General features: G+C 39.4%; 1 protein-coding gene and 1 long non-coding RNA gene across 2 annotated transcripts; both read right to left on the bottom strand.

Moving 5' to 3' along the window:
- Positions 1-34,225: 34,225 nt before the first annotated feature.
- On the bottom strand, positions 34,226-207,211 carry KCNIP1 (potassium voltage-gated channel interacting protein 1). The gene is made up of 8 exons (XM_063292439.1): positions 206,717-207,211; positions 55,796-55,920; positions 50,591-50,660; positions 50,084-50,154; positions 48,993-49,100; positions 43,575-43,679; positions 43,310-43,372; positions 34,226-35,163 (listed from the first exon to the last, which is right to left on the bottom strand). Exons 1-8 carry the CDS (start codon positions 206,814-206,816, stop codon positions 35,116-35,118), a joined length of 690 nt encoding a protein of 229 aa, XP_063148509.1. The 5' UTR covers positions 206,817-207,211; the 3' UTR covers positions 34,226-35,115.
- Positions 58,743-125,323, bottom strand: LOC134489642 (uncharacterized). Its single transcript, XR_010067162.1, has 2 exons — positions 125,033-125,323; positions 58,743-59,095 (listed from the first exon to the last, which is right to left on the bottom strand). It is a non-coding gene; the product is annotated as an uncharacterized LOC134489642 (long non-coding RNA).
- Positions 207,212-288,358: the final 81,147 nt, after the last annotated feature.

Here is a 288,358-nt window from a genome sequence, read left to right on the forward strand (position 1 = left end):
GAAGGATTTTTGCCTGGATACACAGATAACCAGCAAACTACCTCTGGGACTTTTTTTTGAATGGATTAAAGAGTAATTTTAAAAATTCAGGGAAGGTTTATAAGATTGGCTTGTTTGACCAGGGCTAAAAGAGGAAAATAATTATATCTGGTTGCCCTTACTGGATTTTGCTGACAAAGAATGATTGACAAAGCATTTGGATTTTGTTTTTGTTTTTTTATCTAAGAATGAGTTATGGGGAGAAGAGAGATTATGTTTTATTTAGAGATGGTGATAAGCTGCTAAAATAGTTTTTACTTGCTGGGATGAAAGGGGAAGTTACTTCTTTTTTTCTTCTTCTTTTTTCTTTTTTCTTCCTCTTTTTCTTTTCTACACCCCCTCCCCTCCTTTTTTGTTGCTTGTAGTTTTTGTAGTTTATATTGACTTTTATTCTTTTCATTCATAATTCTTAATGAAATTATTTGAAAAAATATATATATACTGAACACCCATGACATTATCTTCTACAAAAAGGGAGAGAGAGAGCTATTGCCATTGTACAGCCAGGTTATTCCACAGTAGAAAGTCTAGGCTACATCTTTTGAGCTGGAATTATTTTATACTATTGCAATGTAAATGCAAATAAATAAATAACAGTAAGAATAGGCTTTGGACAGGTGCTGCATATATAACTCATTGGTCATACAGTATGTGAATATCTCAAAATAATTATATTTTGTGCAGTGATTACTGCCTCCAATGAATAGGACTTGTTTGTTTTTTGCTTTTATTAATTGGAAACAAAAAGAAAGAAAAAAGAAACAAAAAGAAAGTTATAAAGAAATAAAAAATAAAATAAATTGAACAAAAGCATACAGGAGGATGGATGGATGGATGGATGTATATATATTATATATATATATTCTACATAAACATTTCAAGGACCAGTAGTCATATATCATTATAATCATTGATAACTAATCGAAGTTGCTGATAATATCAATCCTGCAGACTATTGCATAGTTGGGACCATATAGTTATCTTCTCAATCCATTTTCTTTGCCCAGATATTAATTTCCTTGCAATAGTAATTTAGGTCAGAAGAATAAAAATATCTCAGAATATTAAATCTTGTCTCAAAATTGTGACAATACATGTGGTAACCTCCTCTTATACATTATGAAATAATATAGAATACTGTACAAACACGTTTAACCAAAGCATTAATTTCATTGCAGATCCAACAACATGACTATTACTCATGACAAGATCAATTGATAACTCCGGAGGATGTGGATAGGCTGCTTGGGTCAATGTTGTGAGGAAGCTGGCATTTACCACAAGTTCAACCTCCCTGTGTTATGAGAAATAATGGGATATCTTCCTTTCAATATCTTAAATTCCTTTTCATTCCAGGTCAGAGCTGAGTCCAAGCTGATTTGTAATAAACACAGTCAATTCACCTCTTGTTCTTCCTCCTAAATGAACATCTGGTTACAGCACAGAAGCTCAATTCCTGTGTCGCAATGATAGTGTACTAGAAATCCAGAGCTGGCCAAAAAAAAAAAAAGCCCACACACCCTCACAAGATGTTCTAGCTTGTTAAAACTAGCAAAAACAAATATTACTACCTTCTCAAACCACAGAGCCAGCATAAAGCTAAAAGGCTAGAATAGTGCCAGATTTACTGATAGCATCAAAATGAATAAACAAAACAAAATAAAAATAGATGTCTGAAGTCATCATCAGCATTAAAGCTTACTGGAAATGTGGAAGGCCAATGGGAACACTTCCAACAAAATATTTCTATTGCACTTGAGAGCAGTTGACTGTCATGAAGAAGAGGATAAACAGAAAACAATTGTGTTCTTAACAGTGATAACAGCAGATGCCCATGATGTTAATTATTTTTACATTCATGGATGAAGAAAGAAATCACTTTAAAGGCCTCTTTCAGAAATATGAGTTCCATTGTGTACCCTGAAAAACTGTAACATAGGAAAGATTGTCTCCTACAAAAGGAGACTGAGACAGTTGCAAGGATTGTAACAGATCTGAAACTAAAGAATCAGTCTTGTGTCTTTGCTATATTGACTGAATCTTTGACTGAAATGTGTTTGAGGCAGAAGAAACAAATGAGTGAAATGCAAAAATATTGACTTAGAAAGGTGGAGTAATTATTGATAATTACCTATTCTTATGTGGCAGGCAGCAGAAGTTATTCACTCAGAATTGAAAGTTATGGGACACAGCAGTGATGATATTCCATCAATCATGATAAAGGCTCATGGAAACAAATGAGACCAGCAGACTCTAGTGAGAAACATGACTTTGACCTTAACAAAGGGACCAGCCCAGCATGCAAAGAAGCTTGGAAGCAGAGCAAAAGATGTGGAAACAATACAGCCAATTTGGCATGAAGCATGCCTCTAAACTATGTCAATCATATGGGCAGTGGATCTGATTATTTTCCATCCTTAGTTTTGGATGGGGTTTCACTATCCCAGACAGAACTAGTGTGCAATTTGGGGGTACTCCTGGCTCATGGCTTCTTCTTGAGAAGTAGCTGGCAGCCGTGGAGAGGGGACTTCTGTATAACTTCATGTTGCGTGCCAGTTGCACCTTTCCTGGACCAGGAGGCACTGTGCATGATCACTCCTATTTTGCTCACTCCCTAAATGGACTGCTGCTGTACATGTGGCTGCCCTTGAAGAGCATCTGGAATCTGCAATTGGTCCAGAATGCAATGGTGCAGTCCATGATGGGAATTTTGTGAATCACCCATATTATACTTTTGCTACACTGGCTTCCAGGAGGCTTCCAGGTGCAATTCAAGGTCTGGTTATCATTGCTAAAGCCCTTTATGATATGGAGCCAGGATACCTGAGGAACCACCTCTCTCTCATTGTCTCTACTCACTCTACTAGATTTGGCAGGAGGGGGACGTTTCAGGATCCAATTGAAGAATCCCATCTTGCAGGGCCCAGGAAGGCTGCCTTTTTGGTCACAATGTCTGCCCTCTGGAACAGCTGACCATCTGAGATCAGATTGGCTTTGACCCTGCTGGCCTTCAAGAAAGTGCTAAAGGCTGCTTGCTGTTGTGATTACATTAGTTGGGTGGCTATGTAAATTTAATAAACAAACAAACACACAAATATACCAGTATAGAAATGAATATCATCTCCAGCTGGTTCTAAATCCTTCCAAAGAGTCTTTCCACTCTGGATCTAAATATTTATTTTCTCTTTGTTTGCCCATTTTAAAGTAGTGTTTACTTGTTTTACATGACCATGCTGCTGCCAAAATGCCATTGGAATAACAGTGCCAATCACATCAGTCCTTTAAATTTCTTTTTGATGTAAGTCAAAAAGAAAAAAAAAACATTTCTAATGAAAAATGCAAACTACTTAAGCATGGCACTAATCTTTTTAATTATCATCTAGTATATTTTTCTAGGAGGTTGCCCAAGTATTTAAAAGTGTCTCCATGCAAAGTAGCTGATGACATATACACTTTCAGTAATAGCCTAGTAACAGCTGTAGTTTCTGGCAGCAGTGATACATAAGGGCAGTTGTAATGACTTGTATCCCAATCAGTCCCAGAAAACAGTTCCTAAGAACTGATAAAAAATCAATGCAAATCTTACTACCTCTCTCTGTAAACATTCTCTTATATAAGGAACCTGGAGGGAGTAGCTTCCTTGAGATACAGAAGATTAGTATGGTCCCTGCATAAAGATGACATGTAAATTTTGTACTTTTTATACAGATACATGTAATATTGCCTCTGAATCTGAGCAGTGAATAAGATAAGGAAGTGTGATATCCTCTTGATTGTTTAATATATGTGAACAAATGTATAGGAATGTTTGTAAGTGTCATGCGCTGCCTCCCCCTGAATAACATTCAGACACTGGTTTGCGAATCAGGCTCTGGTTTATTGCAGGGCAGGTACAGCGTTGGTAGAAAAAAGCTGAGAGTGACAGGAGCGCGCCGGTGCGGGGTTTAAATACCCCGCGCCGGTCAGCGCCCCCTCGCTCACGGTCACGTCACCCCCCTTTTGTCCCATGCGTTGCCCTGCCGGTGGGTGAGGGTTTCCGGGATCGCCCATCATCAGGTTTCCATTCCTCTGCTGATTGCTTTTCAGCTGGGCGATCCCCGTTGTATTGCCGCTGATGGTTTGGGTGGCTCCGTGATTCATTTGGCTATTGTTTGTTGGCCGTTAGTCGTTGTAGGTTGATGGCTACTTAACTTGTACCCCTTCACCTATTTCCTTGTCATTGTCATGTGTGCCATTGCGCTGATGACTTTAGCTCAACGGCACTCATGACATACTGCCCCCTTTTCGAATAGTGTTCTCCCCCGGTTTTCTGGGTTTTCCCCGTGGAGCTGTCAAAACGGCACTTTTTTTTTTTTTTTTTTTTTTCAAAATTCCCGCCGGAGTAGTTGTCGCCCCTCCCTTTGCTCCTCCCTCTACCACGTGCCTTCCCAGGGTGTGTCCATGGTGCGCATGCTCGGGTTCTGACCTGGCGTGCGCATGCTCCAACCACACCCTGTTTGTTTGGCTCAGTTCGGCGAGGCGAGAGGCGTGGCTGGTCGGGTGCTTCTCAGCTCCAGGTAGGGCCCTTCTTTTCTTATTTAGAGTGCGTCGCCTTTGTTGTGTCTCCTGGGCGTTGCCCCCAGGTTGCCCTGTTGACTTGCTTGCCACTCCCCCGCGGCCGGGGGGCGGGGGGAGGGTGCTGGCGATCGTTTGTCACCACCCCGTGGGCCCGGGGCGGGGGGAGTGAGTCCCGGGGGGGGGAAGGTCCACCCAAGTCGCGGGCTTGGGGGGGGCCCTTTCCCTTGGGGCACGGGAGGCGGGGGGGGCCTGCGGGGGGGGGGTTTGGTTTTGCTGACCTTGGTTGCGGTTTGTCGGGGTATGCCCGGTGAAATGCTCTGGTCAGGTCAGGCGCGTTAACGTTGTGCGCCGCCACCCATTCCGGGTGGGGGAAGTGTTTCCACCTGACCAGATAGTGTAGAGTTCCTCGTTGCTTGCGGGAGTCGAGGATGTCCCTTATCTCGAAGTGGTGTTGCCCGTCGATCATTAGTGGTGCGGGCTGTGGCGTGCTTGGGTGCCATCGGGAGGTGGTTGCCGGTTTTAGGAGGCTGGTGTGGAACACCGGGTGGAGTCTCCGGAGGTTGTGTGGCAGGTCCAGGCGTATTGCTACCGGGTTCACTATTTGCGTGACTCGGAACGGCCCGATGTACTTAGGCCCCAGTTTTTTCGAGGGTTGGGTTGACTTTAGGAACTTGGTGGATAGATAGGCCATATCCCCCGCCTGGAACGTCGGTTGTTGGCGCCGGTGCTTGTCGGCCTGCTCTTTGTAAGCAGCCTGTGCCTCCTTCAGCGCCGCCGTGATTACTGGCCATGCTTCCGCGATCTTTCGTCCCCAGTCGCTGGCGTCCACCTGGGGTTCCGGGGGTTGAGGTAGCTCCGGTATGGGGACGAAGTCGCGCCCCGAGACTACTTCGAACGGAGTTTTCCCCGTGCTCGTGTGGACGGCGTTGTTGTATGCGACTTCGGCGAACGGGAGCAGTTCAGCCCAGTCGTCTTGGTGGTAGTTCGTATATGATCGTATAAATTGCTCTAAGGTGGCATTAAGAACCTCAGTGGCTCCGTCCGTCTGCGGATGCCAAGCCGTAGATAGGGCCTGTTGGGTCCCCGTCAGCTTCAGGAAGGCCCGCCAGAATTTGGAGGTGAACTGTGTGCCCCTGTCGGTCACCACACGTGCGGGACATCCGTGTAGCCTGTACACGTGGATGAGGAAGAGTTTGGCTAGCTGTTGTGAGGATGGGACCGACGTGCAGGGGATGAAGTGGGCCTGCTTTGAGAAGTAGTCCTTCACCACCCAAATGGCCGTTTTCTTCTGGCTGGGTGGGAGGTCCACTATAAAATCCATAGAGATTTCCTCCCATGGGCGGGAGGGTTCTGCCACCCGTTGCAATAGCCCCGCGGGTTTGCCTGGTGCCCGTTTGGCCCTAGCGCACGTTGGGCAGGACGCCACGTAGGTTTTTACGTCTCGCCTGAGCGCGGGCCACCAGAATTGGCGCCGTGTTAGGTGTAGGGTCTTGAGGAACCCAAAGTGTCCCGCTTGCTTGGCGTCGTGTGACCTATGCAAGATCGCCTGGCGTTGCGAGTCTGGGACGTAGATTCTGCCTTCCCCCCATGCCAGGTCTTGCGCCATCGTTACCTTGTCGGGGTTCGCCAGGAACCAGGGGTCGGTTTTGAGGGCGGCGGCGAGGTCCGTGCGCATTCCCCCTGGTAGTTGCGGTTGGCTTCTTTCCGTCGCCGGTTGTCCCGCCGTCGGCTGCGCCGTAGCGTCGAGCTGCCTCCGTGCGCCGCTTCGGGTGGTCACGGCCATCCCCAGTTGCGAGGCAGATAGGACCGTCCCAATGGTGTCTGGGGCAGGCTCTTCGTCTTGGGGCAGTCGGGAGAGGGCGTCGGCCAGGAAGTTCTTCTTGCCCGGCATGAACTTCAGCTGGAAATCAAAGCGGCTGAAGAATTGGGCCCATCGGACCTGTTTTGGGCTAAGGCGTCTAGGCGTTCGTAGGGCCTCGAGGTTCCGGTGGTCCGTCCAGACCTCGAATGGTTGGGTGGCTCCCTCGAGTAGGTGTCGCCATGTCTCTAGTGCCGATTTCACCGCGAAGGCTTCTTTCTCCCAGACGTGCCATCGCCTCTCTGTCTCGGAGAACTTCCTTGACAGGTAGGCGCATGGTTTCAGGAGCCCCGTGGAGTCTTTCTGTAGCAGGATGGCTCCCAGGGAGAAGTCTGAGGCGTCGGCTTGGACCACGAACGGCCGTTCTGGGTCCGGGTGCGCGAGGATTGGCTCCGTAGTGAACAGCGCTTTCAGCTTGTCGAATGCGGTCTGGCACGCGGGAGTCCAATTCAGCACTGTGCCTGGGTTCTTGGCGCGTCGGGTGTCCCCCACCCCTTTGGTTTTGAGGAGGTCCGTTAAGGGGAGGGCTATCTCAGCGAACCCCCGGGCGAATGACCTGTAGAAATTCGCGAATCCCAGGAAGCTCTGTAGTTGCCGTCTGTTGCGGGGCCGCTCCCAGTTTAGCACCGCTTCGACTTTTGCGGGGTCCATTTCGATGCCGTCCCCGGAGATTCGATACCCCAAATAGTCTAGGCGCTCTTTGTGAAACTCGCACTTTGTAGGCTTCGCATAGAGCTGCGCCCTTCTGAGCTTGTCGAGGACTTGCCTGACTAAGGTTACGTGTTCCTCGTGTGTTTTTGTGTAAATAAGGACGTCGTCGATGTAGACCAGGACCCCTTTAAACAGATGTTCATGCAGTACCTCATTGATGAGCTGCATGAACACCCCAGGGGCCCCCGCGAGTCCGAAGGGCAGTACCTTGTACTGGAAAGCGCCTAGGGGGCAGTTAAACGCCGTCTTCCATTCGTCCCCCTCCCTGATTCGGATGCGATAGTACGCCTCGCGAAGGTCCAATTTGGAAAAGACTTTGCCCGTGGACAGGTGGGCGAGCATGTCCTTCACCAGGGGTAAGGGGTATTTGTTGGACAGGGAAGCCGCGTTTAGGCCCCGGTAGTCGGTGCAGAGCCGTAGGGTCCCGTCTTTCTTCTCCCGGAATAAGACGGGGGCTCCGACCGGTGAGCATGCTGGCTCTATGAATCCCCTGTCTAGGTTTTTATCGATGAACTCCCGGAGGGTTGCCATCTCCTTCGGGGTCATCGAATAGATCTTTGGTCTAGGTAAGGAGACGTCGGGCAGTAGGTCGATCCGGCAATCCGTCTTGCGGTGGGGGGGTAGTTGGTCCGCCTCTGCCTCTCCGAAGACCTCGGAGAAGTCGGCGTATTGTTCTGGTAGGTCTGCTGTGGTAGCGGCGTTGTCTTGTGTGGTCGCCTCCGCTCGTCCTACCGTGGGGTTGCTTTTGCCAGCTGGTACTGGTGCTCGATACTCGCCGTCGCCGAATGTGAAGGTGCGGGTCGCCCAGTTGATCCGCGGGTTGTTTTTCGCGAGCCATGGCATCCCCAGGACTGCAATGGGCCGTCCGATGTGCGTGACTACGAACGATGTGCGCTCGGTGTGAGTGCCCATTTGCAGGGTGACCGGCTCGGTTTGTAGCGTGGCTGGTTTTCCTCCCGCTGTAGAGCCGTCCAGCTGGTGGAATGCCAGCGGCGTGGGGAGGGGGAAGCAGCGGAGGTCGAGTTTGGCGACTAGGTCGGGGTGGATGAGGTTTTTTGAGCACCCCGAGTCCACTAGTGCCGCGGCCGTGGTGGCTCCGTTGCCGGTAGAGAGTTGAATTGCTGCCAATATTACGGAGCTTTTGTCGTTTCGTTGAGGTGGTCCGCGTTGCTGTCCCACCGCCTGCCTCGCCACGCGTCTCAGAGCAGGCGGGGAGCATTTCCCGCCGGCTGGTCGGGGTCAGTATTGTCCTCTTCCCCCCAGTAAGCGTCCCAGCCCTCTTTCGGTGTCGCTGTGGCCACGGTCATTCGGCGGTGAGGCGGCGGCCCCGGGTTGGGTGGTTTGGGGCTAATTTTCGGGGTGGGCTTGGGCGCGCTGGTCGGCGGTCGGTTGGCGAAGCAATCCGCCGTCTTGTGCCCTAATTTGCCACACCTCCCGCAGGGCTCCCGGTTGAACTTCTTTTTTGGGTATATGGGGCCGGCCATCCCCCCGTGTGGTGCGGGTACCTTTTTCCCGGCATCGTTTGTGTCTTCCGTGGTTGTCATGAGGAAGGTGCGGTGCGCGTGTTCGGCTTTCCCCGCGAGGTGGATCCACCCGTGTAACGTTTCTGGGTCGTCGCGGTAGAGGGCCCATTGGAGAACGTCGCGGTTGAGCCCCCTTTTGAAGATTTCCAGCAGGGTGGTCTCGGACCAGTCGCTGACCTTCCCCGCGAGGGCTTTGAACTCCAGGGCGTAGTCAGGGACCGTGCGGGTGCCCTGTTTAAGTCTTTGGAGTGCGCTTTTCGCCCGTACTTTGGCTAGGGGGTCTTCGAAGTAGTTTTTCATCTCTTTGATGAAAGCAGGGAAGGTGGCGAGGGCGGGGGAGCTGGACTCGTACAGTTGGACGTACCAGTCCGCCGCCCTGTCTTGGAGTTTGATCGCCACGGCGGTGATCTTGTCGGCCTCGGAGTCATAGGAGTGTCCGTGCCTCCCCATGAACTCCCTAGCGTTGGTTACAAAAAACGAGAGTTTTGTGGGGGTCCCATCGAAGAAGATGGGGAAGTCCTTTGGGGCCCGGGCGTTTTGTGCGGCCCCGCCTCTCGCTTCTCGGGGTGTGGTGTCGGCCGCCTGTGCCGTCTGCTGGCCCTCCGCTGGCCCGTGTGGGTTCGATGCTTCGCTCGGGGTGTGGGCTTGTGCGGGGACGTCGTTGGGTGGCGCGGGGGGCATAAGCGCCTGGAGCATGGTCCGGAGTTCCGTCAGCTGAGCCCGCATGGCCGCGGGTTCAGCTCGTGCCTCCTCGTCCACAGCCCGCGCCGCCGCTGGGGCCGGTTCCGTTGGCGCGTCCTCGGGGGTGGGTTGCCGGCGGGGTTCATCGTCCCTCTGCCGCGGGTCCGCTTCCTCCGCCGTCTGATGGGTGTCTCCGTCGTCCTCCTCCGTGTTGAGCGCCGTGGGGCTGTCGCTCCACGCCCGTTGCTGGGGTGCGATGTGGGGCGCGGGGTCCTCCGCTGGTTTCGGAAGTCGTGCTGCTCCCTCCCGTGGTCGGGTTGCCTCCGTCGCCATCTCCCCTTGGGGTTGGAGCTGAGGCTCGGGTCGGGTGGGGTGGGCGTCCATGGCTCCGGGAGTCCGCGGTGCCTCTGGCCTTGGTCGGTCCTCCTCTGTCTCTTGCCGCGCGGCTCGCCCTCCTTGCCCGCGCCGTTCCGGCCTCATCTTGCTGGTCTTCTCGCCGTCTACTCCTCCCGCGGCTCGTTGTCGTCCGGTGGGGCTCGGCGAGGCTGAGTTTATGACTCTCAGCTTTATGTCATGCGCTGCCTCCCCCTGAATAACATTCAGACACTGGTTTGCGAATCAGGCTCTGGTTTATTGCAGGGCAGGTATAGCGTTGGTAGAAAAAAGCTGAGAGTGACAGGAGCGCGCCGGTGCGGGGTTTAAATACCCCGCGCCGGTCAGCGCCCCCTCGCTCACGGTCACGTCACCCCCCTTTTGTCCCATGCGTTGCCCTGCCGGTGGGTGAGGGTTTCCGGGATCGCCCATCATCAGGTTTCCATTCCTCTGCTGATTGCTTTTCAGCTGGGCGATCCCCGTTGTATTGCCGCTGATGGTTTGGGTGGCTCCGTGATTCATTTGGCTATTGTTTGTTGGCCGTTAGTCGTTGTAGGTTGATGGCTACTTAACTTGTACCCCTTCACCTATTTCCTTGTCATTGTCATGTGTGCCATTGCGCTGATGACTTTAGCTCAACGGCACTCATGACAGTAAGTGACATTGGAGGTACCATGAATGTATGTAGACTTTTGTATGCGGATGCTGTGTCATTGTCTGAGAACCCAAATGGTTTGTAACAAATATTAGGTAGATTGTATAATGCAGTGAGGAATAAGGATATGAAAATTAACGTATCAAAGATTAAGATAGTTCTTTCTTGCAGGAAACGTAGAATGAACAATTGTAAGATGATACATAAATGATAAAAGAGTAGAGCAAGTAGATGAATTAATTTGCTTTTATGTTTTTTAGCAGTAGGAAAATGGAGAAGTTTTGGCTGTGTACATGCTGCTAGGAAGGTAGGTAGGGGATAGTTCAGTTGTGAGGAATGAATGTGTATATAAGTGTGCTTCTGTTCACTTTGCTATATGTCAGGTGAAACATCAAAGTAAGATGAATGCAGTGGGAATGGAGTACTTAATTAAGTTCTTAATGTGATATAAAATAAGAACAGAGAGGTTCAAGAATAAGTAGGTACAGAATAAGAGCCAGTTTGGTGTAGTGCTTAAGGCATCAGACTAGAAACCAGGAGACCATGCGTTCTAGTCCTGCCTTAGGCACAAAGCCTGCTGGGTAACCTTGGGCCATTCACTTTCTCTCAGCCCTAGGAAGGAGGCAATGGCAAACCACTTCTGAAAATGTTGCCAAGAAAACTGCAGGGCGTAGTCCAGGTGGTCACCAGGAGTCAAGACTGACTGGAAGGAAATCCCACTCCCAAAAAAGGATAAAAGTTAATTGAATACAAAAGTTGGTTCCCAGCACAGTAAAGTATGTTGAGGTGTTTTAGTCATGTAGAGAGAATGATTGAAGATTGAATCACAAAAATATGTGATGGAAGGATGAATGGGCTGAGGGGAAGATAAAGAACGAGAAAGTTGTGGTTGGATGGAGTTAATAAAATCCTAAAACTCAAGGAAGTGAAAAGGTTAAAAAAAAAAAGGCAATGTATGAAATGGTATATGGACCTGATGGAAACAAAGGCAATTTGTAAGGACAGAGGGGTTGTCATGAGTACTGATGGCGAGCAGGAGGGGGCCTCTCTCCAGGGTGGAAAACGCATGCGTAGTACTGAGGAATTAAGCAGCCGTTCAAAGAGACACAGATCAGACTCACCTTAACTTTGGGGGTTTATCTGTCTGGGTTTTCCCACGCTTCTTCAGTTTGTTAGGATTCTGTCTTATGTAGCAGTAATAAACACTAGAGACCTACTCCTCATCTCAGCGTGATTTCTGACTGTTAGGACAGGGGTATGGAGAAGTATATTGAATTGCATTGTTTTAAACTAATTTTGAGGTATGTTTCCTTTTCTTTTTCTTAATTAATGCCTTACATTTCTTTGGCTTAGTATTTCTTGCTAATTTTCTATGCTCTGCATAATATTGCTCATTATGAGGGGGAATAGTGTGCTTGGTTAAGTATGCAAATGGCAGAAATACAAGAGTCAATTTTTTGTTGATAATATTATGTTGGAAATTAAGACATTCTCTTATAATTCTTATGATCAGATACATTTTGGTCTTTGATATTTCAATAACCTTCAGATCTTGCTATCAGCCTTGTCCCACAGTTTTGATAGTAAGATGGCATTCCTATGTCAGGGAGGCTCAAGAAAAATAAGAAAATAAGGATGATGTAACACCATCTTATACTTTTTTCTTTTCCTTTTTTAAACTCAGAAGTCTCCTGTATTACAGTATTGGAAAGGACCTACTCCTGGATGAATATGCCCAGGACTGCAGCCTTAAGGTTTTTTTCCAAATTCATTTAATAGTGCTAAAGTGCAACAGTGAAAAGGACAAATGCTGTGCTTAAGTAGGCATACTTTTTGAACTGCTATAGCATTGGTATGTTTAATCTCTTACCTCCCTCTGGTGACTTGTGTAATGCATTTATGTATGTTTCATACATTTTTATTTATAACCTTTTAAGTAGCCCCTAAACATTTATGGTTTTCCTCTCAAGCACATAAAGTGGGGGTCCTCTGGGCTGCTTTTTCACAATATTCATAATGTTTATGACACTTCTAAAGACCAAAACTTCTTGTCTAGCAGGAACATGAACATTTCCCCCCCATATGTGTAATGTAGGGTCCCTTTAACAGGGTTTAGTATGTAATGAGTCAGTAGATTTCATCTCTTTCTATTCTACTCTACTCTACTCTATTATCTGCTTATCTTTCTTCTTTACTCTCTAATAAATATTATCCATTATTGCTGCTGATAGATATGACAGCATGAAAAGCACTCACCTTTTAATAATTTCTAACAAGTACTAAGGTGATGATACAGCAACAGCTCATGCATGGAGCTCTGTATTTTGTTGTTTATTCGTTTAGTCGCTTCCGACTCTTCATGACTTCAAGGACCAGCCCACGCCAGAGCTTCCTGTCGGTCGTCAACACCCCCAGCTCCACCAGGGACGAGTCCGTCACCTCTAGAATATCATCCATCCACCTTGCCCTTGGTTGGCCCCTCTTCCTTTTGCCCTCCACTCTCCCTAGCATCAGCATCTTCTCCAGGGTGTCCTGTCTTCTCATGATGTGGCCAAAGTATTTCAGTTTTGCTTTTAATATCATTCCCTCAAGTGAGCAGTCTGGCTTTATTTCCTGCAGGATGGACTGGTTGGATCTTCTTGCAGTCCAAGGCACTCTCAGAATTTTCCTCCAACACCACAGTTCAAAAGCATCGATCTTCCTTCTCTCAGCCTTCCTTATGGTCCAGCTCTCGCAGCCATATGTTACTATGGGGAACACCATTGCTTTAACTATGCGGACCTTTGTTGTCAGTGTGATGTCTCTGCTCTTAACTATTTTATCGAGATTTGTCATTGCTCTTCTCCCAAGGATTAAGCGTCTTCTGATTTCCTGAATGCAGTCAGCATCTGCAGTAATCTTTGCACCTAGGAATATAAAGTCTTTCACTGCTTCTACATTTTCTCCCTCTATTTGCCAGTTATCAATCAAGCTGGTTGCCATAATCTTGGTTTTTTTGAGGTTTAGCTGCAAACCAGCTTTTGCACTTTCTTCTTTCACCTTCATCATAAGGCTCCTCAGTTCCTCTTCTTTCAGCCATCAAAGTGGTATCATCTGCATATCTGAGATTGTTAATGTTTCTTCCAGAGATTTTAATTCCAGCCTTGGATTCCTCAAGTCCACCTTGTCGCATGATGTGTTCTGCATACAAGTTGAATAGGTAGGGTGAGAGTATACAGCCCTGCCGTACTCCTTTCCCAATCTTCAACCAGTCTGTTGTTCCGTGGTCTGTTCTTACTGTTGCTACTTGGTTGTTATACAGATTCTTCAGGAGGCATACAAGATGACTTGGTATCCCCATACCACTAAGAACTTGCCACAATTTGTTATGGTCCACACAGTCAAAGGCTTTAGAATAGTCAATAAAACAGAAATAGATGTTTTTCTGAAACTCCCTGGCTTTTTCCATTATCCAGCGGATATTGGCAATTTGGTCTCTAGTTCCTCTGCCTTTTCTAAACCCAGCTTGTACATCTGGCAATTCTTGCTCCATGACTGCTGAAGTCTACCTTGCAGGATCTTCAGCATTACCTTACTGGCATGTGAAATGAGTGCCACTGTTCGATAGTTTGAACATTCTTTAGTGTTTCCCTTTTTTGGTATGGGGATATAAGTTGATTTTTTCCAATCTGATGGCCATTCTTGTGTTTTCCAAATTTGCTGGCATATAGCATGCATTACCTTGACAGCATCATCTTGCAAGATTTTGAACAGTTCAGCTGGGATGCCGTCGTCTCCTGCTGCCTTGTTATTAGCAATGCTTCTTAAGGCCCACTCAACCTCACTCTTCAGGATGTCTGGCTCTAACTCACTGACCACACCGTCAAAGCTATCCCCGATATTGTTATCCTTCCTATACAGGTCTTCTGTATATTCTTGCCACCTTTTCTTGATCTCCTCTTCTTCTGTTAGGTCCTTGCCATCTTTGTTTTTGATCATACCCATTTTGGCCTGGAATTTACCTCCAATGTTTCTAATTTTCTGGAAGAGGTCTCTTGTCCTTCCTATTCTATTGTCTTCTTCCACTTCCACACATTGCTTGTTTAAAAATAATTCCTTATCTCTTCTGGCTAACCTCTGAAATTCTGCATTTAATTGGGCATATCTCCCCCTATCACTGTTGCCTTTTGCTTTCCTTCTTTCTTGGGCTACTTCTAGTGTCTCAGCAGACAGCCATTTTGCCTTCTTGGTTTTCTCTTTCTTTGGGATGTATTTTGTTGCCGCCTCCTGAACAATGCTGCCAACTTCTGTCCAGAGTTCTTCTGGGACCCTATCTACTAAATCCAGTCCCTTAAATCGATTCTTCACCTCCACTGCATATTCCTTAGGAATATTAGTGAGCTGATATCTAGCTGATCTGTGGGTCTTCCCTAATCTCTTTAGTCTGATCCTAAATTGTGCAAGAAGAAGTTCGTGATCTGAACTACAGTCAGCTCCAGGCCTTGTTTTTACCGACTGTACAGATGTCCACCACCTTTGGCTGCAAAGGATGTAATCAATCTGATTTCGGTGTTGTCCATCTGGTGAAGTCCATGTATAAAGCCCTCTCTTAGGTTGTTGGAAGAGAGTGTTTGTTATGCAGAGTGAGTTGTCTTGGCAAAATTCTATCAGCCTATGTCCTGCTTCATTTTGTTCTCCCAGGCCATACTTACCTGTAATTCGGGGTGTCATTTGACTGCCCACCTTAGCATTCCAGTCTCCTGTGATGAAAATAACATCTCTTTTAGGCGTGTTGTCCAGTAGGTGTTGCAGATCCTCATAGAACTGCTCTACTTCAGCTTCTTCAGCATTTGTGGTTGGGGCGTATATTTGGATCACTGTGATGTTAGATGGCTTGCCCTGAATTCAAATTGAGATCATTCTGTCATTTTTTGGGTTGTATCCAAGCACTGCTTTAGCCACTTTACTATTAATTATGAAGGCTACTCCATTTCTTCTGTGGTCCTCTTGTCCACAGTAGTAGATCTGGTGGTCATTTGATGTGAAGTGGCCCATTCCAGTCCATTTCAGTTCACTGACGCCCAGAATGTCTATCTTTAATCTTGACATCTCACCAATAACCACATCCAATTTGCCCTGGCTCATAGATCTTACATTCCAGGTTCCAATGGTGTGTTGATCCTTAGAACATCGGATTCGCCGTTCACCACCAGCACCGTCGGCCGCTAGCCGTCCTTTCGGCTTTGAGCTAGCTGCGTCATCACGTCTGGGGCTAGTTGAGCTCATCCTCTGTTCCTCCCCAGTAGCATTTTGACCATCTTCCGACCTGGGGGTCTCATCTTCCGATGGTATACCGACATATCTCTGGTTGTACTGATCCATTTAGTTTTCACGGCAAGAATACTGGGGTGGGTTGCCATTACCTTCCCCAGGGATCGCATGTAGTCTGACCTCTCTGTCATGACCTTCCCGTCTTGGGTGGCCCTTCACGGTTTAGCTCATGGCATCATTGAGGTGCTCAAGCTCCAGCACCACGACAAGGTAACAATCCTTTGCTGAAGGCTCTGTATTTAGGTGGGTTTTTTTTCTCTTTCCTGTTAAACTGCAAACTCATTTCTCCACTTTGAACATTGGTGAACTGTTTTTTATTTGCCAAGAGCTGTTCATGTTTTAAAATTTTACTGACTAACTATTATGTGGAATAAAGAAAAGTAACCAAGGACAAGCCCAGAGTATCCCAAACCATCTTTAAAGGGCTCTAAACAATGGAAAATTTTACATCATATTAATTTGTAAGTTCACTGCACTCCTTTGAAGCCTCAACGGTGTATGCTTTCTTCAGTGAGGCATTGCCTACGAAGAATATGGTGGAATTTGTATCTGATGTTGACTATCATGAAGCAGGAGATGTATCACAGCTACATTTTACTCAGCACAATCTATTTGAAACCGCCTTGGAGGGTGGTGGAGGGTGGTAGAATTTATACTAATCACCTAGAGACTTGTAATAATATTTGTCTTCTTCCATTGTCTCTCCCAACAGAACTTGTTGCCAAGAAATGCCTTTTGATCTCAGAGACTGTATCTTCATTAGTCACTAAAATTATCAGCATGCAGGAAACAGTGGAAAGGCTGAAGAATAGAAGCTTATTACTGTATCAGAATAGAGGAAGTGCTGCAGCTGATCCTGCTGCTACTCTTCCAATCTTTTCTGAAAAGTGTTTTAACACACTTAGCATGTTCTGATTTATTTCAGCAATAACAACTGCAGTCAGACAACTCTTCTTGCCCTCATTCTGACATTTTATAGTTAAGGGGAAAAAAATAGCTAGTAAGAAGAATAACCCTGGTGACTGAGTGGTATGATGCATATAGATCAGGCAGTTTGGAAGATCCCCCAGTGGTTCCAAGCAGTTTTCCAGAAAGCCCAGAGATAGAAGAGAAATGAATAATCAGCAAAAAACAAAACAAAATGAAAAACAACTGGCCTCCTCTCCTCCTTTCCATCATACACAGGCATCCACATGCATGCCTGAAGATGCAATGATTCCATAGGAATCAGTGGAAGAGGAGGACAAGAAGAGACAGGTGAATTTGAGTGGATGTGGGCTGCTAAAGCAGTTCCATCTTGAATTTCAAGTGCCCTTACCAACACAGCCAGTGAGTCATCTAATGTACCCTCCTGTCAGGATATTCCATCACACCTACACAGATTAGGATAATGAGATTGGGCCTGTCCATAGCTGGCAATCTCAACAGAAAAGAGATGATTCATTTTGCACCAGTCAGGTTAACCTGTAGCCATTTTCAGCACCAGCAATCACCCTAGACAGCAGATATTGAGACAGTGATGGCAGCCTTCCACCTATTTCTCCCTAATTCCTTATTTGTCCTGTTTTCCACCCTCCAAATGGTAGAGGTAGAGAACAATTAGTGTGCATAGTATTTGGTATTTGAAAACTCAAGCTGCAGTGGTAATCAGCCATGCTGAGAACGGAATGTGCTGATCTAGCTGTAAACAACAATTACTTTGGCCTTCTCAGCCTGATACTTAGATAAGATACTTATCTAAGATACTTACATCCCGTTCCATCCTTAATACCACTGATAACCACTGGAGCTTAAGCTTTCAAATGTCTTGTGAAGTGACTTTTCCCTCTACTGAATATTGTGTACCCTAAGTGCTGATAACCAGCAGTAAAGGCAGCTATCATCTATATTTTCCTGCACCATTTCAAAAGCAGTGGCTTTCCACTTTAGCCAGCATAAGTCATCATACTGTATGCTGAGTGGTCAGTCTACAGAGAATCATTCCAAGTCAGTGGGGTAGAGGGGACAACCATGCTTCTATTGACCCCATAGTAAGATTATCATTCTAGCACCCAATCAGATTAGGTGCATCCTATTTATTTCAATTTAACATGCAGCTATAGCAGTGAAAACAGGTAAAGGGGAATGATTTTGAATTGAAAGGAAATTGGCTTTGAACTGGACCAATTTGGGTTTGATATTAATTGAAAGACAATTTAATCAAAGAAAAACTCAGTAGGGGTATTTTGAGAAATCCATTTGCCCTATCAACTTTTACTGAAATTTGAAACAAGAAGAACAAGTGAAAGAATGTAAGTGGGCTAAAACTTCTGGTTACAATATACAGATGGAACAATGGGAAAATATGAGGTTGAAAGGACTGAAATTTACACTATGCTATAATCTTAAAGAGAGCTTTTATAAAATGATGTACCGTTGGTATATGACAACAGAAAAGTTATCTAGACTGTGTAAAGGTACTTCAAATCTATGTTGGAAATGTGAACAAGAAGGGTCATTTTATCATGCTTGGTGGACATGCAAAAAAGCTAGAATAGTTTGGGTTCAAATGCATACTTTTTTTCCAACTGTTTATCCATCAGTCTCAAGAGGCAAAGTTCTGGTTTCAGTTGTTTCACAGAGGATTTTAAAGATTAATATACAACTGAAACCAGAACTTTGCCTCTTGAGACTGATGGATAAACAGTTGGAAAAAAAGTCATGGAACTTTGTTTTTATTTATGGCAACTGCAGCGAGATTATTGTATGCACAAACATGGAAAGATTTGGTAATACCTACAACAGAGGAATGGTTGGTGAAGATGATGGAACTTGCTGAGATGCCCAAACTAAACTGTTTGATTAGAGAAAAGACAATACTGTATCTACATTTATTGCTGACTGGAAATTTGTTATAGACTTTTTGTGTAAAACAGAAAAAAAATGAACTTATGATCTATGGTTTTGACAATAGATAGGATAGATTATAGAAAGAAAAGAGTCACGATGTAACTTTAGAGAAAGAGGTAAATCTACAATTTTACTTATAACTGCTGTAAAGAAGATTGGAAGCCACTTCTTTATATCTTTTTTCTTTCTTTTCTCTTTCTTCTACCTTTTTCCTTTTCTTTTTGCACTCTACTGTAGCTTTCTTTTTTATTTCCTTTTTCTTTTTTCCTTCTTACTATATTTTAGTTTGCATTAATTTTTACTCTTGTTCTTAAAACTTTCAATAAAATTATATTTAAAAAGAGAGAAATCTATTTGCCCATAGAATTTAAATTCTTCTATTTCTAAATGATTACTTATTAAAATTATAAAAATCATTATAGCAATAATTAATTATATATAAAAATAACATAAAATAAATTGGCAGATGCAAGTTTTATAGAAACTTATACAAAACGTACAGTATACTTTTGATGATGCAAATCCTTTTGGGTAGAGGGGACCACCCTTTTTTTTTTTTTGCATAGTGATTTGTATCAATGCAAGTATGCTTACATCTGGAGAAACTGCATTCAAAAATGTTTAGTTTTGATAATGTGGGCTTTTGCTCCCACCTCCCAGTTTTTAAATATTCCAAATATTTTGAACATTGTGGAAAGCAAATCATAAGATTTGTGCATCAGGAGTTCTGCATCATCTGTCACAGAATAACTTACTGATGTTTAGGCAGCTTTGATTTAATGGGCTCATTTTGGGCCATACAGGACAAACAGGAAACTATCTTGAAGCTAGCATACCCCATATCTTTGAGATGATTCCCTATGGACAAGCAGTGCTGAAATGAATAGAGAGTAATTTTAGGAGGTGTTGCATCCCAATACATTCTGTCATAACTAGAGAAACTGCATTACTAGAATATACAGTATCATTAAATTGAAAGTGCGGCATCTCTTCTGCAAGATAACATTGAAATAAGCCTCCATTTTAAATAAAAGCAATCAGTAACCACACCGTGGCACCAAAGGAAAGCAGATCCAGGGATTGTTCTAAAAATGTTCTCTCCAAAACTGAACTCATGAAATACTTGCTGCGTTATAGAGCAGAAACCTGGCCAGCATTAAGTTGCATTATTTTGTATTTTCACACATTTGTGTATTTTTCTTAAAAAAAAATCAAGACCAGCTCTAAAGCTGAGATGGCATATTCAGTCTGTCTGTCTGCTCTTTCTGTTCCAATAGGTAGGTGAGCTTTGAAGTACATTTCTGTGCATGTAGAATTCGTAAGAGGAGAGGCTTATGTCAGCCCCTGTAGAGTGGGACCCTGTATTGCAGGTCTGGGGAATTTTTTTCTCTCAAGATCTGCATCATTATGCTCTGAACTTGTCAAGATTCACATGACAACCATGTACCTGGCTGAGCAAGTGACATTACAAACCTAGACACTGACCCACTTGCTCCCCATAATCACATCCCTTTTCTTACACCATATGTGTGTCCCTCTTCTGGGGGGAGATGGGCGGTGGCAAAATTTGAAAAATAAATAAATAAATATGCACAGATCTATCAGTCTTTCTCTCCCTTTCCCTCTTCTATTCTCCCTGTGCCTGCTTGCTCACACTCAGATTGCTTTCTCTCTTTCCTTCTCTAGCATGCCTTAGGGACCACTTCCCTATCTGCCTTCTTTCCTATTTTCAACATTAAAACGTCAGCTTTGGTGATATACCCACTGCAGCATTTTCACAGAGGCTGGTGAGGAGACATCGGGGACATCCGAAGAAGGCTTCAAAAAAGTCAAGATGCCAATGACTGCATAACTGAAGCCTTGCCCCTTTTGTACATGTGTGTGACATCAACACATGTAAAAAGGGCAGGATTCATTCACACATTGACCATTTTTACCACCCGTTCACCCCCAATACGCTCCAGGGAGATATCCATAATTAGATTTCTACCTTCAGGATTGAACCAGCTATGAGCCATTAGAAGTACTGTATGTTCAGTCTCTGTTACTCCTGAATAGACACCAAAAAATCATTTGTTTGTTTGTTTGTTTGCTTGTTTGTTTATTTGTTTTAAAGATTTATATGGCAGCCCATCTTGTAGAACACAATTCTGGGCAGCTCCCAACAATAATAAAACCAAAAACAGTAAGAACAATAAAAACAGAAAAACCACGTAAACCAGGCCCCTAAACTATCATATCCAATGGGTCAATCTACATAATCCCTAGGCCCTAACCCTACCGTATCCTAGCACCTGAGGGAAAAGCCACCCCTTTACCACTTTCTGGAAGGCTAAAAGGGTGGGGGCTGGCCAGATCCTGGGGAGAAGAGTGTTCCACAGGGCAGGCATTGCTATGGAAAATGCATGTACCTAGGTCCCACTAGATGGCAACACTAAGGGATAGGACCTGGAGTGTGCCCACACTACTGTATCTAGCCTAGTGGAGTGGACAGATACCCTTAGGGGAGGCAGTCCCACAAATAACCTGGCCCCATACTATGAAGGGCTTTAAAAGTAATAGCCAGCACCTTGAATTGCACCCAGAAAGAAACTGGGAGCCAGTGCATAGTGGAAGTGCTATCATAAGTTTCTTGAATTAATGATCAAGAAAAAGCTGGAGGCCAATAGATGAGAAAATAAGAAATAAATGTATGTTTTAAATGTTCACTATGAATTTTACTATGAATCTTTTTAACTTCTAGTGGGGTACTCAGTGCATCTCATCTGTAGTAAAAGGCAAAAGATTTACATGATCTGAAGAGAGTTTTTGAAGTCCAGCATCAAGAACCTGCCTTTTACAGCTTTCAGGACAAACTACCAACCTGAAATACTATGCAATTAAAATACAAGTACAAAATTTAAGAAAAGACTTTGAGGTGGCAAGTACATTAGCAAGAAACAAGAAAGGTATATACTTTTCTGTATCTAACAATTTTGTCTTTCTCTCGGAGAAAAGAAATTTACAAGCTCATCTGCTGTTATGGAATTCTTACAAGCTCTGCATTATCTGATGCAGAGTAACAATCTTGTTTTCTTCCTCTTCCTCTTCTTTAACAGTTGCTGCTACTACTGTATATAAGTATAAAAGCTTACTTTTTTATATCTTTATTTTCAGAGTCGGGGGGCAGTAACCTACAAAACTGGAGGTTTAAAATGGAGGAATTTTCTTTATTCTTTTTTTGAAATGGTACAGTTATGGTAGATATTTTCTTCTTTATTACATTTTTTGTTTTATGTTTAATTTATTTCAGTTTAGAGCCATATTGGTTATTTAAATGCTTTCCATTTATGTACCTGCTACTAGAGTGCAAGAAGTTTGTAATATTGGGAAATTGACCTTGAGAACTATTTTGTCAACATGGGGGGCACAGCACAGTAATCAGCTGGATTTAAATCCAACCAAATGGATTAATTAAAAGGGATAAATTTATAATAACCTGGAAATGTTACAGCCAGATATTATGTTGCAAGAAACATACACTAAACAATTTTTCTTGAGGCCCAGGTGCTGGATTGGACAAATCTATATTAATGATTGCTCAAATAAAGCATGGAGGACAGCTAGTACATTTAATGGCAATTCTAAAATTGAAGTGGAATATAAACACTGTGACAGTGAAGCATACTCTCTCTTTTTTTTTTTTTAAAGTAAAGCTATCTAACATCACTTTTATGACTCCACCAAGAACAGACTTTTCCTGTCCTGTACTCTGCACACTATCGATAATATAATTTGTGCTGGTGATTTTAACTTAATTTAGGATTCTCAGCTAGATAGAAGTATTCAAAAAACATTTTAAAAAACCTGTTAACTGTTCTCAAAATTAGATAGTATTGCATGCACATATATTGGAATTGAAGGCAATAGATATTTGGTGTTTATAAATCCAAATGTATTAATTGCCATTTTAATTATTTTTATGCTTAATTTAAATTCGGTATCACCACCCTGTAGCTAGAGTTATTACAAATTGTTTTGTCTCTCATCATATCAAGTTATATCATGACATCTGACAAGGCTGCCCCTTGTCTCCCTTAATCTTCAATTTGGTTCTTGAACCATTGGTTTCTTTCATTAAGCAATTTCAAGATATTAAGCATGTGGTGGCACTTGATATTGAATATAAGTTGCTTCTATAAACCTATGATATGGCCATTCTGGAGAACTGTGCAGTGTCATTACCAGAATATGCTGAAGTTGTACAGCGATATGGTTTATGCTCTGGATACACTATCAGTTAGAAAAACTCTAATTTATTGCCTTTGGGATCTATAGATTCCGGAAGAAATACAATTTGCAATTTGTATAGACTCCATAAAATACTTGTGATTATACGTTTCTCAAAATATATCACAATATGCTTAATAAAATATGTCTAAATGTACAGTATAGGTGCAAGTTCATTAGATAAGTTGATGGCTAAAACTTCCATTAAATCTCTGGAGTAATATTAATGTAATTAAAAAGAATATTACGTCAGGATTAACATATACTTTAAGAGAGATTCTAATGTGAATTCAGATAGACAAACTAATGAGGAAAAATTTATGGCAGGTCAAAACTGCTTGAGTATCTTCGGCCAAACTGAGATTGCCTAATGATAAAGCAGCTTTAACCAGATTTTCAACTATGTCACTTGAATTTCATTTTAACAGCACTATTTTTCTGAAATGAGAACATTGTTGAGTATTGTTCTCTCTGAGCTTCCTCGGACAGTAAGTATGTAACCCCTTTCAAATCTTGGTAAGTTGTAGGATCCAAATATCCAAGGGAACTTCATTTCCAGCCTTGAAAGTTGCTAGACATACTTGGTCATTAATGGTAAGTGGTTAAGTTTTGATCCAGAATCACACAAGAAACTGATGTTGTAGCATAACCCAAAATGTTTAACTGGAATGCTTGGGCCAAACAAGGGACAAATATCTGAAATCAGTTGATTTATAATGGTGGATTTAAAGACTTTGAGAGACTGTGCTCTGAATATGATTTACCCATAATATCGGCTTGACAATAAATACAACTGAAGCATATACTGACCAAACAGTAAGTACCAGATGCTTTAGCAGCCTCAGAGGTACCTGAAATCCTAGGATCTTTAAGACATGGAGTGTTTGAAATAAAGTAAAAATTCAGTTTTACACTGAAGTAAAAAACAAAATGAAGGTTAACATTATATACAGTATATCAGAGCCCCCACTCTGCTGTTGTTTAGGAGAGCTGTGAAGACATGGCTCTTCACCCAGGCCTTTGGTGAGGGAGAGTGAGACCCTTACTTCATTGTGCTTGCCACCCAGAGCCATTGAGAGTTGAGCAGCATACAAGTTTATCATCATCATCATCATCATCTATACATTACTAAAACTCTCATGTCTGTTTGTCTGTTTGTAACCTTCAATTAGGCAAAATGGTGCATCATAGGGCAACAATTTTTGAATCAATATACCTCAAATGGGCTAATTTAAAGAATGCATCCAAAATCTGGGACCTGTTACTCCCATGGGATTGAAATTTGGCAGAGTTTTGGCTGCTTCAACACCACCACACTTTCCCTGAAACCTATGGCTCAAGGAAGCAATATATTTCCATATGGTCTGGATTTAATGATAAGCTTAAGGTTGAATCAATTCCATATTAATACTAAATAGATAGCATATGGATCATTTCCCCCCTTTAACTAGTTTTTCCCTTCTTTTTCTTATGTGTAGTTTATTTTAATTACCACCAATATATGTAGATTTGTCTTTCACTGTATAATCACTACCATACATTTTCTGTTAATTTTGTAGTTGTTTGTATTTCACTATTAAAAATTAAAAACTAATTTTAAAAATGCATCTCATCTGCAGTGAACAGGAATGCACAGTTACATACAAACATTAGTACCCTTTGTCAAATCCAACCCTATTATTCAGTGAATCCTTAAATTTAGGGGGAAAAAACCTTCCAACCTCTACATGGTACAAAGTTAAACACAACCTCTTTCTGCCAATGTGAATGAACATTTATTGATGTGCAGTCAGTGACAGATTCAGATTAAGAAGAGCATCAAAAATTTGGATACCCATTCAGTCAGTATCTTGTAACACACTGAATGTAGTAGCAGCTTCCAAAGAGAACACAAAGAAAGATAAAGGTTTTGAACTGTCCTTCATAGTCTCAGACTTCTGTGTTATTGAAAGTCTGCGGTAACATCTCAAATGTGCCATGCATTCAGGAAAACCTAAGAATATATCTGAGATAGAAAAGTTTGGCAGGAAGAATGGGGGGAAAATTCCAAAAGCAAGAATAGGAAGACCTTTAGGAAATGTTTAGAAGCTGTTATTTCTGCCAAAGGAAGTGTTTTAAAGTCCTGACAGAAAGGGTGTCCAATTTCTGTTTGATTGTACAGAAAATAACCTTTCTTTAGCTGTATTTTCATAAAGTTTTCCATCTGCACATGAAATGACCTTGAGAAATATCCAACTATAATTTTCACATCTTAATTTTACAACAGTAAAATTCATGGGATTCTTTTTTCCTGAAATGTTTTAATATTTATTCTCCCACTCTGTCTTTCTCTCTGTATTAGAATCTGAGATCCCAATTTTGGGCACAATGGAATCTTCTACATACAAGGTTTCTTGCAAGGTTCTTTTTTTCCCCCTCTTCCTGTGGACAGGAATACAGATTTTTGAAATCTAATCCAATCAAACAATAGACTAATTTGGAGAATGTTGTTCTAAATCATGAAGGAGATGGAAGTATATACTTAGTTGTTGTTGTTCTAAATCATGAAGGATATGGAAGTATATACTTACTAAGTATATACTTAGTTGCACCATGAGAATAATAACTTTCGTATGAAAGTGGCATTCTTAGAACACTTACCATGAAGTAGGTTCTCTGAATATAATGGGGATTGCTTATAAGTAAACATGCGCAGGATTATTCTGAAAGAGGAGCTTTATGCACTCTGAAAGAGAAGTGTCGTGTGGATTTAGGGGTGATACTTATTTACACAATGTGATCCATTTGAGGACGATAATTTCCATTATGGTGAAGGGAAAACACCAGGCTCTTTGTAAGCTACAGTAGCAAAGTTATGAGTGCCAGCAGACTCACTGCTTGCTGAGCCTAAAAGCTGCTCTGTTGAAGAAGTGGGTGGTAGGGGTTGGAGGAAAAGGTTGAGGGAGATGGCAGATGTTTGAAGAAAAGAAAGGGAAGCCTGCAGAGATTACTGGTGGATTACTCTTATCAGACCTGTATACTGTAAGTGAACTCACCCATTGTTCCATGCTGTCTGGCTTTCTTGCAACTCATTGTCCAGGCAGAGAAGAAAGCTGGTTCCTGAAGCTAGAAAGCTTTCCTCATAGGGAAGGAAGGGAGTAAGAGACTGTACAAGTAAGGAACTGCTTATATAGCCTCCACAGCTGAGGCTGGAAGGCTTATTGTGATGACTGGTGAGAATGTAGGACAGCAAACTGCTCCTCCAAAAGATTTGACCTCCTTGGTTAGGCATTATTTTGAATGTTATTTTGAGTTTGTAAAACCAAAAATCACTGTTGACGATAGCCAGCTGACAAATGTAAACAGCTTCAAATACTTGGAAACCATCATCTTGAGCAATGGGTTTTGGACAAAGAAACTGACTCCAGGATCAACAAGGCCAGCCAAGCACTGAAGCAGCTGTGTATTAGAGTGCTCAATCAACACAACATCCATATTTCCACAAAGCTGAAAGTCTACAGAACTGTGGTTATCCTTTCTGTCCTATATAGATGTGAGTCCTGGACTCTGTACTGAAGGCACATCAGACAACTGGAGAAATTTCACATGTCCGCTCTCCATTCCATCCTCGGCATTCTTTGGCAAGACTGTGTCCCCAACCTGGAGGTGTTGGATCATGCGGAGTCCACCAGTATTGGGTCCCTGATTATCAGAGCCCAGATGCAGTGGGTGGGACATGTCATCAGAATGGATGACCACCATATGCCTCACCAGTTGCTCTATAGTGTACTGGAGTCTGGGAAGAGACCTCAAGTTCGACCAAGCAAGCACTACAAAGACACTGTTTGAAAGAAAGAAACCCTATGCCACTGTAACATCCAGCCAAGGGAACTAGGAGCTGCAGCTGCTGACAGAACCTGCTGGCAAGCCCTGTGGTATGAAGGCTGCATTGGCTTTGAAGACAGGCACTGCCAAAAACTGATATAAAACCATGAAAAGCATCACAGAATGACAACCACAGTTACCACAAGGATGGACTTTCAGTGCCCCCATTGTGCTAGACTCTGTGCTTCCAGACTGGGACTGCAGAGCCACCTCCACATCCACAGATGAACTGCACAACAGCGTTGTTGTCTTCAAACCCGACCAACCAACCCCCATTTTGAGTTCTTAGTTTGGACTGGTGAAACTTCAAAGAGTCTACTCTTGTTTTCAGACCCTGTCTCTGAATGCTCAGAGAATAAATTTTCCCAGGTTCTTCACACCTTTGGAAAGTCCATTGATTGTTTTCAGTTACTCACTAGTCAGCTTCCCACCTCTCTGCCACATCCATATGAAAGTGGCAATCTTAAGACAATTACCATGAAGTAGGTCCTCTGAATATATTGCTTCTAAGTAGGATTGCTTCTAAGTAAGGACACACAGGCTTTCTCTGAAAGAGGGGCTTCATGTAGATTTATGGGTTAATAATATCTTATAAAGGCAGCTATGGGCAATGAAGGTTTCACTGTCCCATCTCCAGGACTATTCCTCACCAATCATTGACCAATGAATTCAGCAGTCATCTTACCTAGCCTTTGCAAATTTTCAGCTGCATTAAGTCATTAGACTTTACCAATGGTTCTTTTCTTTGTTGACCCTTTGTGTGTCTGTAAGGCCAAGCCTACTCAGGGAAGAGCTGACAGACTCCCAATTTCCTGGAATAATTTGCTATATTCTTGTTCCTCCGCCCCAAGCAAGGTTGAGCTTGAATGCTCATAAAGTAGACAGGCACATCGTCTTATGTACATATTATATTTTTATTATTAAAACCAAAATCTTTGAAAATGTTCAACAAAATCTTGTACAAATTGCCGTTTGATCATAATATTTGTGGAAGTGGAACTATGTGTTGCTGCTTCAGTAGAATGGCTTTACTTATTATGAATGTTAATTTTTTTGATGAGCTTAAAAGCAATGGTGGTATTTGCACGAGGAAGGGAAAAGCTGTAACACTACTGCACATTTCTAATGTCAACACACTGAGGAAGTTTTTCAGCAGTACGAAGAAAATTTCCAAGATGCCTTTAATCTGCCATTCCAACTGAACAATGCAATATCTTCTGTCGAACCATTACAATCAGCATAAGTCATGGTTACTCATGCGAATGAAATGAGTAACAGGAAAACTAACATCCACAGCAGCAATCACATTAATTTTTTGCATCACTATTCTTACCATTTCTATTTTTATCAATCTGTTGCCCTTTATGTATATAAACAACATCTGGAAAAATGATTTTCCTGACTTAAGTGTAATAACTCATGACTAATGATCTGACAAATATTTTAGACACTGTTGAAACAATTACAATTCTGAGCAGTTTTGTACAATGGAGAGCACTGATATTTTAAAACTTAAATCTCTAGTCCAAGGTTACCTTCTATATATTGCATGTAAAACTCAGGATGATGCAAAATTAGTTGATCATAGAATTTCAGTTATTGTCATCACTACTTTGTCATACATATTGCAATTAAGGAGAATGATCATGCTGCTGAACTCCAAAATGTTCATACTGGGTATGATTCAGACTAAGTTACATACTTTTATACAGATTGTAAACTGGATTCAACTACAGATTTAAGCCCATGCTTAGTTCTTTTCTACAGGTAGTTGATCTCATCAACTTTAGGGCAGCACATAACTTTGGCTAGAACATGCTTAATGGTATATGAGCTCATTTCTTAATACTAAATGGCACTATCATGAATGATGCATTTCTCTGTCTTTATTAGTTAGGCTACATGCTACAGTCATGGTTTTGTTCATGAATAAGAACTTCATTAACAATAAAGAAAAGAAACAAATGTATTAAGGACTCTGGCATCATCACAGAGTTTATAATTTACTATTGTAAGAAAGTGATAATGGCTTCAGTCTCCTTTTTATGACATGCATTAATAAAGACCCCCCAAAAGTAACATTAGTTATTTTTGGCTAGCAGCTGTTGTAAGCATCACTGCAGATAGGAGATAAGTTCCACAAGGGCTTGCTGGAGTCGCCAGTCTTGCCAATCATGTCAGTTGGGCTAGGAAAAGAGCCCTGCCATGCCATGATAACCTTTTCCCCTTGCAAGACCTTTTGATGTATAAAAGTGATACCTTCTTACAGCAGAAGATGTTAAACAACACTGAACAAAGGAACTTAGCTAGCAAAATTCTAGAGTGTGGAATTCCATTCCATTCCATTCCATTCCATTTTTTCTTTTTTCTTTTGTTAGCATAGTAGTAGTATCGGAAAAAACTCTAGAGCTTTCTGATGTGCAAGAGATGAGTAATAGGAAGACCTTGTCATTTTGGGAAAGAAAGAGGAAGTGTTTTACAGCCTGGCTCTTAATGTTTGCCCCATAGTTCAAATTTATCCTCATGTCTGCTGGTTCCAACATATTAGCTCAGCCCACATTAATGTGTACTTGTAACACAGCGGCAATCCATGGAAAATAAAGAGATGCAAAATATATGCACATATAGAAACTGTTGTACACAGAAAATTTAAGGAAATTATATCCTTGCTTTATGTCCCACTAAAAGAAATTTAAAAATCGATCAATATGTAGACATAACTTATTAGATTCATTAACAAGATTTCTATAGTACTTCTAACTAGGGGTTTCATCTAGAATTGGATCATATATTCCACCTCCCTGGAGCTCATCAGACTACTTATCTGTGCATTTGCTACTAAGCAGCATAACACACAATAAGTCTCAACCTTCTTACCAAATATATTAAGTTGATTGAAAAGTTGGCAGGCTCAAATAATGCAAAGGATTTATTACATTTATGGCTACTAGATTTGGAGGACTATTAGATAGCAACAAGGAGAATTTTTTCTGCTGCCATCTAGTGGCTTTCTGGACTTTTACAGGTCAGATCTGGTAGCCCTACTATATTGGTGGATGGGCTTTAGTTTTCAATTATTTTTTTTTAAATTCAAAATACTCCAACTTAATCTGTAAGGCAGCTCTTCCGAGGGTGAACAAGTCATCTGAATGTCAGCTGCTGATTTGACTTAGAGGCTTAGTAGCAAGCTTTCTACTGACCAGCCTATAAAAACCTTAGGATCAGTTCTAGGGTTTAGTTTTTGATGAAACTGGATATAGCATGGCAAGTGCATTAGACTTCTCAAAAGAACAAAACCTACTGATGTCAAGGAAATAGGTATGTGGTATGTGGTATAGAACTGCTTCATCTTTTACGAGTCACTTGTTGGGATGGGCGGCTTTAGAAATTAAATAAATATATATTTTAAATAATTTCATTTTATTGATTGATCCTTGATTTTGGCACTGTTAGATAATACTGGTAGGCACAGTTGCTGTCTCTACAGAAAGCAATTTAATACCAATTTAGTTTGGGTCATACTGAAGAGATCTTCATGGAGCTTCAGAACATGAAGACATTGGATCCAACTCAGAATTTAACTGAATCTGATACACATTCTTATTAAATATGCAGATTTATATAAATGTAAAGATTTAGAAAAAGTGGGACTGCAATAGGAGAAGTTTGAAATCTTTCTCTCCCCACTGACCCCAATTGGGTTCTCAAATACTTTTTCTGAACAATTCTTTGCATTGTGCCTCAGAACTTGTGAGAACTATGCTGTAATAAGAAGTTGTATGATCCTTTTTTCTCTTCTCTTGATTTTAGACAAAGAACTCTACTACAGGAATTCATATGAGTTATTTTCAAAAGATGAGTCCTGCAAGATATATATTTAATTTATTGCAGCAGCTAAATGTATCTAAAACTTGTGAGCTGCAGCTCTAATATATAAATTCCAGGTATTTGGCCACAAATCCTACTACCCTCAGCCCACATGTTGAAGAAAGGCTGATATACACTTTCAGTCAGAAAAAGTTATACTTGTTTAAATTTCATGGAAAAATTAAGTATTTACTTAACTCCTTCATACTGAAGCAATATTAACATGGCTATCATTTTAATGGTTTAACTCACCTTCAACAGTCCTTAAACTGTTAGAGCTGGGGAAACATTCTTAATTTCTTTACCTCTTGCTCCTATATCTTTAATTATGTGCTTGTCTACTCCATCTTTACAAAGATTCATAACCTTAATTTAATTCTCCTCCCCACAGCATATTCCCAATCTGCAGTCTCTTTCCTGCTATATAGCAGAACAGATGTGAACAGATGTAGAGAGTGGACCAAGCAGTCAGTGTCTCATATACTAAGCCATTAGAAAAAACAAAAGAAAATCCTGCCAGTTAATTGACAAAGAAGAGAAAGAGAGGTGCAGAGGGGGAATTCCTTGCTGGTGTTTCAGTTTGCAAAAAGGCCATGGTGGTTGAATTAGAGGGGGTACCACTTGAGTCCATCTGGGAAAGTTGCAGATCTTTATACCTATGGTACTTTGATGGTGACCACGCTTCCAGGGTTAGTCAGTAGATAATGGGAGGTATTGGGACTAAAAAGCAGCTGAGCCAGACACAGGAGGGATATTTAAGAACTGGAGAGTCACTGGGGACAGAACCTCCAAATATATTCTCCAAGGGTACCTAAAGGGCAGTATTTTCTGAGAACATGCCCATCACATTACAAATCCAGTTATACCAGTATCAGGTTTACAACTTTCCGTAGAAAGACTTTACAGTTAATGTGCTTTATAAAATATAGAACTATGAATGATATTTTTAAAATATATTTTTCTTGCCAATAATACATAATCTGTTGTAAAAAATATAGCTAAAACTTAATTGTAAACATGATGGTCACAAGATAGAGCAATATAAGGAAAGCTACTTGTTGCAGCCCTTAGTTATTTTTTTCCCCAGAGAAATCAAGGACTTGGCACTACTTTTCAAATAACTTCATTCTTGTTTATTTGAAAATGTATAATCTGAACTTCTTTTTCTTAAACCAGGAAATCAAATTTAGATTTAGTTCTTGTATAACTTTAAATATAAATGTTTGATATTTTCTTTTCTTTTATTTTGCATGAGTGACAATCCAGCTACAATCCCCCATCAGTTGGTTCCTAAGCTCAGCTAAACATTGCCATGTTCTAGAGCTGACTCTGTTTGCTTCAGGGAGCTAAATCTGGCCTGTGGACAGAGGTGCGGTGATAAACTTTTGTGGTGAGTGGGAAAATAGTGGTCAGGGTTTTTACTGGGGATGGCTAGCGTGAGATTTTGGTGCAGCATAGGAGGCAAATCCCATATTAGACAGTTTCCCAGTTGGTATATAACGTTCTTCCTGCCAAGTTGGCTTCAGAGTCTCTGGGGATGACAGGCTAAACACTAGTTGCACGTTTATCTGCCATGGTGGCTGCAGGGAAATCAGACATGAAGCACCAGGGCTGAACCAGGCTGGGAGATCTTCCCATCTCTTGACCTCTTGTTTCCTGCCTAGCTTGACCACAGACCAGTCCCATTGTTTCCCTGACCTAAAATCAAATGCTATCTTGCTAGAACAAAAGCTGCACTAACAAAATCTTAAGGAGATCGGGGGATGGAGAAGACCATCAGTAGAAGAAAGGTGTTTGGGTCACATAAGCATTCCCTCCCATTTTTCCAGGGGTGAATTCTTTCTGGGTTCCTTTCTCCATCACGTCTCACTGCAAGACTGTACTAGGCAAATAAGCAACCCCCAATAAGTCCAGTTAGGCGTTTCTGCTTATACTGGATGTAGTGGTGTGGAATGCTTCTGTAAGCTCAATCTTAACGAAGATTATTTGGAAGTAAACTCCACTAATACTGTCAATAGAACTTACTTCATAGCTACTTCATTAGGATTGTAACCTTACACAACATTCCATTTGCATTTCATGGGACTTCCACTTGAGAAAATTGGCATAGTAATGTGCAGCATATCATGGTTAGCTTGAGTTGACTGAAGCTGTCATAATATGAATGATATATACTACATACAATTTAAAATGCAATATTGGGCTTTGAAACCTCAAATTTCATTTTAAAACTATCAATCTATCTTTCATCATACCTTTCAGCATCAGCCAAGTTTTGTGGCTAACAAAACAGCTCAAAATAACAGGTTGAATTTTTATTTTGAAATATTTGCATCTGAAAAGGGCAAAAATAGGATGTGTGAAAGTTGTCATTTTTTTAGAAACAATGCAAACATTTTTTCCCCAAATCTCCAAGCAGCAGTTATTTATCCTGAGTCTTAATACCCTTGTATTACAAACTGGAACTCTCAGCTCCAGTGAAATCAAGGTGTGCTTAATGATGGCTTGGAATTCTAAGACTTCTATATCCTGGAATATATATTACATTTAAGTTGCCTTAACTATGAAGCTATGAACTATGTACTGACTTTGCCTTAGCACACAGAGACCATTATGACTGGTTTTGTGCTCGAAAACTGTAGGCACACAATATACAAAGAACTGCCTGCACATTTCAGCCTGAGCTTGAACGCAAGTCTTGATAGACTGAATGTTTTATGCTTAAACAAAACAATATCTTAAATGTTGTCCTGGGCAATAACTTAGAAATATTGAATGTTCCATCCTCCTGAAACATTTCAGAAGCCCAGAGCTTTGTTCGAAATCTTAGGCCAATGGAAACAACAAGGTAAACAACTTTGTCCTATTTAGCTAAATATTTTCCCGATTTTGATTGCAAAAAGTGTAGTCTGTTTTTATATGACTCTCAGTCTCATATGAATCTTCACCAGATGGCATCAGAGTAAAAACCTAAACTGGATGTTTTGAAAGCAAAAAAGGGAATGATTTAATAGGGCTGCCCACTCTTTGAAAAAGGTTTGAGGAAAGTATTTTGGAATTCCTGTGAGAGTATCGCTTCTCTGCTACATGTTAAAGCAGTGAATCTTTAATAAACCAATTTGTTAATTTGACTCTTAAGGCAGCTGCATCTTTTTTCAGGCTTATGCAGAAGCCTAAAAAAAGTGCTGCTCTAATGAGTACCAGAGAAGTTATATGCTCATGTGAACTCTAAAGCATTTTTCTCCAAACCATTTCCAAAGCATGCACAGGTTTAGTAAATAATGGGGCAGGTAGACAATTGGTTCCAAGCAAAGACTAGTCCTTTAAATATTCTTTCAAAGCACACCCTCTTCTTTTAATACTTTTTCAAGTCGAAAGCAATAGAACACTAGCCGTATCCATACAGGAGATCAGGGTGTTGACTGTCCTTCATTCTTTCCTCTTTCTATTGGATAGGATGTACTATATTTTACTCAGCCTGCAGACAAAACTCACACAACAGCTGGCACTTAGTAATCAAATAGCAAAGTGTGTCAAAACACACCTACACATACTTTTCAATTTCAGCCTTGGTATCTCTTCTTTTGCACAAGCTCAACACCAAGTTATTAATCGGACATCAAGGCAATGCTTGAACATTTGCTCTGGGTGGAAGGGAGAGGTGATAGTGGCGGTTTTGAAACTGACCAGAAGCGTATCAAATCTTTGCTCTGAAAAGTGAGTTTTAGCATGTGTGGAAATCCCCTTTGGCAGGCAGATTCCAGATTGCAATTATTTTGTTAGTGGTGACAAGAAATGTATGTTTCCAGTAACAGTCTTAATGCTAGGAAAATGCAGTCTTGCTGAATGGAAAGCTTTTCCTTGAGTAAAAATGCCTCGGTCTGGTGCAGTAAATGAGTCACTGCTCTACATGTATTGCACAATAAATATTTGTGCAATAAATATAAATAAATAGTTGTCCAGACAGGTTCTAAATGAATTAAATCCCCCATTTGCCATGTTACATGTGTGTCAGCTTGTAAAACCAGCACAAACATTTCTAGTACCATCAAAGGACAAATGCTATCACAATGCGGTGATACAAAAAAGAGGTTCTGCTCACGACAGATGATTAAAGAAGTTACTGATGCTGTGTTACCATATGCAATCCAGCTTGCTAGAGCCAAAGCAGCAGAATTTTAGTGATTGGCTAATAGAATGTTGAATATTGTTTTAATAATTTAAACTTCAATAGTTTATTAAACTTTAAGCAGCAGGTCTCTCTGGTCAGATTTTATTAGCATGCTTCCAAATGAAATAAATTCTAGTCAGTGTCTCTTGAGGGAGGCATGATTGAGTTTGTTGCATTCAGAGACACAGCTCAGTTTGTGGTAACATACAAAATCCTTATACACTGAGTCTGTCCAAGTAGTAAAAAGCTTTCATCAAAAAGGGTGGTGGGGAGAAAAATCTTGACTTGTTTTCTTCAGGATCTCAGTACATATAAAGTCTCAGATTTCTAGGCTGCTCTTCAGCTGCTGTTACATAACATTTTCAAAAAGCTGTAAGGATCTCATGATATTGTCATCCTGGAAACAACAAGAAAATACAGCATACATATTTATATTGCTGACACAGTTTTGTCCAATCTGCAATTCCAGTCTGAAGTGTGATCCTATGCGTATATCCTAATTGCTTCTTTGACTTGTTAATATTAAGCTTCTGGATGCATTTAAAATGTGAGAATTCTGTATTGCTTTGGCTGATTTCCTGAACTTTGGTATGTGTGTGCATGTGTGTGCACATGCATAGTCTATGCATGCTCTTGTGTTTTTTTGTTATAATGTCAATACAGCTGCAAAATATTAGCAGACTTTGTGGGTGAGAGCGTTGTTCCTTATGCATAACTGAAAACTCCAGCAAAAAGCAAAATTTTGTTCCTGGCCAATTAGTTGAAAAAACCAACCCATGAACCCAAGCAACCCTGTTGTCAAAAGTTGGGGATGTCAGTGCCTACAGAAAAATTGACATAAGAACAATTCTAATTTGATTTTAATTTTTAAACTCTAAGGATAGTTCTTGGTCTATTTCAGCAAGCTATTAAGGATTGATTATGGAATGTTATATAACCTACAACTCTCCTGGGGATTGTAGAAACAAATTGATATATATTGCCAACTTTGGTGGCCATGTCCAACCAGTTAGTGCTTTAGGAAATCAACCAATATTTTATAATAAATCATGAAGTTGATTTATTGTGTACATTTCCTAGTGCATATCAGTATGAGAAATTTCTTTATTACATTTATACCCAGCTGCAATCATACACAGACTCTTAATTAAATTAACTTAGTTGATTCAATTTTTACCAATAGCTGCTTGATTTGCTATTGCAAAACATTGGAAACCTGAAGTGCATCTCATATAAAGTATATGAGAGGTATTTCAAAGTGTGGGAAGTTGCCTTGGCTGAAAAATTAAGTATAAGAGCTTGGAAAAACTGCAATAAAGGAAAATTCAGTTACATTTGGTCACCATTTACTACTGATGTTAATAATATTTTCCTTAGTAAATTACCTTTACGTGTATACATGCTGTTTTGGAAAGAAAGATTGATTGTGGGTGTCAAGAAAATTGGATGTTGTATTTCTTTTAAAGATTCTCTTCCTCTCTCTCTTCTTTTATATGGGTTTGTTGTCAATTTTTATTGACAACAGTAACAATCTTGTTTCTGATACCTTTGTTGTTCTAATTTGATTTTTGATTTTGTTCTTATGAAATAAAAATATTTTTAAAATGATTCTACCATCTGCAGACACAGGTTTCTGGATTCCCAGGAAACTGAGCCCTGGTTTCTATAATGAAATGATGGTCTTCATCTGAATCAGAGAAGCAGTTGTTGCCAGGGGCCTGTGATAATCTGGGAAAAGGTTAGCATGAGAGATCAAACAATGCTGAGTGAAGATGGATGCCCAAGGAGGAGATTTTTGATGCAGCTGGTGTTTCTCTACCAGAATAGAAAGCCAGTGAAATTCGCCGAAACTAAGGTGGGCAAATGATTTAGGAAAACTACAGAATGTGCTAAGAGGATGTTTATTTTTTGCTTATCTCAAGGCCTGTTTCCTGGAGATAAGGAAATGTGATTGTAAATTTGAATGGTTATACAAGTTTGATCTGCTGATTCTATTCAACTACTTTGCTTTTGTTTGGGGGTTGGGCTTGAATCAAATAGACTCAGATTTGGATTTATGCTGGTAGGAGCTAATAGATTTACTATAAATGTTATATTTCTTTTTCTGACAAAATTGCTTCTCATACTGGGTATCACTGGTATTGCTTTGCTCAGATGATAATACAAGAAACCAGAAAGGGAAGGAAATAAAAAACTGCCCATGTCTGCTGGGTATTCTAATGGGACAAGGGTGGTTTAACTTACTTAAAGAACCAGTTGCAGAGACCGAAACCCTGCCTGAAAAAATAGGAAGCCTCTCACAGACAACCTCTAAGTAAAGGGAAATGGTGTCAGTCTTGAAGGAAAGCTGGTCATACTTTTTTTTTTTTTTAAAATTAACCATGTGTGCACATGCATGCATGCACACATAGCAACATGGGGTAACTATCCTGCTGTACTTTGGTGTTCAGAAAGGATAACTCTATCCTACATTGGACACATTATACAAAGACCCAGCTCCCTGGAGAAGGCTCCAATGCTGGGAAAGGTGGAAGGAAAGAGAAGAAGAGGACAACCAGCAGCAAGGTGGATGGACTCTGCTACAGTGGCAGTAAGTGCACCATTGGAAAACCTGAAGGACCAGGTTAGGGACAAATTGTCATGGAGAAAGCCTATCTGTGTGGTCTCTAGGAGTTGAAAATGACTTAATGGCACATAATCAATTAAGCTCAAAAAAACCAAGATTATGGCAACCAGCTTGACTGATAACTGGCAAATAGAGGGAGAAAATGTAGAAGCAGGGAAAGACTTTGTATTCCTAGGTGCGAAGATTACTGCAGATGCTGACTGCAGTCAGGAAATCAGAAGACGCTTAATCCTTGGGAGAAGAGCAATGACAAATCTCGATAAAATAGTTAAGAGCAGAGACATCACACTGACAACAAAGGTCCGCATAGTTAAAGCAATGGTGTTCCCCGTAGTAACATATGGCTGCGAGAGCTGGACCATAAGGAAGGCTGAGAGAAGGAAGATCGATGCTTTTGAACTGTGGTGTTGGAGGAAAATTCTGAGAGTGCCTTGGACTGCAAGAAGATCAAACCAGCCCATCCTCCAGGAAATAAAGACAGACTGCTCACTTGAGGGAATGATATTAAAGGCAAAACTGAAATACTTTGGCCACATAATGAGAAGACCAAGGGCAAGGTGGATGGATGATATTCTAGAGATGATGGACTCGTCCCTGGGAGAGCTGAGGATGGCAAACGACCAACAGGAAGCTCTGGCGTGGGCTGGTCCATGGAGTCACGAAGAGTCAGAAGTGACTGAATGAATAAACACAAACAATTTTGCTCCCAGCCTTTATGAACTCAGTGAATTAAAGGGGTGCTGATGTTTCTGAACAGTCTTGTATATTTTCCTTCCAACAGAAAGTGTATTTTCTCCCTCCTGAAGCATTTTCTGTAAATAATTTTGCTATTCTATTTTCTGTTACATTGTGCTAAATGGGGAAACTAAAATGATATTAATTTACTGCCATCTTAATTTTGAATATGGTGATCCTAATGCTCATATTCAGTAAAATAAGGAAATTAGATTTTACAAGCTAATTATAAGTACAGAAAATACTACTAACATCAGATTGAATTGTCCACTGGGAGCCTAACTGAGATGTACAAGCAAATGCTTCTAATAAAAATATGACAGTCTTCATCACAGGACTGCAGAGGAAGAGCTAAGCTTCTTTGCTCCACTCAAAAGAGTCCCCAGTTTGCTTTATATAAGCAAAGGTAGTTCTTTATGTTTTTATTACACATGTATTTTCATTATATTTATGGCATTTTTACATATTTTTGTATTCTACCTTATGAATACTAATTCATAAGGATGAAGAGTTATTTGAGAAACAATGTTTATATGCAATGTTTAATTAGATCTGCAAGGCCCAGCAAAGCAACTGATAATCAAGTATTATTCTGATCAACAATTATAGTAAGAAAATAAAATAAAATATATGCTATGTACTTTAATGATGTTTTACTCTGCTCTGATGAAGGAGAATGCAGACTGATCTCCTAAGGGAATATTAATAAAATGCAAGTTATTCTTAAAAGGACTATTATGTAGCCACTGGATGAATGAAGAAGTTGTTAGGAAGCAGATGGATTACAATTTTCAGTTTTTTGTTTTTTTTAATGAAGTACTAAATATACTTGCCTTCCTACACTATTGTTGCATTGATACCTCTTCCAGTTATAGTTTGGTCATATCTATGGTCTTTTTTCCATATAAAGGCAGAAAGGCAACAGCTTTCTGGAATATACAGTTAGTCCTCACTTACTGACTGCCTTGTTCAGTGACTGTTCGAAGTTACAACAGTGCTGAAAAAGTAGGTTTAAGACCGGTCCTCAAACCTGCGGCCATTGCAGCATCCCTGCAGTCCCATGATTGCGATTCGAGCACTTCACAACCGGCACACATTTACAATGGTTACAGCATCCTACAGTCACCTGATCACCACCTGTGACCTTCACAGCTGGCTTCCAACAAACAAAATCAGTGGGGAAGCTGGCAGGAAGTCACAAGTCACTGTCATGTTACATTGCACTTAACGACCCATAGTGATTCGCTCTGGTCCCAATTGCGGTTGGTAAGTGAGGACTACCTGTTCTAGAAGGGTCAAAATCAAGGAAGCAGAGCAGTATAAGCAATTTTTAGGGTAAATCCTTCCATGTTTAGTAAAAAATAAAAAGCTTGTAGAATAAAGGATTTTTTTAAGACTTGGATTAGAAGCAGAATGTTTATTTGAGCCCTCGCTCTTTTCTGTTCAGGATGTCAGTGTATGTATTTTGTTCACTGTGTGACAATGCTGACCCCTCCCCTCAATTAATAAAACAAACTGATTTCACTGGGATTAGAGTTGGGCAAGCAATAAATAGACCATCTGGCTCTTTTTCTTTTCTTTTTTGCCCGCCAATGTGTTTCATGCAGCAATTAATTATCTCTACTTGTTTCAGGTATCTCAATGCTTTTTTCCATGGCATACGGATTAGAGTTAGAGTTACGGTCATCAATTGATGGTTGACAGTTACCTTTGTGAATGTAGATACCCCACACCATAATCACCACAAGGATAATGCACCAATCAATTATGTATATGGTGGGTAAAAACTTTTGGACATGAGATTTTAACCCTAGTGGCAGGTAAAAAAGGAAGAGCTGACCATTCACTCTTAATAATTATATTTTCATCTATATATCACAGGGCTTCCTGCACTTTGCAATACCTCAGCTGCCCACAGCAGATTTGGGCAGGCGAAGCCCAGAAGGAATTTTGAAAATGCTCCTGCCTTGCCCACATGGGCCAAATATATCCTGTTTTGCCTGGCAAGCCCATACGATCTTTGCATGATTAAAGCTGGGAACACAGCCCAGACTGTGTTTAGAAAGTGTACCTGCTTTGCCTGCACAAGCTTGATAAGGATATAAAGAATTCCCTTCTCACCCCTATGGGTGGTATGTATCTTCCTCAACCTCAGGTCCTCTGCCAGAGGCCTGGGAGTTTGAGGGTTCCGCGCAGTATCTCACCTGTTCCTAGCACTGCACTCTTCTGCACAGAGAGCTCTGATGTTGCTCCTGGGATCTGTTGGAGCCACTCTCTCAGCTTAGGAGTCACAGCCCCGAGTGCTTCTACCACCACTGGGACCACTTTGGCCTTCACTTTCCACATCGTCTCTAATTCCTCTTTCAGGCCCTGGTACTTCTCCAGCTTCTCATATCCCTTCTTCCTGATGTCGCTGTCACTTGGCACTGCTACATTGATCACCACCATTGTCTTCTGGTCCTTGTCTACTAACATGATGTCTGGTTGATTTGCCAGTTCCTGCCTGTCCATCTGGAACTGGAAGTCCCACAGGATCTTAGCCCTGTTATTCTCTATGACCTTCTGTGGAATCTCCCATCTGGACTTGGGAGGGTCTCGCCCATATGCTGTGCAGATGTTCCTCTACACAATGTCGGCTACTTGGTTGTGTCATTTAGTATATGCTGTTCCTGCCTGCATCTTACACACTGCCACTATGTGTTGGACTGTCTCTGAGGCCTCTCTGCACAGTCTGCACCTCAGGTCTTCTCTAGTATGGTAGACTCCTGCTTCTATGGATCTGGTGCTTAGTCCCTGTTCTTGTGCTGCTATGATCAGTGCCTCAGTGCTGTCTTTTAGTCCATCCCTTTCCAGCCACTGGTAGGATTTCCCAAGGTCAGCTACCTCAACTATCTGTTGATGGTACATCCCATGCAGGGTCTTGTCTTGCCATGGCACTTGCTCTGTTTGATCTTCCTCCCATGTCTGCCACTGCCTCAGGCATTCTCTCAGCAGCTCACCTTTGGGTGCCCTCTTACTGATGTTTTCCTGGATACTCTGGGTTTCATCCAGGACAGTGGCTTTGATGCTCCCCAGACCCCGTCCATTCTCTTTCCATCTGGTGTACAGTCTCTGGGTGTTGGCCTTGGGGTAGAAATCTACGTACATTGTGAGGAGCTTCTGGGTCTTCCCATTTGCAGCATCCATGAGCTCCTTTGGCTAGCTCACTATACCAGCAGGGTATCTGATGACTGGCAGGCATACATGTTGATGGTGTGAACCTTGTTCTTCGCATTGAGCTGGCTCTTCAGAACCTGTCTTAAACTTTGGCAGTACTTGGATGTTGCTGTCTTGTAGCTGGTCTGTGTCTGCTATGTGGCCTGCTGGTAGTTCCACCTCATCAGTCTTAACTACCTTCCCTCTCTTTACTACCATCCGTCCATACCTCTCTAGTCTGAATGATATCCCAATATCCTCACTGTAGATTCATGTCAGGTGAATCAGTGAGTCAATGTCTCATTCACTCTTAGCATACAGCTTGATGTCATTCATGTAGAGTAGGTAGTTGATGGTAGTTCCACTTTTGAACTTATATCTATATCCAGTCCTTGTGATTATCTGGCTGAGGGAGTTCAAGCCTATGCAGAACAGCAGTGGGGACAATGCATCACCTTGGTATATGCCGCACTTGATGGCCACTAGTGTGAGCTGCCTTGAGTTGACTTCCAGTGTTGTCTTCAACAGTCCCACTGAGCTCTTGAGGAAGGTCCTGAATGACTTTGTATAGCACCAGGCATTCATAGGTCCATGTGTGTGGCACTGAGTCATAGGCTTTCCTGTAGTCAGTCCAGGCTGTACTCAGATTGGTCTGTCTAGATCTTGAGTCTTGGGCGATTGCTATATCTATGAATATCTATGAATAACTGGTGTTTTTCTCAATGCCCTTCTGAGCTGTGCTCATGTATTGGCACATATGATCATGTAGCTCAGTGACTATGATGCCTGATAGGACTTTCCATGTTGTGTGGTGACAGGTTATTGGCTGGTAGTTGGACGGTGGTGTTCCCTTGTTGTGGTCTTTCATGATCAGCCCTGTCCTTCCTTGTGTTAGCCAGTCTGGGTGGGAGCCTGCTGCTAGCAGCAGGTTCATCTGTGCTGCTAGGCATTCATGCACTGCTGTTAGTCTCGTATTTGGGCGGGAAAGATATTCTCTTGTTTATGAGTCAAGAGAATATAAATATATAAATATATGATTCCCCCTTCTCAAAGTTGCAAAGTTGCTCATGACCCTCGACAGGAAGCATGACCTGGCCTGCTCTTTGAGAATGAATACTTAACGGGAGTCTTTGGGAAAATCTAAAATACAGAAATAATTGGGGGGGGGGGTCTTTTTTAACAGATTTCTTTTACTCTTTTTGAATGAAATATTCATGCATTTGATCATTTCCATACTGAGCTCTACTTAGGATGGGACTCCTGAGATGAATTGGTTCTGCCTTCCAAAAGAAGCCTCTGCCTCAAATTTTCCATTTCCTCTTCTGTATTACTAAGCCCTACCATGCTCAGCACAGGTTGCTTTCTTATCATGGCCTTTAAGTTATAGTTTCAGAGAAGTTAGGCTCTTCCTCATTTTACTTTCAACATCCCAATTTATTGTGTTGCTTAGACTTCATCCTTTCCTCTGTGTACCATCTTCTCATCTGTGCAAATTTGTGCAAATTTCAACCCAGTGCAAATTTCAACTCTTTGTATATACTTTGACTTCCCTATGTTTTCCTGCAAGTGGTGGCATGTGGCTTTAAGCTCTCAGCAACTCCATTGGCCTTTTGGAAGGCCACAAAGACCTGCCAGTTTCTGCAGGCCCTGGGGCCAAGATGTTAGATGCAAAGGCTCTGGTGTGCGTTAGGGTTAAGGTATACATATACTATGTATGACCTAAGTTTTTCATGGGGAGCCTTGACTTCATTGGGGAGAGGTGATTAATTGGTTATGTTTTTATTCTGTTTGTCACCCAGAGTTTCACTAGATAGATGAGTGGCTATATAAATTTAATTAACAAAAATAAATAAATTTATTTTACTTTATTTATCAAATTTTGCCATCGCCCATCTCCCCCTGAAGGAGGGACTCTTGGAATGATGTGAAATAGTGGTGACAACATAAGATTATTTCTTGACTGGTTTTAGTGTGGAAGGATGCTTACCTCCTGACATGACTCAATAAACTCATCCAAAGTTACAATGCCATCTTTATTTTTATCCATTTTCTGTAAAGAAAGAAAAGAAAAAAGAAACATACAAACACTTTGACTTCATATTGGTTTTGAAGCATAGTACAGAAATACTGTGAATATTCAACTTGGAAGCTCTCAGTACAGTTCCACAGTTCTGCAGATGTCTATAGATTGTATTCTCCAAATATACAGTGATTGAAAATGTAAATGTTTTATATAAACACATGAAAATTACCTGGAAAAATACTTCTACGTGTTGCCTTGGAGCATCTTCCTTCAGCACTGGGTAAGTATACTTGCCCATCATGTCATAAATTGCCTTTACTATGTCCATCATTTCCTGAAATTGTGACAATTAAAACCAAGAGAGATCTCAAACAAGGTTACTTTTCCAATCCCACACAGCTGTGGCAATGACACCCTAGAGTTCTATTTTTTCCTTTGTTGATTTTCCACAACAAAGCAGCACTGGTATAGCAATTAAATTTGAATAATAAATAAATAAATAAATAAGTAAATAAGTAAGTAAGTAAATATTCCCTGTTCGAGTTTTCCAACAATAACAAACTGTTTGGCTGTGTTTTAAAGCCGCACATGCGCTGAAATCATAACATACAAGATTTGTTTCTAGTAGAAAGGTTTATTGAATTCATAGCTATTATACAGGCATTTTCAAATGAAGTGCTTACAACATAAATGCAGAGTAATACCTGTATATACTGTATGTCTTTATGTTTATGTATGTTTTGGTCCTTCCATTAGAAAATGTCTACTTAGTAACTGTGAATTCAATAGCCCTTTCTACCTGAAATAAAATTTGTTCTGCATGCCCAAAGCTGGTAATATGTTTGGCCTTGTCAGAGATCTGGTAAGGCACATGCTGAACCTTACTTGGCATTTGTAAGACCACAGCCTGGATTCCTGAAAACTAAGTTTACATATCAGTTCACTGAATACTTATATCTAAGTTAGATTCAGATATTGTTGTCACTAATGTACATATAATGACAGTTTTGAATTAGCAGCAAGCATTTCTCTTTATCCAAAATGGGTCATTCGGTTTTTGCAGTTCTCCTATTTCCTTTTGCTCCCTGTGCCGAATCCCTTACTGTTATGGAGCGTTACTTCAATCCTGAAGAGCAGGTTTTTAGTGGGCCCCAAAGGCTGTAGTTAACAATGACCAGTGGAAATTATCTATTCATGCAAAGTCATCACTGGATATAACCTCACTGGATAATTTTATCAATGCTTCCTGTATGATACAGTACAATCAATGATTATATGTGCATAAGAAAATGTCAGTTGTGCTGGGTGCAATCTTTTGTTCTTCTCACATACGTAAGCAATAAGATGGCCAAGTGCTGTTATTTCACCAAAAGCAAGAACCAAATCTTGCAGCACATTAAAAGCAAGCACATTTATTATGACATAAGCTTCAAGGACTTGGCATTCACTTTATCACATGCTTCATTTGATTCTAATCTATCAAATGTATGCCTTAATAAACTTGCTAATCCCAAAGATGCTGCTGCAAAAAACTAGCACAACTCTCTGGAAAATTTTCAGTAAATTATCTTTGTGCATTTTACTGTTGTTTTGTGCATTTTACTAACTGAACCAGTGAAATAATCGGTAATTGTGGAGTTCTTGGTGCTCTCTGAGCTTCCTTGTTTGCTTGGAGACATTTCATTACCCAATCAGGTAGCATCATCAGTGTGAGTGAGTGTGGGTTCACTGCCTGTTTATACATAGTAGCTTGTGCTGCCAGATTTGGTGGGGGTGTGGTTTGCTCCTTGGTTAGATTTGATTCGATTATTGTTTTTTATTAGATTATTGTTCTCTGTCTGATTGTTTGTCTGCTTATAGGTAATTGTTTACAGGATAATTATATCCCTGCTTATAGGTAATTGTTACTTTACATTCTTTAAAAAGTGCATCATAGTTAAAATATTTTAATTTCCCTGCAAAAATGAAAACAATATTATACCTATTACATGATCCATGCTAGTTTTTGAGTGAGAAGATCTGGTTTTCATTCATTTTCCTTTGGAAAACACAACATAGCCTTTAGATTGTCAATAGAGGTTTCTGAAATTTTAGTCTGCAATTCTATTCTAATTAAGTTGGGAATAAGCCTCACTTAGTTGGATGAGCACTGAAATAATATATACAGGGACTATGCTGTTGTTCACTGTCACAAAATTTAACCCAGTTATTGGATGACTCTGATGTTCGGCTGTTCCATTTCAAAGAACAGCATAGAAATTCCTTGCAAACATTTCCGGGCATGGTATGTGGCTCAAAAGAGATAATCAGCTCATGTAATTTATTGAACATATTGAGGGAAGTTGTTGCCATGTAGATTGGTAAAGGGCTAAAATGGCCAAGTTGGCATATGGTACTTTGCGCATTGCAAATTTTTCTGTGAGATTATTACTATGGCCATAAATGCACTGTGAGTTTCTCTCTTTGCATTCCTCTTTTTCCAAAGAAATGATTTTCTTAGATGCAAGTCAGGCATTTTGTTCTTCGAAAAAGCCTTGTCTGGGTCCAGACACCCATCAATCAGATTGCTTCCTGTTTTGCTGTGTTGTTGTGGTTTTTGCAATGGATGCTACTCAGTTCCACGTATTGTCTGATTGCTCTTAATTCTGTTAATATCTATAAAGATGTGTTTCCTTATGTAAGGTTTGATTTGGGCACAGTTAAAATGCCTCAGAGCCTCGTGTGGTGCAGAAAAAGAGAAAACCAAGAAGGCAAAATGGCTGTCTGCTGAGACACTAGAAATAGTCCAAGGAAGAAGGAAAGCAAAAGGCAACAGTGATAGGGGGAGATATGCCCAATTAAATGCAAAATTCCAGAGGTTAGCCAGAAGAGATAAGGAATTATTTTTAAACAAGCAATGCGCGGAAGTGGAAGAAGACAATAGAATAGGAAGGACAAGAGACCTCTTCCAGAAAATTAGAAACATCGGAGGTAAATTCCAGGCTAAAATGGGTATGATCAAAAACAAAGATGGCAAGGACCTAACAGAAGAAGAAGAGATCAAGAAAAGGTGGCAAGAATATACAGAAGACCTGTATAGGAAGGATAACAATATTGGGGATAGCTTTGATGGTGTGGTTAGTGAGCTAGAGCCAGACATTCTGAAAAGTGAGGTTGAATGGGCCTTAAGAAGCATTGCTAATAACAAGGCAGCAGGAGATGACGGCATCCCAGCTGAATTGTTCAAAATCTTGCAAGATGATGCTGTCAAGGTAATGCATGCTATATGCCAGCAAATTTGGAAAACACAAGAATGGCCATCAGACTGGAAAAATCAACTTATATCCCCATACCAAAAAAGGGGAACACTAAAGAATGTTCAAACTATCGAACAGTGGCATTCATTCCACATGCCAGTAAGGTAATGCTCAAGATCCTACAAGGTAGACTTCAGCAATTCATGGAGTGAGAATTGCCAGATGTACAAGCTGGGTTTAGAAAAGGCAGAGGAACTAGGGACCAAATTGCCAATATCCACTGGATAATGGAAAAAGCCAGGGAGTTTCAGAAAAACATCTATTTCTGTTTTATTGACTATTCTAAAGCCTTTGACTGTGTGGACCATAACAAATTGTGGCAAGTTCTTAGTGGTATGGGGATACCAAGTCACCTTGTCTGCCTCCTGAGGAATGTGTATAATGACCAAGTAGCAACAGTAAGAACAGACCACGGAACAACAGACTGGTTTAAGATTGGGAAAGGAGTATGGCAGGGCTGTATACTCTCACCCTACCTATTCAACTTGTATGCAGAACACATCATGCGACAAGCTGGACTTGAGGAATCCAAGGCTGGAGTTAAAATTGCTGGAAGAAACATTAACAATCTCAGATATGCAGATGATACCACTTGGATGGCTGAAAGTGAAGAGGAACTGAGGAGCCTTATGATGAAGGTGAAAGAAGAAAGTGCAAAAGCTGGTTTGCAGCTCAACCTCAAAAAAACCAAGATTATGGCAACCAGCTTGATTGATAACTGGCAAATGGAGAAAACGTAGAGGCAGTGAAAGACTTTGTATTTCTAGGTGTGAAGATTACTGCAGATGCTGACTGCAGTCAGGAAATCAGAAGACGCTTAATCCTTGGGAGAAGAGCAATGACAAATCTCGATAAAATAGTTAAGAGCAGAGACATCACACTGACAACAAAGGTCCGCATAGTAAAGCAATGGTGTTCCCCATAGTAACATATGGCTGTGAGAGGTGGACCATAAGGAAGGCTGAGAGAAGGAAGATTGATGCTTTGGAACTGTGGTGTTGGAGGAAAATTCTGAGAGTGCCTTGGACTGCAAGAAGATCAAACCAGTCCATCCTCCAGGAAATAAAGCCAGACTGCTCACTTGAGGGAATTATATTAAAGGCAAAACTGAAATACTTTGGCCACATAATGAGAAGACAGGACACCCTGGAGAAGATGCTGATGCCAGGGAGAGTGGAAGGCAAAAGGAAGAGGGGCCGACCAAGGGCAAGATGGATGGATGATATTCTAGAGGTGACGGACTCGTCCCTGGGGGAGCTGGGGGTGGTGACGACCAACAGGAAGCTCTGGCGTGGGCTGGTCCATGAAGTCACGAAGAGTCGGAAGCGACTGAATGAATAAACAACAAAAATGCCTCAGTTCAATAAATTACAGTTAAAGAGAATGAAGCAAGACTTACTGCTTATTTCCCATTCTGATGTTAAAGGAACATGAACCCCAGTAACAGAGATGAGGAGGCCTGCCCAGGGCCTGTCTCCACTATCTTCAGCACCCCCAGCTTCCATGTGTTGCATGGGAAGGTCAGTATTGATGACAACTTGAATGCAGATAGAAGAACTCAAAACATAATTGGAACTCTGGTAACTCAACTCAACTCAACTCAACTCAGCTCAACTCTTTCTGAATTGTATGGATGCAGGTATAAGCATCTTCAGACAACCTCTTCTCAACATGGGAAGACTGGTGATAATACAGACCCAGTTTGTATGTATGGCCTAAAAACCCTAAGTAAGGCTGTTATATCTGTGACTTGAGTAGCGCAGTGTGTTCTCTCTCCCTGATTCTCTCTCACTGTCTATCTTATATTGGCACTTTAAAATTGCCTTAATCCTTATATAAACAATAAAATGATTTCTTGTATGCTGAAAGCTATGGCACTTTTAAAAACTTTTTAAAAGAAACTAATTATTTTTTAATGAATTCCAGAAAAATTCATTGCTTGTTTGTAGTAGTCCCTTTCTTGGTTATTTTAAGCATTCCTTAACGGAGTGGTTTTCTCAGCTATCCGCAGCAACATGGGAAGCAAGACCAGTCTTGGGCAAAACAGCATTCCTCTTTGTAGCAAGATCGATTGTAGCTCCAACTGGGAATGAGGAAATAGCTTAATATAACCATCTTGTGGCTGTAACACTGATTCAGTCTACATTTGGTACAGCAGATATTTTGCAAGATGATTAGATTAGACTTATATATACCAAAGGCTAATTTATCATTAATGTTTTTATTTAGAAAGATTTAATCCAGGTCTAGTAATAGAAAACTTTTTGCTAGCTAGGTTGATGTTCTTTCAATCAGCCATGCCAAGCCTGAATTACATTTTGCAGGATTAATCAGCTTGCCAACCACCTTACCTCCTTGTTTATATAGCCATCTTTATTTATGTCATAGAGATTAAATGTCCATCGTAGCTTTTCGTGAACTGTTCCTCTCAAAAGAATGGAGAGTGCCATCACAAAATCCTGTGAATCCAGGAATACAAATACAAATCTGCTTTAACTGAATGAAAACGCTTCCTCTGAGCTTTTTGGTAGAGCAATGTTTGCAAATGATGCTTTATTAAAATCAAATTCTCATAAAAATGCTCAGTTGTTTTATTTATTTATTTATTTATCAATCAAATTTTATCACTGCCCATCTCCCCTGAAAAGGGGGACTCGGCGGTTTACAATAAAATTAACATTAAAACCATAAACATACAAAAATACAAATACAAATAGCCAATATACATAAAAGATAAAAATAAGTATAAAATCCAAGTTGTGATAAGATCTGATTCAGTGAGGGGGGCTCTAGGGCGCCAGCTGCCCCCAGGAAGAACTATTCCCCTTCCCATCCCAGGCGAGGCGGTAATTAGTAATGCGTTTGTTAATTCTAAGGTCAACTCAAGCTCTACCTATATGGCAACCTTTCCAAAGCAGCTGAAAAGGTGGGAAGTCAAATGATTACACTGCTAAACTCTAAAAAAAATGTAAGCTTTTTAGCCTGTTTGACCTTAGACAAGGTGGTAGAAAATTCGCCATACTTTAGGCAGCTCAAGAAGACTAGGCTGGCATTGAATCAGGTATGAGTTGATATTGAGATAGATATGAGCTATCCATTTTGGAATTCATAATTTTCTGGGATTTTGCTGATAAAACCAACTACCCCAAACATTTGCATTGTAAAATATTGATGCAAAAGGGTAAAAAGCACAAAAGCCCATTCTCATGCATCACATCCATTCCTTTTCATGTGACTTGTATAGGAAATAACTAAAGAGATCATAATGATCTAATGTATGTGTGTCTGTACATGCACATGGAGACCTGCACACATATACATCTACACCCAAACTAATGTTTGTTGCCCATACTAAGGACAAACAGCAGTTGTATCAGCAATTAAAAACATGATATTCAGTAAAATGGTGCAGAGATGATTAAACCACTTATGATTTCTTTACCTCAAACTTCACAGATCCATTCTGTGCTGTATCAAATGCATTAAAGAGATAATGGGCATACATACTAGCATCTGAAAAACACAAATGCAATGGAAGGTTATAATATTAAAATAATGGAAGTAAACATATGCAGAGCTGAACTAAATGTCCTCCGAGTCATTTTTGATCCTGAAAGCCATGATATGAAAGGGCATAGTTGACTCCACTTTATTGCCATTTGCCACTGTGCACAATGCAATGAACATGGATGTGAGTAAACTCCAGGAGACAGTGGAGGACAGGAAGGCCTGGCATGCCGTGGTCCATGGGGTCACAAAGGGTCGGGCACGACTTAACGACCGAACAACAACAACAACAGGTAACTTATTCCCACTTTCTTTCTCTCTCAGTTCCCATTCTTCTCTTTCAGTAAGTATACATTGGGAAAATGTATCTTCAGTTCTGTCTGACTCACGAGTTCCATATTTTAAACTAGCTATTCTCCATGAAAGAAATGTTGCCACTCACCTCCATGAGGGAAAAACTGTGCATAGATCTGTTTGAATGTTTCTTCATTAACAGCTCCACTAGGGCATTCCTGTTGGGAAACAAGGAGTAAAGCTGTTATTTTCATTTGCAATATCACCCACTCCCCAAAACACCCTTACTATCATATTTCTGACCACTGAGTGCTTAGAACCCAAGGAACTCTCTTACAGCAGTTTTAATCAATGCTTTCCCCTCTTTGCTCAATAAGCAATTTCTTTTGCCATTGCCATGCAGTGAAAATCAAGTTTAATTCATAGTCCTCATTCTGTTGGAGGTGGTGCAAAAATCCATTTTGCCACCTGGAACAAAGACTTCCAATGAGCATTCTGAGCTGTATCCCCTCAGGCAATTAATTCCATTTGATCCCCACAAAAAAGGAACTGCAGGAATCGAAGCTAATTAGAGAAAAATTGATTGTCTGAAGAGACACAGTTGTTTTGCAATTTACCTGTAGATAAAACTGTCTATAAATGTGCAGCATGACTCTGTTGACAAGATTCTGATCTCATCTACAGGAGGTGACTATTACTCGTATTAGCGCTGCCCATGGCTGTTGGAAACAAATGTGGATTTAGCGAGATACAGAAAAACACTCTCCCATGCTGTTAACCAGATTTAGGCTGTGGCTATGCTTCTGGTTCTAGGGCAACAGCAGTCACGTTAACCTACGTTACCTTGCTTGCTTACTGAGAGATTGAAGGGAATTGATCATTAAACAAGAATACTTTTAACACTCATTTCTCTTTGTTCCTGTTTGCGTTATCCTGGTTCCAGCACTACAACCCCAAGATAGATCGGCCGTTAAGGCAAGCACAAAAGCTTTCCACTTGTACTTAATGAGATATCTGGAAGTGCAAATTTCCCAGGAAAAGATGCATTTGCTTTTCAGATATTTAAATGTCTTTGGGGAAGAAGATGCTTCTCCAAAAGAGAACAAGTGAACGCATGAGAATTAAAGTAATTCCTCACTAGCAGGCATCACCTGCCGACAAACAACAATGGCAAAAATGGAAGTGCTGAGGAGTGAGAGGCTTTTGAAGGAGCAAACGAGTTCAATTTCACTGAGGTTAAGCAATATTAAGCCCTATTGATTTTATTGGAAAGCTTTAAAGTAACTTTCAGCAGAATAAATCAGCAAATGGTCTTCAGAAAAGAAAAAAGAAAAAAAAAAGTATTTTGCACTGAAAAGGTTTCCTAGCATCTTTGACTTTTCTCTGTCAAAAAGACCCAGCTGGCCACCACCTACAGAAAAGGAATTGGGACATCCAGAACCAAATTATAAAATGGACATTTACTTTTTAATTGTATTTATAGATCAGAAACCCATTATGAATTTGTTGTTATTAAAATACAGACATTTTTGGCACAAGAGTACATCTAGACCGATAGGTGTTTGTGATCTGTGCATGTGGAAAAGGGTGCATGATTGTAAGCCTGGAAGTCTTGCAAAATTCTATGCTTGAAGCAATGTGACTGAACCTACTAAATGTCACCTGGATGTGTTTGTTTTGGTTCCAAATCAGTCCTGGCGGTGAATGGAATGACAGATGTCATAGGCAGATCATCCTAGTTGGGTTACATTCTACTTTATACAGAACTATTCTTGGTTTGAAGGAGTGTCCTGTTCAAGTTTGATTTACAGGTAAAGAGCCATTGAACAAAGGAGACGAGGACAATGAAGCTGTCCATCAAGAGCCAGCATCCAAAAAACAGACTAAACAGACATATAGATCACCTGGTGTCACAGTGCCTGCAAAGATGTTTGGTCTTTCTATTTAAAATATAATAATCATCTCTAATTTTTTATTTGTGTGTATAAATGAGCAAATATACATTATGCAAAACGGAATATTCATTTTGGCAATGTGTAGTTTTTGTTCTTTAGGGAAAAGGAGCAAATAATTATGCAATTGCCAAATGATGCCCTCAAGCTGTGACTTTTCAGGGTGCTGCCATGCTCAGCCTGAAGTGTAACACGTTTCCTGCACAGCTAAAATTCTTGATGTTCTCCCTCCATTATTTTTTCATTTTTGGCACTTTTAAAATTTTTGGCAAGACTTGAACAAAACCTTCTGAATGTCATAAAGAGGCAATATGAACATGTACTTTTAATTTTCAGCAGTTGGACTGCTTTCAAATGCATCTAGTAGTTCCAATTCATTTGTATTAAATGGTTATAGTTTTGTTTCATAAGGTTCAAGAATGCTCTAGAGATCTCATTAGCACAGAGAGAATAACTTAAGACAGTGAAATCTTGAGTCTTATTCCTTGGGAAACCAAGCAGGTATACCACTTAATGTATTTTCTGTTGGAGCAGCATTGTTATTTATTCATTTAGTCGCTTCCGACTCTTCGTGACTTCATGGACCAGCCCATGCCAGAGCTTCCTGTCAGTCGTCAACACCCCCAGCTCCCCCAGGGATGAGTCCGTCACCTCTAGAATATCATCCACCCACCTTGCCCTTGGTCAGCCCCTCTTCCTTTTCCCCTCCACTCTCCCTAGCATCAGCACCTTCTCCAGGGTGTCCTGTCTTCTCATGATGTGGCCAAAGTATTTCAGTTTTGCCTTTAATATCATTCCCTCAAGTGAGCAGTCTGGCTTTATTTCCTGGAGGATGGACTGGTTTGATCTTCTTGCAGTCCAAGGCACTCTCAGAATTTTCCTCCAACACCACAGTTCAAAAGCATCGATCTTCCTTCGCTCAGCCTTCCTTATGGTCCAGCTCTTGCAGCCATATGTTACTACGGGGAACACCATTGCTTTAACTATGCGGACCTTTGTTGTCAGTGTGATGTCTCTGCTCTTAACTATTTTATCGAGATTTGTCATTGCTCTTCTCCCAAGGATTAAGCGTCTCCTGATTTCCTGACTGCAGTCAGCATCTGCAGTAATCTTTGCACCTAGAAATACCAAGTCTTTCACTGCTTCTACATTTTCTCCCTCTATTTGCCAGTTATCAATCAAGCGGGTTGCCATAATCTTGGTTTTTTTGAGGTTTAGCTGCAAGCCAGCTTTTGCACTTTCTTCTTTCACCTTCATCATAAGGCTCCTCAGTTCCTATTCACTTTCAGCCATCAAAGTGGTATCATCTGCATATCTGAGATTGTTAATGTTTCTTCCAGCAATTTTAACTCCAGCCTTGGATTCCTCAAGCCCAGCATGTCGTATGATGTGTTCTGCGTACATGTTGAATAGGTAGGGTGAGAGGATACAGCCCCGCCGTACTCCTTTCCCAATCTTAAACCAGTCCGTTGTTCCGTGGTCTGTTCTTACTGTTGCTACTTGGTCGTTATACAGATTCTTCAGGAGGCATACAAGATGACTTGGTATCCCCATACCACTAAGAGCTTGCCACAATTTGTTATCATCATGGAGAAAATCTATGTGGTCATTAGGAGTCAACAGTGACTTGGCATGAAATCATCATAGGGAGCCAAGGGCAAGGGGGCACCACAGAATTTTTTCCCCTAGCTATTATGCCCTTAACTCTTTCACTGCCACACTCAACTTTAGTTTTCAGCACTTAATGAATCTTAATGTCTTGTCATTTAAGCAATGGAAGGGCCGAGGGACACCATTGTTGGGCTGTCCTTAGGGTATCAGTTGGCCTTAATCCAGCCCTTGCCAAGGGCGCTCAGGTTTTTACATATTTTGTTACATGAACATTGCTGATTTCTTAAAGATAATAGGTCCAACAATAATGTATCTAATACATGCAGACTTTCATTCAAGTTGTCAAATTTTGCTCCAGCAATTTCCTAGCCAACTTGATTTACTATTTCTATTTGAACATGTTGAATTGTATAGGCATATAATTGGTTTGCCATATACCAAGATTTGGATCTATCCTGACACTGAAAAGCTTTAGCAAATTGATTGAGGTGAAGCATAGCAAAATACATCCACATAAAAAAAGATTAGAATCAGGATGAATAATGAAATAAAGACTTTACTACCACACAATCCATATCGTATCAACAAAAACTAATGTTAAGAAACATTTTGCTTTTTATGAAGTTAACTTATTTCAGTTAAAAATACTTATGGTTCAGTGCTCAAGTAGAAATTTGATCTGATAGCCATGTTTCTTTGCAAGCTCAACAGTCTTGCGCCCCTTGTATACATTTAGCTCCGCAAACTCTGAATTTTAAAGCAAGATACATTACAACATATATATGCATGTGTTCATACCTATCTATGGGTATTCTCACTGAACATAAAGGTCTTAAACTGTAACACTTTATATTGCAAATGGCAAAAAGTGGCAATTTTTCAGTCTTTCCAAATCTGGCTTTCTCCACCTGAATACACCACCATTTTATAATATACACATTCAAAACAATATAATTGTTCTTTCTGAATAAATTTTTTAAAAATTGTTGCACAATCAGATTATTAATTACTGTGATTCTGCTTGATATGCACTTTAAACAATGAGCTATCACTCTGGACAGCAGGTTTTGGCCCAAGTCGAAGGAAGGAAGGAAGGAAGGAAGGAAGGAAGGAAGGAAGGAAGGAAGGAAGTAAGTTAACATTTTATCTTTGAAGTCCCAGTAGTAGTCACATTACCCTAATCTTCTCCCTCCCCCACAAAAAAGCAGTTTCATAATACCAAGGAAGGAAAAAAGAACTTTCTTCAGTGAAAACAGAACCCTATATCTGTGTGAAAATAATTATTTTGGTAGACCATTGTGTTATTGTCCAACAATCTGTACAGATATGTACAGATCATATGTCTAGCTCCTCCGCAGTTAATTTTAAAAGCTGGGAACTTTTTAAAAAGACATGACCTGAATGTGAATTTCCTACTCCACAATTGGGAAATTCAAAATATTTCCAAGATATCCCAAACGCAAAAACTAACAATGGACTATCCCAAATCTAATTTGATAGAGTGAAGAAACAATAAACACCTTGGCTGAAATTGCCAAGTTACAATGCTATTGAGTCATCCATTTTGTACATGGGGAAATTACATTATAGTCTACATGTAACAGGTGAGTTGCATGTTTTCAGCCTGGAATCCTTTTCAACATATCCTTGTACCATTAAAAATAGGCATTTTGAAGATCAGCCTTATATCTCTCCTATCTCGGATCTAAAGAAGGACTTCAGAAAAACTCTCCCTCCTGCTCTGCTTTAGATACTGGTCAGTTCATGACAAGTATGTTTTACTGTCTTACATTTTTGAATCCTCTGTAAAGCACTTGCAGTTCCTTCTTTGTGAAATTGGTTTGTGCCTCAAGTTGTTCTAATCCTTCAGGTCGATGACATACTGTTGTCATTTCCAATTCATCTTCAATTTTATCTGAAACAAGGACACAGTTTGATTTGGAACACCATACCGTTTGAGAAGTAATGGAAGGAATTAAATGAAAACTGATTAACTTTGGACACAGTTACATATTAAACATAGCTGTATACCCATCCAATTTCATTTAACATAAAATCAAACCCAAGAAATAGAGGCATATCACACATTTCTTTTTAAGAGTTATTATTGCACAAGTTGTTGTTATTCTATTTATCATGGCACTCTCATTGTAATACTCTAAGATATTCCTGAATACATTAAGATTCTTCCAATTTAACCAGAAGATAAGAGTGCCCAAATTCATGCCCACTGACTTGAAAATCTTTTCCAACATGCAGCAATATTTTAGAACAATATAACAGACTGCAGGTAGAACAAGGACCCAACATGCTAAAACAGTAGACAAAAAGCTGTGATCCCAAGCACACTAATATGGCAATATGTATCACTAAACAGATATAAATTACTTCCACATAATATATTTAGGATCAGGATGAACAATGTCTACATTCAGCAGGCATGGAGATCTGTTTTTCTTTTGTTGTGCAACAAAAGAGTTGGAGAAGACATTATAGCCAATACAATGTTATCAAAGACCAATGCAGATTCCCTGGAGTTATTGCCCCAAATACATGCTTTTTTCTGCTAAGTGAAGAAATAGCAAAAAGGTAATAAGTTGCTGAAATGTATAGGTTCTCTACATTATAGAACAGCCTCCCCAAAAGAAGCTAGATTAGCTTTGACGCTATTATTCTTCTAGAAGAAGTTAAGCCGGTGCTCATCCTGAGGATTTTCTATATATGTTTATATTGATTTAAGTTAATTGTTTATTTTTTTGTATTTGTTGTATTATTATGGACATTTTATGATTATAGGTTGTTTCTTTTGTATACTGCCAAGGGTCACATAGTGGTTTAGAAACCTAAATAAATATTTCCCTAAAGTGAGAGGCAGGTGAAAGCAAGGAGAACATTCGTGTTCCCTAAAGTCTTGCTTTTCCCTGTAACAACTGAGCACTATTACTAATCACATATATTTTATCCCTAGATGGAACAGTAACTTCCTAAGATAATGAGCAGGAAGCAGTTTCAATGCAGTTAGGTGTTGCCCTACATTTCTGATTTTATGTATTTCTAATTATGATGATGAAGTTTGCATCAGCTTGGGGACTTGTAGCAAATGGCCTCCTAGCATTCTATGGCCATGTATAATCCATCACTTGGAAATCAGAAAGGATGAAAATGAAAGGAAAACATTTTAGTAGTAATGAAGTTGGCTTCATGATATGTATGCAGATCAGTATCAGTTTAATCTTTTAGATCTTTTTATACATGTAATTTTCAAAAATGGTGAAAAAGCTGTAGTCACTTTGGTTTACAACTTTCCTTAACATCCATAATTACTATAGGCAACTTACGTAGTTGTTAATATAAATTCCGTGAGTATTTTTTAATAAATTGCCCTAATAATGAACTTCGTTACATAAATTTCCCTAATGCATTCATCAGTGAGAACTATTACATTTTGAATCCAACTTTCAGAAAGAACAGTGAAGTCTTCTTCAAGTCAAAATCGTGTCTTGGTAACTCAACAGAATTCTCCATGTAATTTTCTTGGCAACAATATTGGAGTAATATGCCTTCTTCTGGGATGCTTCTTCAATTGCCCAGTCTTGTCCACTGCCCTGGGATTCCCTGAAGGTCTCTCTTCCAGGTAGTAACCAAGCCCTGCCCATGTGCTGTCTCCTGCTAAAACCAACATTCACCAATATACGTCATTTTCCAAACATCCCTCTCACTTTTTTTTTCAGTGTATTTTTGGCCCGAGAAAGATGTAGCAGATTCATGTATTGATTCCATTTCTTGGAGCATGTGTTGGTGGATTTCACAAATCCAATATCACTGAAATCCTTGGGAGATCTTTTTTTTAAATTCTCTATCCTACTTCTTCAAACTCCATTATTTGCAAGCCATGTGAAACCTCTTCCTTCCTAGGATTCATGTACATATGTTGAACTTGTACATCCCTGTCCTGTTTTGTTATCTCTGGAGATGATTTGTAGTGAAAAGGCAAATAGATGGGTGGGGTATTATTAGTAGATAGCTATTTATTTTCAGCTACCCAATATGCATTGCTCTCCCAATGTTTTCCACTTTAATGCGTTAATAGTGGAGCAGGTTTTGGTATAGTTTGAAATTAAAGGAAAACCTTGTTTTGGAGGTTTTGATAGATGGAGTTAAATGCAGGGAGCAACAATTAATCTCTTGTCCATGTTAATAAATTATGTCTCAGAAATAAGCATCATTCATACTAGAATGATACATAGAGACAGTGTCTGTGAACCTATTATACCTGGGCTTTGTCTCAAGTTCTTTGCCCAAATTTTCTTTCTCTCTCTGTATGTATGCATACATACACACACACCAAAATTGAAAATGAATTTCTGAAACCTGGATAGAAGCCTATTTCATGCTAAGCCAAGTCATTAATGCCATGAGCATGAAGTTCCAGCAGAACTAACCTTAGCTCAGTGGAGTTGCTTCATGTCTTCATATAGAAAGAAACATTGAGAAGCCTCTCCATGCATTCAGGTATCTATGGGCTAATTATCCCAGCACCCCTTCCCCAAGATTGCCTCCTCTGTCATGACAGTGAAGCCCGTCCTCTTTGTGCACCCTCATCTGCAGGCCAGGGACTATAATTGAGCAAACTGTCCTGCCTCACATCTCATTTGGGGCCAGCTTATTCCAGGCCCTGCTAGGATGTGTGGCAGTGATCCCTATCTACCTCACCCTAGCAACAAAAAACAACACATGTGGCAAAATCAGAGCTTTTATTGAACACAATGGAATGGAGAAACTGAAATGGATAGGCACATGTGCAAGGTTGCCAATTAGTCTCTCCAGCAGAACATCTGTGGCTTGACAAACAATAAGATAGCAGACACAGTGTTCCTAATGGTCCCAGTTCCTTGTTAGGAATACCTTCACGTGTTGCCTAACTATTTCTCATGGAGCCTGCGAAGGTACAGGAACCTGTCTAGAGCATAGCCCAATGGAGAAAACAGCAAGAAGAAATCCTGGACATTGTTGCTGGTTATGGGGTGGACTTTCATCCAGTTTTCATGAAAGGAGCTGCTGGATGGATCTCGTAGTTCTGGGACAGCAGCCTAGGAAGAGTAAGGGGTGAGGGAGAGAGGGAGAGAAAGGTGAGCAATCAGCAGCAGCTACCTGAAAAGCCCCCTTTTAGTTGGAGGCTATTAGCAATAAGTCCTTGCACTGCTGCATTCAGACTAGGCTTCTGCAAGGCAAAAGTGCACAGCAGAGTTTGGCCAGCAGTAGCAATAGTTGGCATGGTATGTATAAACTTTATCCAAGAAAGAACTTACCTGGAAGAGAGGATGAATGTCTCCCCTGTGCATGGGAGACACCACTCCTCACTGTGGGGAGTGCTGGAAAAATTGCTACAGTAATACCAATGAATATTAGTATACTAAGAAGATTGTATTCAGATATGGCAAAGGATGTCAGAGTCAAGAGAGATTAAATCTGGAGCTTCCCTGGCTTACCTGTGTGATGGCCTAGCACCTGGCATCCTCAGCTGTTGAAGTGAGTTAAGAGTTTGATGTAGGATGCTTGTGGTGTCCCAAGTTGAGATACCTGTCCGAGTCCTAGGCAGAGAAGTGTTAGCCACATGGGTAATTCCCAAATTTGTTATCAAGCTTGGCTGGTTTTTGTAAAGTGCTCTTTCTTCATAGTTTCCAGTCATTAAAGTTAGCTCTAAGTATGCACGACAATCTAGTGGCTGTGTGGTAGCACTTAGTAATTTATATGCTAATCATGATTTGGGGGTGGGATTAAGGAGTGAAGTGTATATACATTTGTATGTATTTACAGTATTTACAACCTGTCCTAATCCCCATAGATTAAAGCCAGAACCTTAAGGCAATTTTATCCTTACAACTCCAAACACCCAGAGCCCCCACCTGGTATTTTCCAAAGACAGGGTTCTGCTGAGCCAAACATTTTTCTTTTCATCCTGTCCTGCTGAAACGGTTATCTTTTAGCATGTTACATTATTCTTTGCAGTACCGAATGTGAACTGCTTCCTTCTTCAAGGGAGTGGGGAACAATAGGAATCAAGCAAGCAAATAACAAACAAGGTGTGACACTTTCCTCTTCCTTCTAAACTCAATAGCATTAGATTTTAGCTATAGTTCTGCTGCTGGGAACTAGCTCTCTTTCAGTCTGTTTTCCTAAGGAAAGATGGGAGGGTGGCTAAAATTTAATGAATGGCAGCAAGCTGTGATCAAGCATCCTGGGCTACATTCTCCACGCCCCCTCTTACAGAGATTTCCTCCAGAGTAAAATTATTATGACACTGAATCAAACTTAATGTCACTTCTTTAAAAAAATACTATTATTGTGTTAATTGATTTCACATTACTTTATTACAATGACATCCACAGAACGAGTCAGGATTGGATTTCACAAGGTGTGAAAGTATGAAAGGGCTTTTTGTCTCTGTTAACTTGCATAACAGCAAATATTTTTTGATTTTTTAAAGGATTTTTTAAGGATTGTCCTGTCAAGTATTTGTGAAATACTTGACAGCACAATAGGTTACTATAGCATTACTGACTTTGTTATGGCATGTAAAGGCCTATTTAAATATAGATCAACAACAGAGAGAAGGTTGATATCTTGACCTCTTAATGATCAGGAAGATGCCAAAATGTTCCCTAAACAACATCCCTCACATGCTAATCTCGAAGATATCTGCAAACATTTACTGCCTTTTTTGTTACCATCCAACTATTGGCTATTTTTTTTTAAATTATTTAGTCCTAAGGAGCAGCTATGGTACCATATGGTTATCGTAGAAAATGTTTTACCTAATCATCTTTCAACAATAAAGATCAATACCATTGACTAATTGATTTCTTTTAATACATGGCTGCCACTCCTATATTATCAGCTAAATCATCAAGGCTTTTGTCCTTTCCTAATTGTACTCACTTCAGCAAAGGATCGTTACCTTGTCGTGGTGCTGGAGCTTGAGCACCTCAATGATGCCATGAGCTAAACCGTGAAGGGCCACCCAAGACGGGAAGGTCATGACAGAGAGGTCAGACTAAATGCGAGCCCTGGGGAAGGTAATGGCAACCCACCCCAGTATTCTTGCCATGAAAACTAAATGGATCAGTACAACCAGAGATATGTCGGTATACCATCGGAAGATGAGACCCCCAGGTCGGAAGATGGTCAAAATGCTACTGGGGAGGAACAGAGGATGAGCTCAACTAGCCCCAGACGTGATGACGCAGCTAGCTCAAAGCCGAAAGGACGGCTAGCGGCCGACGGTGCTGGTGGTGAACGGCGAATCCGATGTTCTAAGGATCAACACACCATTGGAACCTGGAATGTAAGATCTATGAGCCAGGGCAAATTGGATGTGGTTATTGGTGAGATGTCAAGATTAAAGATAGACATTCTGGGCGTCAGTGAACTGAAATGGACTGGAATGGGCCACTTCACATCAAATGACCACCAGATCTACTACTGTGGACAAGAGGACCACAGAAGAAATGGAGTAGCCTTCATAATTAATAGTAAAGTGGCTAAAGCAGTGCTTGGATACAACCCAAAAAAATGACAGAATGATCTCAATTCGAATTCAGGGCAAGCCATCTAACATCACAGTGATCCAACCACAAATGCTGAAGAAGCTGAAGTAGAGCAGTTCTATGAGGATCTGCAGCACCTACTGGACAACACGCCTAAAAGAGATGTTATTTTCATCACAGGAGACTGGAATGCTAAGGTGGGCAGTCAAATGACACCTCAAATTACAGGTAAGCATGGTCTGGGAGAACAAAACGAAGCAGGACACAGGCTGATAGAATTTTGCCAAGACAACTCACTCTGCATAACAAACACTCTCTTCCAACAACCTAAGAGATGGCTTTATACATGGACTTCACCAGATGGACTCAGGTCTCATTTAATACTGAAGCAGCTTCTCTGCTGTGATTATTGTAAAAGCCTTTCTTGTTCCACTGAGTGGCTTTAATCTATACTACCACCGTGTGCTTTTCTTCCCTTTTATCCCTTTTTTTCCTGTCAGGCTTTAATTGATTCTATGTAACTTTTTTTTTTCTTTGAACTTTTCTAATTTGCAGTACAGCTTCATTTGTGGGTATCCAGTCCTCCTTTTGGCACCGCCATGGTCTGCAACTGATGAATGGCAATGTGGGAGTGAAGTTACTTGGCTATATATTCTATCTTCTTTATTCATTTCCATTTTTATTAAATTTACCTGCTATTAAGAATGGGTGGATCTTCCCATTCTGATTTTGCTCAGTTTTCCATTGTTCAATATTAAGTTTGGCTTGGCCAGTTTCTGCACCAGTTTCTGACTTTTTCAAAATAACTATCTAATTCAACATAAAAATCTGTATAATATATGTATTTAGGGGCACTCTTTGGAACACATTTTAAGTCTTACTTTTCTAGGCATCTTTTGAGTTTCAAACCTCAACCAAAATTCAAAAAATGAAGATTTTTGCCAGTTCTAGAGTTACCATGTGTGGGTAGCAAAAATCCAGATGGCCATTAAATGGCAGCAAGAGATACATAATATTCTAACTCTTTGCTGCCATCTAATGGATTATTCAGAGTTTGCAGCCCAGGTATGACTGCCTTAGTTAGAGCTGTGTTCTCACTTGCATAATGAATTGGAAAATGCAATTTGTTTGGTGTAGAGGTTAAGACACCAGGGTAGAAACTAGGTGACTGTGAGTTCTAGTCCTGCCTTAGGCATGGATCCAGCTGGATGACCTTGGGCCAGTAATTCTCTCTCAGCCCTAGGCTGAGAAGGCAAGGACAAACCACTTCCAAAATCTTGCCAAGAAAATGGCAAGGACTTGACCAGGACTCAGCACTGATTTGAAGCCCCCCACCACCACCAAAAGGAGATCCAAGCTGAACCTTTTTTATTTCCCATAATTATAAGTTGTTGCACTCTAGGCGTAGGAGTTTTTTTTATATTCTATCTTCTTTCCTTGTAGGCAAATTCCTGAACAAGTTACTGAATGTCTTTTATTTAATAGTATTTGAAGTGGTGTTTCAAAATCCAAACTGAGGCCATTATTCTTGGTAATGCTTAGAATTTCTTAACTGACCCAGCTCCCACAGCATAACTAAGCTGTTTTGGTCAAAGCATGGCAGGCTTGAAAAGAACTGAATCCTGGGGAGTTAAAGACAAAACACTGAAGTAAGGACTTAAAGACATACATTATAGAAAGAAATGGGAGCATTGCTGTAATAAGGATTATTAAAGTACACATTGAAAAATAAGAAAGAATATTGGCTCAACATTCATGATCTTTGTTATTTAAACATTAATGCTTAGAGTATGGGTAATTAAGAAGAAGGCACATATTACTTAATAAGTATAATTGAGACTTGGTGGGATAACTTCCATGATTAGAATACAGCAATTGAAGCATACAATTTATTCAGAATGAAATGGAGGAGAAGAGGTGTTACATTTTGCACTAAATTTCCACACTTGCTGGGAAATCTAAGTGAATGAACTTGTGGGTACCAAAAAATGCATCTGAGTTAAAAATGTGTTCTCCAATGAGAAACTAGGAGCTATATAAGAAAGTGTAAGGTATTCATGGCCACTTTTTATTTATTGTGGACGATGTCCAGGTTATGGTGTATGAGCCAATGAACACATACTGGCATTCCACTAATCATGCATCTTGCTTCTTCACTGCAGATCTGAAACCACACTTGGCAAAAGATGTCACGACAGCACCAGTGGTCAGAGCCCTTTTGCTCACACACCCCAAGATTATGGGGTAGATACCAGATGAGGCAGCCCCTCAAAATAAGTAGTGGCAGCTCAAACAATCAAGCTACTACCCAAAGCTATAAATGGAGCCAGGGTGTGAAGATGTCTGACACCTGCCATCTTCCATGCTACAGGCACAGCCAACAGCTACAGATTGTATATGATCTGTAGATATTTCCCGTGTGATAACTACAGCCTGTTGCTACCACTGTGGCTTGGATTCCTTTTGTTTATTGTAGCTTGATGAGTATAAGTAAGATTCCTATAATTGTCAGTATTTATTATCTATTTATTTAATAAATGTATATGGCCACCCATCTCATATACATGACTCTGGGAGGCTAACAATTAACAGAAAAACAGGATAAAACAAACACCATTTAAAAAACAATATCAATAACACAGAATAGCTGTGTCAGATTCCTCTGATCAAAAGGTTCACAGAACCCCTTATCGGAGCATCTTTCATCACTTCCTTATCAAGGGATCAGACTCTCTGTTGCCATATGGGAGGGTGTGTTGGGATGGAGTGTGAATTGCATTACTATGGCTAGAGGTTTATGTTGGTTCACATCAAGGCCAGCCAGTAGAGATACACCACCAACACCACCTGGATGGGAAGGGAGGTGACATACTTGCGTGGGAAAGGAAAGCAATTAAGGGAATGTAGTTTTAAATGTATGTTTTAGTGGGAATTCTCCATTCACAGCTTTACTTCTGTCCTGGTCATTTCACTTCATTAAACAGTTAAAGGATCCTGGTCTCCTGACTGTCATTGTGTGAATGCTTGAATGACCTAATGCTGACAAGCTGCCAAGAACATTCACAATGTCCCACATGCCATAAGATGGGTTCACCCATACTGCCAGGGCCCCAGGCTAGATGGCAAGGTTTTTAATACCTTGGGAAAGGCCTGAAGAGTCAGGGCGAGCCTCATCTCAGGGGGGATGATATTTCAGAGGGCAGGCGCCACAGTGCAAAAGGCTCTCTTCCTCGGTCCTGCCAGAGGGAAACCTCTAGCAGATCAGACCCAGAGCATGCCTCTCCAGTATTACTATCTCTATAAAGGATTCTTAAATTGCTGGTTTTAGCATACCAACAAAAACTGGTTAGATAAGACTTAACATGACTTAAAGAAGCCTACTTTGAAAAGAAACCTATTTGAAAGAAACATTCTTTAGATCTGTAAGAGCCAGGAAAATATAAACTAGTTTTATATGTTCTCAGCAAACAGATGGAGATGCTGGAAAAGGCTAGTGAAGAAACTGTAAACAGCACAGAAAAGTTTAATTCTAAAAGCTTAATATATTATATGATGTATCTTTCTCTCTCACTCTCTCTCTTCCCCACACTCCCTTTTGGACTGCACAATGAGATGGGAAAGTGGAGACAGTGCTTTATTGGATATATTTCCATCTAACTGATAAACATGAATGTGGTTCCAGATTAATCTGATTGCATCTTGTTCTATTGCATCTATATGAAATTACTGGGAAATATTCTATGAGAATTTGGCATTCACTATCATCATTTATGCATGATACCCAGTTATCTCTTTTCTTTTACTGGAATGTCAGTGATTCATGGATTCTCTGTGTCAGTAATAAAACTATACCCACATAAAAACTGAGCTCTCAATGACCAACAAGTGAATTGATCTAAGAACAGATAACAAACCTATTCTGGATGGAGACTTGCTCCCCTCATGAAGTGGACTTAAGTGTTTGGGAAGTTCTTGGACTCTTGGTAATAGTCAGATGCTGTGTCTTATGTTCTAGCCACAACCTCTCTTGGATAACTGATATCTGACTACAGTGAGCCAAGTATTTTAATGGGGCTGCCTATGAAGGGTATTGCTTGATTTATGTTTTTGTGTACAGTTTGAAGCAAGAGCCAGTGTAGTGTAGTGGTTAAGGTGTTGGGCTGGAGAGCTCCAAGTTCAAGTGTACACCCACCCATGAATAGTCTTAGGGCCAGTCTTTTGTTCTCAGCCCAACCTTTATCACCGAATTGTTATTATAAGGAAAAATTGAAGGAGGGGTGCTATGTACACCATCTTGAATTCCTGGAAGAAAAGTAGGATATAAACAGATACATCGGTTTATTTTCCTTTTCAATCTTTAAATGATCATGGACCAATTAACTTTGAAGTACTGAGACTGGCCATGCACACATCTATTCATATAGTTTTGGAGGGGAAAATGTACCCTATTAAAACCATGCAGATAAACTATCTGGTAAAGATATTAAGCATGACAAAATTTGTTTGTATTAAAACATCATAACTTTATTGAAATCATTGCATTAATATGAACAATATATCACAGTGTAAGTAAAGCTACACAAACATATCTCTCACTTTTAAATGCGAAATGAAGTATTATATTTCATTATAATAACAATGAATCATGAGCTGTGAATAATAACTTGTAACAAGAACAAATCTTAAAGACCATGGAACTGTCCAATTGTATAACTTCATAAGTGGGACTGAAATAATGATCACAGAGATCATATCATTTTCTCACAAAACCCAGACAGGACAGGTCTGGTCCTAAAGACAAGTACTAGGCTAATCACTGGTAGAGGTAACAAATAAGTAATGAATTTAAATTGCATTTGATAGTACCATTAATTGTTTTTAATTTATTGTGAAGTATTTTTAATTAATTGGCACCACTTTGGGATTGTTTTAGTAAAAAAGCAGGACAGAATTTTTGTAAATAATAACAACTACAACAGAAACAACAATGATTTTTTTAAAGACTAAATTAAGAAGCAGATTCCTGAAATACTGTATGGCAGTTGATCTCATGTAACTGAAGATTATCTGCAGAAGCACTTTGTAAAAGATTTAATTTTTAATGAATTGTTATTAGTTAGATGGCATTTGACCTCACTGTTGGCAGAAGTTAAAGAACTGTTACATTTGATTGGTATGCCACACTTACTGTTAAAATTTATTCTTATTAATATTCTGTCACTGAAAACAATGGTTGGTGCCCACACTGGCCATCTCTAAGTGATTTCAACTTAATGTACCCGGAATGATCTGAGGATCCATTAAGTGAAGTGTAAAGGTATGATGGCTACTGTGAAAAAGGCATGTATAACAGCAGTTTATCCTGCTGACATGCTTTTATGCCCAAGCTGTATGTCTCCACAGTAGCCAAAAAGCTTTTAGGAAATGGAGTGAAATTGCTGCTTAGGCGTGTGCTTGGTAACAACAGTCTGAATCTAGTATCCATTCACATTATGATGGGTTCTGCCAATATATATTAAAACATAATCTTACATTTCTTTTACTGTTATAGAATTTTATGTGTCATAGTTTAGCATGCCTTTTAGGGACCACTTTCTTCAAACCAGTTATGGATATCTCCTCTTTGGGTTTATTCACCCTGCCTGACTGTCCCATTACCAGAATGGGCAAACAACCATTTTTGGAGGTCAGGAATGGGTACCATTGCTCTGTATTCATTGTAAATGCAATCTCCAGTCATGCTTTTCTGCTGCAGTTTTAAATATTCTTTCCCTGTTATGTCACTTTGAATGCTCTCATCAGTTTTAGCTGGTGTGCTTTACTTTGTTACAAGCTAAACTCAGCAGTTAATTGGCTATTTTGCAGAGATAGGAATGCCCCTCCACTGAGCTAATAGTTACCATGATCCCAAATGTCTTCCAGCACTAGATTTACCAATAATGCTACAATAGCACCATAGCTGTAACACCTGCCTGGTAGGTAGAAAGTTGCTGATTCAAAACCTGGAAGACACCCCCACCCCCATGTGTTAGCTATGATGAGAATGGAAATGGTAGAAACTGAAATAGAGGGAACTAATGCTGGGTAAGCATCTGATAATGAGCCTGCATATGAGAATATGTGTATTTGTGCTGAAACCTGTATTCAATGTCCTTGTCAGAAGTGATATACTCAGTGACATGTTTTTGTAATTTTTGAAAACAGCTGTATGCTTTATGATTTCCTTGCTTGCTTTTGTAATCTCTGAACACAACTATATGTTTTGTGATTGATTTCTATGTATCCTTGAAGATAATTGTATGATTTGTGATTTCCTTGTATGAGTTTGACCTGGAGTAGGGATGCAGGAGACCAGCTGTGGTCAGCCTGATAAGGTGGGTCAGGGCTTGGGCAGCTGACAGGACATGCAAGATTGATAAGTTTATGATAAGTTTGTTTTTGATCTGTTCCCAAAATTGCTAAAATTGTAAGAAACCAGCTGTGAGCTGATTGTGTTTCTTTTGTTTCAAGACAGTATAAAAGCAGGGGTCTGTGGCTTGCTTGGGACTCTCCCCCTTAGCGGAGAGTCTCCACGTATCTCAGAGCTCTGAAATAAAGTGGATATAAAAAGTCTGATTTTCGTCTTGGTGTTTTGTTCGCTTCGCACCAAGTCCCGAACCTGGCGCCTTGGGCCTATTGGCTTGACCCAAATAGCTATTTTTCTTGGGCTTTTTAAAAATAAATCCAATTATGCGCCATTTAGCTTATATGTTATTTTGGGCTATTTGGGAGCTGAGGGTGAAACCCTTCTACTTCAAGTGACTGGAAAAATGATGAAATGGTACAGTGCAGGACTTGCGTTATACATGAAGACAGGAGGCCAGAGAAAAGTAACTAGCTCAGAGGAAGAAAAATAGTAATTAAATTATTCTGGGTTTCAAATCAGCAAATTTCTTCTTTCAAGAAAAGTGTTATAACCATTATGCTATTATAGGATTTTTGGTTTTAACAGGGTTTTTTCACTTAAATGCAGCCAAGGGAATCCATAGCAATTTTGCTAATGTACAGTGGAAGGGGCAACCCTCTTGATCAGGGGTTCTGATTTTTTTTTTAAATTAAGTAACAGGTTCTCTAGCTTGGGTAAGTTTGAAAACCCCTGCTTTAGAAAACATTAAAGGCCAACATGGCAGTAAGAGAGGAAATTTTATTTTAAAGCTGATTGTTGTGCCTGCATATATCTGATTTTGATACTTTCTATGTATAAGTTCAATTTAATAATTCAATTTACAAAATTAGAACAGAAGCAGTTTAAGGGTCCACTGTAGATGTGGCAGAAATAATTTTTATATCTGATAACAGCATTTAGATTTCCTGTCCAGAAGCTTTTCACATCAAATTCTCAGATGTTACAGGAAAGATAAATGATTTCTTAGCTTTTAAGGGGGTATATAAATGAATTTTACATTTACCCAAGGAAAAGAAACTGATTATATGCACAAAAAATGTACCTGAAATGTCCATCTTTACTTATAAAAGTACCATGAACTGTACAAATGGGACACATTTATCATTATAGGAGAAAGATTTGATATTATAGGTGAAATTTATTAAAAAGTATTTATTACTAGATACAAGTTAAGAATAAATCTTAGAATTATTTCCCACTTGCCAGTGACTTAAAATAACTGGTTTTAAAAATCTCTTGGTTTAAAGCCTTGTTCCAGTATATAGCTACTCAAGCCTGGTTTAATATTTTAATTGCAACTACCTTAAAAAGAAATGTTGCTTTTCATTTCTAAGCTATAGTTGGTCTTTTCAGCAGAATGACTAGCTACGGAAGAAAATTCAGTGAAACAACAGAGCATATTATTCCACATCATGCTGTATCATCCTTGGTCTTCTCAGACCTTTTTCACTTCTGGTTCATGGCCTACTACTAGTGTCATGGTTCCAGAGAAGTTTTTTTTTTTAATCATCTGCATTTACTTAAATGGTTCCTAGTTCACTGCTTAAATAACCTGATTCAAAGTAACCTTCTTATGGCTCTGAATACTTATGCATTCATAAGCACAGTGAACAGTCTACAACGCAGTAACTTCAACAGGATACATTAATTTGGATTGTAATAGCAAGCTGTACCACACGAAGACCTGATTGATCTACTGATTTTCAGAAATGCACCTTAAAGCCCAATTCAGGACACACACTTAGATCCACACCAGTGACCTTACCATCTATGGCTGCAATCCATGTTCCTCCATATTGAGAAGTCAAGCTGGGAGGCTAGGGACATGACAGGGAACAAGCGTCTTCAGCTGCAAAGCAAAGGCCTGGAGACACATGATTGCCAGGGGTTTTCTTCTCATACAGAGGCATGCAGGGGAAAAAGTCTTGCTTCTGTTGATTGCAGAACAGCCATAACTTTGGGCTGATTGCAACAAGCCACCACCAGATTGTAGGTAGTGGTGAGAAAGCACTGAGGGTGCCTCTTGGAGCAGTACAGGGTCTTCCCTGCATGTAGACACCCTTAGTGGAAGGCTTGCTTGCTCTAACCACACATAGTTTTACCTCACATACTTGCATGAATTATCATGTATGTCAACAACTGGTACACTTCATGACTTTCTATTTCAATAATCTGCTTTGCATGAGGAATTATAGCAGCTATTCCTCTGGACCATGCTCCATCCATACAGTCTTACTAGGAATCCATGAAACAAGACTGGGTCTTAATAACAGGGCTGAGAAAGATGGTGGAAGAGCTCAGTTGTTTCATGCTAAAGTGTTAGTTGGTTTTCTTTTTGAGATATTTTTGAAATAGCTCATCATTAGCTATTCTGTATGAACTAGCAGTTAGTGTATCTGCACATGCACTCTGTAGTAGATCCTGAGTGTGCTCTGTACTTGTAACTTCCAAGTCCTGGCCTATTTGTCCAGTTTAAACAGAACCTTGGAGGTAGGAAGCTGCAACAGCCATTTATATCATTGTTAGAATAATAATAAGGGGAAAACTTATTTTGAAAGTTAGTCAAATTGATTTAAATTTTACCTCTCTGAGACAGGTAATACCACCGGGCGAATTCTAGGAAAAAGTAAGAAAACAATTTAACAAAAAAGGGCCACAAACACTTTCACCCTTTTTTCCCCCCAAAATGTCAATGTAAAACTTGATGGGATCCTATTCTTACTATGAAAGGGGCCCTATCTTCTACATGGTATGTTCATTCTTTGTTCACTGGATGTGGACTTCTTCACTTGAATGGCCCTGCAGTCTTTCCCAGGTAGAGATACCAAATGTAAAGCCTCTCCCTTCTATGAAATCACACAGGACAATGAATGACAAGACAAAACAGGAAGGCAACAGGCCATCTGCTCATGCAACCATGCAATTGCAAGAAGAGGTTCAGGAGAAGAGGAGAGAGAGCAAAACAGTTGGAGAAGTAATGATTCCCGAAATCATAAGGATCTTTTAAATACATGAAAGGACGCCCTTTGTGCAGCTTCAAGAGCCTATTAAGGGAATTGGAAAGGATTAGGGTTCCCTTTTCCAACTGGGAAGAGTTGAATCTTCTGTTTCCTGGTCAGCAGCAGAAAGAAAGAATGACCCCTGCAAAGAAAGCCTACTTCAGGTCAATTCTGATTTTCTTAACCAAAGTTAACAAACGTTGTATCGATAACTGAAAACAATTAACCTTTTCCTAAGAAGAAACAAAGTGTTTAGCAATAAAGTAGAAAGAAAGAGACAAACCGCATCCATGGCCCACATGTCCGTTCAAAATCCTGTAAATTAGATAGTTGGTAAGCCATGGGAAGAAAAGTAGAACTAGTTAGGATTTCTCAGAGGACAGCCACACTTTTCCCAGTTTTGAATTCATAATATAGAAACCTGCTTCTGTGGAAATCCAGTTGTTCAGTACTGCTTTGTTGCCTTTTGCTCTGTGCTATGAATATGAAATTTTGCCCCCAATTGTTTTTCTCTCTCTTTAGACCATAACAACCAGCTTTTTCCAATTCTCTAAAAGCTATGATACAGATCTCCTGTGTCTTGTTTATTGGTCCCATTTATCCAAGTGCAGCCTGTGGTGTTGCATGAAAGTGTTGCAATTTACAGCCACTTTGGAATTGCACAAAAATTCTATTAACGCTCTCAGTAGGGGCATAAGCAATTTAATCAACCACAAAGAACAGATCCTGTCATTCCTATGAAGAAAGAAACACCAGGTATGCATAAAGGGTTAGCAACTGCATGAAGAAAGTTTGTATTGTTAACCGCTTGTCATGTGACTGATTTTCCTGTTATTCTTAAGGGCTTTAATTGGTCACTTTGCATCTGTATTACAAATTGCAACTTACTAAATTGCACATGTATCGTTAAAGTTAACATCACTCAGTCCATAGAGTGCTCTTGCCAGATATTTGCCTCACTGAGATATAGCCCTAAGCCATCTTTTAGGTTTGTTTTTGCTTACACTAGTATGTGAACTGATCCACTGTGCTTTATAAAGCATAGTTTCTTTCTTAGAAGGGGTTCTTACCTCCTGTTAAGACTAAAACAAATCCCATCATGAAGTAGCATTGTGTGTGAACCAGGCCACATGTGTTCCGTGGTTTTTGTTCAGAAAACTAACTAATTATATAAAATTAAATCATCTGCTCTTAATTTTGGCTTTTATACTGGATACACATTCTTCAGCTTGCTTCCATCAAGTGCTTGGACTGCCTTGCTCACACCATTTCTACATTACAGCCAGCTGTAGCATGATGGATCTGGTACAGTAGAACAGAACGTTTATCATAGCACACATGAGGAAATCTGTATTAAGATAGGGATTCAGTTTTTCTACTTCTGGGTAAAAAGGTCACCAGAAAAAAATCTCCTCCTTGGCTCCTTTCAATATGATTGAGAACTAGTTGTTGCACGCCAGTTACGCCCCTTCCTGGATCGGAAGGCCCTTCGAACAGTCACTCCTGTCCTGGTCATCTCCCATATAGACTACTGTAATGTGCTCTACATGGGGCTACGCCTTGAAGAGTATCTGGAAGCTACAGCTGGTCCATAATGCAGCCGCGCGGGTGATCTTAGGTGTTTCAGGATCAGCTCATATTACTCCCTTGCTCCGCAAGATGCACTGGGTGCCATTTTGCTTCCAGGTCCAATTCAAGGTGTTGGTTATCACCTTTAAAGCCCTACATGGATGGGTCCAAGATACCTGAGGGACTGCCTCTTCCCCACTTCATCAGCCCGTTCCCACCCAGTCATGCAGAGAGGACATGTTGTGGACCCCATCTGCAAGAGAATTCCTTCTGGCGGGGTCCAGGAGGCAGGCCTTCTCTTCAGCAGCTCCCACCCCTTGGAACATCCTTCCCCCGGAAGTGAGGTTAGCCCCCTCTCTTCTGTACTTCAGAAAACAGCTGAAAACCTGGTTTTGTCACCATGCTTGGAGTGGGGAGAGGAGGAGCTACTCTTGGGGCTGGTTGGTTCCCAAGGCCTGCTGGGGCCGGTCTCATCCCCTTTGGGTTGAATTAAATCTGCCATTACATGGATTTTATTATATTTTATATCTACATTTATTGATTATTGATATTATTTATGTTTTTATTGAATTTTAAATGTTTTATTGTGAACTGCCCAGGGTCCCCCATGTGGGGAAGATGGGCAGCGATAAAAATATGATAAATAAATAAATAAATAAATAAATAGTTTGCAGCAGTTTTCGGGGGGCAGGGGGAGGATGCTACTGCAGAAGCATTCCTATCCTGTGGTTGTTACTAGATTCCCAGTAGATTTCCAAGCCCAGTTCCAAATGCTGGTTAAATAAAGCCCTACATGGGGTGGCACTGAGATTTATGAGGGATCACCTTACTAAATATGATTCTGCCCATCCTGTCTGGTTCTCTACAAGGACCTGCTCAAGATGCTATGCTTTTCTGTGGTGGCCCCCATATTATGGAATATGCAACTCCCAGAGGTACACCTTCTCTTTTTGATATTTCAAAAGCATGGAAAACTATTATAGGCAACCATCTTCAGCACCTACAGCAGCCTCCAGCCACACTTGCACTGTACTGCAACAGCCACCTATGCATCCTCTCACATTCCACAGAAGCCACCCCCAGCCTGGCCATGCTTGCGGTGAGCCGCAGCAGCCACCTGCACACCCTCCCACACTCTGCAGAAATTACCCCCCACCCAGCCACACAGCAGCCACCCCCTCACCTGACCACACTCCATAGCACTCATTGCCCACTGACCTGCTTGCAAGCTGCCCGGGATGTGCAACTTCCTACTGGCTTCCCCATTGACTTTCCTTGTTGGAAGCTGGCAAGAAGTTGTGAGACAGTCCTCACTTAACACCCATGATCCTTGCTTAACAACAGCAACAGGGACTGCTGGGATTGCTCTGGCTAAGTTTCAGCCCTTCCAAGTAAATCAGAGAAGAAGCATGACTAGATGAACTAATTCTACTTTATTGTCAGGCTACATTAACAGAATCTTGCAAGTCTGAAAGTCCAAATCTCCTGCCCTCCTTATTTATCGTTTAAGTGGTCAGGACAGGTCTATCCTAAGTTTCTTCTTTAGACTGTTACCCTCTCATGGAATTCCTTTCCTTTTACCTGATCGTTCCCTAGGCAGCATCTCTTCCCTCTCTTCCCCAAGGTCACACTCACATTCTGTCACACTAAGTGACGCAGTCATGTGATTTTGCACTTTACAACTGCATCCCTTAGCAACTGAAATACTGGTCCCAATTACTGTTATTAAGTGAGGACTACCTATATTGAAGTAATGGGTGGTGGATAGCTTCTGCCTTTTAGTATCAAATATCAATAGTAAAGGAATCAGCAATCAGACTGGCACTTGGTAGGGTAGCAATGGACAAGATTCTCAGATGTAATGACATGTATATTCCTACAAAGATCAGAATCATGTAGGCAATGGTTTTTCCTGTGATACTCTATGGAAGTGACAGTTGAACTCAGAAGAACTTTGAAGAAAGAGTATTGACACTTTTGAACTTTGACATTGGGAAGACTCTTTGGAGTACCATGGTAGCCACAAAAATAAATAAATGGATCATCAAACAAATCAACCCAGAGCAAACTTGTGGCACACACGACCAAGGTCAAATTATCGTATTTTGGACACATTATGAGGAAACTCAGTTCTCCTGAGAAGTCTACAATGCTGGGGAAAGTGGAAGGAAAGAGAAGATGATGACTGGCAGCAAGGTAGATGTACTCTACAGTAGTAATGGCTGCACCACTGGCAAACCTAAAGGGCCAGACTGCGGACAGGTAATCTCAGGAAGGGTCTAGCTACACAGTCACTAAAAGCTAACATTAACTTTATGACACACAATCAATAAAACAAAATCAATACATAAAACAAACTATGGCCATTATAATTCAACTGTGCTTTAATCATTATATTTATATTGCAGCTTGTCCCTTGTATTATTCGAGAAATGGATAAATATTATTGCATGCCGTTGAAGTAATCTCCTCTATAAAGCAGAGGTTATTTCTGACCCTTGTGGATAATAGTCCCTATGACTGTCGTTCTACTTAATACAGATGTTTCTTAGGTTGCTGTGGGGCTACTGCTTTCCTCTGCTTTTCTGACTGGGTGATTTGAGATGCAGAGTAGATGGAAACAATTCTTTTTAAAAAAATATTTTTTATTATTAATTGTTCAAGATATAATTAAGGCAACAATTCCGGTGCTTGTCTGTCAACTTGCTTTGCTTTTAAAAAAAGAAAAAGCTAATTAGCTAAGACAGTGAATAAAAAAATGCAGCCAATGAAGGTTCCAAGGGGGAAATGCAGAAATCTTATTAATGCAGGTTTTACAAAGTAGCTTTTTGACTATTATAAATTCCTTAATAGATCTCTGCCTCCCTCATCTCATTTATGTACCAGTACCAATACCAAACAGAGATTTTTCTCTAGCTCCCTTTAGCCTGGAAACATTCAGAAGTTAGTTTGAAAAAAAAATCTCTATGAGATTGAAGAGGTTTGGGAATATATTTGTCATAATTGTCAGCTCCTTCTGAAATGATGCCTTGGCAAAAGTCTGCTAGTGTTGATTAAACATGGTGCCAAAGCAGTGGCACTGAGATCTGTCAAGGCAGGCACAAGCCCCTTTCAGCTGTAAGAGCCTGTGAAGCTCTCTGGAGCTGATCTGCCTCCTCTCCATTCTGTTCTCATTCCTTACGCTGAAGGATTCAGCAGAGATTCCTGCTGAAGAGAGGAAAGGCCATTGTGTCAAAAAGGATTGGAAACAATTATGACCAGCTTTCTTCAAAACTGGACTGTCAGAGGGTGTTGAAAGTGGGGTTTAGAGCAGAGAGTATCCCCTTCCCATAATCTCACTTCTTGACATTATCCAGTTTGTTGAACATGTGCAGGGAGGAAAACAATCTGTTCCATAGGCTCAATTCCATTAAAGATGCTGTGCTTGGCAGAAGATTGACTAGTATTTCTGTTGTAATGCCTTTTATCCTCAGCAAAGGATCGTTACCTTGTCGTGGTGCTGGAGCTTGAGCACCTCAATGATGCCATGAGCTAAACCGTGAAGGGCCACCCAAGACGGGAAGGTCATGACAGAGAGGTCAGACTAAATGCGATTCCTGGGGAAGGTAATGGCAACCCACCCCAGTATTCTTGCCGTGAAAACTAAATGGATCAGTACAACCAGAGATATGTCGGTATACCATCGGAAGATGAGACCCCCAGGTCGGAAGATGGTCAAAATGCTACTGGGGAGGAACAGAGGATGAGCTCAACTAGCCCCAGACGTGATGACGCAGCTAGCTCAAAGCCGAAAGGACGGCTAGCGGCCGACGGTGCTGGTGGTGAACGGCGAATCCGATGTTCTAAGGATCAACACACCATTGGAACCTGGAATGTAAGATCTATGAGCCAGGGCAAATTGGATGTGGTTATTGGTGAGATATCAAGATTAAAGATAGACATTCTGGGCGTCAGTGAACTGAAATGGACTGGAATGGGCCACTTCACATCAAATGACCACCAGATCTACTACTGTGGACAAGAGGACCACAGAAGAAATGGAGTAGCCTTCATAATTAATAGTAAAGTGGTGTCATGTTTCCCATTTCAATGTTCTGTTAACATTGTAACGTTTCACATGTCAAGTTCTTTCCCGTGTTCATTCGCTCGTTCAGGATTTTTCCATTCCTCCACCCTCCGTTGTTTTAGAGCTTTGGAATGTGTGTTTGGGTTTCCGATCCTGTTCAAGGTTACTTTCCCAGGCGTATGTAACGGTTCCTAGCACCTGGGAGGGGGTGCGCACTGACGGGTGATTGGGGCGGGACTAGCTCGCAGGCAAAGCTTTTAAGTTTGTATTTGGCGCGCTTTTGCTCATTCTCAGCTTTCTCTGTATTTGCATACTATTCCTTTAATAAATCAGTTATCTTTAAGCCCGAGTTTGTGAGACTGAGTATTTGGGATTAGACAACCATTACATAAAGCTGAGAATCATTTCAATCATCACCCGCTAGCCCCATCCAAATGTTGGATAAACGGGAGCGCTAGCGATGGCCGACCAACAGCTTCGCGTGAGTGAAGGGAGCGAGGAAGAGCAGGATGCGACAAGGATCCGACCCGCTCTAACTTCGAGAGCGCAAAGAGCAGCATGTCAGGAAATGCGGGAAGTTCAATTAGATGACTTACTGCAATCCATGCAGGAGAGCCTCAGGAGTGAACACCAATCCGTAGTGGAGAGGGCACCGGGAGGGGGGTCCCCACAACCATCGTGGGAGCCCGAAATCCCTTTATCACTGAGGGTGGTGGTGACCAACTGACCTGTGGGAGAGGCGGTCACTCCTGCTCGTATAAAAGCAATCGAGGACAAAATGGATCTGATAGTGACAATCCTAAAGGATCTCCCCAAGGGTCCAGGGCCAGCTCAGGAAGATTGGGAAGAAGATCAGTCACAGCTGGCTTACCCAAGACACAGCACCCTGCCACCCAGGGGAAGGAGCAGAACTCGAGCGTCCCGCCAGTGGGGGGGAAGAGAAGAAAGACTGCCCAGAGATCGGCCACCCCTGGGGGCTCGATGTACGTTGACGTTCACAGAGCCGCCACAGCCAGCCGAACCGGTAAGAAACTTCCCACCATTTGGGGTGAAGTTTGATGGGGACCCCACTACACTCTCTTTCTTTATTACTAATGCTAAGCATTATATGGAAGATTGGGGCCGAAGTTTTCGTTCAGAACATGGCAAAATCAATTTTATTGCCAACAAACTGAGAGGGAGGGCAGCTGATTGGTATGTGCAGCTGTGCCAAACCGAAGCAACAGAGTTAGAGTACTTCGATGACTTCCTGTGGTCACTTAAACAACACTTCGAAGACCCTTTAGCTCAAGAGACAGCAAAAAACGCCCTGAGAAAACTCTACCAAGGGTCCCTCTCCGTTGCCAACTACGCACTTGAATTTAAAGCCTTATCAGGGAAGGTGGAAGATTGGTCCGAGCCAACTCTAATCGAAATGTTCAAGCAAGGGCTAGAACCAGAAATCCTCCGTTGGGCGCTGGGAAGGGACGATCCGAAAACACTATACGGATGGATTCAGTTGGCGGGCAGTGCGGAAAACGCCCTGCAAACCTATGCCCATACTAAAGAACTGAGACAATCCCGAATCGCAAGAGGAGCGCGTACAACTGGGTTTTCGAGCCGCCCCAAACCAAAAACCTGGGAAGAGGAAAAGGAACAACGGTTTTCCAAAGGTCAATGCCTGAGATGCGGAAAAGAAGGGCATCGCGCCACTTCGTGCCCTAGACGCCGCCCAGAGGAACGGCAGGCAAAACCTTCAGCGAAATCGCCTGCCCTGCTGAGGAAAATGAAAGCAGCCATCGCTGAGCTAGACCCACTAGACCTACCATTTGGGGAAGAGGAAGAGGAATTACAATTCGACCAGCCGGCGGGAAACGCCTTCCACCTGTCCTGAAGGGCGCCCTGGGACAGGTGGAGGAAACCGGGTGCGACCACGATTCGGTGAGTGGGAACTTTCCTACCATGACTGTCAAAGTGAAATTGGGCTCTAGAACTAAGACTGTCGAAGTCTGGGCCATGCTGGACTCGGGTTGTTCTCGTTCGCTGATGCATCCTGACGTAGCTGCCCTAGAGCTGCCCACGTTCCCTCTGCCACAGCCCATGATCTTCACGCAATTGGATGGGACCATGGCAGGGGGGGAGGCAGTCACACACTCTACTGGACTGGTGGCTTTACAAATGGGCACCCATTGGGAAAAATTGCCATTTGTCGTAGCTCCAGTAGGGGGCCCTTTGGTGATTTTGGGAATGCCTTGGTTTGTGCAACAAAACCCTTTTATCAACTGGTTACATAGAACAGTCACGTTTGCTGATGGATTTTATAAAGCACCTGAAAAGGACTTGTTAGAGGACATGGAGGGAGGTCGGGTGGCTAGCACTACAGTACGAACTCTTTCACCACTAGAGGGCTTGCCCAGTCAATATCAGGATCTAGCTGATGTGTTTGGGGAAAAGGAAGCAGATCGCTTGCCACCTCACCGAAAAACAGACTGTGCCATTGAGTTCTTACCTAATGTAAAGTTACCTCACCCAAAAATCTACCCCATGTCTCCCAAAGAGCTGGCAATGCTAAGGGAGTTCATTGACAAAAACCTGGCTAGGGGTTTCATTGAGCCTGCTAACTCCCCGGTAGGGGCTCCTGTCCTCTTTAGACCAAAAAAGGATGGCTCATTGAGGCTTTGTACCGATTTTTGCCGGCTCAATGCGGTCTCAATATTAAATAAATATCCTTTGCCCCTGATCAAAGATATGTTATCACATCTGGCCAGAGGCAAAATCTTCTCAAAACTAGATTTGAGAGAAGCCTATTTTCGTATTCGCATAAGGGAAGGGGACGAGTGGAAAACGGCGTTTAACTGTCCTCTCGGGGCTTTTCAATACAAAGTCTTACCCTGAACCAGCTTTTGCTGTAGGAGATAAAGTCTATTTATCAACCAAATTTATCAAGTCACCACAACCTTCCAAGAAACTTGGCCCTAAGTTTGTGGGTCCTTTTCCTATTGTGGCACAAATTAACCCTGTTACTTTTAAACTCGATTTGCCCCACAACCTCAAACATTTACATCCTGTTTCCATTTTCCATTGCAGTTTGCTCAAGCCCTACCTGCCGTCGGACCGCTGGCATCCCCAACCAATTCCACCACCTCCTCTCATGATTGATAACCAGCAACACTTCGAGGTAGCAGAAGTCCTGGACTCTCGCCGCCAGCGTTCCACTTTGCAGTACTTCCTTCGTTGGAAACATTTCCCTCATCCTGAATGGGTGGCTGCCCCTGATGTTCGCTCGCCTCGTCTACTGGCACGCTTTCACTCTGCCTACCCTGACAAGCCCGCTCCATAGCATTGTTTTTTTGGGGGGGGCGATATGTCATGTTTCCCATTTCAATGTTCTGTTAACATTGTAACGTTTCACATGTCAAGTTCTTTCCTGTGTTCATTCGCTCGTTCAGGGTTTTTCCATTCCTCCGCCCTCCGTTGTTTTAGAGCTTTGGAATGTGTGTTTGGGTTTCCGATCCTGTTCAAGGTTACTTTCCCAGGCGTATGTAACGGTTCCTAGCACCTGGGAGGGTGTGCGCACTGACGGGTGATTGGGGCGGGACTAGCTTGCAGGCAAAGCTTTTAAGTTTGTATTTGGTGCGCTTTTGCTCATTCTCAGCTTTCTCTGTATTTGCATACTATTCCTTTAATAAATCAGTTATCTTTAAGCTTGTGAGACTGAGTATTTGGGATTAGACAACCATTACAAGTGGCTAAAGCAGTGCTCGGATACAATCCAAAAAATGATAGAATGATCTCAATTCAAATTCAGGGCAAGCCATCTAACATCACAGTGATCCAAATATACGCCCCAACCACAGATGCTGAAGAAGCTGAAGTAGAGCAGTTCTATGAGGATCTGCAGCACCTACTGGACAACATGCCTAAAAGAGACGTTATTTTCATCACAGGAGACTGGAATGCTAAGGTGGGCAGTCAAATGACACCTGGGATTACAGGTAAGCATGGCCTGGGAGAACAAAACGAAGCAGGACACAGGCTGATAGAATTTTGCCAAGACAACTCACTCTGCAAAACAAACACTCCCTTCCAACAACCTAAGAGACGGCTTTATACATGGACTTCACCAGATGGACAACACCGAAATCAGATTGACTACATCCTTTGCAGCCAAAGGTGGCGGACATCTGTACAGTCAGTAAAAACAAGACCTGGAGCTGACTGTAGTTCAGATCACGAACTTCTTCTTGCACAATTTAGGATCAGACTAAAGAGATTAGGGAAGACCCATGGATCAGCTAGATATGAGCTCACTAATATTCCTAAGGAATATGCAGTGGAGGTGAAGAATAGATTTAAGGGACTGGACTTAGTAGATAGGGTCCCGGAAGAACTATGAACAGAGGTTCGCAACACTGTTCAGGAGGCGGCAACAAAATACATCCCAAAGAAAGAGAAAACCAAGAAGGCAAAATGGCTGTCTGCTGAGACACTAGAAGTAGCCCAAGAAAGAAGGAAAGCAAAAGGCAACAGTGATAGGGGGAGATATGCCCAATTAAATGCAAAATTCCAGAGGTTAGCCAGAAGAGATAAGGAATTATTTTTAAACAAGCAATGCATGGAAGTGGAAGAAGACAATAGAATAGGAAGGACAAGAGACCTCTTCCAAAAAATTAGAAACATCAGAGGTAAATTCCAGGCAAAAATGGGTATGATCAAAAACAAAGATGGCAAGGACCTAACAGAAGAAGAAGAGGTCAAGAAAAGGTGGCAAGAATATACAGAAGACCTGTACAGGAAGGATAACAATATCGGGGATAGCTTTGACGGTGTGGTCAGTGAGCTAGAGCCAGACATCCTGAAGAGTGAGGTTGAATGGGCCTTAAGAAGCATTGCTAATAACAAGGCAGCAGGAGATGACGGCATCCCAGCTGAACTGTTCAAAATCTTGCAAGATGATGCTGTCAAGGTAATGCATGCTATATGCCAGCAAATTTGGAAAACACAGGAATGGCCATCAGACTGGAAAAAATCAACTTATATCCCCATACCAAAAAAGGGAAACACTAAAGAATGTTCAAACTATCAAACAGTGGCACTCATTTCACATGCCAGTAAGGTAATGCTCAAGATCCTGCAAGGTAGACTTCAGCAATTTATGGAGTGAGAATTGCCAGATGTACAAGCTGGGTTTAGAAAAGGCAGAGGAACTAGGGACCAAATTGCCAATATCCGCTGGATAATGGAAAAAGCCAGGGAGTTTCAGAAAAACATCTATTTCTGTTTTATTGACTATTCTAAAGCCTTTGACTGTGTGGACCATAACAAATTGTGTCAAGTTCTTAGTGGTATGGGGATACCAAGTCATCTTGTATGCCTCCTGAAGAATCTGTATAACGACCAAGTAGCAACAGTAAGAACAGACCACGGAACAACAGACTGGTTTAAGATTGGGAAAGGAGTATGGCAGGGCTGTATACTCTCACCCTACCTATTCAACGTCTACGCAGAACACATCATGCCACATGCTGGGCTTAAGGAATCCAAGGCTGGAGTTAAAATTGCTGGAAGAAACATTAACAATCTCAGATATGCAGATGATACCACTTTGATGGCTGAAAGCGAAGAGGAACTGAGGAGCCTTATGATGAAGGTGAAAGAAGGAAGTGCAAAAGCTGGCTTGCAGCTAAACCTCAAAAAAACCAAGATTATGGCAACCAGCTTGATTGATAACTGGCAAATAGAGGGAGAAAATATAGAAGCAGTGAAAGACTTTGTATTCCTAGGTGCAAAGATTACTGCAGATGCTGACTGCAGTCAGGAAATCAGAAGACACTTAATCCTTGGGAGAAGAGCAATGACAAATCTTGATAAATAGTTAAGAGCAGAGACATCACACTGACAACAAAGGTCCGCATAGTTAAAGCAATGGTGTTCCCCGTAGTAACATATGGCTGTGAGAGCTGGACCATAAGGAAGGCTGAGCGAAGGAAGATCAATGCTTTGGAACTGTGGTGTTGGAGGAAAATTCTGAGAGTGCCTTGGACTGCAAGAAGATCAAACCAGTCCATCCTCCAGGAAATAAAGACAGACTGCTCACTTGAGGGAATGATATTAAAGGCAAAACTGAAATACTTTGGCCACATAATGAGAAGACAGGACACCCTGGAGAAGGTGCTGATGCTAGGGAGAGTGGAAGGCAAAAGGAAGAGGGGCTGACCAAGGGCAAGATGGATGGATGATATTCTAGAGGTGACGGACTCGTCCCTGGGGGAGCTGGGGGTGTTGACGACCGACAGGAAGCTCTGGCGTGGGCTGGTCCATGAAGTCACGAAGAGTCGGAAGCGACTAAATGAATAAACAACAACAATGCCTTTTATATGGAGCTTCATTTTATATGTTAATGTTAATGTTAACCTAATACAATACCAGTGCTGCAAATATGTACACTGGCCCTAAGTGGATGGGGTCCCAGACAGTTCCAGAGATGGATTCTGCCTATATCACCTTCCCAGGATTTAAGATTAGCTCTGAAGGTCTTGCTCTGAATTTCAACTTGATTTCAGGAGCATTTGTGAGGTTTAGAAATTACAAATCAAAATATTCTCACGTATATAAAAGAAAAGAAAATATACAACGAATATAAATAAACAAATATAAACAGATATAAACAAATATGTATGTGAAGCCTACCATCTTAGTTCATTTGTTTGCTTATTCATTTATTAAGTTTATATGGCCGCCCATCTCCCCAAAATTGACTCTGGGTGGCGTACAACAATTAATAAAACAATAAACATATAAAAACAGTCATTATTAAAAAATGCAAAAAATCACAAGTCACAAGAGAGAATAGATGTTAACCACAGTAATGGGGCCACCTCAAGAACTCCCCGGTCCCCTGGGACCCCAGGCCTGATGACACAGCCGGATCTTGAGGGACTTCTGGAATCTTAACAGGGATGGAGCTAGTCTCACTTTGGGGAGGGGGGAGAATATCCCGTAAGGCGGGTGCCGCGGCAGAGTAGGCCTGCCTCCTGGGAACCGCCAAATATAGTCCCCTAAGAGAGGGGTCCTGCAGCATGTCTTCTCTGCCAGATCTGAGGGGATGGGCAGATATAATCAGGGAGAGGTGGTCCCTCATATAACCCAGCCCCATGCCATGAAGGGCTTTAAAGGTTAAAATCAGCACCCTGAATTGGACCCAGAAGAAAACTGGCAACCAATGCAGGTCGCAGAGCAGAGGTGTAACATGTGCTGTTCTAGAAACACACATAACTGGCTGTGCGACCGCATTCTGCACCAGCTGAAGCTTTCAAATACTCTTCAAGGGCAGCCCCATGTAGAGCACATTGCAGTAATACAATCAGGAGGTGACTAGGGCATGAGTGACTGTGAGTAAAGCCCCTTGATCTAAGAATGGGCGCAAGTGGTGCATAACATGAAGCTGCGCAAAGGCCCTCCTAGCCATGACTGCCACCTGCTCTTTGAGCAGGAATTGAGTCCAGGAGGACAGCCAGATTGTACACTGGATCTGGCTGGGGCAGCGCAACCCCATCCAGCACCAAAGATGGCATAGCCCTAGAACCGTTGTGCCCCAAAACCCAAAGCCGCTCAGGCTTGTCAGAGTTCAGCTGAAGCCTGTTGTTCCCCATCCAAACCCTCACAGCCACCAGGCACTTGGATAAGACATTCATGGTATAACTAATAGAGAACCAGACTGAGGAATGAAGTTAAAGAAGCCTTTAAGGAGGAATGTGAGAAGAAACTGACAAAGATGAAGATACTACTGTAGAAAGCAAACTGGATGTCAAAACAAATTGTGGAAATTGCCAAGAAGAGAAGAGAAGCCAAAGCCAAGGAAGACAAAAATCTCTGGAAGGAACTTACTCTCTGTGTAAGAGATTTTTCATAATAGCTTCATTTTCTTTGTCTGTATAATTCTGTTAGGTGGACAGAGCATAGTATGATTACATTTCTATACTCTGTTCTACAGAATTTCCCTATGGACAACCAGATTTTCAGTTTACATTCCAACTCCAGTGAACTCTTTGATGCCCTCATGGTGGCCTGATGAGGATATACAGTATTTATGAACTTCCAAAACGGGTGACATATTCAAGGAAATATATAAAGAGCCAATGCTAATTTTCTTTGGTGCTAAAGCAATAACAGAATAGTGAAATAATTACAGTGAGCAAGTAAAAGAGCCTCATATTCTCAGTTGTAGGAAGATGGGGGAATTGGATCTACTATTGGTCTCTCTGTGTCAGAAGTATTACTTTCACCGCAAAACCAAAATGAGTGTAGCTCCCAATACAAACAATGGAGAAAACTTCAGAAATATATCTCCTTTCCTAAGCAAAAAAAAAAAAAAAATGAATGTGTATGAATAATTGGATGAAGTTTCACATTAGTAAAGAGCTAAGTTAACACACAATGGGGAAGGAGGTGGAAGCCATGATTATGTTGTGGTTTCTACAGCGTTAGGTTTGCAGTGATTAGCAACATAAATAGTAATCCACAACTTCTTCTTTTTCATGGGATGGAAGAGTAGGCACAAGGTTGGCAAAAGCTGTAAGCACAGTTGAGCTAAATAGAAGATGAACCATATGAAATAAAAACTTTTTATTGGCGGTGGGGTACTTTTACAGTCTGTTTTCCCCTAAGCACAGGAGCAAGTTTACAAACAAACACAAACATTGTTTGTCAGCCATTTGTGAGGTGGCTTAGCTTTGCCTCAAAGAGGTCCTTCATGCCAAGCTGCAAAGCTAAGATAATTTTCCTTGTGAAGGCAAGGAGGTGACATAATTTCTCTGATCAACGTTTGATTTGTTTTCCTTTGGTTTATTTGTTGAGGTGATGCCAGTTTTCTAAATTCTCAGAGAATCTGTTCCTCAAGCATCCCTGACCATACCCTCTATTAGGGATCTGTCTAACTTCAAAGTTTTCAATTACATACAATGCAAATGCAATCTTCCCACCATATTAATTCTCCAGAGACCAACAGTACTAAAGTAGCTCAGCAATCTGTTGATTGTGATAAGAAATGGCAGATTCTCAGAGACCTACAGAAAAGGAAGAGGAATGACATGAAATTCATATTTTGTAGGGTAGAAGATTGCCCTTGGGTAGGAACTTTTCACACTCATTGTCTTAGGGTAGCTAGGCATCTCTGGTCTGCTAATATGTACAATGAAAAGATCCATATAATGGAATAGAACAGTCATGGTTTATAGGAGATTTATCAGTTGAAAGCCCCATCATATTCCCTGGTTCAAACAGTAGGAATTAATAGAAATGCAGTCCAATCCAATCCAATCCTTAACTTGTTAGAATGTTCTGTGCTGTGGAGTAGATTAACTCCAATACAACTATCCCCAATGAGCTGCCAGTGGCAATCCAATCTGGAGCAGGGACTGCTATTCTAAAGTTAGTTGTATGGTTACTTCTTTCTGTATCTTGCTGGCATCTTGGCTGCCACGGGACTTATGGCCATGGTGAAGATCCTATGTTTTTTGGGGCAGTGAAAAATTTACCCAAACACTAGAAATAGAATGACTATTCTTTGGACAGGATTATTTAAAACATTGCAAGTTGTCCAATGATGAAATACTGTATACAGTCAATTCCTTATTTTAATTTTCAAAAAAAGCTAAGTCATTGCTCTAAGCAGACAAAACATTGCCCAGAGCAATGAGCAGGTTTTCAAAGTGAACGGCAGGAGATACTTGGAATGGTGATTTGGCTTTTTTTTTTTTAAAGGAAGAAATAGAACAAGATACATGTTCAACGTTTGGCCACCTTGTTGAATTATAAATCATTTTTCTCTTAAAAGTCGTATCACATCCCCAATAATCCTGCCAGACCTACTTCAACCTTTGCAGACAATTACAAGACTAAGAAAAGCAGACGGAGGTGGTTCATGCATAATCTCGATTGACCTTTTAATGAAAGTGATGGAATGGATGTGGGATGCGGTCTATCTTTATCTGCATCAGCCCATATGCCTCATTGTTTTCAGGTTGTATAGTTGCTCTTTATAGCAATGCCTTTGCAACTGTACGTGGAACTTCCTTTAGAACAGGGCAAGCAATTTTGTTTGGCAGATTAGGGATGACGTGGGAGGTGGGTTGAAGATGCCATCAAGTCACCAGAAACAATCTTGAAGGGGACGCCTAGGGAATCACTTTGATATGGCTCTTAAGCCGATTTTCCATTAACTTTTCATTGAGGTCAGTAGGAAACAACTGCTTCGTTTTGGCATTTGACTGCCAGATTTCAGTAGTGCAATCTTCAAGATATTGAAGGCTGGATGCGGGGAGCCCACAGATCATGCATTTCCCACCATGCTTTAGAGGATTACCAGTTATTTAAAGCATGTGGATTATAACATTTTTCCTTGTCTTACCCATGATTTCCCCTTAAAAAAAAAAAAAAGATTCTCATTTTCATTCTGTTGACAACCCCCCCCCCTTGTTACATAAGTTCTTATATTTCATGCTGCACAATAAAACCACCACGGTATTTACTACAGGAAAGATGACTGTATGTAAAATAAAACTTCCATTTTCTTTCTCTCTCTCTATTTTGGATGAATGAAAAGAGCCACATTTCTTATTTAGATGTGGATGGATTTTCTTAGTGAAGTCACAACACTCTATAATTTGAAACACTAACCAGTTTTCAGAGCTTGTGTTGCCAGTGACAAAACAAACAATATGTTCATTTGGTTATGCCCATAGACCTCCAGTACAAACTTCTTATATTTTATGTAACGAAAGATGAAGAACTGTCAAGCTGGTAAGGCATTTGTTAGCCAACAGCAAAAATAAGATGGAAGAAGCATTTAGGTAGCCATACAGCCAAATATGTTTGTTTGCATGCACTTTGAATTAGCATCAGATATTTTATAATCTATGGATTAATGTTTGTTGCAGGTCAGCTAATTGCATTTCATTTCTCTTTCACACTTAATTTGTTATAATATTCTATCTGAATGGTGGTACTGAACACTGAATGGTAGCATTAATTCTCAATACAGGTAGTCCTTGCTTAATGACTGCCCTGTTTAGCAACCATTTAAAGTTACGATGGTGCTGAAAAAGTAACTTTACGACCAGTCCTCACACTTATGACCATCATATCATCCCCGTGGTCATGTGATTGAGATTCAGGCACTTTCCAACCAGCAGGGGTTATGACTGTCACAGCGTCCTGTGGTCATGTGATTGCCATTTGCATGTTTCACAGCCAGCTTCCAACATGCAGAGTCAATGGAGAAGCCAGCAGTAAAATCGCAAGTTGCAGTCACGGGATGTCTCACTTAACTACCGTGATGAAACTGAGGTCATAAGTTTGTTGTGGTCATGTGATGTCTCATTTAACGACCGTGTCGCTTAGCAACGTAGTTGCCAATCCCAATTGTGATCGTTAAGTGAGGACTACCTGTAGAGAAAAATAATTTTAGTTGATTTCAGACAACCAGTTATAAAAACTCAATATGAATACCTTTTGTACATACAGAAGGAAGCATACATTACGTTATTTAATAATCAAAGCTATTCTACACCCCGCTCTATAGTCTGCCAAGAAAACATTGCGAAAGCAGCATCCCTCCAAAGGGTCAGACATGACTTGGTGCTTGCACAGGGGACCTTTCACACCTTTCACATTCTACACCAGGGCTGTGAAGCATTTAAAAGGCAAAATGTACATGTGCTGGAGGCACCTTAAACCAAAAGCATCTTTTCCTGGGATTGCATAACAGCTGCACATGGGCCAAAGAAGAGGCATAGCTGCCTTAACATGTCTTTATCAGGTGCTATGTGCATGTCCATATCTACTCTGAATCACGTTTTGCCTTTCCAGTCCAGGTCTCTGCATCGCCCTCTTACTCTTAGGCAATGCAATACTAGGCCAAGTACAAGAAATACAAGAAGATTCTGGGTATTCCTTTCGATTTTCTTTTTAATCCCTTTCAACAGTAAAGCAGTAGTAATAAAGAATGTAAATAGCCTTAAACGATAAACAAATGTGCCTATCAATTCTCACCTCTCCAGTTAAAACTGAATTTCACTGATTAATTATGAACATTTAGCTGATTGACCTTCTAACTAAAGCTTATGGTTCTCTTGAGCATTTTGTACTTTAATGTAGAGTTTTACTGATATGTTGAAGTGGCTGTTTTTGAATTGCAATTAAACATTTAAAAGAGACAGCCTGAGTTTGCCCAACTTTCAGTCTGGAATTAACCCATTTTCTGGGTTCATGCAGTGCATTGACCATAAACTAACCAAACAGGCAGGTTTTATAGAACATGCTGGCAAACACATATGCACCAGAGTTAAAATTAACCTAGGGTCACTCACAATGGAAGTGCAGCTGCTTGGTAGAAAATCAGCTGGAGGTGGATTGATCTTGAGCAAAATGGAGAAAAACACCAGAAAGGGCTAAATATTTGTTACCCTTCTGATGTTATTTATATTCTAACATGCACATTACCACAGTTAACCAGTTCAGTTAAGGTGTGTTATGTGAACTCAGCCATCATGTAAAAATAAAGAAATATACAAAGAAAATAAAAATACAAAGAAGCTTTGATTTATCTATTCATTCAACAGTGGGGATCTTTTTACCTTTTCTTCCTTTGCCCAATCGTTCAAGACGGCTAACACTGCACCTTAAATAACTAGAGATTTTTATAATCTATCACAAATATTTATCTGCTGTTTTGAAACACTAAGTACCAGAGTTCTGTGCTCTGGGCAGAGTAGAGGTCTTTAGTCTCACCTTGGTATTTATAATCAAAATGGTCAAACAATATAATACCTTGGACGATGATGCTGTTTGTTCATTGAAAAGTATCACTGGCAGTAGAAGAGCAATAGGTAAAGAGGGCTTTTTTTTTCATTTCCAGTTTGCTCAAATTCAATCCAGGATGACCTGATTTTTTTTTAAAAGGGCCCCACTATCATCATCATCTGTTCAATTATGTCCGACTCTTGGAGACTGCCTAGAAAAGTCCCTGCAGTTTTCTTGGCAAGGTTTTTCAAAAGTGGTTTGCCACTGCCTCCTTCCTAGGGCTGAGGGAGAGTGACTGGCCCAAGGTCACCCAGCTGGCTCTGTGCCTCAGGCAGGACTAGAACTCACAGTCTCCCAGTTTCTAGCCTGATGCCTTAACCACTACACCAAACTGGCTCTTTTGTCACTATTATAACTCTTGCATATCCTTATTTATTGCATTTATCCCATTTTATCTGCAGGATCTGAACTGGCATACACAATGTTCTCTAATGTCATCTTCTTTTCTTTTTCCTTTCTTTTTTTAAAAACTACTTCATAGAAAATGTGTGGGCTAAGAGTAATTAACTCAAAGTCACCATGCAAGTTTCATGATTAAACAGAGATTTGAACTCGGGTCTCCTTCATCCTAGTCCAACACTCTATTTTCTATACTGCACTGAAAAGCAGCAGCGGCAAATCCTTTTCAAGGAGGAAAAAAAAAGCAATAGAAAAGAGTCAAACACTTTATACAATGTATGCAGCTCCTTTTTTATTACTGTTATTTATTAATTTATAACTCTGAGCAAATCTTAAAATAAAATATGAAAACTTCAAGAGATTTCTGTACAACATGTCATCTAATTTGGCCCACAGTTTGGAAAAATGAAAAGAAGACATTTGGAAAAACACCTTACCCTATTCTGTCTTGTTTTTAAATAGACATTACATCTGATAGATATAGGCTCTGTTTATACTGCAGTGAATAAGATCAGAATCAGACAGTGTGTAATGCTACACTGTCATTGACTCTTGAAAGAGAACAGATTGCAGTCTCAAGTGCTCAGCAAAGCTGTTTTATTGTCTCTTATTACTCAGGCAGCCAAACAAAAGACCCTATAAATCTAGTAATTCAGAAGCTATGCTAGCTAATATTTTCTTTTATGGCTCAGTTGGGTGATAAGATCTCTTTCAAGAGGCAGAAATATAACACTGCCTTCAGTGACAAAAGCAAAGACAGATGAGCAGGTATAAATTGTGCAAGGGGGGTTTGCTAATTTACTGAAAGGACTTTACTTTTTTTTTTTCATTTAATCTTAAAATTCAGAACAGGGGATTATTGCTTGCCTCTCTCACAATTTCCCTTTCTGCTACCTGTGGAAAATCCCCATTTCCTGTGACTAGTTTGATAATGCAGAATAGTTTCTTGTATAAATCCATCATTCAGTCCTGTGAGAATTAACAACCCAAAATACAAAATGCATTAGCATGCAGTTCCTTTCAATGCTGATCTGGACAATAGCTGCATAGTACAATTAAAATTAAAATATGCTCATCCTTCAAAAGTACCAATGAAAGTAAATATCAAAGGTGGCTGTCCAGAAAATAACATCCCGAAATTTGAAGTTAGCCATTACCTTTATTAGCCCACTCAAAATATCAGAAATAGTAAGAAAGCTTTGATTCTCCCTAATTTTCCACCAGCTTTGATATCCCAAAAGCCAGGAAGCTGAGTTTTCATTAGTAAAGGACACAGTACATTTGATCATTAAAATTTCTTCACAAGATGACAAAGAAATGAAGAATGCATTCAGATTTAACATCTTTGTGGCTCTTCCTTCTTCACTAGACAAAATTCTGTCACGGGAGAATTTCTCTTGCAACTTGGTATAGTTATTTACATATTGTCCAAAAAGGAACATATGTTTGAATAAAAACTATATATATTAACTGATATATAAAAAGGTGAAACTTAGAAATGAGTACTTAAACAGAAATAAAATACATTTTCTGATGGGGAAAACAACACTAGATAAACTGAGGCATAACGATAGGTTCTAAGAGTCTTCTCCACTTTATGGTTATTTTAAATAGAATTGTCAGAAATCCAAAAAAAAAAAAAGCAGTGCTGGATCAAGCTAATGGCTGATCTAGACCAGGATTTAATCCCCATGTTGGCTAACCAGATGCCAATATGAAAGCAACAATCAGGACACTGTTAAAATGACACAGTGCTACCACTTCTGGTATTCATCAATGGCTATCAAGAATCTCACTGTCTCCAATACTGGAAGACATTTATTCCCATTTCAGAGCTATCCAAATTGGTTGGTATTACCACATCTTGTGGAAGCCAAATTGTTCACTTAGTTTATAGCATTGTAACATACCATTGGAGTTAACCTACTGACATTTGTTTTATTATGGAATGGGAAACTGTGGTCCTCCAAATATTGCTGAATTAAAGCTCCCCATTGAATATCCTACTATTGGTCATATTGGCTGGGCTTGCTGGGGGTAGGTAAATAGTAACATCTGCAGGCCCACAAGTTCCATAACCTTGCTCTAAATGCCAAGAAATTGAGTTCCACTATGTTACAATGTCTTATGGAATGCTTTTTAAAAACTTCAAAGCACCTTCCATATATATCACCAATCACATTTGTAATAATTCTTCAGGGCTGCTCATTTTTATTAAGGCTATAGGTCCTTATAGCTATAGGTATAGGTTTATCTATAGGTCCTTTCAGCAGACTTATCTATAGGTCCTTACTTAAAGATATTCCTTAAAACACTTTCCCCCAAACTTCTGATCTCCTGATGTGCTGAGCTTCAAATCCCATGCTGGCTGGGAATTTTGGGAATTGAACATCTGGAAGGGACACCTTGGCTGCCTTAAGTAGTAATTTTATTACCAGTTTTTTTTTCAAGAAAAACTGATTTTCTTCCTATAATACCCAGTAAATATGTTTTTGTTTGAATTCCTTGTAATAAGAAATAATATCTCTGGAATATCTCTTCCTGTACACAGATACCTGAGACCTTGTTTACTGGCTGAATTGGCAAAAGAGAGTGGATGGTATTTGGATTTTGAATATAGCCTTCCCAGGAAATTGTGCTTGCTTTCTGTGTGTGATTCCAACATGCTTTAAATAAAATAGTGCCTATTGTGGAATACTTTAAACTACTGTTTTTAAAAGGTTTACTCTTGGTTTTATTTGCAAATTTTGTTGCTTTATTTTAAAATGGTGATTTGCTGAGTTTTTCCAAGTGATTGCAATAAATTAATTAAATAATTTGATAACGGAAGCTACCATTTTCTGGAATTACATTTGATGTGTAGCATATATGATCCTCACAGATCAGATCTGAGTTTTGCTTGCCCAGGCTTTGGGGATTGTGGAATAGAGGCTGAAGCTGGATGAAAATCAAGCTGTCACTGAACATCCCAGAGTTAATGCAACTCAGGAAACCAGGTGATACCCTTGCTACTGTGTGATACGAAGTTGTTGGATCTGCTGTTGTTGCTCGGACTTCACTATTGAGAAGTAGCAACCTCCTCCCAATATTTCTATCCAATTTGGCTCTGACTGACTGATACTAAAACCTTTATTTCCAGTTTTCGGAATATAAAGACTCCCTATTTCATTTCTTTTTTGCTTTCATTGGCCTGCACAGCTTGCATGAAAAGCAGTAGCGTGCGTCATGTCTTAGGATAGGAAGAGCGTGGACTTTGATGGCTGTAATTTTGCAATATTTGGTGATTTGAAAAAATCAGATGCTTGTATCTCTCCATCACAGCATTCCTAGAGAGAACTCCCACTGTCGCTCAACACCATTTCATACCAAGCTGTCACTCTTCTTGATGCATTCTTTTATGAGCAGCATTCTAGTAAGCTAAATTGCAGAGAAACTCTTTATTCACATTAAGAACACAAGAACTTGAAAACAGCCCTGATGGATAAGACTAACAGCTAACTAATCCAGTATTCCTCATGATTCAATGGCCAGATATATTCGGGAAGATCATAGACATGCACAAGAAGGTGATAACTCCCTTCAATTGTTTTTCTATAGCACCTGGTATTCCAGGCACATAATTCCATGATTTCAGAGAGAAATAGCTCCAAAGGGAAGGAAATATCAACAGTCCAATCATGCATGTTTTTATCCAGAAGTCTATTAAAACCAAGTAAATTGGGAGCCATCACATCAAGGGTAGGAATCCCACCATAACTATGTGCTGTAAAAACAAAATAATTCCTTTAATTAATTCTAATTCCCCCATTACTTGTTTGATTCTAATCCATTATAACCCTTCCTTTAATTGATTCTAATCCCTTCATTAATTTGAATGGGTGATCCCAAGTTCTAACACTGTAATCTATAATGACCTTGCCCATTCAATTTATATTTTTATATACCTATATCATGTCTTCCCATATCTACTTCCACCCCAAGATGAAAAGGGTCAGACAATCTAGGTTTTTGTTTTTGGTAGGATAGCTTATCTACCTCTTAATCATATTGTAGATCTTTTTCCTACAGTAGGTGGTAGATCTTAGCTCTGACAGAAATGGATGGTACAATGCTTTTTAAAGGCATAGAGTGCACTGTTTGGGACCTGCAATTATGAACTGGGAGCAATATACCTTGGAGGCTGTCCTCTAGCATCTAGAACTACAGCAGTAAAAGATGAAAATACCATCCCAAAAAGAATATTCTCCCCAAATTAGCCAACCACTAGTCAATCTATCAAACTTTGATCCCTTTTCAAAAGTAGATTTGAGAATCTTCATAATGTCCTTATTAAACAAAGACCTTGCCAAAGCACTCTGAATCATAAATGAACTTACTCAGTTTTAGTTGTTTTCTTTTCTTCCTTGCAAAGGTTACAGTGAACTACCTATGATGAGCTCAGATAATGCATTGCAAATGAACATTTTATTCCCCACAGAATTCTTGCAGTTAATAAGGATTTGGCCTCACTGAAAAGGGTAGAGTTTCTTGATTTATTAATGCCCTGGTTTTCTAAGTGTCAGCATGTTTTAAGCATTTGGATAGAAAAATGAATGAGGCATCCAGCTGATGACAAATCATAAATATAGCATGGACTGAACAGAGGCATCAGAAGTGATTGCACAATAGAAGGACAGGTGAGCTTTGTGATATTTGAGCTCTTAGGGATAAAACTATAGAGAGCTTTTCCCATTGGGTTTCAAAGATGTAGTCATTTTCTGACTTAGGATCTGATCATATATATTTTTTTTCTCACTGTGTGCCAGAACAAATATGAATGGGATTACAAATCCCTGTGAGAGATGAAGCACCCAATGAGGAATTTTCATTCAACATATGTGGATTAAGCACTAACTGCCAAATTGGTTTATTTTGTTTTGCGAGAATTCTGTAGTTTGTCTATGCTGTGATAATCAACAGCACAAAGTTGAGATGAAGTAGTTATAATATATTCAGAGAAAATATAAATTAGAATTCTGGAATTGCACAAACTAGTTTTTGTATCGGAGAAGGGCCCTTTACATACATGCAAAGCATACCCATAAATCCTTAAGGGAAGCAGTCTACCCACAACAGGCCTCCACCAGATGCTTTCACCTCATAGAGAGGCATGACTGTCTGACTCAGTTGGCCACTCCATTTCACTATCAGCAGCTAACAGTAGCTGCCCCCACTCAGTACTGTTATTTATTTATTTATTTATCAAATTTCTAACACCACCCATCTCCCCCCAAAAAGGGGGACTCTGGGTGGTTTACAATAAAATCCACAATTAAAACCATAAAAAATATAAATTACAATATAAACAGCCAATAAATAATAATAAATACAAAATCCAAGGAGCAAGGATCTCATTCATTGGGGAGGGAACTACAATACCAGTCACCCCCAGGAAGAACTATTGCTCCTCCCACCCAAGGCAAGGCGGCCTGGGGTGTGAGGAATATGGGTATTGCTGGGTTTGTGACTTTGTTTTGAAGGGGTACCTGAATCAAATCCTTGACGTATTGAAAGGAATCTTCAATGATCTCTGATAACAATAATTCAACCCACTGAAGTATGAGACCTACTATCCGATGATGTGCTCCTAGGGCATGTATCTTATTGTTATCTTTGCCACTTGCTTGGCAGATCATAACCCAAAAGCTTGAACTAGCTGCTAGGTAAAATTGAAAACCATCTTTGGAAAACAAGAATAAAAAAAAAAAATTGGTTACTACCTTCATGACAAAGCTGTATCTGAATAAGAGTTATATAAATCTATATAAAATATAGCTTTATTGAATTAGGGGTTAGGGTTCAGGTTAAAAATATTTGGTGTTTAAGAGCAGTGGAAAAATGCAAAAATAAATTGTATTGTAGAGAAACCTATTGAACTTGGGGAATAAGCTGGTCTTATCCTTCATTGTTACTAATATTATATTACAGTAACTTAAAGGGGAAATGCTGAACCTTGAAGTTTCTGGTTCAAAATTCGCCCTTCCATAATGGTCTTCTGCAAGTCTTCTTCAATGGCTATTAGCTTTGATGCCTCTGAAGGACATCTGCTGGAAGACTAGTGGGCCTCTGTGTGCAGTTGGCCAGCTACTGTAAGGACAGACTTCTGGACAAAATGGACCAGGGTTCTGATCCAGCAGGGCACTGCTTATCTTCTTAAGTCACTCTTCTTTCAGCTGAGGATTCTTTGTCCAATATGGAGTTGATAATACTACCGTGCTGTATAGCTCTGTTGTTAGGATTCAAAAGGAAATGGTTGGTTTTGCTGTCCAAGATTAAAGAACAGTAGTACTGGAAGCATTAAAAAAAACTATGTGAGAAAGCTACATGGAAGGAAAAGAAATATGTCCTGTCTAATAAAATTAAGAATGAATTAACAGAAGGAGTCAGGAATCAAAGCATGTGGGAGAAAGACTGGATGACAAAGGATGCATCTGTAGCCTAAAAACATGGGAAGGGATTCAACATTTCCATCCAGAACAGGAAGAACAGCAACTAGTTAGAAAGACTTTTCTTAGAGGCAGCAAGATCCAGTATGATTAAAGCTAATTTTATTTCTCTGCATCCATAAGTGATCATTTTAGAGACTTATTGGTTGTACTTAAAAGAATTTTGCTCAGCTCCTCATATTTCTACTGTTTAGGCAATGATAAATGATGAACATAATACCATAAGGGATCAGAGAGAACCCAGACAAAAGACAAAGTGGAAAGAGAAATGTTTAGCGGCTTCTCTGTCCCTGGATGCAGAATAAATGAACCATTAACAGCATGTGTTTAACTAAGCTGATGAAGAAAAATGATCCAAGAAAAAAGAGGAGGATTGAGCAAAATCTTTTAATAGCATAAGTCTTCATGAATTTACTTAGTAAAAAGTCTCACAGTGTTCACAGAGTAGAAAGTTCTTATCATAGTCCCCAAAAAGCATGATGGGAACTATATGGTCAAAATCTATTATATATTTCGAGGGCAGGAAAATACATATTTTGAAATGTTTCCAAATATTGGCATCAGTATGTGGTGGCATGTTGGGATCATAGCTGAGTTATATGAATTTGTTGCTAGACAATAACAACAACAACAACAACAATAATATGAAGATGGTGATGGTATGAGATGGGCAGGATTTGACTTGTTGAGGCACTGCATCCTGTGTAAAGGACATGGCTGTTCCTCACCTAGGCATGAAGCCAAGGGCAGTTCTTTATGGAATTGCTTTACACTGTTGCTTTTCTGTGCTTTAGGGAAGTTAGCAAGGTTTTAAGTCGTCTATTAGATGCTCTTGACCTGCGGCACCAGTTATGCCCCTTAGAGGAGCATAAAGAGGAGAAAAATCCACTCGGTGCTTGATAAGTTTGGAGGGTTTCCTTTGAAGGAGTGACAATATATATGCATCGAATATGTTGCCTAATCGGGCAATGAGCAAACAACCAAGCTCAGAGAGCACCAAGGACTCCACAGGGGTGACTATATGATTTACACTTCAACAAGGCTTTGGGCAAATATTTTGGCCCAGTCCCCTTGGGGGATACAGGGCTCTGAGGACCGCAAATAACTTGCTGAGGGCAAAGAGGCTCTGACTAATAATATTTAAGCATAATTTAGCTGAAGGTCAGCACTTTGGATCAATTTTGATATAGTTTTACTGAACCAGTAAAGATGCTAAGCTATTAAATGAGATAGATTATAGATATAGATATAGATATACAGTAGATATAGTCAGTCTGTCCGTTCTAAATTTTCCCAGCGAAAAGCTTTTAATTTAGGATGGATCGCTTTGTTTCAGGTACAATGGAAAAAGAAAGATTAGTCAAATTAAACAAAACATTAAGGTAATATGGACTCTTACTGTCTATTCAGAGTTCAAACTTCCAGTTTTAAAGGCCTTAAAAGATAATGATGTTTGAGGTGATCATGTTTGATTTACAGTAGATTGACCATATAATTGTTCTTTGCAACCCTAACCAAATTTCCTAAAAAACGAACAAACAAAAAACTGGATTTATCTTAGATTCTCATCTATCTCCTGCAGACAGAGGCATGATTCCTGATGCAATTAAAGCAATTAATGGCTGCATTTATTTGGCACTAAACATGGGAACAGAGCTAAATATAAAATAGAATTTCATTCATTCATTCGTCCATCCATCCATCCATCCATCCATCCATCCCTTTATCCATTTTTCTATGAACACAGAAGACAAACATAAGATTGCTCAATTGCCTTCTGTATGCAACAGAAACAGAAAATGGGTGATAGCTAGGTAAAGAAAGAAAAGGCATTTACAATATCTGACTTTATCTAATAAGAACTGAATCAGAACAATTGAATCAGAAGCAGGACTTAAGGTTAGAAGATCTATTTTATGGTTATAGCTCAAGAAAGGTAGAAGTTTGAAAACAAGGAGATGCTGAAAACACAACAGGAAATAATGCCAGTGAGGAAAAAAAGAATGAAAGACAAAGGTGAAGCCCAGATTATTGCATAAAACCCTTAGTGAAAATCTGAAAACCAGAGAGAGAGAGAGAGAGAGAGAGGTACATTGTCATGCGCTGCCTGCCTCTGAATAATACTCAGACACTGGTTCGTGGATCAGGCTCTGATTTATTCTCAGCGCAGTTACAGCGTTGGAAGAAAAAAGCTGAGAGTGACAGGAGCGCGCCGGTGCGGGGTTTAAATACCCCGCGCCGGTCAGCGCCCCTTCACTCGCGGTCACGTCACCCCCCATTGTCCAATACGTTGCCCTGCCGGTGGGTGAGGGGTTCCGGGATCGCCCATCATCAGGTTTTCTATTCCTCTGCTGATTGCTGTCAGCTGGGCGATCTCCGTTGTATTGGCGCTGATGGCTTGGGTGTGCTCCGTGATCCGTTTAGTTATTGTTTGTTGGCCGTTAGTCGTTGTGGGTTGATGGCTACTTATCTTGCCTCCTTCACCTATTTCCTTGCTATTGTCATGTGTGCCATTGCGCTGATGACTTCAGCTCAATGGCACTCATGACATACATGTTATCAAAAATAGATAAATAGATACAGGTAGCTTTCATGGTAGTGATGGCATTAGAAGTGCTAAAGCTCTGAATCAGCTGAGGCTGACAATAGGTAAAGGAAAAGGTTTCCCTTGACATTAAATCCCGTTGTGTCCGACTCTAGGGGGTGGTGCTCATCTCTGTTTCAAAGCCAAAGAGCTGGCGTTTGTCCATAGATACTTCTGTGGTCATGTGGCCGGCATGACTAAACAGACACTGTTACCTGCCCGCCGAAGCGGTACCTATTAATCTACTCACATTTGCGTGTTTTCTAACTGCTAGGTTGGCAGGAGCTGGGACTAGCAAAGGGAGCTCAGCCCATCACATGGATTCGAACCACCAACTTTCTGATCGGCAAGCTCAGCAGCTCAGCGGTTTAACCCGCAGCACCACCGTGTCCCATGAGGCTGACAATAGGACAACAGAAAAAGGCTTCTTTAGGTATATTCAAAATAAAAGGAAGAGAAAAGAACCAGTATTTATTTATTTATTTATTAGACTTATATGGCCACACATTTTATGAGCCATAACTCTGGGTGGCTCACAGCAACAATAACATTAAGAAAAACCCATAAAAACTAACATCCATGAAAAAACCAGCCCTAAACCAATATTTCTCAATACATAAGAAACCAAAACCACTAGGCTCCAGCTTCAACCTATCCCAATGCCCAGAGGAAAAGCCAGTTTTTAAAGGTCTTCCAGAAGGCTAGAAGGGTGGGGCCTATCAGATCTAATAGGGAAGGGTGTTCTGCTGGGTAGGGGCTGATACAAATCATTCAATAAATATGACAAAATGCTAATAAAGATAGAAATATTTAGTTCAGATTTTGGGTCAGTTTTCTCTAACAAAAGAAGTGTTCTATCACTTCCATAAAAAGCTACAGTAGATAAAATGGCAGAACTAAAGTCTGAGATTAACAGAAAGATGGTCAGGGATCACTTATTTAGTTTGAATTAATTTATATATCAAGGAGCAGGATAATTTATTTATTTATTTATTTATTTAAATTTTTATCCCACCTTTATTATTTTTATAAATAACTCAAGGTGGCGAACATACCTAATACTCCTTCCTCCTCCTCTTTTCTTCACAACAACCACCCTGTGAGGTGAGTTGGGCTGAGAGAGGGGGACTGGCCCAAGGTCACCCAGCTGGCTTTCATGCCTAAGGTGGGACTAGAACGCACAGACTCCCGGTTTCCAGCCCAGCACCGTAACCACTATGGTACTAAAAGAACTTGCTGTTTGTCTTGCTGAACCTTTATTTATTATCTTTAAGAAATACCGAAGAACCAATGAAATGCAAGATGATTGAAGAACGGCAAATGTCTATCTTTAAAAACAAGGGGAAAATATATTAGTACCTAGGAAGATTCTATAGTAAATGAAGTAAGCAATCTGTAATCACCTTGAAATAATGAGGTGATTTCTAGAAGAGAGCATGGATGTGTGAAAAACATGTTCAGTTAAGCTAACTTTACATCATTTTCTGATTGTGTAACTTCCTTAGTAGATTGTGAAAATACTGTGGATGTAACATATCTTGATTTCAACAAAATCTGTGCCAGATCATGACTGCTTGATCATGATGTTCTAATTAAGCAATCTAGACAAGTATGGCAATTAACTGGATGTCAATAATAATTAACTGGATACCCAGTTGATTGAAAAAGCTTATTCAAAGAATGCACTTCAGCAGTGTCTCATCAAACAGGAGTGAAGTGTCAAGTGGATAAAAGGGTCAGTCTTGGGTCCTTTATTTAGCCTTGAGATCTGTATTTGTTAACATTTATATAAATAAATAGAAAGAAGACCAAAGAAGAGTTATAAAATATACAGATTATAGAAAATTGGTGGGATGCTTAACATACTAAGAGACAGAAATTAATTTCAAAGTGAACTTGATAGGTGAAATAGATCAGAATAATATAATGAAATTCTATAATTTATAATGAGAAATGGGGAAATTGGTGTGGGAATACTTCTTATGAAAAAGATCTAGGAATAGTAATTAATTACAAACTAAATGTGAGTCACCTGTGTGCCATGGCAGCAAAACAGGAAATGCAATTTTAAGCTGCATTAATAAAAGTATAATTTCTTAATCATGGGCAACAGTAGCTCTGCCACATTACGCACTGGACAGACCTGCTTGAAATATTGTGTTCTGTTCTGGGCAGCATAGTTTGTCTGAATCCTTCTTAAATGGGAACAGATGCAGAGAAGGGCAAAGCAGGTGAATAGAAACTACGAAATTATTTGGCTTTGAGAACAAAACACTGAAGTGGGGGAACATAATAGCATTCTTAATACCTGAGCGGATGTCATACAGAAGATCAAGAATGCAAGGCATGCAATAATGTCTTTAAATTGCAGGATCCCAATTGAATGTTAGGAAAAACTTTCTCATATTTTGAAGAGCTCAACAGTGTAACCAATTACCCAGAGAGATGATGGGCTCCCCTTCATTGGATGTGCTCAAACTGAGGTTAGATAGCCAGCTGTCATAGATGCTTTAATTTGTACTCCTACAGTGAGCAGGGGTTGAAAGCAGTGCTTTGAATGACCTTTCCTAACTGTATAATTCTATGTTTCTGTGCAATTGTTTTATAGCACAACTGTTTTAGCATAATTTGGGGCCTATTTTAAGATGAATTTAGGCTGAAAAATAGTATTCAAGTATTATGAGAATTGTAAAGTCAGTACAGCTCAGAGATAAACAGCCCCTTGTCCTAGCCACTCACCCATTTGTGGCTAAATTATATTAAATATTTTCATCCAAAATGTTTAGAGCCCCATTTAATTGAGTCTCAAAAACCATTAATTTGTTACTAGCTAATAACATTAGGTCTTGGATCACTGTTCACCTGATCAAGTTTAACTTAGGAATCATCCACACAGAGAACGTGTGTAATACCAGGTACAAACACAGCAAGACAAAATTTCATCAAAATAATGAAATGAGAATCATGATGTCATGATACATTTTTCTCATTTCTGACTCCTTGCTGCCCCCTAGGTAGTCATTCCTTAAAAGGCTCTTAGTCTGACCATAAATAAGTAAATAAAATAGGGCTCAATTTTTCCATTATATTTTGAATTGTAAATTTATTTCCAAGCACTTTTCCCCTACTGGATGATAGACTGTAAGCACAAATAGATGCTGGACCAGGTCACTCTTGGTTTGTGTATGCATGTATCCCACACCTCCCATTATCTATCTATCTATCTATCTATCTATCTATCTATCTATCTATCTATCTATCTATCTTGATCCTTAACAGCAATATTTGGCCTGGGGAAATACATGTCCATTCTCATTCTCAATACTGCCCATTAACAGGCTGTTGGTTCTATGCAAACCATCTGATAGAGGCATATTCATGTTAAGGATATAAAATAAATAAATCCATTGATTTATTTTTTCTCAAAATGCTGGAGGACAGCAAAGAACTGTCTGCTGCTCCCCAACATTGTCAGCTAGACTATGTATACATAAAATCTGTATATATTTCAGAAAGTTAGATGAAAATTACTTTATATTTTTAAAAATTGAAACTGACCTATGTTTAAATGAAACACATATAAGGGAAGGTAGTTAGAAGAAAACATGTATTAGAGTTACAAAGGCATGTGTATTTTGTTGTTTATTCGTTTAGTCGCTTCTGACTCTTCGTGACTCCATGGATCAGCCCACGCCAGAACTTCCTGTCGGTCGACAACACCCCCAGCTCCACCAGGGACGAGTCCGTCACCTCTAGAATATCATCCATCCATCTTGCCCTTGGTCAGCCCCTCTTCCTTTTGCCTTCCACTCTCCCTAGCATCAGCACCTTCTCCAGGGTGTCCTGTCTTCTCATTATGTGGCCAAAGTATTTCAGATTTGCCTTTAATATCATTCCCTCAAGTGAGCAGTCTGGCTTTATTTCCTGCAGGATGGACTGGTTTGATCTTCTTGCAGTCCAAGGCACTCTCAGAATTTTCCTCCAACACCACAGTTCAAAAGCATCGATCTTCCTTCTCTCAGCCTTCCTTATGGTCCAGCTCTTGCAGCCATATGTTACTACGGGGAACACCATTGCTTTAACTATGCGGACCTTCGTTGTCAGTGTGATGTCTCTGCTCTTAACTATTTATCAAGATTTGTCATTGCTCTTCTCCCAAGGATTAAGCGTCTTCTGACTTCCTGACTGCAGTCAGCATCTGAAGTAATCTTCGCACCTAGAAATACAAAGTCTTTCACTGCTTCTACATTTTCTCCCTCTATTTGCCAGTTATCAATCAAGCGGGTTGCCATAATCTTGGTTTTTTTGAGGTTTAGCTGCAAGCCAGCTTTTGCACTTTCTTCTTTCACCTTCATCATAAGGCTCCTCAGTTCCTCTTCACTTTCAGCCATCAAAGTGGTATCATCTGCATATCTGAGATTGTTAATGTTTCTTCCAGCAATTTTAACTCCAGCCTTGGATTCCTCAAGCCCAGCATGTCGCATGATGTGTTCTGCGTACAAGTTGAATAGGTAGGGTGAGAGTATACAGCCCTGCCATACTCCTTTCCCAATCTTAAACCAGTCTGTTGTTCCGTGGTCTGTTTTTACTGTTGCTACTTGGTCGTTATACAGATTCTTCAGGAGGCATACAGGACGACTTGGTATCCCCATTCCACTAAGAACTTGCCAAAATTTGTTATGGTCCACACAGTCAAAGGCTGTGTATTTAGGAATACATAATTTGCTTAGAAAATATATTATGTGTAGAAAAATATGTACAGAATTCATATGACCATGATTGCAGATTTTTAGCTATTATGATTTTTGAATTAATTACTGAGGAATTAAACAAAAGAGGAGTAGTCCGTGAGCCCACGCATAGACTAAATTTTCACTGATCCACATATTCCAAATTCATATGCACAGTGGCTACTGCATACATGCAGAGCTGGATCAATATGTGTACAGCTGCATGTGCAAATATTACTGTCTGAGCTAATTATTTGTTGCACTGGAAAATAAAACCAGCATGTATAGATGTTTCCTTTTTACAACCACTTTTGAGAAAGCATCTTCATGCTATTTCCATTCAAATCAAGCCATTACTCTTTTTGTTTCTCTCCCAGTCCCCCACTTTGAACAACAGTCAAAAGTCATTTTTTGAAATGGTTTTCTTCACCATTATGTGTCCTAGAGGATCAATGTTCACTCTCTGGAGCGCTGCTATTTCAGAAGAGTGAACAGTGTCCATTCCCCCTCCCACTGCCCTCAGTTGGCTGAGCTAAGTGAAACAGACTTATAATGATCACATTACAGGAAGCAGAGCATATGGCAGGAGAAAATTCCTCTGCTGTACTTCTCAGCTAAACTTCCTAGCTCTCCTACATAGACAAGATGGATTTTCCATAAAGTGCTGAGGCAGTTCAGTGTCATCTCTCATGAGAGTTGCTGAATGCACTAGAGGATTGATCTGGGAAATCTGAGAAGCTGTTTGCTACTTAGGGGGCCATTTATTAAAACAATTAAACTTTACAACCAGAGACACAGTTGGGGAGATGGTTGTGTCATTCAATCACATTGTCATAGCTTGACCTAAAGAGTGGTTAGGCCCCACACCAATTTTCTTTTTCCATGGCCAAATCAAATGCCACTTTAGAGGGTCCATCAGTCCTCAGAAGTTTTCATTTCTGATTTTTACTGATTAAAAAGTACACTGCTTAAGTACACTGCTTAAGCCATTGCATTCTGGCTACTGTTTTTGCATATGACTGCCCCAGGGTAATTTTGGGCAATAATATTTTCATACAAATAAACCAAATAAGTGAAATAGCAGATGGCCATCAAGTCCACGAGAGCACTACCTGCTCAGAAATGAATACTCACGAACAGAGATGGAGACACATATGACGCCTGGGAAAAAAACCTCAGGAGAAGCAGTCTATTCAGGAGTTGGCTATTTCTTCAAAATAGGTTGTTGTTTTCAAGGCCAATAACCATAATTAACCTAAGCAGCACAATTTACTCCTGAACAATAGTTAGGCTAAAAGACTTTTCCTGAACTCATTCAAATGCATATGCAGCCATTAACACTGACTACCTATATCGCTCAATCCCTGTCATAACAGTTACAATGGCTTGCTATTGAGACCCTGGACTTGCTGCTGATACTAGACATTATGGCTCTGAACTCCTAAAAATTATTTGAAATTATGCTTTTGTTGAGTGATTCTACTCTCCTATGTTGATTTTGACCTTGATTTGTCCTGTGGTGTAAAACCTGGAACAAGAATTCCGAAGTTGACTAGCTTTCAGGTGTTTATCTCTGACATGCTACTTCTTTATATTTGTATTACATAAATGGTTTGCCATAGAAACTGATCCAGTTTAGTCAATGAGTGTGTATAGAGCCTACCTAATTAGTAAGGATGAAATGGCTAATAGGCTTGGATTCCCAAAGCAGACACATTTCTGTTCAAGTAAAGTAGAGTACTATCCCAAATGCATCTTTATCAGTCCTATCATTTGTGTATGCCATTTGTTTAACAAAAGGAAATGGCACATCCAGATTAATATCCTGTTGAAAGAAAAGGACATAAAACTTGGATACTCATCCAACTTATCAACACCATTTCTAAAACAACGACATACAAGATATTTCATCCTTATTGCACAGATATGAAAGAGCAAGAAAACCTTGCAGAAAAACAGGGACATTTTTTCACACAAATTTTAATTGTTAATAAGACATTGGTTCTGGAGAAGATGCTGATGCTAAGGAGAGTGGAGGACAAAAGGAAGAGGGGCCAACCAAGGGCAAGATGGATGGATGATATTTTAGAGGTGATGGACTCGTCCCTGGGGGAGCTGGGGGTGTTGACGACCGACAGGAAGCTTTGGCGTGGGCTGGTCCATGAAGTCACGAAGAGTCGGAAGCGACTAAACGAATAAACAACAACAAGACATTGGTTACACCCCTGCAGTAAATCTAAAATTCTGATGTGTCTGTGAGTGCAATATATATAATACACCATGTTCCAAAACACACACACACGTCTTAGGAAATATGGTTGAATTCTGGGAATTAAAAGAAAATATTTAGCCTAGCATTTCACAATTAACTTGTAACAGAAAGAATCATCAGACCAGAATTTAAGCTGTTCTGTCTCAACTATTTATACGCTGTATGCCTCACATAACTAAGCCGTCCTCTGTATCTGAGAAGAGCCTGTTAGTCTTGCTTGCATTTAGATTTTATTTTGTTCATGCTTCTCATTTTTATCTGTATAAATTTCGATTAAATGTATCAGTCAAGGGGAACTGCATAGAATATTTAATATCCCATGGGATAAAAAGGTAAAAGCTAGAGGGGAAAATGCAGCAATTTGCCTAATATAAATGCAGGGAAATAGCACAAATTACTATTTGAAGAATGCCTTGATTTATTTGAAGGCATTTATTTCTAATCATTCCAGGTCATGGGTGCATGAGCTTGAGTTTCTGCTTTTTTCGTATTTCCAATCCCTTCCCTAAGTTTTCTCATAAGATTTCTTATGCACATGTGGGATACAACTGATGCGATCAATAGTTCAAATGTCATGGTGTATGCACGGTCTTGTAACACATTTGCTCCAAGAAGACTGAATAAGTAATTTGACTGCAAAGAGGGCATGGTAGATACATTTAAGCAAAAAAATTACCTGTTTGGCAGTTGATATTTTTTCCCAGGCTTCGTTTTGCATTCTTCTTGTAATTTTCCCATGCCCAGCCACTTAGCTAACTTTTCCCAACTGCTCTTCTCGGGATCCATGACTAACATAACCACCATTTGGCTGGAAATTCTGATATCTGCAGTCCCAATATCTCCTGGAGATACTAGATCAGTGTTTCTCAACCTTGGGAAATTTAAGATGTATGGATTTCAGCTCCCAGAATTTTCCAGCTAGGTATGGGAGTTGAAGTCCACACATCTTAAAGTTTCCAAGGTTGAGAAACTGTACTAGATTCAGGAAGGTTACTCTAGTTCTATATACAGATTTTGATAGGTCCTCATGGAAGAATGAAGTTTTCTCAAAATCCCCCAGGCAATATGTTTCCTTTTAGATATAGATCATTCAGGTCACAATTGAAATGAATGTTGCAGAACCACGTAGACAAGTAAGTATTGCCCTGACTATAATGCCTCAATTTCCTAACAGTAACAATAATATTCAAAGCAATCTAAATGTATAATCTGTTTCAACAATTCTGCAAGGTAAGTCACTTAAATTGGTCTCATTTATGCAGAATGTAAGCCAGAATTCTTCAGAATTTTGTCTTAATAGCTTACTGTTGATTAAGGTACTTATGGAGGTGCTTTTTACTCTGTCACTGGGCACAGCTGATAAACCTGGATGATGGCTTAGCTGTTGTTTATTGCACTGTGTAAACTGGGAACAGAATACAGGGTATACTAAACTATGAGCAGAGCTGTCTGTTTTTTTTTTTTTTTTTTTATCTGCACTCATTAGTAGGAAGAGCTCCCAATTGTCAACAGTGACCAGCTCTTCAGAATTTTAAGTGAGACTTCTAGCCCCACCTGGAGATGCTGGGCCTTGAGCCTGTGACATTCTGAATACAAGAGCATGTTGTTTGTCTATGAGTTATAGATAAGAGACATGCACCAGCACATTGCTCATTCACTTGTAAGGCGTTTTGAGCACACGTAACCCATTCATCCATCCATCGGGTAGAGGCTAGAGTATTGGAGTAGGCCTGTATTTTTTCTCTTGGAGACTAGAATGGGTCTGAAGCTGAAGGAGGTTTGCCTATAGACTCAAATCAGTTTCCTACATCAACTTTTTATTTTTTTGGTGGTGGTGGTGATGGTAGTGAGTGACAGAATTCTGAAAGCAGAAGCATGTAAGCAAAGAGAAAAAGAAAAGGCAATAACAGCTGCAGCAGATAAAAAAAGTCTTTACTGCTTTTAAACAATATATTTGCTTTAACGCTGCTGCAAGGAGGGGGGCACAAAATGCTTGCTGACATAACTTTTGATGTTCCCAAAGGTCCTGCTTACTTGCAATTTTTGAGTGCACTGCTGTAACGTTCTCTCCAAATTCATGAGGCTTGAATATGCAATTCTAAGCACCATTCTGGCTCCCATTTATAGCATTTCTAAATTTGTAAAGCTCCTGAATTTTTAACATGGTAATCTAAGTCTGCGATTTTTGGCAAAATCAAGTGCATTGTAAAGTCTAGCACTGTGATTTATTCAATGAATTGTATCTATGTGATCTAAAACAGTTGTGCTTTGGGGCATTTTTCATCCTAGTTCATGGAATTCGAAATTTGTTCCTCATTCTGTTTACAAACCATACATTATAGGAACAACAACCACTGCTGCTTATTTTTGGCAGATCCTGGAAAGTTGAAGCCTTGAAGAGTCATTAAACCAGTTAGTAAAGCCTGCTGATGCTTCAAATGGAGTCTGTTCGTTTAAAAAAAGATAAAAGATGCTGTCAGCTGTATTGTTAGTTATCACACAATAAATGTCAATCTCTCTCATTATGGAATGATGTGGCAAACATTAATGGTTTTATAACGGTTAATTTCTAAGGGCCATATTATCACCTAGTTTTTCTCCATTTAAAAGGGAGTGGTGTAAATCTGTATACACACGCTATCGAAAGCCAGAATTGATGAGACACTGAGAAAATCCAAGATTGTATTTACACTATTATTTCAAATGGTAAATGCCGCTATTGGGCTGATGCTCCAGCTCCAGGGAAGGATTTCTTAATCCAATGATAATAGTAAGGTCTTGCATATAACCACAGGGAAAGTAGCGACTTCTAAAGGACAAATAATACCAGGAAAGAAAATACAGGCTAAGAAAATATTAAAACAAAGCACCTTTTTCAACAGTACTGCAGTTCAGATTTGAACTGAATGCTTTTCCCTTAAGAAAAATTAACAAACAAACAGGACAGTCAATTACAATACAGTAGTTTTACTGTAATCACAGAGCCAGGTTAACAAAAAGAAGACAATTTACCAAGATGGGGCATACAATCAAAAATCATTTTTTTCTATCAGTGAGTCCAAAGTACGTAAACTATTCCAAACACTCTTGCAACACACTCCTATAGAATCAGAGCCTAAGTCTGGGGTCCTAGTGCCAACGGAGCCCCTCTGGAATCTACTGCCCGCCATAAAGCAGAGGAACAGAGCTTTCTTAGCTCTTCCAATGAGGGCTGAATTTTCTTCTACTAGGGCAGTGTTTCTTAAAGTGTGGTCCTAGGATTCCGGGGAGTCTCCCAGAACCTTCTCAGGGGTCCACAAAATCAAAATTATTTGCCAGCCTATGTTGAAAAATAATACAATATTAAAATCCCCTCAAACAATTGTGAGAAGCAGTAGCAGCAGCAAATACATCAATTTTAATTTTTACTGCGGTGAATATTGGTAAACATAACTCATAGAAACAAAAGCTCTTTTGGGATCCTCTGTAATTTTGGAAAGTAGGAAAGGGTCCTGAGAGAAAAAAGTTTAAGAAACATTGTGCCCAGGGAATCTCAACTGCCATACTGAAAAACCACCCTTTTCCTGAAGCCTGTGAATACCCTATGTAGGTATAAGCTATTTCCATTCCAAGGAAGGATATGGAAAGGAGGATAATTTTTCTATTGCTGGAGGGAAAATGATGAAATGTTTGATTGACAGGACTTTTGGGTGAGTAGCCTATTCACAACAGTTGGTAAATAGGCCCAAATTCTTATAACTCCATCTAATGTGAACTGTACTTTCAAAAAGAGAAAACCCAAGAACACTGAATCATGAACAAAATTATAAACATTAATTGTAAGATATGAACATTACTTCCTTAGCTCCCACATAAAAATGAGCAAGCAAAACTCTCTGACAGAATAAACAAAAATCTAGCAAAAATCTTCAAATGCATCTGATTCCCAATCTCAAATACCAGGGATGGTCCTCTAAGCCCATACTGAGTTCAAAGTTCTGTAGCAATTAACCAGCAGCTTCATAGGCAAACAGTTGTTCATCATTGTCAGGCAATCCTGCAATCGTTGCACTACAGGACAAGAACTGCTGTGAATTTGCCAAGAAGCAATTCCTTCTAGAAACCTGGCAAGCTTTGCTAGAAGTATCTGTAGGCAGGAGAACCATCACAACCACCCAGTCAGGTCCCATTCTTTCCTTACAGATCTCCCAATGGCATGTATTCTCTGGGCCTTGGCTTCTAATCATTTAAATCAGTATTTTTCAAACGTGGTAATTTTAAGATGTGTGGACTTCAACTCCCAGAATTCCCCAGCCAGCTTTTCCTTTTTGAGCTGGGGAATTTTGAGTTATACAGTGATAATGAGGGCTCAAGGAAAGCCAAGGTAAATATTTGGATTTTGGGGAATGTGCCTCCATGATAAACTGTTCTATGTTAGTTTATATGTCTACATATAATAAAGCTAAATACAAACCTGCCTCCATAAATCCCTCTGCATTACTTGAATATTCATGCATTGACCACAAAGGGTTGTATGAACATAGGCTCCTTTGTGGATCTTTGTGCAGAAATGTGCAAACATGCCAATATATAGGATGTTGGGAAGTAGAGCTTATGTCTGTGCTCTCTTACCTCCAAATCACTGTATTCTTTCATAAGCAAATACTTACAAAGTACCAGTATTCAGGTTAATACAAAGGATTTAGGATATGACAATTCTGTCTGTGGAATTTCATCCACAAATGCAACTCACAGACTTCATGTTGAATTTGAGGAATGTGGATGTGTGAATCACTCTTTGGAGTGTATGCATATAAAATTACTATAATAGCTATCACCAATAGCAGCCTGCCTGCCTTTGAGTACAATTTCACAGAGTATATAGTTGAGCAGTAAAGCTGGCAGGATTTCCACTGGTTCCCCCTAAAGGAGGGATGTGGAGCTTGGTTTTTTTTTTAATGCAAATGGATGGATCTGAGTTTTGAGCAATATGATGCAGGACATACTCTAGAAAATAAGCAGACCCAGGACAAAGAACTAAGTAAGGCAAAAAGGAACTTTGATTTAATTTATGTTTAAATGTAATAAAAATAAATACAGTAAATAGGATTACTCCCTATTTAATAATTTCCCCTTAGCAGCATTAAAAATTGTAATTTGGTGGCCACATTTCAAGGACCCCATCTATTTTGCTGTTCTAGGGCATAGCCTGAATGATTTAGCTGCAGCAAAGCTGTCTAAAGTATGGAAGACAATTTTACAGCAATCAACTTAGACAGTTCTTATTCAAAGACCATGAGTGCAGCATCAGGGCTAGAGATTGCCAGAAGATATTATTATCAGCTGCATCAGGTTCAGGCAAAGTATGATCTGGGTATTGAAAGACTACACTCCACCCACAAGAATGGACCAAAGTCAGATGCTGTAAGGCAACATTTCCCTTTTGAAGAGCCAAGTGAGGTACTGTATGTCTAGAGAAATGAAAATACCTTTAGGTGGGAAACTAACTGATCTAGCCTCTTCTTCCATCCTCTCAACTCTATGCATTTTGTTCAGTTAATATGATCCTGCTGCACTTACAAAATACCAATGCATTCTTGATAGAAGACGTGGGACTCATTTCCCATTGTTCAAGAGGTCCTGAATATAGGAACATGCAGGGAGCTGTAATTGGCATGCTGTGGCCATAGATTTGTGAAATGTCTTTGCCTGTGGGTGGTCACACTAATTGTTCAAAGAAGAGGCCAGCTTTTAGGTTCTGCAAACTATAGTTCGATCTTAACTGAAGAATGTAAAATATACTTCCGTGTTCTCACATCATCCAGCAAGAGAGCAGGTCTTCAGCCTCATTTAATTTTTCATGCTCTCACTATATATGCATAAGATGGATAGAAAACCCCAATTAATATATTGACTGACAGCTGGTGATAAAATGGTTAGGCAGAGAAAACTGCTGATTCAGCACCTAGAGGCTGCAAGGTTGGTTCCTATGTGGATCTATGAGGACCTCTTACACTCAGGACTCTGTTGAAAACAAACCAACAAGTGGGAGGAACAAATGGCTGCAGACAGCATTACTGAGGATATCTTTGAAGATTAGCCATCTTAACTCTGATGAATTTTAAGCCTTTTTGTAAAGCCCAAATTCTGGATCCTTTCTTCCTTCTCCAGTTCCATATTCCTTTCCTCTCATTCCTTCCAGTTCTGCACCCCATTTCTCTTTCCTTCCTTCCCAGTCAAGCTATCTCTTCATTTATCCTCATGTCAATTGTATTCCCCCCCCCTGCTCTCTTTTAGTACTTTTGCCGCAAGGAGAGAGGGAATTGTGTGTCTGTGCATGTGTGTATGCTTCTGCAGTTCTATGTGTAAGAGCAAATGGCTGGAATAAGCAGATGGGAAATACATTTCTTTTATGAACAGGATATATTATTTTATAGACACCTCATTTTAATCCATGATTATTACTTAAATGAATATTCTTTTAAAAACTGGGTCCTGACCTTTTTTGGAGTGCAGCTTCTAGGAAGTAGATATGTATACTGACACACACATGCACAAACATGTTCACACTTAAACAAGTATGTCACATCCACAAATTAATTACATTGCATAGCTTTTGCACATCTATTCCTCCTTTTGGCAGCGTGGGGAGACCTTTTTAAAATCAGAGTCATTTTCCTTTTGGTTAACTAGAATTATTGTATTCAGGCATGTAATTTTCTTTCCTTACATGGAAACAGGATGGGTGACTAGGTTGTACTCTTACCCATCTCACATTTGCTTAATGTTTATACTCAGAAATCCATTTCTTTTGGTTTCTCATTAATCTGTGAATCTGCACATGTACATTCCAGTTAATTTTAGGTATTTTTCCTCTCAAAAGACTATGTCAGAACATCCAGAGAGTAATTAAAATTCAACCTGCATATCTGCCTGAAACGTGTGATCAGGTCAGCCCTTGTAGGAATTTTCAATGATCAGATTATTCAAGTATCCCTAACTGCATGCAGAATTGGTGTGCTGATTCATGTACTTTGAATGTAGATAACATACTTTTTATAAATAGTATTTTTTAGCAGAATGACAGGATATATTTTAGTCTTGTTAGATTTATATTCTGCCATTCACCTTGAATCACTGCCTCCTCCAATTTTTCCAATAGCATTAATCCTTCAGGGTAGGCTAGGGTGAAAGATAATAATTGGCCCAAAGTCCTTCTGTGTACTTTCACAGCTGAGGGTGAACTTTACTCTGAACCTCCCAGATCCAAGTCCAACATCTTGACCAGTATAGAAATTATAAATTCAATAGGATAACAACTCTACAAATTGTTTAGTTTGTGTTGGATGCGAAGAGAGTCCCTAGGGATTCTTGGAACTAATATGAAAGCATTCCTCAGCTAACTGCATGAAGCTGATCCCTTGTCCATGCTTAAGGTGAGTGTTCAAAATATTTTTGAACATTCATGTGCTTATCTATTCATGTGGTACCTAAGGTCATACAAACCTTTATTTTCTAAAAACAACAACAACCCAAAAGCAATTGATAAAATTAAGTATATTATCTATTTTCTAAATACCCAAAATGCTATCCAAATCACAGCTCAATATATGAACAATCTGCATTGAAAAGAATCAGAACAAACCTATATTAAGAGAAAAGCTGATGAGTAACATAAGCCTAAAGTACGTCAGGACTGAGTAGCCACAAGGAAGGAAAAACAAACTTTCTACAGAAAAGAAAGCTTTACTTGAAGACATTTGACATAACCCGTTTCTGTTTTTTGCTGCAGCTTCACCTCTGAGTCTTTCAGTTTCCTTGTACTCCGCTGTTCTGTACGAGTTGGGTAGCAGAGAAATTTGACAAATAAAAATAAAAAATAATTTAAAAAAAGGCTATAGAGCATTGCCTTTGTCTACAGAAGCTCTCTGCTCAATTCCTGTTACTCAGAAAGGCAAAAAACAGAAAGTCCTGAAGACCTGCTGAAATAGAACTTCAGACTCTGTTGATGTCCCTATCATCCAGAGTGTAACTTTCCAAGTACTATGATATACAAAATCCAGTAGCAGTGGACTGCAGAAATGGGAGACCACAGAAATAGGCAAACAGTGCTAGTAATTCTCTCAGCAATAAGATTGATGATCCTTTCAAAATGGGCTTGGAAGTTCTCTTTAGCCAGTGCCTCTGCATGTAAAGCCTTATTCCCCTGAGTTGTCCTCTTCTGCCTGTCTACATGCACATAACATTTGTCTAAATCATCCTTCCATTTGTGAAGTGAAAGGTGAAAGGTCCCCTGTGCAAGCACCGAGTCATGTCTGGTCCTTTGGAGGGACGCCGCTTTTGCGACATTTTCTTGGCAGACTATAGTAGGGTGGTTTGCCATTGCCTCCCCCAGTTGTCACCTTCCCCAGCAAGCTGGGTACTCATTTTACTGACCTCAGAAGGATAGAAGGCTGAGTCGACCTGAGCCGGCTACCCGAGAATCCAGCTTCCGTTGGGATCGAACTCGGGTCGCAGGGAGAGTTTCGGTTACAATACTGCTGCTTACCACTCTGCAAAGGAACCTAAAATCAGCCTTCATTTGCGGGGATTGTGAGTTGCTATATACAGGTAGTCCTTGAGTTATGACTGCAGTTGAGACTGGAATTGCCATCACTAAGTAATGCAGTCATAAAGTGCAATGTCACTGCATCACTTAGCGATGACAATCCAGTCCCAATTGTTGTTATAACCCCAGATGCGTGGGTCATTAATTGGGAATCCAGGAAGCGGAGACAGTCCCAAGTAAAGAGTGTGCGGGTGCCGCAGGGGGGTGGGGGAGGCCCTGGGAAGCCTAGCACAGGCTGCACAAAAGTTGGGAGACGGGTGTGCTGCAAGGAAGGCTGGGGAAACAGCATGCAGGGTGCATATATAATTTTAGAGTATAATACAGGCAGAAAGTTTTAATTGTTACACTGTGTAGCAATGCAGTAAGTAATTTAAACCACTAATACCTTGAGTGTAATGGTAAGAATGTACTAATCCCTTAGGGCTTAAGACATCAAGCATATAGCCTTTACATATGAGTGGAGGAAATCAATAGCCTATTTAAACTCATGGCTATTGAAATGTGAAATAAAGCCAACCTGAAAAGTTAAAACAGCATCAGGCATCAGCTTACCACCTCTATATGGTTAGTTTGTAGAGTTTGGAAACCTAATAGAGTAGAGTCACAGTTCTCCAGCCATTTATTCCTAGTCAAGTTAATGGGGGGGGGGTGTCTATGAAGTAAATGGTTTGAGGACTGTCACACCAGTGGGCAGGTCAGAATGCAGTGGAGGATATAAGAGAGAGAGAGAGAGAGGTCGTTTAGGATACTGTATCCCATTTTGTGAATCAAGAGGTTCTGTGTGTGACTTACAAAAGACTTTCTAATAAAACAAAATCACTCTGGTCTACAGCAGGAGCAGAAATTACATAGGGTTCACATTGAATCCAGATTATTTAGGAAGAATTTCTTGCGTTTGCCTTTGTTTTTCTCTGATATAATTTTGGGCAACAGCTCTCTCTCTTCCTGTGAGTTATGGAAGTGAAAGTGATGGAAGTAAATTTCTGTTGCTGGCAACTCAGTCTTATTGTGGGGATATAAGAAAGAGCATGAAAACAGTTTTGGAGTTACATGTTGGAATAAATCTGTACTCCTACTACCAAAAGCAGTTCTTTTTTATTGAATGTAAAACCAATTAACTTACACCAACTAATTGGCTTGCTAAAACTAAAGCACTAATGGAAATATAATGTATTGTGACACACTCTACATGGAGCTGCCCTTGAAGAATATCCAGAAGCTTCAACTGGTACAGAATGTAGCGGCACAGGAAGTTATGTGTGCCCCTAGAACAGCACGTATTACATCTCTGCTTTGCGAGCTGCATTGGTTGCCAGTTTACTTCTGGGTCCAATTCAGGTGCTGGTTTTGACTTTTAAAACCCTTCATGGCATGGGACTGGGATATCTGAGGACAGGGCCACAACTAGGGGGGGCAACCAAGGCATGTGCCCCGGGTGCCACACTGGTGGGGTGCCAAAATGAGTGCTGGGGGAGCACCAAAATGGGCGCGGTATCCATGTTTGCCCCAGGTGACACAGACCCTAGTTGCGGCCCTGTCTGAGGAGCTGCCTCTCCCTGATTACATCAGCCCATCCCATTAGATCAAGCAGGGAAGGCATGTTACGGGTTCCATCCACCAGGAACTTGCATTTAGCAGGTCCCAGGAGGCAGGTCTTCTCTGCTGTGGCTCTCTCCTTGTGGAACATTCTCCCCCCTGAAATTAGGCTTGCTCCTTCCCTGCTATTGTTCAGGAAGTCCCTCAAGACGTGGTTGTGTTGTCAAGCCTGGGGGTCTTTGGGAACAGGAGACATTCTTAGATGGCTCCACTGAGACTGACATTCTTGCTTTCTCTGTGGGGTTGGTATATTTTATAGTGATTTTATAATTTTGTGATAATATTTTTAATAATCATTTTATTTTTATAATGATTGTTCTTAGGTATTCATTGCTTTTATCTCATGGTTGTATGCTGCCAAGAATCGCCTTGTGTGAGTTGGGCAGACCATATAAATGTGAACAATAAATAAATAGGAAAGGAACATAAAAATGAAGAAGAATGACTCATTAAGGCAATGGACATTAGCACAAGGTGATACAATTTCTGTCAGCACAAGGACCGAATGATTTCTCAACAGACAGAGTCCAAATGATAAATGTCAGGTGGCAGGCAGGCAGAAAAGCAGGTGATTTATGAAACTCTTGGGGATCTGCCATACTGAAGCTATGGGTTACATTTGGATTAGGAAGGCTGCTTTCTCATGGTTTGTTCAAGTCCATGTGTAGATCTGGGGGAGATGGCTTCCAATTCTTTTTTTTTACGTGATGTCTAATTATGTGCTATAGTAGAACTTTTTGTAAAAAAGTTAGAAGTAGTGCTGAGCTTTAGGGCTCTACTCTGGAAGGGGTAACCTGGTGCCTATGAACACCTCCTTTGGTGCCCATCAGATTCCCTGCCTCATCCAACTTTTTGTGATTCTTTTCATTAGAAAAAGAAAACAGTGCAGCAAAATAAAGTTCCAGTCTTCAGAATTATCTTAACTCCAAAAATTCCTTTGAGCTTCACCCACTTCCCATAGGCTTTCTTAGAAAATGAAATTGTTGAATGGCTGTAAACCAGTGCTTTATTTGAAAATAAAGCTTGTTCCCTGGGATTATGGGCACTGAAATCCAACATATCTGGAAGACACCAGGTTGGGAAAGGCTGTTCATGGTGTGATTGCTGAATAGTCAAATGCAAAATTACATGCCCAGAATATAATAGCCATGCAACTATTATGTTACAGTAATACATTGATACAGCTAGTTAAATATGAGAATGGAAAAGGGTGCAAGATTGCCTGGGTTCATGAAGTAACTAGCATTAAGAATAGTAACAAAGCAGAAGATAAAGGATTGCAGGATTAAATCTCTTGCATTTTACCTGAAATACATCTTTTGTCTCAACAGGCAGTTGAACTGCAATATAGCTCTGAACCACATAAAAGCTACCACCTTTGATGTTTCATTTGTTTGCAAATAGGTGCTAATGCTCCAAAACCAGCAGCTAGACTTTCCATAACCTCATATAACAGCACAATATTTCAGATAGAAGCAAATTTTGTGATATATACTAAGATGTTTTATAAAGCCTGACCCAGTGAATACCAGAATGTGATTTTAAATTAGTTAAGAATATTTAAAAATATTAAGAACAATGGGTTTGCATCCGACAGACAGCTTGATATTCTGCAGTTAATTTGCAACAATATCCTCCATAGCTAATATAGGAAGGAAAGTCTGTACAGGCCATCAAAAAGACAGTAATTGAGTAGTGCATCAGGGAAAGAATATATGTTGCAGAAAATAAGAAGAGCAGTAAAATGTAAATATAAAGCTGATTGACAAGCAGTGAGTGCCCACGTGTGGGCAGAAACATATCCATTCTTCCCTGGAACCGACTGAACATTATTCACATTTTTCCTTATAAAAAGCTCAGAGCAGCTTTCCAGTCAACTGCCCATTGAGACAAATGACAAGGTGAAACCTGGTCCAGATTGCTCAAAAACATATCTTTCTGTCATGTGCCATTAGATTATTATTTTTCTGTTCATTTCAGGCATTATGCTGAGAAGGGTATGAAAATGCTAGCAGTTTCAGTAAATGTAATACTCTGTTTAACTGATAAAAGATTTCTGAAAATGAATATTTCTGGAAGGATTTTAAAATGGCAGTGGAATAAGATGGGGTTTTCTAATCAATACTGCTTCCATAAACAGTATTTTGTGGAAGAATTTTCTTCAAAGACTCAATAACCCACAATTTAAACTAAATCTACTTCTACATTATTCTTCAGGTTAGTTTTGCTCTACATTTTCACTGTTATTAATAAATATTTCTTTTAATGGACAGAAATCAAAATATTTCTACCTAATGCTATCATCCAATTCCTCATGATTCTAACCATCGCAAGATTGTCAGTATTCTAAATGTGATATTTGGTAACCAAAGCCTCTAATAAAAATGAAATCCTAAGCAATATACGAATCTGAATGTGAACTAAACTAAAGGTAAAGGTAAAGGTTTCCCTTGACATGAAGTCCAGTCGTGTCCAACTCTAGGGGGCGGTGCTCATCTCTGTCTCAAAGCCAAAGAGCCGCCGTTTGTCCGTAGACCCGTCCATGGTCATGCGGCTGGCATGACTAAACGGACGCCGTTACCTGCCCGCCGAAGCGGTACCTATTAATCTACTCACATTTGCATGTTTTCAAACTGCTAGGTTGGCAGGAGCTGGGACTAGCAATGGGAGCTCACCCCGTCACGTGGATTCGAATCGCCGACCTTCCGATCGGCAAGCTCAGCAGCTCAGCGGTTTAACCCACAGTGCCACCGTGTCCCTCAAACTAAACTAGAACACATAAAAAATAACTTTAACAAGCTTAAAGAATCTATTTAACATTCATTCATTCATTCATTCATGTTCATTCATGTTCATTCATATAATCACTCTGAATGAAGATCTAAAGAGGCTTACAGTTTTGTTCAGAGGGAACCCAGTTTTACTATACAGATGAGCTGAACATCTAGTCCAGCAGTCGACTGACCCTTGTACCCTCCAAGCAGGACAGCTGAGATTATATTAGAGGAAGGACTCCAAAAGGAAAGTACAGAAAAACCCTAAGAGGTTGGGGTAGGGATTCAGGAGGTGTTCAAAGATACTCTGTTGCTTCATTCCTATTTTTGTACATTTCAATACACAACAAATAGATATAGCTGCACTGAAGACCTTTTGATGAGTGCGACTTTTCTCTTTCCCTTCCCTCACAAAGGATGATTCCTCTTATAAAACTATACTAATCAAAAATGTCAGCCTCCTCAGCAAATGATTATAAGTGAGTCAACTCACACAAATTAATTTAGAACAAAGATTGCAAATCAATAATGGAGCCCATGCCTTCCATGCAGAAGGTCCCAGGTTCAGTTCCATCATCACCATGGAAACCGCTGCCATCTGGGTAGTCGGTACTGAGTTATATGGACTAATGGTCTGGCCTAAAATATAAAATATGTTCTGACCTAAATCCTAAAATAGTGAAGCTCTTTCCTCCTCCTAAGCTTCAGTCAATTGGTTGGAAACTTCATATCTTTACAAGCCACATGTATCATCTACAACACCTGACAAATCTCTTATGATCTCTTTATTATAATTACTTCTTCTGGAGAACGGACTTTTGATAGAAACAAGGCACTGTTATGGGAGATCTGAGGATTCGCCACATCAAAAGCTAACTCTCTGCAGCCTGTACTTTCTGGAAAAGTAAACAAAGATTCTCAGTGAAGACTCTATGTCTTACTGCATTGTTGAATCAATATTAACACCTCTCAAGAGTATATATAATATTTAAGAGAAATAAAAGATTACCCAGTTGATTGACAGTGGCTCTGGCAAGGGATTAGAATAAGAACCAAACTCATTAAACTGATCTAGCAGAGGTAAGTAAATGAAAAAGTTCTTGCTGCTTTGCCTGCTAAAATTCTCTCAATGTATTGGTGAATATTAGTTATGTCAAAAGGCCATAACAAAACCTTCCTTGCTCTTGCTAAAGACATTGTAGAAAGAGAACCATGTTAGTCTATGGTAGCCAAAAATCATAGGTAAGTCTGGTAGCACCTTTTCTAACAAATCGTATTAAAAGACAAGCTTTCATGAGCTATAGTTATGAAGTAAGCCATAGCTCACCAAAACTTATAGGTTTTAATGAAATGTGTTAGTCAGAAATGATGCTACCAGACTCCTCCTGATGTTTTGGGCTTACTAAGATTGTTTGCTCTCATGTTCAATGTCTTTATTTGTAAGTATATAAGAGAGTAATTATTTGCATGGAAGAGTTTTAAGACTCCAGTGACAGCCTTGGGAATCAAAACATGCAAAGTAATGCCACTCAAAAGGGTGGGTTCTGTTTTGAAGTTGGAATGCTCAAAATGGCCATTTTGAGGTATAACATTTTAGGATTGAAATGTTCCACATATCCCCAGTACATTTATTCAGGTATACTTACTAATGTATACTATTACGTAAATCTTAGGAAGTGTAGCTGGACAAAGTATCTTTGTTTAATCTGTCTAGAAACCTCATGCTTTTTAGAAACCTCAGGCAATGATCCATTAGATTAAAAATAAATATATCTGCATCTTTTCAGAAATAAGACTCATTAAATCCAGTGAAGCTTATTGCCAGATAAGTGCATTCAGGGTTGCAGCCTAGTCTATTATATTATCATGATCATCAAAACACGGATGATTCAGTTGATTTAACTGGAAATAATTTAAAACAACAAGGAGGAACCATCTTCAGTGCTCTTATTATTGATTTTTCTCTTTTTCTGTATTCACAATAAGGCATTTTAAAGGGCTTGGAACTTCATTTTAAACTGGTGATTTTTTTCCAGTTTGCAATTATCTAGTATGGAATGTAAATTTTCCTAGCTTGCAAATTTTGAATATCTCTCTCTGAATATATATCTATCATATTCCTGTGAGGTAATGAGAACAGCTACAATATCAAACAAGATTCCGTTGAGGTACAAAATAGCTTTTCAGGTTACATTATTAATTTATTTCAAGTATGTATATATTATATTTGTGTAAGAAAAAAATCAGGATTTGGAGCTAAATCTTTGATAAATTACAGCGAATCTTACAAGTCAGTTTAGAAGTTGCGTATCTCTGTGTGTGTTCATGCATGTTTTACCATTACATAAGGCGTTATTTTCCTGCTTTTTTCTTTTTTTAATTTCATTAAAATTTCTATGGGCTAACCTACTGGGTTTATATAACATGATCAATTAGGTTGGTTAAGAATCCAGTAAGTTCTGTGAACCTACTAATCTAGTCATATTGTGATGAAAGTTCAGTTTTGACCCAGAATTGCACTGGGTCATTTGTGAATCCAACTTGTATCCCCCAGTCAGCTCTGTTTTTTGAACCTTCCAACCCAACGAACTGTGGGGTGAAGGCTTGTCCAATCAGTCCTCCAAGGGAATAAGATGAGAAAGCACAGAATAAGATGGGGTCAATAAGATGAGGAAGCACAGAATATCTCCAAAGATGATTGGCTGCAATGCCCAACCACACTCACTGCTGCTTGGCTGGAAAAGGGTCACTGATATAATGAAGCTGTGCTAGTATTCTCCTAATGTAAGAGTTCAAGAGCTACCAGGCAGGACTAGATGAAATGAATAGAAATTCTCCCCCAAAATAGTGACTGTGACTCACTTAGCAGACTGTTAATATTTTGCATTTTATATATATGTTCTTTGCCTTTCAAAAAAGGTTTGCATGTTCTTTAATACAGGGTTCACATAGCTGAGTTCTTAAATAAGAAAACAAGTGAGGCCCACCTCAAAATAAATTAATAGTTCCTTCATCCTCAGGGCCTCCCCCACCATATATATCAACATATATATGATGCTTAAAGTGCATAACTTTGTGAGAAAGTAAAAATACATTTTTAGAAAACAAGTACTTGATAGAAACTAGTGAGTTTACAGTGTATGAATGAGAGTTCAGCTTACAGGAAAAGAACTGAGGAGAATACAACTAGAAGTTTGGCACAGGAGACTTCTTCAGGAACTTAGGAATTTATTCACCACAACCTGTGAATGAACTTGCTAGCTCCACCCTTCTGTGCCCTATTTTCACCCTCCAAATGTGCAATGTGAATCTCCATAGAGCCTCAATTGCTAATGGTGCATAGAAGAAAGTTCCTTTTTAGAACTTCAGCCTTGACTCAAGGAAGGTAATGAGAATGTGGTGAGGAAGAACTTGCATGCTCACTTTTGTCCTCCCTCCTGTCTGTTGTAGGAAGTCATAAAGGTCAGGTGACTCTGACAATCAAAGTTATGGCTGAAAACAATTGTTTAGAATATCAGTTGAAAAATTCACTTTCTTCAAACAAGTAAAGAAAATTACTTTCATGGATGAAAGTTATCTTAGTGGGGAAATCTATGGTTGGGGAAATAGATACCTTTCAGCCAAATGTCTGAAGAGCTCTACAAAGCTCTTGTTCTAGGGCACCTAGAATCCTAAACAGGGTAACTTATCTTAAGAGTGATGATAGCCTGCAATATTTTGTAACAAAACTTACATATTATGAATTATAGTCATTAATAGATCTATTAATTTCATTTAATCTTTTTTTCCCAAGTCTGCTCAGTCAACAATTTGCCATCTAGAGTCTTTCAGGATAAGGTCAGACTAGAAATGCCATAAATAATAATAAAAAACCATAGGGCATTGTAGAACATTAATGAAACAATGCCTTCCTTTGCATAAGCTATGCTTATTCTTCATTAAGTTTGTTCCAGTATAGATTTGCCTGCTGTAGTCTTACTAATATTTATGACCAGTTTAATTTCATCCAAACATTGGATTGGAAACAAACTGGTAATTACACCCATTGTTCCAACATTAACAAAACTTTCCATAAGCCTCTACCTTCAAAAGTATTTGAATTACAATTCTTGCATCCCAACACATTTGAAGGAAACCAAAAAGGGAAAAGCTGGTCTAGAATTTTCATCAGCTTATTTCTGTGACATCATTGCAAATACAATTTGTTTAGTCTAGGAGATTCTTTTCATGTAGGTGCTCTTTGGCATGACTCTGGGCTCCAGTTAGAAAGTTTAGAAGGCTGAAGAGAAAATAAACCCAGAACATTGAAGCTATTTAACAGCATGTTGCAAAACATACTGCCAAATCCTAGGAGGACACTTTTAACAACCTAAGAGGTAGCTGCAATTAACAACCAGAGCTGCAGAAGAGATGCAGTCTATTAGCACAGATGTTGGATTAGTGTACGCCGCTTACCGCAAAGATATAATACATACTACATTGCAGGATTTGAATGATGTTGAATGGCAGTACTCTAAAACAGATTAGCTAAAGCAAAGCTGAATAAAAGTTGTTTCAAATGTTTGTCTATTCCAGGATTTTATAATGGTAGCAATTCAAGTGGTTTTAAAATGCAATTATGTTCTTAGTATACTTTATAAAGACATGGCATTGCATTATGTTAGAGCTTCCTCTAGAAAGTTACTACAGTACTTTGATTTTTATAGGGACAGATTGTTGACAACTGATTTATCTTCCAGGTAACCATAGAAGTTCACAGATGAATTTACAGCAAAGAAGAGGGGGAAAAAAGTCTTGCGTTCATATGGATGGTACTCCAAACATAAACTGCTGCAGAATCCCACATAGCTTTGCTTTCCTTCAGAGTCCACCGATGTGAGTCCCTTTCTTGATAGCATCTACCTTTTTGGTTTATTAATAGCCTTTTCATTTTGTAGGTTTCTTGTTAGATTTAATTTCATATCAGGGTCAATTGATCTACATTCATGTTTACAGTGGTAATGCTCAAAGATTTGTGAACATAATACCTAGATAAAAGGAAAGAAAGATTATAGGATGGCATTGCTATTTCTCTGGTGTCCATGGCAATTTTTAAAAACTCTCTGTATAGACACAGTCATGGTTTCCATAAGGGAGAGGTGCTCTTTCACATGACAGATGACAGAACACATTTATCAGTAACTGAATCCCAAGAAACCGACTGGAGTAATCACCTAAGTCTCTCTGTTTCACATTTAATTCTTAACACCTTATAAATTCAGGAACAAAGGTTTACCTAGGTACATTTACTTTAATTTTAAGCAGTAACATGGCAACAGATATCTGGTTGGATATCTCATGGGAATGTGTTATAAAGGGAATATGGGACTTGGCTGCTAAATGTCATTTAAACAATAAATATCAGACAACAAACTAGCATCCAACATTTTCAACAAAAGGAGGGAAAGGTTATTTAACTGAAAAGTTTTTGTATTATTTCTGTCACTAACTTGTTAAAGTGTCCTTTGCACCAAATACAGAATCATCACCACCACCACCACCACCACCACCACCACCACCACCATCTTTTGTACCCTTTCCAGAAAGCACGTCCTCCAGAACTGAGACTTACTTGTGAAAAAAAAAAACATCTTGGGTCTAGGCAGTTAAGACATCATTAATGCTTCCCTCTGTCAAATACTGTACTCCTAAAATTAAGTGATGTACAGGTATCTCAAGGGAGACATATTCCACCAAACAAGAACTCAGGGGTAGTAAAGTAATATTTAGAGGAAGGAGGGTGACGCTTTTCTAATTAAAAAAAAAAAGAAAGTTAAAGCACTCCTCAGTGAGAATTCCAGCAGCCTGCAAAAAGCACAAAGCAAAATTCAGCATTGTAGAATTAATTGGGAAGGAGATATGAAAATAAAACTAGACAAAGATGATTTTTTCCTAAGACAGACAAATTCATGTCAGAATACTATGGATCTATACTCAGGATTTCGATGAATTTTACTCCCAAGTGAGTGGACATAAGGCTGCAGTCTCAGCATGTTATTACATTACATTACATGATATTAATTATATGCACATGCATACACAGACACAACTTCATGAAGTCTTGAGGAGCCAATAAAACTTGTAGAGACTCTTACCATCTGACAAGTCTATTAGTCCAAGATAGTGCAAAAGTTTCAGAGAGGAACAAATCACCACCACGATCCCTAAAGTCTGGAGCCCTTCCGACTCTCCTTTGCTCCACATCCTTTAAGGCAGCACACCGATCTGGTGTGCTAAGAATACGGCAGGCAAGAGTTGAAAGCAGGGGGGAAATCAGCTGTTTGATGCTTTTCTTCCTGCTGGTCTGTTAGTGCGAGGCTCATTTTCCTTCTTTCATCGCTCTGTCTCTCCCCGCGTGCGAGAGTGTGATTCTCACCCTTTCCCTGTTTCCCTCTTCCTTCGTTTCCCCCCTCCCCCAGTACCCACTCTTAAGGCTTATCATTTCTATACTTTAACTGATGGTTTATTCTCTTACTCTTTCTGCCTCTCCAGAGCAGTTTGTATCGCTCATTTAGAACAAAACGCCACATTGCTAGTCACACGGCAGTGTCTGTGGAGCTGTTATTTTCCACTAGGGATTATTTGTTTCACTGTGTTTTTCCTCTAGCTTTCACTGCTTTGTGTGATGGAAGATGTGGTGAGAGTTCTGGTACAAATTTTAAAAGAGCCCCTTCCCTCTTCGCTACTGTACTCTCCCTGATGCTCCAAGTAAGACGTCGGAGTCTCAAGACTTCCATTCAGAGATGTCCAGACTGTCCAACCGATAGATTCAAATATGCCCAGGGGCCACATGAAGAAGTGGCAAGGCCAGGCTAAGCACAACCTCTGCCACACTTGCTGCTGACACCACTACCGGCCATCCAGTTACTTGGTTCCACTATCTAGCAGATCATCAGTAAATGTAAAATCAGAGAGATGGTAACTTATTCTAACATGTCCCAAGTGGATCATAGTTAGAACAAGCATATGGACTTTGTCCTGGATTAATAACAAGGCCCTTATGCCAGGTCAAGCCTTATTAACAAGCTTTTTAGGACTACTGAAGGAACAAATTTTACATTTTAAAATGCTGAAATCCAAGGTTTCAGAGTTCTTGCCTTGAAGTCTCACAAGATTTCCAGCAAGCTCCCCAAAGTTTTGTCTCATTAAAATTATTTTTATTTTTATTAAAAGTGGGTATCCAACATCTGAAAAGGCTGCTGACTCCTGCCCTGTTGTGCTTGCTTTATCTTTCCTTTCAGATGTTTAAATCCAATCTTGAATCCAGCCTATGTTTTCAGATGTCAGAGACTTTAGCTTGGAGAAGTGGAAGCTGAATTGATATTGTCTTTGTTCATGTAAATTTATCTTCCATGTAAGCATGTCTTATTTAATTTTAAATATTAAGAAAATGGGACACAGGTATCTGATTCCAATTCCACACACACACACACACACACACACACACACATATATATATATATATATATATATATATATTCATTCTTTCATTCATTCATTCATTCATTCATTCTGTGCAGGGTTTTTTTTTACTATGTACACCTTTTTGCAAAGGTGCTTAGTAAAAGTTACTTTTGTGCTTACTTTCTACTACTATATGGCTTTTAGAGCATAAATTTGGGTTGCATACCATCTCACATAATTCTGTACACATACTAGAAATTCTGGGTTTTTTATATATATTCAACAGGTCTGGTGTTAGTATAAATGTATTTATTTCAAAGTTTTGTTGGTTTGAATTTCTCCTCCATTCCTTCTTTAAAAACCCCTAAAAATAGGTCCCTTGGATAACCCAGAAAGGACTATAAAGATCTTGGAGGGGAAAATGTGATTAACTACATAGGTCATACATCAGGGAGCCATGATAAACACACTCATGTATGCCCTTTTTTAAATCAAATTATATTTATTGAATCTTAGAAGAAACAACTTACAGCTTTGTTGCAGTTAAATTACATATGAACAGCAAGTGCCTTCAGAGTGCAAATGATTCTATTAAGGAATAATGATGAAAAGATTATCCGTGTTTACGCGTCTGTGTGTGCGTCTATGTGTATAAAATCTGTTTTACACAACAAACTTACCTTTTAAAGGACAATCTTGTCAATCCAACTTGAACATCCATGTGGATTTAAGCCCCCCAGTTATCTTAACTCCCAACATCTCCATCCAGCATAGGCACAAACAATATGAGATTTCTACTTGTGTTCCAGTGAATGCAATATGAATTTCCCATTCAGACATTGCTACTCAGTGCTGCAAAATCTAAAAATGAGAGGATGGGGTGTGTGTGTGTGTGGTGACATGGAAGGACCGGCATGCACAGTACCACGTCACTCAGCATGGCCAGCTATGCTTTTCAAAATCCACTCCATGATGCCAGAGATGTAATTCCTAGGCAGGTATAACTGGATAGTTTAAATTTATTTAAAATGTTTCTGAATCACTTGAAAAGTAAAATGTTTACCCAAGGGGAGTTTCAGACAAATGCTTAATAAAAGATTACACTTTTGCTTTTGAAAAAGTAAGTGCAAGAACATTGAAATATCCATCCAGAGGAGCAAAATTTGGAAACGTTATCTTAGAAGACAGAAGAAATATTGCAAGTGTATTCTGAAGTGCCATCTGACATAATAACACATCCAATTTCTTATTTGATTTATCAGATTGCCATCCCATTTTTCTCTTAGATCACATTCTTTAATCCCAAGAACCCAACTGTACTGCTCAATTGAGAGTCCTGAAGGAGATAGCTTGATTTAATAAGCTTCTCAAGGATGCTGCCTGTGGACCCCAGCTTTAGTTACTTAGGATCTTCATGCAAGAAATAAATAGACATTGCCATTTTAAGTGTATTGGCATATCAGTTCATCTGGCACTTGAGACCATGCAATTTTTCAAAAGCTTGGTTCCTTCCAGGCAGAGGAAGAGCACAAGAAATGAATCAGATTTGTCAGCTGTGTCATGGATTTTACATTCTGTTTCTACTCTTGATACTCCCACCCAGGAACTGTGTGCAATTGTGAAGCCAGATCCTTCCTATTTAAAGGCAGACATGGGAAACATTAAGGTGATATGATAGAGCCCCCATTCCTGTAGTGATGTCTATTCATTTTACTGCCCACTGTGGTCTCTGATTGAAAATATGTTCTTAATATTTCAAAACCTTCCCAACACCATTGCAAAACAACAGACCATATCTTCATCTCTATCTCTATCAAGCCACCTTCCTATTTCTTACAAAAGAATCAGTATCTGCCCCTGGGGGACCAAGTATTATTTCAGAAAAAGGAGTGACAACCCTGCTGAGTTTTAGAATTAGAATTATTATTATTTAAGTTTCCTCCAGTAGAAATAACTAGTGTAGTGTTACAGAAATTAATATTTCTTTCTGATATTTCATCATCAGTGATAAATCATCTTTCCTGCTGACACAATTCTCCAGGAACGGAAGGTGACGCTTGTGAACCTCCATCTAGTTATACAGCATTCTGATTTGATTGCTCTAAGGAGGAGTAATCAGTATGGGTGGAATTCCTGCAGTTATCCAGATTTTCATTTTAAACTACCATCAAAGATAAGGTGGTAAGTTGGTTATTACCATACATCCAAGCTTTCCTTTTCCTTAGAATTTATTTGGAGGCTGGGAATGGGGAAAGCCAATGCAAGTTGCCACTTAAACTTTTATTGCTTCCGCCCCCCTCCCCCTTCATATTGGAAACATGTGCCTACATACACATACACATACACATATACAATATCGTTGTTTGGATTTGGATAGGAAGAACATATCCAAATGTATTCCTTGTGAGCAGCATGGTTTTCATTTTGTTTGATATTTGATGTCTTTCCTCAGTTCTCTTCATCCTCCAAAAAGACAATTCATGCACAAGATTCAGGAAATGGAATAAAAATGGAAGAAAGCCTTGGAGAAAACCTGCCACAGTTTCCTTTGGAGAGAAGTATATGCTACTCATTCTGGGAATACAACAGAGATCAAAAGTACTGCATTGCTTAATACAAACAAGTAAAAATAAAATAATGTTTCCAGCTAGATGCTATATTGTCTTCCTTCGAACCTTTACTTTAGGATCTAGGTGTCCTCCTGGCTTTTATTCATGAGAGCCAAACCAAAAGGTACTTTTGTTAAATGGTCTGCCCTTGCATTCATGAAAGAAAGAAGTAGGATAGTGCACAGGTTTGCAGACTAGTTTGGCCCTGAGGTGCACTAAAATGTTAAGCATCCCCATATAACATGCCACGCCTGAAACTAGCCATAAGATATATGAAGCTTCACAAAATTCTTCTTTACTCAAAATGAATTATCCTGGGGCTATTCTCAGGGTCACAAAAATTCTTTAAAATGTTGGCATTAGTAATGGGCATTGGTGTTGCATTATCATCCATTTTGTATCATTCTTACTTACTCAGCTTTCCCATCCCACCAAATCATTTGAAGAAGCTCTCAAGAAAGCATAGATCAATAGTGCCCTTAAGTGCCTTACTATCTTCTGTAAAAGTTAAAGTTGTCAGCTGGTTCTATATAAGAACATAATAATAATAAAATGCTACATAAAATATAAAATTCTGAGTTTGGGTGACAGGTGATAGATTGTGTTACATCTCCCTGTGGATCTTTGGCAAGCTCTGATCTTCTTGATGTCCTTTGAACTCCTCTGCATTGCTTCTCCTCAATAGCATACAGGCAGGCTCTACCTTTTAGCACTAACTTATCTGGCTGAAACTGGAAGCTGTACATGAAAATAACTTTTGGACAGAAGAAAAATAAATAAATGAAAATCATCTGCCTGGGTGTCCCAGGTCCAAACATCAATGTCCTTTCTTTAAAAAAAAAAAGTCCTTTCCTATCTTCTAGGAAGCACCTCACCTAGCAATCTCTTCCTAACTAAGCAGCGTGAGACAGACAGGGGATCCCACAACCAGTTTCTTTTTCTGGCAAATCATAAGGAAAAAATGAAAACAAAATAAAATAATTTCTATAATGGCCCTGCAGCATTAAGGTGTATGGCTAGGGAAAAATCAGCCCTTTCCTTTCTTCCTTTTAGATGACAAACTTCATTGTTTAAAAAAAGGAGAAGACAGAATGCAAAACTCCCTTTTATCTTTAAGTAGGAACATGCAAAACCTTTCAGCGGTAAAGGAGATTAAAATATAGAACTGTTCAAATCACAGATAATGACTTAAAAGGATTCCCCATAAACAGATATAAAGAAAAATACAAGGCTCTGGGCAAACCACAAGATGATACTGATCGCTCCTAATTTAGAAGCAACTTTGTTATAAAGAAGCTTATATAAGCTGTTCAATCACTGGATTTCTATGGGGAAATAATTTATCAGAAAATGAGGATTAAAATGCTAACACAGTCTTCTGACTAGACTTGTTTTCCTATTCTTTAGGAACAAATGCATTCCTGAGGCAAAAGTCTTCTGCTTGCCTCCCTAGACTTTTCCAACTTCTTATAGAATTCAACCTTTAATCAAGGGCTGAAGAGGACAGTTCTTTCTTTTATCTAACTCTGGTTCTCTCCTTTATCTAACTCTGGTAACCATTTTCTGCCTTTGTTTTAAAAGTCTCTATCATAAAGTGAATTAGTTTGGATAACTTCCCTGTCTTTATGATTCCAAGCCATGCCTCAGTTGGCTTGAATGTGGATTGAAACTCAGACAGGCTGGCAGTCAGTGAATGTGGCATGGAGTCTTGTCTGCCCATTCACTACGATTACAATGAATGAAACCTGTGTGCTGGCACAGAACCATGCAGTCCTAACTAATGGAGGACTGAAACATCTATTCAGGGTCTTGGTAATATACAGATCTTCCATCCAATGTAACTTTGCCTGCTATTATGGATATCTCATAAATTTTCAATAGACTAGGTACAATCTCAAGCTTAGAATATTGTCTAACATAAGGACTTATAAGTTTTCTACTAATACTGCCTCTCTTTCTTCCTACTGATTTAAATTGCATCTTAATAGATAAACCTTATGTCCCAGAGAACAACATTCCTATTGAAGGTATGAAGTACATTCAGACTTTGCTTGGAAAGCTTCCCAGATACATATGAAAACCAAAAAATGACTAAGTTCTCTTTGGTGTCTTTTGAGCAGTAGCACAGTCATATATTTTCAATTCTATTCAACTGTTAAGTGTCCAGATTAATCCACAGAGTTTATGTACTTCCAGTAAAAAAAGTATAATACAAACTTAACCAGCTTCAAAATGACAATTCTGGATGACCATATAACCTGATGATAGCTTGCAATGGCTCCTAGGAACAATTTTTAAAAAGTGTAGGCTAGAGGACAAAATAGTATGACTTATTATAAAGCACATCCTACATTTCAATTCTTAGCCCAAATAAATTCTATAACTCTGACCTTATTTGTTTCATTTCCACACCAGAATATTCCTTGGAATGTCATTATGTTATTGCATTAGACTTCGTACGGCATGTTAGAGCAGTGGGGAATCACTGCACTTCACTTCTCCCCATCCCTGAAATCTCTCCTCCTATGGCAGCCAGCACATGAAGCTGTAAGAGACAATTATCTTCTTTTTTTTTTACATATTCCCATTTTCATCTTTGTGTTTTTGAACATTCAGAGTACTTTCCCTGAATAAGTTAACAGTATAAACATAGGAAGTGGCATTACATCACAATCATATTATATACTATGGCTATACAAGTCCTTGAAAGTGGGGCAGAGGGAGAGGTTTTGCACCTTTTCCCAGGGTCATTCAGAAACTGCTCCAAACTGTTTATACATGTGGGTGCTGGCACAGCCACTCCACTTGGCTGGCAAAGCACCCAGGAGAAGCTTCTACGACACAGATTTTTAACTCAGTGGCCCCTAACCTTTTGCGGGGCAGGGACTGGTTTCGTGGAAGACAATTTTTCCATGGACTGGGTGGATGGTTTTGGGATGATTCAAGCGTGCAGAGCTCAGGCAGTAATGCGAGCAATGGGGAGCGGCTGTAATCTACATGTAAATGAATATGTAAATGAAGCTTTGCTCGCTCGCCCACTGCTCACCTCCTGCTGTGTGGCCCAGTTCCTAAGAGGCCATGGACCGGTACCGGTCTGTGGCTGGGGTTGGGGACCCCTGTTTTAACTATTCCAAAAGTGGAGCCCCCAACATTCAGACAAGCCGGAATAGTTGCCAAGACACTTCGCCCACCACCGAAGAGGTGTCCCAGAGAAGGCCGTGATCCATTCATTCAATCCAGAATGCAGAATATTCTCGTGTTATTGGAAGCCAGATTTTGGCTGAATGATAAGAGTAACAGAAAGAGCAGTTCAACAGTAGAACCAAGAGAAATGATAACTTCCCTTTTCCTGCATCTGCTTAAGCAGAGCTACAAAACTATTTGTCAAGAATGCTTTAAAGTGGATCCCTGCACTGAGTGGGCAGTTGGAATCAATGGTCTGAATGGCCCTTCCAAACTCTGCAATTCTATGCTTCTGTAAAACTCTTTTGGATAGCATGATTGTTTTAGTACTATTGGGAACTACACTATAATGGAAAAATAGTATTCAAGTATTAAAAGCATTGTAAGGTTGGTACAACTCTGAAGTAAACAGATCTCTATTCTGGCCATCCATGCATTGTTAGATGTTAGCTTCCAAAATGTGTAGAGGCCCATTTCTTGAGCCTCCAGAACCATTAATTTGTTATTAGGCAATAAAATTAGAAAAAAAGTTTAATCATTTGCACAAAGAAAACATGTAATGCTAGCACCACCAATCCCTTATAAGGCTTTTAATTTGACCCTACCTTAGTATAAAATAAGGATACATTTCCCTAATATTATATAAAGGGTTGTAATCTTGCACTTTAACCCCTTTCAATTCAATAAGTCCTTGATTCTATGTTTGTGTTAACAGTTTGTGAAAAATATGTTGTACTTTTCTTTGCTGTTCTGCATTCCCTCACACTGAATACAAAGCATACTATCCTTGAAAAGAACAGCATTTCCAATTCTACCCTCTGTAGAATAATTTTGATTAATGGCATTCATATTCTTTCTATCAAGATTTCTAGGGGGAAACAGTGACCTAACTGCTATTTTTAGTTCTGTCAGGGTTTTTAATGCATTCCAACTGCCATCAAAACTCAACTTTAGTATCATTACTAGAATTATGTACATATACTGTATCTTTAAAGTATTGCAAAAGGGAATGAGTGTAATTCATAGTAGCAAGTATATCTGCAATGAGATGCAAGCAGTGCTATCCAAAATCATTTTTAATGCTGATCGCTCTAACAGGATTGCTGCTTAAGTAATTTGTACTTAAGTAAAGTAAAACTTTAGTAAAAGTAAAGCCTATTCCCTTTGAAGGCTCCTTATCCTCCTCATTCTACATAATCAAAGTCATTACTGTTTTTGGAATTGGATTGCCCTTTTGGAGATAAGGTGACCTTCCAATATGAAAATCAGGAGGAACATATCCATTTGTAAAATTATTTATTAGACTCCCTCTGGCCCCAGGGTAATTTAACAAATATACAGAACAATATAAAAATGAACGTACTAAACAGAGACAAAAGTAAGAAATAGCACTTCTAAAAACAGAGTCCAGAATCCTAAAACTAAAGAAAGAAAGGAATTCCATAACTGGCATGCAGCCATACACTGTAGAAGAAACTGTCCATATTTTTATCTGGCTTATACCAGTTGTATAAAAACTTATGCCTCTAGCTCTGTATCTTAAGCTGAATTAGTAATGGCTCTGCAATATTTCGTATGAGTCTTTTTCTGGCACCTTCTTGATGCTTATTGCATGCAAAGCATGTCTTTAGCTATAGTCCAGTTCTACTCCACCATTTGAACCAAAGATCTTCTGTGAATCTAAAAGTAATATGATAAAACAATAATATGTGATGGCAGCTATGCAAATTTGATAAATAAATAAATGTCAGAATAAATCCATATTAGATATTAGGTATTACAGCTATGCAACTCTTCAGATCAGAAGAGAAAAAAAGCTCCCTAGTGTGTGGGGGCATTCGCAAAAAGATGGTTGGCAACTCCCTCCAGCAGCTGAGTCTTTTAATGGGATTGTGCAGTTGCCTCCCCAGATGCAGCATGACCCTGAGAAAAGACATAGGGGCTTTAAGGAGCTGCCAACCAGTACCACCTGCCTGCTACAAAGCAGTGCATAGTGCTATAAATTATAAACTTTCCTTATAAAATTTACCTTGCAAGCATATTGTACAATGCACTACAACTGCAAATGCTTCATTTTGTACCAACCTACTCATGTCCCATAAAGTAGGGATAAGCACAGGATAGGCATACTGAAGTTGGCCCAAAAAATCTTCTTTTAGTCCTGGGTGGGGTAGCACTTCTGAATTTGGGACTGGTACACAGTCTGGGGGTTTTCTTGGACTTGCCGTTCCTGCTTAAAGAGCAGGTGGAAGTTATGACCAAGAAAATATTTGCACAGATTCATCTTATGTGCCAGTTGCATTTGTTGCTGAATCTGGAGGCCCTCCAGACAGTCACTCGTGCCCTAGTCACCTTATGAGTAGATCATTGCAATGTGATCTACATGAGTCTGTGCTTGAAGATCCCTCAGAAGCTAAAGCTAGTCCAGCATGCCTTGGTATGTTCTGGTGATACCACTGCTCTGCAAGATGCATTGGTTGCCAGCTGACTTCCGGGTACAGTTCAACTGCATAGGACCTGGTTATTTGAGGGACTGCCTATCTCTGATTGTACATACCTGTCCTGTCCCAGGCAGAGTGAGTGCACTCTGGATCTCTTTAATTAAATCATGCTATCTGTTGGGACCCAGGAAGTGTGGTTTTCTGTCATGGTGCCTACTCTCTAGAACAGTATTCCACCCAGCCCCTGGGATTCATATGGTTCCCACCTTGTTGATGTTCAAGAAGTCTCTGAAAACCTGGCTGTTACCCCAGGCCTTGGATTATGGTGGGTGTAGAGCCCCTATAAGATTTTATCTGTTTGAAGAATTGCCTTTTCAGGATGTACATGGTTTGTGTCTTTTACTGTTTTATTATGTTTTAGTGTTGTATGCCATCCAGAGTCTTATGGACAATAAATAAATAGGCTATTTTATGTGAAAGGCTGCCTTTTTGGTTTCTTGCCACAGAATGTTCATGGCTACAAATCTTGTAGCATCAGTATTTTGAATGTGCCCAAAAATAAATAAGGAAGCAAAGAAGATGGAAATGCATTAGAATTATATTGTCCCTCTGAAGCCCAATCATTAGCAATTGGATCGCTGCATTTTTAACCAATGGCACTCTCCAGATCAAAAGCAGTCCTATGCGAAATGCATCACAATGATGTAACTGGGATGTTACTAAGCATGCATGGTGATAGCTGTGTCTGTTTTCTTCAGGAAAGAAAATCAACTTTCCCAGATGAAGCTGATGAAAAGTGCTCCTGGCTACTGACACCATCTGGGCATCCAGGAGCAATGCCAAATCCTGGAGCTTAAACTGTGGATCTAATTCCTAAGGAAGAATGCAACCTTCATTTAAAACAGAGGTACATCTAAGAAACAAACCCCCAAGCAATGATAGTTCTGTGGTATCTAGCTTACCCTTCATTTGGTTCACCACATCCAGTCCATGCACTGTATATCTGCTCAGTTATCTTCCTTCTTTATATGTGCTCTTTTTTTTCTGAATATTCTATGATAATGCTAGTTTACATGCAAGATGCCAGTATGCAGGAATCATTTCAATTATTCCATCTCAAGTACTTCACCCTGTATTTGTTAGCACTTGAATTTCATTAGCTGCTAATTTATCAAGTGGTGTTAGCATCCTCATTTTCTCCCTGTAGCAGGGCCGCAACTAGGGTCTGTGTCGCCTGGGGCAAACATGGATTCCACATCCATTTTGGCAACCCCCAGCACTCATTTTGGTGCCCCCCAGGGCAGCACCTGGGGCACATGCCCCGCTTGCCCCCCCCTCCCGCCAGTTGTGGCCCTACCCTGTAGCCTTAACTATTCCAAATAAATTTGTGTCATGTCAAGAATTGGTTGATAAAATGTACCTCATAGACAGCCTTGGCTCACTGTAAATATATGGTGGAAATCGGCAAGCAGAAATAGAGTTCTGAGAACTTATTTTGCTAGCATGTTGATATAAATCAACAGTTGCAAAAATCCAAATATTTGTGCTAAAACCTCATTTCTGAAGACCACTGGAGATATTCATTACACTTACCAGCAGCTTTCCAACGTGTTACTGGGTGACCAGAGAGGGTGATGGACAAAATACATGTTCCACTATGATCACAGATTGTTACAAAGTACCACACGCATTAAATATGTAATAGACATTGAAAAATAAGATGGTGGACCTTTCACTGACACTCAACTGTCCATGCCTATCGATGCAGGAAGAAAGCCATTGTACATACGATTGCATGCACATTGGCTTCCATTCAAAGAAGGACCTAGTGGTTTCCATCTTACATACACTTACTATCATATAAATATTCACATACTGAGCACCCCCTTATTTTTGAAGGCTGGGATGGGACTTAGAGATCTAGCCAAATTAAAGTACTTTTTATACTAACATTATTTCAAAGCCCTTGGTGCTTTATATTATATTCTAATTGTTTTTAACCCAAGGCGTGGACTGAAGTGAGACAGAATTAATGGAGCCAATGAAAATAAATGTAGGTCTGACAGCTATTGTACAAATTTCAATAAGGCATGGAGGAGCACAAGCGCACAGGCAAATTTTTATTTGTTACCCTGCCTCTAACAGCTTGCAAATAAGATGCAACTATAACAAAGAAGATGCATTTTAGAATTGATTATTTAAATTGAAAACTTTTATCAACTTTAATTAGAATGTGTAACCTTATACATGAATCAGGGAGTGAGAAGATGATGAACAGATGGGTTTCATCTGGGACTCTATTTCCCTAGAACCATATTTCACAAGTTCTGATCATTTCAAGCCTCATGAATTTAATTATTGAGGCTATTTATGTGGTCACTTCTGTTTAAAAGAGACCACACAGTCAGTCCATACAACCATACAAACTGAGATTCATCTTCTGCCTAGTCAAATTAAGCCTTGCTTATGTTTGAAATTCAAGGATGTCTTAAGGGAACACACCCAACATTTGAACTCTCCCTATATACTTTTAGTGGTGCCCATTTGTACCAGTCAGAAAATCAGGTGGCACATATTCTCAATAATTTTCACAGGTGTTCAACAAATGGGGAGTTCTTTTCCAACTGAACTCAGCCTAGTTTCCCCCCCTAAACTCAGAAAACAGCAACATCTCCTCAACTCATTCTACTGTATTGTCCTACTCATACAGAGCACCAGAGGCACATCTTTGGGTAATATTGGATATCATGTTTTTCTGCTTTTGGAGCTCAAATGTGTATCAGCCATTCTAAAGAGTGCAATACCTTTTCTCAGAAACAAAAGTGTTTAGAAATGCAGGCAAACCATTATTAGTCTGGAACTCCTCCTTCTAGCTCACTTGCATCGTTCGGCAGACTAAGTTAAGGTCACCTTTTTCAGACTAGACCATTACAGTCAATTAGAACATATTGTGGTGTGATGCACTGTTAAATAGCTGGGAAATTTATTTTTGTGTTTGGTTCAAAGAACATGTGTGTCTGAAGTACAATGTGTGACTATCTAACATTTTGCATATGCCAAACACTTCAAACATACCACAATTTCTTATTTTTTTTTATTGTCAGTGACAAGATAAATTTCTTGTAACTTTAGATTATTCATGTGGTGACAAACTATATTTAAAGAAGTCAGAGAATGTGGGGAAATGTACTAGCAACAGCCAAATTACGAAATATTTTGTTTTCTTCTGATCTGATGAAATTAATTCGTTAATTTCATCATGAAATTCATTAATTCATGAAATTAAGTCATTAATTAAAATAGAAAGTTTATATTGAAAGTTTTTGACCTGTGCAACATAAAGCTAGTGCCCTAAGTGCTTTTCTCATTCCCACTTGTGAGGTAGACATAATAACTACATCATCAGCATACAATAATGCTGGAATTGCACGATCAGCCAAAATAGGTGGATGATGGGCTGGAACAGCAAGTGCTTGAATTATTGGATTTAGATACAAATTGAAAAGTAATGGAGCTAATATGCAGCCTGGTCTTACACCTCTATAAGCTGGGACAGCTTTAGATAAACGTCCCCAGGGGGTGCATCTAATTTTCAGGGAGGTATTTGAATAAAGTGACTGAATAAGAGCTAACAGCCTTTTATCAATCATGGAATGTCTCAGAATATCCCAGTAACTAAATATGGCTGTGCCCCCTGATTTAGTAGATACAAAATATTGAACAGATCTATAGAAAAAAATCTATAAATCTATATTTCAGGGATTTTCTTTATCCTTCGAGCATCTCACATTTTTACTACACTATCATTAGCCAACAATAAAGTATTTGCTCTGACAAATTTATCTTGTAGTCAAAGCTAGCATGCTATAGAGCTCATATGAATATTAATATCTCCAGAGAGGTAATCTGTCGCAGAACAGACTCCTTATAATTCACACCAAAGAGAATATTCCCTATTCCAAGTTATTCACCCCTATAGCTAATGGTTACTACATATATTTATTTCTTTGCAGATGTACAGTTTCCAAGAACTAAAATTATGGCACCAACTCTAGAGACTTCAGTTTGATTTTGATTCTTTTAAAATTGTCAGTACAGTCTGCTCTTCCTAAGCCTCTTTCAAAAGTTACTTAACTATATATATATATATATATACACACACACACACACATATTGTTTCCAATTAAAGACATGACTTTTCTTTTACTATATTAGAAATTGCTTGGATCAGGCTGTGCTCTTTTCATTCTTAATAAACTATTTGCCCCTTTCAGAATGGCATCAACATTACATAATTGCTATAATGATTTTAAGCAGCCAATTAGTATGTACATCTATTGTTGTTTGATTTATGCTGCCTGTAATCAGAGTTCTCTAGTGCTGTTCCTAAACATTATAAGAAGTATGAAAGAAAACAGATATTAAGAAAATTGCATTTGTTTCTTTAAATTCTACAGAATCCAGTGGAATCCAATAGCTTTCCCTTATTTAGGTGAGCATGGGTTTGTAGTTGTAATCTTACATTATGGTGTAAGAAATAGGGTTTTTTATCGCTTTATTATTTTTATAAATAACTCAAGGTGGGGAACATACCTCTTACTCCCTCCTCCTCCTATTTTCCCCACAACAACAACCCTGTGAGGTGAGTTGGGCTGAGAGAGAGGGACTGGCCCAAAGTGGGACTAGAACTAGCACTCCCAGCCGCCTGGATTCTAGCCTGGTGTCTGGACCAAACGGGCTCTTTTGTTTTGGGTGCAAAATAAGTGAACACACTCTAAAGATACCTGCCTTTCCTCTACTGCTCAGCCTTTTTGTGGCCTATCACCATTGAGCTTTGGGCCAGCAAATAGCTGAGCCAGTAGGAAGCAATGATTGAACAGGTGAGTTCAAATCTTCATGTCTCATCCATCTGCTGGTAGGTGAGAAGTGATGGAGGGAAGGAAATCATGGACATAACAGGAAGCACACTCTATCTTTTCCTTCCTTCGATGCAGTGCCACCTTCACTCTGGGCACAGCATGGGTATGTGCCTCCCCAGTGGAATGGAGAATTGAGTTGCTATGGTTGTAATTTGCCAGATGAGTAGATATCTCTCACAGGCTTGAAATCTTACAGTACCTCAAACTGGCCTGAGTGTACCATATGCATCTCAAAAGGTGCCCCCAAATTTAAAACTAATCCCCACCTTCAGAGCAAACATTAGACTGAAGAAACATGTATGCCTCCATTATCATAGTTTCTGTGAACCTAAGATGGCTCTTATATCTTAAAAGATGTTGGAAGAAAACCCTAAGCTTCTTTTGGGGTAAATGCATTATGTCTCTTCAGGGGTGCATTTGTGTGTTTTTAAGCTAAGAGCTCTGTCTTTTTACTTAAAAATAAAGGGTGCCAGCCTCAGGAGGCCCTCTGCTGTCTTGATCTGTAAGAAAGAGCAAAACAAGGGGGCTCTGTGATCCTGGCTTCAGTTAACATTAGCTACCTTCCCTCTCTGCTTCAGAAGCCAACAGAGCCTAATTGCCAGCACATTGGTGGAAATCCCCATTCTAAGTATAAGGCCTATTACAACAGATGCATGCCTCAATGAAAAGCGAAGAAAATTTACCTGCTTCATACAGCAACTCCCCTTTGTCTTGGAATGTAAATTAAGTTGGCAAAAAATGAATTAAAATTCTCATTACTTGACAAATATCTTTTTAACCCAATGGCAATTTCCACTGCATGGACAGAGTCTGTTTTCTTCATGTTTATGCAGAAGCCTATCACTTTCAGTTAACTGACACTTCCATATAAGTGTGTTTAGGGTCATAGTGGTATTGGAGTCAGAAGGCCTGTGCCATGAAAAAAGTTGTTCCATGATCTGCTAGAAAGTTGTCACCTGTTTGTTCTCCAGAGTTCTGGCAAAAATCATTTTTCTGATATAAGCATATTTTGAAACAAGCATGATCACCAATGCACTAAAAGGCAGAGGATATTTTGGGTCAAACTGATCACCCTGTCTCAATCTGATTTGAGAAATCTGTCTTCTTACTGGATATTTTCCTAGTTGCAACAATAGCCTTTAGATAAACATTTACATTCACTTAGTCACTCTGAAGCAAAAGTCCAGGTCTGAATTGATGCCCTACTAATGCCTATAAATCTTAACCATTCTTTCAATCAACGTCTGGAAAAAAGAGCATATATTATTAGGGCATGCAAGGCATTTATGAAGCGGGGCTGCAGTAATACTTCAAAGAGGAGTACTTCAGACAAATTGTCATGCTTTGCAATGCACTCCTTTCAACTGCTTTGCACATAGCCTATATCCTAGGAAGGGTGGATGACAGCCACACATGGCTGCCAATAGCTATTATGGATGAATGGAATTGTGGGGAAATTGAGTAACTAATCACAAAGCAAAGGGAAATGTTATTCCATAGCTCTTCTAAGAAAGCATAATCAACTTAAGAGTCACTACTTAAGAAGGGGTGATGGCCACTGCTAGCATTTTAAACAAAACCAAAATTCATGGAAATTTGCCCCCAAATAGTTAAGAGTTATGAAAACTTGGGGATTGTGTGCCTGATGATGAGAACAAAGAATGACAGAATATTACTTTTGTGCACAGTGTGTATGCTTTCGAGAGATCCTGAAAGCAGACTGTTGGGCACTTGGTATGGTACAATAGACTCTTAGGTACTGACATGTTCTAATAGACTGGAGTAGCTTTTGGAAGGACACCCCTCAGATCTGAAGTGGTGTATTTTTGAATGTATGAAAAACTCTCCCAATACTTTCCCATGAATAAAAGATAGGTGGTATTTCAAGAGATATGATATGATCAGATGTTTATCCAAGCACAGGCAAACTCTATTTAAGGCAGTTCAGTCTTGAGTCTAAACCCCTTGAAGGATTTTTACATAAATCCTATTATACACTATAACACTGCCTGGAATATTTTTAATGAATGAAATTCAATTGATTCAATATATCTTCCTGAAAATATACCCATCAAATTATTTCAAAAACTCAGAAAATTGAAGATCCTGCATATATGATATAATTCTTCTCTATATGCATGATATGTTTGATATAGTTCTTTCAAAATAGTTTTATCTGATGTAATAGAAGTTTGTATGCATAGGAATGGAATTAAGCCTGGTTTGTTCATTACATTTCACTATAACCTCGCTTGTTGGGTTTCTGTTAGCATGTATATGTGATTTTTAACTTGGCATAGACCCAGTCAAATTTGGTTCATTTAAGAAGCCATGTTTAAACAAACCATGGTTAAGTATGTTGTGTTATGTGAAATGTAATGTGGGAAGAGTCATAGCAATCCCATAATTAATATTCTCCTACATCCAGCTGCTTTTGAACATTGTACATTGCACATGAAAATGCCAATAAGTTTTTGCAGGTGCATTCCCCAGAGTGCATTTTAAAAATTCCTTTGATCAGGAGCTAAATAAGGCAGACATGCTGAATATGGGAATTCTGCCTGCATGAGTTTTTGTCTCCCTTCAAATTGCACATATAGCATCAGACATTAAATATCAGACATTTTCTTTCAGCAAGATGTGATAGAGTTGTCATTCTGAAGGTGTAAAAGAGTGTGATAGCAAAGACGAGCACTTTAAGAGAAAATGTAATAGCTATTAAAGTGAAGTTTGAGAGTTAAGTGAGGGTGGATTGGAAGAAGCAGGGGAGCTGGATGGAAAGCTATGGAGAGAAGTGAATATTTGGAAGAAAGATGGTCAGAAATACCTGGGAACTGAGAAATGTACCATCTGAGGAAGATACCAGGCTGGTGGGTGGAGTAGAAGGAATGGACTGCTAGGTGGAATCAATTCTGCACAGTCAAATCAGAGAAGACAGGTCCCTGACTGAGGATCGAGCAGCACTCAGAGTAAGAGCAACCATGGCATCAGAGGAGCAGAATGGAGTGGTGCCACCATTGCCTAGGAACCAGCAGCTGGGGGAAGACGTTAAGATCAGTGCTGGTGCCAGAATACAGACTGAGGTAGCACTCGTTGGAAGAACAGAGTGGTTGGGAGGACTGCTGTGCTTGAGAACAGGGGATTTGGTTTTGGTGGAGGACTGTTGTTTTATTTACAGACTTATTGCTCAGTTCATTGAGACTGTCCCTGAGCAGAAGAGGTCATGAGCAGCATCAGTGATGAAAACTGGGAACCTGATGGAAGAAGGGGAGATATAGAATGGTAGCTCCAGATTTCCCTTTCAGTTGGGTCAACCATAGGATATCCTGTGAAAAGGATTGCTAAACACTCACTGTAGTGTGGTGAGATGGGGTGGCAGGTGGGAGGCCCCTTGGGAGGCTTGACTGGCTGAGTCCTGGCAGTATATGAGGGACTCTGACTGCTGTAGATTCAACCAAGAGATTTCCAGTGACATTAGTGTCTCATTGAAAGAGTTGCACCACAGGAAGGTCTGAGTGGTGGGTGATGGTGGCTCCTTCAGGTTTACTTTGTGGTGCGGGTGGGTTCCTGGGTGGGAGGTGAGAAACCTGTGGAAGGGTCTGGGTAAGTGAGAGCTAAGGAGATGGGAGGAAACGTTCTCCTGAACCTGGTGAGAGCAGCTGCAAAATTCAGCGAAGTCTGAGAGGCTACTGGCTTCCCATCCTTAAGACAACAATAAATAATGTTCCTGATGTTGCTACTAGGACTAAATACCTTAACAGCAAGAGATGTTCCTGCCTTTCAACTTTGAGTTCACACAGCAGGCTTAGCTTGGTGATAGAATCAATCCATTCACAGAAATTTGCACAAAACACTAAGTTACCTCCCAAATTACTCAGATTAAAACTAATCAAGCTTAGCCCTTTCTGCAAATACATCTGCCAGGCTACAGCTGACCTGATCAAAGTGGTTAGGGAAGCCCAGCCTTTAAATGAAATTGGGCTCCATTCACCCCTTATTGAGACAGCTGCTGTTGTTTCTCCATGGACTGATTAAAAGAGAAACTTAGCTAATTCTATTGAGGGGCCTAATTACTGTGCAAGTGCTAATTCTTATTATAAAAACAACAACTAATCTGGGGGTCTGCTTTGTTTCCAGCATTATAAGATGCTGCTGAAATGTACTCAACTGAACTTGCATCCCAATTCCAGCAGCACAGCCAGAGATAGTTGGGTGACTACCACTGGTTTGCGCAGCAGAACAGCTTGGCTTTCCTTTTTCTTTTCTTTCACTCTCCTGCAAATCATTCTAATTGGGTAATTGCAGTAATGTGCTAAATATAAGCCATTATATTAGGATTTCCTTTGGCTGCTATTGGTTGGCTGGCTACAGAGGTCAGGGCTGAAAAAAAATGATGTTTAAGTTCTTTAAGTAAATAATAGTAGTAGCCCTCATGGAGACAGTTTTTTTTTTAATGCTGTCAAGTCAGTGTTGACTCCTGGTGACTGCCTGGACAAGTCCCTGCAGTTTTCTTGGCAAGATTTCAGGCGTGGTTTGCCACTGCCTCCTTCCTAGTGCTGAAAGAGAGTGACTGGACCAAGGTCTCCCAGCTGGCTTTGTGCCTCAGGCAGGACTAGAACTCACAGTCTCCCAGTTTCTAGCCTGGTGCCTTAACCACTACACCAAACTGGCAGTTACTGGGATCTAAACTACCACTGAGATGAGGTCAGGGATGGAAGGAAGTGTCAAACTCTGACTGAAGGTGAACAAACTGAACATTTTTGCACACTGCTCAGTCAACTGGCAAGTCATATTTCCTTCCCTCCCTCATCTCAGCTCAGTACCAAGTAATGGTTGGTGTGGATGAAAATGATATATTATTCCAGGTGTTGCTTTATGTTCTCATTGTAATATACAATACTGATTTTGTCTCTTTCGTCTTGCCTTTCTTTCACCAAGAACAGCATGACAGAAGGAGCATAATATGGCAAACTTCTTGTCAAGGAGTATCATATACAAAGTACTAGAGTAGTGCAATGCCTTGGATTCAATTCCAAAATGGCACTCCTGAGCATGTGGGGATGAAAATGTTGCACTTATAGAGGCATCTCTTTAATGCAGCTGTGTCTTCTTACCAGGATCTTGCAGAATTCCACTATGGAAAAATAGAACAAATAGAGCTGCTTTTAAGAGTTGCAGACCATGTACAGTATGTGCTCCTGCACACTGTGAGATACCTTTTATGAATCACAGTATTTTTGAAGTGCTGCAGAGTTCTGTCAGGTACCACAATGAAAAAGCCTTGTCAGCTCATCCCCATCAACAAAATCTCAGGCAAAGTGTCATGCAAAAGGGCACAACTATATTTCTACTGAAACATTCATGCTCTGTGGCCAAGGAAATTGAGGCATCTGAAGTAACCTGTATACAGATGATTATAAGAGCAAATTAATGTTGAAAATAAGCCAGTAAAACTCAGGCTACTGCAATATATCTTGAATTATACCATCATTGTATGTTTACACAGCAGAACCTCTTCCTCCCTGTAGCTTCTCAGCTGACACAGCAGAGCATAAGAATAATTAAAAAGAGTAAGGCCATGAGTGTGAACAGGAAGAGGAAGGAGTAGAGAAGAACAGGTTTACGTACTCCAAATACCTCTCCCTTTGTTGATAGCACAACCTTCTGCACGCATAATTGCTCTTCTTTCATGGTAAGCACTCTCTCTCTCACACACCCTCCTACTCTGGGCAAATCATAAGAGTACAGGATTTAAGGAACTCTGTAACTCAGAGTCAGTCACAATGCCTATCAACCTTAAATGGAGAGGCTAGAATTTAGATGATGGGATGTGTGGCATGGGAAGATTATCACTCCATCCTCCGGTCTGACACACTTTCAGCACACAAGCCTGGCATAGAGAAATTGGACATGTTACACTTAACATCCACCCTGCAAAAACACCTAGAGAAACTTGACGATGTTGCTAATCCATGAACTCTATGGATACTGTGCCTCAGAGCTTTGAGCCCTCTGTTACACCTGAGAAAAGTCCTTGCATAGGTCAGAAAAGCAAAGTGGTAGTAGAATACATGCTATAAATTATGACTGCTGCTTTCAGTTGTCTCTTTCCCTGTGTGTGTCACACACTATTTTAAATATGGAAACTGCACCTTGCCTAAATTTTATTGGTAAACAGTCTTTGCCCAATTTAGTTGGCAAAGCTGGTTCTTCCAAACCAAAGCCAAATATAATATATTTCCCCACAGGCAGATGTTTTGGAACAATGTAAAATGAAATCTATAAGTGACCGGCAGTTATTGTACACTGATAGAGATCTTGTTCCTTTCATAGACAGTCATTCTTCCCTCTAAGCTAGCCTCATCTAGGAAGCAAGTCTTTTCTACATACACCTTAAGGCTCATTCTCGATCTGAAATTCAGATGAGCCCAGTTTTTGTGCCTGCTGTCTGTAGACATTAGGAATAAATATTTAATTCCCTAGGTATTATCAGACCTAAGTTTGAGGATATGGTAAACAGTGAGTAAATTATTTGCAGTTGTTTTCTGTTCTTTCTGTGCATATTGGCAAACTAAACCTTTGCCCTGTAAATTGCTCAGTATGTGTGAAGTGTGTTAATTCAGGAAGTTTTCTTTCCTAATTTCTGTACTGACTAAGAAGCACACCCTTATAGACATCATATATTATGAAAATCAATCAATTACATCCAGGCAGAACTTTCTAAATTCGTAGGGTACAAAACTGGGAGGTTTACAAAATAGTGTGATGCCAATAATTGAAGCAATCAAGGGGAACCTTGGAAATCTATGGCCAGACTTCAAGGTTTATAGCAGGAAAGATCTCATCAGCAGCATTAGCCTCCTGACCAGAAAGCTTTATTATATCATTACTAGTTCATAAGGTTGACCACAGTGATCAAGAAAAACCCTGTCTGTGTCTTAAAAGGCAGTCTGAGGAGGGTTTTTTTTAAAGATAAATCTTAGCTCTATGAATAAATTTTAATATGCAGATTGGATGGCATCTGTTGTTACTATTTCTCAAACATCACGTTTGTTACAAGGTCAACTACACGTTAGGGTTCTGCAAATCCCTTGAAAGGGAGGCTTTTGGAACACAGAGAAATATGTGGGTTTTTATCCCAGTGAAGTAAAGTGATTGTGGATGGAAATGCATGTAAAATCCGCTGGGGGTGGCTTTCAAAACAATCTGGAAAAAGATGTGGTTGCTTTAACCATTTGAGAATAGTTTTTTTTGTATACTTCCCATGCATTCCAAAACATCCATTTCAAATGATTTACACAGCAGTATTATTCATCTACATGTTGTACAATTGTAATATCATAGTAATGAATGTGCCTGCATTTTTATCCCTTGTCTCCATGCATTTATACCAATGAATATGTTGGATGACCAAGACTATTAAATTTAGTAGATTCAGAAGCAGAGGCTGATAAAAACAGAAGTGGGGGCTGATAAAACCATCCTTTCATTATTCCTTTCAGAAAGCACAGACTGCCATACATAAAGAAGGCATGCTGAGTAGAGAATATGCATCGCACTGATTCAGGATCTTGAAATTAATAACTAGATCCTTTTGAAAACCCTAGATACTAGGTAAGAATGAGCTCCGCTGACCTGTTTATCCTCTTGATTTTCATATGCATATTTCTTTACTTTTGCAACAATGTATCAGCTTGTAAATCAATCACAGTGAGATCCAGATTTGGCTATACTTATTAAGCAAGGAAAACATTCAATAAAGGAATCAAAAGATCCTATAATTACAATCTTCTTCAAGTCAAAAGTTTATTTCTTAAGAAGAGAAGCTGACATAAAGCTCTGCATTTCTCAGTTTTACTGAACTGAAAAATAAATGTTTGCTTTTCTTTTGTTAAGTCAGGGGTAGACCTGTAATATAATGTGCTTTTAGCAAAATAGAAAATAACAGAAGGAAGGGCATTTCCCAAAGAGTGAAAAAACAGAAAAAATTGCCTTATATAGATAAATCACTGATATAGTGATAATATGTAAATATAGTTTAAGACAAGACTTGCAATTACTTTATTGAAGACAATATCTCAAAAATATACTATAAATCATGCATGTTGACTCTGGAAGCCTGGAAAAGACAGGGTTTCTGCATAAAACTGCATATCAGTCTGTATCAAATATTTTTATTTTTTTATTAGCCCCACAGTCATTATTATATTATTACGTAAATGTAACAGGGAAATCTTCAGCAAAGGATCGTTACCTTGTTGTGGTGCTGGAGCTTGAGCACCTCAATGATGCCATGAGCTAAACCGTGAAGGGACACCCAAGATGGGAAGGTCATGACAGAGAGGTCAGACTAAATGCGATCCCTGGGGAAGGTAATGGCAACCCACCCCAGTATTCTTGCCGTGAAAACTAAATGGATCCATCTATTTCTGTTTTATTGACTATTCTAAAGCCTTTGACTGTGTGGACCATAACAAATTGTGGCAAGCTCTTAGTGGTATGGGGATACCAAGTCATCTTGTCTTTCTCCTGAGGAATCTGTATAACGACCAAGTAGCAACAGTAAGAACAGACCACGGAACAACGGGCTGGTTTAAGATTGGGAAAGGAGTACAGCAGGGCTGTATACTCTCACCCTACCTATTCAACTTGTACGCAGAACACATCATGCGACATGCTGGGCTTGAGGAATCCAAGGCTGGAGTTAAAATCGCTGGAAGAAACATTAACAATCTCAGATATGCAGATGATACCACTTTGGTGGCTGAAAGCGAAGAGGAACTGAGGAGCCTTATGATGAAGGTGAAAGAAGAAAGTGCAAAAGCTGGCTTGCAGCTAAACCTCAAAAAAACCAAGATTATGGCAACCAGCTTGATTGATAACTGGCAAATAGAGGGAGAAAATGTAGAAGCAGTGAAAGACTTTGTATTTCTAGGTGCGAAGATTACTGCAGATGCTGACTGCAGTCAGGAAATCAGAAGACGCTTAATCCTTGGGAGAAGAGCAATGACAAATCTCAATAAAATAGTTAAGAGCAGAGACATCACACTGACAACAAAGGTCCGCATAGTTAAAGCAATGGTGTTCCCCGTAGTAACATATGGCTGTGAGAGCTGGACCATAAGGAAGGCTGAGCGAAGGAAGATCAATGCTTTTGAACTGTGGTGTTGGAGGAAAATTCTGAGAGTGCCTTGGACTGCAAGAAGATCAAACCAGTCCGTCCCCCAGGAAATAAAGCCAGACTGCTCACTTGAGGGAATGATATTAAAGGCCAAACTGAAGTACTTTGGCCACATAATGAGAAGACAGGATACCCTGGAGAAAATGCTGATGCTAGGGAGAGTGGAGGGCAAAAGGAAGAGGGGCCAACCCAGGGCAAGATGGATGGATGATATTCTAGAGGTGACAGACTTGTCCCTGGGGGAGCTGGGGGTGTTGACGACCAACAGGAAGCTCTGGCGTGGGCTGGTCCATGAAGTCATGAAGAGTCGGAAGCGACTAAACGAATAAACAACAACAGGGAAATGGAATATTATATATGTCACTTACATAATTTCAGGTAAATGAATACATGCTGTTTTATATAAATTTTCTTATATTTCTCTTTTCAGAAAAGAAAGTTTAACAGCCACTTTTGCAGTGGATTTTTTAAATTTGCTAATAACAAAAAGAACAGTATTCCACTTGGTTTGTCTTTGTGGAAAGTTTACCATAAATTTTGTACAATTTACAGATCAAGGATTAAAGTCTCCCACTTCTTATGAATTACAAATTTATAGCTGTTTTACAAACTTAATACTATTCATTCTGGAATAAATCAACATAATATCTAAGGGCTATAATTTAGAAGATAATAGTTTGTCTTATATCCCCTCTTAGTAAGCTTTGTGAATCATGGGCTGATTTTGAGTTCTTCTTTATATCCTCCTGTCATCAAATCACTAATGAGTTGTTCTTCAGTTTCAAGTCTACATTTTTGTAATGTTTATAATAAGCTGAAATCCCAAATTAAATAATAAAGTTTAAGAGGTTTGGCTATTTTGATTAAATTAAAAAAAGTTTGGGAATCTTTGAAATTGCCAGTCTTATGAGGCATTGCTTGGATCTTTGTTGGATAGTAACGATTTTTTTCCAATAATTATGTCATAAAGTTCACTGTTGGAAGTATTGGGAAACAGCATACTTAAGTACAACCTTTCCAGTCTGACTAGCATTGTTGGAGGCTTAGTCCATTGGGACTCCTTGTGACCTTAGTTATGTCATGAAGGAACCAGATAAAACTGCTGCTACCTGGTAGAAATCACCATTTAAGAATCATCCAGCTTCTTAAATGATTTTTAGAGAATCCATTCCCAAGTTAGACCATTTAATGTGGCTAGAGTCCTTGACTACTCATACTAGAACTGAATTGAAATGTATTGCACTTCAGTTCTGAAAATGATAATAAATATCTCATTAAAGGACTACATATTTTTAAATATTTGTTTTCAGTTCTGACATTTGTAAAACCACCACCATGCAATTCCAGGAAACTCTTGACATCTATTATAATTCAACTTCAAGCTTCAAGAAGGAAATGACATGCATTTGTATTTCTTCCCAGAATCCCAAAAGGACCAGTATCAAAATGTTACCACAGCTAGTTTCTTTAGCAAATACTAGCATAAATAACTATGATGCAATCCAATTGAGTTTATGGATATAGAAGGAATGACCTTTGGTATCTTCCAAAATATTTACAAATGCGCATGATTGAGTTGACGTTAGAGCTATAACTAGTGTTGTCTCTCTTTTTAGCTGCCTAGGTATTTCGGGCTGAGAAATTTTTGTTTTATTTCTGGTGGTTTTTTTAAGGTATGGGTATACATAGTGGCTCAGAGACCGTCAACTGTCTCTTAAGACTGCCGTTCCAGAATTACAGTAAAGATTTAGCTCCCAATCATATTTGTCCGAACCTTTGGTGGAGTTATAGCAGACAGCAGGGATTCATTGCCAGTCATGAAAAGTGACCACACAGTTTTTCACTGACCTATTCTTAAGGTGTCAAGTCTCTAGCCTCCAGACAGTTATCAGTATAATGTTTTATACATTTCTTGATTTATCAGTCTTGTTTGCCACCATATTTCACCAAGAAACTCAGTGGACTACCACACAGCAAATACAGTCAAACATCCCTGGGAATCCAATGAAGAATTAAATAATGAAGTCAATTTAAACTAGATTAAAACATCCACAGAAATAATACTCCATAAACAATGAAGACCACTCATAAAGAGCAGGAGCATTCTAACAGAACCAACAGGCAGCAGCATCTAAACCACCATCAAAAGTCCTCTGGAAGAGCTCTGTCCTCAACAAAAAGTGGTCAACAATGGGGCAAATTTCTGGGGAAAGGCAGTTCTGTAGAACCAGGGTCATAACAGAGAAACACTTAGTCTGTTGATAACTATAAACTTATGCTTCAATAAAGTGTATGTAAGTTCTTTGTCCCCCAATCAATTCCACCCCTAAACACATACCAGTCTTTGAAGAACCCCAAAACTATATTAGTGGTAATCTTGCCTTTTGAATAACCTTGCAAATCCTATTTTCACAATTAGATTGACAAATCTTTTGCCTGAGCCAGAAAAAAAGGATTTTTTTAAAAAAAATATTACTGCTGTTTTAGATAACTGTATTTAAATGTGACTGGAAATGGTTCAATATAATTTTAAATTGGCAGCTTCTCCTTTCTTCAGACAGCAACTCAGAGAGGACAGCATTATCTAAAGCAGTTTTAAAAAGCTCTTATCTACAGAGAACCAAATTCTGATCTTATTTATCCCAGTTTAAATCCAGAATAACAGTTTCAGCTGAAAGTGCTAATTCATCTGTGATAACAGACATTTATATTGACACTTAAATCCGGTTTTCACTCTAGTCAAGTCAATTAATGTTACCTGCATAAATCTTAATCCCATTTTTAATTCTGTAGAACAAACTTTCCTTCTTGGGTCTGGATTCTTCTTTGATCTAAAGCTAGGAACTAATTAAAGCTTACAGACTGGTTCAGACAAATGACCTTAATTTTCTGTCAATAAACTTCTGAAGTGTCTCAGTTCCTATGACAGCACAAATGAACAGTGGCATTGCATAAATGGAATCTCTGCTGTGCTGTCTGCTGTCCTCCCCTAGAAAAGTTCATTAAAAAGTGTAGATGTGAGCAAAGTGCAAAAGCAAACAAGAAGGCATAAACTTCCTTGTATTTTAATATCACATATGTAAGAGTTCTTTTTAAAAAGTGTTGGGAAAAGTGGCATAGGGAAAATATATATGGCAGTAATAATTGTGTAGAAAAATGCACATATTATGGTAGTCATATATCATTTAAACACATTAATTGCAGAAAAATATGCACAAAAATCTATAGAACAGCAAAATGAGCAGTCTTTTAAAAAATGTTTAAGGAATTTGACAACATTAAGGAGTCTGTCAATTATTAGGACACTACAAACTGTTTTTCCACTTCTCCACACCAAATAATGGTGATGCCAAAATACAAAAACCCTGAAAATGGGAATTATGGCTGCAGAAGGAAGAGGGTCCAAAAGTAAAATAATCAATATAAAACTTTGTTAAAAGAGAGTTGGTCTGTTGGGTTTTAAGACTACAAGTCATTTTGTTTAATCACGACCATAGTAAAAATAAGCTCTGAAAACAATACAAAGTAGCCGAATGATGTCGACAGTATGAGTAGCAAGAAATTCTCCTGAAAATTCTCCTGACATTTTTATAGTTACTTTTGCTTATATAGTGAGAAAAAACATGACTCCTGGATGAATATTCATATAGTTATGAAGACAATTTAGTGCCAGGTGAATCCTGAAAGGCTGGACCATCTGGTAAGTCACACCACTTTAGGATTCACATCTGTTTTCATTTCTCTCTACCAGATCCAGAAGGTATAGGTCAGCAGAGAACTCTCTAGAGAAGTACCATGTTACATGAATCAAATTTTATTGCATGACTGTACATTGGTTCAAGGAAAATGAGCTATTAATTCATGGTGAATTTATCCTACAGATCAGCCCTTGCTATCACTGATCACTTTTTCTTATTGTGCATTTGAAAAACTCCATTCACTTACATAACTATAAGACATATTCCATAGTGTAGTTAAACTACCAAAATGTGATTAAGTACACTCTTCGTAACAGGTGTGTAATGATGATATAATCTCTCCATAGGGGAGAACTAAGAGTTTGACATTGCACTGAACACCACCTGAAATACATAGACGTAAACCAGATACTTATTCTGACTTGTGGAGAAGGGTTTTGTTTTTGTTTTCTTTTTCTCTTTTTGCAAAAGAAAAAAAAGTGAACACTGAGAAACCTGCAAATAAAATAGAAATTACTGTCTCCTATTCACTCTATCTTGGCTTCATAGCAGCTACAGTACATACTGCTAGTGACTGAGAGGGGGAGGAGGGTAGAAACAATTAGCCACTGGGAATTGGGGAATGATTCAAGGGGAAATGAGATAATTCCTGAAAACAGTCCTTAATCTTTCAGTAACTGGTTCATCCTGGGATTTTACAATACCCTAAAAGAATGATTTGTCATGGCTTGCAAAGTTTTAATTTGAAAGTTATGTGAAAGAGTAATTTTTGGTTCATCCTGGATCTATTGTTTAAAATCTCTTAATCATTCTTGTTAGAACTTGGATCAGAAACATTAGCAGTTGCATCTCCCCAATGATTGTAAGAACTCTGTTTCTCTGGCACAAGTGAGAAGTCTGAAGTCTGCTCTGAGGAAGTATAATAAAAAGAAGAATTTGCTGGAAAATATCTGCAGAATAACACCCCATAGATTATAAAAACACACATGCGCTGATAGACACAGAAATAGCACCTGGAACTTCTAATCGGAAGCAATGAATAGGAATTTGAACAAGGCCCCAGCAAGTCAAGCAAATTAAGTATCTTGTGGGAAAATAGCCATTGTGGTGTTGGAAATCTTGATATGCATACTTCAGACTCTTTTGAAGGAGCCTGAGCTTTTTCAGCACCAGGAGCAAAAGCTGCTGCTGCCCATTTAAGAACTCCACTAATTTAAAGCAGCCCAACCACTTCTTTACATTTCTGCAGACACCTGGACAAGATGGGGCTTTCTTAATGTATGCTTTCTTAATGTATGGCAGAGAGGTGCTGTGTTCATACCAGTGGTAGGGTTACCAGATATCTGAACAGGTAAAGGAGGACATGGACAATTGGAAAGGAGAAAAAAATGCAGAAAGGAGGACACACTAACTATTCAAATTGATAAAAATTATGATGAAAAACTGAGAAAAAATGTACTCAGGCCTACATGTATATAAAATTATTTCTTCCAGCATCAGAAAGACTTGTTTTTCAATTTCAGGAATGTGTTAGAGCTGGTTAGGAGGCAAAAGCCTTTAAGGTGTAACTGATTAAGATCTTGTCAATTTCAGGCAGCAGCACAAGCCAGCCAGAGGGTACTAATCAACTAATTAAGGTCACAGAGTCCAGTTTATTAACTTGTGGTTAGCATATATTAAGGAGGTGCCACTGCAGAAAAGCTGCTGGGGAATTGATAAGCTTGTTAGGTACTCAAAAAGCCAAACAATGTTTGATTTTAAGCCTATGCCTGCCAGACAGAGGATATGAGAACAAAAATGAGGACATGTTCTCCTTTGGCTGGAGGTCTGGTAACCCTAACCAGGGCCAAAGAATTTCTTCCGCATCATTTTTGAAGCATGCCTAGGCCTGGTCCTTATTGTAGTTGGGGATGGCTTTCTCTTTTGTTGTTGCTTTCTCGATTTTCTTTCACTAGGATTAATGTTTTCCTCCTCCTGGGCTATTTCAGAGATACTGGACTGGTGCCTGGAGGGTGAGGAAGAAGTGGGACATTTATTTATGAAATTTAGCTGAGTGCTTGAAACCAGCCTGACTCTTAGGTGGCTTATAGAATTTGCATAATAAAGCAGAGTACAAAATCAGAATAAAATGAATTGAAATACAGTAGTATCTAGAAATAAAAGGCTAAAATTATACAATAATAGAAAATGGTGATACTGCATACAATTAATCCCCAAAGGACCCCTAGAAGACCCATGTTTTCATCTGCTTCTGGAAGGTCATGAGGATGGGGCCATCCATGCTTCAAAGGGCAAAAATTCCACAGTTACTACAGGTAACGTGGTCAGTTCTCACATTATACCTCTTAGTAGGTAGGGACCCTTAGCAGGCATTCCATGGTTGTCTGGATAGGACAGGCAGAAACTATTAGAGAAATATGGTCCCTAGGATACACAGGCCCCAAACCATATATAGGGCTTTATAGGTAGTGACCAGCTTTTGGAAACCACCTAGAATCTAGGGCAGTTCACATAGCAGAAGTATAATGTGGCAGTACTGGCCATTGAGCTTGTGTGCCATGCATTCTGGACCAGCTGAAGTTTCCAGGTAATCTTCAATTACAGAATTAGAATGAATCACAGTAATCTAATTGAGAGATGATATAAGGGCATGAATGACCATCTTGAGTGCATCCTGTTCCAGGTAGGGCTGCAATTGACACTCGAGCCAAAGCTGTGCGAAAGCCCTCTAAGCCATGATCTCTGCCTACTTTTGAACAGGAGCTGTGAGTTCAAGAGGACTCACAGATTATGAGTGTGGTCTTTCAAGGGAAGCATAAATCCACCAAGAGCCAGAGATGTCAGCCTCTGAATCACAGCTATTATTCTTGTTTGGGTTGAGTCTGATTTTCCCCATCCAAACCCTAATAGCTTCAAGACATTAGCTCATGACTTCCACCCGCATTGCCCAATGGGTCTGGGATAGATGTACTGTATATAACTGAGTATCATCTGGATATTGATCATACTTCATCCTGAACCAGCAGATAACCTCTCCTACCAGTTTCATATTGATGTTAAACAGGATAGAGGAAAGGGCTGGACCTTGAGGCATAATGGTTGTAGGGTCTGATCTCTCCCTCTATAACCATCCTCTAGACTTGCCCACTTAGGTAGGAGTGAAACCACCACTGTACCTCCAACTCCAACTTTCCCAGAGACATTGAGAGTTGGGTGGCATAAAAGTTTAAATCATCATCATCATCATCATCATCATCATCATCATCATCATCATCTAACCTCACAGGCAGTCCAGAAGGGTACGGTGGTTGACAGTATTGAAAGATACTGAAAGGTCTATGAGGATAAGGATGGTTGCACCACTTCCATCCAAACCCCACCATAGATCATCCATGAGAGTGACCAAGGCAGTGTCCCATTCCAAGGGCCGAACCAGGTTTGCCAAGGGTCCAGATAATCTGAATTCTTCAGAGCTCTCTACAACTGCAACCCCACCACTTTCCTAATGACCATCCTTCAAAGGGAAGTTATAGATAGGATGATAATTACAGTTTTGCTAGATCCAGGTGTAACCTCTTAAGAAAGACTAAACCAGTTTAAGGACCTCTGGCATGTCCCTTTCCCTCAAAGAGGCATTAACTGTAGCCCGAATCCAACTGCTAGTCCACAAGTGGCAGAGATAAGCTCAGAACAATTATCACTGCTCTGGGACCTTGTCTTCTGCCCTTTGTGATCCTACTGGAGGGACAGATGAGGGCAAGTGATATTATTGTTGGCTGGAGGGGTGTTGGGCGAATGATTGCTGAAAGGAAAGCAGCCAGAATAAGTCAGTATGGAGTATGGTAATTTCCTCCCCTCCCCCCTCCCCGTTTCCTCCCATGCCCATTGCTGTTTGTATAAGCAGTGGTGAAGAGTCTGGTGATGTCATGACACCTTGCTAGTCTTTTCCTGGTGCAAGGACTCATGGTATATCAAGTACTTTCTGGGAAACATGGCTGGGGATTCTATACTACCTTTTGGCCCAGTTACTGTGATTGTGTTGGAAGGAATACCATTAAGAAAATCTGACAGACCATCACTGACTGGAGCAAAGATAATACTAAAGTCCCTTTGGCCAATCCACAGTGGTGAATCTGAACAGAGGTTCTCCCTTCTTTCCAATTTTTGAAGTGGACTTTTTCTTCCACTCTTCCTTTAGTTTTTCCCTTAAGTAGCATAGGGAAGAGAAAGTTAACCCTAAGTTTTTGTATTGCATGCTATTAACAATGAATAAAGAGCACCTATCAATCTTTCCACTTAAATTGGGACCTCTTTGACTGGGGCATTATGAGAGATTAACAGGAATGTGTTTACACCTCTTATTTATTCCTATGGAAGAATATGGGCCCTATCCATTCCTGTCACCCACTGCCCAATAGAACCATATATCTGGCCTTTCCTCAAGTGGTATCACAACAAGAGCTCTTTTGACTTATAAAAGTCATCATAAAGGCATAATGTTTTCACCACTTGACTAAAAGTATTGCAAACTAACAAAGTAACAGATATGTTGGCTTGGTCTTTCACTGCAATGATTAGATAACTAATAGAATGAATAGGTGTCCAAGCTACCATGCTCAATGCATGAGAACCAGGATAGTTATGCTTCTAAAATAATGGTACTCTTGCCCTTTCCTCTCTGTTCAAAGGACAGGCAATTTAGTTCTTCATAGAATACTGCCAGAAAGAGGAATAATGGGACAAAAACATATGAAAGAAATGTGCAACTTTTCTCTTTTTTAATTAGGAAAAATAGACATATGACTAGTAATACTTGAGATTTCTGTTCTTTGAAAGGGCAATTTTCTAATCAACTATAATTATTGAGGAAAAGTGTTCTATCCATTAAGCATCTTCATTTTTTCCCTTCCCTCAAGTGCTAACCCAGAGGCAGTTTTTTAAAACACCCCCCCCAAAAGTTGGCAAAATGCTGAAGATAATCTCAATACAAAAAATCTAATTACTTTATAATATGCTTGAGTGGAAGTTATTAAATCTGCTATGTTGGTCATTCTAAAAGCAGATCCAGACTTACCTCTTAATTTGTCATCAGAATTGGGGGATGTCAGCCCCACTAGGTAAGCCAGACCAAGAAATCAACTTCACAGGAAAGCTAAAACTATTTTTATTGAGATTGGCTATAACAAGAGAATCTTGCAAGTCTGATTGTGTTGTACCTCCTCTTCCTTCTTATAGTTCAGTGAATTAGAGAGGTGTCTGTTTGAGACACTTCCAAATGTTATCTGGACATTCTGGGACTTAAAAAATGTTTTACCCTTGTCGCCTTGGCAATGGAGCTTGCCTATCTCCATCAAGGTCATCTTCCTTACTCACTATAGTACAGGGAAGAACAGACAATGTTGCCCTCACCCTGAGAGCAAACTCTGTGGACAGTTCCCCACTCCACTTCAAAAGTACACTTTTCCTTCCTGTGATCTCAAGCGCACCTATCCGCTTGAGTTAGAGCACTTTCATTTTGCTGCAGCTTAACCTCAAAAGTTCATTAGCTACTGGCACTTCAAATGAGCCTGTGCTTAATGTTATCTCTAGTAGCTCTAATGCTTCAACCTTGTAAATATACATTTAACTCTAATGTAATATATTACGATACACATATAAAAAGATGTATGTCCAGGAAGGAAAATGATTGGCCATTGCTTTCCTGATACAGAAAGACGCAGCAGCGGGGGAACTGTCTACAATCCAGATTGAATACCTTGCAAACTATTGCCAAAGTAGCTCAATACAGGCAGGATTTTCTTAAACCAGTTTAGGGTCAAGCTGGCGTGAACACAGGATACAAGCAGCTTAAATGGGAAATACAGATATACCCCATGTCACTCTTATTTATGTAAAAATAAAACAACATGTACACAAAACTGTAACTGGAAAATAATTGCTCTATAAATTGCATGGCCAGTTTACATTTATTTATTTATTTATTTATTTATTTATTTATTTATTTATTTATTTTTATCCTGCCTTTATTATTTTTATAAATAACTCAAGGCAGCGAACATACCTCATAGTCCTTCCTCCTCCTATTTCCCCCACAACAACAACCCTGTGAGGTGAGTTGGGCTGAGAGAGAGGGACTGACCCAAGGTCACCCAGCCGGCTTTCATGCCTAAGGCGGGACTAGAACTCTCATACTATGCCTGATTGGCTCTTGGGCTGAGAGAGAGGGACTGGCCCAAGGTCACCCAGCCGGCTTTCATGCCTAAGGCGGGACTAGAACTCTCATACCATGCCTGATTGGCTCTTGGGCTGAGAGAGAGGGACTGGCCCAAGGTCACCCAGCCGGCTTTCAGGCCTAAGGCGGGACTAGAACTTTAGACGCCTGGTTTCTAGCCCAGCACCTTAACCACTAGACCAAACTGGCAATTAATAATGGCAATTCTGATGCTTTCTATATAAACTGAAAATACCCAAACTGAGGGCAGATTAAAGAAAATGTGAAATATATCTTTACACTTAATGTGTATTCTCTTCAAAAAGCTAATTGCTGCTGCTGCTAAAAACATACTGGGATTTTATCCCCCTTTTTACTCTCAAATCCCTAATTTGATCATCTAAAATTCATTCATTATGTTATCTGTTAAGGGGTTTCCTTAATGCAAATGTCGCTTTTTTATTCTATGAACAAAATAATTTGTAATGAATAATGAAGCTGCTGAATTGTTTTGACAAAATAAATTCAAATGGATGCACAGAGAGCAAAGTTTCTCTCCTAGATCCTGTTGCTAACAGATCTTCCAGCAAATTATAAGTAATACACATCTGGAAAAACAATGGGTATTTATACGATACTGATTTTAAATTTATTCTACATTTGCCCTAAAGCATGCTTTTGCAGTGAAGGTGATGTTCATTTTTCTGTTCAATACCTGAGAGCTGAAAAAACGAAAATAACATTTGCTTCCTTTAACACTTCCTACTATCCGCTGCCTAAAATGTCTGCCCTGTTTGCTTGGTCTAATAAGACTAGCCCTCACAGCATCAGATGAAGACTTGATTATGTGATGACTAATTCTTTTCATGCAGCATGAATTCTACATACATTCTGGATCACAGTGTTGGCAGGTGATAGAATGGCGATTCATGGATTCTCGAGTAACAAATGCAAGTAGTTCTTCTCCAGCTCTATCCTACAAGCAGCTCTGTGATGGGTAGTGATACATAATGAGATTTATTTTGCATATCACAATTCGTAAGAGACCAACATTTTTTTTTACTATATACAGAAACAAAACAAAATAGTCTCTGGTCTAATATGGTCTTGCCCACATTGTCTGCATAGAGTTGTGCTATTTGTGCTATGAGCATATCTAGAATACTTATTATAGATATTATTCTTGAGGCCTTCTAAATTCTGAATGATTACATAGGAAATGCATGCTCAAAACAAATTATCTTTGTGTGCCTTAAACCCATGCTTGAAAAACTCAAAATGAATCCAAGAAATTTGGTTGCCTGAGATGACAAAAATCTCCTCTGATGGGAGGAGATGGGCAGTGACAAATCTGATAAATAAATAAATAAATAAATAAATAAAAATAAAAAGCCCCTGTCCATGCCACATATAAAAGCAAAGGCAATTTTCTTCAATCCTCTACAAAAAACTGAATTCTCCCTTAGAGGGATAAGATGATCTGAAAGGCATGCAACAATCCAATGTCTTGTTGCTTCCTTCTAGCATATGCCACCTGAGAAAAATTCCCCAAATGCTCAGCTTGAGGAATCCAAGGCTGGAGTTAAAATCGCTGGAAGAAACATTAACAATCTCAGATATGCAGATGATACCACTCGGATGGCTGAAAGCAAAGAGGAACTGAGGAGCCTTATGATGAAGGTGAAAGAAGGAACTGCAAAAGCTGGCCTGCAGCTAAACCTCAAAAAAACCAAGATTATGGCAACCAGCTTGATTGATAACTGGCAAATAGAGGGAGAAAATGTAGAAGCAGTGAAAGACTTTGTATTCCTAGGTGCAAAGATTACTGCAGATGCTGACTGCAGTCAGGAAATCAGAAGACGCTTAATCCTTGGGAGAAGAGCAATGACAAATCTCGATAAAATAGTTAAGAGCAGAGACATCACACTGACAACAAAGGTTAGTTAAAGCAATGGTGCTCCCCGTAGTAACATATGGCTGCGAGAGCTGGACCATAAGGAAGGCTGAGAGAAGGAAGATCGATGCTTTGGAACTGTGGTGTTGGAGGAAACTCCTGAGAGTGCCTTGGACTGCAAGAAGTTCAAACCAGTCCATCCTCCAGGAAATAAAGCCAGACTGCTCACTTGAGGGAATGATATTAAAGGCAAAACTGAAATACTTTGGCCACATAATGAGAAGACAGGACACCCTGGAGAAGATGCTGATGCTAGGGAGAGTGGAAGGCAAAAGGAAGAGGGGCCGACCCAGGGCAAGATGGATGGATGATATTCTAGAGGTGACGAACTCGTCCCTGGGGGAGCTGGGGGTGTTGATGACCAACAGGAAGCTCTGGAGTGGGCTGGTCCATGAACTCACGAAGAGTCAGAAGTGACTGAATGAATAAACAACAAAACCGTGAGCTACATTCCACAGTTATAGAGACTCATCAGTTAGGAAATCTGGCATATAAAAAGATGCCATCTTAGTTGGACATTGAGGTCCATAACCTTCTATTTCAAAAAAGCTTTCCTTTATGACAAATTCTTTAAAATAACAACAAAAGGAATAAGCAGATAATAAGGAATAGACATTATCATTGTCATCATCTTCATTATTAGATTTTTATCCCACCTTTTTTATATATAACTCAGGGCAGCAAACATATCTAATTCTCCTGCCTATTTTCCCCACAACTACAACCCTGTGAAGTGGACCTGGCTGAGAGAGAGTGACTGACCCAAAGTCACCCAGCTGCCTTCATGCCCAAGGCAGGCCTAGAACTCACAGTCTCCTGGGTTCTAGGCCAGCACCTTCACCACTAGACCAAAAGGGCTCACAGTTATTACTTTATTATTACTGAGTAGTAAGAGTAGGACAATAGTGATGTTTTGTTTACTGTGCATGACAGCAGTGTCTCATATTATTGCTTTCCCTAAATTCTGGCTGAGAAAAAAAGATCTTTAAGGGTACACTAACACTTCAAGTGACGTTTAAATTAACATTTCATAACCAATCACTGATAACATATTAATGTTCATACATAGTTAAACATTAGTAGAAATAGAAAGGGTTGGTTTCAGATCTTTAACTGGCTCCTTCCAGCCCCAGAAGGCTCTCTTCAGAAGAATGAAGAAAGACACTTTGATCATTTTTTTTCTTCCTTCTGCAGCTTCTAACACTACCTTTGTTCCTTTGGATTCCCAAAAGCCCCAGAGCATATTTTGGAGGACCGTAGGGGGCAAAGTGGAATTGGTGAAAGTTTTTTTCTTTTTCAGGGCAAACTTCCCATGAATGGAATGATGAATCCACCGCACAGAATTCTGTAGCACATTTAGCTATTGCCAGTGCATCAACTCCTTTAATTAAAGTGAAAAACAATTACCACAGAAGAGTTATGTTTTTACAGCAACTAATATTGTGATACATTTTTCTCCAGTTGTTTGGAAACACAATAAATATCACTTGAATTATTAGCCATTTTCTTTGCATGGCATTTCACAGCAAGTTTCATTTAATGACTTCTTAGTCAGCCAAAATATTAAGAAAAAACCTCTTATTGAGGTATAATTAATGGTCAGCATAACAGTGTTACAAAATTTATGTTCTTTAAATAAGACTTTTTTATTACCACCAGATGATGAAAATTCTAAAAGCAAATGTCTTTGCTGCATGTATTCAGGACACAGACAAAAGCCATTAATGGTTCCAATAGGCATAGAAACTCACCTATCCAGAAAATGAGACAAATCTCATTTTTTTCCCATCAGTTGTCTTGCCATCTCCTGTCACCTCCCATACAGAAAAGGCAAGTCTGTCCTAACTGCCAGGAAACACGCTGAGACAAGGAATTGGTCTCTAATGTTTTATTGCTTGTACATAACAGGAATCCTAACAAACTGAAGAAGCGTGGGAAAACCCAGCCATATAAACCCCAAGGGTTAAGGCGGTCCCGATCTGTGTCTCTTTGAATGGCTGCCCAATTCCTCAGTGCTACGCATGCGCTTAACAGTCTGGATGGGAGCCCCCTGCTCGCCATCCTTACTCATGACATAGTCTTTCTCCTGATTTGGAAGTGAAAAAGGTTCTGCTGTCAGGGACAAGACATTTCCGGCCCCTATCATTGGAAACTGAAGCTAGTTCCAGATCAAGCTACACACAGCAGGCAACTCTTTTAGGTTTCTTTTTTGTTATTTATTTTATTTATTTACTATCCCACCTTTATTATTTTTAAAAATAACTCAAGGTGGTGAACATACCTAATACTCCTTCCTCCTCCTATTTTCCCCACAACAACCACCCTGTGAGGTGATTTGGGCTGAGAATAACTGGCCCAAGGTCACCCAGCTGGCTTTCATGCCTAAGGCCAGACTAGAACTCTCATTCTCCCAGTTTCTAGCCCATTACCTTAACCACTAGACCAGACTGGTTCTCTCCTTAGTTATCACTAAGAAGGATTGGGATTAGGAACATTGGCTCTAGGTCTGGGATGCTGTTCACACAAATGACAGGTTTAATCTTTACTGACCTAGTTATGAATTTACTGAAAAATGGCACTGTTTTAAGTAGGTTTTTTTTAAAGGTCCCTGATGTCATGAGTACTGATGGTGAGCAGGAGGGGGCCCCTATCCATGGGGAAAAACACATGCATAGTTTAGAGGCTTTGAACTTTCCTTCAAAGAAACTCAGAGCAGACCCGCCTTGAGTTTTGGGTTTTTCTCTGTGGGTTTCCCATGCTCTTTCAGTTTGGCAGGATTTTCTATCTACTAGAGCGGTTCAGTAAACACTAGAGACCCAGGATACTGTCTCAGCGTGGTTCTTCGCTCTAAGATAGGACACTATTGGTGCCAGAAATAAAGATAGAATAAATCCAGCCATAGATTTGCCAAATTCTTGCAGAAGAGGCAAACTTTTTCTGCACCCTTGAGAAGTAGAGAGGGAACTCATGCAAATAATTCAATAAATTTTAAATGTCTCAATGTTCCAATTTCAATGTTATTGAAATAAAGGCAATTTAAGAGACTATGCATAGTGTATATCTATGCTTATTTACAAGTAAAGCAAAGAGCACTAACTGTAATTCCTTCTGAGAAGTTAGAATAAAATTGTAGATTATAATCATGGTTTATTCACTAAGAAACCATCATTCCTGGAGTTTGGATATCACTATTTTGTTTTAAAAATCTATATAAATCAGGGCTCATAGCCATTGTCTTTGTATGGCATTTCTCAGCAAGTTTCATTTAATGACTTCTTAGTCAAGCCAAAATATTAAGGAAAAAAAACCCCTCTTATTGAGGTAAGCCTCAAGGGGTCCTTTGCTTCAGTGATGCTTCAAGCAAAACACACTTTTGAAGCTGTTTTGGAAAGCAATACAATGGTCTCTCACTTCTCAGAAGTTCCTTTAGAGGCCCCCTTCAGCATATCTACCAGCTAGAAGAGCATTTTGCATATATGCTACACATTGGCTCTTCCAATTTAAGAGCCACCTAACACCTACCAGCAACTCCTTAATCCAAACCAGCTTTCTTGGGATCTAGCTGCAGTGAGCACTGTCAGACCAAAACACCTTCTCCTCTTTGAACCTGAAATGCTGCACAACCCAAGAGTATATGCTGAAGAAGGCTTCAAATGTAATAGGGAGCCTCTTTGGCTACATACCAGAATTGGTCTGGGAAAGGAAAGTCTGCTTGCCTAAGACTGGCTGTGACTCGTAAATCCTGCAAGAAACCCACCATTTTTTTAGAAGTCTATTATGTCATGATTTGCTTGTAGACTTATCTGCAACTACAGCACTTACAGAATGTAATACAAATCACAATACAAATTGGAATACGAAATTAAAATTATACATAAGCTCTGGTGAAAAACAAATAATATAATTTTATACATCCCATATAAACCATGTAAATACTCTTTTGACTCAGAACATAAAGGTGTCAAGGGCAGGACCTATTATTCCTGAATTCCTGAAATCATTTACGAAGCTGACTTTTACTGACAATGTCTATGAATTTGAAGTGGAATCTTATTTTCCTCCTAATTGTGCCAAAGGAGGAAGAAGGGGGGAGAGGAAAACGTAAGCCTGAGTTTGCTGGGTTCTGTCTCATTTTAGACCGCAGCCTGGCATGGCTACTAATCATCTGGAAAAAAAGAATCCTAACACTGTTATGAAGAAAGATCATGAACATAAAGATAAAAATATTTATTCAAATAATCGGTAACTTCTGCACATACTTTTGATAAAGCTACCTCCCTTTCCATTGAATTTTGTGGTGCTTGCTTTTGTATTCTTTAATTGAATTTGCTAGGCTTCTCACCAATTTTTTCAGCTTTCCATCCCCTTTCTTTGCTTTGCTCTGCTTTGCTTTTATCTTGTCCTTTGAGGAGGGTGGTGGAAGCTATTTTCAATTAAATCACCATTTCACTTACAGAGACTTCAAGGATGATTCAACATTTAAGCACTCCTCCTTAGCCTTTCCACCTCTATCAGGTCTTGAAGAAAGAGCATGCTTTTAATATGCTTTATTCTGATGGCCTGTTTCATGAGCAATGTTTATTAGGACAAGGAAAATGACATTCCAACAGCTCGAGGTGAGTAACCATCTTAAAGCCAAAATTCAGTAAGTCTGTCACATAAATGATGTACTAAAATATTAGAAATTACTCTGATGAATTTTGCATTCCATAAATGGAGTTAAAAAAACAAACAAACAAACTCCAAGGCCCAGGACATTCCACTGGACAAGTGGAAAGTATAGGACATGCTGTCTTATTTTATTTATTTATTTATTTATTTGGCACATTTTTCCACTGCCCATCTCAAACACAACTCTGGGCGGCTTACAATACATTAAAACAACAATTCATATCAATTAAAAACACTATAAAATATAAATATACAATATAACAAAACTCTAGAAATATACTGTATAAATATTATAAAATAGATAAGTAAAAAGCTAAAACCCAAGATGGTAAGATGTTAAAATTCCCTGGGGCCGTATTATGGCGCCAGCCACCCCTATCTCCTCTTCTGCCCCAAGCAAGGTTCACAGCCATGTCTTAAGCCCCTTCCTAAAGGCTGGGAGGGTAGGGGCTTGCCTTATCTCCAGGGGTAGCATATTCCAAAGGGATTCTCTTCCAACTAGGGCAGAGAAGGCCCTCTTCCTGGACCCTTGCTATGTTTATTATGTCAATAAACAAAATCACAAACATTAAGTGTTAAAAAAAACTAATTTACCTACCAGAAATTATTTGTACAGAGAGGAGTCATGATAAAAAGCTTTCTGCTTCTTTGATAGGTCATCTCAATTGGGCCAGGTGATGCTGTTTAGCAGAATAGCGTTCTTTATTATGGCTGATTTGTCATTGCTATTATGAATGTTAAATGCTCTCATTGAATTGTCTAAGTGCTGAAAAACTCAGTCCTGGTGTCACTTAATTTTTTAATGGGAATACTAATCTTTGGCTCAGTTTTATTATTCACATTGCTCATCGGTCCCAACAGGAGATGGCTTCTAAGGGAAGAGGACTTTTAGCCCAACTCCTTTAGAGAGAGTGCATCTCTCTGAGATGGTACTGTGACCTGAAACACAGTTATCTGGAAATCTATGGAATTTCTTCTGAGTAAACATGGTTAGAGAGCAGCTGGCAGGAGGGTATAGCAATGGCTTACTATTTGTGATGCAAACAGATTGGAAAATGAAAAGTAAGATTCAGACTAGACAGGTTCTCATCTGAAGCATAGGAGAGTCTGATTTTAAAAAAAATACAGTAGCAGAGGGAAGGGAAACTAGATTAGAACTGTAGCATGTGCCTCTGCCGGAGGTCCATCCTGCAATTAGCCTCTTTGTATTGGCTAACTGCAATGAGAACAAAGCTTTCATTAAGGTCTGTTAGGCAAAGGATTAAAAACAGCTCTGCTATAGTCATGTTCCAATTCACTCCCTCCTTCCCAGCCATTCATTAAAAATTTAAGAGAGAGTCTAAAAATATGAATAACATCATGACTAGTTTAGCACTAAGCTAAGGGAAATAAACGAACAATAGAGAAATAAACCAAATGAAGATATTGGTAAATACAATATGACTAAAATATGCAGAAATTTTTGCCCATTAGTAGACAAGGGAGCAAAGGAGCACTCAGAAAGGATGCAAATCTGGGAAGTGAGAAAATACTAACTTTTCTAACAGAGATATGTAATATATCCTTCAGAGAACTGGAAAATGGCCAATGCAACAACAATTTTTAAAAAAGGGATGCAGGATGCAACTTATTTATCAACAAATTAGTATAACTTTCTCCCACTCAGCAAATTACTGGGAAGCATTATTAAAGCCAAAGTCCTCAAGCACATAGAAGATCAAGCCTCAGCGAAATACACTCAACTTGGCTTGTACGAAAATTAAGTTGTACCTCATTAATATTTTATCATTCTTCAAAGGTTTAAACAAACTTCACATGGAGGGTTCATGATTTAGCAGACTAGATTTATGAAGACTACTGACAAAGGGAACTTCTACACCATCAACATTTCTACCCCAACTACTCAAAATAGTTTGAATTGGACCTGTAATCCTCAAAATGAAGAAAACACAGGGACAATGCCATAAGTCCACCTGGACTCACCCTCTTTTCCTGATTAATAGAGAGCCAATTTGGTCTAGTGAGTTGTAGATGCTGGGCTAGAAACCAGGAGTCTGTGAGTTCTAGCCCTGCCATCACAGGGTTGTTGTTGTGGGGAAAAGAGGAGGAGGAGGAAGGAGCATTAGGTATGTTCACCACCTTGAGTTATATATAAAAATAATAAAGGTGGGATAAAAATAAATAAATGAAAAAATAGGAGACTGCAAAGAATATAATTCAGTGTGTGCCATAAATTTCATCATTTCATCACTTATCACTAACAATAGGAACCTGAATAAATTATAATAACAGCCATGTTTTTAGTAGATTTTCAAGGGGTGGGGTGCCTTTGAGTCAGTGTTGACTCCTGGCAACTGCTTGGACAAGTCCCTGTAGTTTTCTCAGCAAGATTTTGGAAGTGGCTTGCCATTACCTCCTTCCTAGGGCTGATTGGACCAAGGTCATCCAGCTGGATCCATGCCTAAGGCAGGACTAGAACTCACAGGCTCCAGTTTCTAACCTGGTGCCTTTAACCACTACACCAAACTGGCTCTCTTTTGCCAAAAATATCTGAGGGAAGATCAAATGTACGAAATATAAAGAAAATCTTTCAAAGGCCTCCAAGCTCCCTTTACATCTTTCCTCTGTTGCATTTAACAGCCTTTGTGCATGGAGGTGGGGAGAGACAGCAACAAATACTGGAAGAGGCAAGCTTCAGGAATACATCACTGCATCTTTATGTGGGAACAGGAAGCAATTTATATCTGGTTTGAACCCCAGAGGTTGGGTAGGGGGGAAAGACACAAGAATTTTCACCAGTGGAAAAATTTATCACCCAGATCAGCAATTCAGAGGAAAGCATAAATGTTGCTGCTGTTTCCAATAACCAGAAATAAATTAGCTCAGCTCTTAAAAACAGACAGTGGTGTGAGATCACTCAGGTGCAAAGCCAGTCCTGAAGTAGTACAGAGCACTTGTGTGGAAGCTTTCAAGGGCTCTCAAGGAGACTTATCAGTTATAGGATAAGAGAATTGTTCTAAATCCATCATTGGAGACTTATAAATCTATCAAGAATAGGAAACAGAAACTGTCATTTCTTGCAAATTTCCCAAATGATCTGCACTGGGACCAGTGTTTTTTATCTTGTTCCAAAATTATGTGGAAATATACATTACTTTGGGTTGGGAATGCCTCACATATACTGTATATTGATGCAGACCCAAGCAATCAGTGGCTGAGAGACTACAGTGAATTGTATGATGGAACGTGTTCACCAGGTGTGTGAATTGTGGACTCAGTGTGTGAAAAAGGCAAATTCCACATTGGTGTTTATTAAGAAAAGAACTGAAAGTAATATCTAACATCACAATAATATGGGGGACGGGGAGGGAATGTTGAAGGACTAGGAACCAAAACTCTGCTTTTCAACATTCCATAGAGCTACAGGAAACCATATTATATATAAAAATTGAGTCAGTCCTATTGGCCTGTCTTTTTTATTTGGGGTGGGGGGAGTGCTAACAGCAAGAATGGCAACTGGGAAGTAAAGCAACTTCTCAGGGACCTCTGGCTTCCATTCCTACCCCAAAATATGAACAATGAACAACATTTCTGCTACAAATTTTGGGTGCCCATGTGGCTGAACTTTGCTATCATAATTTCAGTTCTCCCCCCATAATTTTGATAGGGGATGTTCAGAAACACAGACAACCATTTTGCTTTTCTGAAGAAAAAAGAAACAAACAAAATGGCAGTTTCAGCAAATGCATGAGGTGACAAGCAGGAAAAACCTTCAAACCAGTTACTCAAGGATAAAAAAAGATGGAGGAGCTGCTTAATTATTCAACATATATGCTTCATATGTATTCCCCTCCCAAAATCAGGAGCTTCTACTCCAAAGGCTAAATTTTCTTGGAGAAAGAAATACTGATATCCAACAATATTATTAGAAATAATGAAACAGATGGACTGCAGGCCTTGGAAATGTTTTTACAGCATCTTTAAAAAAATCTGGATATCACGAGCACTAGTAGATATAAACACGGGGCTAACACAAGGATAACACGCCCTCAGCACAGAAACATAGATCTGAGTCATGGATAGATACTGCCTCATAGGTCGATGAGGATAATTTGGAGAGAAACAAATTGTGCAAAATTAAAAAAAATACATTTAAAAGTGAATTGAAAATTATAGAATATTGGAAAGCAAGGCAAAATATTTTACCTTTTCTAAGCTGAATTTCTTACTTTTGCTTGAGTTTAGAATTCTATGAGAAACAAATATCTGTAGCTCTAGCTAGGATGTGTAGGAGAGGTGAGCAGTTGACGGAAAGAACTACATGAATATATGCAATGTAGCTTACCAGTAATTTGACTTGATGGCCCACAGTAAGTCAATACCCAGATATTCCCTTCTCTCACCATGTTTCTGAGTTTCTTCTTTTCTACTTCCCTTCTTTTCTTCAGCTCCTCCTCCCTTCTTCACATTCTTCAAGCAATTTCTTTGACTGTATTTCTCTTTAAATTTTAAAATTCAAACTGGTAGAATTCTCTTTTCTAAAGGCCCTTTGGAGAAAGATTTCAGGAGTGATTACAGTATCACTCATAACAGGATAAGGAAAAATAAAGGGGTTAAAGAGAGAAAGAGGAAACGTACCACAATGTGGGAGATGGAATGGGGGAGAAAGGAGAAATGGAGGACTCAGAAATGTGTGTGTGTACCTGAAGGACCTCTCAGTCTTGGTTACACTAGTAGTCTAGACCAGTGGAATAATTTGAGTTTAGTCTGAAATAAGTTCCCTTTGCTGCATAGTTGTTGTTAAACAGGATGCAGAGGGGAAGCAGATTTCCTGTGTTCCTGTAAAAGGACATTTCCTTGAGCATACTAAAATAGCTTTTCTAAACTTTTCCCTCATTATTTATATTTCAGAGTGCTCCCATGCTCTGAGAAAGGGCTGGCAATTGCTTATTGTATCCAAACTGACTGAATTATGGGAGTAGGAAGAATGTTCTAGATCAGTGGTTCTCAAAGTGTTGTCTGGAGATCCCTGGGGATCTCTGAGATCCTTTCAGGAGGGCTCTGAAATCAAATTAATAAATATTTTAAAATTTCTTACTTTTAATTTCTAATACAGTAAATATTGCTAGATATAACCCACATAAACAAAAGCTCTTTGGGGTTCTCAGTAATTTTTAAGAATGTAAAAGGGTCCTGAGACCAAAATGTTAAAGAACCACTGCTCTAGATGAAAAAAAAATAGTGATGGAAAAATACATTTCCCACCACACTTCTCTGGAAATGAACAATTGACAGCATAGTTATAATTACTATTAACTTACCACTTATGCAAGTAATGTTCTCAAAATATTTGAAAGAAACTCATTAGGTAAAATTCTTTTTCTTCCTAGTGTTCTAAAGTTCTTCTAATTTCTTTAAATCAGTATGAAGAACACTGGCTTCCCCTTAAAAAAAAAAATCCCTGATGCTAACAAGATTTTAAATTCTTCTACACCGGTTCCTTCATTTGAGAAGCTAAACATTTCTTCTGTTATACTTCTCAAACGAAGGAACTTGTTTAGAGAAATTTAAACATTTCTTTTATACGGAAGGCATAATGTGATCTCAACAATGCCCAAATATTTTGAAAACATTACTCCCATAAGTGGTAAGTTAACTGCAATACAACTAGTGTTGTCATTTGTTCTGATCTCAGCAATGCTTGAGTTAATTGCGGTAATTAAGGCATCTCTGATGATTAAACCAAATAAAAACATTTTAAGTTATGTCTTTGAAGATAAAAAGAACCATCTTATTGGTATAAATAATAACTCTTGGCAGAGAACCATAACTAAGTACAGTGCCATCTAAGCATCTATACCAGTGTTTCTCAACCTTGATAATTTTAAGATGTGTGGACTCCAGCTCCCAGAATTCCCCAGCCAGCATGCTGTACAGCATACAGGACAGCTGAATGCACATACAGTAGTTTGATGCTTTATGTGTGATGAATTGGAGCCAATGGTGAATGGACTTACTATAGCTTGGGAGCCAGTGGTAAATTAACCTCCTCAACATCTACTTTGTATTTTGTGCTATAAAGGAAGTGTATGGACAAAAAACTTTACAGATGTGAAGCTAACATCTACAGCTAAATAGATCTACTGTATGTAAAATAAAACCTCACACCCAATTTGGATCACACTTTCATAACATGTAAAATAGTGAAATTGTCCACCTATTAACCTCTTTTTAAAAACATTATGGATTTGAGTTAAGAGTTGAAACCACATGCTCTGTGGATTGACACATAATCTGTCTTCTTCCTGTTTCTTATAGCAAATATGAGGGACAAGCCAGGAATCCTGGTTTGCATATCAGAGTTTCTGCAGTTTGTTCAGCCAGTGGCAGAGGAAGCCAAGCAGATAATTCAAAGTGAATCAGAATTCTGTGGAATCTGACCTATCATGGTATGCAGACACAACCAATAAGCCACCCACGTTTTGGCTTCCTTTGAAAAATTGAATGACTTTGCACCACTTATTATATTTAGTTTAATTTATCTTACTGTATATGCTATGTACAGCATTTTAAGCAACTGGAAAGAAATAAAATGAGATAAAAGTAAGAGAGAATGGGGGGGAGGATCCTTCACGATTTATAAATCATTAAATACATTGATTATGTTATAAAATAATAGACTATCACAACAGAACTATTACTGATGTTTAAGTCATCATTCACCTTTTTTCAGCCAGGAGGCCTTATCCGTATGAATGTTTAGCAAACATTCTTTTTTCCAGCATTAAAAGCTGCAATTCATACCCTGAAGATTTTGGTTTGGAAATTTAACTATGTACACATGCTAAGAAAATGATTAGACAAAGGTTTTTAGACAAAAATAACAAAATGAGCAGAGTTTGATTTCAGTACCCATCAGAGAATGAACAAAATACCAGAGATGGGAGCTGGCTAGTTATATTATGACAGTAACTTTGCCAGGCCAACAACTTCTTTGGAACTAACTTTAGCATCTTACTACAGTTTTTAATGGGAAATTTAATAAAGTTTTATTAAATGTTTTATTGTAAACCGCCCAGAGTTCCTTTTGGGAGATAGCAGTGATAAATTTGATTAATAAATTGTAACAGCTGAAAATGCCGGCCTGACAAATGTTAAATTTCTTTTATCAGAAAACTTTGGTTGGAAATTCTGGCATGTCATCTGCCTATATCTAAGAACAAATGACCTAAAAGGCTCATATGAGCCTCTTGAGGCAATTTTTACATTATTGGTATTTGACTGTCCTTTTGTTTTTGTTTCTGATATTTGATGGGACTGAATTGAATTGATTGATTGAACTATGATCCTTATTCAATTTGACAATCACAGGAAAATCCTGTTTTGGTTTGTTCGCTTGTTACTGAGTAAGGGGCACAACAATGGTATTAATGTGTTAGATCAGCTTATTGTCAATCAGTGTTTCAAAGTATCTGTTGTTTCGCAAGAATTTGGCTTGCATAAAATTGAATGGTAGAATATTAAGTTAAAACTTCTTTTGATTTCACACATACAGTACATACCACAACTTATATTCATTTACTTTTTTCCCTTTTTTATCTATTTTGAGTGTTATTTTAACAAATATATTGTTTTGTGTTCTCTTGTGTATTTTGTGTGGGTATTATAGCTATAAAAATTATACACATATACAGTATGTGAATAGATGTCGGTTAATTGTTGTTTTCTTCTTACTCTCCATCACCTTTCTAATGTGTATGTTTTTATGTTGTTTTAATTTATTGTTTTATACATGTAGTTAACAGTTTTACTGTAAACTACTTCAAAATGTAAATGTATGGGAAATGGTACAGAGATACATTAAACAAACAATGTCTACCATCAAACCTTCAGAACTTTAATTTGTTCAGCGTATTATGATTTATGTTATTTTCTATCCAGACCAAAAAAATTGAACAATTCACATACATGAATGAATGAAAGAGCACTGACAGGTAGTAAGACATTGACAAAAATAATCTGGTGGGAATTCTCAAGTGCTCATACCCAAATAAGACTGCCTTATCATGACTACCGTGATGACATGTGCTTCTAAAGACTTAGGAATCAGCTATTCTTCCTTTTCACCCAAATGTTCAGTGGGCCTATAATTATAAGTAAATACGCACAGGGCTGAACTCAAAATCTTCCAATAAATTAAAGAGATTAGTGATATTCTGAAAGAACAATCATAATATTAATTTTTCTATTTATAAATCTGTCCAAAGAAATTAGAGGCATGGGGACCACCAAAACAATGTTATTTCATTCAATAAGAAAACAAGTAATATTTAATGAAATCTAATATTATAATCAAATTGGAAAACCACAATAGTAGTAGAAAATTTTAGATCCAAAATAATGATTTTTACACACCTCAAAATAAAGGAAACTGGGTGAAAAGCAACATACCCCAAAAGTCAGTGACAAGATATGCTTTTCCTACAATTCAAAAACAGCCACGCTTTCTTTGAGCACATTTGTATAAAGCTAGGAATCAATTATATGAATTAATGCTTTCTAGGAACTGATGAGACTGATAATAACATCAATATAATACTTCTCATCATATGAGGCCTAATAATACTTCTTATCACATGAAGCCAGCAAGAGGAGAACAGGTGTGATATATGAGAAAGCCTGTGCAATATAATTGTTTAGGTGTTGGACTAGGACTGGGGAGACCCAGGTTCAAATCCTCCCATGGTTGACTATGGGCTCTTCACTATCTCTCGGCCCAACCTACATCACAGGCTTGTTGTTGTGAGCCTAACATATAGGGTGATCCTCATATAACTGAGCTCCTGAAGGAAAAACAGGACAGAAACCTAGCAAAATAATAAAGATAAATTTATTCTGTACCCTTTGTCATGTCCCTTCAACATTCCATGTACTGAGGATAAATGTTGACAGCGGGAACCTGTTGTACCTGGAACACTCTACCGATTTTGAAACCAACACAACAAAGGCTTTCAGTGTGTGCTCATGCAGTGGAACGGATGCTTACCACATCCTAAATAAGGAAAGTGACACATTCAGGAAATAGCTCTACCCACAGTTAGGAGCTCATCAACTGGAGGTGAGACCCCCCAGAACCTCAGCAGTATGTCAGAAGGGCAGAATAATATTTCTAGCTTTGCCCAGAAACAGAAGCAAACATAGCTGATTTTCCTCAGGAATTTCAAATGTATCTTCCAAGTCAAAGTTGGAACTGGTATGTATATTCTCCCAAGCCTTAAACTAGAACGCTGGTGGTTTTGGTTTCTGTATTTTCTTTGATCTATGTTGCTTTCATTTATTTATTTTTTAATTGTGAGCCACACAGAATAGAGATAGATGCACTCATAATTTAAACAATGTTCAGCACTGATAGGTCCGAATATGACTGTTTGACTGAAATAGTTTTATCAGCTTTCTGTTATTGCACACATTTTGTCAAAGACAAGAAGGGTAAACAGTTGAAGCTATTCTATTATAATCTCTATATTAGCACTAAAGAATCTTAATTCCACTATATAGGGGGGGAAATCACTGCAATTAATTAAGCTTGCAACTTCTAGAGAAACGCCTTTCTCTCTATTTTTGCCCAGGAAAGTTATAAAATCTGTTGCTAGCCTTAAATAACAGCTTTCAGAGAAGTGGCAATTTGCTGGAAAAGGCTCTCTCTGGAAAGTCTTAAAATGTTTGGGAACAATAATTCACTCTCCAAAAATGCATTTAAAATACTACCAAGCACATTTCTCAAAGCCAATTATAGGCTGAAAGTCAGAGTCAGAAGTCCATAACCTGCGTATCTTTGAAAGTAGTAGAGCTCTGCGTATGGGCCAGGGTGTTCAGAGAAAAAGGGAAGATTGCTGTTCTCATTTCTCTTTGTTACAGTTTTAGCGACTGAGTGCTGGGCTTGGTGCAAGCCAGAGGATTGTCCAGTGCAGGTAAAAGATAGGTGCCGTAAATGCAAACTGCTCATCTGACTCAACTTTCATCCAACGATATCAAGAAAATACAATCTGTTCTTTCAGTTCTCTTTTTGTCTTGGAAATAGCAACCACTTTACAAACACTAAAGAGACAAGAGATTTGCCAAGGACACAAACGAAGGACAAACCAAGGAAATGGTGTTGGGCCCAAACTATAATGCCTTGACTTCCTTTCAGTAGAACTGGGTGCTTGTTATTACTTATAAAGCTATATAAAAGCCCTGGATATCTATGAGACCATGTGTCCCATACAGATTCTGCCGTTCCTGTCAGAAAATGCCTACAGGAGGCCCCCCAAAATATGGCAGGAGGGGTCTCGAAAATGGGCATGGTCTGTGGGAGTTCCAGTCCTGAGGACCAACGTGAGGCTCTTTCCCACTCTTATGGCCTGTGAAAGCTTATGACTACTCTACAAGGCCTTGGGTGAAGGGAATAGTCATGGTCAGATGTGCGTATGTTTAATATAATTTAATGTAATGTTTGATGGAAAATGAATTATCATTTGTATGCAATATACAAAGTCTTTGAATCTTACCACTTTCAAGGCATTTGTCTTTCATAGACAAGGCCTTATTAATGTAGGATTACACTATTTCAGTGACAAGTCTTGATTTATTTGAGAATTAAATGCAGTTCCCTGAGGAGCTTCACACATTTCATGATTAATATGAATGTTGTAATGTTGATATAACATTCTGTAGATTTTGCCTCTGATGGGTTTTTCTGCTGTCATGGCAGACCCTCAAAAGCCGATATTATGAGTGTGAATGTGTGTGTATGATATGATGGCATCTGGCACATTTGACATTTGCTTCCTGTACAAGATGGTGTCTGCCACATTTTAATTTATACATACACATATATACATACCTGGCATATACTGTATACCTGTTTATACATGATATAAACAACAAACTTGTTCATCTACAATATACAGAGAGCTCATTCTGAAAGAGCTGTAGTAAGGCAGGCTTCAGGGGAATTAACTATCCAATCTTGTCTACTATTACCTGTGGATTTCAATACTTACACTGAAAACTTCAAATGTTAATTTCCCCAGCAAACAAGAGATTTTCAGGATGAAAAGCACACATTATAATCAGTGTTTAAATATCTGTTTTTGATAGCTGGCTTTAAAGGTAACAGTTGTTGTAAATGAAACAATTTCATTTGCTGTCATCTGTGATTGCCTGTTCTTCCATGTTATTGCCCTTATTCTGTTGTTTACCCTCCTCTCCCTCCCAAATTTTAGATATGCCTTCTTGGATTTTGTAAAGTGTTATCACATCAGTGGTCTCCTACATGCATAAAGACAGTCAATATTTAGGTAAGTTGTCGGCAATGGACAGGTACCAGTTCTATCTGTATATAATTGGGAAGCCTGCATGCAGAATAAACTATTTGTGGGGGTGGAGGAGTGAATTAATTAGGTATGTATCCCATGATTTTTTAGTTGTAGGCAAGGAACAATAGAAAAATAAGGTTCTTGCAAGCAAGCACTTTGGGAGCACATATACAAAAAGCCAGAACAGAGTTCCACTAGGGCTGGGCAGGTAAAGTCAAGTTTAGATCCATAAACTCAGGCCCCTCAGATTCAGACAACATCCATGCAATGTGTGAATGTATCTCTGCGAATACAGATGTAGAGATATTGATGCTGATATGTAGATACCCTATCCTATCCCTCTTATCCTTTTCTGCTCTCCAGAGATTCTAGAACAGGGAGCAGAGAAAGAACAGGGGAGTGAGGGATGTCATAGTGCTCTTTGGATAGCTTTCATCTGCACACATACAAGGAGAAAGGTCTAACTTCCCAACTGGGGATCTTTACTGAGTTGGGCAGAACATTTTCCTGTTCCTCTCTTACTTCCCCAGCCTTTCACAGTTCAGTTTGTCATAAGTGGAGTTAGATAGGCATGGAGACTGGAAGGACTGCCTCTCACCAATTCAGGTCCTTTGCACCAAAGTACAGATAGCTAGCAGTTGACTAAATAGCAATACAATTATCTCAAATGCAATTTAACCCTTAGTTTGCAGATTCCCTGAGAACTCCTGTCATTGGTATTACATCGTGGTATACACAACAAGCTAATTTCAGTGCCACAGGGCGCAATCATATGAATTGTTTACATGAGTCAGTAAATTTCAGTCAAATTTAAGATTGAATTTAAGGGTATAAGAACCCTCTCCAAGTTGCTGATTGTAGGGTTTAATTGTATATGTAACTTTTCTTGATCTAGTTTTAAAATTTTGCATCAAAATTAATATTTTTATATATATATATATAATTAATATATTTAGAGTCATTTGTTGAGATGGGCGGTGAAGAAATGTGATAAATAAATAAATAAATAATATACAGTTGGGCTCAATGAAAAGAAGGAAAAAATGATCAAGATAGTATAGTATTGTGTTTAACATATTGCCCCCCCCCTTTTTTCCCCCTTATATTATTGTCTTTTTCGTTCTTGGGGAAGACATCTTTAATCTCCCCAAATTTTAATAGTGTTTTAATGCTGCCTTATTTTTGATATTCACCTATTTTGGGGTTTTTTAGATATATTATTTTGGATCTACAAACAGGAAGAACCATAATCTCTATAGAACAAGTACTCTGTATATAATTTGCAGGGATATTGCCTCATCAAGTATTACTGTGATAACATAAAACAACACATTAGAATCAAATGTGAGAAATACAAACCAAATCAAGTAAAAATAAAGGCTGTAGCCACAAGATATAAATTAGAAGCTATTTTGACAAGCCATCCACTTTTAGAGCCAAGTCTTTACCCACTTCTCTTAGCAATTAATTATAAAAAGAAGTAATTAGAGACACTGGCTTGAGATGGATTCTTTTTTTTAAAAAAAAATCAGTTCAGTAGTTCCTGAGCTGCCATGAGGTAACTGAAAAATAAATAAAAAGTCATGAAGAAACTGGCTTGCAGGTGGTTGGATCATCCTTAAACACATTAAACACAGGTGGAACTTTGTCCTGTTGATTTTTCTGAACTTTTGTTTAAATGATACATTCAGAGGTAGGAATCATACAACAAATAATTGAGTAGATCCTTAAAACATCTTACTTAATCAAATCCTGATCTTCTCATGCAACACCAAGAGTTTTCTTTAGCTATTCACTTTTAGAAAAATTAAAATAGATTTATTACTCATTACTAATCAAATGATGCTAGACTGTTTTCAAGAAGCAGAAAGCAGAACTGAGAACATAAAGGCAAGTCCCACTATAGCAAAGCCTTTTCCATTATGTGCAGAAGGATGGAGAACAACAGTGCTGTACTGGGGCTGGAATAAGTATATCCCTGCTTAATCTCTCATCACCAGATTTACCTTTTCAGTTCAGTGATCACACCCTGGATTTATGTCACATCACTTGCAAGCAGATGCATATTGCCTATACACTATACACTCATTAAATTTGGTGGGAAGGGCAAAAAAAATTGTGTAGTGTTGAGTTCTTCTGTTGTTTTTCTTTTCATTTTAGAGGTGAAAAATGAAGTTCAGAACACAGTGTTACAGCAGACCCTACATGTTAACAGGAGATATATTGAATATTCCCATGTGGAAGCATTTAAAAAACACTGCCCTAAACAAAAGCTCTTAAATACTTTGCAGGAAGAATACAAATAGTAACATAATCAATACGAGTACCCTTTCTTCCTCCTGTACGATTTAAAAAAAATTAAGAGCGAGCATTTGTAATGAAAAGAAACACACTCTACAGAAAATAACTTTTAAAGTGTTTACCAACAGTCATTTGTTGAAGAAAATATCAGTACTCTGCTTCCTCATTAAATGCATGAGTTGGCCTGAATAGAGGTTGTGCACTTCTACTGATCTATTGAAATTTCTACCCAAGGTGCTGAATTCTTCCCCATTATAATTGCTTTTAGAAGGTGCTGTTTGAGGCTTGCTTGGGCTTGATGATCAGGTGAGCTGGGTTAAGTGTAGAAGGCTGGTAACTTTTTCATGTCTGCCACTAATTCCATCTCCCTAATGTGCTGATTCCTCACTTTGTCTATTGGTACATAATGCATTTGTGATTTCCTTTGGTCTTGGGCTGTAAAGGTAATAAAATGAATATCTTTTCATATCACAGAAAGCAACTTGTACATCTTGCATTGCCTTTTACTACATATTATTATTATTATTATTATTATTATTATTATTATTATTATTATTATTATTATTATTATTATATATGCTGCATTTTTCATATCCAGGTTATAGAATTAGTTTCTTTTTAGACAGATGCAACTTTCAGTATGAATCCATAGCATGAATTGTAAATTTCCCCAAAGACATACAAAGGAAAATGGAAAACAGCATCAGAATAATAAGGGAAGTGCAGAGGTAACTTGAATCTAAAGCAGGAAAGTGTGCATGCTGTCATTAAGCAGCTGCAACCTCAAAGATATGACCCAGGTTTGTGTGCCATATAATATTTATTTCATTTATAACCCAGCTTCCTCTAAGAATAGCTCACCATAGCCTCTTTCCTTCCAGGTTTAATCTACATCAAGCCTGAAAGGTAGGCTAGCTGAGAGACAATGAGCAGATTACCCATTTATAAGCCTGGATCTCCCCAGTTCTAATCTGATGCTCTTACTGCAACCTCACCCCACTCCTTTGTACCTGTGTTTTCAAAAAGTCTCTTTCTCAAAGAGCCTGACTCCTGGCAATTGCATGGACACATCCATGCTGTTTTCATGGGAAAAAATACCAAAGTTGTTTGCCATTGCTTATGAGTTACTTTTCATACAGTCAGAGAAGGACAATGTAATAAAGGTCAGGCTATCTGCTAAACAAGAGACAGATAGAACCCAGACCTTCCCCTTACCCAAAGCCAGTTCCAAGAAGTCTGCTACATAGGATGCAAAAGGGTTTGAATGGGGAATCTATAAATAGAGTTTGCCTTGCAAGACTGTAGCTGCTGCAATTCTTTTGCTACGCCTTATAAAAACTACTTAGCAGGAGTTCTAGGATTCTTGTGAGCTTGTGAATTGGTCCCGGTTTTGTCTGTCAGGTGAAGCCCTGTCATTCTCTTCTTCCAGGAACTTTTTTTTTTTAACTACTATCTCTAGCCTACAGCCCTGGGATTTCCTTGTGTCCTCCTATCCAAGTGCCAACCAGCTCTGACATGCTTTGTTAGAGAAGGCTAGCCAGGTGCTACCACCTGCTGTACTACAATTTAGCAAAAGAGATATTAGACCTCTCTTCAGCAGCAGCATTTTCCAGAAAGGGAGAGGGGAAGCTATTAAGAATTCTTAATTTTCTCTCCCTGTACTCTCTGTTAAGTTCATCTCTTTCCCCTTGTGAAACCTGAAGCATTAAAGTGCTGGAAGCCATGCTCAGCATGACAACTCCATTTCCTTGAGGTGTCCAATCCAAGTAATTTTCTGTATTATGAATACTCAGAAAACTCATTTACTAATTAGGTTCTTCAGTTTAGAGCCAATAACTAGCATCTGTGTCCTCTGAATTATAAATATGCTTACTGTATTGCCTAAAACTATCCTCTTCTTTGGATACTACATTCATATTAATGTATAATGAGAATTTTAGTTTCTTACAATTAAACAAAGAAATAAAGGTCATTTTATTGTGAGTAGTTGTGTGCTTTGGTGTCTTACTGTATTATCTAAGTTTCTATACCTTTCATCTTAATGTGTCCCTTGCTCAGAAGAGAAAAAGAATATGCCACATATGGTTATTGCTATAGGTAAAGGTAAAGGTTTCCCTTGACGTAAAGTCCAGTCGTGTCCGACTCTAGGGGGCGGTGCTCATCTCCGTTTCAAAGCCTTGGAGCCGGCGTTGTCATAGACACTTCCGGGTCATGTGGCCAGCATGATGACTCGGAACGCCGTTACCTTCCCGCCGAAGCAGTACCAATTAATCTACTCACATTTGCATGTTTTCGAACTGCTAGGTGAGCAGGAGCTGGGACGAGCAACGGGAGCTCACCCTGCTGCGCAGATTCGAACCGCCGACCTTCCGATCGGCAGCTCAGCGGTTTAACCCACAGCGCCGTCCTCATCGTGGCGGATGACAGCAGCCAAGGGGGCGGCCAATGCTGAAGAAGTACCCTACTTCTCAGGAGAGGCTGAGGAGGACTCTAAGGAACCAGTGGGAAACGCCAGCCACCTGCCTTGAAAAGCGCCTGCAGGCAGGTGGAGGAGGATGGGCACGAAGATGCGATGGTGAGTGCTGACTGTCCCACTCTAGCAGTAAGAGTGAAATTGGGCTCCCGCACAAAGACTACAGAGGTCTGGGCTTTAGTTGACTCTGGGTGTTCCAGGTGTCTGATTCACCCTGATCTGGTTGCTGATTTGGACCTGCCTAGCTGGGGGGCGGGGGTGGTGACCCATTTCACTGGAACTGTCGCAATGCAAATGGGCAGCCACCGTGAGACTTTAAAATTTATAGTAGCACTCATTGGCAACCCCTTAGTGATTCTGGGAATTCCCTGGTTGACTTACCGAAGCCCCCATATAAATTAGGAACACAGAACTCTGACTTTTAAGGATGGGTTTTACCAAGCCCCTGCCGCAGAGAGGGCTTCAAGAGAGGGGGTTGGAAGGGCTGCAATTGCCATGCCGCGCCCTAGTTTGGCACATTTAGAGGGCTTGCCTGATCAATACCAAGATTTTGCAGATGTTTTTGGGGAAATGGAAGCAGATCAGCTACCCCCTCATTGGAAAACTGATTGTGGTTGGTTGGGTTGGTTCCTAACACTCAATTGCCCAAGCCAAAAATTTATCCAATGACTCAGAAGGAGCTTGGGGCATTACAGGACTTTATCAACAAAAAATCTGTCAAGGGGGTTTATTGAACCTGCAAATTCCCCAGTTGGGGCCCCTGTGCTATTCCGAGAAAAGAAGGATGGCATGCTTCGACTCTGTATGGACTATCGGGGGTTAAATTCCATCTCGATCTGCAACAAATATCCTCTACCACTAATGAAAGACATGTTAGCCCATTTGTCAAAGGGCAAGATTTTCTCCAAGCTCGACCTTCGTGAAGCCTATTTTCGCATCCGCATACGAGCTGGAGATGAGTGGAAAACTGCTTTTAATTGCCCATTGGGTCCATTTCAGTACAAAGTCCTCCCTTTTGGGTTAGCAGGGGCGCCCGGAGTATTCATGCGATTGATTAACGAAGTATTACACGATCATTTGTTTAAAGGGGTCCTGGTTTATTTGGACGATGTGCTCATTTACACTGAATCCAAGGAGGAACATGAACACCTTCTCAAACAGGTGTTAAGTAAGCTTAGAAACACCAAGCTTTATGCCAAGCTTTCCAAATGTGAATTTCACAAAACCCAACTTGACTATCCAGGCTATAGGGTATCTGACAAAGGCATTGAGATGGACCCTGAAAAAATTCAGGCGATTTTAAGTTGGGAATGTCCCCACACCCAGAGGCAACTACAAAGTTTCCTAGGGTTCAGTAATTATTATCGGCAGTTTATCCAGGGATTTGCTGAGATTGCTTTGCCCCTTACTGACTTGCTACGTACCAAGGGTTTGGGAGAGACATGCAAGGTGAAAAACCCTGGGGCGGTGCTGAATTGGACACCTGAATGCCAGGCAGCATTCAAGAAGTTAAAAACCTCTTCACTGCTGAGCCTATTTTACAGCACCCCGATCCTGAACGCCCCTTTGTGGTCCAAGTTGATGCTTCTGACTCCTCAATTGGGGCTACATTGTTACAGAAGTATTCTGACAATCACTTAAAACCCTGTGCTTTTTCCAGAAAATTTTCTGAAACTGAACACCAGTGGCATGTTTGGGAAAAAGAGGCTTTTGCTGTAAAAGCCACTTTGGAAGCCTGGCGTCACCTCCTAGAAGGCGCTAAATGCCCTTTCGAGGTTTGGACTGATCACAGGAATTTGGAAGCCCTCTGCACCCCCCGGCGTCTCAGTCCTAAACAAATTCGCTGGGCTCAATTTTTCAGTCACTTTAACTTCCAGTTAAAATTTATTCTGGGAAAGAAAAACTTTCTGGCCAATGCTTTGCCACGTTTGCCTCAAGACTCTGACCACGTGGCAGATATAGTGGGGACTGTTCTTACTGAACCACAACTGGGCTTGGTTGCCATCACCTGGAGCCAGACCTGTGCACAGGCAACCCCGCCCCCAGCCCCGTCTGGGAGGCAAAAAATGCAAGTTCCTTGTCAGTTACAGAAAGACTTTCTCCAGGCACTGAAATCTGACACTTGGTTGCTGGCTAATAGAGACAATGTTTCTTTTGAAGACGGTCTAGCGTGGGTGGAACACCACCTTTATGTGCCTGAAACTTGAAGGGCTGATGTTTTGCAGCGTTCCCATGATGATAAACTTGCTGGACACTTTGGTATTGTCAAAACATTGCATTTGGTTCACTGTCAATTTTGGTGGCCAACCTTAAGGTGTGATGTAAATGACTATGTTGCTTCCTGTCCTGTTTCTGCCATGTCGAAGCAAAAAGGGGGTAAACCACAGGGGCTTCTGCAGTCATTGGCCAGCCCATCCCGTCCCTGGACTTTATTGTGGACTTACCCCCCAGTCAGAAGAAAACTGTCATTTGGGTTGTAAAAGATCTTTTCTCCAAACAAGCCCATTTCATTCCACGTGAGTCCATCCCATCTGCCCCACAATTGGCCCGCCTATTTCTCATCCACATCTACTGTCTCCACAGTAGCCCCTCCCGTTTGGTCAGCGACTGTGGGACACAGTTTACTTCCCAGTTTTGGAAATCATTTTTAAAATTGATTGGCACCAAACAGGCGTTGTCCACATCGTTGCATCCTGAGACTGATGGATCTACAGAGGTTTTGAACTCTGCCCTCGAACAATTCCTTAGAGCATACATAAATTACCAGCAGGACAATTGGGTGGACTTGTTGCCCTTTGCTGAGGTGGCTTACAACAATGCTGTCCATCAGAGCACTGGCCAGACCCCTTTTCATGTGGTTTCTGGTCACGACTTTGTTCCCATCCGTGACCTGCCACAAACCCCTCCCCAGTCCTGTTCTGCCTCTGACTGGGCTGTTAAGCTGGCTGATTCCTGGCCAGTAATTCAACAGGCTTTGGCTGATGCCCAGGCTGCTTACAAGTTCCAAGCCGATAAACGTCGTTCTTTGCAACACGATTTTAAAATTGGGGATCAGGTTTATCTTTCTACCAAGTTCATCAAGTCCCCACAGCCCTCAAAAAAGCTTGCTCCCAAGTTCATTGGCCCTTTCCCTATTGTTGGTCTTATCAATCCAGTTACTGTTAAGTTGGACCTGCCTCACAATTTGAAATGCTTGCACCCTGTTTTCCATTGCAGCCTGCTTAAGCCTGTCCACCACTCTTCCCGCTGGCATCCCCAACCTCCTCCTCCTGCTCCGATCATGATTGATGGGCAACAGGACTTTGAAGTCAAGGAGGTTGTTGATTCTCACAAGCTTCGGGGCACCCTCCAGTACCTGATCCACTGGAAACATTTTCCTCATCCTGAATGGGTGCCTGCTTGCCACATTAATGCTCCTGATTTAGTTAACCATTTCCATTTGTCTTACCCATTGAAACCTTCCGCTTAATGTTTTTTTTTCTTTTGGGGGGCAGTATGTCATGTTCACTGTTTCAATGTGCAATGTACATTGTAACGTTTCACATGCCATGGTGCTGACACGTGTTTCTGTTGGGAGGGAGCTGCTCTGAGACCTTGTGTCAAGCTCTGCATCTATGTTCATTTCAATGGAATGTGTTTGGGTTATGTGCTCTGCTCAAAGACTTTTCCCGTGAACCAGCAGAAGCCATTAGGAGCACCTAGGATTGTGAGCCTGGGAAGATTCTATGGGGGGAGGGATTTCATTTGTACCGAGGGTTTTTTAGTTTGCATTTGACGCACTTTTCCCATTCTCAGCTTTCTTTGTGATCCTGCATATATTCTTTAATAAATCAGATATCTTTATGAACCTGTTCATGAGTCTGATGATGTTTTAGGATAGGCAATCATTACACCTTCCATTTGTTTCCCCACCTGCTAACCACAAATTATATATTTCTACTTTACCCTGAATGTTGAACATGGAAGCTTATTGCTAGTATAAGTCACTTGATCTGTTATTTTTCATTGGTCTCATAACTCTTTTCCTAGAAACCCATTCCAAATGCCCAAAATAGAAGTCTAACCCCATTTGAGCAGGGATGTCCCCCTTATATAATACACATCCCAAAAACATTCACATTATTTTTGTAGACAGCTTCCCCCATGATACATATTTTGTATGCATTATTTCCCTGCTGGAAAGGGTTATTGGAGTGGAGTGACTAATCAAAAGCATTCTACATAACAACATTCTGTTTTAGTTCCTGTTGTGGGAAAATGCCCACTTTAATAAGGAACCAAAGTGACAGGAGATAGGTGAAACCAAGTATCTTTTATTGGCATGCAGAACTGCAGTGATCACTGGGCTCCTCACCAAAGGAAAGCAGAAGAGCACTGAACAAAACAAGGCTACGAGCTATATACAGCCACAGGCTATATGGCTTATTATACAGGAACGATAAAAGAAAAAAATGTAAATCACACTGTGACTTCTGTAACTGGAATGTCTTAGATGTTGCAATACTAAAGGGATTACTTTACTGTGGTGCCCCTACATTCCTCTAATCCAGTGTTTCTCAACCTTAGCAACTTTAAGGTATGTGGAGTTCAACTTCAGAATTCCCCAGCCAGCTTGCTGGCTGGGGAATTCTGGGAGTTGAAGTCCCCATACCTTAAAGTTGTCAAGGTTGAGAAACACTGCTCTAACCTATTCCTGCTTTAGATATTACACCAGGTACCATAAGCAAGGGTATTTATTGTGCCCATATACTGTGACCTTTCACACTATGAAAAAGACAAGAGTCTGTTTTTTGTTATCTGTCTGCTTTCCAGGTTCACAGTTCCAGCCACCTGTTTTTCATTCTCATGATTTTACTCATATGTAAACCACATTCAGCATCATACATATTCTTAAACCTCCACATTCCCCATTTTTCTATTCTGTGATGATTATCTGCTTGTGCCAGGGTTTCAGACATGAAAGTCCAGAGATCACCCTGACTTTTAATACCTCATTATGAAATAAAATATTCTGAGGCTGCCACAAACTGGCATACAGAGAATTCCTAGAGACTGAAGAATAAGGTATAAGTTAAATAGGAATGTAAGAGGAATCTGTCACAGACATCTTCAGGAGCTCAGAGTTTTGAATGGAGTCTGCCCTTCCTTTCTGCCCTCCAAAGAATCTGGACAAAAACATGTATTTAGAAAAGATTCATCTGTCAAAGAAGGTATATTTCTGAAAGGTGCATACAAAAAAGCATAGATATTTACATTCAAAAAGCCTGTTTCAGAGAAATTTAGGCTAAAAAAAGAGGATATGGGAAAACCTATTGAGAAATTTATGTTAAATTTATGTTAGAAAATAGGTGAATCTGGGGGTAAAAGTTCTGAAGAAAGGAACGTCAGGAAAAGTTCCAAACATCAGATGTTTGCATTGGGGTGAATATTTTTGAACAAATCCTTTAAGAAGCTCAAATGGTCCAAAACGGCTTTATTAACATTAAAACAGGCTTGTACAATTCCTCATCATACAATGACCTAGCAACAGTGATGCTCTCAAGTGTATCAGCCAGAAACACTTTCTATATTCCAATATTTCACAGATGCTTCATGTAATGTGGGTCTTTATCTCCCTCTGGTGATTGGTCTATATAACTTGTTTAAATCTGTACAGTATAATCTTTGGCAGCACATTGCAACATCTTTTGGTTTGTTTTATTTTGAATCTTTTATTGAATTAAATCCAAGGAGTTGTAGATGCTCAGCTCACATATAGATGATTTATAAGGCACAGAAAGGATCACAAACACTAATGGAAGGAAGAAAAGTATAATTAGAGCGGCTGATTGCTCCAATAGCTGTCTCCATACTGTGTTTGCAGTATGAGAAATGTGTTTTATCTGTATTGTGTCAATATTTGCTAATTAATTCTATCTCATTATATACTAATATCTTGCCTCCAAAACAATATAATGCGACATTAAAATAATAATATATGATGATCATCAATAATTTAACATTATAATACACAGGCATACCTCGCTTTATTGTCTTCGCTTTATTGCATTTCTCAGATACTGTCTTTTTTTTTTTTTACGAATTGAAGATTTGTGGCAACCCTACATCAAGCAAGTCTGTCGGTGCCATTTTTCCAACAAATTACCATTTTTTTAGCAATAAAATATTTTTGTAATTAAGGTATGTACATTGTTTTTTAGACATAATGCTATCGCATACTTAATAGACTACAGTATAGTGTAAACCACAGTTTCTCATCCAGGGTTACATTGTACCCTAGGGTTCCCTGGGAGATCACGATTTATTTAAAAAGTTATTTCAAATTTGGGCAAGTTCACATTAAAGAGGTAACTTTCATTCTTTATTTTTACTTTTAGAACACTGTTAATGCATTCATTCATTCATTCATTCATTCACTCATTTTTCTATCCTGCCTTTATTATTTTTATAAAAAATAAAACACTCAAGGCGGTGAACATACCTAACACTCCTTCCTCCTCCTATTTTCCCCACAACAGCAACCCTGTGAGGTGAGTTGGGCTGAAAGAGAGTGACTGGCCCAAGGTCACCCAGCTGGCTTTCATGCCTAAGGAGGGACTAGAACTCTCATACCACGCCTGATTGGCTCTTGGGCTGAAAGAGAGTGACTGGCCCAAGGTCACCCAGCCGGCTTTCATGCCTAAGGCAGGACTAGAACTCTCATACCACGCCTGATTGGCTCTTGGGCTGAAAGAGAGTGACTGGCCCAAGGTCACCCAGCTGGCTTTCACGCCTCAGGTGGGACTAGAACTCTCAGTCTCCTGGTTTCTAGCCTGGTGCCTCCACCACTAGACCAGACTGGCTCTATATACAGGCCTACACATGAAATGAATATAATAATTTTGTAACTTCTAGCCTCTATTTAAGCCTGAATGTGCAGGGATTCCCCGAGGCCTGAAAAATATTTCAAGGGTTCCTCCAGGGTGAAAAGATTGAGAAAGGCTGTTGTAAATATAACTTTTATATGTACAGAACATAACATTTCACTGAACATAACTTTTATATGCATTGAAACCAAAACCTTTGTGTGGTTTGCTGTATTGCAATATTCACTTTATTGTGGTGATCTGGAATCCAACCTGCAATACCTCCGAGGTATACCAGTATAGAGTAACTTTATATGAAGTAATAATACCATTATGTTACCCACAGTATCTGGTGTTTGCCAGATTTTAGCCTACTTGAATTATGAAGTATCTGAGAATCTAGTATGTACCAGGCAAATAGCATCCTGAACCAAGTACTTGAGACTAAATCCCACTTAATTTGGTGGTTTTCAAATAATTTGTATACAATATGACTATCACAGGAAATCATTACAGATAGTTATCATCATGCCTCTGTGTTTTTACAGAAGGTAAGACCAGAAATAGTAATATTCTTAGTTATATTACTCTATTAGTAGTTGTAGTACTTGAGAACTATTGGTCCTAAGATATTCTCCCACAGCAGTAATCAACGATGGATATAAATGAGTGTGCTGCTTACAGTATGTACACACAAAGCAGTCATGCTGAAATAAAACAGCTAGTATTGTATTGTTACTTGCAAGTTATGGAGATACAGCTGTCACTGTTTAATTGTACAGTGATTTTTTTCCAAACTAAAATCTGTTTCACATGCAGGAACAGAGGCTAATTAATTATGTTCTGTGCTCCATCTTTGGGATTTCCAGATAATCCCCAAGTTCTTTTTCTTCACCTCCTCACTCATTTTGCTTAACACCCATAAAGGCTTCAGTTTTATTACAAATTCTGTAACTATCTGAAGTAAAGCATTTGAACAAATCATTACAGATTCCGAAAATAATGATAGCAACAAAAGCAGGGGGAAATAAACTGCTCAGAAATTGAGGGCAAGATCTTAATTCTCAGCTGCACCAGTGGAAAAGATTTATATGCATTAAGTGTTGTTAACCTCTCTTGTTTACTTTGGCAGAGGGTCTCCAGGAAGAAGGACTGTTGCTCTAAGAAGGAACTGACCTTCCCACCAATTGTAATGTAGTTAATAATGGAAGCAAGGTATGCAGATAATTCTCCCTGTTATCTGGGGTTGACCCAAACCATGTACATAGTTGAAAGCTGGCTAATTTCTAATTCAGAATACGCTATTTGTATTTTCCCTTATTTACAAGTGGTTAAAACTTCTCAAAACAACAGTACTAGCAATATTAGAGTAATGATTTTTAAAGAAATTGAGAACTGGGATGGGGGGAGAGAGAAAGATCTATCCCAAGGCAATGACAGGAAGCAAATTAATATGTCTACTTTAAGAAGAGGAACTTGCCAATTTACCAGGTATATCAATGTATAATTGATTATAATGAGAATTTAGGAGGGGAAAAAACAGAAGAGATTGCCATAGCTAGGGAGAAAGAGAAAGAGAGAGAGGGGGAGAGGGAGGGAAATAGCATTTTCTAGATAATGCTTAAAAAGAGAGCCAGTTTGGTCTAGTGGTTAAGGCACCAGGCTAGAAAACAGGAGACCACAATTTCTAGTCCTGCCTTAGGCATGAAGCCAGCTGGGTGACCTTGGGCCACTCACTCTTTCTCAGCCCTAGGAAGAGAAAGCTGCCAGGAATCAACACTGACTCAAAGGCAGAAATTTGTATGTGTGTATACATACATATTTCTATATATATCTTACACACACACACACACACACACATGGTTTGTTTCTACCAACTGCACTTTCTCCCCCAATGTCAGACATAAAGTGATTTTCCTTTGGCTATGATGGTGAATCTTGTTGTCTTTGGAATGCTTGCACCAGAAGTGGGAAAATATTAATGGAAGAGTAGAAAATTAGACTAAATTGATTTATTTCATTAATCATTATATTTGACTGCAGCTCAATATCAAATTAAGGCAAGTTTTTCATCCCGTAGATGATATTGTCTCAGTCTAAGGGTTTTTTTTTTTAATTTTCATAGAAGACAGAACAAGACAAGGAAAGGAGGAGAAAATATGCAAGCCAAGATGAAGAGAAAGTACCTCCTTATTCAGATATTCACCATGGAACAGGAATCTTTAACCTCATCTCCATATTTGTTTTCATACCAGAAATTATTGTACAAGTATTGGTGCATTTTCACATGCACTAAACAGAGGAACAAACCATGCACTGGCTTCAGGTTCACCTGCCCCTAATTTCATCAAAAACATGGGGTAATTTGTGTCCCCATACCTTTCCTTCCAAATGGTTGGATAGATGCCAGAAGCAAGACACTTCTGTATCCCTGTTGCATCAAAGGAAGCAGGAAGTGGGGTATGAATTGCATTTGTGGGAAGAGGAGCAGCGTACATGGAGACATTGGACAATAGCACAAGCAGTACAACATTTGTGGCAAGCTTCGGGCAAGACCCTGGACAGTAACGTGCAATCTCTGACTTATGGGTTGTCCATGCATGATAAAAAGTTAAGAAGCATTTACTATATGGTGGAGTGAGAATAGAAGCTGATTTTTTTCTAATGTGCAGTTCCAAAAGCATAGTTGTGTACTTCAAAAGAATGAAAACATACAAAAATTGTAATATGCTAGCTGAGCTGATAGAAAAAGTGACTAAACAGAGGAGTCTAAGCTTCTGAATAATTCCAGGCCTGATTCAAACCCCAGCTTAGAATATTCCTCCAGTCTTATATTTATCATGTACAGAGTACATGCCATACAACTATCATCCACCATCCAGTATGATACCATCATTCCTCTCCCAAATTTAAATTTAAATTGTTCATGTGTGTATTTAATGGTTGAAATTGTATCAGCTCATGAGATGGTTCACATGATAACTTCTGCAAGAACAGTGACAGGCCCCAGACTAAGAAGGATTCCCACTTTTGAAAAGACTGAATTAATTATCTGACTGATGAGGCACCTGGTCAATTAATATGTGTCGATATCCATAAATCGAGTATTCAAAGGTAGTCTGTTGCATCTTTAAAATTTCATCAGTGAAGAGAAAGTTCACAATTGAAAAAGCTACCTGGACTTGGTGGCTTTTTTTTTGATAAGGACCACAATTTCCCTAGCCAGGAATCAATCAGTTCTAAAGAGGGATCTTATGCCATATAAATCAATTGCTCTTCCATCAGCTCTGGGGATCAGAAGCATCCATCAGCTTTCGTGGTGCCTTTGGGCTTGCTAGCATCCAGCAACTTAAATGATGGATGGTAGCAAGAGCTGAAGCCTGGAAATGGTGTGTTCATCTCTGATTAGAAAAAGAACAAGGTAATTACCCTTTGATAAAGCTGGAAAAACAAACTATCCCTAAGGCAAAGTGCCTATTTTCAGGACACAGTATAAACAAAATAGCTATAACATATGAATGATGGCAAAAAAACTAAAAAAAAACTTAATTACACAAGGTGCAAGTTTTTCTTTTTTCTTTTGTTTGACATTAAATTTTACAAACACAAGAGGAAAAGAATATCCCAATTCACAACTCTCACTCTTTTCCCATTGGAACGTTAATAGCAACAGCAGGAACAAGAATGATATAATAATAAAAACAACATGAATAATTTCTGTATTTAAGATGAAAAATGGAAGAATTTAACATTTTAATTAATTAATTATTTATTTTTTATTTTTCAGATTTCTATCACCGCCCATCTCTCCCAAAAAGGGGGACTCTGGGTGGTTTACAATAAAATCGACAATTAAAATCATAAAATACATAAATTACAATATAAATGGAGAATAAAATAGATATAAAATCCAAGTCGTGAAAGATCTCATTGATTGGGGAGGGCTCTATGGTGCCAGCCACGCCCATGAAGAGCTACTGCCCTTCCCACCCCAGGCGAGGTGGCAGAACCAGGTCTTCGAATTCTTCCAGAAGGCTAGGAGTGAAGGGGCCTGCCTCACCTCCAGGGACAGAATATTCCAGAGGACAGGTGCCACTGCAGAGAAGACCAGCTAAGTGGAATTCCCTTACTGATAGAGTCCGTAGCGTGCCCTCTCTTCATGACCGGGTGGGACAGGGTGAGGTTATGGGGATGATATGGTCCCTCAGACAACCTGGCCCTATGCCATATAGGGCTTTAAAGGTCATAAGTTTGAATTGGACCCAGAAGCAAACTGGCACCCAGTGCAGCTCACGCAGCAGTGGTGTCACATGTGCCAATCTTGGGGCACCAATAATTGCCTGCACAGCTGCATTCTAGACCAGCTGAAGCTTCCAGATACTCTTCAAGGGTAGCCCCATGTATAGTGCATTGCGGTAGTCTATATGGGAGATGACCAGGGCATGAGTGACTGTTTGGAGGGCATCTCGATCCAGGATAGGGTGTAACTGGTGCACAACACGAAGTTGCGCAAAGGCCCTTCTGGTCATGACTGCCACCTGCTCTTTGAGCAGGAGTCATTAGTCCAGAAGGACCCCCAGATTCCGCACCGAGTCTGAATGGGGCAGTGCAACCCCATCCAGAACTAAACATGACAACTTCCTGGATACAGAGGAGCCATCAACCCACAATCACTCCATCTTACCAGGGTTCAGCTGAAGCCTGCTTTTCCCCATCCAGACCCCCACAGCCCCCAGGCACTGAGAAAGGGCAGTCACTGCATCACTTACCTCACCTGGGATGGAGATATATAATTGAGTATCATCAGCATAAAGATGATACCTCACCCCATGGTGATGGATGACCTCCATCAATATGTTTAAACTGCCCAATAGCTGGGCTTCTAGGGGAGGTATGGCAAACTGAAGACAGCTCTGTGAAAGCGGAGCCGATGACCGCGGCAAAGAACCAAGGAACCAGCAAGTAGACTGGTTCCTTGGGACCTCTCCAGATAAGAAGAGGACAGGATACTGCCCACATGTGCTCCAGACAGCTGCTCACCATGAGGAGACCACAGGGCAGTAGTTTTCCACAGGTTTGAACATTGGGAGATGATGGGATTAGACATATTGCTCACAACTGCAGCAGAGACTTTTAAAGGACACTACATTCACAAACCTCACTTTCTAATCACTTTCAGAAATTGCTCATTAACTATTTCTAAGCTATTAGAGAATTTTGGAATGACAAGTTTGAAAACGCTAGGTGAATCTGCCTTTATTCCTGAATAAAAGAAACCTTTAATTATAAGCTTAAGAATTTAAGGAATCTGAAATATACAGCAAAAATGTTGATCTTAGAAAGTTATAAATAGACTAAGGGTCCAGATAAAATTGGAATATTGAAACTTTTACAATAAGATTTTGGAATTAATTATAAAGTACAAACAGCTTCTTGTGGGAAATAGAACCTGTTTTGGTTTTTACAAGATACAGCATAGATAAATAATTTCATGACTACTGGACAGTAGAGGGGACCAAAGATTTTAGGTAGAGGAAAGATATACAAGCCTGCAAGATGGTTATGACAATAAAAATATTGAAGGAGACTTTTGACGAATGGAATCAGAAAATAGTAGCCATGATATCAACAATGTCAGTAATGATGTCTGCTTTTATGAATAGACTACATCCAAAAGAGGTTATTGAAGAAATGTCAGATGTAGAACAAATTTATCTGACAAGATAGATATGGTATTGAAGGGGGATTTAAAACTGACAGGCCAAGAGAATGATTTAGAAAAGGATGTTTCACTGGATCTACAAAAAAAACTGGTTGAGGTTTTGGATCTACAAAAAAAACTGGCTGAGGTTTTAAAATTTAAAAAGGAAATACAAATGACAAACCAAGAGAGTGACCTGGATATTTTTTTCCTGCTGGATTTACAAAAGAGGCTTACTAAAGCCTTGAAGAACTCTGTGTGATGGGACAAAGAAGAAATGAAGAGAAATCAAATTCTGTGACAATATTTGAATGAATTAAAGATTAAGACTGTTAGAAGTAAAAGGAAGGAATATAAACTTTGTTTATTTGATCAAGGTTAAAATATGTTGTTACTCTTTATGGAGTTTCTGTTGACACCAGGACTGAAAAGAAGATGCCTTATGGATTTGTTTATAGATAAGAGGTGGGATATGGGATGAAGAGATAAATGTTTGTAACTTTAGAGAGGGTGAAGAGTTACTAAATTTGTTTATACTTCTTGTGATGAAGGTTGGAAGTCACTTCTTTATATTTATTTTTATTATATTCTTACTTTTCTCTTTCTCTTTTTCCTTGCACTTTTTCCTATTTTCTTTTCTTTCTTTAAGTTTAGTTTGTATTAGATTTTACTATTGTAATCAAAATTCTTAATAAAATTTATATACAAAAGATAAATAAATAAACTGCCTAATAGCTGAAGCTATTTCTTCCCAGTATATCAGATATTGAGACTCTGCTACATCAGCAGAGAACTGAAGTTTATTGATAACATGACTTGCCTCTTGACTTTGCCACTTTTAGAGTTTCCCTTGTGGTGTTTCAGCAATATCACAGAACTACAATGTTTATTCTGTACTGGTCAACTCCCAAGCTGCTGCATTGGCCTTGTAGCAGCTTGAATTAATTAAGCTGGTGGGCTTTTTAAGTGGAATTGGGTTCCTTTCTGTTCTTAGAATTCTTAATTCTTAGAGTTCTTAAGCCTCTTTTCTCTTTTAAGAGCCTATCAACAAACTGCTAAGTTGGATGAAGCCCAATTGTTGGGTAAGCCAGAGTTCCTAACACTGGGAAAAAGACTGCCCACAACCTGTGCAGAACTTCACTATTACATTTTGTTGTTGAATGTTGAATTTTGCATGCACCACACTGAGTCAGAAATAAATCTGCTGCTGCGTGCAGATGTCAGCATGAGAGCAGAGAGGTCCCAATCTTATTTTGGAGTAGTGCCAAGACCCCATGTGGCATTGCCTGAATCGAAGAGAACTAGCTATGTTCAGTCTTGAAAGTACCTGACTAAGGCAGGAAACAATAGCATTTTTCAAGTACCTGAATACAAACTACCCAGAAGAAGGCAATGAGCTGTTCTCTATCATCTCATGGTACAAAATACAGAATAATGAATTTAAGTTACATGAACATAGATCCTAGTTGTATGTTAGGAAAAACTTTCTGAAGTTAAGAGCTGATTGACAGCAGAACCAATGACTGAGGGAGATGCAGATTTCCATTCCCTAGATATCCAAGGAAAGGATGGACAGACTGCTGGTAGTTATTTTAATCCGGACCCTTCACTGGAAAGAGGATCAGACTCAGTGATTTAACAGGTCCTATGGAAGAAGACTTCATCTCTAGCTTTGATAAATATATATGTCCTGGCATATTATCACAAAATATCACTGTTACATCGATATGAAAGATAAAATGACAAATTAGAGTTTCATTATGAAGTTTTCCCCCTCCACACATGTTCACTGGCCTAGTTTATACTGTCGGCTTTCACATTTTTCTCCCCCCACTCCATTGTCTTGCTTCTGACTGTGAAATTCAAAGACAAGCAGGTAGGCTTGGCATGTGAATCCTACGATCGATATGCAAAGGACTGTTTGTGTGTTCTTGTTGGAGGGACATTTCTCGTAAAGCTCCAGATATTTTTGGAGAGGTGAAAAATTTAGTATGCTGATGGACTCTTAATGGGCTTTTGTACTAGTGCCCTTATTGCTTGCTAAAACGATGGATTTTCATTTGTGATGGTTTTTGCTGTGTTTGTGTTTACTTCAGTGATCTGTACTGAATGCAGAATTCTGCAGCTTGAACTGTGTGCCATATGACCAAAAACAATAATGAAAAAATAAACTGTGCAGAACAGGGCTGCATACCTCCAATGGGCTGTGGATCATGATGCCACCAAAAATTCAATGATCTTTCTCTGAGTCAGAATTTTAAAATAGCTAGACTAAAATCTATGCTTAATTCTAATGCCATGTAAATGTCAGTTATGTACTTTTTTAAAAAAAACTGAGTTTATAGTTTATAAGGGGAATAATAGTGAACGAAACTTGGGCTTATAAAATGAAGGGGGAAAAAAACCCAGGAGAGTAATAGAGATGACCTCCTTATTCCCCTATTTTACCAACTATATTTAAAGCAGGATTGTTGACAAAAGCTGAAGGCAATGGGTCAGGTGAGGTAGCCTTGTTTCTTACTGATAGACAACTGTCTTCTCTGATGGTTTTAGATTAAATGCCAGTTGAGGAAAAAAAATTCACCAATTAAATAGCCTCTGTTTGTCATAAATTAATTAATGGTTTCTGGTTTTAAACACTGAGCTTCTGAGATTACAAACATAGATAACCAGTTTGCTATGTAGCAAGTGGACAATGGACCCCATGTCCTGGCTCTAAAACTTCATCCATAGCACATATGAAGGGACTGAGATTCCAGACTTAGGTCTTTTGGTTCCTTGGACCTAGGCTTTAGATCTGATGGGCACCCTCTGTGCCACATATGCATATTTTCACTTTGGGTATTTTCTTTCTTTTTTGCATTAGTGAAATCAGAACCTACAAGAAAGGTTGGGAAATTTGGAGATGCTAAGTAGTTCCAAAACTGAGTACATATATCATCCTTATGTGCCATCTTTTTTTGTGTGTCAAAAGGATTTGCAATGAAAGTTTCAATTAGTTTCACATCTAACAAAAATATGTTTTTCAGCCAATTTATGCCCAGTTTGCCATTTATTTTAAAAGTCGACATGAAAACAGCACAGTATGTATATTTTCATACATTTTTCACCAAACAGATGCATTCTTGTGCATACTTTTCATAATGTACAGTATATTTTTGCAATATGTCACCCTAATGTATTTTTCTGTACAATCTCTCTAATACTCATATTTATGTGACTTAAAAAAATGTGAAGTGAGTCATGACATTTTAAAATGAGAGTTGAAGTCCAGAGTTTGTAACCTACATACATCTTGATACGGGACAACACTGAATGTTGGCCATGGCAAGGAAGGAAGGAAGGAAGGAAGGAAGGAAGGAAGGAAGGAAGGAAGGTGCCATGCCCTCAGATCTTAGCCAGTGACTTCACCAAAGGCAGACAAAACCTTTATTTATTTATTTATTTCCCCCGAATACAATTCCCCAACCAAGAACAAACTATGAATAAAAACAAAAACCAGAAGAACACAAACAATAGTAAATATCAAACAACAACAAAAAAGACATTACGAACCATCCCAGTGTATCAAGTAGTAAACAGTACATGAAAAATTCAAATTAGATTGAATTAGATTAAATCCCCAATTCTTGTAACGTATTATGATATCTGTGCAAAGAGAAATATTTAGCATCATTTTTTGATTAGTGGATAAAAATAACTTTTTAGGAAGGAGTTTTTTAGAGCTAGGCAAAATAAGCTTCCATCAGCTTTACTGCAAGGCAGATTCACCCAAATCCCATTAACAGAACAGATATGCCCATGTGATTCTTGGCAAACAGAAACTGTCCAACAGGTAGTGCTTCACTGTAATTTTACAGGGATCTGTGTAAGGAGTCTATTCTACCCTCCTGCAACATCTCCCAAGGACAGAAGTATATTATATCCATCTTCTTCTTTCAGACTCCATCTGTGCTGCTCTCCACAAGGGTGCCAAATTCTGCAGTGCAGTGGCTGCAGTGATTTGCCTTTTCAAAAATGGATCAATTACATATATCTGGAATCCAATCCTTATTGTCTGGAATGACAGTGCTTCTTCAATTTCTCAAGTCTCTTAGCAATTCCCTACACCTGATGTAAGGAAAGTTCCCCAGAAACAGCCAAGTTCCACATTTTTGGAACACAGTTCTACATAACATTAACATATTTAATACAAGGCCAGACAAATGATAGACCTTAAGCCTAAACTGTCTGAGCGAAGTCTGATTTGACTAGGACAGCATAAACTTTCCTTTGGTTCCCCTTTGGCATTGGAAAACAGCATTTCTAATAACTAAAAGTCAAGCAATTTGCCCAAAGATACAAACTAAAAATGAAGCAGTGATGTTAAATTGCCTCTACTTTGTTTATATTCAAATGTTATATCCCATTCAGATTCTCCATCCCGAAAAAGCAGCCCCCAAACCCTGCAAAATCAGATCACTTCCAAATAATTTTATTCCAACATATTCAAATTTCACACAATTCAATTTTTTTACTCTTCAACTTTTACTCTACAACCTAACCACTCAATTTATCAGGTCAACTTGATACGAAGTAGGAACCCTGGATCATTTCAATCTTCTCTGCCTGATCCTAAGCATGGTGAGAGTTGTAACAGCTTCCCTGTGAGGTTACTTTTGATTTTTAATGAAGAACCAATATGTGGAAAGGGGGAAGGAGATGCCATATTTACAGATACACTATTATGTGTCTGTACCTGCTTTGATGCAATGAATATTTTTAATAATCAAAATCAAACGTTTTATGTGCAAATGTGCATGTTTTTATGTGGCACTCATTACTAGTATTTACCAGTGCTTTGAATCTGAATGAACTGATGTTTGTAATACCATCTATGCAAATTTTGTGTTTGACATTTTGAAAATTGAATCAAAAACTTTTGGCTGCCATCCACCTCCTTTCACTATATAACCAATCATTTTTAGTCCACAAGGTCGTCTGTCTAATGACCTTCCCCAAAGAAGATGCCTATGTGATGAAGCACATGCCTTTAAGAATTAATGGGAAAAAATGCTATGGTTGATTCATGCTACAAAGAAAACATATTTTTCAGTAACGTTTCCTCCTGAAATCACTGCACACAAAACAACAGGCACAGCCTAGGATTCCAAGTGGAAAAGTACGTACCCACATTCTTAAAAAGTCATTCATAGAGATCATTGTATTTGACAATCCTTGTAATTTCTTCAGTACTTTCCTAGGTATGCAGTTTTTATAGGTCTTCTAATTATTACAACTAACGTGAAATATGTTATGCTGAGAGATAATGGCTTGTCTGAATAATGCTTGATGACTAGGCAAAGAGGTAAGGCCTTTAAAATCACCAAGTCCCACCCCAAACCCCATATTACTTAAACATAACTATCTGTAGTTTTATACAACAACAGTTAGTTATAGAGGTTATCATGAAAGACTGGCACCAGATCTTCTCTATACCCTATTGTAATTCAAATACAGTATTCAATGCTACTTTACATCAGTAAGCAAATGAGATTCAACCTGTGTCCTTCATGTGCAGACTGTGCCATGCCCACTACACTCACAAATCTGCTCAGCATTCAACAGTTTCATCAGAATGATGAAATGAGTACCTTGATGTCACAATGCAAGCCTTGTCCTTTACATATAGGTATGCAGTATCATAAGGCACCTACAAGAGAGGCAGAGTTTATGTTGCAGTGTGGCAATGCTCATTTTGTCATTCACCCCACCCCACCCCACCCCACCCCACTACCACTGCCTGGCAGATGCAAATCAGGGACAAACAGATGCTTCTCAAAGTCTGTTTCCATCTTGTTCATTTTTCTAGCAGCTTACAACTTTCATTAATATTACTAACAGGCACCTCCAAGATAGACGAGGATTTCTCAATAGTCTGCTGGTAGTTAGGCTGTGGTGCTGCATTAACAAAGATGATTTTTTAAAATTCTTTCAGTGCCCATTACATGCTAAATACTGAACGAACAACAGAAGTATTCAATCCTGCCAAGAGAGTTACAGATCCTTCCAGGATGAGGCCTGAAGCCAGAAAATGTCACATAGATGAATGAAGATGGGTCTGGGAAAAGGTTGGCTTAAACTAGTGCTGAGCTAAAAGACATTTAAAAAGAACCATCATCTCAAATGACTCTACGAGGGGCCCTCTCACATTTATTTATTTGCCATATTTATAAGCTGCCTTAAGTAGGACACAGACCAGTGAACAACACAACTGGCATATACATTAAACAGTAATATAAAGAATAAATAAATAAAAATTAAATATACAAGAGGCACCAAGACAAACTAGGGCTGGATGCCTAGTGGAATAACAGAGTTTTAACTTACCTCCTAAATACAAGGAGGGAGGGGGACACCCTCACTTCCACAGGTAATGTGTTCTAAAAAGTAGGGCCTGTCATCAGGCCTGTGCCCCATGGACCTCACAGAGTGGAAGAACTGCCAGTAGGCCCTCTCTAGGTTTGTACTGGCCATGCAGATTCTATTTTGGCACAGCACTGTCTGATATAATCTAGTGCAGCACCATTAAGGGCTTTGAAAGTGATGACTAGTGCTTTAAATTGGGCCTGGGAGCTAGCCAACAGCCCATGCATTGACCTCAGACAGGTGTAATTGTACTCTGATGGGACTGTCCTATCAAGACCTTTACCACTGCATTTTGAAACAGCTATAGCATCCAAGTTGTCTTCAAAGTCAGCATGCACAGCACATTACAGTAGTCTAACCATGTGGTGATTGACTCACAGTCATCCTGGCCAGGAAGAGACAGAATTAGCACAGCACCTGAAGCTGAGCAAAGCCCCCGACAACTGCTTCCACCTGCTGTTTCAATAGGAGCCATGAGTCCTGAAAGACTCCCAAATCACACACCAACTGCTTTGGGGAGAATACTACCCTATGAAGCACTCTAATGAGAGTAATGTTAAAGGAATGCACAATGCTTATTGGCAATGAGCACCTCAGTCTTGACAGCATTTAGTCTGAGCTTGTTTTACTCCACCCAAGTCCTGACTGCTTCCAGACACTGGTTTAAGAGCTCCTCAGCATCTCAGTCTTGGCCTGGGGTAGTAATATACAATTGGGTGTTCTTGGCATTCTTCACTTTGAAGAAGCACATCATTTCTTTCAGCAGCTACATGATATTAAATAATATAGATGATTGAGCGCTGAGGATCCCTATATCTGGGTAATATTAATATAAAATATTAAGACTTCTAAAAGAGGCAGGGTTGATTTTGAAAGAGATTGTAATTTGGAAAATGTATCTTTGATGAACCCAAATTTTATTTGTTTCTTCCAAATATACATTAATCACAAGAAAATAGTTTATCATCATGTCAGGTACACCCCTGAACTTACAAACCTTTGTCTAAAGTCATATCTGTTCTTAGCATTAGGAAATATCTGTGATCACAGTACAAAAACATGGAAAGTCCACAAAATGTATAACTATCACCATCAGTTTTTCTTTTTAAAAAAGAGATACATCACAAAATGTATTGCAATAGAAAATCTGAAACTAAGTGTAATAGGAAATCTAGAATCAATTTCTGTACTTTTCTCCACTATTTAAAACAGACAACTGTATACTGAGGGCATGACGACTGGCTGCAATCTGATTTGAATGGCTGATTTGATTGCAATAAGTTGATTCAGTCTGCAGTATTGATTCAACTTGAAAAGTCAGTTAATTTGATGAATGCTTCAATTGGAGAAATTGATTTGGAAAGTCAGATCAATTCAAATTGTTGACCTGACTTTTAAAGGAACTTTAATTCAGAAATTTAATATTTTTTTTCCAAATCAAATGTCCAAACTGAAGGTTTGCATAGCCTTCCTGTGCACCACTTCTGCCTCCATTTTTATGATAAGAAGCAATTGAAATAAATGGTCTATTTTTTAAATTAAGGAGTTCAGTTCAATGAATTGTCGCTTTAACACACATTCCTACCAGACCATTATGTGAAAAAAATGAGAGCCTTTACTGTTATGGAATATTGATTATAGGACATAACATTGTGGCATCTGTAATAAGGCACACCAGGGTCAAACCAGCTCTTCCCTTTAGGTATTTAGATTTTGAGGTAACTTGTGTGTGGGGATGAACAACGGTCACTCATGCCCTTGTTATCTCCCATATAGACTATTGCAATGTGCTCTACATGGGGCTACCCTTGAAGAGTATCTGGAAGCTTCAGCTGGTCCAGAATATAGCTGCATGGGCTATATTTGGTCCCCCTAGAAGGGCACATGTAACACCTTTGCTGCTCAAGCTGCATTGGGTACCAGTTTGCTTCTGGGTCCAGTTCAATGGTACCACCATTGTAAATGTATTTTATACTATAAAATTGCATACACATTTTTCTGGCAAGGGCCATATTCAATATTTTTAGGGGGCTGAGGTTTACAAAATGGTGAAGGGACCTCATATTACTTTTTGGGAAGTTTGTAAAAGTATTTATTATTTAACTAGGATGTGCCCATTAAGGCTATGCCTATGAGTTTTATATATGGCTTCCATAAAAGGCTGGGAATTGGTGTTGTCATTTTTCAGCAGTTATGGGCAGAAGAGGTGCCAAGAAAAAAAAGACCCACAAAGGGAAAACAAAGAACAAAGGATGGTGTGCAGGTGGCATGCACCTCTGGGGCCAAAAGTTACCCCTCCTTTCTGTAAGTTAATGGAGCTTTGTTTACTCATTACATAATTGATCTGCCTAATAAATTATTATTTTAGGTTATGTTTAGTTGTTTTGTTTCAAATGAATGGGGATCTGCATGTTTGTCTAGTCTAGTACATTTATAATTCCACCTAAATGCACTTTTTTAATCCTCCAATCTTGACAACAATAGCTAGAGAACTTCAGACCCATTTGTGGTTGGTCTTCTTTGCGTGCCAGGAATTGTCATTCTCAGTATGTGGAATGTATTCTGCTGTTGCACTCCTTTATCTTTTGCTTGAAAGGCAAGAAGTCAATCGCTGTTCTTCTCACTTATCTGGTCCTACAGAGTTTATGTTTGTAGTGGATGTTATTTCAGCTTAATAGTCTTTTTGCCAAGAAAAAGGACCATTTTGCTTCCACTGAAAGAAGAGTAGGAGGATACCATTTAAGCTACACCAATCCTGTTCAGAAAAATAGAAATATTAAAAAATACACTGGAGAAGGACAAGGAAAAGATCTGGATACAGAAAATGATCCCTTATTGGATTCTTTCATGGGCTCAGTCAGTGTCTAAATCTAATAGTACAGAGATTTTCTAAGGTAGAAACAAAAATACCTGCCTTATCAGATATTTGTGCTAGCATCTGCACAAAGTTGTCACCTAGAAACACAACCAAAGTAGATCAATGAACATATTTTCAATAAACAAGGCCTCTGACTTTCAGAAGGCCCCTGTGAAGTAACAGACTATTTTCAGCACATGAAATGCTGAATAATGACTCAAGACAAAATTCTACATTGCAAAAAGATGCTCCATAAATTAATTGTGAAAATTGGGATTTGAAATACGTTGGCTGCAATCTGCCCTGAGCTCAAGAAATGAATAAATAATCCCACAAAGTACTAAGTGTCTTAAAATAGTCAGGCAGTATCAGCTAATAACTTCTTAAAAAGAAGCAACAATGATGAAAGCTACGTATTGTATACTATAAACTAATGTCACAATTATAGCTACTTATACACAAGGGACCAACTTTGAATGCAACTTTGTTTCTATTACAAGGCATTCCTAGCTTTAGTTTTCTCTTGCACCCCACTTTGCCTCCCTAAATCCACTCCTGAAAATACAGCGTACTTCAAGAATGTGTGCAAGAGTTACAGGGGAGCTATTGATGCCAGAATCTGGAAGCATTCTTTGCACTAATATAATTATCTTTCCATTAGTACTGGACAATCCAATGGCTGTACTACAAAAAGGGACCATCTCATAATGCAGCTATCCCAGTCTACAGATGTTTGACCTGAAACTCACAGAATTTCTAGCTAGCGTCTGTTGTTTGTTGTTTGTTTTAATCTTAGTATTATCAATGAAGAGATAATTCAGAATGTCTGATTTGTTTTTATTTTTACCTTTTCGAAATACATTTCTAGCCATCTTTCTATAGGTCTATCAAACAGCATATTTAATGAGACCAAAGTTTTATTAGGTCTTTCTAAAAGAATCAGTAGAAAAATCTGTTTAATAGAGCAAATTGCTGAACTGACTCTAGTATATACAAGTTCAGTTTCTAGAAAGGGGAAAAATAGGATTTAAGTCTGTACATTTTTACAAGGGATACTGCAAAGATTCCTTTGGTTAAAAGAGGAACTTGAGACTCTTGTTAATTCCTGAAATGTAAACAGTACAAGAATTAAAGAATACTAAGAGCTTAAAAATGCATTCAGGACAAAGAATAACTTGAAATGCACATAGTATACTTAGAAAATATTCATTAAACATCTGTGCAGCCACAGTTAAAAAAATCATTTAGTAACCTGGTTTTGTGTATTGTTGGTATTGTCTGCTAAATTAAATGTTTGATAGCTGCTTCTCTAGGGCCATGCAGGATGGCACTTGTTCTGAGACTGTTTTGTTCTATATTACATTGTTCAGTAACCTTTCCAATCTTTGAAAGCATAACCTTTCCTACTCTGTCTTTTTTAGTTGCTCTTTATTCCTTGCCTGCAGGGCTAACATGGCTGATGAAAGGACACCCCTTGCTCAGGTGTACGGTATGCCTGTACTAAATACTTTGGGTGCATTATATGTCTAAAGAACTCCTTATGTACTTCAGGACTATGACAGTATTCTTGCCTCTATGAATGCATGCCTTGTCCAGTTCTGCTCCCAACACTGAAAACTGAACATCTATATTGTAACATCTCTGTGTATGGAAAGCTCCATGTCAAGTGTAGTCTTCCCATGTATAGAAGAAGGCAGGGAACATGCAACTTGGTGAGCAAAGATGAAAAGATGGGTGTCTTCAGAATTTGGACCAGCTATGCAGTATAATTTCTACCTTTATTATGACTGCATGAAAGGTGTAGTCTCTTATTATGACAAAATCTAAATCTTCCGTGACCTGAAACAGCACAACATGTATTACCAAAGAAATGAAGATATTTTCAGACAATTCCAGCCAAATAATAATAATTTTAAAAATACACTGAAGGATATTCTGTTTCAAACAAGTTTAAAACTGGTTTAATGTGGCATCCATCTCTTATACATAAGATGTTTGTGTGTTTGTGTGTGTGTGTACACACAGATATCATGTGTAAACTAAGTAAGCATGCACTTTGGTATCCTATATAAACAAAATGTGTAATTGTGCAACTTTCCTGAAAATCTTCAGTAATTTTTTTTGCATCTCATTTTTTTCCGTTTCAATACTTGATGGAATATCAAATTACTTTTGTAAATGTATTCACACAGAAGATGTTTTCCTTACAATAAAAACAAACAAAACAAAGGAAAACAAATGATCCCTCAATGGAGCTGCAGACGAATTTTACTGCCCTTACAGTACATTTATAACCTTGTCTGATGTGTGTTTATAGCCTCTTGGAAGCAGTAGGAAGACAAAATACAAGTATTTCTCAACATGCAGTTCCTGCCTGAATATAGATTGCAATCTTAATAGGAAAGAATGATAATCCTAACAATGAATCCAGTAGTTTTAAAATACGTGTCACATATATGGCTTCAATATTATGTTGTTTCCTCTTTAAGCCTTAAATTCATATGATACAATGAAACTGTTATAAGAATAATGCATATTTTTAAGCAAGTTATATATTAATTAAAGCATACAAACTTTGATGAAGTTTTGTTTTCAAAGAATCTAAAACTATATATACTAGGATAAGGACCACCATCAACTGCTTCATATATTAACAAACTTTTTTTGGGGGGGGGGTAATATATGCTATGGACTTTGGAATAAAATTAAATGCATGTTTATATATTAAATAAATGTCTGTATGTCTCTGCATGTGTATAATTGCACCTCCAAAGTATGCATAATCCATATAAACAATTATTTCTCTATCAGCAACATTTATTTCTCTTCTAAAAGTTGTACTCTATTTCATATTTTAAAATGCACTTTCATTTTTATACCATTTATTTCTGTTTTTATGTCAGTGTAAAGTATATTTTCCTCTGCAATAGTATCAAAAGCAACAGCAGTCAGAGTTTCTGTATCACCAGGATCTAAGTATATTCCATAATTGGATACTGACATTTTTGTGAAGTTCTTTTTTTCTTACATACTCCCAAGTCTAAGGAAAGATTTTGGATATATATTAATTTGCTAAAAAGTATGACAATATAGAGAAAGAAAAATCCATGCAAAAAGCTTCACATATTATTGGGGCAGGAAAACATATTTTGTAAACAAGATTTCCTGCAGCAGTTGCCTTTGAAATAGGCTGAGGTAACAAAGTTGCTAAACTGGGAGATTGTTGCTTACAAGATATCATTTTTACCATTTATGCATAACATATTGCTGTGCAATGAAGTTATTAAAAATAAATTATATACTAATTCAATTTAGTTTACTCTCTCACTTGTTGAAAACACAGCCACAGACTGTACAAGTAGGCAGTTATACACACACACACGAACATTTATATCTAGGGATCTCTTAGACGGCTTTTTTAAAATCATTATGACAAGTGCAGCTCACTTGTAATTCTCTCCCTTCCAGCTTTATTGCAGGTAGAAATTTCAAAGTGATAATCCTTCAGACAAAAGCTTTTCCAGCAAACCCCCCCCCCCAATAATTTTTCTTTAGCATCCTACCTTCATCTGTATCTTCCAGCAGCCCCATATGTTCCAGGGCTTTCACAAATGCCACAATTATCATCAGAACAACAATCATTTCAAGTCCCTCCAAGTTCATCTTGAAAAATTATTTGTGTGACAGCATCTTTTCGTAGGGGAGCATGCTGACTTTGGAGTTAGACCTTCATTAAAAGCTCTCCTGGATTATGTTATGCTACCCAACCAGATTACTCTACACTGCAAAGGAAGCCCTACACATTGCCCCCATAAAAGAGTACTATTGACAGCAAGATGAAGAGAGGAATGCAAGGAAGTCATATCTTACCATGTCTGCATCACTTGCCTGCACGGATACAGATGTTTCAGTCTCTAAGGCAACAGAATATACAGGAGCTACTTTGTTTAGCACTCCCCCCCCATTTCTGCCAAAGTTTACAAAACAGTAGCTTAGCTAGATATGATGGCATTTTTCAACATGTTAATTGTAATCAGAGCTCCATTACGGCATGCATAAACACATGTATGACTTTGATTTCAGTCTAAAATAAGTGCACTCGAAGCAATAGCTTTAAATTATTTTGCTATAGCTACTATTATTTTGCTTTGCAACATTATGGGCAGAGGTCTAAAATAAAATAAGTGACTGATTACAGAGGGGATCACTCAGATCTGCACATTTTCCTGTTAAATTGTTTTAGAAGTTTGAAAAATAGCCAGTGGTGAAGATTTATTCCTTTAATTTATAAGCTATTTTTCCTTCTGAGGAAGCATGAATCACTTTCCAGTAAAACAATCTGATATCAGATAAAATGAAATGCAGCATTTAGCTATACCACAATTAAACCATTTTATCATGAAAGACAGTCTGTTCCCTACAAATGCCCAAGTGAAAAGCATTCCTTAAGTTCCTATTTATTATAATCATACTGTGAACAAGAACCACGGGTAAGACTCTCAGAGAAGGATCTCTCCAGATGATCTTAACATGAAGATTGGTGGAGACTGCTAACGATTTAGGACTCTGTGACTTGGATCAGTTAGCTTCTGGGCAACCAGGGTTATCCATTTAGTTCTTCTCCTTAACAGTCAGGCAGCAATGTTCTGCACCTGCTGCAGCTTCAATATACACATACATACACACCCATACATGATGGGTGACAATCTAATGAAGTGGTAGTTCACTTGATGCCCATAAGAATCATGTTTGCTTCCTCAAGCCACAGGCATTGCAAACCATCCCATAGATGGACCAGATGATGTTCCCATAAACACAAGGTTCAGCAGTAATTCTGGCATCTAATTTCAAACCGAGGTGACTGGTGTGAGTTTACCTTCATAAACCTGCTACAGTAGGCTATTAAACGATCAGCTGAGTTTGCCTCTGGGCTACTTTGTGTAGCCTGTCAACCAGCTGAGAAAGCTAACTGGATATTTATTTCATAGAAGATACAATAAAAGTGGGCCCCTCTATTAACACCACTATTGCTCCATTGTAGGCGGGACTGTCATGAGTAAGGATGGCGAGCAGGGGGCTCCCATCCAGACTGTCAAGCGCATGCGTAGCACTGAGGAATTGGTCACCCATTCAAAGAGAGACAGATCGGGACCGCCTTAACCTTTGGGGTTTATATGTCTGGGTTTTCCCACGCTTCTTCAGTTTGTTAGGATTCCTGTTAAGTACTAGCAATAAATATTAGAGACCAGTTCCTTGTCTCAGCGTGTTTCCTGGCTGTTAGGACAGGGACTATGCATTCTCACCTGGGCATCGCTGAATTCTCTACAATATTTACTCCACTTGCACTGTAGCTATCTATTACTTCTTTTTACTGACCAGATTCCCTCAGGAAACTATAAGATGAAGAGAACATTTACAGTAAGACCCACAGCGAAACAATGGGACCATGACTTTAATAAAATCACCACCCACATTGCCTGGAAAAGACCATTGAAGGTTGGTCCCTGCGGATGGACCATCGACTTTGCAGGAGAGTTCAGTCAAGCCAGTTCAGTTCTTATCAACACTATGACAGTGGAGAGACTCTGAGCCTAGCAACCGTGAACTCACTTCCAATGCATCCTATCCTCAAAACCAGACTGAAAGTATGCCCTACAATATGTGTTCAGCCTACATTTTGAATTGCACTATGTTTGTCAAAGCCACCATTAAATCCTGAGCTGGACTTGAGTAGACAGTCTTGGCATAGATATTACCATCTCTTGTGACAACTAACCTGGGATTTTTCTACCTCAGACATTTGGATGGAAGGGATGGGGAGTCTATATGAACAAGATCCCTGTTCTATGAGCTACAATAGCATCAGGTGTGTATGTTGTTAGACTGCAACATGCATCACCTCTGGAAGTGGACATCCAGAACATCTGAAGGATTACACATTACTTATCCATGTTTTAACTGAACACATTATGCAACAAGTTTTGTTTTTGTTTTTTTTTGCATATTGAAGACTGGGCAGACACATAGTGGGATAAAATTGTGTGGTTCATTTCTTATAGCTGTTCATCGCTAAGACAAACAACTGGCGCTGCTAACACACTGCATGTCCGGTATTTGGTTTGGCAGATTGCTGATCTGGAAGGATCTGTTTGTCATATTTGCAAGAGCCTCTACATTTGGGACATAAATTTTCAACAGCAACTTTCAATTACAAGTGAAATTCACCTTCAGTATGACACTTGACAAATAGTTCCCTCTTAAACAGTAAAATATAAACCTCCCACACCGTGAAAGATTCTAACATTCATGAGAACATGCAAAGCAAACTGGAGAGGAAAGGACATGAAAGAATTAATTTAAGAGCACAGCAAACTGCCATGTTAAAGTGAAATCCACCAGCTCCAGAGCCAGCAGAATAATATGCTGTCATAAATTGCAGTGCTCTGAAGACTGAGCCCTATTTTGCCCCAGCAATAAGACCAGCAAATGGGGCTATCCTTACAGCTGTAGTGGAAGATGAGTTTACGAAAAGCAATGCGTGGATTTGCTGGCTTCTTCATTGTTTGTTTGTTTATTTATAATGGCGCCAAGGCAAAATGGTGGTTTGAAAAGGGGCACTTGGATGGTTGGGTGTATTTGTGATGATTGGTGGAAGAATGAGGTGGTTGTAGAAGGAGCAGAGGATCTTCTGATGCCACTGGAACACTGATGGCTTCAGTAGCAGCGGACATGCTAATGATCAAAGCCTCTGGACATCTGGAGAAGAATGGTTGTGAAAGAGTAGAACAGGTGCCTGGATGCAACTTGTACCATCCAAGGCAGCTCCCAAGCTGGAGTGGCTGGAGATGCAGCTGGAATGGTGGGCTAGCTGTTTGGTGGCAACTACAGCAGTGCCACAGATCAGTCACTGACCTGGTTGTGCTGGCAGCATCTACTTGCTTAGAGGAGCTGCCAATCAGCTCCTAGGTGGTGGCAGTGACAAATACTTGTTTGGCAACAGTGTTTTTGATCAACTGCTCAGTGGTGGCAGTGGCAACAACCCAAATACATCTGGCCTCACTGCTCTAGAGAGTGGAGGATGACCAGTTGCCAGGAGAAAGGGACAGCAGGAGTGGGATCAGACTGATGGCTGAGTGGAGTGCTGGCCTGAGTCCTGTGGACCCTCACTATCCTGGGTAGAAGCCATCTTACCTCCTTCATGTGTCATTGGGACTGTAAAGAAATAGACTACCAGCTGCTTGGGCTACCTGTTGATAGAACTTTTTATGCTGTTTACATTTGTGTCAGCAGAAGAAATGACTGGGCAAGGACTTTTGAACTGTGGATTGGAAGGATTGTGTAGATTTTATTTTATTTTATTACAGACTGGAAATCACTGAGGTGAAGGGCACTTGTTTTTTTCTCTGGGTCAGAGGCGGCAGGAGGGAGGAGTGGTTTCTTTCACCGATCACCCCAGTCTGTAGATTAGGATTGAGGGAATTGTTTCTGTGTACTCACTTAGTCCTGGCAAGAACTGGTACAAAATTGGGTAGTGGTGTGAATTGTGGTGTTGGGGGCAGACTGGGGTGGGGGATGTGGCAGCAGCTGACCTGTCTGAATCATGGAGCTGCTGAATTCTTCAGAACTGCTGAACTCCAGGCAGAAGTGGACCAAAAGATTTTGGTAAGCCCCTCCAGCTAGGGAATGGTGAAAATTTGGGAGTTGGATGGTCCTCTTGGACTGGGTGGTGATGGTGGTGGCAGTGATCATGTGGAGTTGGTCTAATGGGAGGAGAAGGGGCAAGCAGTAACATCTTGGGGGTGATTATAGAGGAAGATATGATGGAAGACAGGTGGTGGACAGTTCTTGGGGAGGGTGTACTTGATGTCTCATACAAATTCCACCTTCTAGTCCCCTGGGTTTAACTCTAATGCCTGGTCACTGAATCCTTAGTGGTCTTGGTCTCAAGCTGTCCCATCTAAAACCACACATACCATGTCACCCTGCAGTAAGGCTGGCCTCATCTATGAGAGGGCTGACCTGGTATGTACAGTATTAGATGAAAGTGGAGGAAGGGGGTCCCTCTTGGAATGTGCCCACCTGAGTTAGGTTTCAAGTGTAGCACCAGCTGTCATCCCAAGGCAGGGATGGGGGAGTGTCTCTTGTCTTCTGGCAAATTCTTGCAACACTGCTCCCAGGTACCTTTATATGAGACCCTGTTTGTAAAGTTGGGCTCTAGGGAACAGATGGGATTGTTGCTCCTGTCCTGCCCTCCTTGCTGTATAGTGGCTTCCCTGCCTGATCTGTTCAAAGTTGTGGCTGGTTTGACAGTGGAGTTTCCAATAATAATAATAGTAAAAAATTTAATTTATGCAATGCCCAACTCCCAGCGACTCTGGGTGGTTGGTACCGGCAAGACTTCAACCTGCATTCTGTTCAAGCTGCTTGGCAGTTAGTGGCCCCCATGGCAACCATGGACCTGACTGAAATAATCAAGGGCCTGATAATCAGTGGGGTCACAAGTGGGATTTGTTTTTGTCTCAGGGTAGTGGTAATGTGATTTGGAATTGTGGAATGTTAGTATTTGTCTCTTGTCATGATCAGATCACTGTTTGATTGCTTTGGAGCTCTTCATAGCTAATTGTGCCCATTCCTGGACTGAGAGGCCTAATCATGGTCACCCATGCCTTGGTCACCTCATATCTTGACTAATGCAATGCACTCTTCATGGGGTTGCCCTTGAAGATCACCTGAAAACTACAGTGGGTCTAAAATGCAGCTACACAAGTAGTCATGGGCACACCTCAGTATGCCTATGTAACATGCTACTATGCGAGTGTCATGTTCACCGTTCCAATGTTGCCGGTACATCATAACGTTTCGCATGTCATTTGGCTGATGCATGCTTCGTCTGGGAGGGGAGGAGGATTCCATCTGGTGGGATTGTTATATGTTAGCAGCTGGATTGGAATGTGTTTGGGTTATCTCGTGTGTTCAAGGTTCCTTTCCCAGGACATCAGCAGAAACGGTTACCAGCACCTGGGGGGGGGGGGTTGCAACGGCAGGGCGAGGGGAGGGATTACGTTTGAGCCGAGGGTTTTTAGTTTGTATTTGGCGCGCTTTTGCTCATTCTCAGAGTTCTCTGTATTTGCATACTATTCTTTAATAAATCAGATATCATTAAGTTCCTGCTTGTGAGTTTGAGTCTATTAGAGTAGGCAATCATTACAGTGAGCTGCACTAGTCAGTTGGTTTCTGGGTGCAATTCAAGGTGCAGGTCATGATATATAAAGCTCTTTATGGCATAAGGGTTGGTTATTTGCAGGACTGCCTGTCTCCAAATACCTGTTAATATCTGACGGTCAGCATGCCCTGAGTCCCATCACTCAAGCATCCTGGGGGATGCAGGGGATGTGCATTCTCTACCACCACACCTACCCTAAGGAACAGCATTCCCCCATGATATTCGGGACCCAACTCAAGAAAGTGGCCTCACTCTGGACTTGGTTTTCTTGTTGGAGCAGTGGCAATATGATCTGAGGGGAGAGGTAGATCTGTCCCCATTGTCATGGTCAGATCATGCCCTGGTGGCTTTGAGATTCTCTTGTGCTGCTCCCCTCCACAGGGGGGCAGGACCCATTTGGTTGGTCCGCCCCTGGCAACTGATGGACCTGGTAGGGTTTCAGAAGGAGCTGGGGGTTATACCCGGGGATCTGCTGCATGGTCCAGTGGAGCTCCTGGCCGCAACCTGGAATAGGGAAGTGGCCAGGGCCTTGGACAGGATCGTGCCTGTGCGGCCTCTCTTGCCCACTCAAACCCGGTACTTCCCGTGGTTTACAGAGGAACTGCAGGTTTTGAAGAGGGTTAAGAGATGCCTAGAGCACTGCTGGAGGAAGACAAAGACTGAATCTGACCGAACACAAGCTAGAGCCGCTATTAAGGCCTACCTTGTGGTGGTAGGAGTGGCAAAATGCCAATATTTCTCTGCTCTTATTGTGTCCACAGACGGCCCTGTTTAAAATTACGTGATTGTTATTAGGTGGGGGGGGGCTCTGTCTCCCACCTACAGGGCCATGTGGAGGAGTTTGCTGTGCATCTGCAGGGTAAAATTGCTCAGATTCAGTCCAGTCTAAGCATGGGGGAGAGTCTGGGGAGATCCTGAGGGAATGTACTTACCCTGTTATCTGGGAACAGCTTGATCCTGTTGGGCCTGAGGAAGTGGACAGGATCCTCAAGACTGTAAATGCCATCACGTGTCATCTAGACCCATACCCTTCCTGGCTTGTGAAAGCAGCCCGGGAGGTGACATGTGGTTGGGTCCAGGCGATGGTTAATGCATCTTTGAGGGAGGGAGTGGTTCCAGGTGCCTTTAAAGAGGCACTGGTACACCCCCTCCTCAAAAAGCCATCGCTGGACCCTACTGTTCTGGACAATTTTCGTCCAGTCTCCCACCTCCCCTTTTTGGGGAAGGTGGTTGAGAAAGTGGTGGCATTACAACTTCAGAGGATTCTGGATGAAACGGATTATCTAGACCACTTTCAGTCAGGTTTCAGGCCGGGATATGGGACAGAGACTGCATTGGTTGCATTTATGGATGATCTCTGGCGGGAGCGGGATGGAGGCAGTGCATCCATCCTCGCTCTCCTTGACCTCTCAGTGGCTTTTGATACCATCAACCATGGTATCTTTCTGGGACGGCTCAGGGAGTTGGGGGTGGGCATGGTTTTGCGCTGGTTCACCTCCTTCCTCCAGGGCTGGTCCCAGTTGGTGGTGATAGGAGATGAGAGATCTGACCTTCGACCCCTGCTGTGTGGGGCGCCGCAGGGTTTGGTTCTCTCCCCTCTCCTATTTAACAACTACATGAAACCGCTGGGTGAGATCATCTGTCACCACAGGATGAGGTACCATCAGTATGCTGATGATACTCAGATATATATCTCCATCCTGAGTGAAGTAAGTGATGTGGTGGCTGCCCTCTCTCAGTGCCTGGGGGCTGTGGGGGTCTGGATGGGGAACAACAGGCTTCAGCTGAATCCTGGTAAGATGGAGTAGCTGTGGGTTGATGGCTCCTCAGTATCCGGGAAGTTGCCATCTTTAGTTCTGGATGGGGTTGCACTGCCCCATTCAGAACCGATGCATAACTTAGGGGTCCTCCTGGACTCACGAACTCTTGCTCAAAGAGAAGGTGGCAGTCGTGGCCAGGAGGGCCTTTGCACAGGTTGTGCGCCAGTTACGCCCTTTCCTGGATCGAGATGCCCTCCAAACAGTCACTCATGCCCTGGTCATCTCCCATATAGACTACTGCAATGCTCTACATAGGGCTACACTCGAAGAGTATCCGGAAGCTTCAGTTGGTCCAAAATGCAGCCACGCGAACAGTGATGAGTGCTTCAAGATCAACACATGTAACACCTTTATTGCGTGAGCTGCATTGGGTTCCAGTTTGCTTCCGGGTCCAATTCAAGGTGTTGGTTATCACCTTTAAAGCCCTACATGGCATGGGGCCAGGTTACCTGAGGGACCATCTCATCCCCATAGCATCGACCTGCCCCACTTGATCATGCAGAGAGGGCATGTTGTGGACCCCATCTGTAAGAGAATTTCATCTGGCGGGGTCCAGGAGGTGGGCCTTCTCTGCAGTGGCGCCCGCCCTGTGGAACATTCTATCCCCCGAGGTGAGGCAGGCCCCTTCGCTCCCGACCTTCCGGAAGGGTTTGAAGACCTGGTTCTGCCACCTTGCTTGGGATGGGAAGGGCAACAGCTCTTCCTGGGGGTGGCTGGTGATGTAGAGTTCTCCCTACCGAATGGAAATTTCCCACTTGGGTTCCATATTTACATTTATTTATTATTTTAGTATTGTAGGCGTTGACTTGGTGATTTTATGATGTTGTGGTTTCAAGGTGAATTTTATTGTAAACTGCCCAGAGTCCCCCTTTTGGGGGGAGATGGGCGGTGATAGAAATGTGAATAACAAATAAATAAATATGGAGGGGCCTGACTCTGCCTGCTTTTGAAGGGCACTGAAGACCTGGCTCTTCTCCTAGCTCTGGTACAGGAGGTCACATGAGCCCATTTTAATTCTCTTGAATCTGTGTACTGCTCTTGATGTGATATGTTTACGGTGTTTTATTTGTTATTTTTATGTTTCTTGTTAGCTGTGCTTAGCTGCATGGTAAATTAGTGGCCAGATAAATTGATATAATAAACAAACAAACAAATAAATAAAATGTCCCCTTTTGCAAGCAAGAAAAACAATTTCAAACCACATTCCTTAATGTGTAATGAAATAGGGATGATTAAGTGTAGGTGGGTGCTTAGAAAAGCTAAGTAATAGTTTCCAGGAAATGATGCCTAAACTCAGCTCTAGAGCACGTTCCATCACAACTCTACAGCTCTTTTGAATAGGCACTAATCTGGTGCCCAAAAGTAGCTCAGCTGGCAAGTTATACCACGTAGGAGGGACTGCAAACAGCACAGGGCGTGCTTCCTCCTGCTTCACCCTATAGCTCTCCTTAAGGCCTGTGACGTGCTGGTCAGGCTAACTGTGGCAGAGAAGGGGAGTGAGTGAGCTGAGAGGGAGCTACTGATAATGAACAAGCTCTCTTCTCAACTAGTGCTGCAAGACCAGTTGCTGGCAGCACCTTGAAGTAGCCTGTGAGATCGGCAAAATGGTATAAGTTTAAACAAAATGGTGTCCCCCCTCTAGTAATAAAAACAATGAAATGTATTGCCACGTGAAACCCCTTGCCAGGAAAACCAGCCTAAAATCTGTAATGCATTCATCGGTGACAGAATCAGCAAGACACTCAGCTCTCTTTCCTGGTTTAAATCATAATTCTGCAGAGCACAGAACAGCAGCTCTCTCAAGAGAGCATTGGTCCTATTTTTAAACACAGAACTATCATTTTTCAAAAAAGCCTGCTAAAGCCATGTTTACAAAAACAGGTCTAGTGCTCTTTCAGAGTAGCTTTAAACTTGGGTATATAAGGGACTCAGGCAAAACCTGACAAGCACTTTGGAAAGCATCAATCAGGCATTACATGGACAGATACTGTACTTCCGCAGGAGCCAGGAGTCCGGGGTCTCTTGCAGCCAAAGTCAAGATGTCCACTGTGGGCAGTGCCCAGAAATCAAAGGAGAGGGGGTGTGCCTACAGGAGCCTAAAGTGGGCCAAGAGGAGCTGGACAGATCCCAGCCCTAACCGAATCATTAACTAGATCATGTCCTTGGGAAAAAAATTGTATCTAGAGAAATCAGGTCAACTGAACTAAAAATGCCCCCCCCCCCATCAAGGACAAAGACTTCTCTTTAGCATGATTATGATGACAGTAGTAATGAAACAAGAAATCCAACAAGTGAACTATTTTCAGTTTAGAACCAATACATCCATGTGTACATTAAGGCAGAGAGTCCTTTTCTCACAGCCTTATGGTGGATTGGAGACAAGGGAGTCTCTTTCCTGCTAAAGGGGGAGCCTGCAGCTGTGGGCTGTTTATACAACAGTTGCTTGAATCTTTATTTGACTGAGAGCCCACTCTTGCAGAGAAGAGGGAAAACACTACTTTAAAATTGGGATGGCTAGAGTCAGCTTAAGCAGCCTCAGCTGTGGGCTGGAGATGAGAGGAAGGCAATGTCATAAGGGCATGCCTCTAACAGTAGCAAGAACATTCCCCAGCAATTATTGTTATATTGTATAAAAAATACCATGGGGGCACATTCTTACTGCAGTGAGAGTGATGTTAAAGATGAGCCTCAAGTAACAGGGAAGGTTCAAAGAAAATGTGCAGACAGTGAAAAAAAGTTTTCCAAATCAGGAGAAAAAAGAAGAAGAAAAGTTTCAAGCTAGAAGGTTAAACATGAGCACACATCTGGGAATAATTTCAAACTTTTGATATTTGATTTTGCTGAGTACATTTCTGGCTATCTTGTTGCCCTTTGCTTTATGAAATCATTTTTTATCCTATTCTCTCAACGATTTTCAGCTCCTCCCAATCTAATTTAACCTGGTCTTGATATACTGTACTGCACTCTATTAACGAAATCATGAATAGAGATAAAAAAGCACTAGACCCAACATAAATTCTTTCAGAACTTGGCATTTTTTTTCTAAGTGAGTCAATTTTATTTCTTCACTTCAACATGCTATTTTTCCAGCCTGTTTAGAATGAATGAAAGAGAAAGAGAGAGATGGAAGGCTGTGCAGAGATCTGGATTAGAAAAAGGAGGCCGTCGGTTGAGATCTCTTTAAATCAAACGTGTATCTTCCTGGAATTACATGGTTGTTGCTGTGTGAGACAAGAAGTGACACAGCATCTTTAAGGAATTGCTAGCAGGTGGGATGTGCACATCCGTGCACATTCTAAATCACCTTTTTCCTCTCTGAATCTGGATCTCTGTACAGCCCAAATAAACAGTGAGTTTCAGCAGAGCCTCTCCAAATATCCATTGAGGATGGGAATCACTGAGAGCTGTTGGTAGGGTTTAAGGTATAGCATTAAATTTTATCTTAGAAGGGAAGCATAGGTCCTTCCTCTACAAACTACTCCCCCTTCCCAAATCAGCAGAGAAAACACAAGCAGTCATAGAATGACTAACAATAAGTCTGAACAGAGATATTTCTTCCTTTGTCAGTCAGGAAGGAATAACAGCTACTATAATGGGACCTTTATGAGACAGAAGAATACAACACTTCATTGGTTGAAGTAAGGGTGAGATGCAAGATGCAGAGCTGTGCTACACCACTGCCCACCTTGTCTGCAACCAACCTGAAAGACCTTTTAAGCCAGGATGAATTCTTTCCACATTATCCTCATCACCCACAGTTCCTGCATGTCTTCAGCATAGAGTTGTATGTCCTTGGCCTGTCTTTCTTCTGCCCAAGTTTGATAATAACTGAGCACAGAAATTGCTGAGCCAATCAACCTCTTCCTCCCACCCCCAGAAAATTTCTAGCACCAGACAGTCCTGGAAACAGTGGGAGGGGGGAGCTTCATTGCTTCATGGGCTCATTCAAGTAAGTTTTGGGAAATGTTTTAGACCAGTGTACATGTAGTAAGCTAGCAAACTAGCAAGCCTCTCCCCCTCTCCCCCTTCATTTAATTAACAAAACTGCTTTGCCTTGTACTGGACTGTGAAACAGAGCTGGTGTGTATATACAGTATGTATGACGCTGACTAGCACACGCCTACAAATACAGTATGAAGACCTTGTCTTCGTCCTTCTCTGAAATGTGGAGAAAAAAAACTGGGACAGGAGAAACTAGTTTCCTGCTGGCATCATGCACCAAGTGGGGCTATGTGCAGCTGCAGAGGCAGATTACAACCCTCACACAGTAATGCTCATAGAGTTCTTGGAAGAATTCATCGTTGCTCAGCCTTGAAACCCTGACACTAAAAAATGAAACTAATAATCAACCACATTATCTTTACACAGATGGAGAGATCAAGCAAAACATTTTAATGTGTTTTAGAATAAACCCAGAAGAAAATGGTAAGCATTCCACAGAATTTCTTGAATTGTTAGAAACAAATAGGTATCCCAATATCAACTCAAACTGTAATACTTCTAAAAAATACACAATGGTCTTTTGAAAGTACCATGCATACTCAAAACTAATACTGAAAGATAATTACAGTGGATGCATCTGGGACTCAAAAAATATTTACTAGCTTATGTTTCATTTCTTCGGACATGTCCATTCCTTTCAAAACACAGGGATAAAAATCTCACATAAATTAGCATTTATATGGAGAAACACTAAATAAAGTTGAATTATATTTGCAAGAAATAATATAAAAGATTGTCCAGATCATTTGAGAACTTAACAATTCAAATTCACCAAAAAGAACCCAAACAGCCCATATTTCAAATGTAATTTTCCAAGTAGAATCAATGGTGCGACACATTCTTTTGAAAACTGAGAATGACCAAGTGAAAAAAAAATGCAGTAAGGTGTCTTCAAATGTTAGTTTATACATTAAAACAAAATGTATCAATACAAGCCTCCCTAAAGGTTCTCCACCAATATCACTATATTTGTATGTCACTTTATTTAATCACTCTAAGTGGCTTACAAAATAATACACAAAAAACATAAATATAAATCCAGCACAAAATCCAATAGCCTTTCCTGATCTTCCACTCCCCTGATCCACTAATTACTACCTCTTCTGTCATACAGAAAGCCTCCCTGAAGGCTTTCTCCAAAATTACTGTTTTTAACTCCTTTTTGAAATAAGAGGAAGGAAGAGACTATTCCAGTTTGTTCTTTGTAAACACTGCACTGCATTCATCCTACATAATTACTTCCAAATATTTTCCCAAAGCTACATTTTACCTTTCTGTAGCTCATTGGTGCTCTCTTCTTCCTCATCCATAAACTATATGGAATTTCAGGTCAGACACATATATATTACTATTTTGAGTTCCAAGTGCCTCTATAACTTCACAGTTCCCATGACATGTGGGTCTAGTCTTAGTTTTTAAACAATCATCAGCCATTAAAAGCCCATGGATCTGGGTAAGAAAGAAGTTAATAACAGTAAAAAAAGAGCTTGCTACATATTTTGTTGGAAGGTTTCTTAACATTAAAAAGCAGGTGTTAATAGCTGCTGTAATTTACCTTGGCAAAGTCATATCCCAGTTTGCTGTGAGCTGTTGAAGACAGCATGACTATGGAAAAATCTATAGATGTAAATGTTTCAGCCTGCATTTAGATATGCTTTGTATTGTTCCCCTGCCATGACTGGAATTGAATTCATTATGCTGGACCTTTAATTGCAAGCTAACAGACTCTTAGTATGCAGCCCTTGCTGGTGTTTAATGTCAATAAATCCCAGGACACTTTTTAAATTTTAGGCCAAGGTTTTCACAGTTTCTGAAAGAGCTTCTTCATCAGCCTGATACCCATTAGATGTGTTAGACTACAATTGTCTAGTCTTAGCCTTCCTGGCAAGAACTAGATGGGGAAAGGCTGTTCTTTATGAAATGAGACAAGAAATGGATTTGGATAAGGGGTGCCCAAGGATCTATGCCCTTACTAAGGACACTGGTAGCAGAATGCCATGACCAAGGCTTTCAACAGTTGCTTTCCATATGATTTAGAATGAAGTAGCTATATGTAGCAAGAGACAAAAGGGGACTCTCAGTTCTTTTGCTATTCAGTTTTATTGGTATTTCCATTTATAGGTATCCTGACATCCTAATCATGAATTATATTTTAACAGTGATGCTGCATTTATCAGAGTAATTCATACCATCTGCTGGATCAAGCCTTGGTGAAAAAATAACTCCCCAGTTAAGTGTTCATATTTCTGATTTGAACATCAAATTACTGTAAGTCTCTGAGAACCTCTTGTGATAAAGCATTTCACATTTCAGCATTACACTGTAATTCTCTATTCCTGATGGGATAACTTTCTTCTCCTTCTCCTTCTCCTCTTCCTCCTCCTTCTCAACCTCCTCCTCCTCCTCTTCCTCCTTCCTACTCCTTCTCCTTCTCCTCTCCTCTCCCTCCTCCTTTCATTTTTTAGCACTGTTGGTTAAAAGATCCTGTTCTCAACTCAGGGGATCAGATTCCAGGGGAAATTTTTAAAAATCTGTCTGAAACAGCAGGATGATCCCTCTCATCTGATTTTTTAAAAAAGTTTTAGCTATGTTTCTAAACACTGGAACCACTGACAACAAAAAGGTTCTATTAAAAGTTCCAGATCAACATAGTCTCTTATCTTTTTTTCCCTATATCCTTTTTGAATTTCTCAGTGTTAATTTTTCCATAGTTGCAGAACACAAATTGTGATCAGTGGAGGCCTAAAAAAGGGAACAACGCCTTCAAGGAGGTAGGGAGAAACAGCAGACTGGAATTCTACATTAAAGGAAAGAGCATCTCAGCTGCTCTTTTTGCATGTTCATAATACAAACTTGGACTCTTTGAAAATAATAGTTCAGTTCCAGTCTAACATATGAGTTCCATCATATCCTTCCTAGAAAAAAAGTCATCCTCCAAATAAGTGCAACCCTCACTTTATCATGGCCTGAATAATGACTTAATTTTCTTCTGCCCATGGGTACATTTAAAAAGAAATTATTTTTATATATATATATATAAACCAACAGTGTTGAAGTTAGCTTAGGCAGAATAGGCCAGTTCAATATTTCCATATTCCTCTAATTTCATTCATATTTCTTGAAATGCTAAAAAAGTATTACATTCAAGGGCAATTTATTCAGTGCTCAAAACTGACACTCAATGATTATCTTTTTATTCCTTACAGTGGTATAATCCAGTATACTGAGAATTTAATGCAAATGCAAATTAAGCCTTAGAATACATGAACTGCTGCCTTTTCCAATTTTAATGCAGTGCTAAATGAAAGTTCAAAAGAATAATGGGGCCATTATTATGGCCATTAACAGTCCAGGGCCATTATTGGTTTTCTGTGCTTTATAATACAAAGGAGAAAGTGACATTACACTCTCCTGTAGACTTCAAAACCCCATTTACTTCTTATTATTACACATCGATAAAGGTGAGATCAGAAATGCTTGATATCCATTTTCAAAGTTTTCTAACTCACATTCAAAGAAGTGAAGTAACAGGCTATATACAAACATGAGATGTAACTGTACTGCAATACATATTATAACAAACTTGTTTTTTCTCCAGTACCAAAGTAGATTACTTTTGCTAAAAAAAGTGAAGCAAAATATTAGCATCTTCATATTAGAGAGCTTAGAAAACAGTGGGTTAACTTTTCAAGTCCCCCAAATTTAATATACTTTTATGGTCTCATTTTTAGTTTATGAAGTACCTCCAGAACCATCCTGGTCTGCCTTTCCTAATCAGATACTTTCTCAGGCTATTTGAAGAGTGCATCTCATTGGGGTTGTAGTCCACAAATCTAATGGTTGACCAGTTGGCAAGACTGATGGAGATTGATGGAGCAATCACTCTTTGGTGATAGCATTTGCTATTTTAGCACCCTTGTACTGCCTTGGTTTGATATATGTTGGATATCCCACCCTATTTCAGGAAATCAGATTGGCTTATAATAAACACTCCTGTGATATTATATTATTAAGTATGTAGAATAACTCTGTAAACTGAATGCAAAATGAGTATGAGTCATCAGGGTGATGGTGATGGTGGGGAGGGGAGGGGGAGGGGGAGGAGGAGGAGGTAGTAATAGTAGCAATAGGAATGTAGGAGGAGGGAGAGAAGCCAATTTTGGCTACATCAAGAGAAAAATAGTTTCCAAGTCATGAGAACTAATAGCTCCACCTAATCCTGCATTAGTCAAACTCTACTCCAATTACTGTGTTCTGAGCAAAATATTCTAAGGATTCAGACAAACTCAAGCAGGTTCAAAGAAAGGTAACAAGGATTATTCAGGGATCAGAAAGAATGAAGACACTGGGAGTGTTTGGCACTGTGAAGAGAAAACAGAGGGGGAATACGATTGCACTCTTCAAACACTCGAAAGAGTGTCTCACAGTAGAGGCTCAAGACCTGTTGTTTTTCATCCTCGAATGCAAGACTTGGAAGAATGGACATATATTACAGAAGGCATGTTCTAGTAGTTAGAAAAATAATTCCTAAAAGGAGGAGAAGTTTGACATGGGAGCAATTACTCAGAGAAGTAGAGTGTCCACAATATGTGTTTATGCAGAGGCCTGACAGTTGGCTGTTACTGATGCTTTAACTGGATTTCTGCACAGAACAAGGAGATAGACTTGCAGGCCTAAATGGCGTCTTCTAAGTCTAACATTTAAAATTCTTTCAAGACAGTATACAATAACACTTTTTTTTTAAAGGAAGGGGTTTGTTTGCTAATATCCAGTTATGTCCAGTGACATGACTTAACCACAATTTGCTGAATGCCATGGTTTGATGAATTCACACATCACGCTAAGCTAAAACCAAACAAAACACATGGCTTGAGGCAATATGTGAATCTAGTCACTAGATGGCCCTAGTAAAACTTTTTTCTGATGACCTTTATGGTGGTTTTTTTTGTGGGGGGGGATGGTTATTCCCAAAATTTTCACTCAGCCTGTTTGAATGGATTTTTCAACTCATCTAGAGGCTACCAAGTACATTTCCTACTCCCTCAGAGTTTGTCGAAGGCAGATTTATAGTTAACATACATGATCTGTATCCATTTTTTAGGGCTATGCAAGTAATCGCCAGATTGATTCAATTCAGCAAAGCTGAATTATACCTGTGTTAAATACATTTCAATCTGATCATTTTTGTCCTCTTGGACCCTTCTGCCTACATCAAATCAGACTTTTAAATCAAGTTCAGAGTAATTCAGATGCTCAGATCAATTAAAATATTCAAATCAAATACATCTGATTGAATGTATTTTAAACTGAATTCATTCAAGTAATCAGAACAGATGTTGGAGGAATATTCTGAGAGTGCCTTGGACTGCAAGAAGATCAAACCAGTCCATCCTCCTGGAAATAAAGCCAGACTGCTCACTTGAGGGAATGATATTAAAGGCCAAACTGAAATACTTTGGCCACATAATGAGAAGACAGGACACCCTGGAGAAGGTGCTGATGCTAGGGAGAGTGGAGGGCAAAAGGAAGAGGGGCCGACCAAGGGCAAGATGGATGGATGACATTCTAGAGGTGACGGACTCGTCCCTGGGGGAGTTGGGGGTGTTGATGACCGACAGGAAGCTCTGGCGTGGGCTGGTCCATGAAGTCACGAAGAGTCGGAAGCGACTAAACGAATAAACAACAACAATCAGAACAGATCCAATTCACACAGGCCTGCCAGCTAGTGTTCAGATTCAAGGTGTAAACTTTACTGTATGTAAAATGCATCTATTATTCATGTACTTTTATGGTATGGTTCTGTTCTCCATGACTTACATCGTATTTTAATTTGGTTTGGGTGTATGTGGAAATACCTAGCCTTTGTGTAACAAAAGCATGAACTAGAAAGGATCTGGGTCCATTAAGGTTTGATCATTCTAAAGACATAGAGATTGTTTTTACCAATGGTGTACAACATCGAAAAATGGACTCCTAGTTTTTCTAACAGGCACCAAAATTTAAGGTAATCTAATATGAAAGCTATTCAGTTGTTTTATAGGTTGACAATAGGACCTATCACATCACAGCTTATTATGTTGTGAAAACGGATTCTATATGCTTTAATTAATTCTCAGAATTATGTGTTTCATACACGAGCCTACGCCCACCTGCTCAAATGTTGTATCCACAGTTCATTGACAGAATATATACTTTGAAATATAGAATGTCCCATGTTCAGTCTGGCAGGGCTGAAAATACATCTACTGGTGCCTATCAGTATCAACAATACTGGAGTATATAGGAACAGTAATTTGAGTCATAATAAGAAAGGTTTCTACAACAGTTTCACTGAATTTAATGTGATTTCCCTCTCCCAGGTAAGGATGCATAAACTGCAATCTCACACAATAATCCGATAACAATTAGCTGTATATAAGCCCCACTGAAGTCAATTTTAAGTAGAGGTGGACAGAATGGCACTCTTCCTGTAAGATTTGAGGTCTAGCTATGGATTTCAAAACGTAACACAGCACCGTGTTGAATATACTCCACAACTAGCTGCAAATGCTCACGTTCTTCCAATTTATTAGAAAGCCCATGTTTAGTAATAGGAAACTCAGGAATAGCCGTACCAGATAGCAGTTACTGACCTGCTTCTGTTGTCCTCTAATAACTCAACATAGAGCTTTCTGGCAAAGAAATTAATTGGGAAAAGGGAGACCAGAAAATATGCTTCAGTATAGTGAGAGTCACGTTCCCATTAACTAAGCAGCATGGAACAAAGGAATGAAGATGCGGCAGGGCCTTCTGACAAGCCAGATTTGACAAGAGGTTAATGGTCTGTCTGATCAGCCTAAATGTATCTCTCTTGCTTTCTTGCGCTCTCTCTCTCTCTCTCTCTTTTCTTGGTAGCAGGATTCCCTGTAATAAATCACAAGCAAAACATCTCAAGGTTATCAGATGGAAATGCTCTTTTGGCAGATTTTGCTCTGGAACCTGAAGTAAGCAACCAAATCAAAGCCATTGTTGCTTTCTAGAAAACCAGCTTTTTTCATCATGGACAGAGAAAAACATGTCACAACATAGAACATTTCCAGGACTGAAGCCAGGTGAGGTGCTCGCTTCATCCCTGGCAGGCCCGCAGCTAGGGTCTGGGTCACCTGGGGCAAACATGGATTCCGCGCCCATTTTGGTGCCCCCAGCACTCATTTTGGCACCCCCCAGCATGGCACCCAGGGCACATGCCCCGCTTGCCCCCCCTCCCCCAGTTGCGGCCGTGATCCCTGGTGTCACAAGATTTCACTTAGAAGGCAAACAGTTACTTGTGTATAGAGTTTAACAGTATGTATAAAGATTAACAATGGCGTAATCTAACCAGTTTGGTGTAGTGGTTGGGGCATCAGACTAGAAACCGGGAGACCGGGAGTTCTAGTCCCGCCTTAGGCATAAAGCCAGCTGGGTGACCTTGGGCCAGTCCCTCTCTCTCAGCCCTAGGAAGGAGGCAATGGCTAACCACTTCTGAAAAGCCTTGGCAAGAAAACTGCAGGGACTGGTCCAGGCAGCCATCAGGAATCGGACACAACTGAACAGATTAAAAAAAAAACTCTATACAATATACTTATGTATAGAGATTAACGATGATGGGGAGAAAAATATAACTCTCAGCCACCTTTTGAAATGCAAGATACAGTAGTAAACACACTGAGCACTAAAGAGAACTAAAAGGGTACACAAAGCCAATACTCTGCTAGAAGCCTCGCCTTTGCAACTGAAAAGTGATTATCTGATCATTGCATAACGTGGCCACCACTAGCAAATTCTGCAGGTTTTCAAATGAAGTTCCTGTTATACCTGCAGATGAAATACTGTTTCACTTGATTCCTCTGGCCAGGCAGGATATAACACAGGCATGTACCCATAATACGTGTTTTGCATTTTCCATTCTTCCCAAAGTGAGCAACGAAAAAAAGGTTTTACAGGGGTTGGGAGGTTTAAGGCACCCACTTTGCCTCTAAAAATTCCCTGAAAACAGGTTGAAAATACAGATTCACCTTTTACCAGCCACTTCTCCTGTGGCCATGGAAAGCAAAGATCAGTGTGACCTGTCAAGTTTCAAGTGTCTTCTCCTTCCAAGAGTTTGATGTCCCTGCATCTCCACTATATCCACCTCTGGGCCACACTGCACATTCAACATGATTTAGACCAGTCTAGTTATGCTACTACCCTGGAGAGGATGCTGATGCTAGGGAGAGTGGAGGGCAAAAGGAAGAGGGGCCGACCAAGGGCAAGATGGATGGATGATATTCTGGAGGTGATGGACCCGTCCCTGGGGGAGCTGGGGGTGTTGACAACCGACAGGAAGCTCTGGCGTGGGCTGGGCCATGAAGTCACGAAGAGTCGGAAGCGACTAAGCGAATAAACAACAAGTTATGCTACTCCAATGCTTTTTCTTCCTTCCACTGTTCCTTCAAGCAAGGTCCTTTGAATACGTTTGCATTTGAGAATATGACCTAAATAGGTCAGTTTTCTTTGTTTGATGGTCTTGAGGAGGCTCTTCTCCTCTGCCATCTCTAGGCCTTCAAAGACTTGACCTTTTGTAACTCCAAGGGATGCTCAAAATTTACCTTAATCATCACATTTCAAAGGTTTCAGCCTGTCCTCAGCCTCCTGGGATATTGTCCATGTTTCACAGATGGATTTACACCTTCCCTCTTATGTATGGCTACCTGCTGTTAAAAAAAGATGCCCATCATGGGCTAAGCAAATCATGGAAGCTCCTTCTGTGATCTGCTCAGTGTAATCTGTATACCAGGAACTTTAATTTGTTCCCCTCCTAATAAGCCAGAAAAAAAGTAATATTTGACCTTAGCCTTGTTTTGAAAAAATAAGTTAGGGACCTTGGATTCCATGATACAATAAACATACCATAAAAGAAGCTTCTGCAGATATGAGCCAAGTAGGTACAACTGAGTAGTGTGAACCTTTCCAGGAGGGCAGAATGCTAAAAAATGCTAGCTTCTTGCAATGTCTTAATTCAGACAGACAGTTGACCTTAGCAGTTACAAACTACTGACTACTGTTCTGATCTACTAACTACTGTTCTGTAGTTTAAAAAGAACCCTATCTTTTGCTAGATCTCTAACAATACTGGACTGGAATTCTAAGTGTCACAAATCTATCAATCCCTGCCCACTTTTGCCACTAGGTTTGTTTAGGGAATGAAGCTTATTGTTTGCCTAATGGTGGGGATAGGACTCTGGAAGACAACTAGCCACAGAGCTGGAGCAGGGAAAGAGGAATTTAGGGAGATGCATTTGACAACCAGGATGTACTTTAAGAAGCTGAAGACTGAAAAAGTCTACAGTTGTAATAAAATACTTGAGAAAATACTTGATGGAGTGAGAAGGAACCTGACTTTTTATATTGGTCAGCCTTTGCTAAATCTATAACAGGTTGAGCAGTTGTTCTAATAGCAGTCATTTACATTTGCTGAAAGTCTGTCAACCCAAGTCATAGTTAATATAGATACCAATGATAGAAGCACATTTTATTTTACGCCTTTCAGAACTGCAGTACTTGCACACAGTGTCCATCAATATTCTGATTATGGTTCTTTCCATTGGTTAATTTTTTAAATGTACACTTGTTTCGAGGGGGAAAATAGTTATTCCCTTTTGCAGTAGGTAGTTTGGACAAGAAAGATGTGGGTGCCAAGGAGAGGCAGAGCTCTATTATATTTCAGAGTAACAAGAAAGTGATAGAAAAAGATACCAGGCTCTAGGATAATTAGGACAAAAATCAAAGAACCGGAAATAGATTTTGTATAATTAGCTCAGCTTCTTTTTTTCAGTGATATTAATTCTTCCCACGAGCTAGAAAACAAGATACTGCTTTGGGAATAATTAGAGGGAATTTTGCTAGGACAATTGGTTGTACCACAAGGGCAAAGTTATATTAATTATGGCTTATTTATACCTAATATATAATACAGATCCAAATTTGTTTCCACTGTAGATCGATAGTTCCTTCCATAATAATAACTCAGGATCATGTTTGGGAAGGAAAGAATTTAGTTAAGGTCTTAGAAATGGTAGCTGCCCAATTTGATATGTGTCCCATTGACCCTTTTAGAAGATATCTCTCCTTCCAACAGCAATTGCTTAGCAAGCATTTCAATAAGAGATCATATCATTTCTCAAGAAGCAACCAGCTGGTGAACCATTCCCTCCTAGCTACTAGATTAGTATGCATGAAATGTTATTTTCCCGTCCCTAATATTTTCTTCTTCACACCAACAGTCTTAAAACTGAATGTAAAGCAGATGGGTATCTAACAAGCCATTTCCCAACAGTGCTGATAAGTATCTGCTGTTTTGTGATACGTTTGCTATTATGTTGGCACAGAAGTCTTGGGTAGACAAAAACAACTTGTCACTCTGAATGATAATTTCTTCTCTCTCATTCTCTCCCTGTTCCCAAGTCACCGATAATCCCATCCAATTTTCTGGGTGAAGGGATAAATGTAGCAGCCACAGTTGTGTGAGAAATTAATAACTCCTCATTAAGATAAACAGCTCTGGCACAATTTTTAATGCTCAGAATGCTTACCTGACAACTGTATTAAAAACTGGTGAATTTTAGCTCACACCAATATGACTTTTTGTTCCTGCCAAAAGGAAAGAATTTTGCTGTTCATAGCCTTACTCTGCACAGGCTTTGTCAACTGGTATCCTTCAGATATGTTGAGTGCAGCTTCCAGGACTCCCAGCCAGCCAAAAAGACAGCAGGGTGGGGAAGGCTGCTCTACATGTCTTTCTCTTTTCCATTACCAATGACTGAACCCAAAATGATGATTGATAGAAAGGGATTTAGTATCTCGTGTACTCTTGTGGAGCCTTAGGGCTCTCCTTTCTGACTTAACTAATTCCATAAGCCTTCAGTAAAAGAGGAAGGGATGGTTCTCATCCATCTTTCTCTTCCCTCTTAATTCCAGGCTTCTTCTGGTTCTGACCTTCAGCTTCAGTTTCAGAATTCCTTCCTCAACAGCCTCTCCCATTTTGGATAGATCACCTACACCTATGTTCTGTCTTCCCCCAAAGCCATATTTTCAAATGGACTCCGTGCTTATTTTTAACATTTTGATTTTGTCAGTAGCAAGCACTGTGCAGCTGGCACTGGTGACCTGGAAAATCAAACTTGGATCTCTGGTGCCATCACAAGTTTTGCTTCTCATATCATGGCCCAGAACCTAGGGAAAAGATTACATGGCTAATCCCATGCCATTGTCTTATATCAATGCTCTTGTTGCAGGGGAGTATTATTAGACAATCTCTTTGAGCTGCCAGTTATCAGTTATCTGCCTTTGAATCTGAGAGCTCCTAACTCAACCCATAGGGTTGTGCAAGGTTTCCAGGAGGTGCTCTGACTCAGCAAAGCTTTAATCAAATCACCTCACTGAGACAAATTCACAGATCAAAGTGGGAACCTCCTTCACAGTAGCAAATCAAATCACCTGACTCTGAAGTGCTTTGCAGCCTTTCAGCATTTTGCAGGTGTGACAGCTTTCCAGCTGTTTTTGGCATTGTTACAGGCAATATACAGTATTTCAGTATCACTTTCATATATGGAAATGCTGAAAAGGTCAAGTGATACAATGGGACTTATAACACTGACAAAGAGTTGGCCAATGAGTTGGATCTCCATAACAAGAGTGTTATTTAAATTAGGAAACAAGACTCACTTCAATTTTGAATCATTTGGTTCACCTCTATTTCTTGTATCCTCAAGTGCATAAGACTGGCTGCACTGCTTATTCCTGCCTCCTGACCCATACTTAACAATAAGGTAAGTGCAATTACTCCAAGCCACACAACATGTTGCCTCCTCCCCACTCCCACTGAGAGACACTGTTGTCTCCTGCAAGAAAAAGAAGAGATACAGAAGACAAAGCACTTGGAATGTTTGAGTAGGCACACAGGCTCAGCACCAGGACCCTTATGAGGAAGTCCAGGAAGAGCAAATAACAACAGCAACAACAACTTGTTCTTCTGAATTGAACCAAACCCACTAAATATCATCCTTGTACCATATTAAAACGTTTGGCCATCAAAGCTCTTTTAGGGTAGAAGGCTAATACTGTCTGGGGTTCATTCACTTGCTCAGCAGTTAAGTACTTTAATGCAACCTGTCTTCTAATGCAGTGTTACACCACCAACACAATTAAGACTGATTCACACAAGCTTACTATGCAAAATAGTTATGCAAAAGACCCATGGTTTATTTTCTTATTAAGGTATATGCTATTTTAATGCCCTTGTTTTCAGCGTTGTTCTACTGTATCTAAACAGATTCCCAGATATGAATGTGGAATGATAACTTATTGGTGCTGTAAGTTAGCGGTCCTACAGTTGGTTGTGTGGCCGAGTTCCAGCAATGCGATACATAACGTTTGTCATATTGTTCCTTTTAACGTTGACTTCCGATGCTTATTAGAATCTTGGAAGAACTAGACCCAGGGGATTTCTCACGAATTCATCTCTGTGCTTACTGTCTGCAAAAGGGCATGATGGGCTCTTGCTGCCCTTGGTTAGCAAATTAATAACAGAAAAAGGTAGCTGATATTTGCACATGTGCAGAGAAGTGGCTGATATTCTCTACCCCCTTGCTTACAATCCTGCAGATGCCAATGCACATGTGGAAGTCCTGCTAGCACTGCACTATAAAGCAAGAAATGGCCCAGTCTGTCCAGCACTAGGATGACTAGAGTTGGGCGGCATTTCTACTCATTTGCGGAAATTAGACTTTTGTCTTAGTGTGACTAGCCCATTGACAACTGTGATGTGTTAGTAGTCACGCTCAGTTGAAATACACAAAACGAACTTCTACAAATTTCAGACTGAGGCCCTATGCACATTTACTTGCCTGTTTACAGAGAGTACATATGCATAGAATCACCCTGCCATTGTTTTACAGAGTATATAAGATCTTCTAATCGTAATATTAACAAAACACTTGCTACATCTCTAGGGAACTTCCAGCAACGCCTTCATATAGGACACTCCACACCTGATCAAAAAGAAAGATACAGTCTAAGCCAAATCAAGCCCCCCCCCCCCTTAATATCAGAACACATTTTCATTTGTTGGAAAGAGTACTGAGTAAAGGAAATTAAGCAGAATACAAGAAATGGTTAAGTTGTCATGAGGCAAAGATGCCACTTCCTTTACAAACTCCTGTCGGTTCCTGCTGCCCTCCTGTAGACGAGGTCCAACTCTGTACACTTTATTACTTGGGAATTATTTCAGGCGCCTGGTTGGGCTAGAGAGAAAAGCAAGAGGTGGTGGGCCCTGAAATAAAAGAAGTTTTAGCACCAGGATGGCAGAAGGAAATATGACAACTGGTTCAATGAATCAAAGGGGTTGGTTTTGATGCCAAGATGCATGAGAGAACTTGCTCATGGCAGCAGTACAGTAGTTGTTAGAGCAGCATGGACCAGATAGGAAGCGAGGCATGCCTGTTCCACAGCAGTCAAATAATGGTTAGGAGGAGAAGCAATGTCCTTGGCTTGATGAGCTGAGGAAGCTAGCCACTCTCACCTGGCCCTCAAAGTAAGCTTTTCAGTGCATGGCCTGTTAACTTGGGGCAAGGCAGGCTGGAAGGAGCCAAAACTCTTTAGAAAGGGCTGATACGTAAGGGAAGAAAGTCAGAAATAGGATCATCTGCCTTACACGGCATATACACGGAAAAATATGCACGCTAGAGGCAAGGTGTTCGGACATAGTGCTGTGGGGCTCTGATTCAGCTTCCCAAGGAAATCTCTTAAAACAAACTCAATTGAATACAATCCACCACTGAATGCAGCAGGGCTAATCGTACACTACAGCACTGATTATTGTTAATTTGATGGGTGGAATAATCTGCATTTTAGTTGCTTAAATAGCTGGGGCAGAGCAAACTTTAAGATGACAGTCTAACCTTGTTAACAGGCTGCGGCAGCTTGAAGAAGGCTTACTTTGGTTCCTTATATCCCCAAACTGCATATTTCACCAAATAGCCCAATCCTGACTTACCTGCAAAGAAAAAAAGAGAAACACAGTCATTGCTTTGATTAGTCCTCGAGCTTCTGCACAAATGTGTGTTGGCCAGAATGGGAAAATAATCACTCGCATCATGGGAAAGAGCCCCAAATCATTGCAGAATGAGTTCTGATCATTTCTGATTGTTTGTTTATGGAGAGATATTGTGTCTCTTTCTAAGTAATTGCAATTGCCTTTTCATTCTGGTAATTTAATTTGAAAAGGATATGCTGCTCAAAGAAAATCTATTATGTGTGCCAGCTCCCCTGCAACCCGAGATCTTTCCTATGCCAAGATGCACTATTAGGCTAGTTGGAGCCACCTCTCCACTTCGATTTTTTCCTCTGTCTTTTTACTGAGTCACTGTGGTTTGCAAAATATTCATTGGCAGAACCATATGAAAGTGTGGCTATCCTTTCTGCTCCATTTTATTTTTTGTTCTTCTGTTTTTGAAAAGCCAGGGAGAAGATCATCTAATGGCTACCACAAAACTGATATTCTTGGACAGGAATTTTTGATCACATTCGTAACAAGAGGACTCAGTTGTCCTTTAATATTACATCTCTATATCATCAATCTCAAAGCAATTAGATATTTTAGTACAAAGCAGAGGAGAGAGGAGAAAACATTTAACCAATGTGCCTTGTGTACTCGGACTAAATCAGAGTATATCTATTATTATAGTTCAACAACCACAACATGTTTGAATAAAGTCATTTTTTTCATATTACAAGATTATTATTGTCATGATGCCACTTGTAACTAAACCCACCAGGTATTTGGAGACATCTGCCTGTAGCCACTCTGTTTCAAGACAACTGAATCAATTATAATGCTTAAACTCAACCACAACTAGTAGTAAAATCTCACACACACTACACAAACCTGAACTTTCCTACAAAACTTTTGGCATAGTGCCTGTCTCCATATTCCATACTGCCATGGGGCAAAAGTGCAGAAGCATTTTTCAGCTGAGGGTCACATGTCATCCAGACAGTTGTATTAAGGGCTATCATTCCTTCTGTCAAATTACAAATAATATATACAATGGCAACTTTTGGAAGGGCTCCAGGGTACTATCCCCCAGACTACTGGTCTTGGGGCTTGTATATCCCTGCAAATACAGGTCCCAGGGTAAATACAGGTCCCAGTGGAAGCTGGATTCTCAGGTAGCCAGCTCAGGTCAACTCAGCCTTCCATCCTTCCGAGGTTGGTAAAACGAGTACCCAGCTTCCTGGGGAAGGTGACGACTGGTGAAGGCAATGGCAAATCACCTGCTATAGTCTGCCAAGAAAACGTCACAAAAGTGGCATACCCCCAAAGGGTCAGGAATGACTTGGTGCTTGCACAGGGGACCTGTCCTGACAAGCAGGAACCAAGCTGAGACGAGGAATAGGTCTCTAGTGTTTTATTACTGCTACAGTAGACAGAAAATCCTACCAAACTGAAGAAGCGTGAGAAAACCCAGAAAGATAAACCCCAAAAGTCAAGGTGGGTCTGTTCTGTGTCTCTTTGAATGACAGCTCTAATTCTCGCTACTATGCATGCGTTTTCCCCCCTGGGTAGGGTCCCCCTCCTGCTCACCATCAGTGCTCATGACAGGACCTTTCACCTTTCACAAATTAAATGCACATTCATTCCCTGTTCCATTTCTCCTTTTCTATTAACTCCCTGGGGCAATAATTTGATAGTAAACTTATCAGGTAGCAAACTTATACAATCTTATAAATCACTAGGCTAATTTGATAGCACTGCCGAGCACTATAAGCAGTCCACTTCCATTCCTTTGTTCTCTGTGCAGTACATTAATTTCAGTAAAGCATTTCAACATTTTTATAGCACTCTAAGTGTGTGTCAGTACACTGCATGTCCCTCCTAGCTAATGGGATGAGGGAAACAGTATATTGGCCTACAAGATAATCTTGCCAGCAAGAGAAGGGTAAAAAATATTGGAGAAGGGTAAAAAGATGATAATACTACAAACCACAAATGTGCATACTTCTACAAGTAAATTCTACAGTTATTCACAGAGGTAATTGCTAGTTTGGTCTAGTGGTTAAGGCACCAGGCTTGAAACCAGACTGTGAGTTCTAGTCCTGCCTTAGGCATAAAAGCTGCTGGGTGACCTTGGGCCAGTCACTCTCTCTCAGCTTATTTTGTCAGTCTCGGGCAGTAAGCCTGCTGGTCAATTCCTGTCATAACCAATGGATCAACATTTGGTTGATCTGAAAAAGCAGACCCTGAACCTGGAGGAAAAATGCTAGGAAGAAAAAAAAAATCACAGTTAATATTAATTTTATTTATTTTTAATTTTAATTTTTTTTTATCCTGCCTCTATTATTTTTATAAATAACTCAAGGGCGAACATACCTAATACTCCTTCCTCCTCCTATTTTCCCCACAAGAACAACCCTGTGAGGTGAGTTGGGCTGAGAGAGAGTGACTGGCCTAAGGTCACCCAGCCGGCTTTCATGCCTAAGGCGGGACTAGAACTCACAGCCTCCTGGTTTCTAGCTGGGAGCCTTAACCACTAGACCAAACTGGCTAAAGCCACAATTTTATTTTAGTATTCAGCTCTTCTCTTAGAAATGATTTGCTTTTTAAGGCAAAATGTACACTATGTAGAGTGGGCAGGCTTATATCCCTGAATTTTCAGCAAATCAAAAAGAATATAGTTCACATGGAAAAACATTCAAAGGTATGCTTCTCTTTTAAACAAACATTAAATGTGTGATCAAAAATGGTCAAATTATCACTACAACAAACTTAGAGCATATTTCTATGGTCGTAAATCAACAGCAACTGGATTCTCAATTTGCCAGCTGTAATGGTCAGGGATGGGGAAACAAATACAGATGGTCCTGACTCCACTTACAATCACAGACCAGAAGCCTGTGCTAATACAGTTCCCCTACAGGCGCACAATCAGGGCTGCAGGTAGAAAAGGTTCCTTGACTTAGGAAAACCTGATCCTTTTCACATGTCTCTTACGTCCTTCACCACACTATCATTCCTGCAAGAAGGAAGGAGTTGTACCTTGCCCTGCTTCTGGCACTTGGAAAAGACTTTCTCCCTCACCCATCTTGGTGTCATGCTGCCTAGAGACAGTCCAGAAATGATGTGCCATGAAGATTAGTTCTGGCAATTGGACCCTGATGAAATGTTCTCTGAGATATCATCTATGATATTTATGGGTGAGTTCTTTGAAGTGCCTGATGGCTCTTTCTGCCTTTATTTTTTTTAATGTGGAGGGTATAAGGCAAGAATTATAAAACTGTAGGTCACTAGAGGTGGGGAGGAATCGCTGTTTGTTTTTAAGATGATAAAGCTTGCAAAGTCAAAGTGGGAACCCTGTTAAAACTTAGTCCTACTTTGCCTGGCCAAGCCTGTAATGATGAGGAGTAAGTAGGTGGGAACCAAAGCCCAAGGCAAGTTTGACAACATTCCCATCTTGATTGAGCAAGCTCACAGCCAGCTGGTGCAGGCAAAGAGAAAACCAAAGCCTGAGGGTATTTTGAGAGACCCATGAATCTAGCCATCTGTCAAAACTACCTGTCAATCAGGGCAACACTTGATAAGTCATTGGTGTTTGGTAAATTGTTCCCTGCCAGTTGGCAACTTAATTTTGTTTAGGTTGGGGTGGTGGTAGCAAAAAATCAATTTATAATTAAAGGTTTGTCAGCACCAGAATATTTCAGAACCCCTTGTATAAGGAATTAGTTTGTGAGGTCTCTTTATCTGAATGGTTGAATGAAGTTCTTCTTTGTTGCAAAGTTCTTTACATTATGCCTACATGAAGAAATATTTTTAATGTGATTTGAATATGAGCAGAAATTATTTGTGGAAAATGTGCTATAAAATGGAACTGGGGCTATCTTATCTTCCATTAACTCAACCACATTTTATTCCATTAACACAAACCAGTGATGAGAGGATTACACTGGGCTGAAAGCTGAAGACTCTATGAGAATGGCTTGCCACCCAAAACTGCTTGGTAATATTTTCAAAAGTAATACTTCGCCCCTTTCCTTGAGAACTGGAATTTTTCCCTCTTTGAACCATTCCAGAATAATAAGATTGTTACTGAACCAAAGTAATAAAATTGTGCTAGAGAAATTTATTATAGCATCAATATTTTATTAACAGCTAAACTTATTTACAAGCATCACTAATTTAATAGCTCAAGCAGGTGCAGTAGATGTAAACCAGTCCTTCTAGGAGACAATCACTTGCTATAAAATGTCAGGTCTAATGCTGCCCTCTGCTGCCTTTTAAAGCCCAAGATGCTGATAAATCATGTTTGCGTTCCTCTAGAACTTTCCTACCATATTTATCAGAAAGACTCATGGTCTTTCCCCACAGTTTAATAAACAAGCCCCCAAACTCCTGTATCCATATATTTCTTTTGATGCTATACTTAGGTAAACTATGATTCAGCACAAATATGGTATTCTGCCTCCATCTGTAATCTGTACAGGAATGCTCATGTTGAGCTGTATGCAAAAATATAAAAATATGTTACTTTCCTATACATCTTATGTCTCTACTGCATTTTTAAATGAATATATTTAAAATACATTTACATTTAAATAGTATTTTAAAGATGCATTTTTTCTCTAAAGATGCATTTCTAAATTTTCACATAAATATGTTCTCTCTTAAACATGCTCCCCTAATGAACTTTATATGAGGTTTCAGCTAAAAAATGAAAATTCAGAGAAGTGCAAACTACAGTGGATAGCTGCATTCAGATTTGCATACAACTCCAGCTGTGTTTGGAGTTTGAAATGGCCAAAATAATCAGAGGCAGTCACTATTAAAAGCAGAGATCAAGAGAGAGGCTACAACCCTGGAGGGGAAAAGCAAAGCAAAACATTCCCTTCATGATGTGGGACTGTATAGGGAGGGAGAAGGCTGGCTGACATCCTCTTTTTTCTGCTAATAGCATTATATAAGATAGATCTCTCATACAACCAACTTCCTTGTAAATGCCATATTTAACTGAAGGAAAGCAACTCTGAATTGAGCACAGAGAAAAACTCTGTGGAATATCCATTTCCCTTATTTCATCAATCTAGGCTTGACTGCTCTAGATGAAATATCTGGGGATTTTTCCTCTCTATCATAAATGTTGCTTATGACACCCTTGAATACATTAGGGCTACCAGGTCTTGGCTACAAAAATTGTGGTGGCAGCAAAGAATCTTCTGTATCTCTTTGCAGCCATCTCCTGGTTGTGTGAGTGCTTTTTTTTTTTTTTTTTTGGTGCTTTTGAGTCAGTCTTGCCTCCTGGTGACTGCCAAGACAAGCCGTGCATTAATCTTGGCGAGGTTTTTCAGAAGTGGTTTGCCATTGCCTCCTTCCTAGGGCTGAGAGAGCCTGATGCCTTAACCGCTACACCAACCTGGCTCTGATAGCACTAATACGTGTCTGTAAATAAATGTATGCATGTGCCAAATGCCAACTTCTAGAAAACAGGCAGGCCAAGGACAAGGAAGTCGCTAACTACTGATTAAAATGATTTGCCTATAACCAGTGGTCTCTGCAGGCAGGAGTCAAAATCAACAAGATGGCAGCTGGAGCGTTAAGATGCAAGCCCCACCTCTTTGTATATGCAGCATTGTGATAGGCACAATAAAAAATGATCGCAATGCTCCAACCAATTTAGCCAATTTTGACATAAAATCCTTTAGACCCTGCTGCCTGTAAACTTTTTATAAAGGCTTATACTATGAAATGAATTGATCCCTATCTGCACACAGCAACCATTTTCTGTCACATACAAACATCTCTCAAGTACAGAATTACAGAACACGTACACATTCACCTACCTCCTTTCAGAAACAGCAGAAAAAGAAGCCAAACAACACCCCCAGAATCAAACCCAGAATGGAGCTGGGATGAGAGGAAGGGGTAGGTGCACCGGGAAGAGGAGTAAAGGAAAACAGGAAAAACTAGATGGAGAAGAGACAAAGGCAGGAGAGAGCTGGCCAAGAAAGAAATACAACAGCAAAAAGCCTGTTTAGGCATCACAAGAAGGGTTAAATTCACCAGGCAAACAACCCCTCCCATACTTTGCAGCAGTAACATCTACAAGCCATTTCATCTTTTGCTCACTCCTTTATTTTCTTACCAGCTTCTTATCATCAGCTGATGTAAGATGATGCCTCCCCACCCCAGTTCACAGGTAATCAGCTAGCAGAAACAAGGATATATTTCTGTTGGGTAAATGCAGTAAATGTGTGGTGTGTCTGGGTGTAAGATGTAAAATGCAAATAGAAATGGGACAGCAATTGTTTTGCTCATTGCTACAATTTTTTAAATTTAAAACTTATTTTTCTCACCATCATTCTGCAATGGCATGTCACCCACTCACAACTCTAATTTTTCTTCTAATAGTGTAGGGAGAAGAACCATGATTATCTCATACTCTGTTATTGCACAAATTTAAACAGTAACATTGTGATAGTTCCCTCTTCACAGTGTACATTAGTGCTGATTCACTACTCCTACATGTTGCTGAAGGCAATATGTCCTTCATGTACTTGGTAGGTTTACTCTGCAGTAGCTTTTTATTATTTTTATTTTGAAACTGTAAGGCAGATTATGCTTCAAGTTGAAATTATATTGAGAAATGCAATTATCTAACAATATATTGTCAGTACTTTAAACTTCAGTATTCTGGTGCATCAAGTGGCAGCCTATCCAATATATGGGACATTTGCTTTTACAAATACATTCATATATATATATATATATATATATATATATATATATATATATATATAAAATATCTGTTCAGTCATGTCCAATTCTCAGAGACTGCCTGGACAAGTTCCCTGCAGTTTTCTTGGCAAGGTTTTTCAGAAGTAGTTTGCCATTGCCTGCTTCCTAGGGTTGAGAGAGTGACTAAGGCAGGACAAGTCAGACCATTTTAGCCATCCAGCCCAAAATTGTCTACTTCACGGAGGGAAAATCTGTGCCTTCCAAATGCTTTTGACCTTTACTTCTATCAGCCTTATTCAGAGTGCCCAACAGTGATAGATGATGGGAGTTCAGTTCAGTATAATTTGAAGGACACTATACTCTGCTGTCCATACTCTGACAGGCAATGTTTCTCCAGAAATGTAGTCTTACTATTTGAAACTACTTCTAACTGGAAGTGTCAGAGAATAAACCCAACCCTGGGTGAACAAAGCTTGAATCTCATGACTGAGCTATATTTCCTTCCCATGCATATGCATGGATATGCAGAGGAAGATGCTCAGTCAGATGGTTAACTTCTGGAGATCTCAAGAGGGAACAAGAGACCAACTCTAGCAATTACTACCATCCATGAATTTTATTGGATGATTTAGCTGCTACTTAGTCTAACCCAGTGTTTCTCAACCGTGGCAACTTTAAGATGTGTGGACTTCAGCTCTCAGAATTCTGGGAGTTGAAGTCCACACATCTTAAAGTTGCCACGGTTGAGAAACACTGGTCTAACCTAACTCATTATTTTTGTGAGAGTAAAATGATTCTCCTAGTATCCTTGCAGGAAGGGCAAGATATAAATTTAGCAGGTATTCATACAATAAGCCATTGATAGAACACCACACCTTATCCTAGGCCTGCTTATTACTCAAAAAGGATACCTGACAAGTATTTTCATTATGTGATCCATGGAGAAGAATTTCATAGAGAAAAAGGTAAATACACCATGGAGAAGCACAAGACATATATTCTACTGAGTATAGTAGCCAAATCTTCCTTAAGGCCCTATTTTGTTGAAGAACAAGCTCAAGTGCAGCTGATTTCCCCCCCCCCCCTTTCCCTCTTTTAATTACAAGGAGTTGGCACAGCACTCAGTTGGGACTAAAATCTTTGGGGGAGGAGGGGATATAAAGCTTGTAAGTGGCAAATGCTTCATCCAAAGTAATTTACACTTTAGAGCTCTATCATCCCAAAGGCCATTAAACATTACATCCCTTGTGCAATTCAAGAGACATGAAAATGAAAATGTTACATTATCCTTTTCACTAACTATAGGACTTCCACTAGATAACAGGAAATGCTAGCACAGAAATGATCACTTCTGGTAAAATACTAGCCTGAAGACCCAAAACCCAGATGAAAAACATGCATAAGCAAATGTGGCTAATAGTTGAGGCTGCAATCCTATTCTCTGTTATCTGTGGAGTATACTTGAACCAACTCATACCTTATAAGAACTTGTGAGGGACCAAATATTAAGGTTGCATAATTCTACCCTTGTAATGAAGGGGCTTCCATATGCATTTCAGCATGTGAACATAGAGCTTTTCCATGAAAGGAAAGATTCTTTCCTAATCAGATTCACATGAAGTTGTTCTGTGTACATCTATATGCATGTACGGTGACTCTTCCATAATCTGTAAAGTGGCTAGTACATGTCATAGTGTAATCCCATAATTCCTTATATGGTCTTTCAAAATATAGAAGATTCAAGTGAAACTTCTTAATTAAGCACTAAGCATAGCCTTTTCTGAGTAACTTTAATTTACCCTCCACTATGAGTGGGTGATCAGGCCATTATTCAAACTCTATCTCAGCCATAAATTCCACAGTAATTTCAGGACTCATACCATTTTGGTATTCCATGGACAATAATGAAGGAAGCTTGGAGATGTAGTTCAGAACTTCTGGAGGACCACATGACTTCATGATCTAGAACTTCCATAGAGCTTTGTGTTTTTTTCAGTGGTGGATATAGAAGTAATATACATTATAATCACAAAGACCAGCAATACTGTTGTTTATAAAAAATCCTAAAGGTTTGTCTTAAATACACTGCATTTCTTGCAGATTTAGTTATGATCATGGCATAATTCCTTTAAACCTTCCAAAAGCTGCCAAATAGTATCTGAAAAAAGGAACACATCAAATATGGCTCTCTGGAACTTAAAGCAGCAAAAACTTGGTTACACCTGATATTCAGTTAAATTACTTTTATGCTGTAATTATCTGTCTGATGTGCTGAGATCACACTGTTTTCTCCCTTACAAAGAGCACCATCCCAGTGAGACATGTTCATCTGGAAGATCTCTTACAAACTCCAGGGCAGCATTCTACTGTACCTTGAGAAATATTGGAACTACCTTTTGCAGTATTCATTGCTAGCCTAGATTCTGGCTGAGAACTGCACTCCCCACACATAGCAGCATCTGCAGCAAACCCTGGGGATGCTAAAATGACAACAACTGTCCGATGATGTAATTACATAAATGCCATCAGATGTACCTGTGTCAGGTTATCTGATGCAAGTAAGTCATTGACGGCATTTTCATGGTTACACTGTCACCCAAATGCCATTATTTGCTGCCTTTTAGACACCTGTCCATCCCAAAGATGCAACTTTGGGGAGGCTGTCATATCAAAATAAAATTTGTGGAAAGCTTGCACGGAATTTCTGACTGACTGTTTTTCTGTAGGCCAATCTGTTCCCATAGCAAAGTCTGTTACCATACCACATGATCATTTTTTAAAAAATAATGTGCACTCAGGGTATAAAATCAGAGATGGCCAAATTTTCAGGAGCATACTATTTCATCAGAAGTAGAAGAGGGAAGCAGATGTAGGTTGGAATATTTGTATCTTACCTCTATATACTAATGCTGATGCTGCTTTTCCATTGCAAAATATAAACAAAGCATGGCTTTTTGATATACACTTAACAGACTGCATACTTCTGAAATACAAATGCTAACCCTTTAAAAGTTGTAATATTAAATACCAAACTTTATCTATCTTCAACCAGAAATCACTGTGTCTTTTCCTTTAGAAGTGAAACCACATAACGGCTGAGTGTTTTTTCTAGGACCCGCAACCTAATTCATTTTTTAAAATATCCTAAATATCTTTAATTTTCTAAATGTGTTTATAGGCTTATATTCATGTTCCCAGGCACTTAATTTTATGGAGCTTCTCTTCCAATTACAGCTCACTATCAACAAAAAACACTCACATTCCTTATTTCATCAGCTAAATTTCCCTGTTCCCTCTCCTTAAATATTAATCTTATCATCAATATTTAGATGCATGCCATTAGCATTTCCTTTTCTTGGAACAGAAAAGTCACAGATGAAAAACACATGTTTCTATCTCTATTTCTGAATCCTCTCTATGAACACTAGATGGCGATCCAATATTACTAACTTCCTTTAAACATCTGGAAAAAATCATTTCAGGATTTAGGAACTGAGGGAAAGAGCTATTCTTTCAATGGTCAGTTCAAAGGAAACCAAAACTATCCCTCCTAGACCTAAATGATCTCCAAAATGGCTCCAAGAGAGAGGTATAAAAATAAGCATGATGTGATCATAATTAGGATACACATTGTTGAAAGCAAGCACTGGATTATTTCTAACATAAATAATAGCCATTAATGTTACTTGACTTAAGAGGTATTGATTTCATCAAGTAAATTAGTAGGTGTCGAAACACAAGATCTCATTCAACCACTAGAACAAGATTCTCCACAAATGTCAGGAAATACAGCCTTGATGTGATCATCATCACTAATAGTAAAAATCTGCAAGTCAAGGCCCATACTCAAAGATGTGCCTGAAATGAGAACTAAATGCAGTTTTTGAGTCAGAGCTAGAGAAACATTATTTCAAGCAAACCATCCCTCCCACCCCAAATTCCCATTATACAGAGGGAAAAAAGTGACCAAAGAGGCAATTAGGAAGTGGCTGTTTAAAAGGAGGCTAATAAGAAGTTGCTGAAACAAGATGAGCATGAATTCTTCATACCGAAAAACAGTGACGTTTTAACCGAATAGCTGTAACAGAGATCGGATGGGAGAACTGAATCAAAGAATAGTTTATTCACAAGGGACAGAAGCAGCAGAAGATGAAGAGATGCTGTTGGCAGATGCTGGGAAAGCCTTTAGCCCAGGAGAGGTCAAAAAAGTCACACACCAAGCATTTCTATAAAAATAATTTATTTACAGAAAGCAAAACAAAAACGAAACATATTTAAAGGACTTAGCTCCCTTTGGAGCAAGCCTTGCTTGCCTACATTGCCGGCAGAGAGAAAAAGAAGAAGTGAGAAAACAAGTCCGGGCAGGTCCTCTCCTCCCCCCAGGCTATTTTGCATGAAGCACGTGAGAGGAGACAATCAAATACAACCCCTTCACCTGGCCAAATGATTAGGTATAATAGCAGCTTAATCTGTTAGTAGGAAAACCTCAACAGATGCTTCACTGTATTTTCAAAGTATCCACCCTTGCTCAGAAATCCAAGTGGATAAAATTGACAGTATTGCATGAAGCATCTAAGAAGTGGAAGGTCTCTTGAATCATATGGTATCTTTTCTGAACAGTGCAGCAGTTTTCTGCAGTGCAATGAAGAATATGACAGTTGTTTCTCCTCTTTTCTTTACTAAGCTGCCAAGGCAGTACAGTATAATAAGGAAAGTGTCTAGGGCCATTTCCTCACTAGTGAAACTCAGCCATCAGTGATATAAAGGCTGTCTTCGTTACTGCTGTTTTGGGTCCATAATGGTTGGATGACTCTAGAAGACACTATGTCTCTGGTGAGACAATTATCTAGGACTTTGTCCTATTTTCTCCAGCTTGCAGTGCTTAGCACTTGATTTGTAATACAGCATCTTAGTCCTCGCTAAAGAACTTGTTTCATATGTCCAGGAAAGTTGTTGTATAAGTCTGCTGAATTTAGTACAGAAACACCATTCAGGCATGTTATATGTAATATAAGTATGTAACAAGTATGTTATGTACAGACAAAAAGGTCAAATCCAAAATCCTGCAGTTTACAGAGTGGAAATGGATGCTTCTGCATAAATTTACTGCATGCACCAGGGCAGAGGGTACTCAATTCTTGATGCCTAAGAAATTTTACACAACTTTTATGTACCAATCACATAATTTAGTCTGGATTTTGATTTCACAATGGAAAAACTCCAACTTAGTTGAAGGCCACCTAATTCAACTCAAAAACAAGTCTAAAGTGAAATTTGAAAGCCCAAAGCTTCTCACCTATCAGTGATTCAAGCTTTTTTGATTGTGTGTATGAGTGAACACAATTTTAAGACCCTGGGCATAACATTTTTTATAAGAAAGAGATGAAAATTGGAAGGAAAAGAATATCAAGTCTTCATTCACTCAACATTTTCAGGCAGCAGATAAGGTTTAATTTTAGGATTTGGATAGTGATAAAGAATGGAGAAGCATGAATGTAACTGGATTTGGTACGGACAACGACACATTTATTTGAGACTAAATACACTTATTTGGTTGGTGGAGGCAGCAATGGAGACCTCATGCTCAACAAGGTAGACCCTGCTTATACCCAAATCAACAATTCAATAAATGTGGACAAATTGTTGAGTTTTGTTTAGGTCAACAGTGACAAAATAGAAAGCGACCCACACCTGATGGACATCGTATATTTCCAAATGCAGAACCTGACAGAGGGAAAATAAACTTTTCCCACCTATGAAATGCAATGGCCCCCTAGGGCTGGATAACCAATTAAATGCAATTTGTTTGATTTTAAACTTAAATCTATAGAGGTCTGAACTTATGGTGATGCAGAAGATAATTATATATAAAATATATGCCTGATCAAGTTTCAGAAGTAATTTTGAACCTATCATAATGACCAAGCAAGTGGAGAGATTCATGTACTCAAAGAGAACAACAGAAGCAGTTTGATATTGTTCAACTCAGATTTTGATAAAGTGACAAAATTTATCCAAAGCAGAATTCTTTGCAGACAGACATTCTGACTTTCTATACCCTATATTCACAAAACTCTGTAAAGGTCCAGAGTTAGTTCTGGTGATTTGAGAGTAAATCCCATTTCACTTGAGCATTCATTCATTCATTCATTCATTCAATTTTCTCTGCTGCCTATCTCATGTAGGCATATACTTCATATATACTAGTTGTACAACTAAAGCAAGAGAAGGAGAAGGAGTAGTAGTAAAATCTATTATATTCCAGAGAATATAGGAAAATAGCAACAGAAGAAAAGAAAAGTATCTCCAGTGAAATTTAAACTAATGAAACAGATGAGAGAGATTCCAAGTTATACTATCCACCACTATAGGCTGATTCGTTTTGTTTTGTTTTGTTTTAGCTCCCAATGAACAGACTAGCCTGTTCACAGACTATACCTTACAATGGAGTTAATTGTACTGACAAGAAATAGATATGTTCAACAACAAATTATGAGAATATAAATGTTCTGGCCATGCTCACATGTTACATCTGGATGTTAGATCCGATAACAAACTAAAGTTTCCAAGATTCAGTAGGGGAAGTCACTGTTGTAATTTCTAAATAAATGCAGCAGAGGAGCAAAAAAAGAAGTGGAGGCCAAACATTCACTACTGGAACATTTGACCTCCAGGATAGGCGATTCTGAGTGTTCCAGAAGTGACCCAGCCTTGAAATTGTTCCATTCCAAGACTTCTGGAATTGGACCTATAAATGGTTCATTCAAGTGTTTTTGAATAAATCTGTTTCATGGTACCATGATAGAATATTGTGCATACCCATTAAAATAGTTTAAGCTCCCTCTGCCCTACTTACATTGACATAATAAAATGCAGTCATGATCAAAGATAATAATGGTTCAAACTGGAAAACCTCAGGTTTGTTGATATCAAGACTGGACAACTTGAGGAATTTCCAGGAGAGGTGGAGGAGGAGTCATCTACAATAGCTACCAATATCATTCAATAGCCTTGAGTATCCAGAGTTCATAGACCTCTAAGTGACAAGCGCTGGAACCAGTTGACAAGGAAAAGCTATTGCCTTATCTCCATGCTATAAAAAGCACCTAGATAGCTTTTTCTAGATCAATCACCTAACAACTTAATATTATGAATTAAATTAATTCAAAAAATTATGTTCCTTTTGTAAAATCACTTTTACCATGTTGAAGGAAGTTATTCTCAAGTCAGTCTTAACCAGAACTATAAAACATAAACATTTTAGTTGTCAAAATATTTGAAGTAGACTAACCAAGAAAAAAAAATTAAAACAGGGTTTCTATCCTTTGATCTGCTACTGTTCAAAAATGACATTCACCATTTCTCTGCTGACAAACAGCATATAGGCAGTGGTACAAATAGGCCCTTTACTATTAATGGAAATATAGAATAAGCCCCATTTAAACTCCTGCATGGTACATTAACTGATGTATGTGCAAAGCAGCCTCTATAGAATAACAACAGCAATTACTATGTTAAACGTAAGTATATTTTATAATAAGCCTTTGCAGTTGACTCTTACTACCACTTGATCATTTCCTTATATAATATTTTAAATAATCATGTTGTTAATTACTTGACCTTGATTGATCCCAAAGTAGATTAGAAGAGTCAGGCTTCGGGCAGGAATTTATTACTGAGACAGCTTTGGTCATGCTTGTAGATGACCTGTGGCAGAGCCAGGACAGAGGTGGTACATCCATCCTTGTGCTCCTTGATCTCTCACCAGCTTTTGACACCATTGACCACAGTATCCTTCTGTGCCAGCTCCATGGGTTGGGAATTAGGGGCACCATTCTACAGTGGTTCTCTTCCTTTCTCCAGGGCCGGTTCCAGATGGTGTTGGTTGAGGGGAAGAGATCACTCCCTAGGCCCCTCCTGTGTGGATGCCACAGGGTTCTACTCTCTCTGCCTTCCTATTCAACATCTACATGAAATGGCTAGGTGAGGTCAACCACTGGTTTGGGGTTTGGTATCATAGGTATGCTGATGATACCCAATTATATTTTTTGACCCTGGGCTGCCAAAGTGAGGTTGTTAAGGTTCTGTCCCAGTGCCTGGAGGCTGTGCAGATTTGGATAGGGAGGAACCATCTCCAACTCAATCCTACCAAGACTGAGTGCCTGTGGGTATTTGGGCCACCGAGTTCTGGGAATATTCCATCTCTGACCTTGGATGAGGTTGCACTTCCCCATTCAAAAGTGGTGTGCAATCTGGGGGTGTTCCTGGACTCATAGCTCCTACCTGATGAGCAGGTGGCAGCTGCGGCCAGAAAGGCCTTTGCACTGCTTCATTTGGTATGCTAATTACACCCTTACCATAATTGGGAGGCCCCTCAGAGTCACTCATACCCTGGTAACCTGCAATGCACTGTATATGAAGCTGCCATTGAAGACTACCCAGAAGCTTCAACTTGTCCAGAATGCAGCAGCATGGGCAGTGATAGGCATGCTTCAGTATGCCCATGTAACACCTGTGCTTCACAAGCTGCACTGGTTGCCAGTTTGCTTCTGGTTGTGATTCAAAGTGCTGGTTTTACAGATCAAACCCTAGTTGGCATGGGGCCTGGCCACTTGAGGGACCGTGTCAAGAAAAACAAGCAGGAATTCCAAAGGATGAAGACACTGATAAATTATTTCCAAGAAAACTATAGCCACATAGTCACCAGGAATCAAGCTGAGTTTGAAGTCCCTAACTTTATTTTCTGATGTTATCCTGGTCTTCAGTTATTTTCAGTATTTTTGTAAGTGAGGCGGGGAGGTATTTGATGTTCTGGATTTTATTACTTTTGGTAAGCTCATTTTGGTAAAATAAACTGTTTGTTCTATATAAATTGTGGTCCATAAATTTTTGAATCATAAAATAAACCTATGGATGATCTAGACATTTCATACTTGGGCACAATCCAGCATTACTTAAAACACATTTTGAGTGGGAAGGTTTTATTTTCATAGATGCTGCAATAATTAGAGTTATTTTTATTGTAAGCATCAGTATTAATATATTGCATTCCTGAATTTTGCTTTTTAAGTATCATTCCCTGAATGTATATTGTTGCAAACTACCAGCTTTTCTTTCATTTTTAATACAAAAATCCTTTTTGAATAACTTAATCTTGCAAACATATAATATTATCTTTGAGGCAAATATGCAGTATTATCTTTGAGGCAAATATGCAAATAAAATTATCTTTTTCTACATTTTGTAGAATCCTTCTGGTATTTTATTTCTTGGGTAGGGGGAATGCAATAATTGGGTGGGCTATATCCTTTTAATCCCAAGGCTATTTCCCACCTGCCTCTTTATATAGGATATAATATAGTTCACAGCCTCTTTTTCCAAGTCCAGGAATTAAAACACTTGCAAAGGGGGAAAAAATATATGGTTTTCTTGTACATTTACAACTGAATTTTGTTGTATGTATGTATCATTCAATGTTGAATTGATTCAGTTCTGAATCATTTTTTTTTTTAAAAGACAACTTGGGGTATACACAGAATCCCTAGCACAGAAGATAGAAAAGGCAACATACTGGAAAATGAAAATGTTCTCCTGAGTATTTTATGCCTTGTGAATATATGAATATACAAATTCATGTAGGTGGTTCTAGTATTATTAGAACGTTTGATTAATAGCTTTGCATATTTTATAAATATAAAACATGTTTTATTATAGATCGCAACATTATTTTCTATATAATAGTAATGTTCTTAAAAATAGTTTATGATTGGAATTTATATTCTTTGAAGAAGCACCTTAAATTGGTCTGATAAATGATTATGCTAGATCTTAAAAAGACACTTCACTTCGTTTTCATCCAAGTATAGGCTCATGACAAGGATTGTATCTACTGTATCTTTTAAATTAGAAAAAAACCTGATAACTAAATCTCATTCTCACAGAACTGCACAACAATTATGTTTAACCAAGTGTCCTCTGAGTTATACACCTGGTGGCTGACTTCAGGGTTCTTCAAGCTGTGTTCTTGATGGGGTTCCATGAGCAACTGAGGAATTAAAGTAATAACTCAAAGGCAGCTGATTTTCTCTGACTAGGGTTTTCTCTCTTGATCAGGGGTACCAGGATTTTTTTTTTTTTTAAGGTGACAGGTTTCATGGGCTGAAAAAAGTTTGAAAACTCCTGCTTCAGCATGAAAAGCAGTGCCCCAGTAGGTTTGACAAGACATGATTTTTAAATCTTCAAACTTTAGAGGATTTGCTTTTTGGTCTTTTCTTCCTCAGCTTGAATGCTGCTCAGTCCGATAGGAATAAATAAAAAAGTGGACCATGACACAGCAGAACATAAAATACACTGAGCAGCCATTATCATCATTTTGATGGCTTTGAAAAGGACTTACAATTATAGAAATTGCTTCAAAGCAGGGGCACCATTTCAATAGATAATCCCCCAGGGTGCTTGCAAGCATGGTCATGTCCAAGGACAGTCACAGACATTATTGTTTGAACTAACTCTGTGCTTGATTTCACAAGAGTTCCATGATATATTTGAGGCACTCCCAGTAATTTGTTAAGGGAACAATTGTGTTATTAAGTCCAGGACTTTGGTATTCACAGTCCATTGTCTGGATCATGTTTAATTACTGACATTTTTCTACCGCACAGGAAATCATAATTCTGTTAACATCTAAGTGGCCTGCAGTTTCTGAATTATAGCCCTTGTAATTGGCTCCTACTCTAACTATTGATCTAAATTCTTGCATGGGAAAGCATACTGACAGCTCTCCATGCTAGCTACATTGCATATCAATAGCATGTATGGAAGATACGGATGACCCTGTTGTTTTCTAAGGATGTTTGAATACAATTATCAAAGGTAGTAAGGTAAGATCATGGACATTTCCCAGTGTTTTGGTAGACTTTGAAAGTAGTTGTAAATGTAACAAATGCAGTGTAGGTTGTTCTTTCTCAACATACTCTCAGTTATATCATAATAATTGCTCTATATTCCTAAAAACATTAAACTATAATCCTAAACAGACTTATTGCGGTGCAAGTATTATTTAATTCAGTCAGATTTATAGTGATCTTAGGAAACTACCTCAGTTACATCTCTATATTACAGATTAAATAATAACTGCCCAGGGAGACATTTAAAGCAGTCTAAGAGCAATTTGGTACCTGAAATTCCAGCATATTACAGGTGATGAGGTTATCTGGCAACGTCTGTAGTGCTAATCTCACATCACGCAAGTAGAGATATCTTCTCTAACTTTACCCCAATTTTGTTGAAACAAAAAAGGAAATTTTATATGGAAACTACATATTTTAAAACCTCGTGCATACTTCATCTGCATATATGCAGTTCTGATGCTGTAAAAATATGTGCTTTGATTGAAAGAAATTACCCCCTTGAATCAATATATTTTCTGTATCCTAACTTCATAACCATTTTTGCTGCACTCAGAGTACTAATCAAGTGATTTCTCAAAGCATAAGCCATTTTGGAAAAAAACATGTGAATAAATTAGTCAAGGATTAGGTTTTCATAAGCCACTGTCATGAGTACTGATGGTGAGCAGGAGGGGGCCCCTATCCAGGGGGAAAATGCATGCGTAGTTTAGAGGCTTTGAACTTTCCTTTGAAGAAGCTCAGAGCAGACCTGCCTTGAGTTTTGGGTTTATCTGTGTGGGTTTCCCACGCTCTTTCAGTTGGCAGGATTTTCTGTCTACTAGAGTAGAACAGTGCAAAAGCTGGCTTGCAGCTAAACCGCAAAAAAACCAAGATTATGGCAACCAGCTTGACTGATAACTGGCAAATAGAGGGAGAAAACATAGAGGCAGTGACAGACTTCGTATTTCTAAGCGCAAAGATTACTGCAGAGGCTGATTGCAGCCAGGAAATCAGAAGACGCTTAATCCTTGGGAGAAGAGCAATGACAAATCTCGATAAAATAGTTAAGAGCAGAGACATCACACTGACAACAAAGGTCCGCATAATTAAAGCAATGGTGTTCCCAGTAGTAACATATGGCTGCGAGAGCTGGACCATAAGGAAGGCTGAGAGAAGGAAGATAGATGCTTTGGAACTGTGGTGCTGGAGGAAAATTCTGAGAGTGCCTTGGACTGCAAGAAAATCAAACCAGTCCATCCTCCAGGAAATAAAGCCAGACTGCTCACTTGAGGGAACGATATTAAAGGCAAAACTGAAATACTTTGACCACATAATGAGAAGAGAGGACACCCTGGAAAAGATGATGATGCTGGGGAGAGTGGAGGACAAAAGGAAGAGGGGCCGACCAAGGGCAAGATGGATAGATGATATTCTAGAGATGATGGACTCGTCCCTGGGGGAGCTGGGGGTGGCAACAACCGACAGGAAGCTCTGGGGTGGGCTGGTCCATGAAGTCACGAAGAGTCGGAAGTGACTGAATGCATAAACAACAGAGTAGGACAATAAACACTAGAGACCAAGATACTGTCTCAGCGTGGTTCTTCTAAGATAGGACAGCCACTCTACAACACTTCGTGCATTTAATTTAAGCAGATGTCATATTGGAGAAATTACTGTCCTTCCAAGCAGCAACAGTATCAATGCAACTTTATAATGCCAACAGGGCTGCTCTGTTCCCTTACTGATGCAACACATAAGCACAATTCTAAAACTTTTTTTCCAGTTTGGCTCTGCATGAAGAATTACACATGTCTAGGGATGTTTATGGTTCTGACTACTAATGTACTGTAACAAAGTTACTTGAAAGCTGGCTGAAACATTTCAACTAGCAAATAGATTGAAGTATCATATTTGCCAACCTTCTGCATACACCAAAAGCTTTCCAAATTATTACTCATTTCCAATCAAAGCTAAGAATTGAAACTAGTATTGTCATATTTACATTTAAAATATAGCTCAAAGAGTATGTTAAAAGTACATCAAAATGTTAATGTCAAATATTCCTCTATTGCTAATCGATGACAATTTTATCCAGGAAATCAAATTGAACCCAGATTCAGCACCAGCTCAGAAGGCTGCTTCCTGACATCACCTATCCTTCTACCATGGCAGTGAAGTGGAAGAGAATCCCAACTCAAAATGTCATAGTTGCATTGAACCTAAATGAGAATTGAGTCTCTAAACATACATAAAATGACAATGTCTATTTTAATTTTATTTATGAGCTTTAGAGGCTACTTGACTCCAAAATGACTCGGTGTGGCTTACATCAAAAATAAGAACAATAAGAGGAAAACAATAAAAAGACAATCCCATGCATCTGGACAACACACTCCCTCTAACAAAAAAAACATTACCACCAGGTCTCCACAAATTTCCTCCCCCAAGGCCTGGGCTTTTTTTTTTTTTTAAGAGAACTATCATGAGAAAATCTCCATCACCATTGAACAAAGACACCCTGATCCTTTCAAGTCTTACAGATGCCTGCAGAAAAAAACTCTTTAGATGTCAGAAAAAGGACACAGAGTATAATGACCCTCTCCACCCTGATCCATTCCCAGTGAATAACCTCATTTAGCACACCACATGCCAAGTGTTGTGCTTAACACTTAAGGGTACAATAACATTAAGTGTAGAATATGCTTAATGGTCTGATGGGGAACCCCTTAGGACAGCTGTATGGAGCAATGAATGCACCAGTGAGAGACCTAAAAGACAACATTGAAGGCAGATCACCCTGGAAAGAATCTTCCATGTGGTCACTAAGAATTGACATTATTTGATGACACTGTCAGAGTTGGCAAAACATGAAAAACAAGAGACAGTTGGATAAAGCACAGTCTTCAATCATTTATTCTCATTCTCAAATCTCTTAGATCAGCAGAGCCAAAATTGTGACTAGGACAGAGATGGAATATGGCACATACTACTCCCTCTCCTTCCTACCTTCTCCACCCATCTCTTCACATTTGTTGCACCCATCACTAGAGTCCGTCTCTGAAACCTCCTAGCCTCCACCTGTTCTGCCCATTCACCCTTTCCTTGACCTCTCTCCACCTCCAACCATTTCCATGCGCCTAATTACCAACCCCACTTTTCACTCCTAAGGCATCACAGTCACCTGCTCTCTGCTCACCTGCCATGGATGCCTTTAACCACTCCTTTCCCACCCCCCTCGTACCTACTTCTATCAACCTAAACAACCTGAACCAGCCCCTTCAAAATGCTTTTCACTTCCCAATTCTTCCCACTACTTTCCAGACTCTCTACATTTTCAGCCCCAGGACAGCACTGTACAACTTCCCTCAGACCTGGATGATTCTTCCTAACCTGCTCAACTCACCTATTCTCCAGTCTGCAGCCTTTTTAACCTATGTGTCCAAAAAGTGTAATAAAAGACACTTGCAGCATTTTTCTCAATCTGTAGAGGAACAGTGATATAAGAAAAGAATGCCAATGCCATAGTGCCCTTTACTGAGTAAGGCAAAAGCAAATAATACTAATACTAATACTACTAATAATAGATTGAATACTACTAATAGTAATAAAATGCAAGAAAAGGAAAAAAGAAAAAAGACATAAGGTATATAAAGTACAGATATACCAAAATTCTCAGTTTTTAAAAAAAGCATCAAGCCTTGACCGTACTGAAGAATATTGATCCATCTTTCCATTACAGCGATACTGTAGAGAGCAAATTCATGAGCAGAAAGTGAACACACATACTCAGTCTCAGACTGTAAATCTGGGGTGGCCCTGTCTTTCCATTGTAAAAGAGTAATCTTCTTTGCTATGCTCTATGCTCAATAAATCCATAGCTGATGAATTCAAATTTGGGGTATATAATTCAAAACCACTTTCACATCTTTAAAACTACATTCCTCTTCCCAAAAGCGTATTAATGACTTATGGATATTAACCAAAAATTAAACAAACCCAGGTCATATGCATTAATATCTCATCCATCATTTTACACTTCCAGCATACTGAAGTTGACAGCCAATCTCTTTAAAACATTCTCTGAGTGTCCAATAAAGATGGGAAAAAATCTTCTGTTGAATTAGTCTCACCTTCAGATCACAAGCAGCATTACATTCTTTAAGATGACTGATTTGTTAATATTGGATTCCAACTCTTTTATTACAAAGTTCTTGCAAATAACTACTACCTACATACCTTAATTGTACTCTGTAGTTGTCTATAAAGGTACTGTGGATGAGTAACTGGCTCTTATTCCCTAAGTGAGGGAGGGAGGCTGGAGTTGATGTTAGCTGGATTTCCTACTTGCCCAGTCCACCAGGCCCCTTAACTGCCTATGGAAAGGCTCCAATGATCTTTCATCTTTCATAAACAATAATGAGTATTGTTTATTATGGTGTGTGTAATATATTTGATGTTATTAGTAACTCCCCATGAAGGATTTATATCCTGAAAGGCAAGTTATAAAAATTATAATAAATTGATATATTTTGGAAGTGAACATGTCTATGCAGGGCCTCAGTAAAAATTAAATTAAAATGCCCTGAGGACAGTCGCTTATGCCCTTGTCATCTCTCATTTGGATCCTTCTAATTTGCTATACAAGGGCTGCCCTTAAAGACCACCTCAACATCTTAGCTGGTCCAAAATGCAGCAGGCCACATGCTTCCTGGTCAGTCTCAAGAGTGCTGCATTGACAACATCTGCATCTCTGTAAGGTTCATCATCCAATGGAACAGCTTACCTTTGATGCTGACAATGGCTCCAACTGTTATGACATTCTGGAAAGAACCTGATTTTCCAGAAAGCCTTTTGAGATTGATTATAAAGCCATCCTTCAGCAAAGGATCGTTACCTTGTCGTGGTGCTGGAGCTTGAGCACCTCAATGATGCCATGAGCTAAACCGTGAAGGGCCACCCAAGACGGGAAGGTCATGACAGAGAGGTCAGACTAAATGCGATCCCTGGGGAAGGTAATGGCAACCCACCTCAGTATTCTTGCCGTGAAAACTAAATGGATCAGTACAATCAGAGATATGTTGGTATACCATCGGAAGATGAGACCCCCAGGTCGGAAGATGGTCAAAATGCTACTGGGGAGGAACAGAGGATGAGCTCAACTAGCCCCAGACGTGATGACGCAGCTAGCTCAAAGCCGGAAGGACGGCTAGCGGCCGACGGTGCTGGTGGTGAACGGCGAATCAGATGTTCTAAGGATCAACACACCATCGGAACCTGGAATGTAAGATCTATGAGCCAGGGCAAATTGGATGTGGTTATTGGTGAGATGTCAAGATTAAAGATAGACATTCTGGGCATCAGTGAACTGAAATGGACTGGAATGGGCCACTTCACATCAAATGACCACCAGATCTACTACTGCGGACAAGAGGACCACAGAAGAAATGGAGTAGCCTTCATAATTAATAGTAAAGTGGCTAAAGCAGTGCTTGGATACAACCCAAAAAACGACAGAATGATCTCAATTCGAATTCAGGGCAAGCCATCTAACATCACAGTGATCCAAATATACGCCCCAACCACAAATGCTGAAGAAGCTGAAGTAGAGCAGTTCTATGAGGATCTGCAGCACCTACTGGACAACACGCCTAAAAGAGATGTTATTTTCATCACAGGAGACTGGAATGCTAAGGTGGGCAGTCAAATGACAACTCGAATTACAGGTAAGTATGGCCTGGGAGAACAAAACGAAGCAGGACACAGGCTGATAGAATTTTGCCAAGACAACTCACTCTGCATAACAAACACTCTCTTCCAACAACCTAAGAGACGGCTTTATACATGGACTTCACCAGATGGACAACACCGAAATCAGATTGATTACATCCTTTGCAGCCAAAGGTGGCGGACATCTGTACAGTCGGTAAAAACAAGGCCTGGAGCTGACTGTAGTTCAGATCACGAACTTCTTCTTGCACAATTTAGGATCAGACTAAAGAGATTAGGGAAGACCCACAGATCAGCTAGATATGAGCTCACTAATATTCCTAAGGAATATGCAGTGGAGGTGAAGAATAGATTTAAGGGACTGGACTTAGTAGATAGGGTCCCGGAAGAACTCTGGACAGAAGTTGGCAGCATTGTTCAGGAGGCGGCAACAAAATACATCCCAAAGAAAGAGAAAACCAAGAAGGCAAAATGGCTGTCTGCTGAGACACTAGAAGTAGCCCAAGAAAGAAGGAAAGCAAAAGGCAACAGTGATAGGGGGAGATATGCCCAATTAAATGCAAAATTCCAGAGGTTAGCCAGAAGAGATAAGGAATTATTTTTAAACAAGCAATGCGCGGAAGTGGAAGAAGACAATAGAATAGGAAGGACAAGAGACCTCTTCCAGAAAATTAGAAACATTGGAGGTAAATTCCAGGCAAAAATGGGTATGATCAAAAACAAAGATGGCAAGGACCTAACAGAAGAAGAAGAGATCAAGAAAAGGTGGCAAGAATATACGGAAGACCTGTATAGGAAGGATAACAATATCGGGGATAGCTTTGACGGTGTGGTCGGTGAGCTAGAGCCAGACATCCTGAAGAGTGAGGTTGAGTGGGCCTTAAGAAGCATTGCTAATAACAAGGCAACAGGAGACGATGGCATCCCAGCTGAACTGTTCAAAATCTTACAAGATGATGCTGTCAAGGTAATGCATGCTATATGCCAGCAAATTTGGAAAACACAAGAATGGCCATCAGACTGGAAAAAATCAACTTATATCCCCATACCAAAAAAGGGAAACACTAAAGAATGTTCAAACTATCGAACAGTGGCACTCATTTCACATGCCAGTAAGGTAATGCTCAAGATCCTGCAAGGTAGACTTCAGCAGTTCATGGAGCGAGAATTGCCAGATGTACAAGCTGGGTTTAGAAAAGGCAGAGGAACTAGAGACCAAATTGCCAATATCCGCTGGATAATGGAAAAAGCCAGGGAGTTTCAGAAAAACATCTATTTCTGTTTTATTGACTATTCTAAAGCCTTTGACTGTGTGGACCATAACAAATTGTGGCAAGTTCTTAGTGGTATGGGGATACCAAGTCATCTTGTATGCCTCCTGAAGAATCTGTATAATGACCAAGTAGCAACAGTAAGAACAGACCACGGAACAACAGACTGGTTTAAGATTGGGAAAGGAGTACGGCAGGGCTGTATACTCTCACCCTACCTATTCAACTTGTATGCAGAACACATCATGCGACAAGCTGGCCTTGAGGAATCCAAGGCTGGAGTTAAAATCTCTGGAAGAAACATTAACAATCTCAGATATGCAGATGATACCACCTTGATGGCTGAAAGTGAAGAGGAACTGAGGAGCCTTATGATGAAGGTGAAAGAAGAAAGTGCAAAAGCTGGTTTGCAGCTAAACCTCAAAAAAACCAAGATTATGGCAACCAGCTTGATTGATAACTGGCAAATAGAGGGAGAAAATGTAGAAGCAGTGAAAGACTTTGTATTCCTAGGTGCAAAGATTACTGCAGATGCTGACTGCAGTCAGGAAATCAGAAGACGCTTAATCCTTGGAAGAAGAGCAATGACAAATCTCGATAAAATAGTTAAGAGCAGAGACATCACACTGACAACAAAGGCCCGCATAGTTAAAGCAATGGTGTTCCCTGTAGTAACATATGGCTGCGAGAGCTGGACCATAAGGAAGGCTGAGCGAAGGAAGATTGATGCTTTTGAACTGTGGTGTTGGAGGAAAATTCTGAGAGTGCCTTGGACTGCAAGAAGATCCAACCAGTCCATCCTCCAGGAAATAAAGCCAGACTGCTCACTTGAGGGAATGATATTAAAGGCAAAACTGAAATACTTTGGCCACATAATGAGAAGACAGGACACCCTGGAGAAGATGCTGATGCTAGGGAGAGTGGAAGGCAAAAGGAAGAGGGGCCGACCAAGGGCAAGATGGATGGATGATATTCTAGAGGTGACGGACCCGTCCCTGGGGGAGCTGGGGGTGTTGACGACCGACAGGAAGCTCTGGCGTGGGCTGGTCCATGAAGTCACGAAGAGTCGGAAGCGACTAAACGAATAAACAACAACATAAAGCCATCAATATACAGTTAAGTTTTATTATAGTTATACAGTATCATATTTATATTGTTGTATTATTATAATATTTTATTTTGTACATTGTAAACCACCTAGAGTTGTATTGGATCTGTGCATAAATATAATAATGAATGAATATTCATTATTAATGCCTCTCTGGAAATATAAAGAATACCCAATAGACTAAAAGGAGTATTAATTTTTTTTTCAAACAGTCTTCAAAGCCAATAAAGAGAGCCATGACAATAAGATGTAGCATATAGTGTAGTTTAACACCACACTGTATTTGAGAACAGAACATGGACTGACCCTGTTCTATCCTGTTGCTAGATTACATGTGTATAGAGCTGCTAAATTAGGCCTGTATAGATAACCTTACTAGAATTCATTTGTTTAGCTTCTAAAGAAAAATTATCCTAAACCTGTCATTGCTATGTCTACACAATCCCCCTTTTTTGTTTTATTTGAATGACCAAAAGATACTTTTTCAAATATAGATGTATCAGATCTATTTAGCCACAGGTGGAACATTCCAATTTTGCTCTATTTGAGTTTTAAATGCATTTATTCATACATTAGTATGAAATCTGGAGGAGCAAATCACATTAATTTACACTGAAATAGAAAACAAAGCCACATTTTTTGCATCATCCATAGTACCAGGAGAGACAACACATGCATGCATGCACTCACATACACATAGAAAATGAAATTAGCTGCTCCTTAATTTTCCTACTTTTCTGTGCTTGTCACAATAAAAAAATTGCCTTTACTGTCTGAATTTTGTAGATTCATTGCATGAAATTTGTTGAGATTACTGCATGAAAATCAGTGCACATTTGAGCCAAACCTGAAATATTTATCATTGTCCTCACTTTATAAAAAATATTATTATTATTATTATTATTATTATTATTATTATTATTATTATTATTATCTGTTCAATCACGTCTGATTCTCAGAGACTGCTTGGACAAGTCCCTGCAGTTTTCTTGGCAAGGTTTTTCAGAAGTGGTTTGCCATTGCCCGCTTCCTAGGGCTGAGAGAGAGTGACTGGCCCAAGGTCACCCAGCTGGCTCCGTGCCTAAGAGGGAACTAGAACTCACATCTTCCAGTTTCTTTCCTGGTGCCTGAACCACTACACTAAACTGGTTCTCATAAAAATTATATCCAATTGTAAATTTGCCATTTATCTGTTTGGAATGAATCTGAGTGAACCAATCCAGAACACCTGAAAAAGGTATGGTGATGGAATCTCAGGAGGTGAGTCTTTCTAATGCCCCCTAAAGCACGCTGGCATTGGAAGTTAGCTTTTGAATAGGTAAGGTTAGCCTCAGCTTCAAGCAGCACATTCAGGCTCTATTTTCAGCCCCAGGAGTAAAGGGAGAGCTGTCCTAAAGCTATACCTCATTTGACACCCTGAAAGCCAGCCAATTATATGCCACACAATCTATTCCACTCTGAAAGAAAGCCAAGGAATTTTTTTTTCAAGAGAGAGATAGGAGAAAAAAAAGGGGGGGGGGAGGAGCAGTAGAACAGAGATAGTAGATCTGTGTTCCAATGTACAGCCTACAGCTAGTAGGGAATTCATGCTTTTCAAAGCATGCCATGGTTCAGCTTTATTTATAAGTTATAATACAGTTTGTTTGGCTTTGGCTCAATGTGTTGTGTGACTCAAGCAACATTTGTAAGACTCTCAGAAGCCCAGGAAAGACAAAGTTCATTGGAGTGCCTCTCTTTCCCTACATACACCCTTTCTTCACACTCCATTCTACATCAATGTAATTTTTTTTCCACCATTGTTTTTTGATTCATCTGAACATTTCAAATGTTAAATTTTAGTTCAGTTGCAAATCTTTCCATGTGTAGGGCAAGGCAATTGTCATTCCTTTTAATAAGCCCTTGAGCTCAAGCATTATGGATTATGACCATAGTTGATAGCTTAGCACTATGTATGAATCCAATCCATTGTGTCTTATTCAACAAAACATGCTTTAGCTTTTTCTTAAAAACAACGGAAGAGAAGGCATGCACGTAATTATCTGTTCAATTGTCCTGCAAGGAACAGAATAGGAAAAGTTGGAAGATGATCCTACTCTTGGATCTTCTTATAAACCAATTAATTTTTTCAGATTTCTCTTTTATCCTCTACTCTTTTTTTCCTTGTTTGTTTTTTCTTCCCCACAAAACAGCAAGGGGGAATAATGATTACAATATTTGAATTTAACCTATACTAGAAGTGACTGCAAAACATTGCTCCATGTCACCCTATTCACAACTAAGTTTGGAATAAGGGAGGACCATATCGGTTGTGTTGACAGAACTCTTCTGGGCAATTGTGAAGAAATAAAATGGTGGCAGGTAGGGAAAGTTCCACTGCCTTTGATGCTTTCTTTGAGAGTTGGAAAGGAATATCACTCAGGGCAAATTTTTCTCTCTACTCGGAGCTGATCGTTCAAGCAGGCCTTCAGGATACTACTTCCTATATGTTACTCTGAATATTGTCCAGCTGTCTCCTGCCCTGTCCACATAGAGTTACCCCCTGGAATGTCCTAGTTTTTGCACTGCACTTAATATCAGGCATAGTTCCCACATAAAACAGACCCTTCTGTGGGGAACATGGAGGAGGAGGAATCATTGTGCTACAATACTCTATCACCAACTCTGAATTAGTGTGAAACCCAGACAAAAGAGTATGAAAGGTGTTATAATTCAGAGATACTTGGGGAGAAAAGTAGTTTTTGTAAAGCTAGCAAAATTAACTGCCCTTCTTTAGTGTACTTCCATCTAGATTACAAGATGCTTTATCACTTCTACTCCAGGTGTCAGCCCCATTTGGTAGACTAGAACAGGAAATCAACTCCGCAGGCTAAAACTACTTTTATTGAGACTGGCTATAACAACAGAATCTTGCAAGTCTGATTGTGCTGTACCTCCTCCCCTTTCTTATACACCAGTGAATCAGGGAGGCATCTGCCTGAGTCCCTTCCAAATGTTATGATTTTGCTGTCGGGTTAAAAAATGTTTCAGCCCCTTTTGCCTAGGTAATGGTTCTTGAATATTTCTGCCAAGGTCATCTTTACTCTCTACACCATCTTTGGAGGGAACCTGGGCAGTGGGTCTCTGGGCGAGACTCATCATTTCAATAGGCTTTTTCAGTTTTTTTTTCAGTCGAGACAGCAGAAATATTGGACATTTTTGTTCCAAACTTGATATCATCCCATTACTAGGCAGGTACCCATGCTGGTGAGGTCTTGTGAACTATTTTAGGATGTCAAGAGTTGATATTAGGCAATACTAGCAGTATTTTCTAGGTGCTTTTTTTTTAAGGTCAGTTTTGGGACAATCAATATACATAGTAGAATTTATCTATCTATTTATTTATTTATTAAATTTGGAAGGCTGCCCAACTCCCAAATGACTTTGGGTGGATTACATAATTAAAAAGTGCCAAAAAAGAAAGGAAAGGAAAGGAAAGGAAAGGAAAGGAAAGGAAAGGAAAGGAAAGAAGGACATATACAGTATATCTGGACAAAATCACCAAAAAATTGCAAAAAATCCCAGACAAAACCAAACCACCAGGGGCTCCATAAACAACCCAACCCCAGGCCTGTGAAAAAAGCCAAGTCTTCGAGGACTTGTGGCACACTTTCAGGGTGAGAACCATATGAAATTCTGGGAGGTGCTCTGCCAGAGGGCAGGTGCTGCAACAGAAAAATGCAAAAGAAAGAGGAAACAGACTGGCTTCATTTTCCAAGAAAGATTGCCCAAACTGTCACAGATGTCAAAGATGCTCTATTCTTATCTTTTCCACTGAATACCAAATAATAATGTAGCTTGATAATTAAGAGATTATTCAGTTGCCTATATATAGCAATGAGAAGTATCCATTAAACAAAACAATTTCAGCTCTTGAATAACTTAATCAGAGGCCTGACAGTGGAGTTGATTTACTTCCTTCTGTCCTCTAGTGAAAGGGTGGGGTGGGGTGGAGTTGTCTGGAAAACCATCTTGAGAAAGGGTATTCAGGAACTCAAGTGAGCAAATTTCTGGGGAGAAAAAAAAAATTGGTCTGATGTAAATTTGACCTTCCAAAATCATAAATCATATTATGTTAAGATTTATAGTTTCTGATGTCTTTCATTTCCATTAAAGAACAATTATTCCTTCCAACGTTTAAAGAATGGGGTCTTTTATTCTTCTGTACTTTATAACCGCTAGAGCTGTGCAGCAACATGGATTCAACGGGCAAAATAGGATTGGGCGTAGCCTGCAAACCCAGCTGTCAGCAACAGTGTAAATCAAGTGTGCTGTGTAATTTGTGCAAGGTTCAACATGCTGGCATACTTGCATTTCCAATCATGTTTTATTTGACTGAAGTGCACCAAAAATGAATATTTCTTTGTGTGAGATTTTTGGGCAAATCTTTACCATTCGTTTTATATAATAATTCAATACTGACCCCTGGGGGAAAACTAAGACTAATATAAAGTGGTTGTCATGTTGTACAGTTTCATCAGATTGTACTTCATTGGGCCAGATTTAACTCCCAGCATAATGAACTCTTAAAAAATGTCTTTCCAAACATTGTCGCAGCTGCGTTTGGGTAGAGCAGGGCAGCAGTCTGCCTGAAACCCCTTTTTTTCCAGTTTAAATAAAAACAGTAGGAGATTTGAGGAGAACATTTCAGTCCTTTAGAAGGCCACAGCATGTGAAAGTCTAAAGACATCTATTGGTGTGAATTCTCTGTTATAGCATTCACTTGTTAATAACACAACTAGTGTTCCTGGCAGGTAGAAAAACATTGGTATATTGATTGTTCATGTTATTCAAGGGAAGACAAGGTTTTCAACTCTCCTTTTGTGCCATACAAATAATATGAAGCATACAATATCTCCAAACTGCTATCAAAATAAACATAAATAACCAATGGTCTGTACTAAAGAAACTGAAAATCAGAAGGAGTCTGGTAGCACCTTTTCAGACTAACATACTTTATTAAAAATTGCTTTTTTCCCCAGCCCTGATGAAATGAGTTGTAGCTGATGAAAGCTTGTGCCTTTTAATAAAATTAGTTTGCATGAAAAGTTGCTACAAGACCCCTTCTGATTTTTGGCCACTACAGACAGTTTTCTTCCTACAGAGTCTACTAAAGAAACTAAAACTATGTAATTACAAATGGATAAATTAAATAACCTTCTTCTGCAGAATTTATTTGGTTTCACATATAAAAATATGGGGTTAGTTGTGGTTTTGATCAGTTATAGAATATGTATTTTGCTTGCAGAAAACTCCAGATTCAACTCCTGGCACCTCCGATTATGTAGCACAGCAAGGCTCAACTCACTCTTAGGCGGAGATAGGCAGGTACAATGGTAGCAGATATTAAGGGGCAAAGAATACTGAGGAGTTGGAAAGTAGGTATCACATAGCCTGGCCTGCACTCCTAACTACTTGCCGTTTTCAGATGTGGTGAAGGATGCCATCGTTTTTCCAATATGAAAGCATGGTTTGGATTACACCATGCTACATCAGTGTTTGGGACAAGCAAATAGGAAGACAATTGCAACTTAGGACAGATCAGTAGGACATAATGATGCATCTGTGCCTGAGAACAGTGGTCAGGCAGCATGTGTGACTTCAGACTAAGCACCAGACAGGTTCTCAAAGAACAATCTTTATTAAATAACTATTTACAATAATAAAGTCCTTGATATGCTATTCTTGGTTAAGCAAGCCCAACTGGGCCAACTGGAGGCAACAGTTCTTGAACTGGAATGGTACTGGAGTGGCACTGATGCTGAATCTCTGACTCACTGGACCTTGAACAGGACTACGAACAGCAGACAGGGATGAACAGGAAACTTGGAGCAGGACTCAAACTCAGAGCAAGGTTAGTCTCAGCTGGAGATTCTGGACTAGGCTGGGTATGCTGAACTGAAGACTTGAAGACAAGGCTTGAAACTGGAGCAAGGCTGGACTCAGCTGGGAGTCCTGGACTAGACTGGATTCTCTGGACTGGAGGCTTGGAGCAAGGCTTGGAACTTGGAACTAGGCTGGACTCATCTGAAAGCCCTGAATTAGGCTGGACTCTCTAGACTGGAGACTTGGAGCAAGGCTTGGAACTTGGAACTAGGCTGGACTTGGTTGGAAGCCTGGATTCTCTGGACTGGAGACTTGAAGCAAGGCTTGGGACTTGGAAAACAGCTGGACTCTGCTGGAAGCCTCAAATTAGGTGGATTCTCTGGACTGGAGATTTGGAGCAGGGCTGAAAACTAGAGATAATACTGGACCTGGCTGAGAGCCCTGGATTAGACTGGAACACAGACTCAGAACAAGACAGGGGTGAAGTACCTGAACATGGCTGAGCACATGAAGCGCGGTAGGACAGGAGCAAGGACACACGGTGGTGCTGGAGTTTCAAGGCAGGAATAAGCTGCTTGGAAGATCATGGAGTTTCAAGGCTGGAAGCAAGACTGAGACTGCTGGGCTCGGTGAGCAAAGGATCCTCGATGGCAGCAGAAGCAGGATGCAAGTCCTCTTTGGAGCGAAGCAAAGGCGCTAGATCCTCCTTGGCAACAGACGCCATCTCTGATGCTGGTAGGGACTCTTCTGTGGATGCTGCAGGCTTGTAGGATCAGTTGTCTCTGGCAGCTCGCTCTCTGCATGGCTGCCTTTTATCCCGACCTTTGGCACGCTTAGAGACTCCTGTAGCCAATGGGGCTGCTTTCTCCTTCACGTGCTTCTCAGCATGTCTCTGGCGTGTGCTGATTGGCATATTCAAATCCTCCTCCAGATCTCACCCAATCAGCATTGTAGATTCTTCCCACTCTATTGAGTCATGCTGGAGTTTCGTTTCTCCAATTCCAACCCGGTAAGTTTCCAATTCCTCCTCTGACTCAGAAAGTGAAACTAGTTCTGAGTCAGAGGCAAGCTTGGTTCTGACAGCATGGTTGAAAAGGATGGATCCTTACACCTCACTCAACACCATAACCAAATGTGGATGCAGCATTTTTTCAGACTGCCATGAAAGAACCTGATTTCCTCCAATGTGTAGATGAGCATAAAAAAAACCCCTCTCACTTTTCTCAAGGACTCCTCAACAGTCATCCACACACAGTTAAATCTCCACATTTTCAGCTTCTTGTTGAGTTTCCTCTGCAGGTACAGGGGATTCCTATTCACTGACCAGGTTGGAAACTACTTATTTTTCCTGGAAGCAACTGGACCTGCAGCTTGGATCCTTGAATTGCTGTTGATGCTTTGATAGCAGTCATAGCAAGTAGCTGATCTTGAAAAGGCTAAGAAGGGTTAAACCTGGTCAAAACTGAAATGGGAGACCATCAAGGAATTCCAAGACCATAAGTTAGAGGGGAAATTAAAAAAAAAATCCCAGAAGTAGGCAGTACAGTAGTAAACTATTTGTATATTGTTGCCAAGAAATGGGCTGTATTAAACACGGTACATAGATAGATAAATACATAAAATGGAACTTATCCAAGTCAGCAGGAGTTGAGCTTAACTTGAGTTGGGCCTTATTGTAACTTTGCATGGCAGAGGAGGTTGCTCCAGAGGGCTTAGGCCATGATGGTTGCACCTTGCAAACAGATGGGTCTTGTTGGAGGATAACTTGTCTTTGTTTCAGTTTAGAGGCGTCTGGAGCCATTTTGCTACTGGATTTCAGCAGCATAGTTTCTGGATGTTTTGGTGTGGAGAGAAGTGTCTGGGGTAGAAATCAGAGCAGTTTCCCTGCTGGAAGGGTGCAAGTAGGGCCTCGGAGGCCATATGCAACCAATGGGTTATCCATTTTTACCAAAGATGGTGCTACCATATCTAAAGGAAGAAAAGATGTTTGGGGGAAAATGTTCAGCAGATGAACATTTATTTTTTTCTTCCTATAATAAATCTGCTGCGTAAACTTTACAACTACACTAGGAGGTATATTCTCCAGAGGTTTGTGGAAATAGTGAAAGAAAAACAGAAGCATTGCAGTCTGATGATGCTGAAGATAACATGTAAGATTGTTTGTCCTTGAAATTCTCTGAAGATGCTCCAGCACTAATAAGCAAAAATATAGGAAGAGCTGGCCAAAAGAAGACGATCTTCAGGCTACAAGAAAGGAATGCTTATAATATCAGTGCATTAATCACCCTTCATTTCCAATTTTCTAAACAGAACCCAAGGGTGACTTCTTCCCCTCTGGTGGCAATTATCTACTGTAAATTTGCATATTAACAATGGTTAAATTTGAATAATCTATAAAACAGGGAGTTGCTGCTAAATGCAAAAGGGCTTTTAGAGAGAGGGGAAAAGGTACTTATTCGTATTTATTATAGGCTCCATAATTATTGTTTGGGGATGGATTAATCACTAATAGCTCCATAGGCACAACTAAGGCTACTGATAATGAAAGAATTAAGCAAGTAGAAGTACTGCAATCAAGGATGGAAATAGTTTACTGCATCCATTCTGCATAATTGATACATGTTCTATGCAAAACAGACAGCAAAATTAAAACATGCATTTGGGAGGCAAAATGGCAACTCTCCACTGAGAGTGACCCATGGGACTCACTGATTCCCAGGTCCTCCGTAATATTCAGGACTTTGATCTATTTTATTTCTCTATCACATTCTTTTTTCATATATAAAGACAGAATCTGGACATCATAGCCCAGTGACTGAATGCATACTTCATATGCAGAAAGTCCCAGTTCAATTAAAACAGTCAGATAGCAGGTATGTATGAAACACCTCTAGCAAAGATTTTGGAAAGCTGTGCTAGTCACAGTGGTGGGCCATATGGGTAAGTAATTTGCCTAAAGAGAATTATCTAGGTGCTGTCTATCTCCATGAAATGTGCTCTAATTCCTCTTCTAATTTCTTGCATTTCAGAAGTTTTACATTTTGTGCCACCTTAGCCAACAGTGCTTCACCTCTGGCTATATGAAGTTACATTTTAACTGATCTTAGAGCAAATATGAAATTGAAAAAATCCAAACCTCCAAGGTTCTCTGAAAAGCGTTGGCTTTACTGATTCTTCAAGATCCCTGAACATCTTCTGTAGCCAAACTGTTTTCCCAAAGTTATAGGATAATATGACTTCATTTGAATGTATCTCGATTAACAAATCATCCCTACCCACTTGCCCATAAATCCTATAGCTTTTTCTGCCCAAAGCCAAACGAATCCATATAGAATAACTGCAGCTCACAACTACCAACAGTAAATAGGTTCTTTACAAATGCTTTTTTGTACAAACTTTCTACCCTCAAATCTATAGAACTAAAAGGAATCCTGTTTCTCTAAATCAGATGGTTTAAGCCTTCCTTAGCAATTGAATACTATACTATACTCTTCTGTTGCATAGAAGAGATTGCCTGAAAATCTCATAGAAATGCCACTGCTGCCTCTTAAATTGTATAGTTTCCATCCTCAGTGTGCCTTCTGAAGCAGCATTAATCAGCCTGGAATAATGAGGCTCATGTAGGCAGAACAATTTCCTTATTCAATTTAATTATCACTTAAGAATTTAATGCTGGAAATTTGACAAATGCCCAAGCAGGAAGACTCATTGCTTTAAGGGCAATTATGGTCAGACTGAGCAGTATATTACATTCAGTGAAACACAGCTCCTTCTTTATCAGCCCAAGGGGGCACAAGAGGAAAGGACAATGGTTGTCATTCCAGGCAGACAGACAGACACACAGACAGATGATAGATTCAATTTATATATTCACCAGGTAGAATGAAAATTTGTGGAAGAAATGGGGACAGTGGCCCAAACGGTGAGTTTTAGTGGGTTTCTTTGCTTTCTCAATAATTGCTTACACTGGACTCAATACTACAGTAAGCCTGGATTTGATCCATGGTGTCCTGAGCATGCCATGCTGTCCTGGCTCACATGCAGTGCTAAGCCATAGCAGCAGCACACCAGGGACAAAACAAATTACATTATGGCTTAGGGATATGTGTGAGCTGAGCCAACACATAGGAACACTAGCTCTCTGTCCTGGCATCATGCTTCCTAGCAGAACTGAGGCACAGGACATACCTGCAGAACTTGAGTGAAAAGGATGGCAAGGGACTGTATCTAGCAAGGCCCCAATGTACCATATAGCTGCGCCCTTAGAACTATGGGAAGCCCTACTTTCCTTGCTTCATGGAACAGCCCCAACTCTAATTAATGGAGCCAAGCAGGTCTCTGACGTGGAAAATCAAGGTGTTCTACTTCAACGCCTCCAGTCAAAGTATAAAAATGGACTGTTTCACTTTCCTGAGTGGCTTCTCTTCAATAGGAAAGCCTTGTGCACATGGGCAGAAAACAATCTTAAATCAGCAAAGCAAACACTTCATCAAAATGGACCTCTGCTGAGAAACTTTACACAGGCCTACTAAATAGTACATCAAAAGCATCATTGCATCCTTTTTCACCCTCTGCAAAACATTCAAAAGAGGTGCTTTGCAGTATGTGGGAACACATACAAAGCACCACTTTTTGAATTATTAAAGCAGGTATGATTTGCAAGAGGTTTCTGCATTGTCTCTGCATGCACACCTACTTCACTTTCTCTCTGTAGGTGCACAAGATGGCTGCGTAGAGACATGCAAGTTGAGACAACCAGAAGCAATGGTTAAAGCAGCCATATGAGCCTTGCAAACAACATGGATGCTTTAATGACTTGAAAAGTGGTGCTTTGTAAATCCTTCTGGGCACTGCACAGGTATGAAAATGGCACCAGGTGAAGGGAAGTCCAGTTGGTATCATGTCTTTTTTAAAAATATTTTTTTATTGAAGAAGTTTTTCAACAGAATTAAAATGAGTACAAATTTTGAATTAAATAAGAATAAAGAAAAGTAATAAAGTGAAAAAGAAATATAGAAATACAGAAATAGAAAAGAAGGAAAAGAAAAGAAAGATGCTTAAGAAGCAGCTTCCGATCTTCTTGACAGCTGTGATAGATACATTTATATTTTACCCTCTCTCTCTAAGGTTACATCATAATTTCCTTCTTTCTATAAGCTACCCTTTCTAATCCTCAAACCAATAAATCACAAGTTTATTTTTCTCTTTTTTCAGCAAAAAGTCCATAAGGATTTTTCAGTCACTGATCGATGTAGTTATTGATCTTTCTCTACTCAAACAAATTAATTTTGCCATCTCTGCTAGTTCTGTCATGTTCACTAATCAATCCCCCATTGTGGGTATTTCAGGATCTTTCCATTTTTGCACACATAGTAGTCCAGCAGTAGAAATCATATATAAACATAATCTTCAATGGCCTCTTTTCTAATTGACTGTCCATTAATCCCAGCAAGAAGAGTTCTGGTTTAATTTGAATGTTGATCTTTAAAATTCTTTGTATTATATGTATTGGAACCCAAAATTTCTGCTTTTTTACAAGTCCACCAGGCATGATAAAATGACCCTTCACATTGTCCACATTTCCAACATAAATTTGAAGTACTGTTATACATTCTAGACAATTTTTCTAAAGTCATATACCGACGGTACATCATTTTATAAAAATTCTATTTTTTTTATATTTAACCCTTGGTTTTTTCCCTTGCCATGCAAACTTAGATATATCTTTCTGCCATTATTCAAATGGTACCTCACTTGCCAATATAGATATTGTTTGAAAGAAAAACATTCTTGGCAAAACATTCACTTTTATCACAGAAATTCTCTTGAACAATGACAACTGTAATTTCTCCCATCTTAACATGACCTTCTTGATTTAATTCCATGTCTTAACATAATTATTTTGGTATAACATACAATTCATATTAGTCATAGTGATACCCAAGTATTTCACATTTTTCTCAATCTTAAAACCATTTTTTCCATCAATTCCTTTTTTTAATGTTCATATTCTTTGTTAACATCTTCATCTTTTGATTGTTAATTTTAAAGTTAGCTAATACTCCAAAGTCCTTTAGTTTTTCCATTAATATTTCTATTCCTTCCAGAGGACCTTCCAAGATTATCACCAGGTTGTCAGCAAACACCCGTAATTTTGTAAGTTTCTCTTTTAATCTTCTCCCTGGCAATTCTCTCATCTCATCCTATATCTCTATTCAATATTTCCAGAGCTAAAATAAATAGCAATGGTGACAAGGAGCATCCTTGTCTAGTCCCTTTCTGTATCTCACAAGGTTTTGTTAATTCCCCGTTCAAAATTATCTGTGCTTTTTGTGAAGTGTAAATTGAATTTACCCATTTGATAAAATTCTCACCAAAGTCCATATCCTTCAAAATTTTAAACAAGAAAGTCCAACAATTCAAATTGCAAAGACCTTTTCTGCATCAAGAAAAATCAATGCTGCTTGTTTTTCATTATGTTTTTCCAAGTATTCCAAAATATCGAATACATTTCTAATATTGTCCCTCAGCTGTCTTTTAGGTAAAACCCCACACTGATCTTCATGAATAAAGTCCTGTAAAACCATCTTCATTCTCTCAGATAAAATCATCATAAATAACTTATAATCATTATTCAGTAATGATATTGGGCAGGAATTTTTTTGGTGAGATCACTTGACCTTCTTTCGGCATTAATGCTATATTGGCCTCTATCCAACTGTCCGGTATCTTTCTAGTCTGTAAAACAGAGTTCATCATGTTTTGCAATGGTTACAGTAGTTCTTCTTCAAAAAGTTTATATTAAGGGGCCGGTCTTAACCATCTGGTCCAAGCACGTTCCCTATTTGGACCTTCACAAACTTCCCTTATTATTATAGGTCTGTTCGTTAACTGTTTCTGTTTTTCTATAATCTTTGGTAACTTTTGTTTCTTTAAATACTCATCAGCCTTTGCCAGGGAAATTTCCTCTCCTTTATATAAGTTAGAGTAATACTTGGAGACTAGGTCATTCTACTGCCTGATGTTGCATCTGATAGGAACAGTGCCCCAATTTAATTTGATATTTCCCTATATCAAATGTATTTTATAGAAAAGCAAAATTCTTCCAGCATTTAGCTTAGTTCCTTCCTTTCTCTTCAAATACTGCTTGGAAACTTTTCTTGCAAAGTCACAAAGGCAGTAATGATCTCTAAGATTTCATGTGCTATCTGGACCAAATTATCCACTCTATAGACCTCTGAGAAAGAACTGTTTAGCCCAAGATTCTAAACTGGTTCTTCAGGCAACTTTCCGGGCACTTACTGTGCACATAGATTTGCTACCATAATGGTGAAACTGCCCGAAGAGATCAATAGGTTCAGGTAGTGAAGTAAAACAAAATGGCTCCTTTTGCTTATATAATCAAAATGACGCTAGCCAGTACAACCAGTTTTACTTTCTCTCACTTTTCCTTCCCCCTTTCTCCTTATTCTCAAGTTATGTCCTTTCTAGTTGCCAGGAAATAAAAGGGGTAGTGACATTACAGACATGACTGAATGCACTAAAATTGAAACAGTGGCTTTAAAGAGCTTGAGCATCAAACCCCAATCCATTTCTCCCAGGATTTTTTTAGTCTCAAGCAATTTGCTTCCAATTTCTGAAGAAACCTGCAAATTGCATGTTCTTAATAGAGAACGAGATAGAGAGAATCAAATAGTGAACAACCAGTGGAGGAAGAAGTCATTTGGATGGCATCAGAAGGTTAAAGGGAGTAGACAGGTGAAGAGGTAGCAAGTACCAGTTGCAAATTAAGTGAGAGCATGCTATATGATCAGTTTGGAAGTATCACAGAGGCCTCTGCATTGAACATCTAGGGAAACAGAATTATGGATGAGGGTAGAGAAGCTCTGAGCTTTTTCCATTGTATTTCTTCTCCCAATCTTAAAATTCCCGCAAACAGCTGGTGCAGACCGAGCATAGTCATGAGCATGGAATATTAGTAAAACAGAATAATGAAAAAGAGCTTGCATCTCAAACAGTTGCAAGATTTGTACCTATGCGTCTAATATTGTGGTGTGGTCTGCTGGTTTTTAAAAATATTATTCCTGTCTTATTTCTTTAAAAAAGAGAAAAAAAGAAATAGGCAAAAAAGACAAGAGAAATATAGGCAAAAGAAGAAAAAAGGAAACAGCAAAAGCATATTGTCTAATATATGAGGGAAAAAAACAGCCTAATTTTTAAATTAATATATTGAAACGTTGTCACTGAGAGTAATATTGATCAGTCATTCCATTATATTACTTTATAGCTAGCTCATAAACAGAAACTAAGCACATATTGGCAACCCAAGATTGTAAATTGGGATCACACTTTACAACAATTAAAAGTTGCCATTTTTTGCTATGCCCATCCCTTTCAATACATCTATAATTATTCTTATTGTAATAAGTTCCAAGTTTTTTATTGATAATTCATATGTACTTTCATATCCTTTAACCATACTGATTTTTGTAGCACCATATTAACAAATGATTATTGATATAAATTCAAATGGTGCAAGAATAGGACAAGCCTATATCATTTGAATAAATGTCCTCTCACCCGTTTTATATCTCAACATAATGAACTTAACAGCCACCCATTTTTTAATATTTTCTGAGGTGCCCAGTAAGCATGATAAATACACTTCTGGTGGGGACAATGGTGGCTTGAGCTGGTTTTTTCCGCTGTCTGCGGACTGACCTGTCTGAGTGGCTTTTTTTCTTGGGCTCAGGCAGGCTTTCTTGGAGCCCAGAAGCATTCTCCAAATTAAGGAGAATCCCAGGAATCATCCCATGTGTTCTCCAGACAGCTGGTCACAGCCCAAAGACCACAAAATGGCATTTTGCAATCTGGTATGTGATCAGCTGGGAGGCGGGGCCGTCATTTTCTTCCCAAGCCACTCTGAAGCCATAATGGACCTTAAAGCTGCCCACCCCATTTCTACAGCACTAAGGTTTGTTTTGTTTGAATTTTACTAAAAAGAGGCTTTCTACAACAAAGATATGCAGAATCTCTTGGTGACCCTCATTATTTTTGAAAATTCTTAACTTGGTAATTTGGCTTTTTATATATAATTTGTTAAATTGAGATTTAAAGAATTTTGTTTTTTTAATTTTTTTTATTACAGTGATTTTTAAGGAATATAAAACTTTCTCTTCTTCCTTGAATCTGTGGATTGGAGTTCTGATCTCTATTTGCTTTCACTTTCCCATGGGAATGCTGTTTGTTATTACTTTTTATTTTCCTGATTGGCCACACCAGAGATAAAAAGGCTGGAGAGAGAGTTCAGTTACAGAGTTAATGACTGTACCTTCCTGAGACACTAGAGGGCGCCATAATCTATCTTACTGTTAAGAAATATGGAGGAAATTAATTTGATATTTAAAGATCTCTACAATGCTGTTATTCAAGTCTTGGAGCATTTCTCAGAATTTGTGGAGTCCAAATTGTCACAAGAATCGAGAGAAACTGATAAGGCTGAAAACTACCTTAAAGAATAAAGTGGTTTCTCCAAAGAAAAGGATGAGAATTGGTGATTTATGTGTAAATAGTCAAAGGAAAATTGAGTTGACAAAAGCTGAAGATAAGAAGACAGTGTCGCCACCACACCATGATCAAGAAAGAGAATTAAACTCTAGAGGCAGGAAGATTTTGGACAAATGTCTGGGCTTTTTAAAGCAGGTTGTAGAATTTGAAACTGACAAGAAGAAAGCTCTGTACATAATACTGAGACATGTAAATGCCTTGGTTTCCTTTGAAGTGGGATAATTGTCTAAACGTGTTTATCAGGACGGTTTCTTAAAGGTTTGGATAAACGGTTATGCTGTTTTGAAAATTCCTACATTTTTGGTAAATGCCTAGGTTATTGTTTAGATGTGGTTATCAGGATGGCTTTTTAAGGGTTTAGCTAAATGTTTATGCTGTTTGGATAATTCTTATATTTTTGGTCAATGCTAGTTTAGTTGGCCGATGGGAGCAAATTATAGTGAAAAAGGGTCGCGTTTGTTCCTATATTGGGTTCCAAATTATGTCTGAAGGGTTTTATATCTTTTTCTTTAACTGGGAGGGTAATTTTGTTCTAGAAGGGAATGTAATGATGGGAATTTAAATGCTTTATAGAAACAATGCTTACTATAATATGAATTGGAGTAAGAGATTGATACTGGTTTACAGTATGTATATCTTTGTTATAGGAAGTCGGAAGCCACTTTGTAGTAGTTTGTTTGTGTTTTTTCACACCTTTATAGTTCTGTTTCTTTTTCTTTGTAGGCTTCTTTGTTTCAATCTTTTTAGTTTTTATGTATATCTTGAAAATGCTTTAATAACATTTTCTAAAAACAAAAAGTAAGCATGAAATATAATATTTAGTTGAGTTTGCCTCATCCTAAAATAATACAAAATACACTTAGTATATACTATATGGAAACTTGAGGTCAAACCTGTCTTCTGACCTTCTGGTCCCAACGTGGGAATCAGATATCTAGATTGCTAGAGATCTTTGTCTCTGGCTGATGCTACTGAATACAGGTTTATTTATAATAGGACCAATGTCATGATTTGGTTGTGGATGAGAAAATAGATCAGGTGTATGTTACTGAGATTTTGATGGGCAAGGATGAGGCTGATTATTTTTATTGTTACTATATTATTGATTGTATTATGACTATTAGTATGACTTAGAGTCAAAACTGATTGAAGCAGCATAAAAGCATGTGTAATAAACAAGTAAGACCTTGGCCACTGATTTATTAACATGAATTATTTTAACTCTCTATTCAAAGGTTCTTGCTAATAACTAGTAATTCTTGGAACTCCAGTCTCGCAGTTCGCGTCCATTTGAGTTCATGTTAATGAGGAATTATTCACACAAATAAACTTATTATTTATGTAGCATCTTCTACAACTGGACTTAAGATAGTTAAGTCTATGGGCACAGTGATTTGAATTCAGAAATGCCATTTGTAAAGTCATTGACTCATCAGAAGAATATCAGGGTAGTGTGAATGCATACGTAGAGCAGAATACAGATACACACTGACCAGTCATAGTCACTGAAATAAATGCAATATCCTTCCCGCTCTTATGGAACAGTTAGCAAAAATACTAAGCAATCCCCAGTCCCATAGTATGACCTTTAATGTAGCTTGCAAATAAAAGAAACATAGTTGTGAAAGACCTGGAAAGGCAGCAGTGGTGAATCTTTGAAAATATAGCACTTGTTCTACCATGTGGTGATTGATTTTCCATTGTTCCTCTAATGTCAGATTGACTTGTTACTACCTGGCAGCAGCATTTATTTAAAAAATACTTAACATAAAGTGTTCCATCTCAGGGTGTTGTTGTTTTTTAAGGAGACAGGGGAAATAATTTTTTGTGACAAACTTGTGTTTCACTTAAATCTATTAATTTCTTCCCTATATTATCTGTTCAGTGGTAATGAGTGAATCATTCTAGACTGCTTAAAAATGAGTTTGGGGATAATGATTTAATTTAGTGAGCATCTGTTCAGTATCCTACCTTAAATTGTTTTATTCATAAGAAAATCCTGGGACTAAGTTGCCCACCTGACAATGGCCTCATAAAATAGCCTTATTTGCATTTTACAGTAACAGAAACCTACCAAACTTCCAAACTAATATTTCTCAAACTGTTTTCTGATGTAAAAAGGCACAGTTTAGGAAAAATGGAATATAAAAGATTATGCGAAATAAATGCATGCAAAAATGTATACATTAGGAGAAATAAATGTAGAAATACATTGGAATTTTCATGTAGACCCCCCACACACACACCCATCCATCCATCCATCCATCCATCCATCCATCCATCCATCCATCCATCCATCCATCCAAAGGAACCTAATTCTAAAAATTGCAGAAAATAAATGTGTATCTTCTAGACACTAAGCACACGCTGGACTAGAGGCATTTCTCTTCCCCATCCTTCATAATTTACCTAGGTGTCTATAATTCTTTTTTTTTTTTTCCTAATTGTCCCAACATCTTTCTGGTAGTATCAGGGACTACCTATGTGGTTGCCTCATTAGATCTAAGCAATTGCTATGAAAGTTGCAACCAGGCAGATGTTGAGGTGAGCAAGCAGTATATCAATACTTCTGAAAGACATTGACAAAATAGAACTTGTCCAGAGAAGATCAACCAAGTTGATCTATCCATTTATTTATTGACCAATAGATTAGATTTGTATCCCACATTTCATTCAGAAGCTCAAGGCATTGCACGGATCATTCTCTCTTTTTTTTATTTTACCAACAGCAGCCTTATGAGGCAGATTGGGCTGAGAATACATAACTGGCCAAAACTTACCCAGTAAGCTCCCATAGGTGAGGGCGAACATGAACCTGGATCTCCCCAGCCTTAGACTAACAACTTAAATGCTATACCACACTAGACTACAGGCATTTCTCCCTTCACCCTTCATGATAAGGGGCCTGGGAGGAAAAACTGATGAGGAAAAGTTGGAGGAGTGGCATATGTTTAGAGGAGAAAAGAGAAGACTCTAAGGAGTCATGGTAGCTGTCATGCCAGATTTGTTCAAATCCCTGTATGTAAGTTATTTTGTGAAACAGAAGAAAATAGAGATCCCTGCTATGGCCACTGCAGGTCAAGGAGTTGGAAAGGATTCCAAAAGGCATGTTACCTTCATCACCTGCTGCCAGTAACCATGTCCTAGGTGGGAAGAAATTGTATAATCAAAATGTCCACTTTATTAATGCAATTCTAAGGACATCTTAAGTTTCCTTAAACAGTTCAAGGGTGATTTCTGCTCTCTTTACTCTGTATATTATATAGGGATAAAGCAAAACAAAACAAGACATTTCTTTCTTTCAGAAGAAAAAGAACTCTCCTCCGTGGCAGTGGAGCATGGCATTTTGATATAAATTGAGAAAATACTGACATTTGACTTAAACCATATTAACTGAAGTTCTGTGGCTAGAGATTCCTCTTCAGTTCTGCAAGATGGATAATATCCCAAGTGAAACTAATGCATTTGATCTGCTATAAACAAACAAACGAACAAACCTTTTGGGGAAAAAAAAATAAAAGTTAAAAAATCCCCATTTGTTTTCCATGAAGTTTTTTGTTCACTTAAAATTGAGGACACATCTGATGCTAATAAGTTAGGAAACTGCAGATCCATCCTGAGAAATGAACCTGATAATATCAGTATACTTTTTCTGAAATAATTTGAAAAATAAGGAAAAACACTGTATTTTGCTTCAAACAAAATGTTGGTGGCAGATCTTGCATGACCATTTGCCTTGCTTACAGTTTTCTGTAAACAGAAACTGATTCTGTAATACTTAGGCATTTGTGGTGGGGACAAGAAATTAAATGTGCATTGTGACATCATGATGCAAACTCTCTCCTTTACATATCTGTGTGTGATGTCATAAGACAAATATGAGAGAGCGAAGCTTGCATCATGATATTACAACCTTTGTTTCATCATTTTGGTGTCATTATGATTAATGTTATTGTTTGCTGATACAGTGTATTTTTCTTTTCATGCTATTGCTTTCGTTATATTTTTTTTATATGATTTGATTTGTCTGGCCACCCATCTCAATTGCATGACTGTGGGTGGCTAACAATTAAAAACATGAAGCTAAAACTATAAATAACATAAAATAGCAGCTAGGCAACAACACATAACAAACATCCACTGTCAATATAGCCAAGAAATTGCGCACCCACAGTACCAGGGCCCAGACTCAATGGCAAAACCCGGTCTTCAGTGCCCTGGGAAAAGCCAGCAGGGCTGGGGTGAGTTTGATCTCTGGGGTGATGTTCCAAAGGGTGGGCACAATGACAGAAAAGGCTCTCTTCCCGAGTCCTGCCAGATGACACTTCTTTGTAGATGAGACCTGGAGCATGCATCTCCTACCTGATCTAATAGGAGGGTAGATAGCACTGGGGAGAGACAGTCCCATAAGTAACCCAGCCCCAAGCCATAAAAGGCCTTAAAGGCAACCCCAGTACCTTGGATCATACCTAGAAGCACACCAGTGGCCAATGCAGCTTGGACCTCATTGAATATCAGGCACCTGTCTGCCTGTTGTTCCCCATCCAGGCCTCCACAGTCTCCAAACAAGACAGGACTTCCATGGCATCACTCAGTCTGCCTGAGGTGGAGATATATAAGTGGGTATCATCAGTGTACTGATTATACCTCACCTCAGACCAATGGATGACCTCTCCCAGCAGCTTCATGTAGATATTAGCCACCTAGAATCACCACGTGTGAGTTGGGCGGCCTTATAATTCTGTTTAATAAATAAATAAATTAAATTAAACAGGAAAGGAGAGAGAACTGAGATCTGTGGCACCTCACATAATAGGGGCCACAGGGTTTCCTCCGTTATCCATACCAACTGGAACCAACCCCAGAAGAAGGAATAGAACCAGCAGAAAATGGTGCTACCTACCCCTAACCCCAAAGCCAGTCCAGAAGGATACCCTTATGGATGGTATTGAAAGCCGGTGAGAGGTCAAGAAGGGCAAGGATGGAGTTAGCTCCTTTGATTACCTTTCTTGCTCTACTAATCAGCTTTTTGCTTTGAAGACATTGGCTGATATCTTACTGAAGGAACAAATAATTTCTGATCACACTATTGTGAATAACAAATAATCTGTAACTCATAAACCACGAAGACAGCAGACTTTCACAAAACTCTTTTCATATCAGTCTCCTATTTTAACAGCTTTGGAGAAATATGGCTGGTAATTTAGTTGGTTAATAGACATGGAAACAGATGATGGTTATATTGCATTAGATAAAATACTCAGAAGCCCCAATGAAATTTAACTATGGTTCAAGCAAAGTTGAATCTATTTTGCAAAGTGTAAGTACAATGCTAGACCAAGTGTTACAGTCAAAGAACAAAGTCATGGAATCCTTGAATCTTTAAATGAGCCATTTAGACCATTAAGTCCAATTTGCTCCTCAGTGTAGGAATCCAAATTGTAGCATCTGCAATAGAGAACTATCTGGCTTGAATGCATCCAGGATGGGTAACTCACTCCCCTTAAAACATAATGAGTCCCAATACTGAACTGCTGTTACTGTTAGGGAGATATTTTTTAGCATTCATTCAGGACCTGCCTTCCAGAATCTTAACTTCATTATTCCACCATTATTGTTTGCATTCTGAAACAACAGGGAGATGGTCATTCCCTTCTTTTATATAATATCCCTTCCATACTTGAAGAGCGTATCATATTTTCTCTTCAGTTTCCTATTTTAAAGCTCATCAAATTCACTTCCTTATTTCATAGATTAAAAACTATACCTTTACCTCCCTCCTTATTTGTTCAGTGTTGACACCATGTTTCTAAACATGGCAGCCCTACATACTTGACTTTTAATTCCTAGCATGTGTGGTTAGACTGAGGCCTACAATTTTATGCTGAGTGCTCCTTTTCAAGAAATATTTCGTTATGCATTCAGTGGGCTAAACCCTGTTCCAAACCTTCTCATTTAATCTGACATGTGTTTTCCAGTGCTTAGGCTTGCCTGAAATCTGTTGTGATTGTTTATGCTTTATAAGGCCTAGATCTCCCTGTCATTCAAATGTGTACAAAACATATAAGCCTTTCTCTTCATGGGAAAATGGACAGATTTTGACAGCCAGAATATGTATGTATGCTTGGCCTAAAACAAAAACAAAAACCCTGTTCAGTTTTGACAGCTTGACTGTCATAAAGCTTTGCTCATGTTGGTTAAATATGGATTTCATTTTTTTAAAAAAACCTTTCACTATATTTTAGAAAAGCTTCAGGTTTACCAACTGCTATTTATCCTTTTAACAAGGCTTTGAGCAATGTCATTTGGTACAAAATGACTTGGGAAACATCTCAGCTTGATTTATTTCAGAAACTGTAACTGGAGCTGTCAATGAGAAAAGAGATGGAAAGAACATTTTCCCCCCCAGAAATCTCAAGTACAGCTCTTATCCACTGTAGCCATCATTGTGCCTTATCTGCATTATATTCAGCATAGTTTCCTAATTGTTTAAAGCCACTACACAGAGAAATGACATGAAATAAGCATTAGTATCAGTTGATGTTTCTAGCTACTAGCCTTGAGTGTGGCAGCATTTTGTCTTCAGAAGGGGCCCTGAGCCATCCAAGCAGCGTCATTTCCTTCAATGGAGGTGCCTTTATCCAGCAGTTCCAGTATCCTAAAGAACGGCCTGACCACGAGTGGCAGCTTTCCTTTGCTTCCCCTGCCTCTCCCTCCCACACTTTTGATGTAATTTAATATTTTGAAAGTATATATATATATATATATATATATAAGAAAAAATATACGGCCTGTTTAAAAAAAAGGAACTAAGGTACAGATAATTGTCCCTTTTGGACTTGGACTGGAACATACTTGGTTAACAGTACTAATCACTGACAAAACCATAAATAGGAAGCAATATGTTAAATCAGTACTAAACATCAGACTAAAATTTAATTCTAAAGATTAAAAAAACCCACATTTCAGATATTACACAAATCGATATATAACATTATAATCCAAGAATGGTTTCCAATTATAATTAAATTTTGCAACAGATTTACTTTACATGTAGGAAGTTATTCTAGATATAAAAGCATATTCACACAATTTAGTTAGCATTTTTCCAAAGAGGGGGGTTAAATGTTTTTTCTAGAAAAAAAAATGTAAAAAAAACCCAGAAGGGATCTTCTTGCTTCATAAAACAGCTTTGAAGAGCCAATAACCATGGCAGAATGAATTGCTGGCAAGTAGGCTGGACAAGAAAAGGGCTTGAGATTGCCCACAAGTGCTCCAGACAGTTGCTCCTCACGAGGAGAAAGCAAGACAGTGGTCTCCACTGAATTTAGAGCTCTGGGAGATGAGGGAATAGCCATCTTGCTCAAACCACAGTTTGCGCCTTTGAAAGGACACTGGGTTCACATACTTCCTTTTCTAATCACTTCCAGAAATTGCTTATTAACTTCTCTTTAGCTTCATCTTTGGATCAACAAGTTTTACAGCACCAGGTGAGTTTCCTTCAATCCTTAGTGAAAGAAGATTTAACTATAAGTTTAAGGACTTGATTTTTTATCCCTGGAATAAACAGCAAAAGGGTGATTAAAACTTTGATTTTAGAAAGTTACAAACAGACTAAGGGTCCAAATAAATTTGAAATAAGGTTTTGGAATTAATTATAAAGAAATCCTTCCCATGGGAAAATGCTTTTGTTTTGAATTCTTAAAAAAAATAAGACTTTAAAAATTGACCCTAGAGGGAAGTAGAAGGAACTGAAGATTACAATTAAAGGAGAAGAACACTCAAACTTGACTTACTAATACAGAATGAAGCAACGTATTTTAACATTGGACATATTGAAGGATATTTTTGAACAATGGACCCAGAAGTTAATTTTAAGAGTGTCTGCCTCTATAGATAGGCTGTGTTTAAAAGATGCTATGGAAGAGGAACAAGTATTACCTGACATGATTGAGACTGATTTGAAAGTGGATTTAAAAATGACAGGGTACAAGAATGACATTGAAAAAGATGTTGCACTGGACATACAAAAGAAACTGGCTGATGTCTTAATAATTAAAAGGGATATACAAATAACAAACCAAGACAATGATCTAGATAATCTCCCCATATTGGATTTACAAAAGAGGCAAAGCTTTGAAGAATTTTGTGAGAAGGGACAAAGAAAAAATGAAAAGAAATCAAGTTCTAGGACATTATTTGAAGGGACTAAAGATCAAGATTGTTAAAATTAAAAGGAGGGAATATAAAGTTGGTTTATTTGATCAAGGTTAAAATAGGTATTTTGCTATCTCTGGTAACCTTTAATGGACTTTTGCTGACATCAGGACTGAAATGATTAGGCTTTAAGGAATTGTTTATAGATAAGAGATGGGATATGGAAGAAGAGATCATTTGTTGTATTTTAAGAGAAGGTGGTAAGTTACTAAAATTGTTTATAGTTACGATGAAGAGGGAACTCGCTTCTTTATATATTTCTTTTCTTTTCTTTTTCTTTATTATATTCTTATTTTTTCTTTCTTTTCTATTTTTCCTTTTCGTTTTTTTCTTTTCTGCACCTTCTATTTTTTTCTTTTTTTCTTTTCTTTTTTTTAGTTTGTATTAGTTTTTATTGTTGTAAATTGTAATCTTTAATAAATTTCCTATTTAAAAAAAAACAAAGCAGCTTTGAAGTGGTGCTTCACATAAACCTACATCAAACCTACACCTTCTCTTTGCACTGCACAGCACTAGTGGCTACTAAAATACACACCAGTAAGTATACTCTGAACATTAGCTCTGCCATCACAGTAGAAGTTGTAATAAGTATTTATACCACTCTTTAGAGGCAGAGGTGCATAATCTCCGGCCCCTTAAAAATATCCTCCAAATTCTAATCTCAGCATGATAAAAAAGGAGCCAATAAAAAAATGGAGAATAACCATTATAAGAGTATTCAGTTTAAAATGGACTGCAACCTATTGTATTATCTTCCCAATGCCAGGCAAAGATGGGATAAATTTTAATTATAGTTTAATTCAATTATCAATAATATTTTAATTTAATAATAATTAAAGTTAATATTTTAAGGCTATAATGGATCTTTTCAATCAATGCTAGTTTAGCCATTTCCTAGAGTCTATGTGGGACGCGGTGGCGCTGCGGGTTAAACCGCTGAGCTGTCGATCAGAAGGTCGGCAGTTCGAAACCGCGTGGTGGGGTGAGCTCCCGTTGCTGGTCCCAGCTCCTGCACGCCAAGCAGTTCGAAAACATGCAAATGTGAGTAGATTAATTGGTACCGCTTCGGCGGGAAGGTAACGGCATTCCGTGAGTCATGCTGGCCACATGACCCGGAAGTGTCTATGACAACACCGGCTCTAAGGCTTGGAAATGGAGATGAGCACCGCCCCCTAGAGTCGGACACGACTGGACTTTACGTCAAGGGAAACCTTTACCTTTACCTTAGAGTCTATGTATTTCTTGATCTTTTAAGTTCAAAGTTTAAATTGCATTTTTTTCTACATGTCAGGTATATACTTTCAAATCAAGAACTAAGCTGTAGTTGCCCAGCATTTTTTATTTTCTAAGAATGTCGGTGGGGCCTTGTAAATAAAGATTTTTCACCACACCAGTTCCCCATTTTTAAATTAAGGTGAGGCAAGGAGCTTGACTGCTACATTGCCGACCTCTGATTCACAGCCCCTAGGTATAGAAAATATATCTTGTCCCCTTGCTTTTGATGCTTCACATTAACATTTAAGTTCTTTCCTGCTAAGGAGGAGGCTCTAAATTTCTGAAAACTCGAGTCAAGTTATACCTGCCAACCCTCTGTAAAAACTTAAGCAATCAGATGTCTGAAGTATTTATTCCACTGCTTCTTCACCTAAAAACATACTCTCATGGAGCCTAGCAGATGGCATAGATTTGGCAGTTGTTTTGAAGAATATAGAAATGCAGCATTTGGCAGTAACCCAAAAATCTCATCTGAGAAAGGAATTGGAAGGTTGAGGTGCCCAACTCTACACAGCAAGAAGTGTTGGAAGAATAGCTTTGAAGAACTTAGCAGGCAAAAGGATTTGTCAGGTCGAGATGTTAATGGGTGCTATCCCATAGCAGGACTTTCAGAAGGTAAGTCACTACTGGGATCTGTGCAGTTTCCTATTTGGCTTAACTTCTGAGGAAAAGTCACTGTTTTTATTTTTGTATTGTTAAAAAAGTTTGAAGTTTCAGCATCAGGGTCTACATAAGTATTTAGAAATATAGCACATGCTGCCCTAAAAGATTGTTGTAAGAGTGAATGTCCACAGTCACAAATACTCAATGTTTCAGTCCCATTTGCAGATTGGGAACAAATATTGATGGTGAACTAAAGAAAGAAGAAAAGACAGGACAACACCATGCTTCTTGCGAAATCAGAACTGTAGTCTCCCAGATCCAAGATCAGTACTATGGAATCATAGGAAATACTGAAGAAGGTGCTATATCCATAATGGGCCTCCCACCACCACCCCATTTCATGAATAAACTCCCCAGGAGTACTAACAATCTTCCAAAGCAGAACAGAACAAAAGAAGGCTGGAAATATTCTAGTACCTTCATACATTTTTCAGAATATTTATAGCAGCACCATGCATATCCTTGTAGAAAGGCTCAAATAATCTATTTAGAAATAAAAGAATTTCTGATGTGCTCTGGACACGTGGCCAGCAGGAATGTGTGGCCCCAAAGAAGGCATTTCTTTTTTAATAGCCTCCATTAATTTGGCATGAAGTGACTTTCTGCAACTAATCAGATCTGGATTAGTTTATTGAATGAATTCAAGATGAATCCTAGATTCAGTGTGATAAAGCAGCAACCCACACACAGTCCCAGCTGCATAAACTTTCACACTTCCCTACAAATATGTGGAATGTGAAGGCCAAAGTGGTCCCAGTGGTGGGAGAGCGGCTCCAGCAGATCCCAGGAGTAACATCAGAGCAATCTGTGCAGAAGAGTGCAGTGCTAGGAACAGCTGAGATACTGCGCGGAACCCTGAAAGTCCCAGGACCAGAGGCTGAGGAAGACACATACCACCCATACCAAGTTGTTTACACTCATGAATCTTTTTTGAAATGTTCAGTACTTCATTATACCTTGCAAATGGGCAAAATATAATGACAGGGCTGAAATGTGCAAAATATCATTTAAAAGGAAAATACCCATTTTTCAATAAGTGCAGTGAAATGTTAAAATTACTTTGGCCAATAAGCTTCTCAGTCTTGCAGGGAGCAATGTTCAATGTTTGTTTTTAACAGTTTTCCCATTCCAATGGGCTCTGCCTACTTCTTTCTACCAGTTAAATGCACAAGTGACCAATGTTACAACAGAGTGGATCCATACATTGATTTAGCATATGTAATTAATCAATCTGAGGGACAAAGCTTTTGATATCTCTGAGATTCAGAGCATATGTAACTTTCCCAGTTACTTATAATATCCACACATTTACTTTTTGTTTCCTTCCCATCTCTTAATAAGCTGGAGCAAATATTTATTTACTTATGACTCTGCCTTTCACCTTAAAAGACACACCAAGTCAAATAGTTAGAGCTCATCTAAATTGTTACGGATGAAATGTCCTTGTTTGCAAACTGAAAAAGAAGGATCCCAAGATACAGAAGAAATAAAAATAACCTTCAAGAAAACAGAACACTAAAACGATAAACGGAAATGTTTTGACAGCGTGTATTAGCTGAACATTTAAACTAGCATGGAAAGATAATTCCAGCTTCATGTTCACTGAGCCATAATTATGGGAAGTCAGCATGCTGACCAGAATAATGGTAATAAAAAGCCAGAGGATATGTAAGATGAGTCACTCCTAGTTTCCAGAAAATTGTCTTTCTAGTGGAAGAAAAACCTTCAGCTAAAAACAGATCCTATTGAAACAGGTGGCTGTGGAAATGCCTCAGAAGTTTTACATCTGCCCTTTTTATAGCAATCATTATTCTTTATTTCCATGCCCTATCCATTAATGTACTGGTCTACTCAAAAGTAAGCCCCACTGAGTTCAATTTATTTTCTGATCCTGCAATCCTGCACATACTTGCCTGAGAGTAATTCCCATTATGTCTAAGAAGTATATAATTATATCCAGAATAAAATGATAGTCACACTGTTACATTACATATATGGTTCCATATACTGTACATTTTGAAACCAATTGGCATGCTTGTAATAGTGACTGGCTTTTTAAAATACTGCAATTATTGAAGAGCAATTGCTTACAAACCAGCAGCTTCAACAGCTTTAATAAAGTGAATAATATATTTAAAGAAATACCAAGGTAATCTTAAAATAAATCGTTTCAGGTTACAGCTCAACTAAATATTTCAATAACCATGCACAATAATTTGATATTTACAGAACATTAACATATCTAAGACTGTATTTTTAATGGTGAAATGTTTCAGAATACAGAAGCATTTTCATTTTCCACTTCAGCCAGACAATTTTTTGTGTTTATTTCTTTGGAAGAAGGCAAAATGCAGGGTGATATGCAAACCCACATTTTATTAGTAATTTTGATTGCAGTAATCCATTATAATTAGTAAGAGCAACATATGCTTCTTTTCCAAATAAGTGATCAGCTCCAAGATATTCTAATTGTTTATATTGATGTTTAGGTGACTACTTTCTACCCTGAGTCCATTCAATTTCTGAATGCTGCTTCATGGAATCCAGCTGAGTCAATGTACACATAGTCCATCTTTTTGTAAGACTTCCCACAGCATCTGCCTCAGATCAGATTTAGATTGCCACTGTGTGCCATCTGTCTATTTCCCAGATAACAGTGGTCATTTATCATCTGAAGTTGAAAGCTTAGCAGCACAAGTAGAGAAACAGCTGGAGATCTATTATGCTCTCAGGGCATACTAATTGCATATTTGAGAAAGAGCTAGCACATTCCTCCATGAGCTAGTAGCCAAGTTTCATTTGTAATTATGAATTCTGCTGAAGAACCCCAGGATCTTTGATTTGCAATCACAGAAAGGATTGTTTGAATTGTGTTCATTACAGGATGGATGTGACAGGTGCTTGGTGATTTGCTTGGTAGAAAATCGTGTTCTTAAATGATCTAGCTAAATGCAGAATTTCCAAGTACTAGGTTCTGACAAGGAAGTTTTTAAAAAGGCTAACTTTGTGCCCACATCAGAAACTAGAGTCCTCCAGGCCCCTTACAACTTTGTAGGTCCTTGCAGAATGTTGCATGCTGCAGAGTCAAAAATTTTATTTCAGTCAGATAAATATGAGATAAACTGCTCAACTGATAGGGATTTTAGACACTGATTTAACTTTCCCTATATGTAGTTAATATTCCATATTCTTGATCAAGAGATGAAAGCAACAGTAATAAGTTCTGGAAGGGACAGAAAAAATGGCAACCCACAAAGCCTTGAAAAGAGCCAGTCTGGTATAGTGGTGAAGGCACTAGTCTAGAAACTGGGAGACTGTGAGTTTTAATCATGCCTTAGGCACAAAGCCAGCTGGGTGACCTTGAACCAGTCACTCACTTTCAGCCCTAGGAAGCAGGCAATGGCAACCACTTCCAAAAAACCTTGCCACTCCAGGGACTTGTTCAGGCAGTCGCCAGGAGTCAAAAACTGACTGGAAGTTACCCCACCCGGCAAAAAAAAGCCTTTCAATATCCTGATTGTTCCAAATGACCAGCTTATCCACCTAGCCTACTGTAAATGGAGATATATGTGAACACAGCAAGTGAGGGTTAAAAATGTCCTGCCACAGATTTGAACAACTGACATTATCTCATTTGCTCCTAAAATCAAATAACAGCAGTAAGTCAAGTTTCTGCAAGGCCTTATGATCTCATTAGCATAGGAACTTTTCGTAGCAAAGTTAATAATGAAAAAAATAAAATAAAAGGGCTATGCAATGCTTCAGATGAGATTCCAAAAATATGCCTCAAAACTCCTGAGGCCACAAATGTAGCATCTGTCGATAATATTTTAAAGCTGCTGTATCTTTTCCCAGGATCAAATAGCTACTTTCTACACTTCTTAGCCCTAGAAACAATATCAGTTTAAATACTCTAAATGCATATGTAAATCTTGTGATTTCGGAGGCTCAATTATGAAGCATCCTTTGGAAGGTAGCTCTTGTTTCTATACTCTGTGGATAAATACTTGAGTAAAGGGATGCACGTTGGAACAATCCTCCCCTAATTTTACATATCCACTGATGGGATCTAAGCTCGTAGTAATTACCCAGTAAAAAGACTGTGGTGTCTTAGTGGGTCTCAATATGAAATGTCAATTCAGTGCATAGAAGCTCTGAAAAATGCAAATTCCCTGATAGGGATCATTATGAAAGGGACTGAAAATAAATGTGCCAATGCTGTAATCCCTTAATATAGATCTATTGTTCACCTGCATCTGAAAAACTGTGTATAGTTCTGGTGATTACATTTTAAAAAGTGACATAACAGAGCTGGAAAACTACAGAATAAAATTAAAATGATCATGGGGCTTGGAGACCTACCCAAAGAGAAAAAGCGATATCTGGATCCTTCAGCTTGGGGGAAAAACGTGACTGCATGGGGACATACATAAAACCATATGTGGCATGTAGAAAGTGGACAGGAAATAGTTTTTGTGGTTGTTGCTGTTGTTGATTTAGGACAGAAATAAAGCAGCTACACAACACACAATTAAATACAAACTACATGTAGCAGCATTTGTACAATTTAAAATGTCTCCATTCCATTTTCTTATTAGTATTTACCCCAAGATACACAAAGTCATCTTCCTGCTCTATTTTTTTGTTATTTACTTATAACTTGCAAAGCTTTATTTCATTTCATTTCTCTATCCAACACAATTAGTCTTTGATACATTAATGTTCATCCATATTTGTAGCTGTGTCATATACTCTAATATATTATGTAAATCATTCAGTTCTCAGCCAAGAACATGGCG

The sequence above is a fragment of the Candoia aspera genome, chromosome 2, assembly GCF_035149785.1.
Source record: "Candoia aspera isolate rCanAsp1 chromosome 2, rCanAsp1.hap2, whole genome shotgun sequence".
Classification (NCBI taxonomy): Eukaryota; Metazoa; Chordata; class Lepidosauria; order Squamata; family Boidae; genus Candoia; species Candoia aspera.

Bases quoted from the DNA above. Each gene is read 5' to 3' on its own strand.
- KCNIP1 (XM_063292439.1), bottom strand. From the start codon at position 206,816: ATGAACTTGGAGGGACTTGAAATGATTGTTGTTCTGATGATAATTGTG. The intron at 55,921-206,716 runs GTAGGATGCTAA...TCCTTGTTTCAG, and splicing joins GCTGGAAGATACAGATGAAG to ATAAAATTGAAGATGAATTG. The intron at 43,680-48,992 runs GTAAGGTGGTTG...TCACAATTTCAG, and splicing joins ATGGCTATATAAACAAGGAG to GAAATGATGGACATAGTAAA.